A 220,671-nucleotide genomic window follows, 5' to 3' on the forward strand; every position below is an offset into this window, starting at 1 on the left:
TCAAATATAATCCAATATTACTATAACTTCGATCTTGAGATTTATTAATCGTTATTGCAAATGCTAAGACTTAAGGAAATTGTATTACATATCAAATAAAAGGTAATGATGATGAATTTCCTGTATTAAAAGTTATTTTTGGTATAAGAACTCTCTTTCCCGTTTTTTGTCCACTTATAATTTTTTCTTCGATACTGTATTTGAGTAATTTTGTAATTTGTAATTTTGTACAGTTACATAAGCCATCAACTATACTTAAATTTCGTATCAACATAACATATGCTCCAATTTTTAAATGAAGCTTTTGCGGTGCTAAGCCTTCACGAATATTGTTTAGAAATTTGATTGGAAAATTTATATAAATGGCATAATCAGATTTATCAACACCCTTGTAAATAGCATGATCTATACTGTAATATGTTTTCGTTTCTCCTTTTACATGATTTAGAATTTTGTTATTCAAAAGCAAGTATATTCGTTAGGAGAAGTAAGTATAACGCTATTTATTTAAAAGTTAATATCTTTACCAAAAATATCGGAACAAATATTGGTTGTTTTCCATTTATTTGGTGTTTGAAATGATTCAATTTTTTATTCTTTAATATCTAAAAATAATTAAAAAAATGTTTTGTTAGTTGAATGAATATTGATATTAAACTTTAGAATACGAAACAACGACCGAAGATATGATGATTTAATACTTTCTTGTATAAACATGCTTCTATTACTTTTTTTTAAACTGGAAGAATCTGTCTAAGATTGCCTTCTAAAACAATTGATTTGTCACTAAAATGAATATTTGTATCACACAAATCACGTAATGTTTTTTCAACTATACTATTTCTAAGGCTTTTTTGGGATCATAGAAGCCTCGTCCCATATTATTAAATCTACTTCTTTCACTTTTTCTTCAGATTCAAATTCCAAGGACGAACTTTCTACATTGTTTAAGTCTAATGGCAAACAAAATATTCTATGACTAATCATTTTTTTTGGAAGTAATACTGATGCTATACCAGACCATGCCATAGATACAATTTTTTTTCCACAAGAGATGAAATAACAAATTAACGCTATACATAGAAATGTTTTCCCTGAATCTCCTGGGCCATGAATTAAAAAAAATGTATCTATTTGTTTACAAATAATTTTGAAAATCGTGATTTACGATCAGATAGATTTATTACGGCCAGAGAGCATAACCACCATTTTTCGTTTTCATCACTTCTTTGAAAATGCTTATCTGTACTCAATATACGCCTCGTTAATATCCTATATTGGAATGTTTAAGTAAAATAAAAAGAACCTATTAGACCCTTTCTTTTGGAAACACTGTATAATCAATAAAATGATTAAAAATGTTTTTTAAATTTTATCTCCTAGGATATTTTCTGGGGTTAGAAATGAGGCAAAAAATTGTCTTATAAATTTATAAAAAGGTTTTTATTAAATTTACACTACACATATTTTAACTCTTAAACTACTGTATAATTTGACTTTATAATGTGACCTTAAGTATTACTTTTTTATTTTTATTAAATTTTTTACAGCGCCTAGGAGGCAATAGATACGTACTTAGTACATAATAATAATATACATTAGAGTACATAATAATTGATCTAATATCTATTAATATAGTAAGAATGATAAAAATTTGTATTAGCAAGTATAAAGTTTTATAAATAACTACATTATATAGTTTAATGCGTTGCGCATGTCATATATCTCTCGAATGACCCCTACAACTCACAAAAGGTCCCTTACCGTCATACCCTCACGATTTAATTTTATCCTATTTCTACGTGTTTTTAACTCTATCAATATTAGATCAAGCTTCTCCCAACTGACACCCACACGATCTTTTTTGTTTTCAATGTAACGCCAGTGTCTGCATAAAATATTTTTTACACTTAATTATATATAATGTGAATTAAGGCCCCATTTTTAAAAAAAATATTAGCATATACTTTTGGGTTAAAAAACAATTAACTTTTTAAAATTAATTATTTATTACGTTAGAAAAATTTCTTTTAGAATTCAAAATTTATTCATCTATTTTTCCACACCGCCCAGAAGGCAAGTGGATAGACTTTATACATACTAACAATATTTATAAAAGTACATGATAATTGATCTCTAATATCTATGAATATAGTAAGAAAGTTAAAAATTTTCATTAGTAAGTATAAAGTACTTGGTGCGTTATTTTTTGTTGTTGTTGTGGAAATTTTGCTCAATTAATATAACTCACTCTTGCGAACCATATCATAGAGCCCTATGGAACCACGAGAAATTATTTTTTGAATACCCTTGATTATAAAAAATTACTACCATTTTCAAAAGATATTTTTTTAACCCCATACTGTACTGGTCTGTATCTGATTTTTATAGTTGTAAGAAAATAATTAAAATATTTGTATAGCAAAAAATTTAATTGATTTAGTACAAATTTTAGTACAAATGTATAGTTTAATGAAAAATCTTTTTCCAAACAACATTTTCTGTAATAGAATCATTCTCTCTTTCTATTTGAATAAATATCCCATTTTTATTTTTAAATTTTAATAATGCTACACTAAGTTGACCATGGGAAAATAAAGGTTTCTTCAAGTATGAACTGACATTATTAAAACTTTGACCTTTAGATTTATTGATGGTCATAGCAAAAGCTAAAACTAAAAGAGCATTAAAAAGGCACTACAATAGAGTCCATAAAAAAGTAAATAAGTAATTTTAATAGCATGTGAATAGTTATCAATCATTATAGTAACAATATTTGATGTATAATTTTCTTCATTCTTACAAAATACAGATTAAACTATTTTGAATAGAAATCAAAGGTCAATGTGTACCCATTAATATTAAAATATCTACGTAAATGAGTAAGAAAATGGATAAAAAATGTAACTGATTTGCAGTAAATAATAATATTTATTGTTAAAATGCCTCCAGTACTATGCTGGAATTCATTATTTTTTAAGTTAAACAATCATATGTCATTTACATCAATTATGAACCGATCTTGATTACTTACCACAGACCCTCCAAAGCTTTTATGACAACCATGATTAACTTATTTAACAGTGTCTAGTATATTTCTTATGTAATTATCATTATAACTTATATAATTCATGTATTTTAATTAAAAAATAATTTTTTTTTTATTCAAAACCTTTTCCTCTTACCTCAAAGCCGACGTGAAAGATTATAATTGACTCATGAAGGGTTGGCGCGTGAAGCGCGCCAGATGGCGGAGCCCCAATAGTATGTATATATACACCAACATCATGGTTCAGCGGTAGAGTTGCAGTCTCGTCGATCACTGAGGTCAAGCAGCATTTGGCACGGTTAGTACTTGGATGGGTGACCGTTTAAGTCTTGCCGTTTCGCCTCTGTTGTTCGCTTCGTGGGTTGATTGACTATTTCTCTGTCTCTTCGACATCATGAGCGGGAGGTGTGCCCAATGTCTACCCAGTTGTCTAAGTCTGCAGCTTAAACAGCGGGTCAGAAATGAGGCAGATACACCGGGCTGTTTCGGATCAGGTTTTTCTTACGGGAGATTTCCCGGGGTTTTCCTGATCCACATGACATTTGTCATGGGCGAATGCAGAGCAGTTGTGGGGGCCCTCCCCCCTTCCAATCCTATCCCAATTCCTTCCCAATCCCAAGTGCTAAGTGCCCTAAATGGTGCCTCTACAAGAGAGCCGGACGTAAATCACTATAATATATCTTCATATATTATATAGTCGTAAGAGTTAGAGCGAGGTTTTGCTCCCCCCCACCTCCCCGTCAAATAAGGTAGTTATTCTTTCACTTTCTTGCATTTTTCGAGTAATCCTACTTTCTTGCTATCTATTACCCTATTCCTACCAAATCACATGGAAATATTGTATAGTATTTTTTCTCAAAACATCCCACATCCCCCAACCTACCCCCCACGGCCCTCCCATCGACCGCCACGAATTTTTTCATGGCCCCCACCGTCTCCCCACACTACTTTTGGGAAACCTGACCGTGATCATACCGTCTTTACCTATTTTTAAACAAAACTGTCTTATCGCCATGATTTATTTCATCGTCAAGAAGAAATTTAAAGTCATATGATTGATTTATAGGGGGTTGTTGCGCAAAACATCATTATTTATACAACTTAGTACGTTTCAAAACCAATTTATATGGAGTTAACAATATTTTAAAACCAAATAATATATACACATATATCGGTGCGCATAATTATTATATCATCATTACTTATATAGTCCTTGAATACAGAATTCTTCTTTTTATGTTTATAAACTTAAGTTTAATTAAGAGTATTATTAATATAAACAATAGAGGTTTCGCATCACTTTATAAGTCGTCTTATAAAGCCTGATTAATCCATGAAGACTTACGTCCATTTCTATTCTGTTTTAAATTAATGCTGAAATTGGTACAATAGATAAACACAATATACATTTATAATATGCATCATTAATTAATAAACTTTACCTATACATAAAAAAATAATAATTAAATCGTGTCATGAATATTAGATACATTATTATATTCAAAAATTTCTTTCCAAACTATATTTTCAATCTCTCAACTGTTTTCTCTATCGACTTGAACAAAAATTCCATTTTTATTTTTGCATCTTGATAAAGCCACGTATAATTGACCATGAGAAAATAAAGGTTTTTTAAAGTATAATTCCACATTAAAAAAACTTTGACCTTGAGACTTATTTATAGTCATACCAAATGCTACAACTAATGGGAATTGTTTTCTATATAAAATAAAAGGGAATGATGAAGCATTTCCAGTATTTAATGTAATTCTTGGAATGAAAACTTTATTACCAATTTTTTCTCCCGTTACTATTTTGCCTTCTACGTTATACTTTAGTAATTTAGTAATTCGCAATCGTGTACCGTCACATAATCCGTCTGATATACTCAAATTTCGAATCAACATTACCAATGTACCTATTTTTAATTTAAGTTCATGAGGTGGCAAGCCTTCACGAATGTTTTTTAACATTTCTACGGGAAAATTTATATAAATATTATCATCATCTGATCATCATATTATCATCTGATTTATCAACACCTTAATATGTTGCAGTGTATCGATGCTGTAATACGTTTTAGTTTTTCCATGTAATTTACTTGAAATCTTATTGTTTAAAAAAAAAGTAAATTCATTATGTGAAGTTAGTATCACGTTATTGTCAAAACAGTTGCTGTAATTACCAAATATTTTGGTACAGACATCATCTGTTGTCCAGGATTTAGGAATGTTAAATGTTTGTATGTCCCCTTCTGCAATTTTTAACAATAATTTTTAAAGTTCGTTATTGCTAAAACGGATATTATCTTGTAATCTTAAAATTTAGAAGGAGTTCCATAAAAATGATGATTTTATAGTTTCTTCTATAATTAAAGTTCTATTACCGTTTTTTATTACTGGAAGAAGTTGTCGAAAATCTCCTCCTAATACTATTAATTTATCACCAAAGCAAAGTTTTGTATTACACAAGTCTCTCAACGTTCTATCAACGATTTCTAGAGCTTTTTTCGGAATCATAGAAGCCTCATTCCACATTATTAAATCAGCTTCCCTTATTTTTTTTTTTCAGTTTCAAATTCTAAAAATACACTTTCAATATTATCTAAATCTAAAGGTAAACGAAAAGTTCTATGACTGGTCATACCTTTTGGTAGTAACACAGATGCAATTCCTGTCCAAGCCATTGCCAAAATATTTTTACTTCTAGAAAGAAAATAATAAATGAGTGTCTTATATAAGTAGTTTTTTCCGGATCCTCCAGGACCATCTATGAAATTTACTTTTTCATCTGGTTCACAAATAGTTTGAAAAATTTTTTTTTTAACTTGATTTAAATTTGTGTACATTATATCGAACATTTGTTTACTGAAAGATATTTCCTTAATATTGCAATTATTTATATAGTTGCTAATGGTTGGTGTCGGTAAACTAAAAGACTTACATGATTTCCTTCCGATACCAAAATTTGATTAATATGTAAAAGAGCACAATTATTATCATCATTATCGAAGTCTTCCGTAAAATATTTTTTATATTCATTCCAAATTTTATCTCCTTGAAAGTTTTCTGAAATCAAAAACCAAGCAAAAAGTTGTCTTAACTGGTATGGAAACATAATTGTCATGGCTTCTTTAAAAATATTGTCGATCTCAAAATCATGTTCTATTAAACCTATTGCAATTGCAGTATTCCTGAAATTTTTATATGTTATTCCATTATGTTTTTTAACGTCTTCAAACGATGTAGCCCCATGTAATTTATGTATTTCTTATAAAATATTTAAAAGTTGGGGGTTGGCGCGCAGTGCGCGCAGGGGGGCGTAAGGCCTACTAGTATATATATATATATATATATATATATATATATATGTGTGTGTGTGTGTGTGACTTCACTTTTGTGGAAAAACGTTTAAAATTTAACCTAATGTCATCTGAGCAACACATTAAAACACTAGCAAAACTAATAAAACAAACTCCATATGCAAAAATTACAATCAAATTGCAAATATAAAACATCTTTAAAACTATAAAAATCATTTTTCAAGAAAATAACAGCAGAATGTGGTGCTATAATTGTTTCAAAATTAGAAAATTTTGGAAATTATGACATATGTGTGAATTCAAATGATTGACCAAACTATTTACCAAGTCACACATATTTGATTTAATTATTTCAGCATATTAATGTCATGGTTTTTCCTTTACTATTTTTATTAGGATAAATAGGATGGAGCACTTGCGATAGGCAAAAAAATGTACAGAAACACAAAATCTCCCATTGTTACAATATTATTTGTATGGAACTTCTTATCGACTAAACAGTAAAATTTTTAGTCCTATACTTCATGCTAGAAGCAATAATTTTTTTGCTTGCATAAATAATGATAAATAGCAATAAGATAAACTCTTTTTGTTATCATAAAAAAAAATTAAGGTTTGAATGTTAACAAGATCTAATAGATCATATAATACGTAGTGCGTTAAATAATTCAAAGAATTTAAAAAATAATAAAGTAGAAAACATTTTCATTTTACTTGAAACATACATTGGTGGTCATAGGTACATGCAAAAACATTACCCAGATGCAATAGCAATAATGTAAAAATTCGAAAAACCTGATTTTTTCATAACTGTTACATGTAACCCAAAATGAAAAAAAAAGTAAGTTTTAAAAAGTTTTCTAAAGGTACCACTCCCAATGACATACCAAATATTACTGCAAGATTATTTCATACTAAAGTAAAATCTGTAGTAGATGATATAAGTAACAAAAATATTTTCGGAAAAGTTACTTCTTACGTTTACAATTGAATTTTAAAAAAGAGGACCACCCTATGCTCACATTATTGTTACATTGCATCCGAACGATAAATTATCCACTACTATATACAGATATTGAGAACCATATTTTGGCAAAAATTCCACTTGATTCATACATGAAAAAATTAGTTATCAAACATTTGTTTCATAGACCTCATAATCAATGTAGTCCTTGTCTTGCCAGCATTCAAAATGTTTGTACAAAAAACTTTCTGAAAAAGTTTACTGAATGTACTATTTAAAATAATAAAAATAGTTACCTCGAGTAAAAAAAAAATATTAATAGATGTGATTCTCACATGTATGATATAAAAAATAGTAACGAAAAAATTCCAGTTGACACTTCCATAGTAGTACCCTATGATAAAATTTTGTTGTACAAATATAACTGTGATATTAATGTTGAATATCGCGCATCTATAAAAAGTATAAAGTATATTTTCGATTACATTTATAAGAAAGAAGATAAAGGATTTTGTAAATTAACAAAAACAGGTATTAACGCTGATAATAATGAGAAAGAAATAATTGACGAAGTATGAGATTATTTATTTTTTTTTTTTATTTATCATCGCCCCTTAAGGGCTCAGACATGGCTATTTTGACACTATAAAATGTATTTAGCCGTACGTTGGGTTTAATAACTGTAGGGGGAAACGGTAGATAGATCGGTAGGTTTATTGAAGTACAAATCCCATCCAGAAAAAAACCTCATTCATTGATGAAATTTTTGTCCAGAGTGGTATTTAAACCCCGGCCATCAAGGTAGATGGTCGTTATTTAAGCCCTATGAAAGCAGCATGGCGGTTGCAAGAATTTCCTCGTAGTGGACGAAGTCATTCGGTATTGAACTTACGAGTACACGTTGCAATTCAACAAAAAATAGTTTTCTAAAAAAATAATATATTTAAAGCTATAAAATACATTAAGACAGCTTTGACGGCTTGGTTCATATTAAATAAGAAAGATAGTTCTGCAATGAAAATTCGCTATGTTAATATGCCAATATACTACTGTTTTAATAAACTAAAAAAAACTTGGGTGAAACGGAAAAGAGTTCGAAATATTTTATCAATAGGTCGACTTAAGGTAGTGTCCCCTAAAGACTTGGAGCGTTTTTTTAAACTAAATTTTAATCAAATTAATGGAGAATTTTTTGAAATGTTAAGAACACTTGACAGAATACTTCATAGTACATTAAAAAATGCTGCTATTAGTGGAACACGACTTCCTAATTTATATTTTTGAAGAAACATGTAATGTTATGCTGCCATGCCAATCGAGAAAGTTTTTTGCGTGGTTTTCAATGTCTGAAAATATTTGTGGCAAAAATTTATGAAAACAACATAAACAATTTTTTTGATGATTTAAAAAAAAAAAAAAAAAAAAAATTCTTTATTATAGCTAAATTTAATTTTCAACTTCGAAGAAAAATCATTCAAAGGTTATGGAGTACCAGAACTAACTTTATTAATAATTTCCAAAGATAGCAAAGAAAACAAAATAGTTATAAATTTAGAAAAACATTTTAAATATCTATTTGTTAAGCGCAATAGTGATACAAAAATTTTCGAGTAAATAATTAAAAATACAACAAAATAATGTTCTATTGATGGTCCAAGAGGTTATGGAAAAACATTTTTACACATAACATTGATTTATTATTTTTTGCTGATAAAAAAAAAGTTACCTCTATGGCTTGGACTGAAATAGCTTCAATTTTATTACCCAAAAGATCGACAAGTCATAGAACATTTTGATTACCATGAGATACGAGAAATTTTATTACACTAGACCCTTACTTTCTCACGGTCAACTTCATGTATTGCTTTCAAGATTTAAGAATCCGTATTAAATATTTATACAAATCAATACGAAAAATAAATTTACCATTAAAAATGTAGTATTGAAAAAATGTTTTATATTTAAAAATGAAATTTTTTTTTTTATTATTTAACAGTCACAGACAACTCTTAAACTAATGAAACTTCTTTCTTCACACGATTAAACGGAACACTCTTTTTTTTTTACATTACTCTCTTCAGAATATCCTTTACACCACGTGTATCCATTACAAATCTTACTTCCGTATGAAATATTTCATTATTTACAAAATCAGAAAAAAAATTATTAACACCAATGTAACTTTCTAGAATGAACACAAATGTATTATGTTAATAAAGTGATCACTTAAATGATAATTTAGCTGTGTATTGTTTGGTATTTTTATCATATAGTCATAAATTATGACTAATAATTTAATTCGAACTTCTAGTATGAAGGGTATTGAAGGAGGGTTCCTTGAAACGTATGAGGAGCCTGAGGGGGTGGCGAGGAGTAATTTATTTTCGTAGGATATTTTTTATTAAATTAATTTGAAAGAGAAATTTTGAGTTTCTTCTTTTATTGTGAGGGGGATTGAAGGAAAAATCAAAAAAATTTTGGAGGATGAAAGGGGGGTATGTGATTGAATTTGGTCTGACACTTATAATATTATATAATATACATGTGTGTGTGTGTTTGTGTTTGCTTGATCAAATAAAACGAAAATAAAAAAATTTATATCCATGTATGGTGGCAGAATTTTCTGTGTATGATTGTTTCTTTTTATTTATTATAGTTATTTGTGCTGTTAATTACATATATTTTATTTGTGTTAAACTTCTTTAATATGAAAGTTATTTCCTCATTAGATCTAGTGATTTAAAACGAAACTGATTGCGAGAAGTGCCTTTGTGTAAAATTTACCCTCAAAGGAATCAATAACAAATATTTTGTAATTTACAATAATTTTTTTTCTCTACTTACCACACAACGATGATCATGATAATTATGATCTTTCCTTGCCGCATATTGGAAATTTTTACTAGATATCTATGGGTGTTGGATATGACTCCTCTGAATTTGTTTTTTTTCTCTCTTATAAAAGTATAAAAATATCTTCAAATATTTATTATTTCATCGCATTTCATTTATTAGAAGACGAATGAAGTGAAGAAGAACTGTTAATTTATCATATAAATTTTAGGACAGTATTACATAATATGATTTGAAAAATAAGGATTCATAGTATTTCATACCAAAGTATTTAAAACAATTAATGATTTACTGTATTACTGAAACAATTCATCATCACAATGATTGAGATAAGCGAGGACTATAAAATAATTATCAAAATACTGAAATTCCTTAAGAAAAAAAAAAAGAATAATTACATAAATTTTACCTCAAAATTTTCACTAACCACAAATCTTAGCAAAAAATCCAAATCATTTTTCACCTTTCGATAGCACAATTTTTTTTTTTTCAAATCTTGCAAGAATTATAACTGGAGAAACAATGAAACAAAAGTGATTATACCATAAATAACTTTGAGTAAAAGAAATACATCTTTATTACCCTTTATTTTACACAAGAAACAATTTTCTTAAATCTCAGGTTTATAAATAAAATCTCCAGGTCAAAGTTTTGATGAAGTTAGCTTATATTTTTTTTAAATCACTATTATTTTATGGTCTAGTGTACGTCACATTATTAGGATGCAACAGTAAAAATAAAATTACTCTAACATAATACTAATTTAAACTTGCACGCGTCTGTTCTCTCGTAGAATCACGAATAAAAAGGTAAAGCTATTTTAACTCACGTGAATTCATTTACGTTGCACCCCCAAGCTCCGCGATTCCTACATAACATAAGTTTTTAATTCTGACTTAACTAAACTTAGACGAAAACAACCTAATGCAAGTGATTAAACTCACTTTTACATGAATTTTAACAAAAAAGTGGCTACAGGACCAATAGATTCCAAGGTACGGTATTTTCAGTTTTTTATGCATTGCGGTCGTTATATTAAATTTTTCGACTTCGGACCTGCACGATATTTTTGCTAAAGGTTTATTGTATTATTCAAAACTATTTGCCAAACGATTTGGTCAAACTTTTTGCATATGACGACTAATTAAGCTAGTAAATAAAAGCGCATGAGCCGCAGCACTTGTGTGTCTCTCGATTGGAAACTAAATTCAGAAAGTGGTCAAGCCCAAGCTTGGTTGCCAAGACCTTAAAATTGGTCCAAGATTGGCAGCGAGACGGCGCGCCGGTTAGGGTACAGTTAAGCCTGATTTGGCTTGACTGCTCCCAAGTCATTGTGAGAATTCGTTTATATGTATATAAAATGTGTATATATATTCAGCACGAAAACAATGTCTGCGGATGCTTCCATAGAGGTATAAGAATAGAGGGGAAAAGCGCTATACTAGCCCATTAGCGGCAGCGACAGCATAACTAAGTGTAACGGGGCATCTGTCCTTGTTGCCAAAGCCACGTTATTGGCTACTTCTTCGTCCTGAATCCTACAGTTGATTCAATCTCATGTATGACTCGACCAATAACATAACTGCCAGACAAAGACAGATGCCTCGTTACGTAGCGAATTCTGCTGTCGCATATCACGCCCCCTTTTCTCCTCTATTCTTATACCTCTATGGATGCTTCGCAAGAATTTTGCTGAGTATACCTATGCATATTATGAACATGCGCAGACGTCCACCACACAAATATTGGTAATAACTTGGGAGTAGTCAAGCCAAATCAGGCCAAGTCGCACCCTGAACAGCGCGCCATTTTACTGCCAAGCTTGGACCAATATTGGTTGCCTGTATTAGGCTCAGCTATTAAGCTTGGCACTTAGATTTCTTCTCCAATCGGGCTGTAGCTAGCGGCGTGCCACGCATGCACAGTAGCTTATAGAAATAAGCACATTGTTGCGGTGGGACATAAAAAATGTCTTAAAGAAGCTATTTATGGTAATTATGTGTATATTTATAAATTTATTAGTTTTCAACCAATTTTGTCCGGAAAACGGACTCATTACAGCGATCATTATGAACATACTCCAGTACAAAAGTTAAATATTTACAAATTACCAATTACAAATTTCAAAACGTTTCACCAAATACACCCCAATTTAAATACTTCATCTTAGACTAATGTTATTCTATATCTGTCTTATCCTATGTCCAGATTACAATATCACTTTGTTTACTTACTTCATCGTAAATGTACATATTTAACGCTTAATATAATTTTCACACCTCCTTTTCTCATACACATTGTTTAGCCTGCTCCATATTTTCGCTGTTTCACACGAGTGAACATCTTTTCATATTTCATTTACATCTATAACACCATTCAATTCTCTGCATATTTTATTTTCTTTTACAATTACCCATTCTTTTATTAAATGTTCTAAGCTCTCTTCCTTACAATTACAAAATTCACATAATTTTTTATTTCATTTCCAATCAATATCTGTTTCCACCATTTAGATGACTGCATCTCGCTTTTGCCATATGACCTATACAAATACCTTCGGATTAGTTATTTAGGTACTCCACCCTTCCTATTCTCATAATATCTTTATATCTTGCGTTATACTTTGAGTTTTTAATTTTGGCTTCCGTTACTTGATTGTCTATATCCCTCATACACTCACCTATCCTATCCTTTGCTAGTATATTTTGACTTCTTCACCCCACCAGTGTACATTCACTATACTCAAAGTATTTATAAATGTTTTCCTTTCCTCTTTTCATATTCCTTTTGCATCACTTTCATAAGCTTCTTTATAGCACATTCTCGTGAGTCTGTCTTCCCCCTGGTTGTAAATTTTTCATTGAACCTTATTGCCATTTTACCAAAATGTACCCTTAACCTACCTAACCAAGTCTTCTTCAATATTATATATCTAGGCGTGCAAAAATCTAACCTTGATACCCATCGAAAGTAGTTGATTTGAATTTTTTCCAATACCTTTATCTCTTTCCAGCCAAAGATTTCCGCCCCATAACTCATTGTGCTCCTAACTAGATAATTAAATATTATCAGCCTTCTCTTGAAATTCTTTTTACACAATCTCTCCCCTAGTCCCCAAACTTTCCTAGCAGCAATAATTTCCTTCATTTTTAATTCGTTTATGTGGTTTGAGTCGTCCCCCTTTTTGTTAAACGTGAATCCCAAGTACTTAAACCTTTTAACTTCCTCAATTACCTCCTCTTTAAATATCCATCCTTATTTATTTTCTCCTTACTATTTAATACCAAAACCTTTGATTTCTGAAAACTTATACATAAACTATTTTTTCCACGAAATTTCCTTAGCATATCCGTCATAGTCACTAAAGCCTCTTTATTCAAAGCCAACAGAACCAAGTCATCTGTGTATGCAAGGCATAACAACCTTACTTTATTAATCATAATCCCTCCAATATTCCTAGCTTTTAATATTTTTTCTAATTTGGCGATATATATACGTTACAAAAAAGGGCCCGGCTCAGCACACAACCCTGTCTTAATCCTTTTAAAGTTCAAAATTCATCGGATAACCCCTTATTTCCCCGAATCGTTATCTTTGTTTCAGTATTTAATTCTTTGATTCTTTCGATTAAATTTCTACTGAATTCTATTTTACTCATTGTATCCCAAAGCTTTTCCCTATTAACCGTGTCAAAAGCTGCTTTAAAATCTAGAAAAAACACAAACACTTTATTTTTTACTGTTTAAATTTTTTCCCTTTGCACTATGTTGTCTAAAATGAAAATAACATCTAAGGTCGATCTGTCCCTCCGGAATCCCGCCTGACCCTACGGTAACACTTTCTTCTCCTCCATTTCTGGTAACAGTTTCTCTTTTAATATTTCAGTATATAACTTATAGTCTGTAGAAAGTAAGGATATTCCTTTTTACGGTAGTTTTTATACTCTAACGTACGTGAAAATAAATAACACCACCGTAAAGCTAAGAAAAAATGGCATAGGAATGGATTTTGCTGCACTGCTAACGACACTTGTTAATGGAGTAATTAATTGTACAACTAAGATTCAACAGCAGCCAACTTTAGGATAAAATTTTTTTGGCTGCCTAAAATACGTGTAAATGTTGTTTGTGTTAACAACTTTGAGATCCCATACCGTAGAACAATTCAAAACTCTGTGTTTTGATTCCAGGTGTCGTCAGAACAACAAATTTTTGAGTAAGACATGAGCCTGTAACGCTATTTTAGCCCCATTTTTGAATCTCAAACCATAGGGATACTTTTTATGGTCTCAATTCTGCTGTATCTTTGAAAGTAAACATCCCTTGAATAACTAAACAAATTTCCAGATCAATATCTCCTTAAACAACTTTGTAATTGACTGGAACATGAAATTTGGCATTGTTACATCCCGAGTTGATACGAATTATATTATAACTAAAAACTATCCGTCCATCAAAATTCAGATAAGACGTATTGTGGATATGACAAGAGGAGCTTGTATATCGTTTATGTGTGTGCGTGTGTGTATTAGCTTTAAGGTGAATGCTTCATAATATGCTGACATAGAATACGGCCAGCCTCATTGTAAAAATGCTTGTATGTATGAATGAATAGTTACTTGCTCATTAATTGTTTAATTTTGAGAATGTATACTAATTAAAAATTTGTAACTTACACATTACTTCATTATATTCGGAATTGATTGTAAAATCCTCAGAAAAATTAATTTCGAAATTGTAAACTTACTGTCACAATTGAACTTGTGTTTGGCGTTCTTATATTGCTGATACGAGCTTTCATCATCACTGACCCAAAAACTCAATCACACTTATCAGAAAATATTGCGATTGGTACTGTTGTGTGGTTATTTTCTAATATGTAAAATCATAATATGTAACAGAGTTTTTATTAAATCTAAATCTTTTTTCCACTGTACGTTACGTATGGAGTAGGCTGAAGACAAAAGGTTGAACTTTATTAAAATAACCCATGTATTACAGTAAACATAGATAGGGTATATCCATTTTTAAGAGGTAAAAAAACCCGCGAGGTCCACTGTTATTGTATAACAAATATGAGTCGTTGTTTTTTATACTGAATATTTTTTCATGTCGTATTCTTATCTACGTTAAATAATACAAATAATAAATTTATTAAAAATTAAAAAAAAATCAGGGTATTATAGCAATAACTCAATGGCTGTTTGGAAATTTTTTAACAAATTGTTCAGAAAACAGTAATAATAGTAAATTATTACATTATATAAAAATTTTCAAAAAATATGTATAGTTATTGAAGTAGGTCAAGTGAGAATACAACTTTGATTTTATATTTAGAGAAGGTGAGGAATTTTTAAGGTAAGGGGATTGAACGGAAAATTTTATATAATTGAATAAAAAATAAACTGTAAGTTTTAATTTATATTGAAGGTGGCTAAGTAAGGGCTGAGATGGTATTATAAAGCATTAGGGGTATGAGATAAGTGAAAAATTTAACCTAATGAAATAACGGACAAACTTAAATAGTTTTATCTTATACTAAGAAAAGTCAAGGGCGATTATAAAGCATGAGGGAGTACTAATAGGGTAACTAAAAAGTTTTAATACAGTGAAGTAGCAGACAAACTGAAATCTTATATTGAGGGGGGCTCAAGAAGGACCAAGTAATATTATAAAAATGAGGGGGATTTAAAAGGGTCAAAGGGGATTATGTATAAAATTTTGATCAATTAAATGTCGAATACACTGAACTAACTTGATCCTACATTAAGGAGAACTAAAAAATTATGAGAGGGGCTGAGGGGCAAGGTGTGAAATGACCCTTAAAAAATCTTTTTATAATACAGGAAAATAATTCAAATGTACTGACCTAAAGTAGATGTGTAAAGTGTATGTATTTAATATTATATATATTCATATACTATAGTACAACAGCACTACAGGGTAAACATTTTATAGACGTTCTGTATATCCGTTGGAGGAGGGGGTATAATAGTATAAAAAGAGTATATTAGTAGGAAATGGTCAAACAATGATTTTGTAAGCATTTCATCTAAAAGATCTTTTACACTCCCTAAATACACAACCAGCTTGTTTCAGGACTAAATTAAACAGTGGGCCATTATCGTGTTCATCTTCGTTGTCATCGTCGTCATCGAACACTACACGTGTATAGACTTATAAAATTCTCGGCACAACGATGTTGAAAAAAAATTTTTAAGATTACTGTATGCAAAAACATAGCATAAACATGATTATTTTATATTGTTATATATGAATAGTTTTAACAAAATAAGAAACTGAATAATTAAAATGTAATAGGGATTAGGAAATTACACACCACATAATATTGACATGCACTATATTTTTATATACATAGACGTAAAAAGTTTTATAAATTATTTTGTTACATTTTATAAGAATATTATAAAACAATGCCACATTAAATGTATATAAATAAGAGCTGCATTTTTTGTGAAAATATTTATAAGCATGATTAACTTACAATCATTTTCTTGTTAATTCTTAGGCCTTAGTAGACATGAACCATTCCATATAGAAATCTGAAGTAGATATTAAGGAAAAATATTCATAAATTTAAAAAGCATAACTCTGCAGTAGCAGTCACATTATTATTGTAAATTTTATCAACCTTTAATAGGCAAAAGCTCTACTTAAAGAGCACAGCCAGTTTAACAAACACTTTAATGATAAACAAACAAAATATAATTTATCACTACAAAAAATTAATTAGTAGTTATGTACACGCCCCCACAATTATGTTATTTCATCCTTTTTTAGCTGATAAAAAATATATTTACATAGAAAATGTGTTCATGTAATATAAGACAGTTCTTGCTCGGAAAACGTGCAATAATAAGGAACTGATAGCATGTTTCTCTTATTTTTATAACTTTTTTAGTCTGATATTCTTTGTGATAGTATAAGGAGAATTATTCGATTCCATTCTCCTCTCGCATTTGATGTTATACACTGTATAAAGAATTTTCTCTCCTTGATAAAATTCCGAAGGAGATTAAAAAATATTTTTCAAATAAACCTACAGATTTAAGCTTTATAAACATATTTTTAGTTTTTTAACCTTGAAAAGAGAAGACTTTTTTAATTTCACTATACTTGAAATAAAAATAATTACAAAACTATATCATGAACATTTATACATCTAACAGCATAACAAATATCAATCAATTTACTTGACTGGCTCTGTAAGTTGACCCATAATAATAAGCCTTCTTACAAGTAACCCTACTCAACTGTCACTCACCGATTTTAATGAAACTTGGCCAAGTGATAGAACAATAAAAAAAATCAGACCCGTATATTTTTATATCTGCCCTAACTGATTTTCAAGGGTATAAACCAGCCCTAATAAGCCATAAAAAAATAACCCACCTAAGCCTGGGAATAGCTGTTTGAAACGTTTATTTTTCTTGAAATAATTTAGTTCTGCTTCTTAAAATCACCCACCTGATTACTTACCCTTAAACCAACCTTATATATTTTATAATATACCCCCAACCTCGTAATCCCTGTAAACTACCCTTACAAACCACCAGTGGATTAACCAGGGTGTCCACTGATATATCTTAAAAAAATTTCCTGAGATTTCCAGGTGTTCCAGAGACTTAATTTTAAAAATTTCAGGAGTCAAGGAACAAAAAGAACCAAATTTCAATCACACTCAACATTTTTATTCACTAATATAATATTAAAAATATAACTATTATATTTGTTTTTTTTCATGATCATTAAAAATAATAGTTCAAGAAACAAATAAATATTTATTTTTTTGTACTTTAAATAAAAAATAAATTCAACGTTTTAAATTAAACAACTTTTCTTAAATCTAAAATTTCATTTTCCACAGCTGCTCTTTCTATTATTGCGTCGTTCATAATTCTATTTTTTTTATTTCTAACTCTTGCAATTTAATTGCATTAACTTTTTTATCTTTTTCGCTTGTTCTTCCTTTTCTCGCTTTTTTCTTTCATTAGCTAAACATTCTTTACATAATCTAGATGACATGCGGACACTAGTAATTAATTTTTTTGTTATTTCAACTTCATTTAAAGGTACGTTAGTAGATTTAATAGAATCATATATCAATCATTGCGCAATAAGCGATTTTTGAGTTTGATTCTCAACAATACACTCTCTATTAACTGAAACACCTCGTTCTAATTCCGAATGTCTATGAGAAGCAATCATAACAATTTTGATTAAACTTAAAAAATTTAAATATTTCTTAGTAGAATGTAGATTAATTACTTTTACCCAAAATTCATCGAGTCGAGTTTCATTTTTATTGAAAGATTTAAATAATTCTACAGAACTATCAATCCCTATGATTTCCTTGAATTCTTTTTCGACTTTCTCGGCTTCGATTGCAGATATAATATTACAGTCAATTAATTTTTCTAAGACTATAGATAATCGTTTTTTAGCTATACTTTGATTCAAAGTTACAGGTGGATTAAAACAAGAAATACCTCTAACAAAAGAATATTTTAAAGGCAATTTTTCAAATGTCTTTTGTACGAAAGTTTCAATTATCGTGCGGATATCATTTTTAAATTTTAAGATATCAAGTTCGCTGACATTTTTCAATTTTTTCAAAGCGTTTTTAGTAGAAAATCTTACGTTAGTTTTTTCCGCAGTCAATAAAATATTATCTTGAGATAAATCAATAGTAATTAATTTTTTTTATTGACATGTAAATTCTGGTTTCACAATTTTATCTAAAATATTAGCGAGTAAAGCAGTTAAGTGATCACATAAAAACGGAGCTTTAGGTTCATTTCATTAAAATTCTGTCAAAAAAGGTTCGATTTCAGTAGCAAAAGACTGAAAAAAGCATAACTTAGCATCGAAAAACTTATCTTTCACGGCATTTTTAACAATTGTGTACAAATTACAATTTGGCTTTTTCTTTCTTTTTGTACTATCTCAATGTACTTAATTACAAAAGGTAACGTTTGCCGTGCTCTTTCTGCAACAGAAGAATTTTCCAACCAACAAACACCACAAAAAAAGTGAGGAAATAAGTCAGAATTTGTTGCTGCTGTATAATCTGCTCTGCGAGCTGGTACGTTGTTAAACAAATTAAATAAAGCCTTTAGAAACTCAATAAGGTCCCATTTCACTGCTTTAATGCCAGCTTTAAAAGCATTGTGCAAGACATGTAATCCACATGTTCCAATGTCAATAAATTGATATGCTTTATCATTGATAGATTCTCATACGTATTGCAAGTCACGTAGAGATTTCAAATTAACATTAGGACCATCCATGGATATTTGAACAATTTTTTCTTAAATTTTGTCGGGTATACACTCTTAAAATGATTAAAGAATATCAGAAGATCGCGTTTTACCTAAGAATGCTGATGTAAAATAACGAGACGCTACTTTGTTTTGACCATTGCTCAAAAATCTAACGACGATATCCATTTGCTGTTTTTTACTCACGGTATTCAAGATTTCGTCAAATCCAATTACTACATGCTTACAGCTGTCTATCATCTTCATCAATTCATTTTCAAAGTAATTTTTTAATCCAAATGTTATCATATACGAAGCTTTAGTTTTTCCTAACTGTATTTTTTTGGCAATTTCACTGTCTGGGAACATTTTGGCCGTTATAAGCACACTAGTTTCGATATCCCGAAGAAACTTATGTCTCATTATGCAGTGTAATACCCACATAATTTCAGCCTTACATTCGCTATCATCATTAAAAAAGGTACTAATTTTATTGGACTGGATAATTTTGACTGATTTTGGCGTGCTTGTGTTATCTAGGTTGGATATATTTTGCTTCACAGTTGGTATTACTTCCAAAGTTCCTGCAGAGTCAATATTCAAATTGGGCTCTTGAGAATCGTTTGTTGAACTTGATGTGTCATTTTTTGGTAATGCAGATTTTGCTGCTGAAGGCGTAAACATTTTGATTTTTTCAAGGCCTTGTTGTTTTTTTGATTATATTTTGATTGATACGTGACTACATAGAGCGTTTTTTCCCATGTTACTTAAACGAAATGCAGTATTGCACCACTCACACCGCGCAGAATTTGAGTCTTGATGTACTGATTTTACCCATGAAAATTCACAAGTACATTCTTGATTAAAATGGCATTTAAATATAATACTATAATTTTTTTTGGCGGCATAATGAAATCTGTAAACAATTAACACAAATAACAAAAATATCTTGAAATTAAATTGTTTTTATTATTTCAGCTTCGGTTCATTTATACGTACTTAAGTAAAAACCAAGAAAACGAGTTCTTTTTGATCCAAAGTTTTGTATTTCTAATTTTATAGACTTGTTGACAAGTCACGTGATGTTCTTTGAATTCCTCATAATCTGTTGATAATAAATAAAATATAGTCAGTTGTTTAATATTAAAAAATTTTTATTATTTGATTATAATAACGCTCTAATTTTTTTTTGCGGCAAAAAAGTTTTTAAAAATTTTATATATAAAAAGTCTTTACGTTGTATAATAAACTAGTGATCGTCTTCATAACCAACAAGATAAATATTTTACATAGTAATAGTTCTTACAAATTCTAGTGTCAGACTTTTCAGTTTAAAATAATGTTTAAAAATTAAGTCAAGTTTTGTAGACGACGGCGATGCGTAGAAATCACGAGAATCATCGTTTGATATTCCTCGAAAAGAAAAGCAAACAAAAAGCTTTATATATTAAGTATTTCTATACAATTACAAATTACGAGTTAAAATTTTCTTTGACATAAACTTGATTCGACGTTACTGATTTATTTTATGAGAGCGCTTGTTAAAACAAATATCAAATTACCTATCTGTAAATTTGCAGTACGTACATCGCGAACAATACGACCCGCAACTCAGTATTTACATTTTTACGTTTGTGGTTACGAGAAGACTAAAAAATCGTAAAGAAAGCACAACTTCTCTTTATAGATGTTCCTTTTTCGCATAAAAGTTATGTTTTTACAGGTTCACGAAAGACGTGCGTCAGCTTGACGTTAGTAAGACTAACACTGATTCTGACGCTTATGAAAAACACGTGTGAATGGAGCTGACTGCTGACATCTGACGTCTCTGTATCGTATACCACGACGGACTGCTTTTCTAACGCCATAACCCGCGAAATACAAAAGTGCTTACGTATTTTTTGGTGCGCGAGCCACACATTTAATAGCATAAGCATAAACATTCTTATGTTTGGACTTTGTGTGTATATATATATATATATATATATATATATATATATATATATATAATACGTTTGTGAAACAAAAATGTAAATTTTTTATCTTATATGAAATTCTGGAGTTAAAAAAAATTTCCTGAGATTTCCAGGTGTTTCCAGAGTATAAAAAATTCAACATACAAGAAATTAATGGTATATTTGGACCATTAGTAACAAAAGGTATATAAAAAGCTAAAAATATAGTAGTTTGGGCTTAAAAATCTGGAAAAATGACTTTTGATCTAACGTCAAAATGGTTTGAAAAAATTTATTTACCTACTGTTGGACATGAAACTGATCTATGCCTTGATTCTTGGACTGGTCAGACCGAATAACTGTTCAGAAATACAAATTTAATAAAGGAACTAAAAAAGTCAAAATACGGTGCTCAGAATTTCGTGAGGAAGAAGAGTTTTTGATCTACATCGTTAAGCATTAGTTATATATTTATCAGTAAATTTCCACACTACCCAGAAGGTACATTATTACGTAAATTTTTATAACGAAGGTACGTACAAATGGTATTGTAATACGTTTAAAGTTTTTTTTAGAACTCTCCGATATGTTTAGAGAAAAAAGGTGTACATTCTTTTTTTAATGATTAAATTCTAAACAACGAAAAGTTTTAATCACTTTAATCACACATAAATTTTTTAAATTTTGTATAACATATACTTCATATTATTTTTGTTACTATTATGCATTCTATATTTTATCAATTGATATAAGTGGTTAGAAAGTATGTTTCATTTTTAGATTCAATGATAAATATGGAAATAATTACTTCACAGTGTTCCACACTGAAAATTGGAAAAATCGTTTGTACTTTGTACTATTAAAATTTAATCTAAAATCAAACTAAATATTTTTAAAATCTTTAAAAATGAACAATATAAAAGTTAGCGTGAAAGGGGATGGAAATTGTTTATTCAAAACTTTTTCTTATTTTCTGTATAGTGACGAAGATTTCCACATGAGAGCTCGTTCTTTAGTAATCAATAATGTTGTAAATAAATGGCAAAATTATTATGAATTCATAGTAGGAAACGCTTATTATCAAAATGTAAAAAGTAGTGATAAATATATTAACATAATGTCAAAAAATGAGACTTATGGTACAAGTATTGAAATTAAAAGCTTCTCAGATTCATTACATGTTCACGTTACAAATAATTTCTCGAACAACGATATTCAAAACATATGGAAATTCAAATATCAGTCTTAAACTAAAAATTAATCTTAAAAGACAAATATAATAAAAAATATTGCAATTGGTTGATTAAACATTGTATCTCCAAAAGATCATGAAAAATTTTTTTTTTAACTTGTATTAAATAAAGTAACTGATTCGACATCGTTTAAAAACATTAGAACATATAAAGGAATAACTTATGAAACTTTTAAAGATACTGCAATTGCAATGGGTTTAATAGACAATGATGAAAAAATTGATGATATTTTTAAAGAAGCAATTGCTGTGAAGTTTCCATATCAATTAGGACAATTTTTTGCTCGGTTTTTAATTTCAGAAAACGTTCAAGGTGATAAAATATGGAATAAATACAAAGAATTTTTTACGAATGATTTGCCTAATAATAAAGCTAATTTAGCTCTTTTACATATTAACCAAATTTTCGATTTGGAAGATAAATCATGTGGATACTTTAAATTACCTAGACTAAAAAAAATGGAGAGTAAAAAAGTAGATGTGGATAATGAAATACGTTTCAGTAAAGAAATGTTTAACTTGATGTATAAAAGTTTGAATAATGACCAGAAAAATATATTTCATACTATTTGCGAACAAAGAAATAATATTTTCTTTATAGATGGTCCTAGAGGGTCAGAAAAAACTTATTTTAAAAAAACGTTAATTTTTTTATTTCTCAAAATAAAAAAATCATGTCAATGGCATGGACAGGCATAGCATCAATTTTTCTTCCAAAGGGGATGACCAGTCATAGAACTCTTAGAATTCCTTTAGATCTTAATAATATAGAGAGTGTATATTTAGAATTCGAGTCAGATAAAAAAATTAAGAGAAGTTGATTTAATTATTTGGGATAAGGCTTTAATGATTCCAAAAAGAGCATTGGAAATAGTAGACAGAACGTTAAGAGATTTATGTAATACTGAAAAATATTTTGGAAGTAATATTTTGGAAATCGTGTCAATCAAAGAATTGTGTTGTTTGAATTTCCAAAAAATATTCCCTCAATATTAAAAAAAATTTCTCATAATTTTTTTATAGTGTAATCTCTGAATTGGAATGTAAAACATAGCTTCACAGACTTTTTAATGCATACCTACTGCGTAAAATAGTATGATAATGTTGAGAATTACCGAATTTAGTTCGTAAACCATTTTTATGAAGATAATAACTTTCTTTCGTAAAAACTTCTTCTTTCTCTCGTAAACGTTTTATAACTTACACTAATATACCTTTAAAACGCCAGCTTTGGCCCCGAGTAGGTGGCACTACGGTAGTTCTCGGACCGAATAAAGGGTCAATGTAAATCTTTGTTTACGTAATGGCTTGATATATTTCATAAATATTATCTTACCAAATCGCTCTTTCAAGCACTTTTTTTGTCTGTATTTTTCTCATACATGAACTTTCGGCTCAAGCATAAGAATATCTTTTTAAGTGAGAATTTTTTTTTCTGCCAGTACACTAACTTTTTTTCTAAATCCACGCAAGATTCCGGAACACTTGAACAAATATCCTCGAAGAAGACTACTACGAACATTGTTACCTAAAACATAAGATTATCGGGACAAAAAATTACCAAAATTTTTTGTAGTCCAAAAAAGTAGTAATTTTTTAAATATCTTTATGAAGTTCTTCATCTTAGTTTGAGGAGGCTCATCACACCATATATAGTCAACAACATATACAGGTATAATCATGACCATAGCCATATTTATTATTACTTTCACTCCAAAGCAGAACAAATCAACAAAAGCTTTGTCTGCTCCATGTGGTGGTTGATGTTTACGTAGATATAACCTTTTATTGTACTTAATGATAGTTAATATCAATCGCTAAACAATGTCCACGAAATGTATATTATAAGTTAATAAACACTTTAAATAAAAGTTTACGCATTACGCATAACTATTTATATTCTAAATCGTATGGTTTTTTTATCAAACTGCACTTCTTTGTTCCGAAGTAAAAATATATTTGTTCAATTCATTCACAATAAACTTTTGAATACATTTCTGCTTGGCGCGTTTTTTGCAGACGACATTCTAACCAGCATTATACGGAGCAACCTATATATTTCTTATTTTTAATTGAAAGAGTGATAGTTAAACTACATGTCTCTAGTTTTTTGTTCATGTAGAAAGTGGTTTGAGAGAATTATGCAGAGATTTCCGGTGAAAAAAGTACCGTCTCTATAAGAAGCTATGTATAAGACGCTCATTTGTAACGCGTTTTACTAAAAATTTTCTGGAGCAACCTATGCTGACATTTTGCACAAAGGTAAAAAACATACTCATTGACCGTGGATTTCAATTTCATCCATTTCACAAGTACTTCGATAGGTGTGTTGAGCCTCGTTAAATGGTAGTTAATTCGATATGTTCAGCAATCAGTAATGTTTTTCGTGATGAGAACATGAACTAAAACTTTTCGTACAGACTGTTAAAGTTAGTAAATTTAATTTTTATTTATTATATTCGCTAGTTTATACTCCGAAAATATTATCAGTCTACTTTCCAATTACCACCAGGGAGCATAAATGATATTGTTTAACAAGTTATGATGATTGCCTGATCAGCAGAATTAATACATCTTATCAGGTTCGGTGTATCAAAGCTGATTTTTTATACTCCTATTTTATATATATAATAGCTAGCATAAGTCCTAGGGCAATCGTCGGAGGACGTTCCTTTATTCTTATGCAAGGACATGCATTCAAGCAGTGAATCAAAAGAAAAAAATCTACAAAAATATCTATAGATATACACACACGCACACACACACACACACACACACACACACACACAAGTGCACTTAGAGAACATTATTACTACTGCAGCACCATATGGAATGACCACTGCACCGTACTATGGAGTACCACAGCCCTCATAATTTGAAATCACTGCTCTCCTATTTGGCGCAGCTATGAACCTAAAAGTGTGACAGCAACGTTGCCAGTATGGTGGATTACTAACCTTACCAACTCAGGGACGGTTATAATTCATATTTTTCGTGCGATAATAACTGCTCAATCGCTATAGCATTTATACACATATAATGTATTCTATACATAGAGGGGAATGTCATCTGAATGATAAAATGCGGTTCATAAATTTAAAAAAAAAAAGTATAAATTAATTTATATTTTTATCGTTATCTTTAGTTATACGACAGTTCAAAATATGGAAACAGCTGTTTTTTGTGCGGATTTGTACATGAAAATTTCAATTTTTCGTTCAGAGGTCCTTTAAAAATGATACATGTTGATTTTTTGCTACGTTTAGGTCTTCGTTTTTCTGAAAAACGACGATAAATTTTCTGAAGTGGCTTTTCGTTTTTTTAAGCAACTTTTTAAGGAAATTTATGTAATTTTCAAAATCAAAAGCGCTAGAACTAATGGCAGGGCCAAATTTTTTTACATCATTTGGCAGATAAATTAGATTGTGGACGTTTTAAACAACGTATCTTAAGGTGGCTCCAGCACCTAGTGCCGTATCAAAATGGGGAGACTAAAAATTAATCATTATTTTCTTTAAAATATGGTATAAAATTATCGTAGAGACTGTTGTAAGCCATATTCTACATTTTATCTGTTACTTTAGTGAGTTAATATAAAAAAACAAAAAAGTTTTATGGTGCCCTAATTGATGAACTGTTACGGTACGCTCCTAAGTTCAAGAGTAGTTATACCTATATATATATGTACTCTGCAGAATACAGACAGCTGAGAGCTGACTTGCACTCGCAACTGTATACTTAGTCTCCAATTATTTAAAGATTTTGTTCGATAACAAGACTTTTTTCTCATGTCATCGAAAACTGCGTAATAATATATACAAGATAGTTTATTTTTTACACCTTACGGGTTATTTATATAAGTGCAGCAGTAGGTTGTATATCGCGTAAGCTTGCATTTCCTATCTAACCCGTCTTAAAACTACGATTTTGTAAGCATGATTTCTTACAATTTTCATCGTCAACCTTAATTTTTTTTTTATACGAATAGAAAGATGGGAATTCAAGGAATATAATTCAATTTTATTAACCTCGGTTGGGTTATTTATAATTTTAACATTGAGGCCACTGGAGCCACCTTAAGCCATATAAATGTTTGACTTGATCAAAAAAATAAATTAATAGTTCTTGAGCGTAATCATTGTACGTATAGCATAACTTAGGATCACACAGTATTCGAACTGCACAGCTTAAACAATTAAAGTCTAAAATTTGGTCTTTTGAAAGAGGATACAGTAATACTATCGGTCCACCATATGCTAAAAAAAGTAGAACTGAGTCGCTTTTCATCTATTAATCTCCAACAGACTTGTTGATTTTCTATTGAATTCAACTGGTACGAATCGTGTAAGATTAGCTAATGAGGAAGATAAACAGTCAACATCTTAAGCTGAAAATTTTGGATCTACTGTCATCCATAAGACTGATAATATGTTAGTCACACCTAAACAGACCAAATGCATAAAATCCAAAGGAAACTGTTTCACCATATCTATTGGTAAATATTCGAATGGTGATGTGCCACGGTGGTGGTGTTCTTAAAAGCAAGCTCTGAAATTCTCATTTGTTCTCAAAATTGCATGCTCATTTAAAAACACCATTCGACCTTGAAAATCTCATTCCTCTATACACTTCCCGCAACTAAAGTAGCCATTGTACTGCTTAGTTGCAGTACAAAAACTCCTGGCAGCGCTATGGCACACGACACATCTTAAAAGTACCTTGTAAATTTTGTTGTTATGTAGAAATCCATCGACACTCAATTTTACATACTCTTCAATGAAAGGATTAAGATAAATTTCGTCAAACGATGGCATCTACATACAACGACAGACGCCAATCAGAAATGAAGGAGGATCGTTATTCACTACTCTACCTTGTATTGGCCACATGGTTTTCTTTGTTGACTTTGTAACCTGCATACCGTCTTGAGTGAAGAACATGCTAGCATATCTTGCAATGCTTTTTCCAGTCCATAGTGAAAATATTTACCTGGATGACAGGGAGTTATTATAGTACGTCTTCGAGTTCCCAATACAGTTCTTGCATCTTTTGGCAAATCTTCATGCCCAACTAGACATAAAATCTTTAAAAGCTTACTCACGTCTTCGCGTCTAATCGACGGGCTATCAACGTACCATTGTTGCAATTGAAATTTCAAATCAAACGTATTCTCACCTTTAGGTTCACAGTCACTTCTTTCATAAATGTCTGATGTTTTGTTGCATCCGTCTGAAGAGTCACTATCACCACCTGACAATTCATCTATGGTAAGTAATGCAAGAAATGTTTTATGTTCATGATTGTTTATTTCATCTTCATCAAAATTAAACTGATGTTACAAAAATTTTCTGGTTCTATTGATTCATTTTCAATAGCTATTAAATCTGTATTTTCTTCTGATTCAATTACTGCTATCGCATTTTTTTCTTGATGTAACTGTAATTTATGTTCTATATCATGCAGATCATCATCTAATTTTTCTGCAAAACGTCTTAACTGTTGTCTTTGTAATAATTGATGACAAGATCTTCTTTTAGACATCTGCAAAAAATTCACTAAAATTATGTCTATTATTAAATTTAAAACTTTTTATTGACACATTTACCAATTAATCAGATTTACATGAAACATGCTTATAACAACTAGCTGTAGGTCTCGGGACCCACGACAGATATAAAACATTAAAAAATATGTTATTGAACTTGGTGGTATTTGATTGTCTATGATGGAAATAATAGTTAATAATAGTTTCGTTAGATAAGTGCCATCGTCTCTAGAGCTAATTTGCGTCGCGAGGGACGTAAGGCAGCCACGGAGCAAAGGCGCTTATGTGGCGAATCCTATTTTTTCTACCGAGCGCACACCAGCGTTTAAAGAACGTACGAGATAGAAAAAGTGTTCATTTTTTTGACTCTAAATTAAAAGTGCTTATTGATAGAAAATTTTTCGCCCTACACGCTGGTATTTTTATTTTTTCTGTATATTAAACCGTTAAAAGATATAAGCAAAACGAGCTTTAAAACACAATTTTACACAATTCTGACATTATTAGATCACTCAAAAATAATCATAACAATTTATTTTGAAATCAGCGGGCTCAATTATATATAATATAAAAAACGCCCAACTATAGATTAATTTTATAATTTAGAAGTTTCTTGGTTGGCGTCCATAAATAATAAGAATAAAGATTGGATTGGCGTGCTGCATAGCGCAATCGATAAGGTCCCCGAATACCAATCCTAAATATGTAGTTAGATTCTCGGAGTCAGTATAATTTGAAAATTATATTTACACATATAATATACTAGCAGCCCCCCGTCTCGGCTTCGCCCAAGACTTACTAAATGAAACACCGTAGTGAGTTGACATGTTTGTAATGTGAAACATTTTCAGTTAGAAATTTTACACATATTCCTGATACATCTCAGAACAAAAATCTTTTTATTAAAAACGTATTTTTTCGGAATCCATATAGTTAATTTGGTCAAATAATAAGGTGTAAAAATTCAAAACAATAATTATGCTGAAAAAAACCGTGCGTTCTTTATGCCATAAAATAATCGGTGGCCATAAGAAGCCGTTGATTTACAGTTTCTTCCGTGTAATTCACAAAAATGGCTATTTTTTAAAGCTGTTAAGATTTTGAACCCCAAAAAAATTTATATTAAAAAAAATTTTTTTCCTCATATCTCACAACTTTATTACCAGAGCAACAAAGTCCTGGACCTTAAACCCTACATTTTAATTGCCACAAAAACACAAATACATTTTCTACTCATTAAAAAATCTTAAGTAGGATCTTTAAAGATTTCAGAGATTGCTGTGAGGGTACAATGAAAAGCTGATCTCTCACGTATTGGACTCTTTAGTTGTCGATTTTGACGCTGCTGTTTCAATCTCGATAAATTTTCTGGGTCAGTTTCTTGACGCCTAAGTGAAATTGTATTTATTAGATACACTTGAAGTTTTTCTTCCAATTCACCCTCTTGCGACTTTTGGCATGCTTAAAATTTTTGTGACCCCTAAAAGCTGTTTTCTGTCAACTTTGTAAAGTTCTAATATATTTGTTGGCAAGGTAGTTCGACGTCCGATGGCCCTAAAAAAGACCGGTGAGCTTCTTAAGTTAACTCTTTCTTGACTGCAGTTAACAGCAATTGTGACTGCCTGGATACCCCAGTCAGGGTGATCTTCTCTGGCCTGCTGCTAAAAACCCAGACTGATTGGGAGAAAAATTACAAAGTCCGAAGCTTTGGGGCTAGTTGTAGTGCTCTTTCCCAACGTCTCCCGGTATAACGTCGAAGACGTTGGTGTCTAAAGCACCTTTTTTATTTGCAGATTCAGTTGTTTTGGTGATCTTAGATGGGGAGATTTGTTAGTGATACTTGTCCAGTAGAGGCTGTTCCGTTGGCTCAATTTTTTTTTCTTCATAGCTGTTATAGGTTTGCCCAGTGCACACCTTGGAGAGGATCAGTGATTCCTGGTTGAATGCTTAGAGTCGAGAGGGTAATATAGAGTCGTCGGTCACCGGGTTTTCCAGCCTTGCGAAGAACAACTCCGCAGGTGACGTCTGCCAGTGAATAGCTGACTTGGTTTAATAGTGCCCGTCTTTAGTTAATATAGTCTTTTAGTCGACGAATCGCTTCCGGAAATGGTAATAAAAATGTATTTGTTGGCAAGGTAGTTTACACTTAGGTGGATCCTAAAAAGAACCGATGAAATTGTTGGTTCAGTAGGGAACGTAAATACTTATAATGGCCCTAAAAAGCGCGAGTGGTGACACTTCCAGGCAATTCTTTATTATTATTCCTGATGATGAAGAGCTGGCTACAGGTAGCTTGATTTTTACCCTGAGAGTCTCGAAGTACGGAGACTGTGATGGAGGGAGGTACGCCGCTGACCAAAGAATATCTCGTCTCGGGTCGTTCCCCGGATAACCAACCGCTCATCGTTAGACGGGAATATGTGGGTAAGCGCGTTGGGGACGCGACGACCAACAAGGTAGCCATTGTGGCTGCCCGTGCCCCTCAGGGCTGTTTTCCCTTGCTTACATTTGTAGCCAGGCATTCTCTAACTGCACCAGGTGGGACTGCCACACAACTCTCAAAAGTTAATGCAGAATGTGCTCTGGCTAGATATGTCTACTGCTATTGTGGCAAAGACGGCATCGGTTGGAAATAATTTTTTTTTTTTTTATCGCACTCGTCGAGATTCAGGGTGAATGAACACTTAGGTCCTTTCGCCCTTAAAGAAGAGTGTCGTCCATAACCGGGATACCCAGCTGCAAGACTATCATCAGCATACTCTGTACAGCTCGTTGAACTGCCGTAGTACGACTGCATCACCATCGAGACGCTCTGGCGTTTTATAACCGCACTTTTTTAATTATGTTAAAGGTAGCTTCGATTTTATGTCGACGCCACCTAGCGGATTTTACTGAACTAAAGTGAAAAGCTGGCGTATTTTTGCAAAACTTTGAACTCATTTATTGCTATTTTTATTAAATTTTTCAGGATAAAAACTATACTAAAACCATCTAGGAAGTATCATGAATCAGTGTGCAAAATTTCAGCAAAATCGGTTCAGTAGTTTTTGCGGTTAGCGATTACAACGGTTTTAGCGACTTTTCTTTATATATTAGTAAGATATATGGTGAGAATCACGTCAACTGTCCCAGCGCCGCGGTGGACGGCCCACGCGGGCGTCAAACACGACGTTTTCAACTCGTCGTTTCGGTGTCAAAACATAGATAAAAAAATTATCTAAAAACATATTCTTACGTATTTTTTCCTCAGCTTTCGAGTGGTGGCATCAGTTTTTCGAAAATTTTTCTCCCATAACCTCGAAAAATGCACTTGTTTAAAAAACACGTTTTATCTCCATGATCTTTAACTTTTGGAAATTTTTTGATAGTCTAGATCGAAAGATGAGACATTTTTACGTATATATCGACAATAAAAAAAGAGGGGTTTCTCGTTTTTATAACGTATTTAAACGACGAACGAGACGATGCGAGTTGCGGCGCGGCGGCGGCCGGGCCACGCGCGGCAGCAGCGCGTCCGCCGTGTGTCGTCTGCTATGGGAGTCTGTTTGGCTATATAATATATAATGTAGTAGTGGCGATTTAAACAACAATTAGTTAACCAGGGTTTACATTGGATAAATCATAAATGTTTTGAAAATTAATATTGATTAAATATAAAAATTTCTTCAGCTTCTAGAGAACCTAATAATAATTTTCGAAGTTTTCCGAAATTGGGACAATCTAAACATTTTCCTAAGAAACAATTTTCGGAAGGATTGTCGCAAACAATGGCGTTCAAACAGTCCGTGGAATTTTTAAGAGGTGTTGCCTTGGGTGTCGTTAATTCTTCTAAATTTAGTGCATCTAGCATCAGTTTTACGTTTTCGTGATGCACGCATACGCAAACGTTATGCGTGCCACTACTTCCGGGTAAGATACAGTGAGGAGGTCTGAGCTGTACGGATTTCGTGAGACCCACTTTGACATTTTTATGCTCTTCTTTAAATAAAATGAATAGCTCGTTCAAATTTCCTAGTAATAATCGTTTTTGTACATGAACACGTTGACCATTATCCTGTTTCACAGAAACATAATCTTTTAATCCAGGCATCAAGCGGCTGACACTGTCACGCTCGTAAAAATTTTTTACGCAGACCTCAACATCAGCAGATAAAACTTTTCCTTTTTTTTTATCGGGCCATGAGAGTATGCCACGTTCTGCAACTAAATTTAAAGCTTGCCTAGCTTCTCTATCTGTGAAACTAAATTCTTTCATAAGTTCTCTTCGGTTCCAAAATTTCGGGGCGAGGGTGAGCAACGTGATTCTCTCTCGCTTATCGTTAGATGATGCAAATTTCTCCTTCTGCCGCGGCTCGCATCGTCTCGTTTGTCGTTTAAATACGTTATAAAAACGAAAAATCCCTCTTTTTTTATTGTCGATATATACGTAAAAATGTCTCATCTTTCGATCTAGACTATCAAAAAAATTCCAAAAGTTGAAGATCATGGAGATAAAACGTGTTTTTCAAACAAGTGCATTTTTCGAGGTTATGGGAGCAAATTTTCGAAAAACTGATGCCACCACTGGAAAGCTGAGGAAAAAATACGTAAGAATATGTTATTAGATAATTTTTTTATCAAAGTTTTGACACCGAAACGACGAGTTGAAAACGTCGTGTTTGACGCCCGCGTGGGCCGTCCACCGCGGCGCTGGGACAGTTGACGTGATTCTCCCCATATGTGTGTGTACGTGTATGTATATGCCATATATACAATACATATATGATTTTTAATTATTATATACTTTTCTATATAGCTATAATAATACAGGTATTACACTTTACAAACGAGAGGTGCAGTAGTAAGCGCGTGGAGAAATAGAGAGCCGAACTGAGTTTAACCGGAGATCGTGCCATCGCACAGGTCGCTTCATCGCGTCGGTCGAACCCCCAAGCACGCTAATAGATGTTTCACATCAAAATTTCTTATAATTTCCCGTTGAATAATGAACTCAAACTCAACAAGTTAGGAAAAAATTATCTGTGGGGTGAGCGAACCAAAGTTGGCTTTGTAAAGGCTATGAAATCGTTTGAAACAAGTAAGCGAAAAATCCTTTGCAGAACGAGAGATCAAATGTCGGCGGCGTGAAGTCATTTTTTTGGCAAAGGGGTTTTCACTGACAACTCCTTCTCCAACTTCTGGTGCGGCAACGGTAGTGCAGCAATTTAGGCTGCTCTCTCCTAGCCATAGTAATGCATTTCCTTTGCGAAAATTCACACCGCCACCGACTGGCAGAGGCAACCCATTGTCAATAAGATTTCATACTTTCTTTAATGTTTTACAACCTTTAAATGGCTATAAGAGTACTAACAGAATACCGGTACATTCCAATGACAATGGCTGTTTATTGAGGCCATGTGAGCGTTAAGAAGAATTTGATCACAACTTTTATATCAACTAGAGCTAAAATGAATGCACGTTTGAAACATTTTTGATTTTTGTTGTTTATAAGATATTACAATTATTTATTATGACGTTATGGTACGTTTACACACACACACACACACACGCACATATATATACATATATATATATATATGTATATATATATATATATATATATATATATATATATATATATATATATATATATATGAGCTCATGTTAAAGAAGAAGAAAAAACAAACTTGATGAATTTATTTCTCGAAATTTTTGGACGCTATGTTATTCAAATTTGATGATTGCGTCCATGCAATGTTTCATTACAACATACGTATTTTTTGAAAACATTTTTATTATTAAGTGAATTGTGCCCTAACTCTCTCGAGTCAGGAACAATTCAAGGGGCTTAAATTTTTAAAAGTATTTGTTAATCTTGGAGGTTTAAAGAGTATTTTTGAGACTAATACGAGATAAGACTTCCAAAAAATTTTTTTTGACATGTTAGCAGGGACTGCAAGATTACCGGATTTCAATCCATTAGATTTTCTTTTGTGGGGAGCAGTAAAGGACAGAATTTACGTCAAAATACGTAATCAAGAGAAACTTGAAAAAGTTATTGCACTTTCTTTCGAAGAGATTGTACCTGATGTATAACAAGGTGCTCAACGAAACTTTGTGAGACAACTTTAATAAAAAAACGGTTAAAAATTAAACAATTTGTATAAAAGACAGATCAAGTGCGCTTTGCGCACTTGTTAAAAACACTTTTTAATGATACCTATTTTTAAAAGTGGTCCTTTATTTACAAATAGCATTAACTGTTAGATTAATAAATTTCTTACACTTACAGTAAATTTATTTTTACCTTGCTAAAAAGGGACGGTGTTTTATACTCAAACTATACACTATAGCGTTATTATGTACATACTTAATATACCGTTTATTGCACAGCAACAATTTTTTTTGGCTTTCACTTTTATATATTGATCAAGAACTGTTGCCTACTAATGGTAGTAAAGACAAGTCATTTACATAAAACAGAGATGCAGAAAAAAATCTTATAAAAAAGTTTTAATATTCGATTATTCAATACTTTTTTATTCATAACTGTTATATAAATGATCTATTTGATATAAATGTAACAAAAAAAAAAAGTACATTGATTAATGTAACAAATTTCATGAAAAAAATGGTGAAAACAAAGCCTTGCATACTTTGTCTTGACTGAGCTGGTAGCATAAATAGTAAAATTAGTAGCACGAGCACAGCTTTTCAATACTGGAGCATGTAAGCATACCAGTTACATATCAGTATTTTATACTAATATTCTTATCTATAAAAGAGGCGACCGCTGGGGGAAACAATAAGAAAGAGTTAAACGACAAAAGGAAAGTAATATCTAATGGTATTATTTCACAAGATTATCACTCATAGTATAACGAACTGCATCATCCAGTACAGCATATTGTCTACGTACGCTTATACTCACGTTTACTATCAGCGTTAAGCTAATAATGCTTGGGATTCTAATTAACAGGGAAGTAGATTCAAACAAATGGCGAATTGAACTTCTTAAAATATCTCTTGCCTGCTAAAGCACAGGATATTTATTTATAGTCACTACAGTGTCATGTTGAGAAACCAAAAGCAGGCTACAACGAGTCTTTTGGTAAGTAATACAGGTCAATATTTTGTACGAGCCGTATATGCAGATTGATTGTTGCAGCTCTTATGTATAAGAGTTCTCAAAGTAGTTTAACTCTGCATTCTTATCAAAGCGAGCATGTAAAAACAGAGCAAAAGCTAATCTGACAGAATAAATAAAGCTGCTGGCTTTGCAGCAGCATGTAACAAACAATTGCGTCATACACTACACTGAGAAAAGTGGTGTTAGAAGAAGTGTTACAACTACAATAAAAATTACTATATTTTATAGGAAAGCTGAGACATACTCGCCATATTACAAAAATTACTATGCTACATTGTAAAACCAGATTGTATTAAAATTTGCTATTTCGACATAGTAATTTTTACTTTACTCAGAAAGAATTTTTACATTCAAGAGAAGAAAAATATATTATATGTATATTGGCCAGTGAATTATATGTTTATTAGAAGATTAATACACATATAGATTAAAATATATATAGATATATTTTTCTTATTGCACATAGATATTGATGTATTTTAAAAATATTTGTATTTTACAAAAGATCTGCAGCGACTGGGATTTGAACCGTCATCTTTGAGCTTCCGAGTCAGGCTCCGCAACCACTAGACCACGGGACATGATGTCTGCGTGAGTGTGAATAAAGTACTTGTAGAAACTTGTACTGTTTATCATACACACAATAAAGTTAAAAAATCAAAGGGTTTCCTCTAGACTAAGGTGTTAACAACGGATAATTAGTCGATTCAAAATTAGTTGTCGGCACGTATCAATTTTTAATCCTGATAATTAAAAAAAATGTGTTTTTCTTCATATTTACATTCGTCTAACCTCAAATTTGAAACTCAATAGGCGTGTAAAATATAATACCTATACAAAATTTTACTATGTCACATAGCAAATTCTACTTTAGAATGTGGTACGTTTTAAAAAAATTACAATAAAATTTATTATGTTGTGTAGCAAAAATTGTACCATCACAATTTTCACTATGTTAGACATAGTAATTTTTATTATGCCGTAAAATAATTTTTGTAGGGCTACTGCATAATAAAAATTACTTAAAATATAATAAAAATTATTTTTAACGTAATAATCGAACATAGTAAGTTTTACTAAACTGAATAGCAATGCAGTGGAATGAGAAATTTTACTATGTCACAGAGCAAATTCTACTTTACAATGTGGTACGTTTTAAAAAAATTACAATAAAATTTATTATGTTGTGTAGCAAAAATTGTATCATCACAATTTTTACTATGTTAGACATAGTAATTTTTATTATGCCGTAAAATAATTTTTGTAGGGCTACTGCATAATAAAAATTACTTAAAATATAATATAAATTATTTTAAACGTGATAATTTTGCGTCATCAGGTGAGTATAGCTTAGCTTTCCTAAAAATATAGTAATTTTTAGTACAGTTATAATAATTTTTTTAACACTACTTTTCTCAGTGTACTTTAGAAAATATAACATCTCCTGTATAATTTTTACGAATTGAAGTACTTGTACATTGACTTATCATTAAATCTACTCATTTAGTATAACTAAAAGTATTTTATGCCCACGGGCACCAAGTAATTACACAGGCTGAAACTGCGGCCCGAGGCAAAAAAAGGCTCTGCCATATTTTTTTCTCGTTGTAAAAAAATATTCCTTATATATCTTTATCTAAAAAAAAGAATGATACTGAATTTTGCTTGAAGCGATGTGCGATATTAATCTTTGCCTCAGGAAAGAAGTGATATCTATTGCAAGGGGGCACTCTTTATTACGAAGAAATTTATAATTTATACTCTTTATTTATATTTATATCCTTTTATGTATTTTACCTGTACTTGAAGTTTCTAACAAAAATACGAAATTCACCAAGCAAAATTCAAAGAGTTAGCGCGAAGGACACGATACGCGCAGGATTAGATATGCGCAAGGATCATCAGCGAATATGGAGAATCGATTTTGCACAGAGAGATAGCGTTGATTGCGGTGGCGAATCATTTTCAAGTCGGCTATAAAAAGCGCCGACGCGCAAGGAAAAATTATCCTTTCCATCGAGTCTAGAACTTGAACACCCGCTGCCTATCCAGACCTGGAACTCTCCCGTGCACCTGTAGAAACCGCGACGAGCACACACTGAGAGGAAGAGGGTCAGAAACGAGAGCCAGAGCCGATAGCATCATCGTAAGTATACCAGTAGTTTATGTATCAATACTGTTAACTGGTACCTACTCGGACCTTCAGTGCTAGACCGCTTGAAGCGTGGTGACGCCGCACTCTCAAGTAGTCAAAGCACTAGAGATAGCGATGGCGCTCCTCGGATGAAGCCCCAGGGTCGATCACTTAAGTCATGTTCAAGACACCCGGGGCCCCGAGAACGACCTAGCTCTACGTGACTTCCTTCGGATAGGTATCAAGGCCGTACTAACAATCTGCAGATGTGCTAATAATCTACCATAGTCTAATCCAGTGTCAGTAGAAAAAAATTTGCCCGGAAATATTTAAACGGCCTTACTGATAGATACAGAAAATCAAAATTAAAAGTGTAAATTTTTTTTAAGCGCGAGATTCAAAAGGGTTCTACCGTGGTTACAACACGTTGATTTAAAATTAAAAAATCTTGATTGTCAATGTAAAATTGAGCTTATTGTTTGATTAATACTAGTGATTTATATAGTGATCGAAATACGATTTCCTTATAAAATAAAAGTGAATAATTGCACGAAAGAAAGAATTAATTATACTTATTTGAAATACCTACCCCTCCACAGGTGATAGCGAGTTCTAAGATTCTTTGAGTCTGTTTAAAAAATTTAAAGGCTAGTTCATAAGATGACTTAGTAACTTTATTGTGATTTATTTTAAAATAAGAATCAAAATTCATATAAAAAAATTTCTATTTTAAGCTAAAATTGGCCACAGAAGTAAGTAATATGAAAAGACTAAGAACTTTGTTTTTGTGGACAGAGAGATCTTAAAAATTTCCTGAGAATGACATTAAGTTACAGAACAAAGAAAAGAAAATTAGTATACTCTCCTTTTATCAAATCAAAATATCAATAAAGTAATAATTGATAAAATCACTGTGAATATCGCAGGGATTAGTAGATTATTTGACAAAATTATATGAAATTTAATGAAAACCACTTTGAGTAAATTTTCTTCAAACAATCGGCAATCCGAGTGATCTCATTCTTTTACACTGGACAATGAACCCGCCCGATAAATGTCCGATATCAATGTTTGGCTCAAAAGGAAAGCGATATTCATTCTTGCCTAACTTAAAAAACAACATCAATCAATGCTCGAAGTGAAGATCAATGATATTCATCGCTGTAGGGATATGCAATTTATAGTCATCGCTTGAAGTAATGTGCTATGTCGATCTTAGTCACAGAATAAAGTAATATTATCTTTGCCCAACAGACCAGGTGATGTTAATCTTCACCTAAAGAGAAGAGTGTTACGGGTTTATTCTTGAGGCAGAGTGTGATACTGATCTTTGCTTCAGAAAAAAAGCGATATTCACTTTCGTCTCACTAAAACAACCATTCAAGTTCATTCTCGAGAAGTAGGTACAGCGACATCATATTTTGCAGTAGGGAATATGCGATACTAATCTTAGCTTAAAAGCAAAGTGCGATATTAATTTTTGCCTCAGAAGAAAAGCGATATCTATCTTTGCCTGTGGATGAGCAATATCTATCATGCAGCTGAAACTAGCAGATATACATTGCAGCAGCGATAATGTCAAATAACAAATTCTACCTTCAGTACCCTTCAAGCTAAAATACGCACCCTAATATATTACTAAATTAGGAAAGTATCTGGTCTAGTTTTAAGGGTACCCCAAGTAAAATTTGTTATTTGACGGTATCACTCCTGGAATTTGTCTGCTAGTTTTAGCTTCATATCTACCCCTGCCTAATGATAAAAGTAATACCGATCTTCACTTGAAGCCAAGAGCAATATTGATCTCTGCTTGTGGCGGAAAACAAGATTTACCTTTGCTTAACTAAAAAATCAATACTAATCTATGCTCAAGGTGTACATCGATGTTATTCTTTGCTTCAGGGGATATGCGTCAATAGTTTTCACTTAAGGCAAGATATGATATTGATCTACTCTCAGTTACCTTCAGCTTTGTAATCAGGATTTTGACCTTTAACAACAGATCGAAAGTGTATTTAATATGTATTAGAATCACACGAAAAACTTTTAACATCATTTTAATTACGTATTTTTACTAATAATACTTATAATGCATACAGAAAAGGAAAAAAAAGAAGGAATCAGACATCAAAAAAGGAAACTGGCTATGACATATAAAAAATCTCCTAGGATTTCAAGAAACTTTAATGATAGAGTAAATAAGTACACGTACAGAGAGGAAAGGGAGAGGTGACTTCTCAGTAGGAGATAAAAATTTGGATGGAAGTCCAAACACGGAAATCACAAGAAATAAAGTACTGAGATGTTGAAAAAAATGAATAACAATAAGGCAACATCCTGCAGGAGAGGACGGAAATAGTGGAAGACTGAAAGGTTGCACAAATATATCTGATACATTAAGCAGAAAACGAAAATGACGTTAGAAACTACAGAGGAGTATCGTTCCTTGGAACCGAGTACGAGATGCTTATAAATATACTAGCAAGAAAACTAAGGCAATTGTTAGAAACAGAAAAAAAAAGCTGAAAGGAAATCAGGCAGGGTTCAGAGAGGACGTAAGTGCTAGGGACCATACATTTAGCTTTAACAGAATAATAAATAATAAACTGAAAAAATAAGGACGGCAAAATATACGTAAGATAGTAAGTTCACTTTTTAATTGAAATTAAGGTATATTCTAAATGTGTTGGAATAAAAAAAAAACGTTTTCATAGATACCTTGGTACAAAAGAAAGATGTTCGACAAAAAAATAAGGCCTTGCCAGGCATTTTTCAAATACATATAATTAATTAAAGTCGTACAGTTTCAAGTTTGTAGAGTGCAAGAGGAGGTGCGTGGTAAAGGGGGGAACATCTGTGCGGGCAGGGGTGACTCCCCGTTCCTCGCCTCTCTGAATGATACTCCCAGACCTCCTTAAAAAAGGAGTAAGCTTAGTAAAAGGAGAAAAATGGTTTTTTGAAAACCAGTCGTCGGAGAATACAAGAACTTGGGATTCTGGTTCATAACCAAAAACACGCCCTCGGTCGATAAATTGCAAAAACAACAAACAAGATTAAAAAAGCAATGAATACGGTATGGGGGATCTGAAAGAGTAATAGTATAGAAAGCTTATACAGAAGACTGTCATTATGAGATGCAATAGTTAAAGAAGCTTCTACAAAGTAGAAATATAGGAATAGAGAAAATGGGAAGAATCTGAAAGAACACAGGAAAAGTTTTTAAGATGGCCCTGGGTATTGGCAGAAACACACCAGACCATTCTTGGAAATTGAAAGCTAACAGGAAAAGTTTTGAAATAAAATCAATGAAAGGGGCAGAATAATCTGTAATAGAAGTAGCAAAAATGAGAGAAGAAAGATTATCTAAGATTTAACTAGATGGAATTCCAAGAATGTAGTATCCGAATGGCAAAGCTAATACATAGTTGATAAGTTTAGATATTAATATACATGTACTAGTTATGTACAATTAATAAGTTTTGATAGCGGTATTCATGTACTATTTATGCACAATTTGTAAGTTAAACAACAATATAATAAGAAACAGTGATACTTTTCATAGATTTACGTACATGAAATGAGCAATAAATAGAGAGAGAGAGAGAGAGAGTGAAAGCGAGAAAATAATTCAACTCAAAGAATTAAAAGAGTATTGAAGATAATGGAAGACCAGGAAATTCAAGCTAACTGGAAAAAATAGAAAAGTCAAGATACTGTAACCAGTACGAAACAGAAGTGAAAAAAAAAACAAGAACAGAAAACTCCTGGAAGAATAGACAAATAAAAAGAGAAATAAAAGAACAAATGAGCAAGGTTGAAATTTAAAAATGTAGGAAGGACAGGTAAGAAGGATATCAGGACGAAAGGTGCAGAGCATGCTAAAGAGAACCAGAAAGAATAGCACATTTTTGTATGCACGAGAGTAAAGAAATAATTTAGTGAGACATGGATCAAGGAAGAAGACTAAGATCATTTTTATTTATAGAATGATTAAGGCTAATAGTAGCGGCTCAAATATCCCGGAATAAGATTCTGAAACTACCGAAAGAGGATCCGATTAAAGAAATTTCCAGATTTAGTAGAGAAGCAGGCAAAATTAAGTTGATTAAAAGTTGAAGAGCTGCAAAGAGGAAGTTCTAATAGCTAATAAAGAGGGTAAGTATACTTTATTCAACACCGTAGTCTAAAAATTAGTATGATAAAAATTAAATAATGTAATTTTAGATGAATACTTTATTCTAGAATAAAGTAAAACAAAAGGTAAAATAAGCAAAGATATCGGAAGCGAAAAAGGAAAAAAAATGTATATAGTTGAATAAAAGAGTTTAAAAGATAAAAGAAAATATACATGTAAAAAAGAATTTTGAATTCTATAAATTGAAAATGAAAAAATCCTTTTAGTCGCTGTTTATTGGCGGAATAACTTTTAGGAAAATTTACCCAAATTAAGCGAATAGTACACAACATAATGTACAGACAGACGTAGTTAGACTAAAATAAAATAAATAATAATGGAAAATTACGTAAGATTTTCTAACATTTGAAAGAGAAGTAGTAAGTAAGCTCATGAAATACTGACATAACTTACTTATCGTAGGCTGCCCAAGTAACCTAGCTGAAACTGTTGAAAACAGTATTTCTAAATTTAGACTTAAGACTATCCGACTATAGACTTAATAATCACTTAATTGTTCATTTAATATCAAGAATTCTTATCACATTTAGTTCGAGTCATTGTATGAGATATTAGGTTAACTTTTTTGGCTATCGTGGCACACTACGTATGACCTTGTTTGCGCCCCGTGACGATGACATACTGTGATCATCTGTGGTTAATTCGGCAGTCTAGAGTGGACTGCGGCAGAGCCCCACTTAGAGTAGATTGTAAGATCACTTCTGATCGAACAATGCTTGCTCCATATATATATATTCCATAAGTTTCTGATGAATATAAGCGCTTTTGAAAAACTGGTCTATGTTGACCCAAAACTTTTATATAGCCTATTGTCCAAAGGGCTTTTTCAAGTTTTTAAAAAAGTTTTATATAAATCTTGATGAAATTTTGTATAAATATTGAGGCATATAATAAACTGGTTCCATCGAAATGTTAAGTTTTAATATTCGATAAAATGCAAGTTATAGATTGAAAAAAAAATGTGTGTATATATATATATATATATATACACATATATATCTACAAACATTTTTTTTGTCAAATGCTTAGGTTCCTCGTTAACCGAAAAAAAAGTAATTTTTACTGTTTTAGACATTCTTTTAACGGTAATGCATGACTCCGATCCATATTTTCAAACGTATTAAGTTATTTGTATTGCCATTATCTACAAAACAAAAAAGAAGTAAAAAAACAGAGTTTGCCATTTTAATATCCAAATTTGCAAATTTTAAATTTGCTAATTCTATTTAGCTACAATTTATTATTGATTAAAAATTGATTATGAATTCGACGCCAAGAGTAAAAATTTAGTTATTGGACTAGTAAGGTGTGATTTGATTTTTTATTTTCCTTCTTAATATGACAACAGATCTTGGCAAAATCAAGCTCTATTTATTCTATAGGAAGTCAAGATTATGCGTCAACTCTTTTTTTGGCACAACAGCGTTCCAAATTAATCAATTATTGTAGAATCAGTAACGAAGCTGTTGTAAGATAAAGTACAAAGTTCATTAAAATATAATAAAATCTAGAAACCAATCAATAAATTTTATGTAACTTTCGAAAAAAAGAAGAGTTGTCGGACGTTCTTTAGTTCACAAGGAATAAATAAAGCTTAATCACACTTTATTATCCCAACCAGAACTCCATAGCAAATTATTCCCGATGTCCTAATCGTACTGAATTGGCACTATCGATAGTCGACATCTAGTCAGCGTTACAGTTCGGTACGATTAAGACAAAATTCAAAAGGCAATCCAGACCCCCAGGAAATTAAAAAATTAACTTTAATCCAAGCTCTTTAATGTTATAACCCAGTCTCCCTAGAGTCTTTAAGCAGGTTGGATCCAATCTTTCAGAGGGGAGGCGAAGCGGAGTCAAGGGTGTGGGAAGCTCACAGCATTAACGAAAGAACGTAATACAGCTTATTCCTATGAAATACATGCATCTATCTTATGAACCTAACCAAAGTTTATATTTTTATTTTAAAAAATCGTAATTTTCTCTCTGATGAGGATGGATACTGATAAAAATCAGAGGATCATATGAATCCGCAGAATTTGAAGTATCAAAAATATATTTTATGGCGATTTTTAGTAACTATTACTAAATTATATTACTTTTAGGTCAGTATGTTGTTCCCATAACAGCCCCTGTTAAATTGTTCATTTTTTATTGTGAAATATCTTAATAACCACATGGCTGAGATCGCCCAAAAAAATTACGTTGGTTTTTATGACACATAGAATGAATCAAAAACTAAATTAGAGCCCCTAACTAATGTCGATGATATGTATGCAACCTCCTTCACCCCATAGTCATATGTTATACTGGAGTCTTTAACAACCACATAAACCAATTCATCCCAAACCATTTCACCCCATAACCCGGTGACGAGTCTTTAACGCTAAGTAGGGGTTATAGAGATTTTCATACAACAGAGAAAGAGAGAAAGAAACATTGTACAACTAACCGTTAGAGAACATAAAATGGAATATAAACAAGGAATAAAATCTCTGAATTTTTCACACGTATTGTTATTTATAGCTTATAACTTTGTATTGTTAAGACAAGATTTTATATAAAAGGATACGTCCAAAATAATACGTATGTCTAAAAACGAAAATTACTAAAGTTAAGGAAAACAAAATATTATGTAGATTAAAACTTTTTTTTCATTGAAGGATACAAATAAGCCACCAAAAAATCCACCAGTCAGTAAACTTCTTCGATTAACAAAATATTTTTTCCACTGTCCACCAGCTTTTGTTAACAACATAACCTAAAAAATAAATATTTGTAATGATTTGTATGTTTAAGTGTTAGAATATTAATCAAGGGCAGTCTGGAAATAGTTTAAGTTTCTTTCTTATCAAAAAAATTAGAGTAGATGCACATTCTTCATGCTTCAATGAATAAATCAAGAGCACACTTGGAAAAACTAATTGAGAATTCAAGACGAAAAATGAGATGTTAGATTGAAAACATGTTATCTGATTTTTCACTTATTTTCTTCATATTTTAATGACTCTCAGTAATTTACTCTACATAATTTTTGGAAAAAAAGAAGAGTACATGCACATTCTTTATTCTACAAGGAATAAATACAGCTGGATTTTGGCAAAATGTATTAAAATATTTAAAAAAAAGTCAAAAATCAGATCGCACCTAATCAGTTAAATATCTGATTTGTTACTTTTCATCTGAATTCTCAGTCCTGCAAAATTTAGGGTTGACTTATTTTTTAAAGTGTCAAGAATATGCGTCTTTTCTTTTTTTTCAATAAAATAGAAAGCTGTTAAATAAATAATGTTATAAAGCTGTGCCATCAAAGTAACTTAACTGATAAGATAAGAAACTTTAATCAACTCCAGACTGCCTTTTAACAATTAGAGAATTTTTTACGAAGAGAACATTTCCGGCTCTGGTTTAGTACATCGCCGCACGCTTACACTGAAAGAATATTGGGTGTAGGATCTTACCAATTTTTTCTGTATCAAGAGACCTCGATAACATTGAATGCTAACACTACGAAATTTGGAATATACCAGGTCGGAGAATTTCGAAGTGTTCTGTTTACAAATTGGAAGAGTCGCCGTACGTATTTGGTAACGTCAGATGTCGACGAATCGTTGGACGCAGAGAGCACGACGCTGGAAGCGTCACACCTCGAAGTTGGTAATCTGAGCTTCCCAACTTGGGAGAGTGAGAGCTCGACATTATTTGAGGTCGCTCGATCCTATTATCGAGCTATAATACTTCAGCATTGAGTGTAAAAAGTATGTAGGTAAACCGATTCAAATACATTGATGGGAGAGAGGAGTAATGTATAACATATACTTGGCATATTACGGTGTATTGGCGTAATGTGAATGAGGGGGTATATATATACAGATGAGCTTGGGGTCACCATGTACAGTATATCACTTGGAGAGGGAGAGTAGGAGTAGTATATATCGGTATATCTTGAACTGACCTAACCTAACCTTAAAATTAGAATCCTTTGCTAACACAATTATTTATTGAGGACATATTTTTGATCAAAAGGTAAATAACAATGTGCTAGTGAGGCAAAAAAGGTGTAGCCCAATAAGTGAAACAGATTAGCTTTTCATTGGTAAGTATACTAAAACTGTTGCCCATTGTAAGTTGATTATATATCTATCAGTTAATATTTACTGTGTGTCCAATACACATTTGTGCTTATATTTTTTCTTGTAAAAGGTAACCCAGAGAAGAAAAAGCCAAATTTTATAATAAAGATGTAATTTAGTATTGTTAAATGATTAATTTCGTTTTCCTGAGAGTAAAACCCATTTTTTATACATTTTGTATTTAAAATGTTTTTTTCTCATTTCTGAGAGTTTTTTTGTGTAGTGTTTTGAGAATGAGTCTTAAAATTTGCATACATATAAGAACCTCACACCGAGAGACTCAAGTGCTCGCATGTGTGCGCTTTTATTTATCCAACAAGTATTTTTAACTTTGAGGGCGTCAGCTCAAGTAATTTCAAGCGCTCGTTTATGTGCGCTTTAATTAATTATATGTATACATTTATTATAAATATGACTATAACCAAATAAGTTATATTTTTAATATTAAATATTTATTATAAGGTTATTATTTGATATTGCAACTGTGTTAAATTTATTTTATGTCTGTTTATGTTTGCCACTCTTACATTATTGAATACTTATTAAATAAATTAAAGCGCACACAAGCGAGCGCACGATATTACTTGAGAGGAAGCTCTTGAATTTTTAAATACTTATTAAATAAATAAAAGCGCACACAAGCAAGCGCTCTAAATTACTTGGGATAAGGCTCTTAAATTTTTAAATACTTGTTAAGTAAATAAAAGTGCGGTGAAGCGAGCGCGGAAAATTACTTGGGTAGAAACTCTTGATTAGTACGTATATTTAAAATTGAGTGAACCGTACGTATTGGGTTTCGTGAGTGAGTTTTTATGCATACACGTTTTTCTGTTGTTAGAAATTTATAAATAAATAAATATCCTAACATTTTTTAATACGGAATAATTAAATAAAAAGAAAAAAAAGTGACTCTATCGAGTCTTGAACTCATGATCATTGGGTCCAAAATAGAACGCGTTCTCAACTGAGCTAACACTCAATATGGGCGATTGAACTTAAAACTTACATATGTTCATAGTATGTACCAGAGCTTAACCTTTACTTGTGTATGTTTTCATTGATTACATTTTAATTTTAGTTTCGTATACCCTAAGTTATACCAACTTTGATATTTTACTTTTCCTCAATTTTTGAAGAAAAGCTTTTAAGCGTCGGCCTGCAAGTGTGGCAGGACTCCAGCAATTAGTTTGTTGAGTTTTTATTTTTGTTTGAACTAATAATGAATCAAAGTATGTGATCGCACTGGGTAACTGAGGATCAGCTGCTTGGGATGAGTTCTAAAATTTGTATATATATTTATATATCGACGGCTGCGACGAAGACAATCACAGAGTGCCATCACCCCATTTGAAATAACACGGCGTGACGTCACGCTGTGATTGTCTTCGTCGCAGCCGTCGAATTATATATATAGTTGAATATAAATTTCCTCTGATTTATAGATATTTTAGTCTCTATATATACTTTTTATACTCAATGCCGAAGTATTATGGCTCGATAATGGGACCGAGTGACCTCAACTAATGTCTAGCTCTTACTCTCCCAAGTTGGGAAGCTCAGCTTACTAACTCCGAGGTTTGACGCTTCCAGCGTCGGGCTCTCTGCATCCAACGATTCGTCGACATCTGACGCTACCAAACACGTACGATGAGCCTTCCAATTTGGAAACAAGATACTTCAAAAAATTTCTACTTGATATATTACCAAGTTTGGATTGATGTCAGTCGTATTTTGAAATTTTGGAAGTAAGAAATTTATTGAGCTCGGGTATTTCCAAGGTTGGGGATATCCTACATCCAAATTTCTTTCAGTGTACTCGGAAGGGGTAGGCGGGGAATGGGGAGAAAGTAGAGGAATGGCATCCATTTTCACTGCAGATCAACGTAAATGTCTTACTTTTGCAAAATTAATTGATTTACTTAGGAAATTGATGTAAGTAGTACCGAAAATAGTGGCACTCGCAAGCTTTGCTCACTCGCTCGTTTACATTGTAAAAATAACCAAATCCTACAGAGTACAACAGTATAATATAGCCAACAAAATGTATGCGTAGTAGGTACTGATACATGTGTTACTCAGAGCTTCCAAGTTTGGGACCCGATCTTATGCGCACTTGGTTCGCACATCCGAGAAATCAATTAATTGCTCATGTCCAAACTTTTAACTGCGATCTGATGGTTCGGAAGCCATGTAATATAAGGTCCCCATTGCTGTGTAAGTGATTGATGTCACAATTAAATCTGCGATTTTTTGATATGCTAATGACGATACCACTACATTCACAGTAACACAACATTGCAGAGCCTGTTAGGCATAGTTCTCAGAAATGGCTGTAAAACATAAATACAAAAAAATAATACAAAATAAATGTATTATTGAGAACAACTAGGGCTACTCACACAATATTGCGTTAAAAAATTGACAAATTACTTTTGCAAAAGTAAGACATTCCCCCATCCCCTGCTGAGCAGAATTAGTTACTTTTATATATTATTTTATATTCCTTTCATATATACTTAGATTAGGGTCAAATTAACAATAAATAGAAAATTTTCAACGCTCTATGTAAGATAATAATTATTAAAATATAATACATAAACGGAAACACCAACCCATAAACTAATAACTGCAAAAACGTAGAATCCAAATCCACACAATCCTGTGAGACCTAAAAGACCTGCAGTGCCACCTGACAGTGCAGCCATTGATATTCTGCAATACTCAACTACTGCTGCATTATTCCTAATGGCTAGTTCACTGTATGCAATGATATCTGCAAATTGTCGTTACATAAAATATATTAATTAGAGGACTTGAAAATAAGCATCATGCAAGGAAAAAATTGAAAATAGTCCTATTTGTACCGAGAACAACATTTTTCATATCCAGTGATTCATGCAAGAAAAGATAACTTTAAGTGCATGTTTACGCAGCACTTCATGTAAGACTATGCATAGTGCGTACAAAACCGCACATGAAAATATCAGTAATTTTCTCGAGTATTCATAATAAATGAGTATAGCAAAGAAGAATTTCGTTGACATGTAATACTAACTCCTAACCAAACAACCTCTTGAAGTCATCAAACGATATTTTTAGTAATTTAATAAAAGAGTAAGAAAAGAGCTGAAATTGTTAAAAATGAATAACTTACTATCTGATTGGTCTTGTTTCAAACGCTCTTTTGTTGACATTTTGGGTTAGAAAATTGATAAATATTGAGCAAACAAAATTAGCATTTACTTATATCAGCTTTCAAATGTTAATTGTTGTACTATACACAAAGAGACACCAGATTTTTTTGCAGACTGAGGTACTTAAGTATCAAATTTTGATTAAAGAGTAATTAATAAGTATAATACAGTTTCAAGATAGCTAGCGTCAATTGAAATATTACATTACCGTCAGCGATGTTTTACCAAGTGTATCACGCACATAGTCTATGACTGAAGAACTGAAGCGCCATGCAACGGCGCGTCAGTTTTAGCGTGAAAACTTTATAAGTTACCACTGTAATGATAACGTAATAAGAAATTTATGATAAAAACTGCTTAATAATTATGTTCGTGTAGTAGAAAATAAATGAATTTTTTTTTAAAACAATTATTTACATAATTATTTAGTATTTCTTCAGTTATAGACTATATGCGTGAGACACTTAGTGGTACAACAACGCTGATTACCGTATTGCACCATACAGATATAGATAGAGTAGCCAAGCCTGTAAGTGGAAGCGTTAACACGTTAAAAAGAGATGCAACATCGAGCTACCTTTCTATCTCTTTCTGTGCTCGCTGCTGATTGGCTACAGATGTTTTACGTGTATGTAATCAGTAGCGAGAGATAGAAAGGTAGCTCGATGTTGCATCTCTTTTTATCGTGTTAACGTTTCCACTTACAGAAGAATCGGTGGCTTGCCTACTCTATCTATAATATCTCTATGTATTGCACGCACTAAGGATAGGCGGTTCCGTGCGGTTCTCTGAGAATCGACCAATTCTTCGAGCCAAGAATCGAGTAATTTTCCGATTCATAGGAACTGTGTCATAGGCTCGATTCTTGTCAAATCGATTCCTTTAGGGTCTACACAGCAACCTGACAGGGAATGACCACTAGACGGCCGCATAGACACCTCCTGGAAGCCAGCCCGCAAATGATCGATTTGAGCATTTTTTTATTGCTCAAATCGATCATTTGCGGGCTGGCTTCCAGGAGGTCGTGATATATAAAACATACAGACCTGGGGTCTGATCGGGGCATTCGATATCTCGCTTAATTAAGCAGTTTTGTCGATAATCCCTATAAAATAACCAAAAATGACGATAATGCGCATGCGTAGTTAAGTAATTATCGCCGATAATCGACAAAAATGCTTACTTTTGCGAGATATCGAATGCCCCGATCAGACCCCTGCTGCAGGCCAGCTGATGCAACCTCCCCACCGTTGGCAACGTGCGAGAGAGACCGATATACACGTTCAATGCTGTGTCTCTTTCTACTTGTGCTTCAGCGCCGTACGTAAGAACGAGCAGTCTGTATGTTTTATATTTATATGTCTATAACTCCGGTAGTATTACGCATACTACCATAGCATCAGAGCTCTTTGTGTACCTACCAGTTCTGTAATATCTGAAAAAAAATTATTTTAATTTTAAATCAATACACGTACCGTACGAAAACTGTTCTTTACCATTCTATACTTTTTTGCAAAGAAAAAAATGCGAGTACTGGAGCTGTACAGCGGAATTGGAGGCATGCACTATGCTTTGCAAGGTAAGTACATAAAATTCCTGTAACTTAGAAAAACGATGTTCACTATCATTTTTATATGTGAGAAGTTTTTAATAATGGTTTCAAGCATTTGAAAAAATAATCATGCTTTATTGCGAAAAAGTTGACTAATGACAAAATTTTAAAGTCCGAGTTAAGGGGGCTCCTACGACTACTGCTGAGGTCAAAGACAAACAAAAAATAAAGTTTTGTTTTTCAATAAACAAATGTGTCTGAAAATCATTATGATATTTTTAATAACGTATGAAGTGGGAAAAATGATATTTATGTGTGTAGTTTAACTTTGTACGAAAAATTAATTATTGTTTTGACCAGTCTAGTGCATACGAGGGTACACCACCAGACCAGACCACTTGTGTTGGTGTAGTATAGCGATGTAATATATAGGTATATGGTATATATATATATGTCGTGAACAAGTACGTCTGCTACCCACGTGACCTCCTGACCTCCCGGACACAATTTATTTATTTCTATCACAAATATCTCGCTAAAATGGTCCTTTATCCACAATTTTTAATACAGCATATTACAGAGGAAGACTTCATCTACAAGACGTATATATTCAGTCTGCTGGGACATTTAATTTAGGTTTATTATGAACGACAAAAAATTGTTTTTCACGCTGCCCCATAGGAACACGTGCTAATAGTTACAACTTTGAGCTCGGATTTCTCAAAATTTTGACCCATTCGAAATATAATTTAGACCACCATTAAATTCAGTAGACTTTTATTTACAAGAAATAATGTATCTCTGTTTGGGGACTTTCGTGAAGGAGCCCCCTTAATTCAATGCTCTAATGACGTAAATGTACATTGATGAATTTATAAATGGCTTACAGGTAATTTAACTAAGTTCTTTCAAAATTGTCTATTCACTTCAATTACCCAAAAACTTTACAGTTACTGGAATCTATGTATCACATTGCTGTATATATCTGATTTTTTAATAATTACAGAGATTGTTATTTGTTTGACATTATCCAAACAAGTGTAGAAACAAGATTGGTTTTTTGTAAAATAAAAGTGACATACACATGTCATATCTATTTTTGCACTTTAAGAGCGGAACTGCTCAGTGATCAATTTTCTATTAGTCTTAGAGCTTTCAAATTAAAATCTTAAGAAAATTTGATTATTATGTACACTAACAGAATTACCTTGGCAAAGTGTTTAGACTGTTTAGGTTTAAAGCAGATTTGTATAGTGCTTTTTTATCTATTTTTTAATTTTTATAGATAGTGGTAAATGTGTAATGAATAAAGTGACAAACGATATGTATTACCCTAATAGCACATGATGTTTAAAAACGTTTTTAAAACGATTTAAAGTTGGAAAAAGGTTTTTATTATGTTGTAAAAACGTTTTAAGATGTTCTGTGCTAGTAGGGTACTGTCAATAGTACGGAAAACTGATTATTCGAGTTTTGATATGTTTATTATACAGGATGATATGTAACGGTGGCATTTCTCGTGAACAGAGCGTGTAGACCGATTTTTTCTGAACCGAACCCCGTTGGAATTATATCTTTAGGACAGATAGCTTTTTAATTGGAGGTGAATGGAAATACGCTACTTCTAGAAGGGGTTGAAGTGCTATGGCGTGGCTGTATAAACGCGTGGCGTTGCCATGTTGTCACGCTGAGTCGGTAAGCCGTGAGATACCGTTAGTATAGTTGTATACATGATACCCCCACCAAAAGTACTTTAAGTATATGTTCTGCTCTGCTCCTTTACCTCGCTCACTAGGTATGCGTAATATACTGTACTTCAAGAAATGAATTCTTAGACTAGAAGAATAATAAATAGTATAATGTTTTACAATAATGGTGACTTTTCTATTTAAAAAATTAATTATTTTTACAATGTAAAAAAATATAGTTGAGAAAAATAGTATCAATTTAATAAAAGTGTGAGAATATTTTAAACATTTTAGTCCTCAGCATTTTGATTTTGACCCTCGTTACTATATCTAGCCATTCGACCTCCTGATCAGTCCTTTGAATAAAGAAAAACAGTTCCTAGAGTGTTCAGGATATCCTTCTCACTAATGTGTTTTTCGGAAGGCAGTTGACAGTTAAATATGGTCAGTAGTGAGGCTGAAAAAATAGCGTGTACTTAAAATGTTAATTTAAATACAATTTAAGCCTAAAATATAGCTTCACATTGTACTTTCCAATTTGGTGTAAACATGTGTCGCTAAAGAGATTTTTCCCTGGCTTGGACCTTTGCACTGTATATAGTTTAATAACATCTTTATGTATCAATCTTTTCATAATCATGGTCAAATTGTGGAGTAAATCTGTATTAAAATTAATAATGGAGAATCAGTGATTTTTATGAACTTAAATAAAATAATAACTGTATAAGTCAGCATTATAAAAATAACCAAATATTGTAGTAATTGAGTCATCGGACGTAAAATCTTCTTGTGTATCATCACACTTTTCGATAGTCTGAGAATTAATCAACGGTTCGGAACAAATTTTTTTTTCCACACAACTTTTATCGTCAACGGCATCGTAATTTGCATGAATATTGGAGCCATGTATTTCTTTTTCTTTCTCCTTTGCAATTGCACGTTTTAAAGCACGATATCTCTTGACTCTTTCTTGATGACAACGATCGTTTCACTGTTTCACTCATTTTACAAAAAAAATTTTTTTAAACTATACAATAAAAATGCAGAGAACCCTTAATATGTCAGTTTATTATCTTACAAACACTGCTCCGAAATGTCTGTCATTCGCATCAGTTGTATATGTTGTAGCTACAGTATAAGAAAGAGTGATATGGAAAATACCTAGCTAGGCTTCCTACCTAGTCCCTACCAATTCCACCGTAACAAAACCTACCTTGGACCTACCGAGGCAGCCTACCTAGGTTCCCTCTAACTACCGACGCAGCTTACCTAGACCCCCTCTAACTACCGAGGCAGCCTACCCTGTTGTTGCGGTCCAATAAAAACCAATAAAAAATTCATTGATTTTACAATGGGATTTTTCTATTAATTTCTTATCGGTATTTGCACCCGTAAATCCAAATAAAATCCGAAATGGTCAAAAATAGATTTTCTATATCATTTATTATAACTAAAACATGATTGAACAAAAATAAATTGACAAATTTATGTCCTACCACCCGGATGGCAACACCAAAACAGGGGGATTAGAGTATTTTATATGTAAATTGAAAGAAAAGTTAGTTATTAATTTTTATTAGAATTTTGTAAAAAATACTTTAGTCCCCCGTTTTGGTGTTGCCATCCGGGTGGTAGGACATAAATTTGTCAATTTATTTTTGTTCAATCATGTCCTAGTTATAATAAATGATATAGAAAATCTATTTTTGACCATTTCGGATTTCATTTGGATTTACGGGTGCAAATACCGATAAGAAACTAATAGAAAAATCCCATTGTAAAATTTTATTGGTTTTTATTGGACCGCAACAACAGGGTACCTAGGCCCCCTCTAACTACCGAGGCAGCCTAGTTAATTTTCCGATCGGGTACCCACGCGGGCGCAAGAGCATCTGTTATTGTACTGCTGTGTGTATTGTAAAGGTTGAATATTGATGCTGTTAGGCTAATATTGTCTGCTATTTATGCTGTCATAGAGTCAAAGCCATTTGGTCATTCAATTATCGGATTCCAATGTAATTTCATGGATATTATAATAATGAGGTACAAAATCATGCAACAGCAAGAGTGTTATGAGAAAAACGTATCACCTACTAAAACAATTATTATAATAATAATAGTAATTTTTTAAATGTGGTAGTTAGTTGGAAAGTAGTATCCCTTTTTAGATTAGGAGAATCACAACTTGTTAATACATTTTTCATCTACTCTAGGGGGCTGCGCCCCCTGCGCGCTCCACGCGCAAACCACCGAAATTTAATCACATTTATTTTCTACATACAAATGACTTTTTACTGATTTTTCCAAATCTTATTTTCAAATTCACCCGCGCTTGATCAGTCTCAGCCAATCACACAACGGATAAACAGGCTTCATCACGTGACCCATCATTTTTTAAAGATAGGATTATCAAGTTTTATGAGCGTATCTCATCAAGATTAGCACAAAGTTTTCAGATATAAATTAATAATGATACTACTCATCTCAACTTGCCAGCTGACGTCACCGTTAGTAGCATACTTATACGGGTATACACAACTGTTCAGTGCTCTCAACTTAAGGCATATATACCTAGAGGCAGCATCGTATATACTGGTTGCAAGACCAGGTGCGACAGAAAGAGTTCGAGTTCCAGTACATCCTGTTTCTCTCGCACACGCTTCTCAAACTTTTTTGTCGCTTCCGCTCCAGCCTGATATTACTATATGTACGGGTTTTTTGGCGACCAATCACAAGCGTGTGCGAGAGAGGCAGGATGTACTGGAACTCGGACATTCTCTCTCGCACCTGGTCTCGCAACCACCAGTGTGGCCAGTACTAGCGATTTATCAACATTTTTTTTGTTCTGTGGCGACGGCGATTTTGTTGGCGATTTCGGTAGCTGTCAGCATAAGTCACTCATGCACCTAAACGTGAGAATTATACGGAAGCCCTAAAGTGCAACTCGCTGCCAGTTTAAGAGCGACATCTATTTTCTATTGATCGCAATACGTTTGGTTGGTATGTACACAGAGATGAGTTGTGAAAGTTTTGACAGTAATCCTATTTCTTGAAAGAAAGTTACAGACGTTACAGACGATATTTCATGAAAGTTTCGTTTTTTCGAAGATATAGTCTATTTATTTATTTATTAATATTATTATTACTTTTTCTGCCGACGTGAAACTGATATAATAGTTTTGTTAGGTACACGAAGATGAGCTGTGCTAATTTACAGGGCAATCCTACAATTTGGAAGGAAGTTGTAAGATATATAGCAATAGAACACAATTTTTTTCTGCGCTTTTCTGATTATTTTTTATTGAATATCGTTGTTTAAAACTTTTATAAGTACCTAACATGAAATGGTTATTGGTATTTGGTATTAATGATGCAGAAAAAGCTATTTGTTCTTAATCTTTGAATCGTTTAAAAAAAAATTTTTTTTAAGAGCGCTCCATATACTACGTTGGCTAAGTCCGTCGACTAGCTTCAGCGTCATTATAAAATTCGTGTTCAATTAAATATGACGATGTGTTACGTGATATATGATGGGCTCAGGGTGCTTACGAGATATCAACAAGAAATGTTTACATACATTTTTTTTCTTCAAAGTAAGGAGAGAAGAGGAGCCTCGTTTGTGTATCCCGAAGCAACAAACTAAACTTTTTCACTTCTTCTCTTAGACTTCCATATTACATACTACTATATGTGACTACTGTTCATGTACCTACTACTCGGATAGGCATTATGAGGTATAACATTAGAGGAGTCATGGTTCGAAAGTATAGCTGATCATTTGTTGTGTCTCTATTGCCTTGGCTGAATTATTCGTTCTTCACTAATTTATTCATATCTGTATGAAAAAAGTATAAATGGTTTTAAGATAGTAATGGTTGATACTTACCCACTCGTCTGTTTTGCCATCAGTTTCGTTATTCATTTGTGTATAATTTTCTACTTATTGGTTCATAAGCAAAATAGGTCATTCAGAAAGGTTATAGTTATACTTACTTTTATTAATTTTATTTAGGATAGGATTACTGTCAAAACTTTCACAACTCATCTCTGTGTACCTACCAACCAACCTTATCTCATCAGTTTTCCGTCCGCAAGAAAGTTAATAATAATCTTATTAAATAAATAAATAGACAAAATCTCCGAAAAAAACGAAACTTTCGTGAAATATCGTCTATAACTTTCTTTCAAGAAATAGGATTACTGTCAAAACTTTCACAGCTCATCTCGGAGTACCAACCCTAATTTCTGTATTCGGATGATTTTGAAAACATCTTATGGAATACAGTTTTCCTTGAAAAAATATTTTTTTTAAATAGAACCTGACATCCAGGGGAAAAGAGATAAAGCGGTGTCAAAGCTAAAATAATTTTTTTTTGTTAGATATAAACATTTTTTATGATACAGAATAATTTGAATTTATTCCGTGCATGCAAATTGACAAAAAATATTGTTTTTCTATAAATTTTTAGAGGTGTAACACGTTTGCAAAAAAATAAAAACCTTACAGTGGAGTACATGGGGTGAAAGAAGTTTACAAGCCGTAATTATTTAATGCTAAAAACCCAAATAGGAAATAAAAAATTCCTTTTATTTTTACGAAAACATAAAATTAATCCTCTCAATACTATAATACATTTAAGTTTCATCCCCATATTTTCTATAATAAATAATCATGGAATCAGAGTTAAGCGACATCACACTAGAAATGTTTAGTTAGAATGATTAATACTGGAAAGTTAAAATGTTAATTTGTATATATCAATAATTTTTTAAAAATCGATGATAGATTCCTTTGGTGAAAGATTTTTTGTAAGCATGGACTTTAAATCTTTTTTCTTCTTTTTATTCAAACGCAGGAGTTCACTGTACGCAAGAGGCAAGTTTAAAGAAGTGATGTCCTCAAGATTTACCTTTCGTTTTAGTATACTAAGTTTCTTTGTCCCTTCAAAAAAATTATTCTTAACAAGTATTTTGGAACATCCAGGAATAACGTGAAATTCACGAATGCTTCGGATTTTGGCGGATTTCCAAAGAAAAAGATCTGCCAAGGATTCGAAATAGTCGATATCACTTAGTGTTGATTCCTTGACTTCGTAGGGTTTATCGTCAGTTTTACAAAGCGTAATGTTTTCTACCTACTCCTTTTGAGTGTAAGTGCACTTTGGTCTCGTGTATCTTTCAATTAACGCGTGCATGGAGTCTCCATCAGATTGTGTGTGACCAACTTCAAGATAGCTATTCGACAAAATGAAATTATGTAGTACAATCCAATAATCAATAACCTTGACGCAACCAATAAGTAATAGGCATCATCATGTAACCCACAATATTATTGAAATACGATTATCCTACGCATAAAATCTGGATAGACATCATTTACCCTCAGAATAGCAAAAACTATTTTCTAATTTTCAAACATTTTAACTTATAAGGTTTTATTTTCATGAATTTCCCATTTTGAAATCCATCCGCGATCGATCAGTCTCACCCAATCAGGCAAATGATAAGCATGCTTTATCACGTAACCCATTATTTGTTTCAGATAGGATAAAAAATTGTTTTATGAGAACGCTCTATGTCAATCGATTGCCAACGACTTTTTCTGATCTGATTTCGAAGGAGTGACAAAAGTGATCTAGATATTTGTACCAATGTTAAGTCGACAAATAAATAAACAAACGTACCCAGTCAGAGATAGTGTAATAGAAGGTAATAAAAAATGTACAATGCATAACAAAGACCTTGCCGAAGTGTAATTTTCACATTTAGTTCGTTACTGGTACGTACATCGAGAAAATGTTATTATTCCTGTTCTGACCCAAACAGTTGTCAGTGTAGAAATAAAATTTCTTTACACCACTGTCGGCTTTGGAGCCAAGAAAGGATTAAGACGAATGAGGCGATTTCATTCGAACCGTGGTTACCGATTGTCTCATTCCAAACTGTAGCGTGACCTTTAGCCACTCCCATTTAAAGTATCGTAAAATTCCATACGCAAAGTTCGGACAAATAGTACATTACAGAAACGTCAGATTTTAGTGTTGTCAAGATTTTCTGTAAATCGTAGTGAGCGCAACATATAGTTTCGTCCTGTAACGCACTCTGTTTGTCAGCTGCAGCTGAGAAAGATTTGTCATCGTCAGAGTACCACCGGTAGTACAGTGCTAGTTCGGAAGTTCAGTGCGTCAGCGATACCAGTTGAGACGAGAGCTGCACAAGACCTGTAGAGGGAGGGACAATTGCAGCACCAAATTTTTCTCAGTGTGCCATCAAACGTCTAGCCTCAGACCTCATATTCAGGTGATTTTTCTTCTGCACGGAGAAATTCGGTCACAGCTAAAAGTGGTGCAGTGCTGCTGGCGAAAACAGCGTGCGTGATGGGAGCGCAAAACAATGTGCGCAGACAGCAAAAACAAACGGTACGAGCGCGTACATGATTTCGAGCTGCAGATGCACGCTCTTTTCCCGTGCAAGCCACTGGAATTTCGACTGAGTGGCTCCGGTTTAGTTCGACACTTTTTTATTAATGCCTAACTATGTAACTTACATGCATGTATGAGTATTAGTTGCATAGATAAATTTGCATTTATAGTAAAAAAGCATTAATAAATAAGTGTCGAACTATACCGGAGCCGCTCAGTCTAAGTTTCAGTGGCTTGCACGGGAAAAGAGCGTGCATCTGTAACTCAAAATCACGTGCGCGTTTACACCGTTATTTTGCTGTTTGCGCACGTTGTTTTGCGCTCCCACCACGCACGCTGTTTTCACCAGCAGCACTGCACCGCTTTTAGCTGTGACTGAATTTCTCCGTGTGGTGACATGTTTAAAAATCCCTCACAGTTTTCACATCTGTTACACAATATTTAATGTACTAAGCAAATTTTATTTTTCCTTCACAAATCGAAAGAAATACAGTTTACAGTTGTTTTTGAAAACCATTTGTATGGAGAAATATAAAAAAAATACGCAACAAGCTGATAATTGCAAAATTCTTTCTAAAACAGGCTCATATTTTCAATCTAAAATAGGTATACATCCCCATTATAGAGGTTCTTAAGAATTTTTTCTATAGTTCATGCTATAGTAAATTAACCTTCAAATATTGTTCGGTTCTTTAAGTAATTGTCGATTGTTGGACTAATGTTATGCATATATTATGTTAGTTTTTCTACATTCGAAAATCGATAATTAATAAACAAAATAAATAAATACAACACTGTATGGCTTTACTATTGAGCCTCAGAAAATCGCATGGATATATTATGGAGCGACTTAAATTACATAATTTTTGTAATAAAGCGTTTTAAAAGTTTCACTTCCTGAATTTAGAATTTATACAATTTTTGTTGGAACATACATGTGCGTCTTGGTTTCAACCATAGGGATCGCCGAACTCAATCGCCACTAAAAGCTTAAAATTTTACTTTAACTAGAATTTGAGGATCGCGCTTCGCGCGCTGATAATTTTATACTATTGAACGATTGAACTTTATATGCTAAAAAAAGGTATTTTGTGTAATTGACTAAATAACACTTAAAAAAAGAAAAAGAAAAAATAATTAAAACGGTTTAGGGTGAGCTTAGATGGAGTCTGGTAGTCTACCAAACTGGCTTAAAGGCCTTGAAGCTTGGTAGACTCCAACTCACAGACTCTATTTAAACTCACCCTTAACCTACGTTAAACACAATTAATTTGAATGTTATCTTTCGAATTTTATACGTAGATAAACATTTACCTACATTATCTTAAAAAATATTATTAAATAAGTTTCATCTATGCACGCTTAAAGACAAATCTGTGTTTATCATTAATTTATAGCTAGCTATCTTGTAATAATTTACGTCAGATTTACGTGAGTGCAAGAAAAATGGCAATGTTAGGCTGTGTTTAGACGCAACGCCAATACTTTCTGCAATCCATTTGAATGTGGGTGCGAGAGAGAGGGCCTTCATCTCTCTCGCACCCACGCATTCAAACGGATTGCAGATTGCTAAATTGAAGTTGCGTCTGAACGCAGCCTTAGGCTGCGTACTGTGACTGCTATGTCGCTGTGTGTAGTAATCTTAAACGGCGCCACCTGCATGGCAAGAAGGAGGCGATGCCGTATAACCATAGAGAAGTTAGTAACTATGGAAACTTTGGAAGTATATCTATACATAGATCATTTCATTTGCCCTCTCTTTCTACTGACAGGATGCGTTTTCAGTCGATTCCCCTACTCCACTGGTGATATCTCTATGTGGATAACACAATTGCATAACCTGTTATCGGCTGTAAACTTTATTAATGGTTTTTTGTAGTTTCAATGCAATATGGTACTTAAAGTGTGTGAATTTTCAGTATTAAGAATTGGTATTGAAGAGAAAACAATTTTTTGTTACATTGTTTATTCATTCATTTTTTAACTACAAAATAATAGTTGTTATCTGTTTAAAACAAATTGTTAACACTGAAAATTCACACTTTGAGTACCATATTGCATTGAAACTAAAAAAAATCATTAACAAAGTTTATAGCCCATAACAGGCTATGTAATCGTGTTATGTAGCATCGCATCCTTCTTGCCGTGTAGGTGGCGCTCTTTCAGACCACTGCATATAGCGAATAAGCCAGGAGCAGCCATAAAGCCCGCGTGAGTGCGAGTGAGAAGCAAGAACACATCATACGGCGTTTATGTCTTTTTGTTGAACTTCTCGTTTTACTCTCCGGTATAGAATAAACGTGTAGATTTGTACAGAGGTACATGACTAACCGAGAGCTGGGGAGGAGCAAATAAAAACTCAAAAATGTCGGTGACTAATCGTGACCAACGTTTCGTTGGGCTTAATTGTACCAATCAACGCCGCGCCGGACACTAAATACCAATTTTCCTGCATTTAATATAAGTTATTAAACTTCCTTAATAATCTACAACCTAAAAATAGCTTTGTTTTTATTCTCACCCTAAAAAATGATAAATTTTTTTTTTTTTGAATACAATACTATGGTATTTAAAAAAATATTTTGTTTCAGAATACTGCCGAATAATTTAAGTTACTTATTTCTCGAACTGTTTCATTCATTATTATTCTTCTGGCAGTCTAAAATTAATTAAAAGCAGCACACCTTATTAAAAATTTGCAAACAATTTTAAAACTTTTACAGAACTATTTTCTATTTTGTTTATTAAATTCATTTACTGATTAAAATTTCAACATCAGGTAAATAGCAGTAGACGAGCGCTGATGATTATACTCTCATTTAAATTTCTGCCTCTGGCTTTTTTTTGTCGTAAATGGGATGTTCATAATTTCTTAGAAGTTTCAAAATACATAAATTCTATCCAAATCCTTAAAAATTATTTTAGTATTACAAACTATGGAATGGCCTTGCTAACAAGAAATATCAAAGTATCGTTATTTATTTTGATGTATCCGAAAAAAAAAGTTTAACGTACATATTTTTAAACGAAACATTAATAAAAGAAATAAAAACAAAATTATAAATTGAATTAAGAAAAAAAAAAAAATCTACCATAATGTGGATTTAAACTCTGAAATGCAAAACGATTTATGAAGGGGCACAAGAATTATCTGTCTCAGCTATCCGAAGGACAAGTGTCATGTTTCAAAGTCACATGTATTTATGGATATCCTCCGGAGCTTGTCCTACAGTTCACAGAAGGTAGGATGTGTAAAATTAATAAATTAGTGGTTAAAGCTGTACTGAAAACCTTAAAAAAAAGTGAAAGCTGTATATTTTTAAAGAAAATTAATGCATTTGCGAATGTTAAAAGTACGGGAGGATTAAAAAATAATGTACTGAAACTAAAAGTCTGTGTACATAATTAATTAGCATTTAGTTCCATGATTTAAGGAGGTTTGGGAGAAAAGTTAAAAATGGAGCCAAAACAAGTGTATGTTATATTTGAGCATGTTAGGAGTGCACATAAATTTTTTCAGATTTTTCACCAAGGGAAATTTTCGAGAAAAAAAATTATGAAATATTGACAGTTTAACACGGTCTTTTACGAAAGAGCAAGGTTAAGTTTGCCTTTTAATTGAAATTAAGGTATATTCTAAATGTGTTGGAATAAAAAAAAAAACGTTTTCGTAGATAACTTGGTACAAAAGGAAGATGCTCGACAAAAAAAATCAAGCCTTGCCAGGCATTTTTTAAAAATATAAGCAGTTACAGTCGTACAGTTTCAAGTTTGTAGAGTGCAAGAGAAGGTGCGTGGTAAAGGGAGCCCAGGTGCGCGGGCAGAGCGAACTCCCCGTTCCTCGCCTCTCTGAATGATACTCCCAAACCTCCTTAATTGATTCAGGTTGATAAATAACATTGAAGCAAGAGCGAGAGAACAAGAGTCAGTTAAATATACATCGCATGTAAGTACTCAGTTGCAGTCAAAAAAGAAAAACACGTGCCATCGCTTGCTTCGGCTGTGCGCTTAGCTATATAGCTATAGTCGACATTTCCGCTCCTCTCACATTCGGTACACCCCTTCCACATGTTTCCAAAACGTGCGCCTATATGTTCGTTTCCACGCGAATCCACTCCTCTTCTCGTAGACGCATGCTGTTCGATACGAGTCTTGCACTCTCGAAAAATGTGTGCTTTGGTTCGACGGCTGGCCGTGGCGGGTCGCCCCGATCAGTACCAAAAAGTTGTCTTGTTGCATTGGCGTTAGCAATTTTTCTACTCATCTCTGATGAAAATACAATTAACTTAGCATAAATAAAATTGCAAAACTTAAGTTAGAAAAGAAAGATCTTCAAGGTAAATTAAGTAAATAAAAAGCCGCGTACGAAAAATCTAGAGCAAAGTGCACTTATTGGAAGACCTTGTATAAAAATAAAGCCAAAGAACATGCAAAGCAGCAACAAGAATTAAGAAGTGAGTATGAAAGTATTTTGAAGCAATTTCTTACACCTGGTCAAATTAAAATGTTTTTCAATCCAGACAAAAAAATTCAATTAAGCATGGAGGATATCTCTACTGCAATATCGCTTAAATCATCAGTGCAAAGGCGTATCGTTACCTTAGAAATGTGATAAAATTACCTTTGACATCTATTAGTTCTCTAAAAAGGTGGGTTTCCAATTGAGTTTCCAATCCAGGTATTTTATTAGATGTTTTAAAAGTAATGAAATTTAAAGCTTCATCGTACACTTTGAGAGATAGACTCACAGTTCTTAGTTTTGATGATATCTCATTATCTAATGTTGCCAATATTGATAGGAAATTCGATCAAAAAGTTGGGTCCACAAAAAGTGTCAAATTATTATGTATCGAGGATTATTTAAATCCTGAAAACAGCCAGTTTATTATGATTTTGATACTTGCATGACCAAAGATATTTTGTTAGACATCATAAGTAAATTGTATGATAGTGGCTTCATTGTTGCTACTGTTTCTTATATGGGCCCTAATAACAAGCAAGTTTTTAATTCTTTAGATTGTCATTTAAATTACCCCGAAAACTGTTTTTTTCTCTCATCCTTGTGATAAAAATTTTGCCATCCACACCTTCTTAGATGCTCTACATGTTTTAAAATTAATAAGAAATCACTTTTTAGATAGTGAATTAAAAATAGATAATGTAACATCAGACAAAAGAGTAGTAGAAGAACTATTATTGACCAATAATACAGAATTGAATATTACTCATAAAATAACTCAATACCATCTTGACGTCAAAGGAAGTAAACGACAAAAAGTCAAACCAGCAGCCCAGTTATTTTCAAATACTATTGCAAAGGCTATTCTGTTTTCTTTTAATAATGATTGGTTGAAAAATCTATGTAGTTTAAAGGCAAGTTCAATTTTTAAGCTAATTAATGACTGGTTTGATTTATTTCATTTCAAATTAATGTATAGAAACAGTACAGGCCAGTGCTTATGGCTTGACCTTAGATCAGCAAAATGATATTTTGGATGATATGAGTGAATAAGATCACATTTGCTTAAAAAGTATTCAACAGACCTTTTCAGCGTTGGCATGAATACACAAGAAAATAATGACGAAAATAAAATGATCAAGTTTGATGATGATGCAGTTATTACTGCAACTTTGTTTGACACTCACTCTACTTTAAATAATGACGGTAATAGTGATCGTGATAGTCAAGATGAAGTTCTAGCTGAAGTAATTAATGTAAGCAATTGAGATTTTATTTACTCATCACAATATATCAATGAAAATATTTTTTATAGAAAACTTCTCAGATTTCATCGGATTCGCTTGGTTTTCAATCAACTTTTGCTATGAGTGAAGAATACCATTCCTTTAAAATTACTGAAGAAAAAAATGAAGAGTTTGTATATTTAGAAAATTTAAGAAATTATAAAAATGATCATAAAAATATCTCAGATAAAGGTAAAAAATTTTAAATGAAAAATTTTTTTTTACTACTGAAAAAAAAGTATGTTCATGTATGATTGTGATTTTTTTTCTATTATTGTTATACAAGTACAAGCAGACAACCTAAAATACAGATTATTAGAGATAAAATCTTTGATAATGCTTTAAAATACATAGCTGGATATGTGGCGCATCGTTTTAGATCAAAATACATTTGGGGAATCCAGCTGAACCTTTGACTATAAACGAAGTCACAACTGATTGGATAAGATATTTATCAAATAGTAGACTGATAATGCCTTCGGCTCCTCGAATTCACATTGCTCAAGTGATGGAGGGGTGCTTTGAAATATTCCACGGTGATGATTTATCCAGTGAAAATTATATTTTCCAAAAAGTGGTAGAATTAACGTATTCACAATGGACTAATTATTATAAACAATTCATTTCTTACAATGCTCCTTTCTTATTAGTTAAAACAAGAACGTATATTAGACTACGATTAAATAACAAAAAATCTGTACAGCTAAAATCCAAGTACAGAGCAAAAAAAATGTTAATAACCTGCACATAAACTGACTAGACTGAACTAACATAAAGTAAATGTCTAATACAAAGTAAAAAATGCAGTTAACTTGTAATAATTAGTTCATGTGCAATAATAAATTTTAAAAAATGTAAGCAAAATTTTTAATATCCTAACAAAAAATCAGATAACTTAGTGTTTTCAATAAGTTTTGAAATTTATTTGAAGAGTTAACACATTTCTCTTTCGTAACTTATAACTTATAGTTTAAAAAAATTTTCGAATAGGTCAGTCGTTTTTCTAAGCCCGACGTTATCTTACTAATAGATAAAGCAAAGTCGCTAAGACCGTTGTAATCGCTAACCGCGAAAACTACTGAACCGATTTTGCTGCAATTTTGCATACTGATTCTTGATGATTCCGAGATAGTTTTTGCATAGTTTTTTTTCTTGAAAAAGTTAATAACAATAGCGATAAATAAGCTCAAAGTTTTGCTACAATAATCTAGCTTTGCGTTTTAGTTCAGTAGAATCCGATGGTGGCGTTAAGGTAAAATTGAAGCCACCCGTAATCAAATATAGTGAAGAGTGGTTATAAGATGCGCCATCAAGTAGTCAGGAACCCACTACACCAAGAACGGAGAAGTCCGTCGTGCAGCAGGGCATCCCGGCTACCGATGACACTCTTCTCAGTTAAAAATTTATAGCTATAATCATTCCTATAAAATATAGCTACAATTATAGCTGTAACTACCTATAAAACAGCTATAATAATGTATAAAATTCAGCTATAAATATAGCTACAAACTACAGCTGTAAATTTTTCACAAATAATGAATAAAAATTAGTTTAAAGTCAGATTTTTTCAACATATATCGATCAGTACAGATGGTATCATCCATATGATAACAGCAAAACTGGGGGCCTGAAGTATTTTTGAATAAGTAGAAAAAAAACAAGAAATCATATACAGTTTCAAGTTTTTTAAAAAATTGTTTGAAAATACTTTGGCCCTCAGTTTTACTGTTATCACACGGATGATACCGTCTATACTGATCGATATATGTTGAAAAAATCTGATTTTAAACTAATTTTTATTCATTATTTGTAAAAAATTTACAGCTGTAGTTTATAGTTATATTTATAGCTGAATTTTGTACATTATTACAGCTGTTTAGTAGGTAGTTATAGCTATAATTATAGCTATAAATTATAGGCATATTAATAACTATACATTTTTGACTGAGTTCTTTTACGGACAAGCGAAATAAGTCGGTTTATACCCCGGATCCCCAAAATAAACAAGTGCCACGGAAAAACAGGCGTTCCGAACGTCAACGTCTCCGGTAGAATACCAGGAAACGTTTCTAGCCAGAGCACAACCTGCTCCGGCACTTCAGAGCTTTGTAGCCGTTCAACCATCCGACCTGGTGCCGTCAGAGAATTTTCTACTTCAAATGCGACCCAGAAAAGACAGCACTGAAAAGTACAGGCAGCCACAACGGCCTCCTTCTTAATGGTCGTCCCAACGGAAACCCTTAGATTGTTTCTGCCCTCGGCAACTACAGATCGATCGAGAATTTACACGAGCTGATAAGACGAATTATTACAATAGATGTGAATTTATCTTTTGCTTTTATTTTATTTTATCTTTAAAAAAATTTTTTTTTTTTTTTTAAATGATTGATCAATCCTTTTACACTCATGCTTTCATCGTAAAGCAGTGCAGGTATCAAGTTGTTCAGTTAACATGCGTGCGTTAGGTATTAATCATGCTGTGTATTTTACCCTTATATTTTAGTTTTGTTAGTTTAATGACTGAAGTATTATGTTTATGGTGTAGATAGAATGTTTTCCAGTGTCATGCAGTGAATAGAGTGGTGATAACGTTTATTAATACTGTAGTACAGTGGTTTGGCAATACCGAAGGCTAGGTAAAAAAAGAGAAGAGGAGCGATGTAAATAAATTTTTATTGCTAATTTCCTTGTAGACTTTCTTGGCTTCAGATCAAACATTCAAAGTTTTTCTGGAAATCAAATATAATGTTCATAATGCATAATTATTAAATTTGTAAGTAAAACATTTTAATATATATATATATACTAGTGGGGCTCCACCCCCCTGCGCGCTCCGCGCGCCAACCCCCCAACTTTTGAATATTTTATGTGAAATACATTTTTACAATTTTTGTGTATTTATTCTTATTTATTCTTAACTTTTTTATTTTTCAAATTCAAAAAACTTATTTTAAATAAATTACATAAGGCTACATCGTTTGAAGACGTTAAAAAACATAATGGAATAAGATATAAAAATTTCAGGGATACTGCAATTGCAATGGGTTTAATAGAACATGATTCTGAAATCGACAATATTTTTTAAAAAGCCATAACAATTATGTTTTCATACCAGTTAAGACAATTTTTTGCTTTGTTTTTGATTTCAGAAAACATTCAAGGAGATAATATATGGAATGAATATTAAAAATATTTTACGGAAGACTTCGATAATGATAATAATAATTGTGCTCTTCTACATATTAATCAAATTTTGGCTTCGGAAGGTAAATCATATGAGTCTTTCAGTTTACCGGCACCAACCAATAGCAACTATATGAATAATTGCAATATTGAGAAAATGTCTTTCAGTAAAAAAATGTTCGATATAATGTACACAAATTTAAATGAAGATCAAAGAAAAAATTTTAAAACTATTTGTGAACAAGATGAAAAAGTATACTTCATAGATGGTCCTGGTTGATCCGGAAAAACCTACTTATATAAGACACTCATTTATTATTTTATTTTTAGAGATAAAAATATTTTGTCAATGGCTTGGACAGGAATTGCATCTTTATTACTACCAAAAGGTACAACCAGTCATAGAACTTTTCGTTTACCTCTAGACTTAGATAATATTAAAAGTGTATTTTTAGAATTTGAAACTAAAAAAAAAAAAATTAAGGGAAGTTGATTCAATAATAGAGGACGAGGCTTCTATGATTCCGAAAAAAGCTCTAGAAATCGTTGATAGAACGTTGAGAGACTTGTGTAATACAAAACTTTGCTTTGGTGATAAATTAATAGTATTAGAAGGAGACTTTCGACAAATCCTTCCAGTTATAAAAAACGGTTATGGAACTATAATTATAGAAGAAACTATTAAATCATCATTTTTATGGAACTTCTTCAAAATTTTAGGATTACAAAATAATATCCGTTCTAGTAATAACGAATTTTCAAAATTATTGTTAAAAATTGGAGAAGAGGATATAGAAACATTCAACATTCCTAAATCCTGGATAACAGATGATGTCTGTACCAAAATATTTCGTAATTACAGCAACTGTTTTGACAATAACGTGATACTAACTTTACATATTGAATATACTTTTTTTTTAAACAATTAGATTTTAAGTAAATTACATGGGAAAACTAAAACAAATGTTAATTCGAAATTTGATTATATCAGACGGATTATGTAACGGTACACGATTGCGAACTACTAAATTACTGAAGCATAACGTAGAAGGCGAAATAGTAATGGGAGAAAAAATTGGTAATAAAGTTTTTATTCCAAGAATTACATTAAATACTGGAAATACTTCATCATTACCTTTTATTTTATATAGAAAACAATTTCTATTAGTTGTAGCATTTGCTATGACTATAAATAAGTCTCTAAGTCAAAGTTTTGATAATGTGGGATTTTACTTCAAAAAACCTTTATTTTCTTACGGTTAATTATACGTGGCTTTATCAAGATACAAAAATAAAAATGTAATTTTTGTTCAAGTTGATAGAGAAAACAGTTTAGAGATTGAAAACATAGTTGGAATGAAATTTTTGAATATAATAATGTATCTAATATTTGTAACATGATTTAATTATAATTTTTCTACGTGTATGTAAAAGTTATTGATTAATCATACATATTATGAATGTATATCGTGTTCATCTATTGTACCGATTTCAGCATTAATTGAAAACAGAATAGAAACGGACGCAAGTCTTCGTGGTTTAATTAGGCTGTATAAGATGACTCATAAAGTGATGCGGAACTTTAATTGTTTATATTAATGATACCCTAAATTTAACTTAAGTTTATGTTCGTAAAAAGAAGAGTTGTGTATTAAAGGACTATATAAGTGATGATGATATAATAATTATGCCATGAAAAAATTCGTGGGGGTCGGTGGGAGGGCCGTAGGGGGTAGGTGGGGGGATGTTGGATGTTTTGAGAAAAAATACTATACAATATTTCCATGTGATTTGGTAGGAATGTGGGAATAGACTTTAACACATTGACAGGGCTGGCAAAATGCAACGTTACAAAATGCTAACAAAAAAAGTCAGCCTACCAAAAACTTTAAGCTTACAAAGAAACCAAGGAATTCAATAAATTGACATACAATTAATTGTATTCAAGTTTAGCTGATTATAGTATTGTGCTCTAATCTGTAATTATTTGATGAAATATTAAAACATACGTTTTTATTATCCCATGAAGCCATTCGTGGTTAAACCCCCTGGCTTGAATAAAGACTTATACTATCCTCCTATACTATACATATAATATTTTGTGGGGGGGGCGGTGGGGGGCCATACAAAAATGCGCGGGGGGGCTGTGCGGGGTCGGTGGGGGGCTGTGGGGGGTTTTGAGAAAAACCACGATATGTCAAAATAAGCAAGAAAATAACGGATTTTTACCTTATTTTGTGGGGGGCGGTGGGGAGTTTGTGTGGAATGCCCCACTGAGTTAACTATATAATATAGGAAGATATATATATACATATTTTAAAATTTGTTCATTTTTTGTCAGACACTTACCATCAGGCTTCAAAAAATTATTGCTGTATTTCGATAATTAACTTATTTTTTTATCGGTATATTCTCTAAGGTTTTCTTCATTCTAGTTAACGCTATTGCATCATTTGACTCTGCCCATTTATTTATATTGGTTTTTTCCTCCTCTTGTAGATCAAGAGTGAAGTTAATACTGCCGATTTGGATTGTTTTGATATCAGGGAGGTTAAATGAATTTACTAAACTGTAGGGAAGCTCTGATCTATAGTAGTAAGTCTCTGTCGATTCTAGTGTTGTGACTCCATACAGGGTGTAGCCCGGACCATGAGCAATATAGTTACTGTTGATGGTTAGTATTCCTGTACCTTGTATTTTAATTTCAGTTCGTTGTATGATTGAAGGATTTCACACAATACTTGTATCGTGGTAGTATTTTGTGCAGAGTATAACCATTGTTTAGTGGTTTTTAGTCTTATCGAATAAATTTCGGTTGACTTCTATAGTGCTACGTAACAAGTTTTTAATACTTTTATTGATGGGCTTATAAATAAAAAGAATTCGCAAGAATTATTTATATTATCTTCGTAAATAGGCATATCTAGTCGGCAATATAAGATATTCTTATCTTTAATGCAATTATTTAAAAATTTTTCGACGGTCAGGAGATAATTTTGAAGATTATTGCTTATGATCAGATTACTACTACTTAGGTCGGGGTCAATGCTGACGTAGCCTTTTAAATCTGAGTATAATTTTCTTGGAACTAGAATCGAGTGTATGGCATGATTACTGATCTGTTCTTTACCTAATAACGGAAAACTAAGTTTAACTGCTAACCTACCTTCTATTATTACTGCGTTTGTTGTCGACAGTGCCTGCAGGCGTTCAAGTGTTACGGTTGAATCGTCCCATGGTAGCGTATGCTCTTTTTTGTATGAATTAATTTGGTTACAAATTTTTGATAGTTTGTTTTGTATCATTAGCGGATATAGGTGTCCTTATGACGTGCTTTCCACTAGACTGATAAGCGTTTTGTAAGAATTTATAATGAAAAATAGGGATTTTTCGGAAGAGTTAGTCCATTTTATTACTTCTATCTTATACTCAATTTTTCTGTTATCATTATCTAATCGGTATGCTTCTTCGGTTAAACTTTCCAAATTTTGTATAACTTTTTCATTATGTCTTCCATTTTTGTCTAATTCTGCATAAATTTTTTCGAGATTTGATTGAGCAATATGAGTCTGTTTTGCTTTTAAATATGATATTGTTTGTGTAGAGTTGTAAAGATTATTTATATCTACATTTATTTTATCTCGATCATTCGCATCCATAGATCCAAATAATTTTTCCGAAATCCACCCCACGAATTCTAGTGGTGCTCGTCTCATTATCATGTGGCTAGGGATAACTTTTACTATATTATTGGAGTTTGTTTCTTTACTATGTATTTGTATTTCAGGTGCAATAAATAGATTTAAATCTTTGTATGTTGATTTTGTTAAACGAATCATATTATTTAACGTGCATCTCTAAAATGCTTCTGATGGTGTGTCTGTAATTACCATAGGTTCTCTAGTTTTTGTGTGGACTAATTTTTGTTCCTGGCAAATTTTACATTTTTGTATGTATTCAGCAATGTTGTTGCGCATTCCTTTCCAATCATATTTTTCTCTCATTCGTCTATAAGTTTTTACTACTCCTCTATGACCTCCGAATAAACTAGTATGACATTCAACTAATTTTTCCTTTCTATCTTCTAGGGTTAGATAAGAACATGCGCCAAAACAAATTTTTATTGTAAGGGGAAGGTGACGTAACTCTTCGTATAAAATTGATGGCATTCCTCTTCTAGGGAGATTATCGGTGAGTTCACCTTTCCTAGAAATATGAGCGGTGGTAACTTCCTTTACTGATATTGCATCTGCAAGATTTTTAAAGCAGGTTCGTAAAATGCTAGGTTGTATTTCACCAGTAAAGTTTTTGTTCATGACTAGTGAAAATATGTAGCGATTTCAGTTTTTCGTAGTAATAACGTCTTCCAATTTTGGTTGAATATTTAATATCTCTTCTTTTGATATAGCTCCTATATCTAATAGTAGTTTATTGTTTATTGATTTTAAATGTACAGTTTCAGAAACAGAATAGATGTAGTTATCCTTTGTGTAAGTCAATTTTTCACGAGTACTTAAAAATGTTTATTTATTTGTTTCATAAGTCATATTAGAGGGATTTCCAACGGGACTTATATTTCTTGTTACTTTTTCGCTACAAGCTAAGTTCCAATTTTGCTGTGTGGGTTCTAATGCTGCTGTATGGCTTGTTTGTAGTAAAATATTTTGATTGGAAGTTTTCTTGGTATCGTAATCAATTTTTTTTTCTATATTTTCCGATTGAGAAGAGTTGTCGTCTCTTTCTTCATTACTTTTTTGTTCTATAGGTGATAAACTTCTTCTAATCAGTTCATCATTAGAGTTTTGTAATTTATTTTTGGTAGGGCTATTTCTGTTTGATTTAATTGGAGATTTGGCCCTTATGGGATTTCCGTTCACAATAAATTCGTTCATTGTTTCATCGATCCATTTATTTACTATAGTAGGAGAAATTGAATTTGAAGGTGACGATGGAAGTGAATTTATCTGTTCTTGATTTAAGTAAGAGCCGTCATGACGTTTGGTAGGGGATGTAGGTAAAGATTTTATTTCTCCAAGAATGCTGTTACTTGGTATTTTATTTTTCTTATCGTAACCATCCCACCATAATGAGTTTTGATTCCATTCTTCAATAAATCTTTCTTCGTCGCAATCTTTGTTAATGTGTTATTTCTTGAATTGGATAACTGCTCTTTATTTTTATTTTTATTGTTTACTTGGTCTTGTACGGAGCGTCGAAAAGTAGATTGAAATTTTGGTTTTATTGTAGTTAAATTTAAAGTTTCTTCATCAGAAGAAGTAGAGTCTTTCTCTTGTTCAAATGTTACAGGTTTCTGATCAACGTCATTGGCTCGGGATGTACTGGGTTTGATTGGAATACTAGTTCGTCTTGGTGAAAAACTTGAATTTTTTTTGATTATTTCTTCATTTTCACTGATTTCCGAATTTTCGTCACTTGAGTTTTCCATTATATTCTAAGGGGTCTCTTCTTCAAGTGCATTTATTAAGCTTGTCATGAATGATCGTTCTTGTGATGGTATTGGCGCTTTGGATTGTGGGTCACTAAACTGTGAAGTAGACGCAGTGTCGGGTTCGGATGACGAGTCTTGTATTTGAGCTCTTGGTGTTTCTTTTCTTCGTTTCGCTTTCAATCTTTTCGCTATTGTAGGTGCATTCGATTCACCCCGTCCGCCTTCCATACCCCGAGGTACTTTTAATAGTGTATCTCTAGGTTTATTTTTTCTTACTTTAGGTACTGATTTTATGCTTTTAATGGTATCGAAATGGGATTGATTAGTTTTTGACACAATTTAACGAGCTATCGAAGTTTTAGTTTGCTTAGGTTTTATAGGTAGTAAACGAGCTTTTAATGATATTTCTTCGTCCGAAGAATTATCTTTATTCCTTTCGTCTTCATTCCATTCTATTGGATTTCTCGATAAGGCGTCCGCGTTTGTATTAAGTGTACCAATTTTGTACTTACAAGTATAGCTATAAACTCGAAGTCTTGCTCTCCATCTATTTATCCTACTCATAGGATCTTTGATAGACTCAATCCAGGATAGTGGTTCATGATCTCCATAAACCGTAAATTTCCTGCCATATAAGTAATGTCGAAAATATTGGACTGCTACAACTACTGCTAAGCATTCTTTCTCCGCTGTAGAATAATTTCTTTCAGCCTTATATAAAGTTTTGGACATATACGCAATTGGGCGGTCTTTTCCTGGTTCTCCTTGGCTTAATACTGCCTCAATAGCTATATTGGATGCGTCTGTTGTTAATATGAATGGCTTATTTAAGTCGACACAAGCTAACACAGGTGCTTTGCATAATAGTCTCCTTCACTCTTCAAAGCTTTTTTGCTGAGTATCTGTACACTCAAATTTCTTTCCTTTCCTCAACAAGGACGTTGAAGGCTCTGCAATTTCTGCAAAATTTTTGACAAAACGACGGTAATAGTTCGCTAATCCTAAAAATTGTCCAACATTCGTTTGATTTTTAGGTTTCGGAAATTTTTCAACAGCTTCTAATTCTTTTGAATCTGGTTTTACTCTGTAGTTTCCTATTTTATGTCCTAAATAAGTTACTTCGGGCATTCATAATTCACATTGGTCAAGTTGTAATTTCAATTTTGATTTCGAAAGTTTTTCAAGTAAATGAGTAATTTTTGTCACATGATCTTTTAAAGTTTTTGAACATACAATTGTCATAAAAAAATATAAATAGCTCAATGACTCGCAGTCCTAATAAAACTACGTCTAATAGTCGTTGAAATGTTGCAGGTGCATTGCATAGTCCAAATGGCATTCATACATATTCATAGTAACCGTTAGTTGTGCTAAAAGCAGTTGTATGTCTATCTGCAGGATCAACTTCTATTTGATGGAATCCACTGGCTAGATCAAAAACGGAGAAATAGATTAAGCCTCCGATTTGCTCTAATATTTCAGTAATGTTTGGTATCTTTGATGGAATCTTTGATCAGTCCATATTATCAAGACATGTCTGTATATTCAACCGTAATGGGCTTGTTTCTAACATCAGGTGGCGCTAGTGTGCTCGGCATCTCGAATTAGTATGTTCTACGCTATCTTGGTAACAAAGACCAGTCGCTAATTTAAAGTCCTGATCGTTTAATTCTTTTTTTTATATCATCAAACAGCTGCAATAAACAATTGGTAGTCAAGGACAAACCAATAAAACAAGGCGGCCTACTCACTCGCTCGGATTTTCCGCGTGAACTCGCACGAATTCTGTGTGTCCTCCATTGTCTAGACCATTCAACAAAATTAATCAAACATTCTTCAATCTCTGGGTTACGACGTGACAGCGGTCGCTTTTGCTGTTCAACATTGCGCAATCTATAGGAATTACAGGCATCAATCACTACATCCATTTTTTTCACGAAGTCAGCCGATTGCTCCCACGTATCAGACACCAATCCATTCATCACATCGCCTTTCTTGGGAGCTTCGCCAGCAATTCCTATCGCTGCAGCCATTCGCCTACTTAAAAGTTGAAAAGCTAAACTCACTTCCATACAGTCAAAGTTATTTGGGTTGAAATGAGTGTCACTTAAAAATGCTAATAAATTCGAGGTATCGTTTGAATAATTGTCTATTTCATAAGTTGTAACTAAGTCATCATAAGACATTATGACTTTTTCTTGTATGAAAATATATTTATGTGCTCTCAACTGATACAACAAACGTTTGATGAGATGCAGTCAATCAAAAACAGCAACAATTTTCTTGCCCTCATGTTCAAAAAAAGGTTCAGTAATACTAACTTTCAATAATTTATTAAAAAGTGTTTGGTTATTTGGACTTTGGTCACAAACAATGATTTTAACAACTGCTCCTATTTTGAATAACGCTGTCAATATTTCACGCAAAAGTGCTAGCAATTGTTGAGCACTAGCACCATTTTCATTGAATCCGAAGCATAAAAGCTGACGCCAGGGATTTTTGGCATTTATGCTATCCAAACAAAAAAATAGGGCATGTTTAGCAACGTTTGAATTTCTAAAACTACCACCTAAATCTTCAAGACCCTCAATCTCGTCGTATTTTGCAGAATATTCTTCCATACTTTTGATGCTCATCTTATCAAATTTTAATGCACACATCCGTTTATTTACTGGTAGCTTACTCAACTTTTGCTCAATTTTACTCAAAACATTTTCATTTAAACCGGGCTTAACATCTAATTAGGCTATTCAACTTCTTACAGTGGATTCTCCAGCTAACTTAATCCCTAATTTTACCAACTGGTTGTAACCAGCAGCTGAATGATAGTACATGATTTTGCATAAATTTTGTTCTTCAAGTGTGAGCTTTTGTCTATTCTTCGGCTTAAATTGCATTACTATCAAAGTTTTCCGTGATTCACCGAAATCTGTGTCTTTAATCAAATCGTTTACATCTGTAGCTTGTTTTACTTTTTCTACACATACGCTCCGTTTTAGTAGAAAGTTTTGATCTTTAACATTTTTTTGAATTTTTTCTAAAGACTTGACTTTTTCTTCTAATAATTTTATCCGACGCTCTAGAGATCGCGTATACTGCTCACACTTGACTGAATAAAACGTTCGATTCAAAACATCTTTTTTTTGTAACTCATTTTTATTTCGCTCAGACGCAGGGTTTTTTTTGAGGTGTAACTAAATTGGGCATGCCATCATTCATACTTTTACTGACATCCACCTTTACATAATTCAAATAAACCTCGTTTGATTCACTTTTATCAATATTTAAGAATCTATCTTTTCCAGAAGGGTACAATAAATCATTCAAATGTTTCGTAACACTAAACGATTCATTGTTTTCAAGAACATTGTAATGCGCTTCACTACTTTTTTCGGTGATAGTTTTAACCGGTACGCTATAGTTACCTATGATTTCTTTTTGTCCTCCAACATCAATTTCCATTGGTTGATCTGGTCCATTGGCTTCGATTGGTTTTTCTTGATGATGGCTTTCTTGTAGTTCCTTGTTTGCTGTGGAATCCGATGTTCGTGGAACAATCTGAGGTTCTGCCGATTACCAATTAATTGGAACGGCGGTGGCACGCAAGCAAATTTTTCCTTGGATATTTTGTACGAAATCATCCTTTGAAAAATGATTTGCACACAACCCTGCAGATCGTAATGAAGATGCCGCCCAACGTGAAAGATTGTTGTTATAGAAGTGTTGGCGACGTACGCGCATAGCGGAAGCGTCACCCGAGTTTCCATGTACGTACAACGCGAAGTCGAGCCTTGAGCGTAGGAGGAGACTCGAGGGCTAGTGTTGTAAAGGGAGAAACGCTGAACAAGCCGTCGCGCGGGGGAGCAGGACTCACTCTGACACAAGAGTCGCTCTTGTGGTCGTCAAGCCAATGTTTTCATAGACCTCGTGGAGCCCGCTCCTGTAGTGAAGGTCGCCAGAGAAACCGGGCCTATGCTGGAGGTCCCGAGCCGTCAGGCTGCGAGACTGCTCCTTGTTGGCGCGCGGGCGCGGATGTGTAGCGTTTCTGCCTACATCGGGTTATTGTGTATGGAACCGAACATGTCATGTACGCGAGACCACGTCTGGTACGAGAGAGACTTCAAAGAGAAATTCATTGTTACTATCCAAATGCCGTGAATGTCGGCTATAGTGTCAATTGAACTCTCCCTCGTGACGAACTGATCTCCAATTAGTATGTAGAGTTGAAATAATCGGAATATTCCGGAAGAGTCGCGATATGCATGGAGACATCTATTATACGCAACTAGAACTTAGAAAGTAGAAGGGGAAATCGGAACCATGAGCGCAGGGGGTGCGACGGCGTAGAGGCAGTTGCGAACCGACTATTGAGCAATAAGGTGCGTAGACGTCAATCTTAGCGATAAGTACTTTGTAACCCTTTTAAAATATAATACAACCATTAATCTCAATCTCGTTTTTGTTTTCATATCCTTTGATTGTCCCTTTCAATAAGTATACAAACAATGTTTTGCGTTATTTTCGTACAGAAAACAAATATAATGTATTAAACTGCTGTCAATTTATTATCAAAAAGTTTTCTCAAAATTAACTTTTCTAGTTTTGCATTCAAGATAATAAATTCGAAACAAACAAAGATTTCTTTTCATTTCAACGAGTCATTTTACAGATAGTTATATAAGCAATAAATTTGCTCGAAAAGTTTGACACCGCACTCAATGCGCTTTAATATTGTTGAAATGTTTTTAAATTTTTTCATTTTGTGATTGTGATTTTACAAAATAAATGAATTGAATTATTATTAACATGTACATCTCAATTTTTAATTAAAAAATTTTTTTTTTAATCATTAAAAATTTTTTATGGATTAAAAAATTTTTCCATAGAATCCAAAAAAAAATGCTTAGATACCATTTTCGCGGCAAAACATAAATTATCCGATTTTATCCCAAAATATGAGAGTTTTCAACAAACAATTGTTCCATAATAGGTATAGGGACAAGAAAATTTTTTACTTCGACCTTATATTCGTGCTCAGCAACCCAAAAAACCCCCAAGAAAAAAGTCTCAACTGTCTACGTTACAAATTTTCATAAAAGTCCAAGAGATGACGTTGATACTCTCCACTCTGGGCACCAGGTACCTCAGAGATTATCGCTGTCGTCTTAACTGTGTTCAGCGACCCAAAAAAAAACCCCCGAGAGTCCATTTTTGCAGTTGAATATCAAGTTTACGAAATTTTTCACCACATCGCTTTTTTAGGGTGCCCACAGAGGGTTGAAACTACCCTAGTTTTTTAAATTTTTATTTGCCAGAATAGGTAAAGGATAAGGAATATTACTGAAGGTTCTGGGAACACAATGCAAAAGGTCCCATTCAAATCGGTTGTGTTTTCCCATTTTTCTACCCTTTTCTGCTTATTTACTGGAATGTGTACATAATTTTTAGTTGCGTATTCGCTATACAATCTAAAACTCTGAACATGGGTCTTTCCGCCTTGAGCCATTGGCGTAAAATCGTTTTAAAATGACTTGTCCCTTCGTATTTAGTCGGATATTTTGAATTTTATTTATTGTTCATACAATAACAAACAATATATACAATTTTCAGTTGGGTCTTAGTTGTATATTATTAGCTATAAAAAGTCCCTAGTACTTACCCCTGTTTATTGAAATAAAATAAAGAAGTCGTTAAAATAAGTACTCGTGTGCAAAATTTAGAAGGTCCAAAAAAATTGTAGCTTGTTTTTATTTTCCGGAGCGGGAAGAATTAGGCGTATATAGTGGCGGTCAGAATTTTTTTTTTTTCAAATGTTTTCTCAAACGCATTCGTATTGAAATGTTATATATATACATATATATCTATATATCAATGGTAATGTCAAACGTTGTCAACGAAAAAATAAAACAAATTGAGGTTGTAAAAAAATACGGATTTTAAACGCTTTTATCGTTAACTCCACGCGACCGAGTTCTTAAACCAACGATTAATTAAATATAAGTGGATTAACGCTTTCCTGTGTTTTGAATCCAGGTGATGTGGCGATCCTTTTGATTTGTGGCATCTGGAAATCTGTAGAGCTTTTCACCGGAAAGCTTCGATTTTGTGCAGCATGTGTATTGACAAAAGTCGTACGGTCTTGTTGCCATTTTTATTTAATCGCTGAAAAAACATCGTAGCCCGGGTATCCCACAACCGTAATATAGCCAAAAGCAAACTTATCAATGACGAGAAAGCGAAAATTCTTACCAAAACTACTTTGTTTATATTGTCATTGCACTTATAACATTATACACAATCACTTTAATCGCGTGTATAAAAAACCTGCAACAGGCAGCTGCCACAACAGCAAATCTAAACTCGCTGATGTAACCTCCGACCAAAAAAAACCTCTGTTTATATTGTTGCACTTTATTCAGTAACGCATTTGCTTTTTGGTAGCGCGTTTTTCTCTCCAAAGAACTCCCTTCTAGCTTTAGGCAGAGTTTTGCCATAAAATGCAATGATTACTTTTGTTTCTTGACACTCTGAGTCGATATAGTGTGAGCAAACTGAATTTTCAGCAAATAAATCCAGACTTGGCCACAACAAATTTTTTGTATGGATCTCAAGCCTGACAAAAAACTGAACTACATGAGAACCAAAAAAAAGTCAGCAAGAGGTCCAAAAAACTAGTAAAGATATCAAGGACAGATTTTTTGCTTCTACCGAAAATGCCGTAATTATGACAAAAAAACATTCTGTATAAAAAAATGCGCGCAATTTCAAGACAAACAAAATGAGTCCTGGTGAGCCAAAATCAGCGTTGCCTTTTTCCGCAAATTTCTACAAAATGCCAATTTCTTGTTTTTAGATAGTTTGTAACTGGTGTTTTAATTAAGATTTTGACTTCTAATTCCAACAGAATATGAGCTTAGTGATTCTTAAAAACCCCACAAAATTTCGAGACGATCGAATGCAAAACTTATGCAGACCGTCTAATAAACTAAAAAAAGGCCTTTTCGAAAAATGGCTCTAAAAAATTTGTTAGACCAGATAGTGCCATTTTTCAAAATACCTTCTCTTAATAAGCAGTTAATCTAACGCTGGTTAACTTTTCATATACCTAAACTTGACGTAAGTATCCTAAAAATGGATCGAAAAATAGTGCTTTTTAGAAAAGTACTAGCGGCAGCGCTGGCATCGGCACGCCGTTGATTTAGGCCACACCCTCTTCCTCAAAGTACCGTCGAAGTGTTTTCGAGCGAGTCGCTTCGAACTAACGTGGTCAGCAAAATTTTCGAAATTTCCTGATCTGAGCATCAGAAATAGACAAATTTTTTTACTATGGAGTTGCTCGTGATAATATTAAGATTGCTCGTATCAACAACGTTCTAGTAATAAACATAGTTGCTGCAAATATAGTATTACACTAATTGTGTTTGTCCTACAAGGGTAAATATTGCGCTTATTTGCTACTTCTTGGCACTTCGTGATCCTTATGTATCTCTTCCCCAAAGATGTTAATTTTCACGGCATGGATCATGTGTTCTTTAGCTAGTTGCTGTTCTTTTCATGAATTTAACTCTAAAGGCTGTTGTTCCCACTAGAAGAACAGCAACTAGCTAAAGCATATACCTTTACAAAAGTCTAAGTATGCGTCGCGCCACTGCCAAATGCCCTCGCCATCCGAGAATCCTCGCCGTGAGAGGTATGTAATCACCACTTATGAGTATGATACAGATTTGTTGACTGCGCTTTTCTAGGTTATTGATAGACTGCTTTTCCAGAATTCTTCGGAGCGTTAGAGATAAAATGGTCTCTGGTACCACCTGACGCGTGCCTCCGCCCGTACGTGGTATCTTTGAGTAGCAATGTCAACCGAATTTAGTTTCGATGGTTCTCACTTTCATGTCGCTTGAGACCTGCTCTCGATAATCTCTCGTAACCGATGTGAGACAAACGCTTGTAGGATGCGCTGGTTATTTTCTAACCAATGCAGTATCGTTTGTGAGTCTGACCATAAGTAGTGTTGTTTACACGTTATTTCCAAGTTTTAGGCAACCGCGTTTATTAAGTGCGAAGCTTGTACCGCGGCCGGCAACTCTTATTGAGGGATTGATAGTGACTTATCTGGAGCCACTCGTGACTTTGCCATAATGAGCGATACGTGAGCTTCTCTATAAGCTTGCTCGCAACGCAAATATATCCTGCTGCAAAAGCTTTAATGCTGGCATTGCAGAAGGCTTGCACTGTGCAGTAGTAATTTTAGTCTTTAAAGGGGATAATACCTGGATAAGTAAAGTTCTTGTACAAATTTCAGCCCTACTAGCTATTTGCCATACCCATCGACGCTTAGGGAATCGTCCCATCCTATTTTACTACGTGATATGGCCTATAATATCGGTATGGATTTTAAAGGATAGGGCTATGTAGATCCAACAGATTGTGTCTATGAACATCATAATTCTGAGGTATTGCTATTTAGTTATATGATGAGTTTTGAAAACTATCGCCTTTGACACATGGCTGAGCCTGACATAGAACCCTAGTGTGTCCGTGACAGGGTGAGAAAAAAGCGCTTGTGATGGAATTGGTGGATGTGCAAAGTGGAGTGCGTTTCACGTGAGCTTACAAAATAAGACGATTGTAACGACAAAAAAAGTTTATAAATGATCTCTTGATTTTTTTCAAAAGAATTAACCATGATTTTATGTCTTTGGATGAGTATGAAAAATGTAACAAAATTAGAATCACGTTTTTCTACTGCTTAAACTATAAAAGAAATTTGGCAATATCATTGCTTCAAACCGTTCTCAATGAACGGTTTAGAATGTAAATTTATTTCTAACTCTACTTATCGTATTGTATTAAAAGTTTGAAAATAATAAATAGTACATGCATGTGTTCATAAGTTTTAATAATTCTGTAATCGTAAGAGTAGAAAAATACATATAATATTAGACGAAAGCTCGCCAGTGAGGCGTGAGGGCACGCAACACGCCTGCAGTGCCTACGCAACAATGTTTAAAAATTCGTAACTTCATTTCCTCTGAATATTATCAAAATTTTTTGCAGATATCACTAACTTAATCTTGAAGCTTACAATATTATGTCATATCATACAGAAGTGAATTGAACTTTAACTTGTTTATTGCAAAATTAATTTTTTATGAACCTACTACATTTTTTTCATCGCTTGATTATACTATTATATTCTTTTGCTAATGCTGTACTTAACATTTAATTTTGGTGAAGTTGTATTTAAAACTCGCTTCTTAACAAAAAGTAGCCTAACAACTAATTTGTCTATAAATTTCGTAAAAACGAATTTTTTTTTAATTTCAGAAGACTACAGAAAATTACAGAAGAATACATTTGACTTACGTGTAAATGAATAATTATCGAAAAAAAATTTTTTAAAGCGTTATTCTATGAGGCGTATGAGTCGAAGGATTAAATTAAAGACAGATAGGATTCTTATATTGGATATTTAATGAAAGAAATGTATGGTTGTGTTTATTGTACTGAATTTTACACAAATTTTACATCATAAAGCTTATTAAAAAGAGGGATAGGGAAGATATGTCTTTTTGAGTCACCTCTATAGGTTGATACTTTTACAGTTTATATTATTCTATAACTTAATGCGATTTCAATGTGTAAACGTATATACGAAGGTGCGACTATCTAACTGATATTTATTAAAACTGCTTAAATTTCTAACAATTGCTTATAAATATTATTTATTGAATCAAATTAGGTACTGATTTAAAATTTTAGATCATGATATCCGATTTGAAAGTTCGTAGAAATGATTATGTAAAATTTGCGTTTAACCTTAAAATACCAGCAGTTGATGTTTGCCTATGCTTTCAACATAGGTCATGAAAATGCATGTGTGTGTTTATTTTAATATCTTTTAATTAAGTCCGTGAACATGCGTATTGCGATATGAGAGTATTTTAAGTATTATGTAATATTTATTGTCTCAGTTTTTACTTAATTATGTTTAGTAAATATATAACTAGGCTACAACTTTAGGCAAAGGAATGCTCGGTTACCATAAGAGCACGTTTTAGAGGTAGTGTATTGTAACTTAATTAATGATTCCTCAAGGTTTTATCTTATTACGTTCATAATCATTGCACAAAAGAACCACCTTAAGGACGTTTATTCCTATCAGTGGAGCCCATTCAATTTTACCTATAGTATATGATCGAATACAAGTAGCCTATTAGGAAAACATTGGTAATCCCTGTCGCATATACACTGACCTTAGCATATCTGTGCATGCACACACATGTGTATGCTTTTGATTGTGAAAATCTGACAACGTCGAAATATGTGTAGTGCATATATCACGCGCAGTAGAGCTGGCTACCACTACCAGTTGTGTATCAGCTGAATTTAGTAGGTTAAAAAATTTGTAAACAGTATAATTAGGTAAAGAGACATTATTCGCAAAGTAGATGAATAACTAATGAAAAAATATGAATAAGCAGTTTGAAAAAATAAATGTAAGGTTTGGACAAGAAAAGGGAGTGAATAAGAGAAAAAAAGCAATAGAATCTATGACAAGAGGAAGAGCAAAAAGAAGGCAGTTGGAAACGAAAGTCAAGCTTGTGGAAAGTGCACTAACGGAAAAAGGTTAAAAATTCAAGGTGGTCGGTGGTTTGAGAACCTCTAATATTTAAAGGAATCGAAACGCTAACAGTTTCCTTACTAGAACATACCATCCTGACGCTTTGTCACTCACAGACACAACTTTAGCTAAATGTAATGGCTTGCCAAAAATTCATAAGGTCGATGTATGCCCCCTTACGTCCTATCGTCTCTCTAGTAAATAGCCCTACATATTTTCTGGCAAAAATAATTTACAATGAACTTAAGAATTCTTTTAATATCCCAAAATCACACATTAATAATAGTTTTGAGTAAAAAAACCAACTAAAAAATATACAACTCACTACTTACTACAGATCAATGTCATTAGATGTCAGCTCCCTATTTACTAATATCCCCTTAGATTTAGTACTAAGGAGCATCGATCGACGTACATCGAATATGTTAAATAAACGTCGAATCCCGATTAACGAAATTCGACAACGCACAGAATTTTTATTCAATAATGCTTTTTTTACATTTGACAATAATTTCTACCATCAAACTTTCGGCACGCCGATGGATTCTCCTATTTCTCCTCTGTTCGCTGCCCTTTCAATAGATGACCTGGAAAATGATTGTCGCTCCATTTTCAAAAATAATTACAATATTAATTCATCTTTTTATTCTCCTTACGTAGATCATGTATTACTTTCTATTAACGTGGACCACATTAATTAAGTATTAAATGTTTTTAATTCACATCATCCTAAACTACAGCTTACACATGAAATAGAGATTGACAATAAACTTAAAATTTTAGACTAGACCATAATTAGAAATTTGAATCATTTTAATTTTGATTGGTTTAAAAAACCTACTTCTTCTGGACGCATCTTCAATTATTTTTCTGGTCATCCAGTTAGCAACTTACTTTCCAGTACACGTTTTCACAGTGTGAATATTGCTATAGAGTTACAAACCTTTTGACAAAAAATAATTACCCTTTGAACTTTATTAACAAAAATATAAAAGTTAGATTAAAAAGACGCAAATATATTTAACGCAACAAAACTACTATCAACACTTATCTCACTGTAAAATTGGTATACCATATATAGACAATATTTTTGAAAAAATGTCAACCATGTTAAAACCTTACAATATTCACATCTACCCTCTTATCAACAACAAACTAAATCACATCATCTGTTTAGGAGAAGATTAAACGGTACAACTTAAGAGACAAATGTCTCATATGAATTTTATTGTAAAAACTGTCCTGCGTCATATATGGGTAAGACAAAGCGAGCTGCAGAGGTCCGCATCAATGAACACATTAAGAACAAAAATTCTCATTCCCTTGTTTGCGCACATTAAAATACTTTTAACCATGAATTCGATTAAGACAACATCAAAATCTTTGACAAAGAATCTAATTACAAAAAAAGAATTATTTCTGAAATGCTTTATATTAAACTGGACAAGCATAACAATAATATAAAGGAAGATGTGCTTTCCTATAATCGAGCGTACCTTTCTTTGTTACGAAAGTTAAAATGTCCTGATCGAGTTCATCGCCCTTGATGACCGTCTACCTTTGTTGCTTCTTCTAAATAAGCGCTGCATGTTGTGTTATTTATTATCAGTCGATAGTTCGACAGGTGACGAGTAAGTCAGTATACTTACGAATTCTTGCGTACATGCGGTAATAACTTATATCTTAAATTTTATTTTATTTTCGTGTGTGAGTTTTACCAGATCTGTTATTGTGTTTTTAATTTTGTAGCCTGATGAGGCTGACACAAATGGTCAGCAAAACGTTGCATTAATAAACCAACATAAAAAAATTTAAATGCACCCTGTATTTATCTATTTCTTGTAGTTAGCCCCCAACGGATTACCGATCACCTTGAATTTCTACATTCATCGGAGGGCACTGACTTGATCTAAATAAATTATTTGAAAACGGTTAGGTTTGCAAAGTACTTTTGTTGTAAACTGTACGTGTGGAAAAGTAAATTATATACGTACCAGTAAAAACGATGTAAGTAATGGAAAAAAATCTGCAGAAATAAATACATAAGGTGTACTAGGTAGATATCAACTGTACGTAAGAGTAAATGTACTAATGACAATGATGCCATTACTGCCACTTGAAGTAAAATGACGAATAGTAATTGTTAATAATTAAGTATCATGTCTAAAAAAATATCATAGTGAACTACATGTATTGCAGATGAAATTATCATAGTTGCGTCCAAATAATTTCATCCTTAATTGATTATAATAATTATTGAACGTATGCAAGCTTTTGCATGCGTGACATTTAAAAAGTGTAGCCCATCGTATAAAATCAATGGGTTTCAAGTAACTTTTAATAAACACAGCAACCGTAAATCACGTTAATAGTTTGTTTTTTTCGTCCATGTATTGAATATGTGCTTTTTCGTATAGAGCACAAGACTTTCAATGTCCAATAGCCATGAAAATTTACTCACTATTACCTACAAATAACTTTGAACTTGAAATTAAGTTTGAAAAACAAAAAGCACGTAGTGTTAATTTCGAGTACACGTACACAAGAGACGAGAAACAGATCATACGGTAAACGATAAAAGAGAAGGTAAAAAACCGGACAACGCTATAGTTCACATAGGCGTGAACCGACTCGACACAACGACAAAAGTGGATATAGATTAAGAGACAATCGCAAATTTTCCGGACCATCAGTAGGAGAGAAGAAAAGTGCGTAGACAGGTGTATTGTAACAAAAGAAACAATAAACTACTATATTGTTGGGGTCGAAACTGCTGCTTTTTAACGTTTAATGCATTTTACTAAGTATGTACCGACAGACACCGAGAAACTATACAAAACGTAACAAAACTGTAGTCTAGTACCGATAAGGTAGAACTCTTGCACTTTTTTACTTATCCAGCGTAGAAAAGAAACATAAGTCGTACGCACGGGAGAAGCGAAAATGCAACGTGCAGGGGGGAAACAATTAATACACCATTACATTTATTGCTCGTTCACTATTCATTGTTAGCGAACTAAAAAAAAAAATATTTATTTCACCCATGCACGTTGGATTTCCGCTTTTCCCGCGCGTACAACTTATATTTTTATTTTACGCTGGATAAGTAAAAAAGTGCAAGAGTTCTACCTTATCGGTACTAGACTACAGTTTTGTTACGTTTTGTATAGTTTCTCGGTGTCTGTCAGTACATACTTAGTAAAATGCATTAAACGTTAAAAAGCAGCAGTTTCGACCCCAACAATATAATAGTTTATTGTTTCTTTTGTCACAATACACCTGTCTACGCACTTTTCTTCTCTCTTACTGATGGTCCGGAAAATTTGCGATTGTCTCTTAATCTCATAGCAGAAGACACTGAAAACGTGAAAAGATAATGCACACACATGCATGTGTCTGGCCGTAAAAAAAGATACAGCACTTGGCCACCACATATATACAGATGCAAATATTCGTTGTAGATCTCATATATATAGATAGATAGATATTCAGTGTTGTTGAGAGCACGGACGTTAACTACAAACTTTACTGTCAGGGATGACAAAAAAGAAATATATCTATCTAGTGTGAGCAAACTAGATGAAAATTACCCCTATTCGATGAAAATCCAGACTGGACCAAAAAAATTTCTTTGTATAGATCTCGAGCCCGACAACAAACGTAACCACTTTAGGAACTAAAAAAATTTCAGCAATAAGTCTAAAAAAATGGTGAAAATGTCCAAAACAGGTTTTTTGCTTCTACCAAAAAAGTTGTAGTTCGGACAAAAAAAAGTTCTGCATAAAAAAGATACTCAATTCTAAGACGAACAAAATAAGCCCTGGTTGATCTAAATCCGCCTTGCCGTTTTTCCGTAAGTTGACAAAAAGTGCTAACATCGCCTTGTTTTGCGGTAGTTTGTAACTGGCATTCTAATTAGCATTTTGACTTCAACTACCAAGCAGTTACTCATCGCTAACGCTTACTTGACTGTAAAAATTGATTAAATTATTATTTATAACGAAAAAAAAGTTAAGCTCATTATCATATTTTCCTGGAAATTAATTTCATTCTGTTTATGTCTGGAATAGAGTTGAGCAACTTTTCGTTAGCACTTGCTCGCTCAATAATCAATTTTTGCATTTGTCATAACCAAAAAAACACTCAGAATATTTAATAATGGCTCTTGTTTACCCAAGAATCACCTTGAGTATCATTTTCTATTAAACAATAGTTGAATTATACTAATCGCCAGCACTTGCTCACCCAAAAATTAATTTAAATATCATTTATATTGAAAAAAAGTTGGCTCCTCATTGCAAGCACTTGCTTCTCTAAAAATTTATTTAATTACTATCATACAATACTAAAAAACATTCAATTTACTTACTTCCAGTGTTTACTCGCCAAGAGATTACATGTTCTGTCATTGACGAGTAGAAAGCAGTTGCTTATAACCAGCACTTACTTGGCCCGGAATCAATTTAATTATTATTCAACAGCTGGACTTTTCATCAATGGCTTTTGCTCGCCCAAAAAATATTTTTTTTTTTTAATTTAACTTCAAAATAATGACGTTACTCATCGCAGGCGCTTACTTGTTGAAAAATAATTTAATTATCATACATAACAGAAAATCAATGAGGTTTTTCATTGGTGGTGAATACTTGTTTAAACTTGAATTTAAAAACTCAGTTAAATTGTAGTTGGTACCTAAGTATAAAGTTATACTGGTATTAAATTATATGGCAGACGATATAATTATAACTATATCTGCTATGACACGATATTGTATACAAAGGTGGTGCAATTATCGTTGGAACAAGTATACTTACGTTAATTTGGTACGGTTTAAACCGATATTTTAATGTTTAATAAATAAACGATTATAAATAACATATTACGGCGCAATACAATACGAACAACATGTAGGCTGTCCTACATTTCTAACGTCACGCTTACATCTGTCACATACGCTCAATTCCTGTTTCCTACGGTTTCCTTGTTTATATTTTATACCCGATATATATTTGTATCTACTAAGTTCAGAAAAACCATCCTGTAGTACCGCTTTCTACAGTAGGGTAGTATTACATGCCAGTGAATATCCCTTCATGACGTTCATCACGCATAGGTTTTTTTGATAGATATTTTTCAAAGTTAAACGTATATTTAGATTCCCATTAAAAATATTAACAAAAAAAGGTAGATTATTTACCTGTATATTTTTTTATGTTTCATTAAAAAAATCGCAATTTAACATTTAACCTTACGGAAAAATCACTTAAAGTTGCATTTATATGATCTGTGTAAATCTCTGAATTTTTCTGTATAAAAGATTACTTTTAGATAAACTTAGTCAATGTTAAAATATATCGAAATAGCAGTTTTCGTCCGATAAGTGCCATCGTCTCCAAGGCTATTTTGCGGTCCGAGGAACGTAAAGTAGCTCCAGAGAGGATGGCACTTATCCGACGAAAATTATTTTTTAAAACACAACAAAGAAAGGTTGAAGTATGCGTAAAAGCGTGTGCGTAACTGTATCCATATGAGAAACAATTGCCAGCGTTGCTGCATGTATTTGCGCTCCTCTCACCTCTCTGAATTTTTTCCCTACTAAGTATGTGATGAACATCCTTAAGTCAAAAATATTTATTAATAAAAAATCAAATAAATAAATATACAGTCAATAAAAACTTACATTTAAAAGTAGTTACGAACTACACTATAACATGCAGTAATCGTACTTCCTAAGTAGAGATCGCTTATAGCAGGGTGGGTTAGTGTACGAGGCATATGCGTTAGCACACACTAGGCTTGGATAGTGTTGGTTAACGGCTCGTTTAAGGGACAACAACTGTTTTATAACGTGAGGATCGTACGGTACTTTTTAGCACCATTTTTTTTTGCCAACTTTTTTGCAACTTATTATTTGACGAAAACTGCATGGTTTTCAAACAAAAATTTTCCAAATTAGGATTTACTTATTACGGTAAATGTCAAGAATAAATGAAAAGTCTTAAGGGCATTCAGTATATCGACCGGAGTTTCTACTTAACCAACTTCTCTATTGTGAGAAATTATGGTTAATAACTAATTCTCTAGCTGTTTAAATCCAAAATAAGTAGAAGAGCCCCCAAGCTGGCACTTAAAGGAATCAATCGAGCCCACATTTAATGAAACCCGTTGCAAATTGAGAGAGAAAAGTTACATTTACTGATCATGAAAGAGTGTGTCAGTGTGCATAATCTTAAATGTAACTTTTTTCCAAAAGTAATGCATTGAATTATCTGAAATTTGAACTAGGCCTCTAAAACAAAAAAGGTAAACACGGCTCTTCGTAGTTTTGCAATTATTGAGATTTAAAAATTGATATTCATCGTAAATGGCATTACATAACCTATAAATCTGCATATGTTGAGTAAGTTCATAACTTCAACTGTATATTTTCAAAAACCATTAGAGGACTGGCGTTTGTCATTTCATTTTAGAGGCTCTGTCCAAATTTCAAATAATTCAATGCATTACTTTTTTTAAAAGTTACATTTTAGATTATGCACACGGACACACTCTTTCATGACCAGGAAATGTAATTTTTCTCTCTCAATTTGTAACAGATTGCATTAAAATTGGGCTCGATTGATTCCTCAAAGTGCCAGCTTGTGAGCTCTTTTCCTTATTTTGGATTTAGACAGTTAATTGAGGCAGTAAAGTAGAAACTCCAGTCGATATACTGAATGCCCTTAAGACTTTTCGTCTATTCTTGACATTCACCGTAATAAGTAGATCCTAATTTGGAAAATTTTTGTTTGAAAACCATGCAGTTTTCGTCATATAATAAACTGCAAGAAAAGTAACGAAAAATAAAATGGTGCAGAAAAGTACCGTACGTTCCTCACGTTATAAAGAAGTTGTTATCCCTTAAAAGAGCCGTTAACCAACATTTTTGAAGTCTTGTAAAAAAACCCTTAGCTTTCAGATGGTACGTTGAAATTTATCGGTTTTCGTGGAAAATTTCGAGATATTCTGTTGAAAATTGATCGAATCATTTTATTTCCACAGATAAGCCTATATTTCCTTGTTCCAGTGACGCCAACTATACCTGAGTTTGCGAGCAAATTTGTGACTTACGACGTGGGTTGACATATCTGTACGAGGGAGTCTCCTTAATTCATGCATGCATGAAATTATACTAATAAAAAAAGCAAAAGATTAAATTCTGGACATTTTTTCGATAATTCGATAAATCATTCACTGACATTTTATTTCATAAATCGAAAAACTATCCCCAATCAAAAACAAGAGTCTAAGACCAACAAATGGTGAGTTTTTGAATATTTGTCAGACACCTTGAAATTAAAAGGATGCGCACAGAAAGTGCACTTGACAACTCAGGCTAGCGGCCAAACTGGCAAAGACGAGTATGCTTTCCCTCATTATCTGAAGTCTAGCATAATTTCAGGTGGTAAAAAATAATTAGATTCTTATCGCCATTGTAACAAACGAATAGTAGTACGCCATAAAATACAGGGTTGTGTAAAACTACTAATTTTATGATGTATTTTGCTGCAATGTTTATAAACAATGTCACAACTTTTGAAAAAAAATCTATCGCCGCCTCTGTTGGTCCTACAACAATTTTTTTTTTTTTTTATCGGCAGAAAGATTTTAGCAACGAGATGGAATTTAAAGCATTACTCAGTTTTGCAAAATTAATAAGGTTTTTTACAGTTGCTAAGGCTAAAAATAATGTTTAGTAAAAAATAGTCACCTAATATGAAAAAATCTTGATTTATAATATCAGATTTTAAAATATTTGATCTGAGCATCCAAATTTAATGGCAGTAGCGTCAGATTGCTGGAAAAATATTTTCAACACATTGAAATTAGCCATTTTTAAGGCGCAAATGGCATAGTTCAGTACCTACCGAGTAGATTAACTACTTCTACATGACTTTTAGTATATATATTGTTACGGGGTGCGCACGATGCGGATTTGCGAAACGGAAACTTCGACCTTGACCGGGCCTGTGTTGCCCGAACACCCTCGGTGACACTCCCTGTAAAATATATATGCGCGGGTCTCGTCGTCGAGTCGCCGGGCGCTGGGATCGGGTATCGCGGCTTCCGGTGTCGTCGCTTCTCACGACGACTTTATCGCAACACAAGGGAGGAATCAAGCACACAAAAAATAAACACTTGCGAGTGATATTGTATAAAGAAGAAATATATTCAGTAAAAAAATATTAAAATACAAAAAGTTCGTGGGTGTGGGTATGAGAGTGTGTGTGATCGCACGTCGAGCAATCGCGCTCGACGTGCTCGCAGTGTAAAATCGCGAACCGGGCAGATCTACGCGGGTTACTCGAAGGCCACTGTCCTTTACAAAAGTCTCCCTTCTGGCAGGTACTTACGGCGATCCGATTCGGAGCCCCTGCTCGGGTCAATAGGCGCCCCTGTTGACTCAACTAAGAACTGCTGTTCGTGGTTCGTAGTCTCGCTGACCTTTAGCTGGCTCACGAAAGCAGGGTCACAGCACCAGCACTACTCCAGGACGTCGTATCAAGGACAGCGCCGAGGACCGTCAAAAAACACACGGAAAACTCTGAACAAGACGCTTTCCCCTCTTTTCCCTTACCTCTTTTCTACCTAGTCCCTTTAACTCTTTTCCCTCTTTTTCCTGCTTCCGTACCTGACCTAGTCTACCTATGTGGCCTAACTGTGGGACACCGTTACAATATCCTATAAAAATTACAACAATAGTTGTTTAATAGAATCAATAATGTCTTTTTTTCGCGACTGCCATTCCAAATATTGTATACAACGCCTTTTTTTTAAAATTGGAAATAATAAAGTAAATAGTAACTACAAATTTTACGTTTAAAATTTTTTAATACAGTTTACAGTTTTTATAATACTTAATGAAAACTAATAATTGTGACTAATTTGTTAATAGTAAAAGATGCCAAGCAACTTAGCTGTTGATTTTTAAATATATTTTGTGAATCATTATTTTAAAGCGAAAAAAATCCAGGAATTCGGTGATTGGGATAGGATTTTATCATTTCTGCTAATCTGTACACTAAAAAAAACTCGGTATGATAGCTATTACTAAATAAGTAAATACTACATCGAATACGTTTCAGTATGTGACTCGGGCATCAGTGCAAGAGGTGCACCGTTCCAAGATAGCTACTGTCCCGTGAGCGTATATCATTACTATGAGCTATACATATCAGTATACCTAAATATACTGTATTATAGTGTAGTAGTAGTACGTATAGACTCCAGTATACACAGAATGGGGACAGTTTGTGCATCGGTTAGGTTGCCAGTACGCCTGTAGCATTTTGTACCCGTATTCTTTTTACTCATAAATGCTGCCTCTATTACAGTAATCTGCTAACGACTAAAAACAGTATATAAATGTTAATTTAAGATAGAATAGTATGGAAGAGGTTTATTTTCATATTCATACACATGTGAATTTAATAAATACATTCGTATTGACTTCAAAAAAATGCAAAAATATTGTTGACTGGATCATTTCATGACTAAAACTGATAAATCACTTTTTTAAGAATCATTTTAAATCTGTTTTACTTTTTATAAAAGTAAAATCTTTTGGAATAATTTTTCATAGAGATGCTTTGACGTGCTTTTCTAACATAAGTTTTCAGCATATCTTTATCGTTCTTATTGTGGCTCGAGTTGACTCGCTGAAGTGGAAAAATTTCTGTTGACTGCGTAAGGGAGTTGGGTCGCTCCCGCGGGAAGGTAAAAGAGAGCACGTATATGTGCATAAGGCACCGTGATAAAGTCTGCTGTACTAACCTAACCTAAAAACGTCCGCTCTCTTGATTACGGAAAATGCATTTGTATTAAACTCGCCAGGACTCGATAATGTATTAATAACATGTTTCAAAATAATTCCAGAATTTTCTTCAAGTGTGCTATAAATTTTCATTTTAATGGTGTAGCGTTGAAGTATAAAGTCTCAGGAAGGCTTATACCAAGTTTGAGATCATAATTTTTAGTAGAACGGCTTCTAGAAGTGATTTTGTGAAAATCCATCGTGCCACGTAAAAAGTCGAGCTGACAGCAGACAGTGTACTCGGTGCGTCTTTGTCTGCCGCATGAATGTAGCATACGAGCTGGAAACAAATTTGTTTACGTTTGTGCAAGTATCTCCATAACTGCAGACGCGATTTTGTTGAAACTTTGCACGTATACGAATGAAGTTGTCATAAATAACATATCAGTTTTTCAAAACATTCTCATCGCTGTGCCAAGAGTAATAGAAATTTTTTTACAACTTTTTTAATAACTTACATTTGAGCCCATGTAAAAAACGACGAGAAAGGGACACTTCATGAATTTTTTTCTCGAAATCTGTAGACGCGATTGTGTTCAAATTTGGTGACTACATCCACGCAATGTTTCTTTACAACATATATTTTTAAAATATTTTCATTGTTAAGTGAATTGCAACCCAACTCCCTTAATCATCATTAAATAACTTAAGCTTGGCATAATTTTCTATCAATTTTGTAACGATATAACTTTTTGGTGCTTTTTTTAATTCCACTCTGTCAGACGCACTTAAGTATTTGATCTTACATTTTTGAAGCGAAGCTTCTTATGAGACGTACTGGGGCTGAGAGTGAGCTGACAAAAAGTGACAGATTTAAAACGACCAACATGCTCCCCCCACTCCGCTCAGTACCGCAATAGCGGGACATGTGTATACATATATATAGCTTCTGCTGCTGCTGCAGTATTCGGAGTTGGTCGTATGAGCTCAGAAGCGGTCGAGTTTTGCCGTCTCGAAGGCCTTCTCTGATCTCTCACCGACTTTGTATTCGTATTACTACGTCGCACTGTATATACTTATGTGGCTGCATGTTCCATGTACATTGTTTACGCGCGCGCGCGCGTGTGTGTGTGTGTGTGTGTGTGTGTGTGTGTGTACAGTGCAGCTCGCCAGTTCTGATTAAGGAAGTTCACTCGCTAAAAAAATTAACGTCAATATATTGATAATACTTTTAACAGAGATAAATTAGTGTATGAAAAACCTTTGATTAAAGTTTCAAGTCCTTTTATAGATTATAAAGTAACATTTCGATAATTTTATTTTTAAACTTTTAACGTGCAGGCTTATGAGAATCAGTACTGTTCTGATACATAACCTGCAATACCTGGATAATCGACGTCAAGATTTGATTGGAAATTTTTCTGAAAATAGCTAAAAGCTTGGTGATTATGTAGCTATAGTCTCATCTTCATTCATGGCTTATGGAATGAGCAACAAATTCGTGAATAAAATGATTCTCTTTTGACAGCTGCTGTTAGTACGTCACGTTATATCTGTATACACAGTCATACAGGTTACAACACAGCTAATCTTATGCATCAAAAAGGTTGGGTACCAGTAAACTTCCTTAAGTTATTGTACTAAACTAATACTTTATATGTATTTTTTTTCTTTTATTCATTTTGTTTATTTTTTTCAATTTTATTGTTTATTTTCTTTTAGCAAACAATGTATACTTACATATTTGACATTGAATTGTTAAGATATTTGTCCCAGAAATATATGTGTGTAGGAGTTTGTGGGTGGGTGAAAGTGTGGGCGCTCGCTTATGCTTTGGCATGTATATGTATGTGTGTATCTACAGACATTATTGGTACAATCAATATCGGACAATGTGTCGCTGCCACATGTGTGAGGCAGCTTCGCTTCTGTCAGGGGTCCCGAGACCCCTCGGGCTTGGTTATTGCCTAGAGTCAGTTATGTACACTGAGAAAGAAGTGGGAGCGGTGATGTACCAGCGGTGGTGAGGTTATGCTCTCATAGTTGTAGGGCGTATGTAGCGCCACTTACGGTACAACAGGTATTCCACACTCGAAGGATCGCTTGTATCCTGCATGAGTGGGAGCTGTGGCGTCCCACTGGGTGGACAAAATCGCACCGTCAGTAAAATAGCCACATAGGAGACAGTTGCAGTCTCGCTAAGCAGAGATGAGTAGAGAGATTGCTAACGCCAATGCTACGGCGTGAGACAACTTTTTTCCACTGATCGGGGCGACCCGCCGCGGCCAGCCGTCGAACCAAGGCGCACATTTTTCGAGAGTGCGAGACTCGTATCGAAGAGCGTGCGCCTACAAGAAGAGAAGTGGATTCGCGTGGAAATGAGCATATAGGCGCACATTTTGGCGACACGTATAGAAGTAATAGAAGGGGTATACCGAATGTGTGCCTACGAGGAGAGGAGTGGAAATGTTGACTATAGCTATATATCTGAGCGCACAGCCAAAGCAAGCGACGACATGAGTTTTTCTCTTTTGACTGCAACCGAGTATATGCTATATATATTTAACTGACTCTTACTCTCTCGCTCTTGCTTGAATGATATCTATCAATCTTACATTCGATTAAATCGTGAAACTAAATGCTCATATAATTATATGCACAGAATTCGATATCAAAACATTTTTTTTTTTCCGTACGTTAATACTTAATTTGAAATCTAGTATTATTTTGAAAAAATGATCAGCTTAATTTTTTTAAGGATAACAGTTCAGCTATAACCACTGGTTAATTATTTTTCCTCATCATAATTGTTATGAACTGTAGGACAAGCCCCGGAGGTTATCGATGAACATATGTGACTTTAAGATCTTCTAACTTCGAAGTTTCGATAGCTAAGGTAGTAAGGGCTTATGCCACTACTATTCCCGTTTTGCTATCTGAGGATCGATTCCAACTGTCGGCAAATTTTTTTTTTTAACGTGATTCATCATTCTAGTTTATTTTCTTTTTATTTATGTTTTATTTATGTTTTATAAATAATATTAACAAACCCTTTTTTCCCTATACATCGAAATACATTTTTTTAATACTAATTATATTAAATAATTTCATAAGCTGATACTTATCGTTAGCATGGCCATTTCGGAATTTCATATAAATTCTTATAAATTATCGAAAATTATGTTCAAGGTTAAACTTTTACTTTTTTGAAATTCATAATGTAAGTGACAAGGGGTTGTAACTACCAGGTAAAAATTTTAAGTAACGTAACAGTTAACTTGATATATAAGATCTGTTTTTCATTACTGTTCAGATTTTTGTTGCATAATTTTCAAAGGTATTAAGTTTTGATACTTACATACGCTAATTAAAAGTTTGGTCTAGAACCAACATTATGTAATTGAAATTGAAATTACATATTTAATCAACACAATAAGTATAGCTGCTATACCTAAAATTTTTTTACAACAAAAGACGGAAAATAAATGTTTAGGGAGTTTTATGTAAGTTTTCTTGTGCCTCCGAAGATTATGATTATTGTATAGATAGATAAAAATATCGATCAGAACAGCTTAATCATTTCTTGGAAAAAAAAAATAAAAATTAATGAAAATTATGTATAAGGATTTTTTCTCTCTTACTTTCTTTGGAGTTTTAAATGTAAAAATTATACTCATATCCTAAGAAATTATTTTGTTGTTATAAAATTCCGAAATGGCCATGCTAACGATAAGTATCAGCTTATGAAATTATTTAATATAATTAGTATTAAAAAAATGTATTTCGATGTATAGGGAAAAAAGGGTTTGTTAATATTATTTATAAAATATAAATAAAACATAAATAAAAAGAAAATAAACTAGAATGATGAATCACGTTAAAAAAAAAAATTTGCCGACAGTTGGAATCGATCCTCAGATAGCAAAACGGGAATAGTAGTGGCATAAGCCCTTACTACCTTAGCTATCGAAACTTCGAAGTTAGAAGATCTTAAAGTCACATATGTTCATCGATAACCTCCGGGGCTTGTCCTACAGTTCATAACAATTATGATGAGGAAAAATAATTAACCAGTGGTTATAGCTGAACTGTTATCCTTAAAAAAATTAAGCTGATCATTTTTTCAAAATAATACTAGATTTCAAATTAAGTATTAACGTACGGAAAAAAAAAAATGTTTTGATATCGAATTCTGTGCATATAATTATATGAGCATTTAGTTTCACGATTTAATCGAATGTAAGATTGATAGATATCATTCAAGCAAGAGCGAGAGAGTAAGAGTCAGTTAAATATATATAGCATATACTCGGTTGCAGTCAAAAGAGAAAAACTCATGTCGTCGCTTGCTTTGGCTGTGCGCTCAGATATATAGCTATAGTCAACATTTCCACTCCTCTCCTCGTAGGCACATATTCGGTATACCCCTTCTATTACTTCTATACGTGTCGCCAAAATGTGCGCCTATATGCTCATTTCCACGCGAATCCACTTCTCTTCTTGTAGGCGCACGCTCTTCGATACGAGTCTCGCACTCTCGAAAAATGTGCGCCTTGGTTCGACGGCTGGCCGCGGCGGGTCGCCCCGATCAGTGGAAAAAAGTTGTCTCACGCCGTAGCATTGGCGTTAGCAATCTCTCTACTCATCTCTGCGCTAAGTGAGATTGTGTATGCACCGCAAGGGGGGCTCTAGTCTCTCGCTGTGGGACAGCAGCTGACCCACTCGAGCGGAGATAAGTAGCCCTACTGTTTGGTAAAGCAGAGCTCTTTCGAAAGAGTTCTGCTCTCCCACTTCTTTCTCAGTGTAGTTCGTGGCTTCACAATTATGATCCTATTTGAAATATCAATATAAATTAGCAGTATTAGAAGCATTTTTATTAATTTTTATTAAGCGTATAGAAGATAGCAGTTTTAACTTGGAAACCTTTCAATACTTTTTTCCTTATAACTATTAGGCACGCCTAAGAAGCATTCAGTGTTTAGTTAAAAGCTTCTTTTTATTAAAGAGCAAGGTTAAAATTTTATTTGGTAAGCTTTACTGAGTGCAAAAATACTTGCCAATTATACTTTTTTTATGCATCATGAGTACCACACATTAATTGCCTTTGTTAAATATGCCGTTTTGAGATCATGGAGCAATAGCGCTAGATGCTGATGAATGTTGATCACAGTACACCGTATGGTGAAAAACATTTAAAAATTAGCACTAATAGAAAAAGTGATAAAGTGGAACGAGCTGGAGATAATGAGGAAGTTGAAAAAAATTACTGAAGTGTAGTAGGTGTTAACAAGACGAGACCACCGCTAAGTTCCACGATTACGAATAACAAAGGATTAGGGAGAAAGGCTCAAACAACAGTCATAGAGAGTTTCGGAAAAAAGTCGAGATTTTACAACAATGAAAGTATTGTAAGGTATTCGGGTTTCGAAGTGTCAAAAGAAAGCTATTAATGTGATAAAAAAGGTTAAATCGGAACTAAAAAATTTAAGCCGGATAAACATTTAATATGAAAAAAATAAAATTGAAAAATTCAAGGGAGTATTTTAAGACCATGATTTGGCCACGGTAGCACAATGGCTTAAGCTGCGGTTATTATAGCTCGGGGGCTTGGTAATACTCATAAAAAAAAATAACTGCAATTGTTACCATGAAAACAACTGTGAAAAGTGTGACACTGCGACAGTCACTATAATTTTTACCATAGTTTAGGGGTAATATATATCTCAGTTAAATTTATCTTGAAATGAATATAATTGTTACGATGAAGCAACTGTCAGCTTCATCCATCTAATAAAGTGAAGCTAGAATCACGTGGTACGGAGAAGGCCAGAGCAGAAGTTTGCTGCAGCTGCTTAACCTGCCAATCGCCACGTCTTACGTTGTTATATTAATAACCAGTGTTGATAATCAATAATCTGTGGGAAAATCATTACCACACGTTGGTACCACTTACTTACGTGTTTAGATTTATCGTTGCAATGTATATTTTATTTTAGATAAGCGCCAGTTCAAGTATTTTATTCAATATAAAATAGCATTAATGGTGTTTGATTTTTATTTAGTAGGTTGCAAATGACGCTTGTTTTATGATGTAATAGCCTTACCTTATCAGTTGATTAAAAATTACAGTTGCTTCACGGTAAAATTTGTAGTCATTTCAAGACAAATTTTACTGGGATGGAAATAACCCCTACTAAAACTACGATAAAAATTGTATAGTAACTGTCACAGTGCCACACTTCCACAGTGACTTTCTCGGTAGAAATTACGGTTATTTTTTTCTCCGTGTATATTTTCATGAGTTCGAGACCCAGTCTTTACTCGCTTAGCTCGCATCTCTAGGAATACTAGTTTTTCATGTGCGCATGTCCAACTGTGGTCCGTTGGTTTAGAAGCCATGTAAAATATTGGTCCCCGTTGCTGTGTAAGTAATGAATTTATAATAAATCTAAGGCGTTTTTTTACTACGCCAATGACGATAGCAAACATATACATAGAAACACAGCAGTGAAAGTGAAAAATTTCTAATAAAATTTACCTTTTAATGAAAATAAAAGGTTCGGTAAGTTTAGAAGTATACAATTAACATTTTTTAAAGAATTTCTGAAGCCTTTGTACGGTGGCAATGAATTGTATGCTTTTTAATGAATCATAATCATATGTATATTATTACTATCAATATTATGTATGTAAATTATTATCATTATTATCATTATTATTATTATTATTATTAATATTATTATTATTATTATATGAATATATAGTAGCCTTGAAAATATCTAAAAGCAAAAAAAAAAAATATATATATAATCAACTTTTGTTTCATATTTGGCGCTGCATACTTATTGTGTAAAACTCGTAACAATAAACTGACATGTATTTATGCATTAACAAAATCAAACTAATTGGAAAGAGTAACTCCTTCGGGACTTCTATTGACGCATTTTTTGATATCTTCAACATTATTTAGGGTTTACATCCACAATAAAACACCACTTGGTTTTTCATGAGCAAAATTTTTTTTTTTATGTACTAGTCTCGGTTGTTAGTTAGTCAAGTGGTTCAGGAGAAACCTGGTGCATATCCATCTTTTAACAGCACAAAAGTAAATAAACTTTCATGTTATTTTTTAAGTGGCGAAGCTTGGAGCAAAGCATCAAGGAATTTCACAAAGGAGGAATTAATACCAGCCTCTGCAATTACCAGGCCAACGACAAGTCAAACGATGAATAAAAATATAGACAGACACTTTTTTAAAACGTCAAGTGAGGCAGAGGAGACTCAAAGAAATTCTCACACAAGGAAAAAAAATTGACACTAGATATCTACATGCGAACAGCTCTTATTTTAGAGTTTTTCTTTTTATTTATTGTTTAGTGTATTCATAGTTATTATTGTAATATTAGCTAGTTTTGAATCGAACAACTATATCTTTTATTTAGGGTTTCCATCCACAATGAAACACCACTTGGTTTTCTTGAGCAAAAATTTTATTTATGTACTAGTCAATATTTCGTCTCGCCATGGAGATTTTTTCAAGACTCACTTTTTTACGTAAAAACCTCACGCACTATAGACCAACAGTTTTATTTTATACAGAAAGCATGTTATAAATATAGGAGAGAACTTTTTCGATCATAAACTGTATGTAGACTGTTTACAATATACGTGGTCTTCATGCACATGTACACGTTAGCGGTCAAGTTTAATTATTTAGCTATTAGTGGAACTGTGTATAAATGTGTGAGCGTCAAAAATGTATACAAAAGTGATAAACAAAATTATAAAATAATATAACGCAAGAGCTTAAAAGTATAAAGGCATACTATTTGCAGTATCATGTTTTAGTCTCAGTTGAGTTAGCATACAGTAAACATGAGCTTTGTGGAACACAATATTAAAGTTCTTGTCGCGAATTTTGACGAAATCGTTAAGTAAAGCAAGAAAATAAAATTCTATGGTGATTTGTTACACGATACGATAAGAAATATTCTTTGCATTTCGTCAAATTATAGAAAAACTTAAAGCTCGCTTATTGCATAACAGCTGCTTGAGGAAGACGAAGTTATAAAAAAAATGGAATTAAGTGTTTAATTGTTCGTAAATATTGTGACAGTAAAAATTATGCAAATATAAACAAGCAGCTAAATTCATGCTAATTACTTCGTCTTGCATGTAAGGTACGACTAATCTACGATTTGCCAGAGTAAACGTGTTATTCAAACTACAGAATTCAATTTTAATATTGTTTCGTTATTACATCTGAGTTTTAATATCAAAATTCTAACTTTGAATTTAAATTACTAAACTTATATGCTGCTAAACGCTTTTTCAGCTATTTTGAAATATTTTTCGTTATTAACTGTATTATAACAATACTGTAGATGAAATTTGTCAATACAAAGAAGTGTATTTGTAGAAGATGTATAATTTTTGTATTAAACATTTCGGAAAAAAAATGTGATGCACAAAAATAAAATTTAACACAATTGTTTAGCCATTTTGAAATGATTTGTGCTGAATAAATCGTTAAGAAATCACTACATATAAAAAATTACAAGACAAAAATGTTGTTTTAATTAGCTCTATAAATTTTGTACTTGGCACTTTGCTGTAGAATTTAAAATTTTTTTTCGCCTGTGACAACAGTTACTTATCGCTGAATACTTTTTTTTCCTATCTACGAGCGATGCACTAAAAATGCTGTCAAAATTTTTCTCTTTGATAAAACTTATCCAGATTGAAACTGTTTACTAAGATATTCAACCCGCACCTATCAATAAAATTTTAGCTCATTTGGATCATACTTACTTGAGTTGCTTAAAAAACTTGATAACGTGTATACATACATCGATACATACACTGTGTGACCAACTCTATCACCCTCATATTAGGATTAAAATTTTTTTATATTAAGAATGGGTGATTTGTGAGTAGTTACACTTTTTGCTCTTTTTATTTCGACAAAATTAAAGTACTTCCATACATTGATTGTGACTAAAAAAACAACTACATCTGTTAGTAAAGGTGAGGATGAGAATGTTATAGTGATGTATATGTATAGACGTGGTAGAAGATAATTCTGATTATGTTTTATACTCAGGCATAGATTATATTACTGGAAGTGACAGTAATTACCTTCTGACACTATAAAAACGAAGTAAAATAACCGTAATTATTTGGACGTCTATTTTACACAGTATAATCAATATTTAGACATGTTTTTTCTAGATTTACGTACTATTCAATCAAATTTTGTTTAAAACATGTATTAATTCATAATAAAATGGTACCATAAAATAATATGTATTTTATCTAGCGAGCAGACGCCTAAATAAATGCAATTTACCGTTCAAAGAATGGTGTAGCAGGTCAAAGTGTTCAAGTATAATATTTATAATTATGATTATTGATAGCGTATGTAAAAATTAACAACTTAAATAAATCAACAAGAAATACCCTGTAGAAGTAGAAAATTTGTTTTAAGTTCAGAACAACTGTTAAAAAATGAACATTCATTTTAAACACTCAATTGTTCACAACTATTGTTAAAAGCAAGTTATTGTGAAAACTTTTTTTAGAATTTGTTTAAAAAATATTCTTTATTGAATTGAAACAGGCGAGTTTTAAAAATTTAATCTAGCGGTACAGTGAGGTTCAGGACAGCCAAATGAATTCTAAAGTTAACAATCGTTTTGTTATATCATTTTCAATATTATACATAAATCATTAAACGTGGCTAGACTTACCTAAGTATCGAATTCTAATTTTTAAGAAATTTTTATGTAAAATGTTAAAGTCAACAATGTTACAACATTGACATTTTCAATCGAAATTCCCGCATTTTTTTGTATTATAATTTTGCAAAAAATAGGTTTCAAACTATTTATCAGCACCGATTAATAAATCTGATCATGAAATAACAAACAAATTATCTTAGCTATTTTTTCAATACGATTTCCTTAAAAATAGTTGTAAGCAAAATTTGAAGAAAGAATCCAGTCGATTTTTACTATTTGTATCACTACAGAAAAAGCCAGCGCGATTATGCACCAAAACTATTTTTTATGTACTCTGATCACAATACGAAGCGATTCCAGCAGTTTTTGTCGTAGCTGTCGAAGATTTCTTATCAATCATTTTTCAAGGATTTATCTACCCGTCCATAGTACAAAACATGTAAAAAAAAAAAAAAAAACAAAGAAACACAACACACATTAAATTTAATTTGAATTGCTTTAGAACCTCTTATAGATTTGTAAGCTGGTGTGTGTCGTAATGCGATTTCTGGGGTTGCTGAATCAAGAAATAGGCACTTTATCCAATTTCATATAATTCATGAGTTTTCGACGGCTAATAACTTCAAGGTTTATCTGTTTTTGAAATAGAAAATTAAAATCAAATTTTTTTTATAATTCATCTTTTTACCTCGATTCAATATTTAATCAATATTTACTACCTGGTGTATACCATTTGAAAAGAAGAATAAGCAAATTAGGTTCTGAAACAACGGAAAAATATTGTAACACATTAAGCCGTAATACGCAGTATAACAATTACAAAAATACAAAAAATGTTTTTAAAAAGACCTGTACAGTATATTAAAGTAAATAATAAATTTACGTTTCTTATGTTTTTCAGGAAGTACAGTTGATGGGACACTTGTTACTTCAATAGACATTAATACAATTGCTAATAAAGTTTACAAATACAATTTTCCCAAAACGGCCAATTGCAGTCGAAACATCGAGTCTCTATCCATCGAAGAAATTTCGAAACTAGACATTGATTGCATCCTTATGAGTCCACCATGTCAACCATTTACAAGAATTGGTTTAAAAAAGGATTCAAGTGACAATAGATGCATGTCTTTTTTGCATTTACTAACAGTCATTCCAAGTTTAAAAAACTTAAAATATATACTTCTAGAAAATGTAAAAGGGTTTGAAACATCACAGTCGAGATATGAGCTACTATCATGTCTAGAAAAAGCTAGATTTAATTATCAGGAATTTATTTTAAGTCCATGTCAGTTCGGTATTCCTAATTCAAGACACAGATACTATCTTATGGCAAAAAAAAAAGATTTAGGATTTATCTTTGATAATAATGGGTTGTTAACAGCTTTTCCTGATAGAGTTTTAAAAGTTATCCCTAAAAAATTGTACAAGTTGTTACCAGTGGAAAAAAGAACTTTTAATTTAAGTCATACAGTAGCCTGTTACAAAATTAAGAATATTTTAGAAGAAAATGTAGATGATAAATACTTAATTCCAGAAAAAATTCTTTCTAAACATGGACATCTTTTAGACATAAGAACACCTGAATCTAGAGGCTCTTGCTGTTTTACAAAAGCTTATAAACATTATGTTGAAGGAACTGGATCAGTTATATCGCCTTACTTAGATACCAAAATGAAAGAAAGTCTTAAACTATATGATAATAAAGAAAAACTTCAATATTTAGTTAATCTGAAATTACGTTATTTTACACCAAGAGAAATATCACGAATCATGTGTTTTCCAGAAAATTTTAAATTTCCGAATGAATTGACTGATAAACAAAAATATAGGTTATTAGGCAATTCAATAAATATTTACGTTGTCAGTCAGTTGATATATTTATTGAATTATGAAGATAATGTGTCTCAAATTACTTGTTTTTAAATTTTACAAATTGTATTATTGTAAACTGAAAGTCATTTTGGCATAAATAAAGTACACACGGTTAAGTAAAATCTTATTAACATAGGACTTGTATTATTTATGAGCAAATAAAATTATTAATAAAAACCGATCTTTCAATCGGTAACTTTACAAAATTTGCAATTCATGAGGAATCACCATTTCTCTTTCAGCTGCAAACTTCTTGAGAGCCATGTACTTAGAATGTACAGTATCAATTTCTTTTCTTGATCTAACATTATCTTCTTGCATCCTTTCAAGTTCTTTATATTCTCCAGACTTCTCTGACTCAAGCTCGTCCTTTTGTTCAATTCTCTTAATACGACAGCTAGCAGCATATCCACGGTTTTTTAGTGTACGCCTACGCTGTTTCATACGAACTATCTCTTCGCGACACAGGCCTCGCATTTTTAACTGACGATTTAAATCTCTTACAGAAATAGTTACAAGATCATCATCACTTATGTCCAAGCATGGTCCTGGAGACAAGGGATCCTGTAAAACAAATATCTTTTATTGCAATAATTAATACATTTACGAAAATTTCTTTTAGTCTGCCAACTGATGACAATTACATACATTAACACGAAGGTAATATAAAATGAATTCTCAAGTTTTTTTGATTAACTTAAAGCAAATACAATGGGCTTAGAGTGCATAAATATAAACTGAAGAATACGGGATATATTGCAGACTCAGACTTTTATGGAGCGAATCTAGAGTATGCAATCTCATTATTTTTCTTATCAACTACAATTACACTATACGTAGGTTAATTGTCATAAGTAGTTGTTGCAACACTTAGACTCATCACAACTTTCCTTAACCACCTGGATAGGAAGTTTCAATGACAAGCTGAGGTAAGGTATGCCAGGGTGGTTGACATTTCCTTACCACCCCTGGTATTTCCTTATGACCACTACCCTAAAATTCCTTTTCTATCTTAGTGGGATATATTTTTTACATGGTTTATAGTCATGGTTTTTTTCAATAAAGAGGTTCCCTGTAATTTTTTTTTATATTTAACTTTTCGATGAAATCTAAATAAACATGATAAATAAAGATAAGGTGTGAATTTAAGGTAAGTAACAACGGAGGTTAGTGTACATATCAATTTATTTTAGAATTAAAAGCTTCTGCAAGTGCTCTTGTATGAAATAATAAAATGCTCTATACAAAATCACATACATATTTTTTTGATAAATACTCATACTTTGCAGTACATATTGAAACGACTTTTTTCATACACACTCTCTACAACTCTATCATTCATATCTCTTATAATTTGTTTTAAAAAATCAGGTTTATAATAATTGAATCGTGCTTCATGCATACTATCATCTTTTTTTAAAATATGATCCATAAATTTTTGCGTAACAGTGGGCATAAAACCTGACAAATCACTCAATACAAGTAAATTATAATCCATGCGTCTTATAATGAATTCGTTTAAAAAAAATTTACTCATTCCAGTATCAAACTACGACGATGCTGCTTCACGACGCTGCCACTTGCTCATTATTTACGTCTCTTTTCAAGCTCAATATAGCCTAACAGTTATTGCTTATAGCAAACTTCAGGGACCAGTTGGGGCCATAAATCTCTACATCCTGCAAGTTACTATCGTTCATGGTAAAATACTTCTAAATGTTTGTAAACGTAAATTTAAATTCGCTTCAATCTGAAATTTTGAAAGGAATTCTTTAAAAATCTATACTTTACGAAACTACAGGTTTCCAATGGTTTTCGAGCCATTTTTTATATTACAGGCCAACCATGGCTTTTTCAACACATGAATTATTTAAGCCTAGGAAGGGTGACTGTAGATGCTGCTTTACGCTTTAGAGATTGATTGCTACAGACTTCCTCACTCTTTTTTCTGAAAGTCCATTTTTCTGTTTAACTGTATTACGTTACGGGTGTTACGATTAAGGAGGCTCCCTTGTGATGGTTCCCGAACCAAGACCAGATGAATTAAATAGTTAAAAATGTGCTGAATCTAATGGTATAATTATTTATATCGCTTACCCTGAGAAATTTCGAAATATTATTCATTTAATGTAGCGGTTTCTAACACCTATTCTTGTGGTAGAGCTCGCACACGCGATGAAAACAACTTAACAACTCGAATAAATCAACGGTTTCCGTAATAAGAGTGCACATATTTTGTAGAAAAAAACCTCTTTCAAATGACGCCTAGCAAAGCAAGTGTTACGCTGGAAAATTTCGAGATATTCTATATATCTTATAAGTTAAGTCATTTTATTTACACAGGTTAGTATGTTCCTTTGCATCAGTGATGCCAACTAGACCTGAGTTAGTGAGCAAATTTGAGACCTACGACGTGGGTTGGCATTTCTGCACGAGAGAGCCTCCTTAAACAGAGACTAACGATTAACCTGGTTTTTTTTATTAATTACAGCTCGAAAGAGAGAGGGTGAAACACATTTAAGACGCGGTTTAGCACAAAAAATTGCTTTGACAACACACCAAGCACAGCGTTAGTTCAAACAAGTATAATCATATATAGTGCGCTAGTGAGAACGCTAAGGGTGGATTTTTTTTTAAACTGTAAGCATTCAGTGGTATGATCGCAAAACGCTCACATTGTTTATTCTTAAAATGAATAAAAACATTCGCCACTACACTTTTAGGAGTACGCAAGCTACAGCTGGATACACTTATCTTACAGACATTTTACAGCAACTAATTTTCAAACATTTATTAGACAATTAGTGCCAACCGAGACTAAGCTTTTCAATTTTTTTTTTTTTTTTTTTTTTTTTTTTTTTATACTTCAATAGACTGAAAAGTCTGGAAAGTTTAGTGTTTTTTTCAAATAATCAGAAAAATCATCGAAAACCTATTCAAATAATACAGACCACATACGTTTGAAGGTGTTATATGTAACGGTTTGATATTTGTTAATTCCAACGCAGTTTCTTGTAATTAACAATAAGGATACAAGAAACTTTAGAGAAGGAAGACCATCCCGTCAATCTAGAAGCCCAGCTGCAGGAGGAGTTTTAGTGAGAAGTCGCGACAGATAAAGTACGGTAACAAATATAAGAGCCAGGGCTTCCCATCCGTTCGACGTGTAAATGTTCACACCATGAATATTAAGACAGTCATATTATCAATTCCTAGGGTTATTAGATGGGTTGGTAGATTATGCTACATGATCAGATACCAAGAATAATAGATATATCGAATGATACTGAAGTAGAAAATATAAATATATACATGCAGTCATGATTTTAACCGTGTAGTTTACTGATTATTTATAGAGGTGTATATAATTTACATGCCACTAGCAGCCCGCGACCATAAAAAGGCCAAATAAGGCTGTATTAATTTTGAGAAAAGCATAGTTTCTTTAAAAAAAAGGTAAGACGTATCGCCTCGTTTCCCATAAATAAGAAGATGCTCCGAACAACGATAAACTTTTAGAAGTTTTTGTGTGAATTCATCAGTGGCATAACAAGCAATATTTGTGATTCGTATGTATCATCAAATTTATAGGCTCATATATAGATGGAAATACTGTTCCTAGCACCTTTAGCCCATTCATGTCCTTTCATGATGGTAAATAATTTTTTAATGGGATATTGAACAGTTGAAAGATGTAAATTTGACAAAATTTCAAACTATTTGCAAGGAAGAAAAAAATCTTTTTCCGGGTGTGGATCAAACATACAACCTTCTGTACTCTAGACAGCTGCTTTACCGCTTGAGCTACCGAGGAGTCGTGCACTCTCATACACTGTAGGTTCTGATAGATTTCATTCTTGGTTTTGAGCTATTTCAACCATAGCTCAAAATTCTTATATTAATAAGGTATTTTTTTTCCATTCTTGCGAATAGTTTGAAATTTTGTTAAACTTACATCTTTTAACTTTTTAACATCCAATTAAAAAATTATTTACCATCATGAAAGGACATGAATGGGTTAAGAGTGCTTGGAACAGTACCTCTATCTATATATGAGCCTATAAATTTGATGATACACACGTTTCATAGATATTGATAGTCATACCAACGATAAAGTCACACAAAATTTCTAATATCTAAATTTATCTACAACTGAGAAAATCATTCTCTAATCGCACTTTGTTAAGAAATGATAAACTTTGTTTAAAAACAAAGAAATAAAATAGACACTAACAAAAACGATGCAAAAGTAATAAAAAATTAATATACAAACGGTCCGGTGACATTATAATCACTTAAGTAGAGAAAGACTTTCCAAGCACGTACGTGGCACACAGAGTTGTTGAAGTTGTCTGTGGTTCTCGCTGTATAATATTATCGAAAACGAAGTGCAGAAGTTTTCAAACGAATTTGGAATTGAATATATTAAGTGTTAACTCGCGTGATATCCACTGAATTACAGGGATAATTAGAAGAATTGCGATGATGTAGATGACTATTAACTTCTGCATCTTGCTCCAGGTTAAATTTAATGATATAAAAATAAACAACTTGGCAAAAAGGGGACCACATACTTTATTTTAGAAAATGAAGTTTCATCGAACCACGTCGACCTCTTCAGAAACCTACCAAGTATTAACAAAAAATATTACTTATAATATTAAGCTGTGCAAATCAAAACAAAATCATAGAGACTTGTACACGAATATACATACCTCCTCGCCTACTTAATGATGATAACATAGTTATATAATTACTAACAAATAAAATTTATAACGTGAGGACATTGTATAGTAAAAATAATTAAAAGTCGTCAGAAAATCCTTTGTAAAATTGTGGTTGCAACAAATGATCCACAAATCTGACCGCAAATAACAAGGTCCATACAAGAACCGTCTATAAGTGAAAGATCAAAGGGTCACTAAATATACAACTATAGAGCTCTCGTACGTACACACACTGCAAGATTTTCAGCCAGTGACTAAGGTTTCAGCCTAAGACTAAGGGAGAACTGTAAGTATCAGGAACGGGAACCCGAAAAGGAATGAAGTGGTTCGGAGAGTGAAATCAACAAATCTGTTATTTTTACACATATTTGTTTATATTTTTTCATGCGTAAAATTACGGGTCTCAACATTTACATATTAAGTTCCTTTCTTTTTTACACCCTTATGATACATTTTTTCCCAACCTTAATTTCATCCTTCTAATTTCATAATTTTTAATTTAGCTAAAAATTTATTGCAAGGTAAAAATGTAGATAGAAAGAGTATTTTTGAAGCTGATAAAAACACTGAAATCTTTACTATCCAAAGTCTGATTCTTTCGGAGTGTAGAGAGATTAAGTCAGAATAAGCCTAATAAATTTAGACAAGTTTGTGTTAGACTTAGATCTAAAGATAAAGTGATGCTGGTTGTAAGAAACAGTAAAAAAGCTCTTGATGTGAAGATGTCAAATGACAGAACTCGTTGGCAACGTCAACGTTTTACTGCTTTTAAAAGTTAATGTATTAAGTTGAAGAAAATTCAGAAGGAAAAAGAGAATTGTATTTATAAATTCGTTGCTAAACTTAGTAAATATCAGCCTCTAGTATTAAAAGTGATTTAATTTTTTATTATCAAAATGTCAGAAGTTAAGATCAAATATTTTTAATTGCCATCTATCACTACACGTTATTATTTTGACGGAGACTTAGCTCCAGCCTAAATTACTCAATAAAGAATTAAGCTCATCTTTTATCTTATCTTACTAATATATAAAACAAAGTCGTAAAAACTGTTACAATTTCTAGCCGCGAAATCTACTCAATCGATCTTGCTAAAATTTTGCATACTGATTCTTTACATTTCCTAGACGATTTTTGTACAGTTTTTATTTCGAAAAAATTTATAACAATAGCAATAAGTAAGATTAAAGTTTTTTAAAAATACGCTAGCTTCTCACTTCAATCCAGTAAAATCTGCTAAGTGGCATAGAAGTAATATCGAAGCCACCTACAATCGAAGTGAGTGGATCTGGTTTCAATATCCCAGCAAAATATCGATCATCATAATCGTTTAATGGCAGTTCAAGAACAGAGGTGATAGGTGTGCAGCTAGGTATCCTGGCTACCAAATACAGTATTCTCTAATGGACAACTGACTTACGTCGAATAATATCCTAAATCGCTAGGATTACCAAGTGACACAAAAAAAGCCTTCTAAACGGTAGCGCCTTCGGCGTAATATTTAGAGACGTGCAGCCAGATCACAATCCATTCTAACCCTTCAGGGTTTTGTGGCCGTTCTTCCAACCAACCTGATACTGCCAGAGCACTTTTTGCTAAAATAGCAGGCCAGGGAAAACAACTGAGGAGTTCGGCTAGCCACATCGGCTGGAAATTTCATCAGTCTCTTTCTCAGTGGATCGTTCCAATGGCACACAGTGGGAGATTTTCGATTTTTTCGTGAAACAATCAACTGTGCTCGAACGAAATATAGCAAAATAATAATTCTTTTTAGAGGATAATGGTAATGTGTTATAGAATAGAGGAAAATTATTCAGAAAGCATAACAAAATATTTTAAGGTTCTGAAAATCATAAAGATTATTGATTTTTTGTTAATTTCCATTCCAATCAAAGTACTTTCAGGTTAGAAATTGATTTCTTCTAACCCATCGACATTCTTGATATAAAAGAGAATAAACTGTACATATATGATTTCCACCAGGTTTTATGACACATAACCTTAAAAAAGCTGTATATCAACCATTTTTTTAGGTTTTCTTGTAAATTAGAAAAAAAAAAAAAAAAAAAAAAAAACCTGAAAAACGAAATTACAAACAAGGTTAGGTAAAATGTGTCCAAGACTAATTATATTTTCTCATGACAGCCTCAAAAAACCATGAAAAGTATTTTTTTCTCAATTTTTTTCCTTTTTTTAATTATGTGATTGAGCAAAACAGGCCCATACAATTATTTTTCTTTCATAAATAGAATTATGGGTTGCTAAGTGCAGGAATATTTACGAGTAAACACCAAATATTTTTTTAGGTTAGGGAATTGACAAAAATCATTAATCTTTTGAAAACTCCAATCCAATCAAAGCAATTTTGGTCTAAAAATTGGAACCTTTTTCACTTCTTCCCTATCAATAATATTGGCGATAAGAGATCAAACTAGATAAGGTGCACGATACACTGATGACACATAACCTTAAAAAAGCTGTAAACGAACAATTTTTGATTTTCGATAAAAAGAATCTGGCAAAAAAAAATTAAAAAAAAGTTAAGATGCCCGTGAATTGCATATGAATTTCAGTCCTCATAATCTCAAAAAAATATGTAAAATACTTTTTTTTTAATTAATTTTTTTTCAACTATTGTGATTAATCAAAAAACACCAACAATATAATTTTTTTTTTTAATAAAGATGACGGGTTGTTAAGTACAGAACTATTAAAAAAATGTGCAGTTTTTTTTTGGCTAAGAAATGGGTAGAAATCATTGATGTTTTAGAAACTGCATTTCAATCCATGCATTTGTGACATCCCATGTCATATAGTTAATACTTATTACGTAAAAGTTTCGTTTTTGAATTATAAAAAGCAAAAGCTCAGCGATCTCGAACCATCGAGCGGTATACCTGATTCTGTAATCGCGTGACATATAACTTACTTCTTTAACTTAAACAAGCTACCGTCGTTAAACTCAAACAATCTTATAGAACGCTTATCTTACAAAATTAATTCGCATCAGTACACCAAATAATGTGATTAATCAACAATTTCAACATTCTTTACTGCGTATGTACACAAAAAACATCGTACACAATTTCGACTGCAACTTGTACTTAATGTAAAATCCGAGAGATCAGAAGTTTTAACCATCAATTACTGTGAAATTATTGCACCACGACTGTACTTTGCCAGTCGAAGGTAATTAGGTTAAGCTCTGATTGGTCGTTCGGATCCCCAACTTGATGCGTCCACCTTAAACGCAAGAGTATAAAAACTCCTCACACATAACAATATTTGCCTTTTCTCTTTCATCAAGTGCTCCAAAGTAACCATAGAGGTTGGAGAGTGGGTTCTGTTGCGTCTTTTAAGCAAATGTAAGACTTAGTTCGGTGACTAAGCTGCGTAAGAAAAGCTCGAGCAAACCAGGCCACTTTAAACTCATTTAAAAGTGAATCAAGGAGGAACACGAAAGATAGGACCGTCGACTTAGGTTCCTACGTTAAAAGCAGAAGTCTAATTATTGTCATTGCCACGAGTGCTCTCGTGTAGGATTAAGAACATCGTTGCGGTCAACCTTGTAAGATCTTGCGGACGCATGCGCGCAAGCAGTGGCTAACCAACGATTATAGAAGTAAGTTAAGTAAAGGAAACTATAAATTGTATAAAATTGTAAATGCGAATCTGAAACTTTATTATTTATACCATTTGTGCAATTACCTATTTCTGGCTTTTATAAATTTATTTAATCATGAGATAAGACATAACTTACTTGTTGATTAAATTAATTTTCTTAATTCAAAAACTTTCGAATTACTAAATTACATGAAAAATTTCAAGATCTAATAATTCTAATTGATAGACTCATAATTCTTACCTCAATGAATACATTGAATATCGAGGAAAAATAAAATAGACACTGTATGACAAAGACCTTTACAAGGACGCGAGATAAAACGACGAATAAGATACGCTACTACCGTATGACATAAAACATTAACTCTAACAGTAAGTCAACGCCAGCTCAGCGTGCACCACTCTATACATATCACTCGGTGAAACTTAACACCACAACGCCGAGTCAACGATTTCAAAGAAAAGTATACTGTAAGTAATAGCAAATAAGGCATTTGGGCCGATGGCTTATTCCTGACGAACAAAAATTAAATTTGTTTGTTTGTAGAACGAATCTACGAGTTCCGCCCTTTACTTATAGAAGTTCGGACGTAACACATTCTTTTTTTACAAAATATCAGTTTCTTTTTGTTGCGTCAAAATATATTTTTAATTGAAATAATATTATTGATGTGTAAAGCAGAATTTTTACTAGTTTATATGTTACATAACCTTAAAAAGCTGTAAACGCACAATTTGCGATTTTCGATGAAAGAAATCTGTTAGAACATAATTAAAAATAAGTCAAGATAAAATATGCCCATGAATTGCATATTAATTTCAGTCATCATAACCTCAAATAATTAAAAAAAAATTTTTTTTCAAAAATTTTGAACTGTGTTAAAATAAATCATGCTCTATAGTTATATTTTTGCAAATAATAGTGATGAGTTTTTAGTACAGAAAATTGTCAAAATACAGAAAAAATTCTGTGTAGGTTAGAAAATTTATAGAAACTATTGTTTTTTTTTTTAATTCCATCCAATCAAAGTAATTTCAATTTTATTAAATCTATGAAATTTTTTTTGAAATTCAATTATATTTAATGTTACACAAGTATATTTTTTTTAACGTACTTCTTCATTTCCTCTTCAATCTTATTTTCCTTTCAATTATTACTCATCCTCCCTCCTATATTAACTAATGATATCTTTGGATCCGATGAATATAGATTTCTATTAAATACGTTCGTGAGCTCATCTTTTCGGCTTGTTTGTCTCGCATGGTTGATCATATTTTTTCGATTAATCTTATGCCACGTTTCGCTTGCAGCCTTTGAATAAAATATCATTGACGTTTCGAATTATCTTGCTGCTTAGTAACCATGTACAAGAAGTTTATGAATAGATGGACTTTGCTTAGCCCCTGTGTATAAATCGAAAATAATCAGTATGTTTTAAAGCACAACTATTCTAATTCATTATAATCTAATTCTTCTCCACATCTAAACAATGATAAAAAAAGCGATGTGTTGCAAAAAAGGTCCTTGTAAACTCCAATTTAAAGAATTTAGCAAATTTTTTCGGCTCTTTAAACCTGTTTTTTTTAATTTTAAAATTAACAAACCGTTTTTGTAGTTTATAATGAACAAGTTGGAACTTGTGTCTCTCATTTTTAAATATGTATATGAATAATTAATGAATTAGAAAATGCATTTCTGTATTTTTGGTGTAGGTTGTATTAATATTATACTGACGCAGATTTTATCTGCCTTATTTTTCACAAAATTTTGTAGAGTATGTTGCAGTATTTTAAACAATAATAATTTTTTCGGTGAAATTTTTTTTATTTTACACCTTTACATAACACATGAAAATACTGCAACTAAGTAAGATGTTAAGAAGTACGTCTAAGTACGATTAATTAAAAAAAGTGTAAAAAGAATATTACTTCTAGTTGGAGCAAAATTGGTGGCGTCGTCCTGAATGCTTTCGTAGTCTGAGTTTTTTTTTAGTCATGTCCATTAAACCGCACACAATGAGGATATTTATGTTGCTAGCGAGCAACCGGGTCATAATTTGTTCTAACAATTTCGCTTAACCAAATTAGCCAGTTTTTTGGTATGAAAAAATTATACTCGTATTTTTTGGCACATTTGGAAAAAAAAAACTAATTTGGATGTCTAAATTTCAGTTTCCGAGTAAAAAATTTCCAAAGTTTTGACAAATGCATTTCTTCCGACTTTCAGAGCCGTGAAAAATTATGAAAACAGAATATTTTCACGAGGCACATTACGCAAACATCAACTATCTCTCTCCTACTGTCTCCAAAAAAGTAAATTTTTATGTACAAAAAAAAAGTGATTCAGGACCTAGTGCGATCGATAGAGAATGATTGATAAAGCAAAACTCCATTTTCCGTCAGACATTTTTTTTCTCTTATAAATATATTATTGGGACTTGTAATATTTCTCGGGCGTCTGGCGAGAAGAAAAAGGAAATTTCGACTGAGTACAAGCCATGCTGGTCGTTGCCCTCTCTTATCTCCACGCTCTGGCCCACCACGTATGGTGGAGAAACTGCTGCTGGCGTTAACTAGAGGGCTAGTATTTATATATATATATATATATTTATATCTATAAATATATATTCATGAACGTAATTTTACATTCAGTTTCTCACGGCCGTTTTTCACAAGATTTTATATCGGTTAAAATCGAAATTATAATTGTTTTCTATGTATTCTTTTACTTCTCTTTCGAATGGTGTAAGCTATTTTTTAATCCACATTACCGTTCACGAGATATATAAGTATTTCTTCACAAAAAACATAGAATCTATATACTTAGGAAGCTGAAAAACCCGAACAAAAATCTATTGAGGATACGTCCTTAGTTCGTGAGGACTTCTATAGGTATCCTACAGCGGACCTACTGAGGCAAAGTAACGCGGCGTACAGTTGGTCTTCTTTAGGTATCCTAAATAACCGCGTATATAACCAAACTTGAAGCATTTTTCTAGTCAAGAAATATATGTGTAAATTCAATAAAAGTGAGGGACAGAAATGGAGTTAATCTGTCAGAGTCAGAGAGCTGCTAGATTCAGTAGACAAATTATCATGACAATCGTTTAATAAATGAAAAATAATCTAACCTATATCCTATCTTAAAGTTTTGATGGCCTTAAAGTGAAGCCTCTAATAGAATTGGCTGCTGACTATGACGTGGCTAACACTTGATTGGTCGCTGCCATAAAAGTGCGTGAATTTTAAATTCAGTGTATATAAGTAAATATTTCAATTATTTACTACGATGCTGTCTTATTCATAAATAAATGTAATTACATAGATGGTATTTAAGCTTAATTCGTGATCATTCGACTAATTGTTATTCAATGTACATTTTTTATTATATACAGTAAATTACGCTATGGTATGTTACATTCTCAGCCGGCACAGCAGGTACTGCATGTATCATATAGAGATATGGATATACTCATGTAAGTCAGGTGAGATCTGCAGCCGGTATAGCTGATAGTGTTTTGTATAGTATACACACATAGATACATATGTATGTCTTTGCAGAGAGAGGAAGAAGGAGACTCAGCTTTGTACGCGACTAATCCTCTAATCTTGTTTAGTTAGCCAGTGCTCTTTAGTTGCCATAACGTGTTTTTAAGTGAGTGAACCTTCGTCGCGATCAAGCAGGTAATCTATTAACATCTTTATTCTTATTACGTATCTACATGTCTTACTAATTTATAAAGCAAAAGCGCTAAAACTGTTGTAATCGCTAACCGCGAAAACTACTGAACCGATTTTGTTGAAATTTTGTACACTGATTCATGATACTTCCTAATTGGTTTAAGTATAGTTTTTATCTTAAAAAATTTAATAACAATAGCAATAAATGAGCTCAAAGTTTTGCAAAAGTACACCGGCTTTTCACTTTAGTTCAGTAAAATCCGCTAGGTGGCGTCGACATAAAATCGAAGCTACCTGCAACATAATTAAATAAGTGTGGTTATAATAACATGGAGCGTCTCCATTGAGTTGTAGTCGAGCTTCGGCAGTTCAACGAGCAGTATAAAGAATGCTGATGATAGTCTTGCAGCTGGGTATCCCGGTTACGGACGACACTCTTCTCTAAGGGGGAAGGGACCTAGATGTCCATTCACCCGGAATCTCGACGAGTGCAATAAAAAAAAAAAAAAAATCAATTCCAACCTATGCCGTCCCTGCCACAATACCAGGAGACATTTTACCAACTCTTCAGACTTCAGAGTTGTGTGGCAGTCCCACCTCCCACCATCTCACCTGGTGCAGTTAGAGAATTTGTGGCTACAAATGTAAGCAAGGGAAAACAGCTCTGAGGGGCACGGGCAGCCACAACGGCTACCTTTTTCGTCGTCGTGTCCCCAACGCGCTTACCGCCAGCTCTTCATCATCAGGAATAATAATAAAGAATAGCCTGGAAGTTTCACCACTGGCGCTTTTTAAGGCCATTATAAGTATTTACGTTCCCTACTTAACCATCAATTTCATCGGTTCTTTTTTGGATCCACCTAAGTGTAAACTACCTTGCCGAAAAATACATTTTTATTAGCATTTCTGGAAGCGATTCGTCGACTAAAAGACTATATTAACTAAAGACGGGCACTATTGAACCAAGTCAGCCATTCACTAGCAGACGTCACCTGCGGAGTTGTTCTTCGCAAGGCTGGAAAACCCGGTGACCGACGACCCTATATTACCCTCTCGACTCTAAGCATTCAACCAGAAATCACTGATCCTCTCCAAGGTCTGCGTTGGGAAAACCTATAACAGCTATGAAGGAAAAAAAACCTGAGCCAACGGGACAGCCTCCACTGGACAAGTATCACTAACCAATCTCCCCATCTAAGATCACCAAAACAACTGAATCTGCATATAAAAAAGGTGCTTTAGACACGAACATCTTCGACGTTATACCGGAAGACGTTGGGAAAGAGCACTACAACTAGCCGCAAAGCTTCGGACTTTGTAATTTTTCTCCCAATCAGTCTATGTCTTCAACAGCAAGCCAGAGAAGATCACCCTGAGATATTCAGGCAGTCACAATTGCTGTTAACTGCAGTCAAGAAAGAGTTAACTTAAGAAGCTCACCGGTCTTTTTTAGGGCCATCGGACGTAGAACTATCTAGCCATTAAATACATTAGAACTTAACGAAGTTGACTGAAAATAGCCTTTAGGGGTCATAAAGGTCGTTAGCATGCTAATAGTCGCAAAAGGGTATATTGGAAAGAAAACTTCAAATGTATCTCATGAATACAATTTGAGGCGTCAAGAAACTGACGCAGAAAATTTATCGAGATTGAAACAGCAGCGTCAAAATCGACAACTAAAGAGTCCATTACGTGAGAGATCAGCTTTTCATTGTACCTTCACAGCAATCTCTGAAATCTTCAAAGATCCTACTTCAGATTTTTTAATGAGTAGAAAATGTATTTGTGTTTTTGTGGCAATAAAAATGTAGGGTTTAAGGTCCAGGACTTTGTTGCTCTGGTAATAAAGTTGTGAGATATGAGAAAAAAAATTTTTTTTTAATATAAATTTTTTGGCGGTTTAAAATCTTAACAGCTTTAAAAAATAGACGTTTTCGTGAATTACACGGAAGAAACTGTAAATCAACGGCTTCTTATGGCCACCGATTATTTTATGGCATAAAGAACGCGCGGTACCTTTCAGCATATTTATTTTTTTGAATTTTTACACCTTATTATTTGACCAAATAAACTATATGGATTCGGAAAAAATATGTTTTTAATAAGATTTTTGTTCTGAGATGTGTCAGGAATATGTGCAAAATTTCCAACTGAAAACGTTTCACATTACATGTCAACACACTACGGTGTTTTATTTAGTAAGTCTCGGGCGAAGCCGAGACGGGGGGCTGCTAGTATTTTAAATTTAACTTTATTAACTATACATAATTTTTTAAACATTTTACAATATTTTGTGAATAAAAATAAATATATTTGTTTTTCAAGGTGCTGTGTTGTAAAACTATCTTTTGTTATGGATATTATGCACTCCCTTAACGAATTGTTTGATGAAATGTACGACAAGGACATGGCCGCGTAAGTTTATTTGTGTTTAGTGAAAAATTAATTGTTCAATTGTGATAGTATTAATATACTGTGTATTACGTTGTAGTGAGGTCATAGGTTATGTTGATGAAGTTAATGCCCCACAAGAAGTTGACTCAAATAAAAAATATAAATTGATGAAATTCATTCTCAATAATGGTTCCGGAAAACGCTTGCAGTGTTTGATATGGGGCGATGAAACAATTAACAAATATCAAAGTGATATAACCGTTTGTCGTGTAAGTTGTCAAATTTATATCTTTTAAGTATTCACATTTTTAGTCCCACATGTATTAAGGACTACTGATGAATTTAATATACGCTGTCTTTTGTTAATAGATTGTACACATTGAAAGAGGTTATCTTAAGGCTGTCAAGACCACGTACTCAAATCAGCAGCAATCGTTAGTGCCGTTTGAATTAATAGTTCAAAAAAATACGATCATTCACTTCCATGGGACTCATACTGATGGAAGCATGGAATTGACAGCACCTGCACCTGTACAAGTGAATTTTAAATCGATTAATCTTGCCAGTGGCTTAATCCGTAAGTTTTTATGTCAATTGTTACTCGTACAATGTTTGAAATATTTTGGTTGAAACAATTCTTTATGTTACAAAATGAACATAGAATGATTTTTCACTTCACAATATTATTATTACTGTTATTATTACCGTAATCATTATAATTATATTGTTTCAAACATATAACCAGAATTACCAGACTGTGTTAAAATAACATGTACACTTTAAAAAATTTATTTCAACCTAAGCTTACAAATCAATGATTCTGAAAATTGTTACAGGTATCGAAGGTTATATAAAAACTGAGTTTGAAGCAGTCGCAAGCCGATTTGGAAATTCCTCTTATGGTTGCGGAGCTATAACTGATAAAAGTTGCAAACTTACTGTAAATATTTCGAATTATACTCCACTTGATATTGAAAAAGGGTCCTACGTTCAGGTAACCGGAGAAGCAAAACATAATGGTAAACTGTTTCCACTTTTATTATATAATCTAATTTTTATTTTTAAAATCATTTCTAAAAAAATTTTTTCTACAAGTTTTTTAGATGGACCAATCCATATTTTATGTTCTGATTCTTTCTGCATTGTGGAAGATAAGAACGTTCCACGAGCATCACAAGAGGATCAAGGATCTTCATCAAGGCATCCGAACACCAAAACGGCGTAAGCTCGATGTCTAAGGGACAAATTTATTTTCATAACATCAAATTATGTTTGAAACTTTCAAAATATTTTTTGTCATTTTTTATGTTCCATAATTATATTAGTTTTTGTACAAGTTAATTAATAGTTTGTATGCAAGCTAAACTTCCCATCAACTTACAACATTCAATAATAACTTTCGAAAATTATTTTTTTTATCTGTAATTTATAAATTTTTTTAAAATTTTGTTCTTTCAAAACTTATATTATTCACTTTTCAAAATTGTAGTTAAAAACTGTTTTTATGTAACTTATTAATTTAGTATACCGTTCATTTTAAGCAAGAAATTTTTTAAGCAAGCAATTTTTTTTTTTTTTTATGTTTTTTTTTTAGCAAATATACATGTTGTAAGTTGATAGGGTGGTAAAAAGGCTGCACATGAATAGTGTTCAAATTAGACTGTAAGACAGCAGTTAGATTTGTAAGTGAAATCAAAGTCAAAATTGATTTATCCATTATAATTTGTCTTGATTGGTTGTGGAAAAGTCTGCACATGACTGAAAAAAAGCAGTCAGATTTTTAAATGAAATGAGAGTCAAAAATGATTTACCTGTCATATTTTTTCTTTTATAATTGATCATTCTTACTTATATTGCAATAATATTGTTTTCTCAATAAGTTAGATTTCGTTGAAACTTACAGTATGACAGTGTAAGTTATTTAAATGAACAATCTAGAATAATTACTTATAAATAAGATATTAAAATTCTTTTAACGTTTAATGTATTACTAGATTTTCTGTTTAACACCTAAGTTGCGTAATTATTTATTTTAACATTAATTAAATTAATTAAATGTGTTACATTATTGACACTTGAGTTACCATTGCTATCATACAGTATTATTACTCTTTATTTAAATGATGATACTTTTTGTGTTATGTAGTCATTACATTAAGTACATAGCAAAATGAGTTCTTACGTAATGTTTCTATGACCTGACAAGAGATTGTCATAAATATTACTATGACATGTTTTAAAAGTTTAACGAACCTGCGCTGTACAAAATTCATAGTGAAAATGAAGGCTTTATTAATCCTTAAAAATGTCATTTAATACAAATAAAATTTTCAAATTTACTTTGTGATTTTATTTTCATTATTTGGCCTTTTCGTACATACATCTATTTATTAAAATAACTATAACCATCTCCCTATTTATTTTTTATTACTCATGAAGTGCACAAAAATAGTCATTACCTCAGTATGCAGTCAGCTGTTGCAAGTAGGGATGACATTTTCTATTACTAAATAAAGATATGTACAAAATTATTAACTTTTCATTCGATAAGACAGTAAAAAAATTTTTTTCAGTTTACAATTCTTGCTTCACTGCTTACTGGCTGGCATACACCAATTATTTTTCTTTGAACTTGAACAGATCATGAGCTTCAAATAATCTGGTGAAGAGGAACAACAGCATCAAAGCATTCATGTACCTAATCAAGATGTACATGATAAACAAAAGTGTAATGGAGAGTCTGTTTTACCTCTGGAAGCAATGGATACTGTTAGCAAGAAGTTTGTTTGTGTTGTTAGGTGATTAAACTGGTATCGTGTCATTCGGCCTGCGGCACGTACTATTTCTTTCCTTGCGGAGCCCTGATTCAACTTTGGCTGGTAGCCTTGGGTGCATTGACTCTTTCTACTCAACTACTCCTATGCATGTCCACTTCGTAGACCTGATCCAATATTGACTGGAAGTTCTGAGTGGATTCGCTCTCATACTTACCTACTCATAGGCATACACAGTCGATAGATCTGGTTGAAAAAAAATTACTGGTTTTGTCTATCTGATAGGTTACAAATTCTGATAAATATGCCTAGATGAATCAGCCAGTCGGAGTTGTTACAAGTCTATGGACTAGATATGCCTAAGTATGAGCAGAGCGAGTTTACCCTGAACTTCCAGTCATAATAAAACCAGGTCTATGGAGTTGTCACGCCTAAGAGTAGGTAATGAAAAGAAAAGTATGTGTACCCAGAGCTACCAGTCACAGTTGGATCATGGCTCCGGAAGGACAGAAAGAATATGTGCAGCAGGCCCAATGACATCATGATACTTTAAATATCTAATAACACAAACAAACTCCTTGCTTACATCATCCAATGCTACCAGTGGTAAAAAAGACTTTCCATCACACTCTCGTCCATCATGTACATCTCGATTGGGTACGTGAATGCTGTTGCTGCTGCTGCTGCTGTTGTTCTTTAATAGGGTATTCGAAGTTCAGGATTTGTTTATAAGTGCAAAGAAGGATGGTAAATGCATACTAGTCATTAAGCAGTCAAGCAAAATTGTTATACTACATTAAAAAAAAATTCTCTGTTTCATTGACTATAAAGTTCTCATACTCTTGACTGTATATTTGTTTAGTAACAGAAAATTTTTTACAGCTTGTTGTTTTTTGTCGTTCGTTCTCAGACGTTTGGTTGCAGAGAGAAAAGACGATAGTGCTTTTTATGCATTTGCCATCCTTCTTTGCATTTATAAACTGATCCTGAGCTTTGGATACTCTTTTGAAGAACAGCAGCAACAACATCAAAGCCTTTACGTACCCAATCAAGACGTACAGAATAGACAAGAGTGTGATCAGTGATGGAAAGTCATTTTTACCACTGGAAGCATTCGATGATGCAAGAAAGGAGTTTGTGTTATTACGTATTCAAAGTGGTATCATGTAATGACATTGGGGCCTGCTGCACGTTTCCACGTACTTTTTCTTTACTTCTGGAGCCTTTATGTATATATATATCATTCAATGTAGCAGTCAGCACTGCTTGCGAGGGGTGGTTCATTTACTCAGAGGTCAATTTTCGTTCAGAAGAAGAATCAAAATCTTGCCGCAAATGGCACTTTATTGGCATAACTTTTCATTCTCTATCGATTGTATCAGGTTGCGGCAATAATATAATTATGACCACATGGTCATTTTTATATGACAACATAACTTTTGACCAAGAATGTGGATCACGAAAATACTTTGGATCTCCACGAATCATGAGTTTTCTTAATATTGGTGAAATTCGCGGCAGTAGCTTTGTTTTCACTCCCCCCCCCTGTCCTCAGCTTTTGGTCTATTAGGTTGGATACGATCAAGGCCGTATTCGCTATGCGCCTATGTCAGATGGCGCCGTCGAGTGAGAGAAATTGTCCCTCACTAAAATCGCCAGAATGCATGGAGCCTTATAGGAAAACTTTTTAATAAGTTAAAAAAAAGTTTATTAAGAATGGATTGACCAAATGAATCAGTGATTTAAGTGTGTATTATGTTAATGTACAGTAATAAGTTTTGGTTGGTGTTGTCATATGTACTACAAGATTGGGAAAAATATAAACATGGTTTGCGACTGTGCTAACACAACATATATGTATACACATGCTTGCACTTGTATGGAGCTTGAGAAACACAAGTACTGCTTACATTTATCTATTTCTCACAACACAGTGTTCAATAAAAATTAATACTAATGACAGGTTAAGTTAACTTTTACACATTTATACTACGTTTCCATGGATTACTTGTGTTTTTTCAGCTTTACATAAGTATAAGCATGTTTATGCACTCAAATATGCTGTGTTCTCATAGTCGCAATCCATATTTTCATTTTTTCCAATCTTGTAGTACACATGGCAACACCAAACAAAATTTATTACTTTATACTAACATAAGACACACTCAAATCACTGATTCATTTGGTCCATTCACTCTTAATGACCTTCTTTTTAATTTATTAAAAAATTTTCCTATAAGACTCCATGCATCCTGGTGATCTTAGCGAGGGACAATTTTTCTTACTCAATGGCACCACCTGACATAGGCGCATAGCGAATACCACCTATAGTAGTTTTTCTTGCACCTAGCTTAACATCACTAATCACGGTGTAAAAAACGATTCTCGGGGACGGGGACACTGGGACAGCCAGAGTCTGTCAGCGACGACAGAGACACTCAGAGAAAGAATAATTGTTCAAGCCATTCTCCAGGTGCCCCCGAAAATAATCATTCAGCCATCAATCGAAAGCTGAGCACCTACCCTACAGTGTAACGAGCGATTCATTAGCTGACCAGCATCAGGTCATCGTGTTCAGGAGCATCAGAGTAGTTTGGTATGTACATGCATGTATTTTTTGGTTAGTGGCGAGACTGGCGTGTGCATGCACGTGTAAAGAGATAGGTGTGGAGTTCAGGAGTTTTGGACACTATGAACGTGAGGATCATCAGGATGATTCATGAAGGCACGTGTGTGTGTTTGAACGAGGAGAAAGTATGAGTGTGTGTGCGCTGGAGGAGCTAGAAGGCGCGCATGTGTGTGTGTGCTCGAGAAGAAGGCATAAATCTTGGTCAAGTGAGGGTGCGGGAGTGCGTTTAACAAGGAGGCGTGTCCAGTCAAATTAGCTATCAATTAATATTGTCAAGAGGATGGTTGGATTTCGTATTGTTAGATTCTTTGAAGTCAGCTGAACATTTTTCTATAACGTTATATCTTTCTATTTTTGTCTTTTAATGGTGAGAATCTTGAATGAATGATGAAATTGCTTGTTTGGTCAGCGGCAGGGAAAAGAGCACTCGCCTGTATATCCTATATATACAGCAGCTCGTATACTTCTGCTACATGAAATGACAGCTCGTGTATGCTCCTTCTCATCCATGAGTGTATACTTTGTTATTTTCTAAATTTACGCTACACCCTTGTATGTTTATTGTACTTTATCCTGCTCTTTTTTTTCATGATAACTTGCCATAAGGAGTTTCCCCACGTTTATACGTATAAAAGTCAAAGAATAGCATTTCATCCACGAACTTTATGTTTATGTTAATAACAAAAGCCCTAACATTCCACTGAAATTTGTTTTATGATTATTAATTGACATCAGAGAAATGTCCCATTATGTTTACTTATGATATATGGCATGCATCCATAAAAAAGTTGATGCAACCACGCAATCCCGACACATGTTAAGCAAACAATTCCAAAGCCATGCTATCAAACTTGCAGGGCTTTTCAACTTATAAAGCTCATCCTCTCTGCCATGTCATGCTCTCAAAACATGAACGATGAGCAAACATGAATGATGAATATTTTTTGTTTGCATTGCAAAGCACAACACTTTGAGGATGAGAAAATTTCAAATAAAGGACTATCTTTTAGCGATTGTTGCAGCCACGGCTCTGTTATATTAGACCCGTTACCAGATTTTCCTCCTGACTTATTAGCATTATTTAAAGAAGAAAATGAAAAGTCACGTCTTTTTTTCGAGCGTATTCTTTATTATAACAATTCTTTGTTATTTGCTTCGTTCAATGCTAACTTAGTGAATTTTCAATCTCGACGTCCTGGACCATACTGTTTTAAAATTCAAGGTCAGATAAATTATCAAATTAATACTTCATTGTATCCTTCTACTACCGACAATCCAAGTCATGGACAACTTTTTATTATTGATCAACAAGAAGCTATACGTTATCGAATTATCGAAAATCCTGTGTTAGATTACAATCTCATATCTATGTTAGATTCCATCATTCGTATTAATAATATTTTTGCTAAGTCTTATGAAATGATGAAACAAGAAATTGGTGCACAATTTTTGTTAAATAACAGTAGTAGACAGCCTGATAAATTACAATTGTTGTTTTCATTGAAACCAGGTCAAGATATGCGAAGATACAATTTCCAAAGAGTTAATGAAGTTGCAGCTATTTTTTCTACAACAGCTGATGGAGAGATTCCGGAATCCTACGTTACTGTGCGGAATAAGAACACGAAAAAATTAGAATTTGTTAGTTCCATGGATCCCAACGAAGAACCATGGATATATCCTTTATTTTATCCATATGGTACACAAGGATGGCACAGAAATATGGTAAAAAAAAATAATGAGCAACAACGTATAACTCGAATGGCTTACACCAGATACAGAATGGCTATTAGACCAGATGAATTTAATCCTTTTATAATGGGTCGAAGATTATATCAACAATGGGTAGTGGATCATTATGTTAAAATAGAAAAGGATAGAATTCAATATTGCAAAGATCATCAAAAAGAGTTAAGGGCTGATACGTATAAAGGCTTACATGATTATATACAAATGTCTGCTCGTGATGTATCGGCTAATGTTGGTAAAACAGTAATTCTTCCTTCATCATTTAATGGATCTCCACGTCATATGCAACAATGTTACCAAGATTCTATGGCAATCGTTAATAAAAAAGGTAAGCCGGATATTTTTCTTACAATGCCATGTAATCCTAATTGGTGTGAAATCAAGGAAAATCTCTTACCAGGTCAACAAGTTTCCGATAGACCAGATATAGTAGGGCAAGTATTCCATTTAAAAAAAGATTGTTTACTTGATTTAGTTCTAAAAAAAAATTTTTTTGGAAAAGTTGCAGCTTATGTATATGTTATTGAATTCCAAAAAAAAGGTTTGCCTCATTGCACTTGTTAGTAATACTAGAACGAGGTTATAAAATTACTACCTCTGATATAGTCGATACATTTATATCAGCTGAAATTCCTGATCATAAATCTACTCCTTAATTGCATGAAATAGTTATGAAAAACATGATACATGACCCGTGTGGTGATTGGTGTACAGTAGGTGGTAAGTGTAGTAAAAATTTCTCTAAACTATTTGAAAATGAAACGACTTTAGATGAGAATGGATATCCTAATTACCGTAGAAGAGACACTGGCATAACTTATGAACGTCCTAGAAATCATTTGGTAGATAATAAGTGGGTTGTACCTTATTCTCCTAAATTATTAGAAATGTTCAACTGTCACATTAATGTAGAAGTTTTGTCTAGCATTTCAGCAGTTAAATATTTATACAAATACATTTACAAGGGTCATGATGCAGCTACTATGATTATAAGAGAAACAGATGAAAGCAACACAATTAATCATGATGAAATTAAAAATTTTATTGAAACCCGATATGTTGGTCCAGTAGAGGCTTGCTATCGTATACTAAGTAAACCATTGCAAGACAAAAGTCACACTATTACTAGATTGCCAATACATCTACCAAATGAACAATGTGTTATAATTCCAGAAAATGTTGAAGACGTAGTCTTAATGAATAATTTAAGTAATTCAAGTAGTATGTTACTTGATTATTTCAAATTGAATGAAAGTTGTGAAGAAGCAAGGCAATATTTTTACACAGAAATTCCAAGTTATTTCACACATAAAAAAACCAAAAGCAATAATTCCACAATTTCTTCGAGGAACCCTCGACAAAAACATTTTAATTGTATAGGTCGCATGTTCTCGGTTAGTCCAACTCAAACAGAATTGTTTTATTTAAGATTAATATTACTACATGTGAAAGGTGCTAAAAGTTATAATGAACTAAGGACAGTGAATAATGTTTTACAACCAACTTTCGCAGAAACTTGCTTAGCACTTGGACTTATCGAAGATGATGAAGAATGGATTAAAGCAATGGAAGAAGCAACGCTTTGGATAATGCCTCAAAGACTTCGTCTCTTATTTGTTCGTATACTCATCTATTGTCAACCAATTCATCCTGAAGAGTTGTGGAACAAATTTCACATTGCAATGTCCGAAAATTTTTTTAGAACAAATGATCGTGAAGTAAGTTATCAAATGGCATATGCTGAAATAAATAATTTGCTAAATAATGAAGGTCGAAACTTAGCTGATTTTCCTACTATGGAACAATTTGTAACGAACACAATAAACTGTAACAGTCACGTATCACCAGCTGACACATTAGAAGAAAGCGAACGTCAGTACAGTCAGTTAAATGCCGAACAAAAAGAAATTGTTGACATCGTGCTTAAAGCTTCCCAAGACGAAAGTTATGACGGTCCGACTTGTTTTTTTTTAGATGGACAAAGAGGATCTGGGAAAACTTCTGTTTATACTACTATTTACAATACGTTATTTTCAAAGAATATTAAAGTATGTTCAATGGCATTCACAGGAATTGCCGCAATTTTACTGCCTAATGGTAAAACGGTTCATAAAACTTTTGGGTTACCAGTTCCTATGTTTCATGATTCTTCATCACATATAAAAGTACAATCTAAGGAAGGTAAATTGTTGAAAGATGTCAAAGTTTTTATTTGGGATGAAGCACCTATGGCACCGAGATATGCTTTAGAAATAGTAGATCGAACTTTAAAATATATTATGAATAATGATTTGCCTTTCGGAGGAAAAATTATGCTTTTAGGTGGAGATTTTCGACAACTTCTTCCTACAAAAAATCATGGGACTCGAAGTGAAATATTAAATTTATCCATTAAATATAGTTCATTATGGGAACATTTTTCCAAATTTCAATTAAAAACAAGTATGAGGGTCTTACCACAAGAACTCGAATTTGCTCGGTTCTTATTAGATGTGGAAAATGGTACTATAAATGACCAAAATGATAATATCCAACTTCTTCATCACTGTATACTACCAATGGACAGTTGTATTGTTCAAAAAGTATTTGGAAAACTTATTCAAGAAAATAATTTTGAAAAAATGAGTAAATGTGCTATTTTATCGGCTAGGAATGTTGATGTTGATGGTATTAATGATCAAGTTACTAATTTATTGGATAGATCAACCGAACATGTCTATACTGGAATTGATAACATTGAAAATTGTGATAATGGTGAACTTACTAATCTTCTTTTACCAGAGTATCTTAATACTTTAAATCCACCAAGTCTGCCTCCATATAAATTACATTTAAGAAAAAATTGCATCAGTATGTTAATGAGGAACATAAGTATAAATGAAGGTTCATGCAACAATACAAGACTGTTAGTTATCGACTTTTCAAATCATTTATTAAAGTGTAAGATCTTAACAGGAGATAAATGTAACAATATTGTATTTTTGAATCATATTACTCTTTATTGTGAAAATGAGTACCCATTTACGTTTAAAAGAAGACAGTTCCCAATTTATTTTGGATTTACCTAAATAGAAACAATGCAGATACTTAACGCACCGGATTATTAAAAAACAGGCATAATTTAGACACAAATTATTTGACAGAAGCTTGAATTTGCTACTGGTATAATCAAAAAATGCTCTCACTTATCCAATTCCTAAAATGTAAAATAAGCAAACAAGCGATCAGGTGTATAGAAATACACAATGATACTTCTTAATATTTTATTTAGATTTGAGCGGACTTTCTTACTCGAATCCGATAAGTCCTGTAAGTACAAGCTCCTTCATTTCTTTAGGTCTGCCAGTCAATTCTCCAATTCTTTATAATCTAACTAATTTATAAAGCAAAGTCACTAAGACCGTTGTAATTGCTAACCGCGAAAACTACTGAACCGATTTTGCATACCGGTTCTTGACACTTCCTAGATGGTTTTAGTATGGTTTTTATCTTGAACAATTTAATAACAATAGCAACAAATAAACTCAAAGTTTTGCAAAAATACGCCAGCTTTTACTTTAGTTCAGTAGGATCCGCTAGGTGGCGTCGACATAAAATCGAAGCTACCTGTAACAGAATTGAATAAGTGTGGTTATGATAGGCCGGAGTGTCGCCGAAATTTGTGCGATCGTCTACTGGCAGTTCATCGAGCTGCATCGAGAATGTAGATGATCGTCGTACAGCTGGGTATTCCGGTTACCAATGACGCTCTTCTCCAATGAGTAAGTGATCTAGGTCTTCTATCACCCTAAATCTTCAGGATTTACGAGTGCCAAAAATAAAAAATTTATTCTAACCGATGACGTCTCCGGTGGAATACCCGGAGACGTGTCTAGCCAGAGCATATCCTGCTCCAACCCTTCAGAGTTATGTGGCTGTACCACAATCTGGCCTGGTGCCGTCAGAGAATTTTATACTATAAATGTAAGCCAGGGAAAACAGCCCTGAGAGCATCGGCAGCCATAACGGCTTCCTTCTCAGTGGTCGTGTCCCCAACAGCGCGGCATCCCCACATTTTCTCGACTAACAATGAGCGGTTGATAATCCAGGGAACAACCCGAAGACGAGATATTTTTTTATCAGCGGCGTACCTCCCTTATGTACAGTTTCCATCCACAGAGACTCCGAGGGTACGAGTCAAGCTACCCGCAGCTGGCTCTCCATCATCAAGAATAATAATAAGGAATGACTGAAAATTTTACTACTGGTCTTTTTAGGGCCAATGGAAGCATTTACGTTCCCTACTTAACCGTTAATCTCATCGGTCCTTTTAAGGGCCACCTAAGTTTAAACTACCTTGCAAACAAATACATTTTAACAACGATTTCTGGAGACTATTCGTCAACTAAAAGGATATGTAAAGCCGGCCACTATTAAACTAAGTCAGTCATTAACTGGCATACGTCGCGAGCAGAGTTGTTCGTCGCAAGGCTGGGAACCCCGGTGATCGACGACCCTATATTACCCTCTCAACTCTAAGCATTCAACCAGGAATCACCGATACTCTTCAAGGTCTGCGCTGGGAAAACCTATAACAGCTATGAAGAAAAAAAAATTGAGCCAACGGAACAGCCTCTACTGGACAAGTATCACTAACCAATCTCCCCATCTAAGATCACCAAAACAACTGAATCTGCAAATAAAAAAGGTGCTTCAGACACCAAGGTTTTCGATGTTATATCAGGAGACGTTAGGAAACAGCACTACAACTAGCCCCAAAGCTTCGGACTTTGTAATTTTTCTCACGATCAGTCTGGGGCTTCAACAGCAGGCCAGAGAAGATCACCTTGAAGTATCCAGGCAGTCACAATTGCTGTAAACTTCAGTCAAGAAAGAGTTTACTTAAGCTCACCAGTCTCTTTTCGGGGCCATCAGATGTCGAACTACATTGCCAATAAATATATAAGGACTTAACGAAGTTGACAGAAAACAGCCTTTAAGGGTCACAAAAATTTTAAGCATGCCAAAAGTCGCAAGAGGATGAATTGGAAGAAAAACTTCAAATGTATCTAATAAATACAATTTTACTTAGGCGTCAAGAAACTGACGCAGAAAATTTATCGAGATTGAAACAGCAGCGTCAAAATCGACAAATAAAGAGTCCATTACGTGAGAGATCAGCTTTTCATTTTACCCCCACAGTAATCTTTTAAATCTTTAAAGATCTAAATTTAAATTTTTAAATAGATAGAAAATATATTTGTATTTTTGTGGCAATAAAAATGTAGAGTTTAAGGTCCAGGACTTTGTTGCTCTGGTAATAAAGTTGTGAGATATGCGAAAAAAAAATTTTTTTTTTTATATATTTTTTGGGAGTTTATAATTTCAACAGCTTTGAAAAATAGCCCTTTTCGTAAATTATACGGGAGAGACTGCAAATCAACCGCTTTTTATGGCCAACGATTATTTTATGGCATAACGAACGCACGGTACTTTTCAGCATAGTTATAATTTTTCAATTCATACAGCTTATTATTTGAACAAATAAACTGTATGGATTGCGAACAAATATGTTTTTAATAAGAAGATTTTTGTTATGAGAAGTGTCAGGAATAAATGTAAAATTTCTTATGCGGAGGATATATATATACGTGTATAATTGAGATTAAACAAACTTCAGGTGAAGTTCAATCATAATTGTACGAAGGACTTGTTCGAGGATATAATTTACATATTTTTAATATCCTCGAACAAGAAGTGTAACAGCGGACGGCCAGTAGCAGCAGTTCTACTACCACGTGCACATGCGCTCTGGCCCCTCCATAGCTCAGGAGAGTGCGGCACGTCTGAGCTATGAAAAAAGAAGGGAAAGTATCTGCATATGCAGTTTGAGCCGATTACAGCAGAAATTTGAGTTTTTCTGGGCGTTGCGCGTCCGCAAAAATATAACAAGTCCCGCAACATTTTTATAATGGGAAAAAAATTGTCTCTGAGGGACAGTGTTCTATCGCGTTATCAATGATTCTCTACTGATTGCACATGGTTCTAAGTGAGATTTTTTTGGAACAAAAAAAAAAAATTTTTGACAAATACTGTTACAATTTAGTAATTTTGTTGATGTTAATTGATTTTATGTTGTATTTCAAACTAGCTAGTTTAAAAACTTTTCATGTATCATTAATGTATTGTAGAAATAAGATTTATTTATTTTTTTAATAATAAATAATGGAATGAGATAAAGTACTACTGACAAAAATGGACTCACGTTATTTTATTTTATAACCTTTGATCAGCTATTCTATTTGATCAAACACTAAAATTGGATATACAGACAGGCAGTTAGAGAAATGAAACGTCACCCAGAGAGGCTATTTTTGCTTTCTCTCTTTGAAGGTCATACATTAAAAACGATTACACCGTAGCACGACATCTCGATGGGGCATGTTATAACCACTCTTCACTATCTTTGATTGCGGCTAGCTTCAATTTTACCTCGAAGCCACCTAGTAGAACTAAAGGGCAGAGCTTGCTTATTTTAGCAAGACTTTGAGCTTGTTTATCGCTATTGTTATTAACTTCTTCAAGATAAAAAGAACTATGCGAAAACCATCTCAGAGTTATCAAGAATCAGTATGCAAAATTTCAGTAAAATCGGTTCAGTAGTTTTTGGGATTAGCGATTACAACGGTTTTAGCAACTTTGCTTTGTATATTAGTAAGATAGTCGGAGATTGCGACTAACGTGTGTAATTATTAAAACTTAACCTTTAATACTTTTATTTATGCTATGCCATGCAACTTTTTGTTAACGTGGATTGGGAAAAGACCGGGTACAGCCAGTATTATGCAGCACCAATTGCAGCAACAGGTAGTGCCGTACAGCAATCGCAATTGGATAGCCTTTTGCTTTATTCAGACGAGACACGACAAAAAGACACACTTGACTATTAACTGCTTATTTATTTGTGTTGATAACGGTCATTGAGATTACACTTATGGCACAGCACACCACAAAGGCGACGATTCCTTTGTTGTGGCTTGCTGTTACTACTAATAAGTATATCGTGGTGTCATTCACCTGGGAAGTAGCGATGGGGGACTCGAGCTGACTCTGGGCACTGGGCTCACGGCTTCACGACGTCGCAGTAACTTGGCAGGCGAGAGTCTGCTGAGGCCGCGCCGTGATGCTTTGGTGCCAGCCTCGCAGCGAACTCAAGTGTCTGTCCTTATCTCGCCGCGCAGACGCACTGTATACTATGCAGTCCAGCACACACTATCAGCCAATACAGCCCTACAGATTGGCCATCATTACTATAACTTTGCTCCCAGGACACCGATACACCGATAGCTGTCGTTTACGATACATTCCCTTAACATTGCACACACACATCCTCAAGGTGCGAGTATAAGACGAACGGAAAGAGAGTCAGACCAAGCTCTGTAGTTACTCTTACTACTATGGCCTCCGGGCCTTATACCGGGATTTTGTACTCTTTGGCAAGCCACATGCAGGAAAGAGAGAGAGCTACCTACGAGACTCTCGCCACTTATTGCGGGTGACAAGGGCTGTGTGACGTGTTTGGATGTATTTCTAATTCACCACGTCACTAGGTCACTTTTTCGGTATGACTTACCGTTCGCAAGATACAAGCGTCCTTACAAAAAGTTGGCAAAAAACAAGATTTTTGCATTGAAAGAGAAATACTTCTCCGCATCATTTTTCTTGGTAGAATGATAAGTAAATAACAATTTCTAAAAACAACATCGACAAACTGTAAAATGTTTCCATTTTTGTTTTCATAAAGTGGACGTTTAACGTATATTTTGGGATCATGATACCCAAAGCCTACAATTACTTAATTATATGAGTGTAAAACAGAGATGAAAAACAATTCTGAGAATGCTATATAGCCATCTAATGACTAATTATTTAAAGAAATGTCAGAATCCAGGCAATTTTTTTCAAGTGCTCATTATGTTGCGGCTTAGAAATAAATTTCCTAAGTCTTGGAGAAAACAGGGTCAGGTAAATTGAGGTGTATCAGGATACTTAAGAAGGTGTGAAATTATTATCCTCGGTTTTTTAAAAACTATATCACAATAGTACGTAAAATCGTTTTCAACCGTTAGCGCACATTTTTTTCTATCAATTAGAAAAAAGGTTATTGATTTGTTCCTTTATAAGTGTTTAAGAATGAAATTTTTAAACTTATGTCTAATTCAGCTGTAACGGGACACACTTAATTTGTATTAAGGTAATTCGGGACATCGATTACGTTAATTCTGGACCTACACCCAATTTCCAATTCAATTACATGTAATTCATTCTATATTGCTATTACAGTGATTATTCCTAGATAAATTAACTATTTATAGATAAAACAATAAGAACTGAAGCTTATCGAAGCCTACAAACTGGTAAAAGTTGTTTGAAATGGAGAGAGTGTATCCTCATTTACGTTATCTATTGTCACGTTCTGAATCCAAGTTTTAGTGATAGGTAGTAAAAAAATGTGAGATTCAATTTTTAACTAGTTTTCATGTTACAAATCCGTATTTTCTTTGCCACCGCATAGACGACAATCACGCACGAAAAATTTGAGGTTATGGTTTAAATCCTTCGTATTATAGATAACTTGGATTGACAATTCTACCAAACTTTAATGTTTATGATATCTCTAACTCCAGTAACATTAGAAAGTACGAGAAAACGTTCATATTTGTAGAATTATTCGAAAATAAAGTACGTACGCAATTCTATCCCGCTAAAGCTGAAGTGATTTAACTTTTATAGTAAACTGGGACCCATATTGTTTGATCACCGCATAAGAATAATTAATTTTTGTTAATTTATTAATTTAACTCGTAAAATTTTTTTGTTGTTTTTCATATAAAAGGTCTAGCAGAATAAAGAAAAATTATTTGTTGCAAATAATAATTTGTTTAACACTGTTTTCGACGCTGTCTCGAGTTTCCTTGAACATTTTTCGTGTCCCAAATGCGGATCCAACTGAATTAAAGCGCAAAGCTAGCTTATTTTTAAAAAACTTTGAACTTATTTATTACCATTGTTATTAACTTTTTTAAGAAAAAAACTCCACGAAAACCATCTTGGAATCATCAAGAATCAGTATGAAAAGTTTCAGCAAAATCGGTTCAGTTATTTTCGAAATTAGCCATTACAACGGTTTCAACAACTTTGCTGTATATATTAGTAAGATATCCTTGTATTACTACATTTTTTCCAGGGACTAATATAACATGAAATTCCGTTTTCACTTTATGATAATATTACTTAGCAGACGAAAAATACTATTTCATAATAAAAGAAATATTTAACAGAGTTATTTGTATATTTTTTTTAGCAAAACGAAAACTCTGTTTGATATGAATAATCATGTAGCTTACTCCTACCCTGCAGAGAGTCTAAAATATACTCGGAGGAAGCAACAGAATAAGCGGCTTGAGGGGAAAAGCAAGTTTTCGTGTGAGCAAGTATTAGTAGAGCAAGGCAGTCTCAACGGATTGTAGACTTATAAAGGCTTGATAATTAAGCTCGTACCACTCCTTTGTTCCTTTGTCGTGGCTCTGCCGTAATCCGAAAATATAGGTACCTCATTGAATGTTTGTAATTATTTTGTATTACAATCGATGATGAATTTATTCTTTACATAAAATCAAGCCATATAACTTTTATGGCTTCTTGGTTTATGGCAAATCCAACCCTATACAGTACGTTGATGGACCGAGCTTCAGTGTAAGACTTTAAAAACCAGTCCTCCGTATCCTTCCCCCATAATTTCATCTTATTATTAAAATTACAAGAAACTTTGGAAAAGGAAGACCATCCCGTCAATGGAGAAGCACCATATCGCCAGATCAAATATGATAACATATGATAAGGATCAGAGCTTCCCGTCCGTCCCACATACGTCACGTGTGAATGTTTGCTCCATGAATACTAAAACACCATTAGTCTTTTCTTTCTCTCCCATGATTTAAGCTCTCAGGGTAACTATATGGGTTGGTTGAGTATGCTACATTATCGGATAGCTACGATAATTAGATGTTATATCGAATGATCTCGATGTACAAAATAGAATCATAAATACAGTCAAGATTTAAACTTTGTATGGCAAATGCTTATACTCCATGTCTCGTGAGTTTAGTTTGCTTATTAACAGAGACGTGTACAACACATATGCTGCCGGCAGCCTGAGACCATAACAAAGCTGATCAAGGCTATATTACTTCCTAGAAAAGCATAGCTTCTTAAAACTAGGTAAGACGTATCGCTGTCCCGCATAAATAAAATTACACTTGTGTCGAAGTGGGGATCAATACAAGCATGTATAGCTCATAAGATTATTAACACAATGAAGGCGATACGTATAAAATAAGTCAACTTTGAAGTTACGCAATGGTCTTTTTTTTTAATTTTTCATTACTACTTTGGTCATGTACTAAATAATATTCTTGCATTAATTCATTAATTATGAACTTTCAATAATATAACTGTGTAAAAAATTTTTAATTAACACCAGGTATGGTTTGAGAATTTTTGAGGGAAAAAACTTATGAAATCTGATAACTTTTTTCAGGGCAAACAAATCTACACGTACAAAATGATTTTGAGAGTCGCATTGATAATAAAAATTTGCTTTATACTGAATCAAACAATGTTTACTTTATTTATTTCATGATTTTGGTTTGATTCGCTTTTTCGTCAAATCAACTATCTTTCTCAGACCGGAGTAGGTTGTAAGGATGACTGGATCTTGGGGTTGTATTGGAAAAGGGTACTGTTCCAGGTAGACAAGGTGGTTCCAACTCCTTGGGGACAAAATGTGCGGGTTTCAGCTATTCTATGAACACAACGAGAGGAGAGCTATTTATCTAGATTTCGTAATTAAGATCTCAAGTGCATTCTAGAATCTTATGAAGCCTTGAGTAGGGTCTCTTCAAAGATTTTTTGATAGATTGCTTCTTTGAATAAATGTGGGAGTATGCTCTTAAATCTATAAACAAAGCCTTTTGATTTGTGTCGGTAAGTTCACACTCAATCAAAAATTGTAGTTCAGCGAAAGTAGGTCCCCCTTCGGTTGCCGGAATACCGAAGGTGGGCCTACGATAGCAGCATGAGGGGGCGAACTGTATGTCTGAGGTAGGCTGACGAAATAGTGAAGATCTTACCAAACACAAAGCTCCTTTTGATGGTATATACATGTAAGAGTAAAAGAGCAAATACTATTACAAATGAGATGAATAACTTGAGTCAATAATGAAATAAAATAAATAAATAAAACGCCGAATACATGAATATTGTTTTTATTTTTAAATAAAATAAATGATTTTTTTACGTAAAGGTAAGAAAAAAATTACTTATATTCACATAGCTATAAATATTTATTGTGTATGTTTTTTTTTAATGAAAGCATTATTTTTCATTTAACAGTTTAATAAACTCAACGTTTTTCTTATTCATTCTGGCTACCCTCCCTCTTTCTTAGTCTTGAGAATTTTTAAAAAAACTATTCCAAAAGAAGTCAGTAATAGTCTTTTATCACGCTACGAGCCCAAGATAGCATATGAGTGTACAAAAGCATTTAAAAATGTGTAATGTCAAGATTTTCAAATAGTAATTAGATAAAAACAGCAAGTAGTTAGTAACAAGTTTAAATTTAGTATACCTATGTGTGTTATAAGTATGCTTTTTGCTGCTTTCTTCATTTAATAAACAATATCTTTTAACTTTATCACTTACTTTCAAATGAATATTACAGAATGTTTGCTTACATTTCATTCTAATAACATAGAGATGTTAGAAGTGTATTCATAACCGCACATTATATACATGCGAATGTGTATATATACATACGTATATATGTACCTACATTTATGTATTTTTATGTAGGATAAGGCTAGGTTACTTCGATTATTTTGGCAGCTTACCTCGGATCGGCCGTTTGTCCCCTCACGCTGCCACAGGTGGAGCCCACTTTCAGTTGCCTACAGAGGAAAAAGGATTTGGAGAAAAATCGTTTTCAAGAAAAAATTTACCTGGAACACGTAGGACAGGACCATTACAGAATTCCAAAGAGGAAATCTGTGTATCTAAGTGCCCATGGATTCTTGAATCGAGAAGAAAAGTTGATAACTCACGAGTCTTATTAGAGCCACTGCTGCGTAACATTAACACTGCCTTAAAACTGCGGTGCCAGGGCTTGGCCATGCCCTTTACAGCTGAGTGATAAGCGGAAGTTTGAGTACGTTTGATTCCTAGTAACTTCAAAAGTGGCTGGAAAATTTGCGACGCAAACTGGGAGCCTTGGTTGGTGGTCCGAAATTCGGGTTCACCATAACGAGAGATCCAGTTATAGAAGAACGCTCGTGAAACGGTTGTGGTAGTTACATCTTTCAAAGGTATAGCCTCTGGCCAACATGAAAATCCATCGATTACGTTAAGTAGATATGCGTAGTCTTTGATATTTGGCAGCAAGACCACGATATCCATGTGATTGTGTTTAAATCGACCATCTAGCGCTACAAAATGACGTGGAGAGTTACCTTAGATGCTTGAAAATCCAAGCAACCCTTGCACGAAATTTTAATATCTTTACGCATCCCAGACCAAATGTACCTTAGGATATGTCATGTTAATAAAAATAGTGAAAAGAGCGGCGTTGGCTCAGTGGTAAGCGTGCTTGCTACTAATACAACGCTGTTCTAGGGGTCGTGGGTTCGATTCCCGGTGAGTGCAGATTTTTTCAAAAAACTGTTTTCACCGGAAAAAAGTTCCTATGTAACCCCGGCTGTTTCGGGGCGGGTTTTTCCGTGGAATTTTCCTTCAGAGTAATTCCAGGGTTTTTTCCTTGCTCCACAGGTCTTCGGGCCTGGGTGAATGCGAAACAGTGTTAGGGCCTAGTAGGTAGGGATTAGCCGGCCCGATGCCAGGCAGGGATCGCCGGCCTTACCGTCGAAGAGTGGCCCCTGAAACATGGGGCTTCTCCGGGGATGCTAATTAGCCTGGATCCGATGCTTCGGACCCAGGCTACACAGTGGCGAGTTGACCCGATGCACTTCCCCCCGGTGCAGAGAGTGTCAGCTTAACTGACAAGGTGTTTTACACCGGAGATACTTCCACTGTGCCCATGGTATGATTTGTATGGTATCAATTAAAAAGAGAGGATTTAATGGGTGTGGCAATACACCCCCACACATAGGTGGTGAGTGGGTGGCCCCGGCGACTGGGCCAATAGGCTGTCGCGGTAACCCGATATAATAAAAAAAAAAAAAAAAAAAAAAAAAAAAAAAAAAAAAAAAAAAAAAAAAAAAAAAAAATAGTGAACACAGCCCTAAAGAATAAGGCAGGAATTTATGGGCAAAGAATATCATCTGCGATGTCATAAAACACACGATGGTGCTTCTGTCCAAATTTAATACCACGAAATTTGAAAGAATACTTATCCGAATTTGTTTGAAACTCTTAAAACTAGGCATCTGTTTTTTTGCAGATTTACCGGCTCTGACTGGATTCTACAAGGTTGAATTGTACAAGCAAAAAACGTAATTCTACAAGGAGACGGTTTAAGTTGGCTCGTAACAACGCGTTTATGAGCAAGTTTAAAGATCTGGTGACATGCTCGATGCGTGAATTATAAAATAAAAGAGTTGATGGCACTGGCAAAGTGAGGCTATGTATGCTGTTTGATTAAAAGCAAAAGTGAGTAGCACATGATTAATAAGAAAACCAAATCTCTTCATTTGAGAAAATATTAAAAATAATTAACAGATTAAAAAATTACAATGAGTTCGCGATAATAAGCGCTGTACCTTGTTTGTGCAGGTGAACATTATCGGCAGCAAATTCTTAAGGTTTCCGCTGATTGCCCTGGAACTGATGGAGAGACACCGCCCATTGCAGAATTTGAGGGATCAGTTACCAGTCGAGTTTTTGAGATATCCTAAACTTTCTCTTAAGTCAGACGGAAGCCTTCTTTGTTAATTAAGTGACCGAGAAAATCAAGCTCTGATTTTATAAACTGCCACCTGCGTTGAGACAAAAGCCAAAGTAACGCAATCGCCAGAACCTAGTAAAAAACATTTAATAACTCCAACAGTCCATTAATCAGAAAACGTTTGTTTAGAAGATTTTTACACAACTGTCTGTAGCTGATAAGGGTCCGTAAAACACTTTTTTCTATTCGATGCGAAATATTCTGATTCCGGTTTGGAAAAATGTATTTTATAATTTTTGGCATATTTTAAACAAAAAGCTAATGAAGATACACAAACTTAAGCCCAATAGTTTTTTAATACAAAATTTCTTAAGTAAAAAAAATATTTTCACCATTTTCAAATACGTGTTACTCTGTACAAAACTGTTACACCATTGATTTCCACTCGTCTAGATTTAAATTTTACCCTAAAATGTGTAATTTCGAATAAACAAAAATTAATAATAAATGAACAGAAGTTCAATTAAAAAAATTTATTCAAATTTATGATATTTTTGTAACAATTGAATATAAAGATTTAAATTTAACCCATAGTATTAAAAATACTTCAAGTTATTAAAATTTTATACTTTTTTCTAGTTTTGATGACGGCGGGCTTTACGACTTATTTTAACATGATAATGTCAGAAATGAGGAAAAAATAGAGGAAATTATAAACAAAAATAGTTATAATTTAAAAAAAATAAAGTTGCAAGATAGTATGAACATTACCATTTTTAAAAAGAAACCAAAAATTTGTAGTGTCACAAATAGTAAATTAAGATCCAACAATAACAGTTCAGAAAAAAAATGAGTCAACAAATGTAACAGATACAAATAAAAAAGTTACACACAAAAAACTAAAATTTATAAAAACAAACTATTATGGCAAACGTTTTTCTATTGAACTGAAAATATCATATATATGAATATGTGACGTACAGTCTCTAGAACCTTTGTAAGTTCGCGCCCAAGACTCACCTCTCACGGCGCATGAGCAGCGGATACAGAGTATAATGATCACCTTTCGGCGGCGGGCCCGAGCGTTATCAGCTCTCCCACTCTCACTCCCTCCAATCAGCCTCCGAACCTAACGACACGCACGCAACTGCTCTCGCTTTGAGACACTAATAAACGGACATATACTTTCTTCCACGTGTATTCAATCCCTTTACACCCCCAAACTTTACAATTCCCACGTAACAGGAGGTTGTAGATAACCCAACCCCTAATTTCTGGCGCTCGACGTGTGGCGAGTTGTGTACGACAAAGTGATAGAAAATTTTTTGTTTGGTTTTCTTTCGTCGTCAAGAAGCACCCACAGTGCAGTGTAACTGGAAATAAAAAGAATTATCGTGAAAAGGTAAGTGAAATTAAAAAAAAAAAGAAGAATTTAAAAGAAGAAATGGTGAATGATAACAAGAAAAGAAAAAAATACAGGGTTAAGAAGACACACGCGGCGAGACACGTGAGAAACGAGCAGGTGTCAAATACCAGCGTGGGCGCACAGCAGCCATCCAGGAGGCCGGCACCGTCAGGAAATAAGACAAGGAAGAGCCAAAACACGAAACAACACCACACCATGCACCCTCTGGTAGCAATATTTTTTTTTAGACACCTTGTTTACGGACACGGAAATGCTTTGGATCGTACTGCTTACAATACTGTCTAGGTAGACAAAATTTATGTAAACGGTAAATAATATTACTGTTGGGCGATAAGTTTTATCAAATAGGCCCATAACAAACAAATACAACCAAACAAACAAAAAAAAAAAAAAAAAAAAACACCAAAAAATAAAACAACAGCCAAGCAAAATAAAACAAAATGCAGTCGGAAAAAATTGATAACGTTGTAGGTGGGGCGGTGGACCGCTTAGCGGACGCGGAGGTCGTAACAGACGACGGTTTATGGTTACAATTTTGCCACGATCTCGAGGCGGTCAATGAATTAGAAAAGTTGAACAAAAAAACAAAAGACTTAATTGGAAAAGTTTTTAAGGGCATGAAAACGGTCGTGCTAAGAGATAAGAAAAAAGAGGGCCCTAAGCAAATAATTGGAGGAAACGAAGCCTCAGAATCATATATAGAGCCCCTGCATAGCGATGATAGTGGAGAGGAAGGGGATGAGTCAGATAGGGGGCCTGCTAGGAATCAGCTTGGCAATTGGAGAAGGGAGACAGAGTTGCTCCGCAGATGGCCAGAAAGGGAGGGGGGAGAAAATGAAAGAGAATTCCACAACAGAGATAGAAGGAAAGCTAGACCGATGCGGGAGTTCGAAAATTTTAAAAATAACCAGGGGAGGTGGGAGCAAACAACAGGTAGATCTACACACAGATCGCCGCATCACCGGAAGTATGAGAGGAATATAAATTACTCAATTAAAGAATTGAGCACAATAATCCCAACCATACCAATATTTACAGGGGACCCAATAAATTTATCGGCGTTCACAAGGGTAGTAAGGGCAATAGGCCGGCAGGTGGACGACAGAGACGTCCTATATTTTTTGGCAACGCTGTCCAGCAGGCTAAAAGGTCGAGCGGCAGCACATTTAAACGATAGAATCACACAGTTTGAGTCTATTGAAGAATTTCTCGAGGAGGTTACAGAAAGGTACGGGGCCATCAGTAGCACAGAGACAGTTATGGCAAAAATTAGGTTGGAACGGCAAAGGGATAGAGAATCTGTGGAAGAATACTCAGATCGCATGCAAAAGTTGTTTAACAGGGCCATGGGGCTTCAAGAAGCAAACCTTGAAGTTTCTGAAATGTTAAGGCAGGAATTTAAGAAAAATATTCAAAAAGAAGTAGTGACCCAATATATATTAGGCCTTAATCCCCCGTACAACCACGAAGTTTAATGCATAGGCCCATAACGCTAACAAAGGCCATTACATTGGCATTGAAAGTCGAGGATATGATGGCTATGAAGTCACCTCGAGTGGACAGCAATAAATACGAGAGATGGGAAAAAGAATCTAACAAAAGGGAAGACGAGGTAAACAAGTGTAACTATTGTGGCCGAATTGGGCACAAAGCAAAAGAGTGTCGTTTCATTGTGGCACGACATAGAAAAAGGGCTGCTAGTGAAGAAAGGTCGCGGTGAGGAGACCAGAGCACCGTACTATATAAGGTACCAGGATAGGGGTGAAGAATGAAGAGGTGAAAGATCATATACTGATAGTGGAAGAAGACCCGGAGACTACAGACATAATAATATGGCTCAGGCAAAGAATAAATACAACTACGGCAGATATGGGGGAGATTTTGAAAAAGGGTATGCCTATCGCGAAAACAATAACAACGATAACAATAGTAATAATAGATATTATGAGCCGAATGGCAGAAATTACGGCCAAAGAGACAGTGGTAGGGATGATAGCCGAAATAATTATGATTGGAAAAGTAACGAGCGTTATGAGCCTAGACACACAAACGGGACACAAGACCCAAGGGAGGCTGAACCTAGACGGGGTGATATCTCTAGTAAACAGAAGCCAAATTTTTAGAACGATGCTCGAAGTACTCCCACAACATCGAGCATCGGGAAAAAGTGGCTACGTATTGTAAAGGACCAAAAGTAAACGATGTAAAAATTGGAGGGAAAGAAGAAAAACCCATACAGTCGGAGGTGTGGGGAAAGGAGATAAACATTAACAAAATTAATACTCGTCAACAAATCGAGCCAAATTTAAAAAAAAATCTAAAATATAAAAACATATCGATGGGAAAAGAGGACAAGGAAGAAGTCACGATGGTACTAATTAATTATGCAGCAGTAGGACGCAGACCGCCAACAGTAACGCTGGAGAGTGAGGATTTCCGAAATAAAAGATCAGATTTCTATGCTGACACGGGTGCTGAGATCTCGATACTACAAGAAGATTATATAAAAGAAAATTCACCATTGGATGAGAATGTAAAAGTAAAAATAATTGGAGTAACTCATGGAGAATGTGAAACAAAAAGCACGGTGGACACAATAATCCATGGTATGAAGTGCACTTTCCATGTAGTCCCGCAGGATTTTCCGATCGAAGTAGACGGAATCCTTGGATGGGATATGTTTAAAAAATACAATGGCGAGGTGAGCGCAAAAACAAATACACTTAGCCTAGGTGGTGTGGAAACCCCACTGAAGACGGCAGAATATTTCGAGATAGCAGCGAGATCCAGGCAGGTTATATATGCAAGAGTCAAAAAAGAATTCGGAAAGATTCAAGTTGGATTTGTGCCACTTCAAGATGTGGGAGAACATGTGCATTTTGGAGACTTTTACGGCACTAATAATAAAGGTAAAATATATGCGAAATGCGTGAATTTTTCAAACAAAAAAAGGAAAATTACAGTACCGGAAGTGGATCTAATAGAATGCGAAGAAGTGAAGAAAAGGGAAATAACTGGCAACGTGGGGGACGGCGCCAGAGAAGAAGAGACTGCATTTGTGGGCTTGCTCGAGGAAGACAAATTGGAAGAAAAAGAAATAGAAAAAAAATACAGATTGAGATATAAAAGCGTAGATGGAGATAAAGAAATCGACACGTACGCGGAAAAAGACTGTGATATAAAAAGTGTCGAAGAAAGAATTAAAAAAATTATGACACTGATCGACACTGAGGGCTGTAACGAAGAAGAGTTACAGCACGTAAGAAAATTAATATCAATGAATCCGTTTGTGTTTTGGTCGGACGGGGAACAATTAAAAACAACTCATTTAATTAAACACAAAATAGAGACTACAACAAATAAGCCAGTAGTGGTCAGAAGATATAGATACCCGCCCGCGGTGAAGGAAAACATCAGGAGAGAAATTCAAAAATTGATGGATTTGGATATAATAAAACCGTTAACGTCCCCATATAACTCAAATATATGGATAGTGCCTAAATCGCCAGGACAAAACGGCGAGAAAAGGTGGTGACTAGTTTTGGATTTCAAACAGCTGAACGAAATAACAGTTGGAAGCTGTTACCCACTACCCTTTCAAAGCGACATATTGGAGCACTTAGCGGCCGCTAAGTACATCACAATAGTTGATTTGAAGAGTGGATTCCACCAGATTAAAATCCAAGAAGAGGACGCGCATAAAACTGCATTCTCGGGACCCGACGGGCACTATCAATATAAACGTATGCCAATGGGGTGCTCAGAGTCACCAAATACATTCCTGAGGGCGATAACGTTAGCTCTAGCCGATCTACAAGGGCGAGAAATTGAAGTATACATGGACGACATCATGGTGTTCGCAGCAACTCTCGAAGAACACGAGAAACGTTTCAAAAAATTGATAGAATGACTGGCAATAGCAAACATAACCATAGAGCCATAAAAATGTCAATTTTTGAAGAAAGAAGCAAAAGTCCTTGGTCACGTGGTTGGAAATGGTAAGATAAAGACGGACCCAAAGAAGATCGAAGCTGCAAAAAAATATGCAAGACCGACAAATACAAGGAAAACTAAGCAGTTTCTTGGATTTGCGGGATATTACAGAAAATTCATAAAAGATTATGCAAAGATAGCGCGACCACTCTCTACAATGACAAAGAAGAATACGGAGTTTAAATAGGGCGAAAAAGAGGAAGAGGCCTTTAAAAAACTAGTGAATGTACTATGTTCGGAACCTGTATTAACAGCACCGGACTTAAGTAAACCGTTCGTTGTTACAACAGATGCGTCGGATTATGCCATCGGGGCAATCCTTAGTCAGGGAGAGATAGGTAAGGATAGACCATGTGAATATGCGTCACGGTGCCTCAAGGGTAGTGAACTTAGATATCCAACGTATGATAAGGAGTTGCTAGCAGTAGTTTTTGCAAAGGAACAGTTTAGACCTTATCTGTATGGCAGGAAGTTCACGGTGGTTACGGATCACGAGCCGTTGAAACATTATAACACGTCCAAAAACCCGACATTCGGTTCAACAGATTAAAGGCAGAGTTGCGTGGTTACGATTTCGATATAATTTATCGCCCAGATATCTCAAACAACGCATCAGATGCTCTTTCAAGAAACCCAGTCGTAAAAGAGGGCGAAAATAACCCACAACTACCGCGAATAGAACTGGGTTCGAAACCGGTTTTATAGTCTTATTGTACTGTTCGATCTGGACTTGACAGCAAAGCAGCTAAGAAAAATCTTACTGCATTCTGAACATATGAAAAACTGCGTTGACCCGGAAAACACTAAGAGAATTTTGAGGAAGGATTACGAGTTTGGGGATGGAGAGTGCATTTTTGTCTTTTCTCAGGAGTTTAAAAAGAACATATGCGTGCACTACGTAAATGGAGATGGACCTCCAATGTGTCATCACTACACAGGAATAAAAGGAGATGAATATGAGCACATGCGGTATCAGCTGAAGCACTATCAGGCGCTCTGCGAAAAAGGACAAAAACGCTATAAATCGATGGATGAATTATACAAAAACTTAAGTGATGAAGACAGTAAGATAGTACGAGGGGCGAGACGAGCAACATTGAGGAAAAGGAATGTAAACAAGCTCCCATATACGAGACAGAAAATCAAGGGTAGAGTTAATAAGAAAACAAAGGAAGACAACAAAACAGATCACGAGACGAGTGATGAGTCAAATTTTGAATAAAAAAAAAAAAACGAATACTAAAGAAGCGCGATCCGCCACCACCTCCACCGTAACTACCGGATGAGCCCAGCCCAATAGCGGAACAAGAAACATCAAAAATATCAGATGATGACGTGAACAATGAAAGCCACGAAAAAGAAATTAGCGATAATGAAAATGAAAAAGAGTTACTTAATGCGAATATGGTGGCAGATAATAATGTCGAAAGCACAGATGATGGCAAAATCAATATAAGTATACCAGGTTTAAATAGGTACAGAGCTTGCCGGACACGACAATCAGTACAAAAACCACCCTGGAAGCCAGAGGAAGATAAGGATATACCACCATTCCAAAGGCTTAAGAAAATAAATGATCACTCATTTAGATACATTGACAACTTAGCCTTCTGTACAATAACAGAAAATATACCGGAAACAGAAGCCATAGACGCGCTTCACGAGAGAGGTTATATAAATCCAACAGCCATGAATAAAGAAAATAGGAGGGTTGGAGAGGTCTTCCTATCTAGAGCAAGAAAAGTATCAGTAATGCAGTTATACGTGAAAGAGCACTTTGACAGTGCGGGATTAAAATCGGATATTAACAAATGCATATCATCTTTAAAATAGCTCATACTGTTTAACAAGTTGACGTCAGTAGGTATTATACGAGATCTAGCAATACTAAGCGTATCACAGTGAGACTATTTCGCAGAGCAATTTGAAAACACCTTCGAAAACACAAAAATATCGGCGGTGTTGTACTTGAACAATTTAGTAGTACCACCAGTGGAGCAACGATTTGATGTACTCAAAGAATACCACGAGTCATCGGTAGGAGGCCACAGAGGTATGAACCAGACTTACAACAAAATTGCGAAAGACTATTACTGGCGAAATATGCGACCGGACGTACGTCAGTTCGTGTTAGGTTGTGAATCATGCCAATCTAAGAAACTTGTTTGAGTAAGAACAAAACAGGCTCTAGTATTAACAGATACACCAGCTAGGCCATTTGAAAAAATATCAATTGATTTTTACGGCCCGATAAACAAACCATCGGCACATGGCAATAGTCACATATTGTCAATTCAGGACTGGCTCACGAAATGTATAATTCTTGTACCAGTAAAAAAAGCGACGGCGTTAGAAACAGCAAAAGCACTTTTAAACAGAGTAATTGCATACTTTGGCGCCCCAGAGAAAATGCTGTCAGACAGAGGTGCACATTTCCAAAACAAACTGTTGGAAGAGTTTGCAAGAGTATTTAAAATAGACAAAATGGGAATAACAGACTTTCATCCATAGATAAACGGCGCTATAGAACGAATGCATCATACATTAACGGAATATTTAAAGGCGTACGTAAATGAAGATGACTTTTGGGACGATCACTTGGGCATGTGCATGTGCGCTTACAATTCGACAAAACACTCAGCAACGGGGATAGCGCCTCAAGAAGTATTGCTGGGCTACCCAGCCAGAATCCCATCTAGCTTCAAGAAAACAGTGAATGAACAAACGTATGATGAATATGTAGAAGACGTAATAAAAACAATGACGCGGCTAAGGACAATAGCAGCCATGAATCAAGTTCAGGCGAAGTACAGGTCCAAATATTATTACGACAAAAAATTGAACACAAGATTTTTCATGGAAGGGGAAATGGTTTATGTTCTTAAAGAGCCGAGAAAGAAATATGAGGATCACTAGGAAGGACCATACAAAATCGTAGGAATAAATTACAAAAACCACAATATAAAACTGAAATGTAGCAATGAAACAAGAATTACACACGTGGATGAAATCAAAAAAGCATGCGTTATAAAAACCCAATTGTTAGATAATAGGGAACTCGGGAAATAAAGGAGGATAACAAAAACAAGTCGCATAAGAGTAAGAAGCAAAAAAAAAAAAAAAAAACGAGATATCAGAAACAACAAGACCAAAATAGTATACTTCTCTCGTAAGCGTGGCCTTCGGACGACTTACGAGATCAGCAATCAAAACGGTATGAACAAAAAAAAAAGAATACAAATCTTGTGTTTCAGGGCTGGAACCATGCCAGTGACACAGCAACCTGGAGAGATAGAGGAAATTGAAAGAAACCCTGGAATATTGGTGGAGAGCTTGGGCCCAGTCCAAGCAGTCGCATCAACTTGGAAAATGATATGGTATGTAGATTGGAATGACGTTGTCGAGGAGGTAAATTCGTTTTTAGACACAAAAAAGCAAGCAAAATGGAAGTGCAGGGTGACGGTGAAAAAGGAACACGAATTTATAGAACAAGTAGAGTACACGGCAGGAAAAGTCCTAAGGGCCTTGGATAGGATAAAAGAGGCATATAGAACAGTAGTAGGCCAAAAGATCGGTGATCAAAGCAAGACGGTGCAAGCGCTGCAGGGGGGTGTGATTGACGCGGAAAAAAAGAAAATACAAAAGCTAGTAGAGGCGATCCCGACTAACACAATGGAAACAACTAAGTACTTAACGGAAAAAATTAGAGTCATAACATATGGAAACCATGAACGATACCTTCAAGATATAAAAACGTTTAAAGATAAAGCTGGAAGAATAACGGAGGAAGGTTTAAAAATGTTTGCAGAGTACTTCAGCAATTATGACAGAGTTACAGAAATGGTGGGCGAATTTGAACACTTAGCCGAGAAACTTATAACAAAATTTGGAACAACGGTGAACATAATATACTTGGCGAGTCGGGGAACGACACATATACCAGATGCGGCATTGAGAGCGATTTTGGAAGCAAAAATTTTGGCAGAGCAGCTGAGACCAGATCTACAGTTTCCAGTAAGGGAAAATATAACTACAGAAGAAGAAATTGGAGAAATCTCAGAAATAACGACCATGGCATTTAACGGCAGAATAATATATTACATACGGATACCACAGGTTACGAAAGAAAATTTGGACCTTCTTAGGATATCATCATTACCAGTGGAACAAAAAGGCTTAAATACTACGAATTTAGAGGCATGCTTGCAGCCAACATACGAATACATAGCGAGCAGTGTTAGTAAGAGAAAATTTAAGCCAATACCGCAAGAGGTGATAAGACTATGTAAAAGACTAGGAAAAACACGAATATGCACACAAATGGAGCCAACACAGGAAGTCGAAGAGGACCACCTCTGTGAGATACGTATCATATTGGGAATTGCAGTGAAAAAACCAGAAGAATGTCCGATAATATTAGCCAAGTTAAAGGGCACATTTTGGACACGTCTCCATGCTAAAAACCAACATGCCTTTACCACCACGAGAAAGGACAAAGTCCACATACAGTGTGAACACACCGAACACAAGACACTGAAGGTGGTGGATTCTGGGGTAGTCAGCTTAGCAAGAGACTGTATAGCTCAAGCATCGGATACAAGACTGGATCCAGGACAAGAGAAAGGTGAAAATCGCATAATGAAGCTTGAAAGCACAAATCTAAACTTGAAGGATATACTACAAAAGGTGAAAGGGACTGAAGGAGGTATGTTATTGGAATTAATAGAAGCAGTGATAAAAAGAGACGGACTACAGGAACTCGATAACCAGGAGCACGGACTTGACGATAGGATAAAAACAGGTACTAAGCTGGCGGATATACTCCAACGGGCACACGAGTTAGTACAAGCAAAGGAGGAATTCTCAAATTGGAAGGAATACGCATTGTTGGTAGCGGAAATAGCACTAGGAGTGGCAGCCGGATCTTTTGGATTTTTAAAATGGGGGGTCTAATAATACTTAAAGGTTTGAGAATGATTACAGGCGGACGGGAGAGGAACCGCGGAAACACCAACTCAGTACTACAAGACTTGTCAACCCAGAGGGCCATGGTTAATGCACGAGAGGTACAAGTGCTACTGGGCGAGCGGGTAGGATCAGAAGGCAGAAGACTACCAGCTCAGTTAACAACCAATCCGCGATGATCATTGAGATCGACGATGTAATAAAAAGGGTTATACATAAGATGTGTACAGATTAAAAAAAAAAAAAAAATAAATTAATTAAAAAAAAAATAAAAATAAAAAGAATAATTAAATAAATAATAACTATACAAAGAATATAATTATTCAAAAATAGTGTAAAGAGAGCAGCGCAAACAGGAACAATTGTGTGTACACAAATAATTCACAGACAACATAACACAAATATACTCGCTCACACAAACCAATATGGCCATCGAGGACGATGACCGCGTGGCCTCGGACGTGTGACGTACAGTATCTAGAACCTTTGTAAGTTCGCGCCCAAGACTCACCTCTCACGGCACATGAGCAGCGGATACAGAGTATGATGATCACCTTTTGGCGGCGGGCCCGAGCGTTATTAGCTCTCCCGCTCTCTCTCTCTCCGATCAGCCTCCGAACCTAACGACACGCACGCAACTGCTCTCGCTTTGAGACACTAATAAACGGACATATACTTTCTTCCGCGTGTATTCAATCCCTTTACACCCCCAAACTTTACAATTCCCACGTAACAGATATGATTAAATGTAAAAAGGATTATCAGAATTTTTTACAAAATATTTAGGTGTCATGTGACAAACTTGACCTCGAATTTTTCAATAATAATTCGCTTTTTTTTTTACTCACAAAATAGGCACTAAATAATGCTAAAGAGAAGAGTTTATTGTAGTATTAAATGAAAAATCTAAAATTATTATTGTCCCAACAGTTGCTTTAATTAATTATCGTACCGACTTAAAGCAGGTAAAAATACTTTTTCGCGTTTGTTTGCGCCGGTAAGTAATGCTAGGATGGCAGTTGTCGCGAGTAGGAATCGGGATCAGCTGGTTAATAAATCGTCACGTTGCTTAAAACTATGTACAAATGTATTGACAGAAAATTACTTACAAATGCTCGCTGTGAGAGAAACGTTCTCAACAGCAGCCGTGATCTGACTGACTGTTGCGCAAAACAGTTGAATTTAAATATCTCAAGCATTTTGGGTCTGTACATTGAAATAACACAGTGGAAATAGCTAGCGGTTAAGAAAAGATAAACGTAAGCTTAATACAGGTAAAAGTCTTTGTTTTGATTCTGCACGTAAAGAGATAGTAGAAATAAGAAAAGCGTTACTATTGTAAGATAGAGAATTTTGATGCAAATGTAGCGCAATGAATATAACTTGTAAACTGGACAATACTTACAACAATTGAATTTTTGATTTTCAGAAATCTTTGCCAAAATTTTGCACAACGGAATTGGCTGTGTTAATATTTGTGAATACTACTTTTTTAAATCAGTAACAAAAACTTAGGTAAATTGGGAAAGAGTTTGAAATAAATTAGTAAATAAAACAAACCAGCGCACTATAGCACTACCTCAAGGATAGTGTTGAAATGTGTTAACAAATTATACAGACAAAATAATTATTAATGAAGTGGTGGAAAATGTCTAAAAAAAAAACTAGAAAATGTGACTAGAATTTAATGAAATTTAATGGAAATTACACTGAACGCTATAATTATCTTTATTGATTTAAATTTTTCATCGAGTAGTTTCCCACGTAGGCCTATTCCACTTGTAATATGCCGGAATCAATTTGTACATAATGTACATGTATATATTTATTACTAAAAGAGACTAACTGAGGGTTGAGTTGTTTAAAAAGTTTTGAAAGTTTACTGTTAATGGTAAATATTAATAAATTAAGTAATTTCGAGGTCACCATTGATTCAGACATAATTGCTGTGTTACTTAATTGCTAAATTAATAAATTTAAAAAATCATCAACGAAGAAGTGAGCTAATATACATGGATACAGTATTTAATATTCAACTACAAACATGTGCATAATACTGATTGTTAATATGTGAAAAGCAAATAATATCTACAATAATTTACAAAAGCGATGACAGTCATGCAAATATTTACATCATTAAGTACTCTGAGACTCAACTTTTGGAGTTATTTGGAACTTATGTTTATACATTTTTGAAATAAACAATTCAAGTGGATTTTTAGATATTTTAAAATTTAAAGCTGTACTGCCACGAGCTGAAAAATAAGACTTTATAAAACAAAGTGCATTTATTAACTCTATCTAAATTTTATTTTGTTTTGTAGACTTAACGTCTCTAATGATAGAAAATATTCTCTTGGGCTCAGTATTTAAATGAGGCTAAGTTGTAACTACTTCAACTAAAATCTTTAGATTTTTGAATTCCAAATCACCGGTTGCAGTTCACGTACTCGTAATTTTATTCCAAAATTCTTAGACTTTCAAGTAAGAAAATTTTTTTGGAGATCTTGCATTAAATTAAAATTTATACTCCAAAATTCAGCACTCAAAGCATTTACAGGTTCTTAAAAACTTAGCAAGCTTAAAATATCATTTGAAAAAAAAGTATTTTGTATTTCTTGAAAAGCTGTAACATAAAAATTCAAGCAATTTTTTCGAATTTTTTTTTCATCTGCTGTCGGAAGACTTTGCAAAATTATAACGCATGCATCACTTACAACCACATTTTCCAAATTTTTCAAATCCTTATCTTTAACTTAATAATTATAATTTTTTGCGATCTCTTTTATAGCATTTTTATTGAGAAAATAAGAGCTGGTATTTATTAGAATTTATGAACATAAACTGCTTAATTTATGGATAATAGTTTTCTTTGTTTGAAAAGTTGTGTTAAATTTATTAAAATGATGCAGACTAAAATGTAAAATTTCTAAATACGCTATCACTTTGTCATCATTTAATAAACTATAAATACAATCTGATGAGCTCTTTTTTTCCTCACTTTTACTACTTGAGGTATTTTCGTGTGTTTCAAGCATGAAAAACGACTTCAAAGCTGGCAAATTATCACAAACGCGATCAACACAATTGAAAAGAGACAGCCACCGAGTGTTAGCTAGATTCAAAATTTTTTAAGTTTAAGTCTGATGAAAAACTTGAAAATCTTTTTAGTTCAAAAATCTCTTGGAACTGTTTGAAAAATACTTTAAATTACTTTGAAGTAAAATTTGACATTCAGAAGGAATGTTTCACAACTTTTTTTGGAAACTAAGACCGAAGTATAGCAAATGCATGGCAATAAAATTAATGGAGATACTTTTTCTTTTAAAAGAGTATAAAAAAATTGTTGAGAACCGATCATAATGCTAGCATTATTAGCTACATTTACATTTACATTTACATTTACATTTAACACTAGCTACGGTTACAATATTGCTAAGAGGAACTCTATTATCTATAAAAAACTTTTTAAATAAGTTAAAAAGTTCCTGAGTTAAAAAGTTACTGTCGGGCATTAAGTTTAATTAATGTTAATAGATGTGCCATTAATTTACCGTTTTTGGATTCTGTGTAATTTACAACTACGCACAAATTGTTTTTAAAACTGATTTCGGTAGACTTGTCAAATAGAACTGAAAAATGTTGCTTTCTCAAAATATTTAGAACATTTTGAAGTTCACTAGCACTCAGTACATTCGTTATAAAGTCAACACACTTGTCTTTTTTCATGCCGATTTTTTCATCAATCTCTGGTTTTTTGCAGAGTTTTTGAATAAAAGGGATGAGATCATCTACAAGACAAATTGACAGGTCGTGCTGCGCTATGAACAGAGCAATCATCAACTCAAACTCCTTGACTTGATTATCAAAATCTTCCTGAGAAATTAAAGGCACGTTTTGTTTTGGTGCAATAGTGACGTTATTTTCATGCGTTTGAGTTGCATCGTGCCTGAGCAAGTCTTGTTTGTTATAGCATGTGATATTCACGCTATAAAGAAAGCAACGGGCAGGTTTTTCTAATTTCGATTCGTCTTTTAAAAGCCAGTATTTGAACTGCACTTCTTCTAACCAAGCATCATGAAGAATACAAATTTTTTTTTGCTTCTTTGGCACGTCAATATAACAACTTTTCTGTGTTTTTCGTTTTGAAGACTTTGCCGTTCCAGAAGATATTTTTTTAATTTGTGTGTCGCACAAAAAAGCAGCTTTCAAAAGCACTATACTAAACACAATGTTTCTACAGTATATGCAACGAACATGCATTAAAAATAGTGTTGCACAAATACAGTTGCTAACAATTAAAAAATACATAAATACAGCAAGCAAGCAAGCAAACATGGTCTCTTGACAACTACTTAATCAATAAAAAACATCAAAACAAAAAACTGTCTGCATGTGCATGAATGAGCACTTTTCCAGAAAAAGCGCCATGCAGAGATTGCGAAGTCAAAACAAACAGCTCTGCAATAGAATAACAGGTAGCATATATATTTACTGACAGATTTTTCGGTATGTATGTAACTACTATTATGTATGTGACTACTTGCTCACTTTTGTATTTACTAAGTGCATTAATAGGAGCATTAAAATAAATAAATAAACCATCTAAAATAACAGATACGATACAGAAAAAATATAGCTATTCTAATAGCACTAAACATAATTTCCATTAAATTTCGTTAAATTCTAGTCATATTATCTAGTTTTTTTTATTTAAGAATTTTCGAGGGATTTTAATTTTTTCTTTAAAAAAAAAAACGCACCAAGATACTTACCGCAAGGTGGTATGGAAACAGTATCATATTATTCTCTGCACAAGCACGTAAATACATGATAAAAACGTTTATTTACAAGTAAAAATGTTATAAAGTTACCATACCAAAAAATTGTGTTATATTGATCATAATGTTATTTAAATAATAAATCGAAATTATAGGCTTTTCAAAAAAACCTGATAGAGTTTTGTCTTATTTGGAAGGGAGCTGAAAGAGGGTTGAGGAGGGGCGTATTAAAATACAGCAGTGGGGTTGAGGAAAGAATTTAACTCAACAAATATAACGTCAAAACTGTTAGAATTTAACCTTTTTTAGTGGGGGGAGGGCGTCGGGGAGAGGTGGAGGAAGGGTTGTGTGGAATGACCCTCTAAAGCCCCTGTATAACATATTAAGATTATAGTATAGTAATGTACCTTCATATACTATACAGTTAAATGCATGGGGCATTTCACATGACCCCCTACTACTTTTCTACGCTCCCCAAAACACCCACACCATCTCCTAACCATCCCATTCACAAATTAAGGGAAAATTCGTCTTATTTCTACGTCTAATTTCAACTGAATAAATATTGGATCGAGCCACTTTCCCTTTCCTCTATTGCCTCCCAATTGCCCCTCCACACGATTTTTCTTGCCCCTCGCCGTTCCGTCTACTGCGCCCTACACAGTTTTTCTACTGTTTCAATGCACTTTCATTGTCAGCGTGGAATAGATAAAAAGGATGGATGATAAACAAGCTCGTCCTAAAGATATATACGGAAGATAGTATTAGTAACAATAGAGGAAAGCTCTTTGTAATAAGATTGATTAGTAAATGTTTTCTTATTGAGCCAAAAAAATCAAAAATTATGGCTATTTATTTAATGATCTCAGGTCAATTAAAGAAGGCCTAAATGAAGGATTGCAATGCATTAATAGGGGGTTGACGCGCGAAGTGGGCAGGGGCGTGGAGCCCCACTAGTATATATTATACTAGTGGGGATTTTCCCCCTGCGTGTTTTGCGCGCTAATCCTCCAATACTTTATCTCAAACTAAGAGTTATATGATTTAATGAAAACTACTTTATTATCAGTTTAAATTATGAGTCATGTGATTTTATGTTTTTAAAAGTAACGTATATTGCATATAAGTATTTTTATGTAAAGAAATGACATTTTTGGAACAGAAATTAAATTAAAATGTTTTGTTAAAACTCATGATGTTTTTGTAACGATTAAATATAAAAATTGAAATTTCACTCATAGTAAGGGGGATGTTCCAGTACGCGCTCACTTAAGTAGACGAAACGTTTCAACAGTCGCTTAATTTTTTTTGTAGGCCTTCTTTATATTTTCAAATGGGTACACACGTTAATTTGTATTGAAAAAGTAATTGTTTTGTGTCTGACTACCTACCTAATTTATCTATGTTTTAATCATTTATTTAGGAAAAACCAGCCAAATATTGATTATGGGGACATGACCGAGTACTGGAATATTATCCTTATTAGAAATAACTCAAGTAATTTAAATTTAACTGTGTTTCTGGTAACAATGACGACGGGCATTATGACTTATTACAGCATAATGATGCCAGAATGAAAGAGAAACTTGAGATAATTAAGGTCGTTTATGCCTTAAATCTCCGTATTTACAATATTCTTGAAATTGAGAGATTATGTTTTTTAGTACATAATCTATCGTATATCTCAATTCCAAAAAGCTCAACCGTACAAAAGACAAAATATAACGTATCAAAGTTGACTCTTTCAGCACGTCAACCCAACCTCTAAGTCTTCACATGTTCAGTTAAAACTGATTCAACAAAAAACTGTATTTACAATAATTATAAAAAACGAGCAATCTATAGATACGTTTTATGCCAATTAATTGTGTTAAATGTGGGCCTACCACCCGTACCGTGTTTTAGTAAGTTAAATTTTAAAATAGCAATTATTCAAGTTTAGCAGACGTCAAAGCTTTCTGAATTGCGCACTATCAGAGAATTGGCAACATGGCATGTGATAAAGCAAGTGGCAGTATTATGGGGATTTAAACGTATGATTATACCATCGTTTTTATGAAATCAATTTAATTAATTTGTGTAACGTGTACTTGTAATATCATAAAAAAGTCTTAGGAATAATTGTAGATATCTTAAGTATAATAAAATGAGGAATATTATGTTTTTGTATCATTTCTTATTTTTACAGGTTATAATCATATAAAGTTTCTTTAAATAGTAAAACAAAAAGATAAATTAATTTTCAATCAATAAATTCAAACAATTTAAGTACTAAAAAATACATGAATAAATTGAGGTTTTAATACATCTTCATTTATATTATTTTATATTGAACTTTTTAAGTAAGAAATGATTTTATTTTAAGTAGATTTGTGGTTTGTTACTTTGGGGTTTTCATCACTCATTCTTTCAGTCGAAACATCTATCACTGATTGGTCTTCACCTTCGATCAATGTACATAAAAGAAAGTAATACGTTGTATTATTCCTAGCCAGTCGTTTAATCATACTACTAGATACGGATCCCTTGAAAAAATTCAATAAAGGTGAAGTTTTAACTATTTCATCAGCATCTATTTCTTTTTTGACATCGTAAGCATACGTTTTTTTACTTTCTAAAAGTACGCTTTTTTTTCCAAAATAACGTGTCAATTTTTGCAAAATTTTTACTTCAAATAGTGCATCATGAAAGCTGCTCTCTTCAGCTGCATTTTCTTACAAGTAGTTAGTTGCCAAAGTTTTTAGTTTAATCCTACCTGGACCGTTTCTGCCAGGTGTGTGTTTTTTAAAAATACAAAGTGTATCAGTAAACCCAAGCACCTCCCTTTAAAATACGCTTCTCAAATGGTTTTGTACAATAGCCTTGATAATTTGTTTCGTATCCAATTTTGCATTATGAGCTATTGTAACATCAGTGTATCCATATTAATTTTTTTTTTCCTTTGCTTCAAAACTTTCCGGGCCGATTTTAGAACACTAAACGCAGGGGCCAATGTGCATCTGAAAAGAGGTGAATCACCTACAAGATTGCTCGTAGCTAAGGTACTACGCCCATGCATGACTCACATACATGCACACTGGTCTATGCTGACCGGAAAAAAAATCAAATAAAATAGTTTTCAAAGCGTAAAATAATAAAATAACTTCAAAGAGCTAACGGATGCAAAGGGTTAACTGGGAACAGCTGCGCTGAGGTTTAATATTAGATATTAGAATATCTAGATTGAGTTTAAAAGACGCGATGTTAAAAACTAGGATAACTTAGAGTTAAGACCCATAGACTAAGCGGGAATATTAGCAAATGCTAGAATTATTACATATGGCTAATACAACCTGTACACGCTACACCATTAGCCAGCAACAATATTACATAAACCTACGAAAGCAATCTTATTGACTTTCAAAGAATTATCCGATTTATACCATTCATGTTCGCAGGCTCATGGTTTACTGTACAACCCTTATGTATCGCGTTAACCGCAATTTCATAAACATACTGCAATAGCCCATATTGTAATCTTGTTAAAAACTGTCACTGTTTCAAATGTAAAGGAAAACGGGAAAGTCATGGCACTTCCCCCTTTTCCTGACGCAGAGATGTCGAGAGAGAGTCCGCACTCTTGCCCCCCAACACGGGTAACAGAATTTTTAATTACCCAGGGCACCCTGAGCCGACTTCCTCTCCTACGACAAGCAGAGAAAACCATAGTTGACCAAATGCTACTAACATTTTGAAATACATTTACAACTAACAATGAATCGAAACTATCGGTAAATCTAAGTAAGTTAACAATATAATAGTTCGCGACGACCACCCCACTACTGTTTCTATAGATATACGTGTTTTAACCACAGAAACCGCTGTTATTAATTAATCACCCATGATTATTAGTAGTCCGATCAATGCTCACGTCTACAGGTAAAACTAGCGGAAAATTTAGCAATTATTATAGTTATTAATATCTAAAATTAACTACTACTAAGACTATTATTAATACCACGAGATGCTGAACATCTATTCAATCAAACCTAAATATTAAGCGATTTTCACCGCTCTTTTTGCATTGGGCTCGATTGAATGGGTGAACAATGTTTACTATTCGTTAATAATGATAATACCACATCTTAACGTTAATATTAAGTTATGATAAAATCTTGTAACTTTTTGATGTAAAAGAGAAAGGAAGGGCACGAGTAAGTGAATCACCTTCCCTTCTCTTGACGCATACAGGAGAACAAGCCGGATGTGGGATATGCCAATTTCTGAGTGGCTTAACTAGAGCAGTTCTAGCCAATTAGATTTTCGGCTATTGTCTTTTCTTCACAATTTTTCCCCGGCAAGTTTTCCTGCGTTTTTCGAGCCAGTGCGTGGTAGGGGTCCTGTACTCCTTATAAAAAAGGCCTGAAGGCACAGAAAAATTACAATTTATTTTAACCTTCGAACTGTTGACTAGGTAGCTAGAGTCCACCTCTGCTATCTGACGGTCCTCCACGAGTGCGGTTTTCAATCTTCGATCTCGGACACCTCGCGCTGGCTCACTCCGCTGTACGTTGCATTACAACAAATAAAAGTAAGTCAAATTCAAATACAAAGTGACAAGTTCTTTTCCTTTTTTCTCTCAGTTTCAAACGCGGACGTATTTTTGTGAGAGTTTGAAATTCGGTATCGGTAAATACCACGTTACGAGATTAAATAGACTAATCAGTCCTCACGTAAAGTCTAGGGCAATCGCATTTACTCTGGATGGTACTGGTGGATCCTAGACCAGTCGCGAACTTAAACCATTTTGCCCCCTTGCGTAACCTCTAGAGTGTAACTACCTTTGCTCGTTACGGAACTGGTGACCTCTAGATCGCGAACGGGATACGGTTCAACACATCACACCAGGTATCCTCGATAAATCCGAGGCGCGCCGCGAACGAGTGCATCGCATTATTGCTCGATAACCGCGTCGATTTAATAAAAACGGCCGTCCTCGCTCCTTTTCGAATACTTGAATAGAAAAATAACTTCCCTTTAGCCCCGCATCCCACCTACGCGCCCAGTGCGAGTCCCGAGTTATCAAGCGAAAGCTTAGGCTCAAATAATACGTTACACCGACGTAACACCATTAAAATAACTGGATTTCTCCATTTACTTAAAAATTGATGAAATGCAACTAATGCATCGCTAATACGTCAGGTATGTAGCTCCTCACCCTCAAGAAATAATTCATTTTCTCCATCATCACTCAATTTTGCAACTAAGCCTGTTACCCTTAAAACGTTACTACTGATTGCTTTTGTAGTTGATACATTTGTACAGAAATTATCATCATTACACACTGCCTCGATTTGAAGAATCACATCTGACTAATAGAGTCCACATGTTTCCAAATCAAAATGTACTAAACAATAATCTGCTGGTGAAAAGCGATCTTGGTCAGAGTTATTTTGCGGAGTAACATTAGGAGTTACATTATCGAATCCGCAGCTATGCATCCGCATGTAACATAGCTCTAATGGTGATGAGACATGTTTCACCATCACTCTTTATATTTACAGCTTGGGTAACTCTGTAATCAGCAGAAGCTAATCTGCTTAAGAAAACATTTTTTGGTAGTGTATGAGCAATGAGATTGTGCGTATACTTATTGTTCTGTGTTGAAGCTAGAACACAACTTACGAGCATGGTTTGCATACTTGTTAAACAGAGCTTTAAGTTGTTGATATAAAGTTTTACCTGATAGCACGATTGTTTTACCTTCAGGATTTTCTTTTCGTTTACGCCAATTTTTACAGTGTTCATGGCTACCAAATGCATGATCGGGAATACTTCACAAACCTTTAGCTATTTATTCACTTCTACCTTTATTTTTTGAAATGCAATAGCCAAATAGTTTCTGTAAATATTTTATTATACCTCGTTGCTTAAGCTGTTTGTTACTGTTAGCAAGATGATATAGTTCTTTTTGAAAATTTTTAACGATATAGTTCTTGTCTGAAAGTTTGAAAACAGGGTAGGCTAGAAGTCTGTTGAGTATTGATAGAACACTACTATCGTCATCGCCCACAAGAATTTTAATTTGTATTTTGTGTTCTTTAAAAAGTATACTTTGTAATATCTGCAAAGCTCCATGTGCTTCCATTGACTTGGCACTTCCAACAAAGTTTTTTCTACAATTCCAATGCCCTTCAGTAATGCCTCTTCGTTTACAGTTCGCACGAATACGAATCAAACTAATGTAAGCCATAACTTTTTTCGTGAGAAAACCGAACATCAAACCATAGCCATTCAGACTGTCGTATGATCTTTCAGTGCCTTTTGTTGACCATGCCATATCATACATTCCAATCACATTCACAAACTCTTCTAATAATTCATCAAACTCACGATCAGGTGTGTTCTCAGCTGAACATGAACGCAACTTGTGCACCGATGGATATACTTCTTTTCCAATCTCAGTACGCCCTATAGATACAATTAAAAACATGCTTATGTAATTAAAAGAAACAAAATATGTTAAAATTATAAAAAGTAACAAGTCAAGAGTGTAACGTCGAATAGCAGTGCACCATATCTATTTTCAAAATAACTAATTCATTAAATATTTATGGCAGTCGACACGCGCACACATCATTAAAGATTCATAGCACACGCTCACCGCAGCATTCAAGTCCGGCCACAAAACAATAACTGAACAAAGCAGCAGGATATTGTGCAATGCAGTAACTTTATGCAAAAACGGTGTATGATACTTCGTACCCTGGAAACGATGTGCCAAATATATTAGTAATAAGTATTAGCAATAAAATCGAGCAACAGCCAGAGCCGTTAAATGCCTTCTGGCAATCTTTCATAGGATATGCCGATTGTTACCATTCAAATTGGTACTAGCTATATTCGCCGAGATAATTCTAAAGGCAATGACATAGAAATCAATTGATTAAGAAAACTAGGATAGTAAGCAAATACAACAATTTTTACCTGTGTACAGAAAGACGGAAAAAGATAAGTAATACTAAAACTTCTTTCCCTCTTTCTGACGGGATAAGAGCTGGACGCGGGGGAAGTAGCCTGCGTGTGTGCCATACAATTGGCTAATAAACACTCAGCCCAATCCTATTTGACTATAAGTCATTAGGAACTTCCAACCTCCTCCTCCCGCCGAACCGTAAAATTTTCGTATAAAAGCGGCCCGTACGGGCAAGAAAAATCAGTTCCCATCAGGTTCCTACCTCTAGTGGTTATCCTAGAGAATTAGAGCCCTGCTCCCTGGTGCCCAAGTTGCATCTGACTATATCAAGTTAATAAATAAAAGTAAGTCTTCCAATTTAATTTTTGTGTGTGATCCTGGTACTCTCGCGCAGCTGTACAAACTGCCATCGGTCCCAACGATATCGCTAACGTTACGTTAGCTGGCGTTAACGAACTTTTAACGTCTTTTCCAGACGCACAGAGATCGCGAACATCGGGACTACGAAGAACTCCGTAGCCCCTTTAGCCACTGACGCGAAGTTAGAATAAGATCGTGCATTATCGAACAATCAAACACGACTAAGATCAGGTAGATGAACTCCCCAGATCGCCGTGTACTGATGGATAAGTCCCAGTTAGAACCGAACGCGAGCCGACGGATTCAGCCGAAGTCGTAAGTACCTCCAGTCTCCACGCTATCAATCGCAGGATATAAGGCGAAAGCTTTGGCTAAAAAATTACGTGTCACGACATAACAAGAAAAAGAGAAATATCATTCAAGATATTTTTATTGTAAACACAAAGTTACTCTACCAGAAATTGCCAAACGGTATGCATTTACTTTTCTGAAGAGCTCATAATAAATCAAACTATAGCTTTATTACGTACAACAGTTTGTATTAACATTTCATTGCCTTTGTAAAGATCAAGTAAGAAGCAAGTTCATCATTATTTGAAGAAAAATAAAAAAAGGAGTATAATACAAGTTTATCACAAAAAAAACAAAATTAACAACAAAGAAAAAATTTAGAGAGTTGTATACATTATAAAAAATTAGTCGATAATGTTAATATTAAGAAAAATTTGGTTCTCTGAATAAAAATCTAATAAAAAATGAACCTTACAAATAATGATATATTTTATCAGTTGGATAAAACAAAACGCTTTTCTTTAACAAAAGCCATTTTACAACTGTCCTCCGCTGATTTTTTGACAGCTTTTTCAACATGCCTTTCACACGTCTTGTACAGCTTTTGCAACATTGATGTTATTATATCCATGCAAAAAAATATTTTATCCACCTTTGTGTGACCACTGCATAAATGAGTAGCTCCTATTAAATGAGAAGTAATATGCACTGAAACAGTTTTGCTAAAGAAAAATGGAATTAAAAAGAACCATTTTTTTTTTTAATTAAAATGCTTTAAATGCTTCAACAAGTAATAAGGAAGGCTCCCAGCAATTTTTAGATCATAAAAATGTACCCTTTTTGAGATATAAGAGTTTAAAGATGGATTCGAGTGTATAGGCGTTAAAAATGCGTTTAGGCCTTTAAAACTATTAAAGTAAAATACATACAGTGTACATAAATCAAAGGAAGTCTTTGTCTACGCAATAACTCATAAGAACCATAAAAAAAGAGTTCCTCTTTATAATACCGTCACAATATAGCAATGACCCATACAACCAATAACTCAACAAAGTTAAAATAAACTGTAAACGCATGTAAAAATGACTTAAAAAATAAAAAATCATATAAAAAACTATATTCTTAGTACTAGTTCAATAGAATAACTGATAATGTAAATTTCCCATCCTCGAAAACTAAATATATTAAATATTTCATTGTGAAAATATCCGTAATAGACCAAAATTTTTTAACACTCTAACTAAAAAAGCTGTGCGACACCAGAGATGGCAGAAAGAAAACAAAATAATAGATAAAAACGTACAACAGTTAAAGCACTTTTCGTCTTCAAAAACTTGTTATTTCTTAAGTTTATCGCTAAAAAAAGACCGAAAAATATCTACATGTCGAAGGAATCTGATATCACAAGCTGCACACCACAGAAAATACTTAAAAATACAGTAATATGATGAGCTACATATGGAATAATAAGTTCCAATAATATTCTTCTTCCGAAATTACTAATTTCAAGTGTTATATCACAAAAATGACCGAAAAATACGGAAATTTAGAGAAAATTTATCATCACAGGCTGTACGCCGCTCATAATGCATAGAAATTGATTAATGATACTTGGTACGTATAAATTTTATGAGTTTCAACAATTTTCGTCTTCCGGAATTATTAATTACGAGTATTATATCGCAAAACTTAACGAAAAATACGAAAATTTAGAGAAAATTTACTATCACAGGCTGTACGCCACTGACAATGCATAGAAATTAATTAATATTACTGAGTACTTATGAGGGTTATAAGTTTTTCTAATTTTCGTCTTCTGGAATTATTAATTAAGAGTATTCTATAGCAAAAATGGCCGAAAACTACGGAAATTCAGGAAAAATTTGTTATCACAGGCTATACGCCACTGATAATGCATAGAAACTTATAGATATTACTTGTTACATATAAAAGTAGCGAGTTCCAACAACTTTTGTCTTCCAGAATTATTAATTACAAGTTATATATCGCAAAAATGACCGAAAAAATCGGTAATTTAGGAAAAATTTATTATCACAGGCTGTAAGCCACTAATAATGCATAAAAATTACATAATATTACTTATTACTTATGAGGGTTATAAGTTTTACTAGTCTTCGTCTTCCGAAATTATTAATTAGGAGTATTCTATAGCGCAAACGACCGAAAAGTACGGTAATTCAGGGAAAATTGATTATCACAGGCTGTATGACATTGATAATGCATTAAAATTAATTAATATTACTTAGTACAAACGAAAGTTATGTGTCTTAACAGTTTCCGTCTTCCGGAATTATTGACTTTAAGTACTTTATCGCAGAAACACCCAAAAAATACGGAAATTTAAGAAAAACTTATTATCACGGGCTGTACGCCGCAAATAATGCATAGAAACTTATAGATTCACTTAGGACATGTAATAGTTATAAGTTCTTATAATTTTTGTCCATTAGAATTTCTAATTAGAAGTATTATATCGCAAAAATGACCAAAAAATACGGAAATTCGGCGAAAGCTTAATATCACAGGATGTACACCGCTTATACTGCATATGAATTATTTAATATTACTTAGAACGTATAAGCGTTAAGAGTTTAAACAATTTTTTTCTTCCAGAATTATAAATTACTAGTATAATATTGCAAAAACGACAGAATGGTTCAGAAATTTAGGAAAAATTTACTGACACAGGCTGTTCGCCACTGATACTCCATAGAAATTAATCAAATTACTTAGTAAATATGAAAGTTATAAGGATTAACCAATTTCGTCTTCCGGAATTAATAATTACGAGTATTATAACGCAAAAATGATCAAAAAGTACGGTAATTTAGGAAAAATTCAATACCACAGGATGTACGCTGCTTATACTGCATATAAATTATTTAATATTACTTAGTAATCATAAGAGTTATAAGTTTTAACAATTTTCGTCTTTCGAAATTATTAACTTCAAATATAAGATTGCGAAAATGACCGAAAAATACGGCAATTCAGGGAAAATTTATTAACACAGGCTGTACACTACTGATACTGCACAGAAATAAATCAAATTACTTAGTAAATATGAGAGTTATAAGGATTAACCAATTTCGTCTTCCGGAATTATTAATTATGAGTATTACAACGCAAAAATAACCAAAAAGTACAGTAATTTAGAAAAAATTCATCATCACAGGATGTACGCCGCTCATAATGCATAGAAATTGATTAATATTATTTAGTGCATATAAAAGTTATATGTTCTAACAAATTTCGTTTTTTGGAATTATTAATTACGAGTAGTACATCGCAAAAATGACGGAAAAGTACGGTAATTTAGGAAAAATTTACTATCGAAGGCTGTACGCAACTAATAATGCATAGAAATTAAATAATATTACTCAGTACTTATGAGGGTTGTAAAATTGACTAATTTTCGTCTTTCGAAATTGTTGATTAAGAGTATTTTATGGCAAAAATGACTAAAAAGTACGGAAATTCAGGGAAAATTTATTATCACAGGCTGTGCGACACTAATAATGCATTGAAATTAATTAATATTACTTAGTACATGCAACAGTTATAAGTCTAGACAGTTTTCGTCTTCCGAAATTATCAATTACAAGTAATACATCACAAAAATGATCGAAAAGTTCGGTAATTTAGAAAAAATTCACTATCACAGGCTGTACGCCAGTAATATTGCATTTAAATTAAATAATATTTCTCAGTACTTATAAGGGTTATAAGTTTTACTAATTTTCGTCTTCCAGCATTATTGATTAAGAGTAATATATCGCAAAAATGACCGAAAAATACGGAAATTCAGGAAAAATTTATCATCACAGGCTGTACGCTACTGATACAGCATAGAAATTGATCAAATTAAGGTAACTGTACCAGTGGTTGGCCACTGCCCAGTCGTGGGACACTAACAAGAAAAATGTAGATTGTTAAGCTTTTGGCCCATAGTTTTATAATAATATGTGTTGAATATTACTGTGTGTACCTTTATTTATAAGTATAATAAGAATCTGACGTCAAGTAATTGTTTGTAAGGTGTATAATAATGTACAAATAAAGCCATCACAAGTCAGCTCAAGCGCGCATGCTCTTCTTAGATAGTTATTTAAAAAAGTTAATTTTTTTATAAGGCGACAAAAGTTGAACATAACATTTTTTCGCATGTTTTAAAATTTTACAATGACTTATATCATGTCAAATATAAATAAAAAATAAAAACTGTTGTACTCGATAACATTTTGTATCAAAATTGTAAGTGCGCATGTATTGGTACCAATAAATCAGTTTGAAATTTTGTGCCCCAGTGCAATCAGACATCGGACGATGAAAATTGCGGTCCCAATGCTTGACACATCGTAAATAGTAAGTGCAAACACGGCTGTTCAAAGACGTCTTTTGTATACTTACTTAGGTTTTTAAAGTTTTATACATAATGTAAGTACTTACAACACGGAAGTTGCCTGTATGCTTATTGCTTTCTATTTATGCAGTATCATTAAATGTTATCAAGTAGTTAAAATCAATGAAAAAAATGTAAATAAACTGTACTTATAATTTAACCTTAAATCAAATACAACCATTGAACTTTTGTTAATTTGTACTTAATTGCAGTTGACTAAGATGGGCAAAGAGAAGAAAAAAAAAGAAAAAAAGAAGCCGTATCAAAGAAATTATACACAAGAGGATGTGTGTAAAGCTGTAACGGCTATTGATGGAGGTATGTCACTTCGCCAAGCTTCTCAAAACTTTTAAGTTCCAAGAAGCACTTTATTTACAAAATGGAAGGAATTAGTGCCTATTGACGCTTCTATGGGACCATCAACGATTTTGCCTTATAAGGAGGAGGAGTCTCTAGTCAACTGGCTTTTCTACTGCTGTGATCACGATTTTCCAGTAACAAAATCCTTTCTCTTGGAGCGAGTCCAAAAAATTGTACAAAAATTAGGGAAAAAAACTCCTTTTACAGATGATAAACCAGGTCGGCACTGGTATGACAGCTTTCGTCGAAGACATCCAGAAATTGCTCCTAGAGTGGCACAAAATTTGTCTACAAGTAGAGTGTTAGCGACGAAAGAAGACTTAACCAGCTGGTTCATTAAAGTTGAAAGCTATTTGGATAGACTTGGCTTAAAGAATGTGGATGCATCAAGGGTGTTTAATCTAGATGAAAGTGCGTTTTTTTGTGTCCAAAAAGTGACAGGGTGTTGGCACGTAAAGGTAGCTCAGCAGTTTATAAAGTAATATCAGGTAATGAGAAAGAAAGCCTTACTGCGCTCTTTAATGTGAGTGCCAATGGTGTAATGCTGCCGCCTTTTGTCCTTTTTTGGTACGAGCGTATTCCTGTAAAAATGAGTTTACCGAAGAATTGGATTTGTGGAAGTACGGAGCGAGGCTGGATGACAGCTGATAGTTTCAATTAATACATCACTATTCATTTTTACAACTGGTTGGTAAAAAAACAGATTGAGTTTCCAGTTATTTTATATTTCGACGGACATTCGTCACATATTTCACTCGAATTGGCCAATTTCTGTAAAGAGAAGAAAATAGAGCTTATAGCTCTTTACCCAAACGCAACACATGTCTTACAACCTCTTGATGTGGCAGTTTTTTGCCCTCTGAAAAATTCTTGGAAGACAGTTGATGATAAGTGGCGTATGAATGAAGCTGTGCAGTTAAAAAGAGAAAATTTTTCAGAAGTTTTGAAAACTGCTATAGATGCAATGCCGAACTTATCTGACATTATAAAAAATGGATTTGCACACCTGTGGCTTGCTTCCATTTTCTGCCAATGCTATTGACTATGATATTTTGAAAAAATATTTAAAACAGAAGAAGAAAGGAGCAAAACAAGTTGGACAACACAATATAACAGATGCTCAGTCCACAATAAGTGATGAGAATGAACACGAAAAGCATCTCAAACAACTCGAAAGTAGATTAGCTCCCCAAGTATTATTGGAATTTCAAGAAGCTGTTGGAAAAGGGAATGTTACACTCACAAATACTTGTAACCAAGGTCTTTTTGAATATTGGCTTGAATCATCGAGACTTTGCGGTAAGTTGCCAACTTATAAGCAATAGCATCCCTTTTTAGCTTTTTGATTAATACTGATTTTTATTTCATTTTTTACTGTAGGAAAATGTATGATTTCTACTACCACCGAGGAGCTTCATGACGTTCACAACGACCAACTTTCCCAAAATATACTTCATGAAGTATTCGTTGAAATAAATCAAAGTGAGATTCAGAATCATGATGTTTTATATGAGATATAGATTGAAAATCGTGATCCACCTGATATGGTGCATAACCCTGCTGAACATGATAATGCTGATGAACCCATCAATCTCGAAGAGGGTGCGTACAGCTCATGGCTGCAAGGATACAATTTATATTACATTTGTTGCATTGCAGTTGTAATTATGCGTTATTTGCTTTATTTGCAGTTATAATTACTACGAAAGATCAGGATCATAAGCCGAATCAAAATGTTTATACGCAAAAGCTGTGTTTAGTTCAAGATGAGCCAATACAAAAGGCTGCATCGTTAGTAATCAACGCTAACTTTGAAATTCAAAGTGGAATGTGTGAAAAAGATAATTTAAACCCAGACAGTTCAGACAACACAATGTCCTCTGTTGACAGTGGCATCGGTCTCAGCAATTGCAGCGCTCTTCATCCACTTGAAACGAGGGATGAAATTTATGCGGATGAGAGTGCGCTTGATACATCAATTTATAAAACTATCGATTGCAATACAACATGTTCGAACATTAATCAAGAAAATGGTTTGGTTGTACCCAAAGGTATTATAAAATATTTATCTTACTGATACGTAACTCGTACAATTTGTTCAAATACTTTTTTAATTTTTAGATGATAATTTAGTTAAGATTGATAACAACGATCCAAAAAATGTTGAGCAAATATTCCGAGAGTTATTACCGTATCCACAAAAGATTGTAAAAAACAAAAGCCAAAAAAAGAAAGTTTTTCCAATTTAACGTCAGAAGAGTGGGTAGATTACCATACTAAAATTAAAGAAGAAAAAAAGAAAAAGATAAGGCAAGTGCAAGAAAATAAAAGGATTCGGGAAGAAAAAAAAATTTCTGAAAGAAAACGAGAAAAAGAAAAAAAAATTAGAATTGGAAGAGAAAAAAAAAATTAGCGCAGAAATAAAGAAGCTCGTGCAATTAAGAAAAAATCTTGCAATAAAAAAAGAAAAGACTGACTGATTATTGTACTTCAAGTAAAAACGTATTTTTCAAATGAGTCAGTAATCATTAAACTAGCTAGTCTTAGTTTTAAGCGTTAATTTCAATCAAACTATTATATGCCAAAAGTGTATACTTGTAAGGAAAACAAATTTATCATTGTTGGAAGTTCAAGAAAATAATTTAATAAGAATGTCTTGTTCAATGTAGTTATAAATTTCTTAAAACTTAATAAATACTTTTATATAAGAAAGAAAAAAAATTAGCACAGAAATGAAGAAGCTCGTGCAATTAAGAAAAAACGTTGTAATAAAAACATAAAAGACTGACTGAGTATTGTACTTCAAGTAATGAAGTATTTTAAAATGAGTCAGTAATCATTAAACTAGCTAGTCTTAGTTTTAAGCGTTAATTTTGATCAAAATATTATACACCAAAAACGTGTACTTGTAACTTAATAAATACTTTTGCATAATTTAGTTGTATAATTATAGAACCATTTATCAATTTTCTTACCGTATGATTACATGAGATTTCATATACTTACTTAAGTACTTCACATCCTTCTAAATATAGATCTGATGTGACTATTAAGTACAGTGGCCAATTACTAGTACTAATATTTTGGGACACTAGGCCATCATTTTTTGCTGGTCCAACTACTGGGACACCGTACAGCTGACTATTTATGTCAATTGAGTGATTTTCTTTCGGTTAATCATAATTTTTTTTTGGTTAATATGGCAAATAACGTTTTGGCTATTCAATATATTGAACATTTCGCATTATTTTTGTCACGTATTTTTACTAAAATATGTTGTTATAGATTTCTCACGCTTAAGCGTCCGATCACTGGTACAGTTACCTTACTAAGAATATATGAGATCTATGACTTTTAGCAAATTTCGTCTTCCGGCATTATTAATTACGAGTATTATATCGCAAAAATGACCAAAAAGTACGCTAATTTAGAAAAAATTATTATCACAGGCTGTGCGCCACTGGTAATGCATAAAAATCAAATAATATTACTTACTACTTATAAGGGTTATAAGTTTTACTAATTTTCGTCTTTCGGAATTAATATTTTTAAGTATTATATCGCAGAAATATCCGCAAAATACGGAAATTTAGGAAAAATTAGTTATCACAGGCTGTAAAAAACTGATAATGCACTAAAATTTATAAATATTACTGTGTACTAATGGAAGTTACAACAATTTTCGTCTTCCGGAATTCTCATTTCGAAGTATTATAATGCAAAAATGACCGAAAATATGCATTGAATAATGCGTTAAAATTAATTAATATTACTTAGTACACAGAAAAGTTATAAGTCCCAACAGTTTTCGTCTTCCGGAATTATTGACTTTAAGTATTATATCGCAGAAACACCCAAAAAATACAGAAATTTAGGAAAAATTTATTATCACGGGCTGTACGGCGCTCATAATGCATAGAAAATATTCAATATTACTTAGTACGTATAAGCGTTATGAGTTTTAACAATTATTGTTTTCCAGAATTTATAAATTACGAGTATTATATTGCAAAAACGACAAAAAATTTAGAAAAAATTTATTATCACAGGCTGTACGCCACTGATACTGCATAGAAATTCATCAAATTACCTAGTAAATATTAAAGTTATAAGGTTTAACAAATTTCGTCTTCCAGACTTATCAATTACGAGTGATACGTCGCAAAAATGACTGAAAAATAAGGAAATTTGGAGCGAACTTATTATCACAGGCTGTACACCACTGATAATGCATAGAAAGTAATAAATATTACTTAGTACATGTAATAGTTACAAGTTCTAATGATTTCTGTCTTTAGGAAACCTTAATTAGAAGTGTTACATGGCAAAAATGACCGAAAAATACGGAAATTTGGGAAAATTCTTCATCACAAGCTGTTTGCTACTGCTAATGCATAGAAATTTATAGATATTACTTGTAACATATAGGAGTAATTAGATCTTATAATTTCCGTCCCCCGAATATATTGATTACGAGTATTATATAGCAAAAATGACAGTAAAGTACGGAAATTCAGGGAAAATTTATTACCACGGGTTGTACGCCGCTAATAATGCATAGAAACAATAAGATATTACTTAGTACATGTAATAGTTATAAGTTCTAATTATTTTCATCTATTAAAATTCCTAATTAAAGGTATCATATCGCAAAAATGATTAAAAAATCCGGAACTTGGGGAAAACTTAATATCACAGGATGTACGCCGCTCATAATGCGTAGAAATTGATTAAAATTATTTAGTGCATATAAGTGTTATAATTATGTTCCAACAAATTTCGTTGTTCAGAATTATTAATTACGAGTATTACATCGCAAAAATGACCAAAAAGTACGGTAATTTAGGAAAAATTTATTATTACAGGCTGTACGCCACTGACAATGCATAGAAATTTATAGATTTTACTTGTAACATATAAAAGTAACAAGTTTTAACAATTTTTGTCTCTTGGAATTATTAATTTTCAGTATAATGTCGCAAAAATGACTAAAAAATACGGAAATTTAGAAAAAATTTACTACTCCTCAATGTTCGGATGACCTAGCTTTGGCCGCGTTTGGTATGTAAACCATGAGCTGAGGCCTGAGTGTGTTTGTAAATCGAAACCAGCAGCAACTCTTACGAGGGTTAAGAATTCTTATGATGTGTGGATTGCCGAAATACTTATTCTTGTCATGTTTTATACTAGTAAGTAAGTTATGTGATTATCGACGTAGTGCAATGCGGTCGATTCCGTCAACTAGCCGCAACTTAGTCTACCCGACAGTAAATAAAAGTTGTTATTTGCAATCGTCATTTAAAAGTTGTTAATTTTAACAGTCCCATTGATATGATCAGCGTTAGATGAGCGTTGCGGAAAGGTAATTTTACCCTCTTTAACGAATCTTAAAATGGCCACAACTTCGATTTTCATATTATTTATTCTTAAAAAAAACATGTGGCTAAGTTATGGTTTGGTTTTGCTTTTGCGTGGGATACAGTTATTTAAAGGTCCTTTTTTTTAGTAGAAGCTGAATTTTCATCTAGCCGAAAATGACATTATGGTTGACAACTTGGTATTTTTTAACTGTTGGTTGTAGTTGCGGCTGGTTTATAGAATCAAACATGAGGCACAATTTTAATAATTACATGGCCCTCCTTTAGGATGAAAAATATTCTTATAATATTTAGGACCTATGTGATTTATGAGGTTGTTCTATGTTTGTGCAAGGCGCTGCTGGTTTACATTTTCAACCTCTTCCTGGGTGTCAGTTCTTGGTATTTTACGTTTACTGTTTCTCCGACATAATACCACAGAACGCCGAATTCCACGAAAGTTGCATATCGATACTTTCCTAATCGACTTGACATGGAATCGAAGTATCGCTCGACAATCGATGACAAATTACCGCGCGAGCTTGCTTGCCGCCAGTGCCGACAAGGGGAGTAGGTATCTGCGTATCCTGATACCTAATTCTCGGGTGTTTTCCGCAATCGTCACCAGCAAGTAATTGTAGGTTGCGCCCTAAGTTACCGTCAGGTCGGTAAGTCAACTACCTTGAATTAACTGGCGCTCTGTTCCGTAATCTGGCCAGTTAAAACAGCAGACGACGTGAAAGTCGAGAAAAAACGTGAAGATTTCGTGATCAGTGTTTCTTTGGGTTTGGGGTACTTTGTTATTAATCTGATTATGTCAGCCAAACAAAACGTAAAAATTGTTGATTCAAAGTCTGGTGAAAAGTACCAAGTCCTTTTGTCCGAGAGCTTGGCTGAGAAAGTAAAGATTGGTATGTTTATTTCATTTAAGTGTTTAACCTTATTGTTACAATCACTTTGGAAGATAGAAAATTACGATAGTAAGCTTCACATTTGTCTCACTCTTACCTCATTAACGTAAATAAAAGTTTCTCAGTAACCAGATTCCAATTTCTCATGTTTTGTATATATTTCAATCAAAGAGTTTTGCTGTATATTTGCGTGCATTGTGTGTGTGCATCTATTTGTGCAGAATTTAATATTTTTAAATTTTCTATACCTTAGATGAGACATTAAGATTAAAAGTCATTGCTCAAGTCCAGCTGGCACACCAAGCGGTTGATCAAAACAATTATTCTACTTCAACCATAAACAATGGGTCGTTCAGTACGATACTGAGCGAGGACAAACCTTTTCAAGTAAAGCTGTACGCTCAATCTACTAACCGCAATGTTACCTTATACGTACATGCAAGTACTTGGAGTAATATGAATGGTTTGTTATATTGCCAGCTGAAACGCCAAACGGTTGATCAAAACAATTATTCTACTTCAACCATAAACAATGGGTCGTTCAGTACGATACTGAGCGAAGACAAACCTTTTCAAGTAAAGCTGTACGATCAATCTACTAACCGCAATGTTACCTTATACGTACATGCAAGTACTTGGAGTAATATGAATGGTTTGAAATATTGCATAGTTACAATTATTTAGTACTTTGTCTTTCATAATTCATCGAATTACTTATTGTGTAGATACTTTGGTTTCATCAAAATTAATGGCCTTATACAAAGCTTCGCTAGCCATAAAAAAATCACCTGATTGTGATACAGAGCTTGCTAATTTTCAGTTAGACTTGTTCGACTCATCAAATCAAGAGTGGTATAAATTATTTGTCGATGAAGACACGTTTGAGCGAGCACACAAAGGTAAGTGACAACCGTTCATCAATCTTATGTATATGCTCTTGCATAACCGCTCTATATGAATATGTGTATGAAATCTGTCCAGATACAACCTTTGCCTCACAACTTTTGACTGATCATCTGACTGCAATAAGTCGTCAGTATGCAAAGGCAATCTCAACTATGAACCCTTCGATGGATTCAGAATTCAATGCTACGAAGGCAATAATGGGTTCCAGAAAAGCCGATAATAATTCACGTAAAGTTAATGAGTCAACAGACTCTGAAGAGGAAGGTGGTGTCGAAAACATAATTGGTAAATATTTATTAACAAATAACGTTTTTCTCTTGAGTAATAAAACAGTTGATTAAAATATTCCGCATATATCAAATTTGCCTACTTCGCCATCGCCAAAGGTAGAGTGATGTTCAAGTTCTTCTGTTATTAGCACTGTATAAGGATTATGATGACCTGTACAGTAATCAATCTTTGACTTATCAACAATTTTGGAAACTAATTGTTGCCGGGCTGAATGAGAAAGGTTACCATTTTACCATGAAACATTGTACTATCAAAATGGATTTGTTAAAAAAAACCTACAAAAAAATCAAAGATCATAACGCTGGTTCTGGAAATGATTCTTAAACATGTACTTTTTATAACGTACGCTAACTGTTTAGTTTGGGCTTATCGTATTAATATTTTTGATAATATAATAGCTTATATATTTCAGGAACTGGATGAAATTTTTTGTAAAAAGCCATGGGTAAAACCGTTGTCCGTTGCCGGAAACTCAATAGGCACAAAGAATTTTGATAAAAATAATACCAGTTGTTCGAAATTGAACTCAGTAAGATAGTGGACTGTATAATTTTTATATCGCACGCCGGATTTGGGGGAGTGTGAAAAAGGATGTAAATAAAAAGGACACAATAATAAATGCACAACACACTTTTAAACACTTTAGCCGTTTATCATAAAAAAAAAAAAAAACAATCTCTCTATTTAATTTTACTTTAACAAGTCATAATACTTGCTTACTTGCAAGATAAAAAAAGGAAGAACTAATTTTTGAGTCAGACGGAGAAATTACGTGTCAATCGAAAATGTGAATCGTTTTAGTTACAGAAATCTTACATAAAAACGATACACGTGAAAATTATAAACACGAGCGCAAAGCGACTTACCGAAAAGGGTGTTTGAGACTGACTAACGATAACCGCAGCAGCAGCAAGCTGCTGGACAAAGGTAAGTATAAACAGAGTCTATTGGTGTATTAATAGACGCGCGCACGCTTATGATTGGCCCTTATAGGTAAGAGAATATCCTAAAGCGCGAGATTTCAAATCTCATAAACTAAATTTTCTATTTACATCAGTACAATGTTACTGATGTTGCACACCAGTCCATCAATGAGTACGTATTTCTTTTGCAATAATAGTCTTTATAATCCTAGCTAAACTATTTTATTATTTCAGAGCGCAGTTCACTGTCGCAATTCAAACAAGAACTACTGGAGGAGAAACGATTGAAAAGAGCCGAGACTAAAGCTTATCGAGAAGAAAAACTGTCAGTTTTAAAATCTCTTTTAGACAAAGTTAGCAAGTAGTTTTTAATGTTTCGTATTATTCTATTATTATTTTGCATTGCATTATTTATTCTTAGGATTGGTTAAGTGACATCACAAGAAATTGCCGTGTTTGCGTCAGTTATACCAAGTATGTGTTCTCAAAAGTAATTAGTATGTAAGTAGTTATCCTCAAAAAGTTTAAAGATGTGTTTACTCCAGATTACGTTATTAACAACGTCTTTGATTGTATGATATTTTTATAATAAAAATTCTACGTTTATTGTATGGTGTGGTTAAGTGTGTAGTTGGAGTGCTGTGCAATACATCATAATAGATGTGTAAACAAAGGTATTTTCGTATTACTACGTTCTATACTTGTTAAAGAAGTAAGGTAAAGGTAATTTGAAGCACTAAGACCAAAAGTAAGCAAATTTTAATATACAGTACGTATGTATTGTCAATAAAAATTATTATCTACATAAAAGTTCTCGTATATTGTTTCTTTTGAGCCTACCCTCTTGTTTCTGAACATTATTAACTCTGAGTGGCGCAGGATATTTTCTTCGTCCATGTCTGAGACAAGTATAGGGTAGTCCAACTCATCTTCGTGCTTCAAACATAGGTTGTGAAGGACACAGCAACACAGTACGTAGTATGGTACAAGATCCGTCCTCTTCATGTGCATTTTGTCTAACAAACACCTCCAACGCAACTTCAACAGTCTGATGGAACGTTCAACCATGCTTCGACTTTTGGAGAGAGTTTTATTGAAATACGTTTGCTCCACTGTCAAATGTCCATCATCTCTATAAGGAACGAGAACATACTTCTGGATAGTGTAGGCTGAGTCCCCCAAGATGTGTTGATGATCTCTGAAGTATACATTTTTGCACATTTGCTGCACACCAGAAAACTTGTGTCGCAACACCCTCATGTCGTGAACAGATCCAGGCATCCCACAAAAACAATGGATGAACTCCAATTTATCGTTGCAAATAACCTATAATACATATATTGATGTTTTATATGAAACACGTAACTACTATTAACAGATTTAATAGATTATAAATATGTTGCTCTTTACTTGAAGTTGTACTGTGTGTACATTTTTCCGATCAACATAAAATTGAGCATCTCGTTTCGGAGTTGGAATTTTTATAAGTGTTCCATCAACAGCTCAGATTACTCCTGGAAGTCCATATTTTTCTTTTATTACTTGAGAAATTCTGTTTGCTTCTTCAGGACCTGGCCACTTGATGAAGGAATTACTAATTTTACAAATTTCTTTCACAACTCTCTTGACAGATCTCCACGCTGTAGCCATTCCGACCCCAAATTTAGTTACTACTGATCTATACGGATGAAGAAGTGAAGTGGATTACGTACTATTTGTATTTTAAGTAAAAACAAGAATTGTTTACCTGTAAGTGTCCGGACTTCCTAAGAACCACAATGCTATAAATAATTGTTTTTCAGGTTCAATGGGCATATTACCTGCAACTCCAGGAGTACCCTCCAAGTCTGGCCTTATCAAGGTAAATAAATAATAAAAAGTATCACGGTTTAATCTATACATATATAAAGAACGATCAGAATCATAGTTATATTAATTTGTTAGACAGTTGCACTATGCCATAATTTACCTGAAATTTTTCTTGAATTCTTTGTCAGTATAGCTATCAACAACAGTTTCAATAAAATTTGTAACTCTGGGCTTTGGTCTGCTTTCATTTTCATCGTCACTGTCGTCAAATAAACTATCATCGGATTCACTAGAACTGGAGCTACTGGAGTCAACAATTATTGCTAACATTGGAGCTTCAATCTCCATTTTTGCAACACTTAACACTTGCAAGCTTGTGGATAGCTATGAAAAAAAGCTATGTGAGTTAGATATAAGTTTGAAGTTTTTGTTGTTGTTTTGCTGTTAATTGTCGTCTGCTGTTCTAACTGGCCAGATTACGGAACAGAGCGCCAGTTAATTCAAGGTAGTTGACTTACCGACCTGACGGTAACGTAGAGCGCAACCTACAATTACTTGCTGGTGACGATTGCGGAAAACACCCCTCGCCTCAAGCCGTCGTAGCTTTAGGTTATACTTATCGTTCCTGTTAGTCATGTCTGGTGAGTGATTTTTATTGCTTTAATTACTGTTTCACATTAATTACATCAACATTGTCTCAAACACACAGTTATAATAGGCACAGAAAAACTTACTTGTATTAACTTTATTCGCTGCATATTAAGACATGAGTTATTACAGTGATGAAATCACGTGGTTTGATTTTATTTCCATAGAAATGGAGGATTTGACAATGGAGTTGAACCGTCTAAACATTCAACTCAGCATCAAAACTGAACGGATTCAGGTACTCGAAGCCTCTTATGCCGAGTTACAGGGTGAGTTACACTTATTTTTTACGTATTTTTATCGAAGACAATGAAAACGTACTTCTTGTTTGCGGGCGGGTGTGTTAACATGCGCATGTACGTATGTGTGAAATGTTTAGTTATATTTGCTTTCAATATACGCCTGTAAGTACTTGCTAATTTTTGTATTGTTGTATTACAGAAAAAAATGATGCTGTTTTTAAATCAAACAAAAAAATTTAAACCCTCTACGATGAATTGCTCAGCACTACAAGAACTTAGGGACAACAGTGTGGCTCTCCAAGGAAAACAAGGACTTGTTGAGGTCAATGGTCTCTTCCTATGACAAGCTGGAGGTAAGGTTATGGCACGTACTTTATTAGGCTCATGTAACAAATTATGATTTTTTTAGCCCACCATAAATCAGGAGGTCACAAGAGGAGAAGGAGGAAGGGGGGGAGCCGCAACAACGTATATCAGCGAACATCGAACCGTTGAGGTGGTGAAGGTAGTCGACGCGGTAGTCACTACAATCATGTAGGTTCCAGGACTTCGAAGGTACCCTTTTTTTTCCCCAGTACAATGGTACTCAAATGTACTCCGATCGGGGGGAAATGGATATGAGTGGGCCCTCAAGCCTATACTTCTCATTGGGGACCAAGTTCATGCTTCCAAAAGTAAGTCTTACCGTAGTGTTTTATCTCATTCTATTTTTTCTAATTAAATTGTTATTTGACTAGTACACAAATATGTGTATACGTAGACTTGTTTTTCTTTTAAATAATATGGCACTATTTCCATTTTACTTTTGTAGCAACAGCAACATAATCCACTACCTAGTCAAGAACAATACGGCCAACATCTGCTGAACACACTAAATTCACAATTACAGATTCAAGACCAAGTTGCCGCTGAATAGACAGTAGCAGCGATACTAAGAAATACTAAGTGTCACTTCTATGAATAACGGAATTTGTAAAAATATATCTTAAAATAAAGTTCTCATTTGAAACTCTAGCATTTTTATTTATATATTTGTAATTTCAAACAATCACCCGGAAACTAAATTATTTATTAGCATGATTTAAAAATACTTGAAGGTATGTGAAGGTACACGTAAGTCTGGTCAAAGAGAACAATACCATTGTATAAATTGTAATAAATTAGTAAAAAGGTCAAAGTCAGTGATTGGCTCAGCGAACACTAATTATCATAGGATGGAAAAAGTATAAAAGGTCATACGTACACATCATCCTGATCAAACTGATGGCACAATTATTTTTGGGTGATTGCTTTTGATAAGTGACTTGGAATAACGTCATGTGTCATGTCTGTGGTGATAATTTTGTCTGAGTCATACAGTATGTATGAGCCCTAACACTTTTTTTCAACTAGCTATCCACATGTGCATTCCACAACACTGCAACTACAGCTTTTCATGTGGTTCTCACCAGGCTTATTACTCTTAAAGTAAGCCAGTTATACTTGAAACGCATCAACTATCTTTGACCCTATACCTAGGATGTTGGATAAAAGTTGTTTTTCATGTTTTTTTTATAAAACAACAATCATGCCATATCTGAGCTAATGTTTAGTCGCAGAGAGCCAACTCATATAGCCTTTGACAAAATGGTACAGTATTAGTAATTAGTAGCTAAGAGGACATCAATGTTTGGTCTGCCAATCTTCAGAACTCAGTTTCTTATTTCAATACCCATGTCTGCGAACTCATGTCTTAGCAAAACAAATTATGTATTTTCAATGATAATACTATTCATGAGGTTAAATAAATTTTAGTAGCCCCCAAAAGTGTAAAAAATGGAAATCAAGAACTTGTGTAAATAATTACATACACAAAATTATGTAACCAATGTTTTAAAACTTATTATTGTACTACAATTGAAAGTGATTCGAGTCTTGGCGATAACATTGTTTTAAGTTATTAATTAATTACGATAAGTTCTGACTTGGAATGCACATGATTAACAACTAGATCCAGTTATGTGGAAAATACATGTGATTGTGATGATTTTGTCAGAGTCAAACAGTATGTATGACCCATAACACTTTTTCCAAACTAGCTATCAAAATTACAGTGTTCGCTCAGCCAATTACACTTTTTTACAGGATTATTCAAATTCATGCAATGTGTTCATTCTGTTTGACCATAATCACATGTATTTTCCACATAACTGAATCTAGTTGTTAATCATGCGTATTCCAAGTCAGAACTTATAGTAATTAATTAATAACTTTAAACAATGTTATCGCCAAGACTCGAATCACTTTCAATTGTAGTACAATAATAAGTTCCAAAACATTGGTTACATAATTTTGTGTATGTAATTATTTACACAAGTTCTTAATTTCCATTTCTTACACTTTTGGGGACTACTGCAATTTATTTAACCTCATGAATAGTATAATCATTAAAAATACATAATTTTTTTTGCTAAGACATGAGTTCGCGGACATGGATATTGAAATAAAAAACTGAGTCTGAAGATTGGCAGACCAAACATTGATGTCCTCTTAGCTACTAATTACTAATACTGTACCATTTTGTCAAAGGCTATTTGAGTTGGCTCTCTGCAACTAAACATTAGCTCAGATATGGCATGATTGTTGTTTTATAAAAAAAACATGAAAAACAACATTTATCCAACATCCTAGGTATAGGGTCAAAGATAGTTAATGCGTTTAAAGTATAACTGGCTAACTTTAAGAGTAATAAGCCTGGTGAGAATCATATAAAAAGCTGTAGTTGCAGTGTTGTGGAATGCACATGTGGATAGCTAGTTGGGAAAAAGTGTTAGGGCTCATACATACTGTATGACTCATCAAAATCATCACCACAGACATGGCGCATGACGTTTTTTAACTTCACTTGTCAAAAGCAATCACCCAAAAATAATTGTGCCATCAGTTTGACCAGGATGATACAGTATTTTTATGATTTAATAGATTTTAGAATCGTAACTGTATAATTTCTCACAGCACGTAGTGTCCAACACCATATCAGAGATGAGTAGAGAGATTGCTAACGCAAATGCTACGATGCGAGACGACTTTTTGGCACTGATCGGAGCGCCCCGCCGCGGCCAGTCGACGGACAGGGCACACATCTTAGTACTCGTATCGGACAGCGTGCGCCTACGAGAAGAGGAGTGGATTCGCGTGGAAATGGTCATATAGGCGCACATTTTGGAGAGACGTGGAAGGGGTATTCCGAATATGTGTCTACGAGGAGAGAAGTGGAAAGTTGACTATAGCTATATATCTGAACGCACAGCCAAAGCAAGCGACAACACGAGTTTTTCTCTTTAGACTGCAACTGAGTATGTCGTATGTGTATTAAACTGATTTTTGCTCTCGCTCTTTTTCTTTTTTTCCCTACTTTTAATACTTATTTTCAAATTCAGCATTATTTTGAAAAAATGTTCAGCTATTTTTCTAAGGATGGCAGTTCAGTTATAATCCCTAATTTATTATTTTTTCTTATAATTGTTATGAACTGTAGGACAAGCTCCGAAGGTTATTAATGAATATAAGTGGCTTTTAGATGCTTAAGGAACGAAGTTTCGGTAGCTAAGTTGCTGGATGCTTATGCCGCCGCTCAAATTGTTTTGCTATCACGGGATCGATTCCAACTTTCTGCAGATTTTTTTTTTTTTTCAATGCAGTTCATCGTTTTGTTTAAATTTTTTTTTGTCATGTTTTATTTAAATTTATAAATAATGTTGCCAACTTTTTTTTTTTTTTTCGATACGTTGAAATAAATAAATTTTTTATACTAAATCTATTCAATAATTAAGTAAGTTGATACTTCTCGTTGGCAAGGCCATTTCGCAATTTCATAATAATAAAGTAAATTCCTGAAGATGTAAGTATAATTTATACATTATAAAACTCACAAGAAATTATAAACATCTAATGTAAGAGTTAATAAGCAATACTTAAAAAAGAAATTGGGCATGTTTTTAAGGCATAACGAACTTTTAAAAATATATTATTAATTTGTTAATAAAAAAAAAAAACTATAACTTATCAGGGTGATGCAGAATAACAGAGATTTTATTTTTTAAATTAAAGCGTTAAGAGCGGTGTTTTTTGGTTACTACGTATTTAAAATGATTTTCATGGATAATTAATCATCGTATAAAATGTTATTGATCGGAGCAGCTTAATCATTTCCTTAAAAAACAAAACACACACACACACTCACTATAAATTAATTAATTAAATAAGAAGTAGTTGTTACCACAAGGTATAAATTGTGAGGAACGTAAAAATTTTGCTGATAATAATCAAATTTGATGCTATTGTAATAAAAGTGAGTTTTCTTGTGCCTTTGGATTTATTCTCTCATTTGTTAATTGTATGTTTTTACCGATTAAAATTTTAACCTGCAGTAATTGCAGTATATGGGCACTAATGTGATTTTTTACATTTTACAACAAAAGACGCAAATCAAAATGTGTAGGCAGTTTTATATAAGTTTTCTTGTGCCTTCGGATTTTTTCTCTCTTAATATATTAGATGTTTATAATTTCTTGTGAGTTTTGTAATGTATAAATTATACTTACATCTTCAGGAATTTACTTTATTATTATGAAATTGCGAAATGGCCTTGCCAACGAGAAGTATCAACTTACTTAATTATTGAATAGATTTAGTATAAAAAATTTATTTATTTCAACGTATCGAAAAAAAAAAAAAAAGTTGGCAACATTATTTATAAATTTAAATAAAACATGACAAAAAAAAATTTAAACAAAACGATGAACTGCATTGAAAAAAAAAAAAATCTGCAGAAAGTTGGAATCGATCCCGTGATAGCAAAATAATTCGAGCGGCGGCATAAGCATCCAGCAACTTAGCTACCGAAACTTCGTTCCTTAAGCATCTAAAAGCCACTTATATTCATTAATAACCTTCGGAGCTTGTCCTACAGTTCATAACAATTATGAGGAAAAATAATAAATTAGGGATTATAACTGAACTGCCATCCTTAGAAAAATAGCTGAACATTTTTTCAAAATAATACTGAATTTGAAAATAAGTATTAAAAGTAGGGAAAAAAAGAAAAAGAGCGAGAGCAAAAATCAGTTTAATATACATACGATATACTCAGTTGCAGTCTAAAGAGAAAAACTCGTGTTGTCGCTTGCTTTGGCTGTGCGTTCAGATATATAGCTATAGTCAACTTTCCACTTCTCTCCTCGTAGACACATATTCGGTATACCCCTTTCACGTCTCTCCAAAATGTGCGCCTATATGACCATTTCCACGCGAATCCACTCCTCTTCTCGTAGGCGCACGCTGTCCGATACGAGTACTAAGATGTGCGCCCGGTTCGACGGCTGGCCACGGGGGGGCACTCCGATCAGTGCCAAATAGTCGTCTCGCATCGTAGCATTGGCGTTAGCAATCTCTCTACTTATCTCTGACCATATAGAATGCCAGAACTCTGTTAACAGTCATATTCAGTCTCTGTAACTGACCAATGCAAACTTGTTTTACAACGAGAAACCTGCAAATATAAGTAGACAATATTAAGTACCCACAAACTATAATGAAAATTTTGGTATGATTAGTACCTTTACTTTTGAAGCAGTCCAATCATATGGGTTAATTAACTTTTTGAAACCTTTATTTGAATTTCTTTGCATCCATTTATAAGGATTACCTTTGTTTACATCTTTTTGCCGGCTCTTGTCATTGTGTTTCATATTTTGGTTCACAAAAATATATACTTAGGTGCTGCAGTTGAGTAATGTAGTTTTAACAAATTTGTTTTCATGCTCCTCTACAGACCTAATAAAAGGTCACCTACAAATTTGTATCCAGGTAAATATTATGAATAAAAAATTGTTAATAAAGCTGTAACTAAACAATTTTTTTTCAAATTTGTTTTTACACGCAGCTGAGCCAACGACGAGCTCCATGATGACAGTTGAGCAGCAGAGCAGCCGGCTATTACGTACAGTAATCTGAAACGGCCGTCAGCTGTTTGGTTTATAGTCAGTGTCAGTGCATGCATGTGTGCAGGACCATGGCGCATCATTCATACACGACTACACTATTTGATCTGATGTATGATATATAAAAAAGATCTGTTATGCGTAGAAGGGCCGTACCATTTAACAATTATTTTGTACATCGGCCAATGTTAGAACATTGGCTTATACGAAGCGAAAAATAGTTATATGATACGGCCCCTGTACATACCTATACGGTGACGGTCAAAACGTTATCTTATTGGAGGATTAATTTGTGCGATGAAAATAATTGGACAATGAGTTACAGCGATGTCCAATTGAATGGCTTTTGACTTCTCTCTCATACGGCCTGACAGTTTTCATCCAAACGCACCCTTACAGTTCTGCATATACCTACCTGTAGTTATATCGGACACTACAAAACCGCTACAGAGCCGCCCGCTTTTTTCTCTTGCACCTGGTTATACGCACGCTTTATCCGTTTCAACAAAGCAGCTAGTGAAATAGCATACAAAGTTGTATTGATCTTACAAATTGTTCGTTGTTACTGGGAGAAAATCAATCACAGACAAGTGGGATAGTGTTTTTGCAGTACATTTCTTTTTGAAGACAGTCTTGAGTCATAACACGTGATTATTATTTATTTAATAACATACTTTCCTACTTTTTGTACGTTGAATTTTATCCTCATGGCTGCCACAAAGTTGAGTTTCGATGAGAAGTGTGCAATAATCATTGCTGGCGAGATCCAGAGTGTTAAAGAATTTGATTCGAAAAAATCGATTATCTACCTTACCGTAAGTATTTATTTTTGATAACAATAATTCACGAAATGTTCAAATAAATTAATTTTTTTTTGGTATATGTCCCGTCCTCAATTTTTTTTTTTTTTTTTTTTTTTTTTTCATTAGTTGCTTATTTGTAGCCAATTTCAGCTATTGTCGCTTATAGTAACATGATGGTAGTTTATTGTAAGTGCTGTTACAAATAGTACATACTCTTGAAGTTCAGATTTCATATCACTTATGATACATTATTAACCCTATAGGATGTACTAGAAAAAAGCTCTTGCTGCTTACCATAGAATAAGATTTTTTCAAGGCTTTTCTGTGATCATAGGTTTTGTTCATAAAGGGGTTTTGTGGTCATATATTATATGCGTTGTTTATTCGGATTCTTGAATCTTTGTCCTGCATTTAAGACATATATGTATGATATAAATATTGTGATATAACCAGGATGTACATATGTTAGATTTACGTCTTTCATTTCACCGGATATTATGGTAATTGAGTACACATAGCGGAATTAGTCATTTTATAGCTTATATCGGTTTTTCTCTCAAATGTAACACCTTTTTCTCTGGTTTTCAACGGTTATGTTATCATAACATAATTTAAACATAATATCTAAACTTTTTAATCCCAGAAATAATCTGCTGTAAGTAAAAAAATTGTTACGTTCTCCTTGAAGATATCTAAGCATCGTTCGAAAATTAGCACAATGTGAAATATTTAATGTCATTTTTTATGTCAAATTTTGACTTATCCTCATTCTCGTAGTTAGTGTTAATAAAGCCAAAATAAAAACATTGTTACATGCGTCTATAAAAAATTCCTCCAATTTTTTAACTCTATGCATTCATTTCAAAACACGTAAAAATTTTAACTTTTGGCATACATTACTTTCGACATACAAAATTTATTTCTCATTTTCCAAAATTAAATTGTCCTTTTATCATTTTTTATACTTTTTGCACACTTCATTTTTTAAACGTACATATTTATAAATTCATCACTTGATATAATATCATTAGCTGATGTAATAGCCTATTCGTTGTAAGGATGAAGACTAGCAGCGCTCCAGCGGATTTTTTCCAAGACCTGAACGTGTGGGGAGCCAATTGTTGTGCCGTGATACGTAAGGACTTGGCGACACAAATATTCAGTACGATTAATTGAGAGCTCGTGGTACTCTGCACTTTTAACATATGAAAGTTTGTGTAATGCGTTATCCATAAAAAATGTTTTTTCGTCCCTCGGGCGCAGTGCTTTGCGCCGTAGGGCACATTTTCCGCCTACCAATTACTTTCCGCCTTTGGGCTGGAACGAACTTTGGGCCCGGCAGGGCCCGAATAATTCTTCCTGACCGTGGGAAATTGCACTTTCCGCCCTCGATACAAAAAAATCGTTCTCACCTCAGGCACAAACATACAACAACCGCGCCCTTCGGGCGCGCAAATTGTACTTTCTGCCCTAGGTAAAAAATCTACTATAGCCTATCTCAGTGCTGTGTATCACCAACAAATATGAAGGGCAAAACCAAGAAATAGATGAGCTGTATGTATATATACGGATCCCCGAGCAGAAACAGAAGCAGCATATACATGTGTACATACGTATGTGCCTCTCTGTGTGTGGTTATCGACTGCAGCCACTGTGCCGACGACTCAACACAGTGTACACTTTGCTTTTTATAACTTAAGAAAAGACAAGCTAGACTTACTGTCAGCTAATTATTTAATTTTTCATGAATAACTAATTGCACAAACTTTCATATGTTAAAAGTGCAGAGTACCAAGAGCTCTCAATTAATTGCAATAAATATTTATGTCACCGGGTCTGTATGTATCACGGCACAACAATTGGCTCATGACACGTTCAGGTCTTGAGAAAAATCTACTGGAGCGCTGCTGGTCTTCATCCTCACAGCGAATACAAGCTGAGCTTGAAATGTAAAAAAAAAAAAAATATCTGCCGCAACTTTAACAAAAGTTGACAAACATCTTGATTCGTAGAAATCCCAAGTATTTCCTCGATCTTTTTTCTTGATCACGAGTTATATGCTAATATAGAATGTGAAATTTGGTTCATACTATATAATAGCTGCAACCTCGTCTGCAATGGATAGAAAATATAATGTTGCTAATTACTACTGCCACTTGCGACAGAATTAGAACTTTTTTACTCCCAAAACATGCCCCCCCCCCCCGGAAAAATGTATGCTCCCCCTTGTAAAAAAATTAATGCCGAAACTTTGTTCAACATTTTTGTATAACAATTTATACATATAACTAAAATTGTGGCAATTTTCTGATACTCTGAGGGTGGAGAAATAATATTTTCTTCTTTGCAAATAGGAACCTGCAACGTTTATCTTATGCTTATTTTAGGTATGGATACTAATTTAAAATTAAGTATTAAATAATTAATGAAAAAAAGTTGATTCTTCAGCCTGACATTAATGAAAACTGTGGAAGGATTATTAAAAGACACGCAGGATACAAGCACTGGCGAAATAGAAGGTAACGATAGAAAGGTTGACGCAGATGATAACAATACTAGCGTTAAAGTAAGTAATGATTTATTATCCACATTGAATGATCGTAGTAACAAAAAGGACGCTTGCATGCTCGATGGCCCTGATAAAATAAAGCATGATAAAAGTCCTGCAATTGAATGTAGTAGGAAAAGAAAAGTACCCAAAATCATTTCAATCGAGAATAATACTGATGCTTCGTTGACTGAAGGCTCTCTGGGTTCATTAGAAAACTGTTACGGAAAAAAATCTTTGGGCGTGCTTAACGTTTCTGATAAGACGTATGCTTCCGTAATAAGAGCGAATGATAAAAATGATGTTACAAAGACAGTATGTGATTTGAAAAAAAAGAGACTAGCGACAAAATATTTCTGAATGATAGACGTTTCTCATCCGCGTACAGAACAAACGATGTAGTTAGTGATGGTCACAATACGTACATTATAACAAATGTTAGGGGTGATGGTAATTGTTTGTATCGGTGTCTCTCTTTGTTTATGTATGGCACAGAGTCTGCTCATTTATTGATAAGAGGAAATATTATTAATTACGTTGGTGACCATTGGAGTGACGAAAAATACAACGTTTCAATATCAAATGAATATGAACAGTATAAAGATATAAACGAATATACGGCAATAATGGGTAAATCGGAAGAATATGAAACTGTGTACGAAGCTGGTATATTTTCAAAATCATATAATATTAATTTAACACTGTTCCGTTGTTCAAAGACGTCAAAGAAAATAGAGCATGTTGATACCATCATTATGGCTGATGCGTCAAAAATCTCAATTTACTTATAATTGGCGAGACTGGCAACGGGCAATGGGTTATTGTAAATGCTTGTAATAAAACTGTATCGGCAACTGCTCAGTTTTTGAGCAACGAAGACGTATGCGAAAAAAAAGCGAAATTAGTATGAAAAAACACAGTAGCAAAGTAACTCGTGCATCCAAAAGTGCACATACTTCAGAAAATAAAAAGTCTTTACAAGCGACAAATAATACGGAATTGATATCTGCAAATAATAATACTGCTCATGATAGTACAAGAATTGGTGGTGATGATCATGTACTCCGCATACATGAGAATGATGCATTTGTCAATGGTACGAATGCAACAGGCATTAACTCTAATACAATTTTGTCAAACATTGTCACGCAAAGTGTGAACAAAGTAAGGAAGCCTTTTTATAATCAAGTAAACAGCAATAGTTCAAGTGATGATAACGATTCCAATACTTCTGAGTGTCGCGCTGAGGTGGTAAAAAATATTAATTCTCTTGAAGCTGACAACAACATCTATAGAATCAATAAATCACCAAAAGTACTTGAAACAACTAATACAAATAGTGACAGCGCTAATCAACTTCTCACACTAAAGGATGACACATTTTCCGATATTGAGAATGTATCAGACGTTGAGTCAGACCCTAGTCTTAATAATATTATCACGAAAAACTTGCAAAAAAGTAAGAAACCTTTCAAATTTTAAAATAAAGTGTACAGTGACAGTTCAAGTGACGATAACGATACCAATACTTCTGAGTGTCGCGCTAAAGTGGTAAAAAATTTTAATTCTCTTGAAGCTGACAACCAAGTCAATAAAGTCAATAAATTACAAAAAGTACTTAACACGACTAATACAAATAATGACCACGCTAGTAAACTCCTCACACGTAGGAACGATAAATTCTCTGATATTAAGGAAGTATCAGATATTGAGTCAGACCTAAGTATAAATAATGTTATCACGAGAAGTTTACGAAAAATAAAAAAGCCATTTAAATTTTACAATGAAGTGTACTGTGATAGTTCAAATGACAGTGTGGATTCAAATAGCTCTGAGTACCGCCCTAAGTTAAAAAAAATGATGATTCCCTTACAAAAGATGATAAAGTAAAAAAATCGCAAGAAGCAGTTTACCCATCTCCCAGGGAAAAAAGAGTGGATAAATTTTCTGTTGACTTAGGAGAAGTGGTATTTTCGTCGCATTGGTTGAGAGAAGCTATTGGATACACAAGGAAAGATAAAATACGTACAGTAGTGAGAAATTTAATGCGGGAGAAAGTGGAGTGTACTTGTGTTTTAAGTTTTTATGGAACAGTTCGTCATAATAGGCGAAACGATAACGTACTGTATGCCAGATGCTCACGCGAGTCATTACATAAACAAGATTTGAAATTCAAGCTTATAGGTAAATGTGATTCTAGCGCAAGATTGATTATTTTTAGTACAGATGAACTAACTGTCACTCATGAAGTTGTACAGCATGAACCATTGAGAGGAGAAGAACGCGATATATACGCAGAAAAATTGAAAAATCATGATGTTCAAGATTTCCTCGATCAACAAATTCTAAATGCTGATTCTGAAAAGATTGCTGACGGACACGCGCAAGATATACGAAGAGCAACAGTTCTTTACAAAGTCAAGTCTGAAAAGAACACGTCTAGACGTTTAAAATTAGATTCCAATGACTTGTCAGACCTTTTTGAGTTATGCGTGCAGGATCAGAAGAAAAAGGATCCTTTTTTGCGGTTCACGGGATTTCCGCTAAAGGCAATCATGTTCTCACAAGAGGTCCTTGAAACGGCAGTCAGCAAAAAACTGTTATTATACATATCGATGCTACGGGGTCAATCGTTCGTAAGCCAAAACATGTTACATGTAAAAAAATTATGGTATACATGGGGGTAGTTAAACATGATGAAGTTATTTTACCATTAACCCATATGATTACATCTGAGCACAATATACCATCTATATCAGCATGGCTGTCGGAATACAAAAACTTTACCTTGCAGTTAGATATAAAGTGGCCAATAGCTCAAGCTGTAGTAATTGATTGGTCTTGGGCAACTATTCACGCAGTATTGCAGGTGTGGAACATAGTCACTATTAAAACTTATTTGCATATAATGTACAAGTATTGCGAAAAAAATACCACACCACCGACAGGGATGGTTATATTAAAGCTATGCTGTGCCCATGTTATGAAAATGGTTTCCAGATCTATAGATAAGAATTTTTCAGATTATGTACCAACCGTTATAGAAACAAAAACATCACGTGAAGAAATAAAAAAATTTCTCTTGGAGTGTACGGACCGGTTGTTACTATGTCGAACGATGAAAGAGCTTGATGAAGTTTTTAGGCATGTTTGTAATATTTTATTAAACAAATCTGAAAAAAGTTCTAACGATAGTATGTTTGTCATGGGATCTCATTTTACCAAACATGCTGAAAAATTAAACAATCTATCAAATGAAGTCAAATTGCGAGAAGAAAACGAAGATGAATATGATCACAATGAATTCGAAATAATGTCGAAAAAAGAAAATGAACCTATCTATAAAACATCTAAATTTTACTTGAGGTATAATGAAATACTGAGGTTGATTACACTGAGACTAAAAGATATCAATGAAAATGTACGAGAAGGAGATGAAAATCTATTTTATGCTCCAGGATTCATACAGTATGTGTTATATTCTTTGATGCCATACAATGTTATGTGGAGTGCGCTGGATTTAAATCTCGTAGATCCAAAGATATCACGATTAAGCAATGCCTACATTGAATCTCACTACAACAATGTGAAGCATAGACTATTTAAAAACAAGCGCAATTCTTCTATCGTAGATGCAGTACGAAAATTTGATGAAGACAGTAAAAAAGCTGTCGGTATTATAAACATGGTTATATTTGTCAAAGGTTCTAAAAAAATAAGGATAAACCATTGTACCCTGAAACCATCGCTAATCCAACATTAGTAGAAGAGTGGAACAAAAAGAAAAAGCAAAAAGAGGAAAGGGCACACTGAGGTGCCATTAATGCGACGTAAAATTAAAAAATTGCAAGATAGTACATATAAAAATTGTGAGGAAACGGTAATTGACAGGGAAAAAGAACACATTGATGATGGGAAAAAAATGGATCAAACGGAAAATAAAACTAATCAAGTGGCAAGTTGTAATATCGATGTTGAGTTGACGAGACTAAAAAAAATAATGCAAGTGTCATTGACTCAAACAAGAGTACTGAAAAAACAGATGTAAAAAAATTGGTAAACATCATCAATTGTTCTATCGATAACGAAACTGACAAAGTGTTAGGCGACGGTAATAAAGACGAAATCATAATAACAGACGAAAATAAAAAAATGGATATTGACATAGTAACAGATAAGGTGGAAATTAACATTTTATTAAGCGAAAAAGATAGCATTGCAGAACCGTTTAAGTATTCCAAAAAATTATTTAATGGGCTAATAAAAGATCCAAATTGTTATTATTTGTCACAATCTGCTTATGTTGCGATTGGGATTTATCGATCGGAAAATTGCGTAACTGGAAAAACATATGAATTAACAGCTAGAGAGTTTTGCACATTGAAAGATGCCGTATGGATTAATAGACTTGTTTTAAATGCATATGTAGCTGCATTTATTGATCAATGGAAGAATGTGACTAATATCTCCACAGATGATGGTCAATTCATAGTAGGCGAGTGCAGCAGTAAACGAATGAGTAAAGATCAAAAAATTTACACAGTCAACTGTAATATAAGAAAAAATATATTCATACCTTATTCTTACGCTGGTCATTGGCGGTTTTTGATACTAAATACAGAAGCACAAACAATAATGTTTATAGATTCATACGGATGTGAAGAAGATAAAGAACAAGCTCTGGAGGCACTCGCACGTTTCCTTGAGTTTACGGAATCATCGTTCAAAATATAACGGACTACAAAGTGGGAATGTGTAGATCCACCTTTAAGACCCACTCAAGCACTTGTAGATGGGCATAGCTGTGGAGCTTTCCGACTCTTATACATAGATGTGCTAGCGTCAAAGTAGGTTTTCTAAATGAGTTTTGATCCATTCGGATACCGTAGGCATATCGCACATACTTTACTATTAATGTCTGAAAATATGGAAGACGCTTGTTTAGTTTGCTTCAAAACTGTAACACAAGATGACAAGAAATGTATAGGTTGCGATAGACCCAGTCATGAAAAGTGTTTACCAAAGATGGGAACCAAAAGTGGCGATGAAGATAAGCCTAGTCAAAACTGTTTCCGTAGAAAAGTATGAGATTAAAAAAAAAAAAATAACAAATGCGTAGTTTAACGTCTCCGATGCAACAGTTGTAGATGTCAATGAACCTTTTAAATGTAAACTTTGTAAGAGATACGAAATGTCCAGTTTTCATGACTATTAAATGAGATTTAAACATAAGCATGAATTGGACTTTATTCTACGGAACATTCCTTAATAAGTAATGTAACAAAAATGAGCAATGATTTGTGAATGTAAGTATATGTGTGAACTAATACAGACTAATGAATACAGATATTTGCTGGACAAATAATAAATTAGTAAACGGGAGTAAGTAATACTCAGTTAAGGAAAAATTAATGCATGTGGCGAAGCAAGAAAAATTACGCAAGCAAAAAGTTTAAAGTTACCATTCTCAACATGAATATGTAAGTAAAAAAAAAAACCGCATGTTTGCTAAAATTTTAATGATAGTGTATGAAAAATGTGAACATTAAAAAAATAAAAAATCGAGAATACATTTATCTCCTCATGGCGCATGAAAAAAAAGACGAAATATAGCGCAATAAAAAAAATCACACCTCAGTACATGAATTAATAAATACTGTACTTTTTGCATGCAATGCATGCACAAAGCAACAATTTTTTCTCATGGCACATCAAAAAAAAAAAAAAAAAAAAAAAGACGAAACATAGCGCAATAAAAAAAAATCACGCCTCAGTACATGAATTGATAAATACTGTATTTTTTGAATGCAATGCATGCACAAAGCAACGAGTTCTCCTCATAGCATATGAGAAAAAAAGATAAAATAAAAAAAATATAGCGCAATAAAAAAAATCACACCTCAGTACATGAATTGATAAATACTGTATTTTTTTATTGCAATGCATGCACAAAGCAACAATTTCTACAAAATAACCGACTAAATATAGCGCAATAAAAAAAATCACACCTCAGTACATGAATTGATGAATTCTCCTCATGGCGTAGGAAAAGAAAAAAATAAATAAAAATTATTTCTAAATGCAACGAAAGAAGGGCATGAAACTAAAAACGAAAAAGTAATTGTAAAATTTGGCATCCAATACAAGGGTATGTGCGGTGACATTAATAATATAAATTGTTCGTAGCAGCATGTCCAAAAATACTTGTTCGTTCTGATGCATGAAAAATGTATAACATCCGTTAGCTTCATATTACACGATGTTAAATGAAAAGAAAATAAAACCAAAAAACTAATTAACTGTAAAATAACGGTAAAATAAAGTAAATATACATGGAATTTCATACATAAGGCATGAGGACATATCGAAAAACCTTCAATATGTGACAAAATGAAACGCGCATATTGAAAAAAATTAGAACGAACAAATAACAAAAGCATAAAAAAAGGCTCTACATGATGTTTAAAACTATTCAAATGAAAATGATGACAACTATGTAAGAATAAGAAGAAAAACAACTAACAGTTTCAACGCATATATTTGACAAAAATACACAACCAAAACCAGTAAACAGTACAAGCAAAAGTGCCCTAGTATAGACTGTTACTTCTGTGAAATTATATAGCAAACAATGTCATAATTTTAGTATAGCGTCTACAAAGCGATAGTATGCAAAGGCTGTGCTGTTACATTTTGAATGAGTATAGCTACGTTAATTGGAAATGAAAGCAACAATTATTATAATACCACAATTATTATAAAAAAAACCTAGGACAGGACATCTATATAGTGACAGGAGTAAAAATATAAAACAGACCATTGTAGAGTATAAGTATAAATATATATACATACTGTGACGGTGAGATACCGTCGAGCCATCATCGGTAGGCTAGGACCGATAGGGAAAGAAGGAAAAGGGAAAAACGGAGAGGAGAGTTAGGAAAGGATGGAAAGGGAAGAAAAGGCCGAAAAGAGATCAGATTAGCTTGGGCCAGTGAACCCGCGAGAAGCGAGTTTTTTCCGTGTTGCCGTCTCCTGTGGCTCGTTTTGTTTTTTTTCTTTGGGGTGTGAAGTTGTCGTGTGAAGTCAACGCCACGGGAAGTGTTGGTGCCGTGATCCGACTCCGGAACCCGACGACAAGGGCAGACCGAGTCCAGATCTGACGACCTTTATCTCCACTCACAGCCAGTAGGGACGCCTACTGGCCTCTGCGAGATCACTCCAACTACACCTAGTTCGGCCTATCCAAGGCAACTTCGAGAAGCGACCTCACCGCCCCGCGTAAGTACCTGCCAACAGGCAGTCTGTTGTAAAGGGCAGCGGCCCTCGATTAGCCCGCGTAAGTCTGCCCGGTTCGCGAGTTTGCGCCACGTGCTCGTCGAGTATTCTCGCCTAACGAGCGTACGTACACAGGCACACACATAAACATACACACCCGCGAGTAATATTTTGTATTACATTTTATATTAATTAGTTAAATATATTTCTGATTTTAAACTTGGTCGTGAGTGCTTCCTTTTGTGTGTGCCCGATTCCCGTGTGTCGTATTAAAGGCGTCACGAGAGGCGACGACGTTCAAGGTCGCCGCGATATTTGGCCCCTGCGGTGTCTCGGCGAACGAGACCCGCGAAATATTTTACAGGGAGTGTCAACGTTGGATACCCGGGCAACACAGGCCCGGTCGAAGTGGAGAGACTCCGCCTCGTTGATCCGCGTCGTACACCCCGTAACAATACACATTTAACAAAGTAAAATCTCAAAAAAATATCGAGAATAATCTATAAACCTAACAAAAGTCAGCCAAGTAAACAGACTTGTAATGCGGCCGTATGAAACATACGTCGGTCTAAAGCCCCGATAAACGCAGAAAGAGAGTTATGTAACTTAAGGATAATGATAAATAAGTTGAAAAATTTTCCCAGAATTTCGGTATTTTTCGGTCATTTTTGCAACATAATACTTGATCTTATTAATTCCCAAAGACGAAATATGTTGGAACTTATAACTACTATATGTTATCAGTAATATCTAAATTTCTATGCATTATCAGAGTCGTACGGCTTGTGATAATAAATTTTCCCCAAATTTTTGTATTTTTCGGTCATTTTTGCGATATAATACTTCTAATTGATAATTCCAGAAGACAAACATTGTTTGAACTTATAACTCTCTTAAGTACTAAGTAATATTAATCAAATTCTATGCATTATCAGTGGCGTACAGCCTGTGATAATAAATTTTTCCTAAATGTCCGTACTTTACGGTCATTTTTGCTATATAATACTCGTAATTAATAATTCCGGAAGACCAAAATTGTTGAAACTTCTAACTCTCGTAAATAAAAAGTAATATTAACCAATTTATGTACATTGTCAGTGGCGTAAAGCCTGTGATAATGAATTTTCCTTAAATTTCCGGACTTTTCGGTCATTTTTGCTATATAATACTTCTAATTAATAATTCCAGAATACAAAAATTATTAGAACTTATAACTATAACATGTACTTAGTGATATCTATGAATTTCTTTGCATTATTAGGGGCATATAGCTTGTGATAATGAATTTTCCCGAAATTTCCGTACTTTTCGGTGATTTTCGCTATATAATTCTTGTACTTAATAATTCTGCAAGACAAAAATTGTTAAAACTCATAACTCTTGTATGTACTAAGTAATATTAATCAATTTCTATGCATTATTAGCGGCGCACAGCCTGTTATAATAAATTTTCCCGAAATTAACGTATTTTGCGGTCATTTTAGCGATATAATACTCCAAATTCATAATTCCGGAACACGAAAATTGTTAAAACTTATAACTCTCAAAAGTACAAAGTGATATTAATCATTTTCCATGCATTATCAGTGGCATACAGCCTGTGACAATAAATTTTTCCTAAATTTCCGTACTTTTCGGTCATTTTTGCGATATAATACTCGTAACTACTAGATCTGGAAGACAAAAATTGTTGAAACTTATAACTCTCTTATGTACTAAGTAATATTAATTAATTTCTATGCATTATCAGTGGCGTACAGCCCAGTTTAATAAATTGTCCTAAAATTTTCGTACTTTTCGGTCATCTTTGCGATAGAATACTCGTAATTAATAATTTCAGAAGACGAAAATTGTTAGAACGTATAACTTTAGTAAGTACAAAGTTATATCAATCAATTTCTATGCATTGTCAGTGACATACAGCCTGTGGTAATAAATTTTCCCTGAATTTTTGTATTTTCCGGTCATTTTTGCGATATAATACTTAAAATTAATAATTTCGGAAGACGAAAGTTGTTGGAACTCATAACTCTCGTATGTATTAAGTAATATTAATCAATTTTCATGTATTATCAGTGGCGTACAGCCTGTGATAATAAATTTTTCCTAAATTACCGTACTTTTTGGTCATTTTTGCGATATGATACTTGAAATTAGTAATTTTGGAAGAAGAAAATTATTGGAACTTATTATTACATATGTAGCTTATTATATCACTGCAAGTTTAAGCAATCTCTGTACCATGCAGCTTGTGATATCAGATTCCTTTGAAATGTAGGTATTTTTCGGTCTTTTTTTAATGATAAACTCAAGAAATAACAAGTTTTTAAAGACGAAAAGTGCTTTAACTGTTGTACGTTTTTATCTATTATTCTGTTTTTCCTGCCATCCCTGGTATCGTACAGTCTTTTTAATTAGAATGTTAAAAAATTTTTGTCTATCACGGATATTTTCACAATGAAATATTAAATATATTAAGTTTTCGAGGATAGGAAATATACATTATCAGTTATTCTATTGAACTAGTACTAAGAATTCAGTTTTTTATGTGATTTTTTATTTTTAAAGTTATTTTTACATGCGTATACAGTTTATTTTAACTTTGTTGGGTTATTGGTTGTATGGATCATTGCTATAGTGTGACGGTATTATAAAGAGGAACTCTTTTTTTATGGTTTTCATGAGTTATTGCGTAGACAAAGTCTTCCCTTGATTTATGTACACTATATGTATTTTACTTAATAGTTTGAAAGGCCTAAACGCATTTTTAACGCCTATACACTCGAATCCATCTTTAAACTCTTATATCTCAAAAAGGGTACATTTTTATGATCTAAAAATTGCTGGGAGCCTTCCTTATTACTTGTTGAAGCATTTAGAGCATTTTAATTAAAAAAAAAAACAAAAATTTTTTTTTTAATATTCGTTGCACACAACGATGCAAACTTGAGAGTCATCAATTATGACTCTTGAACAGTAGATGAACTTGAACACTTGAAATGGATTATTCATGCCGACTGAACATCTGTTGGGGAGCATCGAGAACGATACAATGCGCCTAGAGTAAATGAAGTTGCTGCACTAATAGTTAAGGAGGAAAAAGGCCCTAGAGACATTGTTCTACATGGTCGACATGGGCGGTTGGAGCGAGTTTCTGAGCTTCACCGATTCTATGACTCGTTGCAATATCCTCTTATGTTTGTTTTCGGAGAAAATTGATATTTTCTTGATATACCGCTTTACGGTCTTCCAAAAAAAACTGTTTCTTGCATGCAATTCTACTCTTATAGGTTTATGTTAAAAAATGATCATATAAATTACCAACTTCATTACAAGAACTCAATCAATTCGTTGTTGATATGATGGCAAAAATGATCACAGAGCGTTTACTTTACATGCGAACACATCAAAAACAACTACGTGCTGAAAGTTGCATTCATCTACGAGATGCAATAAATAATGATCGTAACATTGAACCCTCCAGTATCGGACAGCCTGTAATTTTACCATCCTCATTTACAGGCTCACCGCGATATATGCATGAAAAAACTCAAGATGCAATGGCTTACGTACGTGCGTTTGGGTGTCCGTGTTTATTTATCACTTTTACATGTAACCCTGAGAGGTCGGAAATAAAAAATGAATTTCACAAAAATTAAAAACCTTCAGACAGGCATGACATCGTATCAAGGGTTTTTCACTTGAAATTAAGAAGACTTATAGATGTCCTCACTAAGAAAGCAATATACGGCGAAGTTGATGCTTGGATCTATAGTGTCAAATGGCAAAAAAGAAAGCTACCTCATGTGCACATACTTTTATGGCTTAAAACAAAAATTCAGCCGGATGAAATAGACAAGATCATTTCAGCTGAATTACTAGATCCTCAACAAGATCCCTTGCTATTCAGTATCATTTCGAAAAGTATGATTCATGGACCTTGCGGCGAATTCAACATGGCTTCACCATGTATGGATAATGGAAAATGTACAAAAAAGTATCCTCGAAATTTTGTTAAAGAAACCTTAACTTCAGATAAAGGCTACCCGACCTATCGTAGAAGAGCCCTTGCAGATGGAGGTCATAGTTCTGTACTAACAATTCGTGGCAAAGAAGTACAGATTGATAACCGTTGGGGTGTACCGTACTCACCCGTCTTATCTCGATGTTTCAATGCACACATTAACGTCGAATTGTGTCATTCATTGCAAGCAATTAAATATATTTGCAAATATATCAACAAAGGATCGGACCGTGCCACTTTTTCAGTTGGAAATGTTGACAAAATTGCAAACTATGCTAATGGACGCTATATTTGTTCCTCTGAGGGATTTTGGCGTTTTTTTTTACTTTGAGATTTACGCACGGTATCCTACAGTCTTACATTTAGATGTTCACCTTGAAAATTATCAAAGAGTTTACATAAATCAGCAAAACATTCAACAGATTATCGAAAATCCGAGAAAAACAACGTTTATGGCGTTTTCTGAACTTTTCGTAGTGGATAATTTTGCTAAAACTCTTTTGTATTCCGAAGTTGCCGCCTATTACCGATGGGACAGTAATAAATTTGTGAAAAGAAAACAGGGAAAAAATGTTCCAGGCTGGCCAGGAGTAAAAAAAGATTCAGCTATAGGTAGAGTTTATACGATCTATCACACCCAGTCGAAGTGCTTCCATCTTCGAGTGTTACTCCAATGTGTTTGAGGCCCAACTTCATTTGAGTACTTAAAAACCGTTGATGGTTTTACTTACGCAACTTTCAAAGCTGCCTGTTACGCACTTGGTGTATTGGAAAACGATGATCAATGATAAAAAACCCTCGCAGATGCTGCTTTGTCTGAGAATCCATCTAAATTACGTGACTTATTTGCAATTATTTTAGTTTTTTGTGAGCCATCGCAACCTCAAATTTTGTGGGATATGTTTAAACAACAATTATGCGAAGATATTTTTCACTCTCGACGAATTCAACTTAACGATTTTGAAGTTGAATTCTCTGAAGAAATGTTCAACAGAGGTTTAATTGAAGTTGAAGACAAGATCATTTCTCTTTCAGAAAAAAATTTGACTTCATTTGGGCTAAATTTACCGATTTGAGATGAACTTTGTACTAATGATTCTTTTGAACATTCCATTAGACATGGTTATGATTATAACTATTTATATAACTACGTTGAGCAAAATCTTCTTAAGTTGGTTCCAGACCAACGACAAGCTTTTGATCGTATAATTAATAGTGTCTTAAATAGCAGTGGAAAAGTCTTTTTCCGCCTTCCAACCTCAAAATAGCACCTTCGCCGCTTGATTTTGGATTCTCAGGCGGAAAAATAGTATACGAAACTCGTTCGAAAAGGCTTCTTTACGAACCTCGTTACGGCCCTCACCTTCGGCTCGTGCCGTAAACCTCTCGTTTCGTAAATCGAAGCCTTTGCAAACTCGTACGCAATGTACTATTTTCTGGATGCTCCTAGAGGCACTGGAAAAACATTCTTAAATAATCTTATGTTGGCCCAAGCAAGATCGGCTGGAAAACTGTCCCTTGCTGTCGCATCTCCTGGCATTTCTGCCACTCTGTTGAACAGGGGTAGAACAGCTCACTCCACTTTTAAACTTCCATTATGTGTTTGTTCCGGAGAAGATTACATGTGCCTGATACGCAAAAATGTCCCACTTGCAAAAATTTTTCAAGACACAACATTTATTGTATGGGATGAGTGCACAATGAGTTACAGAGCTCACATTGAAGCAATTGATAGAACATTGCAAGATTTAAGATCAAACCAGAATTTAATGGGTGGTATTACATTTGTTTTTTCTGTTTATTTGAGGTAGACGTTACCAGTAATTCCGAGAGGAACTAGAGCTGATATTATTTATGCCTGTTTAAAATCATCATTTCTCTGGCATTATGTGAGTCTCTTTACTTACGTACTAATATGAGAGCACATCTCTGCGGAAGAAACACGGAATTTCCAACACAGCTATTAAAAATTGGCGATGGCAGGATGGAAAATGAAAACGGTTTTATCACCCTAGATCAATCCATTGGAAAACTGGTTACAACTGTCGATAATTTTATTTCTCAAGTTTACTCGGACATTGAAAATTTATCAAACAAATCATACCAATGGTTATGTAAGAGAGCGATAATTTCACGGAGAAATTCTACAGGAGAGGAAATTAACAACATTATTCTTCAAAAGTTTTTAGCTGATTCTCGAGAGTACCTCTCTATTGATTCAGTCATCGCATCTGAAGATGTTGTTAATTATCCTCAGGAATTTTTAAATTCCCTAACTCCATCAGGATTTTCACCCCATGAGTTGAGGTTGAAAGTTGGAGCTCCGATTATGCTACTACGTAATCTTCAACTCCCGAACCTATGTAATGGAACCAGACTGCAAATTAAAACTCTGCGAAATAATGTTATAGAAGCTACTATTTTGATAGGTCCAGCATCAGGACAAATAGCTTTTATTCCAAGAATTCGCATGATACCAACTGATTTACTTTTTCAGTTCAAGAGTTTACAGTTTCCTGTCAAAGTTTTTTTTGCCATGACAATTAACAAGTCACGAGGACAGACTTATAATTTTGTGGGGGTAGATTTACGATCAAACTGCTTTTCACACGCATAATTGTATGTCGGGCTTTCAAGAGCTGGTAATCCACATCATCAGATTGTTTTAATTCCTTCTGGAAATAAAACTAAAAATGTCACATATACTGAAATTTTGTGAATGGAAAAGTATTTTAAATTATATATTTGTATCTTTATAGCTTTAACAAATAATCCTTTGTTATATCATAACGTTAATATGTAAAAATCAACGGCCCTTTTCAGGGCCAATACCTATTTTATAACGTAAGGAATGCACGATACTTTTTACCATCATTTTTTTCCTGTTTTCGATATTTTCAATAAAAAGTTATTTGTTCCAAGAAGTGTCAAAAATAGATGTGAAGTTTTTTACTGAAAACGTCCTATATTATTTGTCAACACACATGTGTTTCATTCAGCGAGTCTCGGGCGAAGCCGAGGCGGGGGGGGGGCTGCTAGTTATTAATATGGTTTTTACTGGTATGTATGTAATTTATATGTACAGGTTACAACAAATGTAATTTGTAAAAGTAACCGTTTTTCGTTAATGCACTTTCCAAGATCTTGAATTTGACCACAGTCGACACATTTCATACTTTACGCTAATGTTTGCAAATTGATTATTCCCTTCTAAAATATTATTTAGTTTTTTAGTTGGTTCTTATTTCGTTTTCAGCCGCCTACTTTTTGCTCTTTCTCTTGTCATAGATTCTATAGCTTTTTTCTCTCATTCGCTCTCTTTTCTACTGCAAACTTTCCATTTGCCTCTCTGAACTGCTTGTTCATACTTTTCCGGATAATTATTTATCTACCTTGCAAACAATATTTCCTTCTCTAATTACTGTTAACAATCATTTAACCTCCTAAATTCAGCTGGTGGCAGTCTCTGCTCCACTGCACATAGTACATTTATACACTATACATATTTCGACGTTGTCAGATTTTCACAATCAAAAGCGTACACATGTGTGTGCATGTATGGATATGCTAAGGTCAGTGTATGTGTGCCAGGGTTTGCCAATGTTTTCTCTATAGGCTAATTGTATTCACTCATTTACTATAATTAAAAGTGAATGAGCACTACTGATAGGGATAAACGTCCTTGAAAACAAAAATGATTATACCTTTAGAAACAGAAAGTTGCAAGGTTATATAAGCATTATAATTTTGTGTAAAAGGAGAATATTAGGAGTGTCACGAATAGTAAAATAAGATGAAAAAAAAAATAATAATAAAAATAAGGTGGAAAAAAATGTGTCAACAAATAGAACAGATACATAAAAAAAAAAACATTATACGTAAAAATAAGAAATTTATAAGAAGCTATTTCGGCGAACGATTTTCTATAGAAGTGAAGTCATCACATATGTATAATTAACTGTAAACATGATTATCAGAATTGTTTATAATAGATTTAAGAGTTATGTGACAAACTTGACCTTGAATTTTTAAAATATAAATAGCTTTCTTCCTTCTCTCACAACATTGACAATAAATATTTCTGAAATATCAAATAAAATATGATATTATCAATGTGTAATAATAGGTCTTTCAATTTATTATGATGCAGACTTAAAGGAAGTAAAAATATTTCAAATAAACAAAATTTCAACCCAATAAAAATAAGATAAAAAACGATAGAATTCTACCTTTTTCAGAAGGTGTGCTGACGGTAGGTAGAGAGGGCGATGTGTGGAATGACTCTGCAAAATCACGATATAATATAGGAGGATATGTATACATAATATACGTAAAAACTGACTTATGCAGACTCTACGTGCTTTTAAGATATAAGCTCATAACATTGAAAACTTATGCAGGCAGTCAACATAAGTCATTAAAGGCCTACATAAATAAGCTTTCTGTTCATAGAGTCCCAACATAATTTAGAATACTCATTTATGTATGTATATCGATCCGTACTAAAAAAGCGCATCTCAGGAGCTTTCATAAAAATAAGCATACCTTAAGAGTCCGGCTAATAAAAAGCACAACCTAGGTTCAGGAGAAAAAGAGCACTGCTCACACGTTCCAATGAAAAACGAGTATGGCTTATAACGTTCATATAAAATTAAAGCACAGCTTGAGCATCCGGATGAAAAAAAGTACAGCTCAATCAGCCAGGAGAAAAAAAATTAACTATCAAACCCGGATAAAAAGAAGCACAACTCACGCATTTGAATGAAAATAATCACAGCTCGCCGCTTTCAGGCAAAGAAAGTGCAGCTTTAATAACAATTATATTATATAACCATAATGTTTAAGTGTAATTTGACACGCGAATGAAATGTAATTTAAATGTGAGTTTAATATCTTTAATCAGTAACAAATATTATCGTCTGCTATTAGACAAAAAAAGTGTGTTTACAATATTTCTATTGCTGTAATATTAGACAGAAGGATTAATTTTTTTTTTCAAGGAAAAACACAAAATCTGCTTTTGAATTTAATATAGCGCTAATTTCACAGCAGATTAAGTTGAATAAAATTTCATTTTTCACAAGACACAAAAATAATGGCTGTATCTTTTATTGAATAAAAAAAACTTATGTTCTTTTATTACTATCGTTGTAACTTTGAGAAAAAAAATTTTTTTATTTTTATGGATTACAGTTATTTTTCATGTATTCTTATCTACGGTAAAATATCAATTTCAAGGCAATTCTGATACAACGTTGTGTAACACATTGTATATTTATTTATTGTTGATTACATTATATCTTCAGGTGAGCAAGCACCAGCGTTTTATTCATCATTAAAATGTTACCTTCGAAGAGCAGGCATTAGTGATTAGTAATCCAACATTTTTTTTAGAAAATTGATGAACAAAATATATTTTTGAGCGAGCAGGCATTAGCGATAAGCAACTCAACTATTTTTCAGTATAGTTCTATAGATGTATTAATTCGATTTGAATGTATATTTTTAGAAAAGAGTTCATGCACGTGAAGTTATATATTCGTGTAAGTTAGTATTTCTGGGATACATCTTCGAGAATGGGATACAATGGGGGCTTGTAGGTACAAAGTTAAATTCTTACTGCCCCCAACACGTATTACTAGATACCTTAGTGGGAGTGAGTAAGAACAGAGTCAGATTAGCAATGCCCCTTAACTGCGATTCACAACTTCCTAGGATTACTCAGAACGTTATGTAAAAATATCCACTCTCTTATGCTACTTATGGACGCGATAACTCGCCAATGCCACCGAGGTCACCCCAGTTCGTTCTGCCTCGAAGATCCGAAGATCCGTCGGTTCACCAACTACCTTACCTGGGGGATAGCTCCCGTTCACACGTTCCCGGAGATTCACTTTTTACCCAAGTAACGCAAAAAATTAGCCACTGGTAAACGGAGAAAATTGGCTCGGGGATACTACCATGGCCTCTTCGTCACACCTTTTGACAGGGTTGTGTATCCAAGGTATAATGTAGAAAGTAACAATCAAATATACAGATATGATTTTGCTATTTATTGCGGCATCAAATAAATGTTTGGGGAACTTGTGACATTAAGAGCTTACCCCGGGCTCAAGGATGACAGAGGTGCGAAGCAGGTGAACACAATGACGAGACAGTGAATAAAAAGACTTTAGATTTATTTGAATACCAATGTTTACTTTTACAAAGAAAAAGAACTTTCGAGAAACGGTCGTGGCTTGGAACGCAGTAGACTGGCGCGTGCCGTGGTCAATGCTGGTCGGGGCGAGATCCGCAAGTGAGGGAAACGGGCCGCACTCGCCACCTAAAGGTGTGCGCTCCATAGAGCTTTTCTTCCTGCAGATGGCGCGCTCTACCATTGTGCTCGCGGGATGAGCTGTTGTTTCCTGCGCGTTTTTTGTTTTGCGCTTTGGCTAGCGGAAACCGCCACAGGGGCTCCCCGCTTAGTGCAGTCGGCCGTAGGCAGGCTGAACGATACCCGTTTGTTGGCCTTGGCCGCCTTGGGTGGCTCAGGTGTTGGCTGCGGCATAGACGTGGGGGCTGGTGGTGGCGTTGGCGGGCCTGGATTTGGTCCGGAGGTAGGCGAGGGTGATGCGGTCTCAGCTTGGCCGGAGACTGGCATGTCCGAGCGCTCCAGATATGCTGGCTTCAGGGTGTCCGTGGAGCAGGTGCGGGGGCGTCCGTTGACTTCAATGGTGAAAGTCCGGTTGTCGATTCGTCGGATCACCTTGTGTGGTCCTGTGTAAGGTGGGTCCAACGGCTTTCTAATTGCGTCGACGCGCTTGAAAACGTGCGTGCACGTCTGCAAGTTGCGGAAAATGAAAGGCTTGTGCGGGGAGTCGTGCCTGGAAGCTTGGACTGGTTTGATGGATTGCTGTAGCTGGCGAAGGCCTTGAATAAAAGACGGCGGGTCGGCATTCGGGTGGCTGGTGGTTGTGAAAAACTCTCCAGGCACTCGGAGAGTTGTCCCGTAGAGCATCTCGGCTGGGGAGGCTTGTAGGTCCTCTTTAAAAGACGTGCGCAGTCCTAGCAAAACCATTGACAGGGCGTCAGGCCAGGGAATGTCCTCGTTGCACATTAAACCGGCCTTGAGCGTTCGGTGCACTCGCTCCACCATTCCGTTCGACTGCGGGTGGTGCGGTGTGGTTCGGATGCGGTTAGTACCGAGCATCTTATTGAGCTCTGTGAAGAGCGCCGATTCAAACTGTGCGCCCTGATCGGAGGTGAGCGTCAGCGGCGTTCCGAAATTCGTGATCCAATTGCCGACTAGGGCCTTTGCGACAGTAGAGGCTTGTTGATCCGGAATCGGAACTGCGACAGGCCATCTGCTGAAGCGATCGATGATCGTTAAACAATATTGTTGTCCCGCTGTCAGTGGCAGCTTGAGGAGATCGACGTGGATGTGGTCAAAACGTCCTTCGGGGGTGTCAAAATCACCGAGGGCCGACCGGTTGTGTCGATGGACCTTGGACTTTTGGCATGGCTCACACTGTTGCGCCCAGCGCGTTGCGTCTTTCCGCATCTTGGGCCACATGAATTTTTGCGCCACCAGGCGTGCAGTGGCTCTGATGCTGGGGTGCGCAACGTTGTGGAGTACCTCAAAAGCCGTCCTGCGAAGCGTCTCAGGCAGGTAGGGGCGTACCACTCCCGAGGAGGTGTCGCAGTAGATGAGGTGACCATCGATGGTGAGAGGCTGAAGATCGAGGCGCGGGTCCGAGAGGAGGTGCTCGAGCTCTTGGTCTTCGGCTTGGGCCTTGGAGACGGTCTCTGGGTCGATGACTGAAGGCATAGCTATCGTGTTTACGCGTGAGAGTGCGTCAGCTACCACGTTGTCTTCGCCTTTGACATGGCAGAGGGTAACCTGGTGTTGAAGGATATAGTCGAAATGTCGGACCTGCCTGGGCGAAACCTTGTTTGAGGGCTGTCGGGCGGCGTAGACAAGCGGCTTATGGTCTGTGAAAACCGTGAAAGGGCGTCCTTCTAAGATCCGCTCGAAAGCTTTGATGGCTGCGTATATCCCCAGGAGCTCCTTGTTGTATGCGGCGTAATTTTGTTCGGCCTTGGTAAGTTTCTTTGAAAAAAAACCAAGTGGCCTCCAGACACCTTTTGGATGCTCCTGCTCTAAGGCTGCGCCGATCGCCGTGTCCGAGGCATCAGTTCTTAGGGCGATGGCAGTGTCCGGTCTGAGGAAAGTCGTCGTGGCTGCCTTGGCCAAGGCTTGTTTGTTAAGCCGGAAAGCTGTGTCAGCTTCAGGAGTCCAAGACAGTGGGGCCTTTTTTTCTTAGGCGGAAGGTCCTTTAGTAGATCGTTGAGAGGTGCCAGTATGTTGGCCGCCCCAGGGATGCAACGCCTATAGAAGTTGAACATTCCCAGGAAACGGCGGAGCTCGGATGAGTCGTTAGGCTTCGGAAAATCCTCTACGGCCTTGACTTTGTGTTCTGGGGGGCGGACGCCGTCTGCTGAGACGACGAATCCCAGATAATCCACTTCGTCTTGACCAAGGACGCTCTTCGATGGGTTGATTCGTAGCCTCCTCTGACGTAGGACGTCGAAGAGTTGGCGCAGGTGCTCCAGGTGTTTCTCATGACTCTCGGAGGAAACCAAAATATCATCCAAGTAACACCGAGCGAACGGAAGTTCGCGCAGGACGTGATCCATGGTGCGCTGCAGAGACTGTGCGGAGTTGCGCAAACCCATAGATGTCCGTGTGAACTCGTACAGGCCAAATGGCGTGGTGATCGCAGTCTTCGGGACGTCTTCCTCGGTGATCTCCACTTGATAGAACGCTTTCCTCAGGTCAATGACAGAAAAAACCTTTCCTGTCACCTCCTGTAGGAGGTCCTAGATGACTGGAAGTGGGTACCGATCCGGTTTGGTACAGGCATTCAGGTGCCTGTAGTCGCCGGTTACTCTCCAGCCTCCTTGGGCCTTCTCGACTAGGTGTAGCGGGCATGCCCAGGGGCTAGATGATGGTCGCATGACGCCCTGTTCCATCAGACGGCGAACTCCTTCCTTGGCGGCGAGTAGGCGCGGCCCAACCAGACGACGGGGGCGCTCGAAAACGGGAGGGCTCGTCGTGTGGATGGTGTGGAAGGCTGGTAGATCGGGAAGAGCGGCTGTGGTAGACTCCGGTGAGCCGATGTCTGCGAATTCTGCTATCAAGGTTTGGTAGCACTGACCCATGGTGCCAACCGGCTTGCGTGCCGGAGTAGTGACTACTGACACTGAGTGTATCGCTGCAGGCGTCAGAAGTCCGTGCGTGGAAAAATTCGTGACAGGATCCACGAGTTTCTGTTTCTTGACGTCCACAAGGTAGCCATGGTGGGACAAGAAATCAGCCCCTATGATGGCGACGTCCGTGTCAGCGACGATGAAAGTCCACGTGGCCGGCCGACGGATGCCCAGGTTGAGCGTCAGCGTGTGAGTCCCGTAGGTGGCAATCGGCGAGGCGTTGGCTGCCGTCAAAGTTAGTGGCTGGCGCAGAAACTCTCGGCCTTTTACCAGGGCCTTCGGTAAAAGGGAGACGATGGATCCGGAGTCGATGAGAAAACGTGTGCGGGTCTGGCGGTCGTACACATGCAGGCGGTTTTCCGAGGGACCTAGATTGCCCACCTCCAGCGTTTGAGGCGGAGGGGGCTTTACCGGTTTCCCGACGTCGAAACGAAAGAGCAGGGAGAGCGACATGCTTGTGCGTCGTTCCCGAACCTCTGATGGTACCAGCACCAATCAGGGTGATCTGCTGGCGTCTGAGACCGACTGCGTTGGCCCCTGCCACGAGACCTGGAACGACCTCTCTGCTGTAGTTGGGGTTGCTGCTTGTCGCTCACCAACTGGTTGAGCAGCTTCCTCAACTCGGCCATCTCCTGCGCCAGGCTACTCCCTGCGGCCGACACCGAACTGTGGCCGTAGTCCAAGGGGGACGGGGACGGCGTCGATGGAGGGCGGCTGGTGACCACGTGCACCTGGGGCAGGTTTTCGGTCAACTCGTCGGCCATGGCGCTCAAGTCATCGAGCGCAGCTGTCTTCATTATCCGGAGCATGCAAGTTATCTGTTGGGGCAAAAGATCGAACCACCTAATTTTCAATATTTCTTCGGCAACCTTATTTCCAGCGAGGGTTTTCATTTGGCGCAGCAATTGTGAGGGTTTCAAATCAGCGAGCTGCAGACCCCCGAAAAGTTTACTAAGCTGAGCGTCAGCCGAGTCGGCAAAACGGGTAAGGATGGCCGTTTTCAAACCAGTGTACTGGTTATCTGCCGGCGGATTCGTGAGCACGTCGCTCAGTTCAGACACGGCTGGGCCCTCCAAAGCCGTGACGACTGCGAGGTACTTGGCTCGGTCGGAGGTTATGTCGTTGGCCTCAAAAACTGCCTCGATTTGTACAAATCATGCGGCCGGCGACTTGGCCCAAAAACGAGGGAGCTGGGGCCTGGGAGTCGTCATGGTGCGTGTTTGTTGTTGACCAGCGACTATCGGTGACGACGTGTCCTGGGTTGGCGGCGGCTGCACACTGTTTGCGGGCGTGGGCGCGGTTTGCTGTAGTTGTGCAGCGCGTAGGTCTTGCTGAAGCTGCGCCTCCTCCTTCTGTTGGAGTCGGCGCGCGTGACGTTCTTCGCGCGTTGACGACGTTTCCTCGCCGGCGTCGGCCAGGGTGAAAAAAGCCGATCCACCTACTCCAGCAACGTGCGCTTCTACAGAACGGTGCGGATGCAAATTAGTCGCACTCGTTGGAAAGCGTGGCGAAAATTTGTGTCGCTGCAGCGTGAGGTGTACAGCGTACGCAAACGGGCGAAGAAAAATCTCAAATTCGCGCCCGCGCACATACACAAAGCACTCGCGCTACACTGTCGCACACAGAGAGCATGAGAGAGAGAGAGGGAGAGAGTCGTTAAGATGCAATTGCGAGGTTATGTTGCCAGCCTCGTGGTGCACCGTAGAGTCTGCCGTGGAGACGCTCCACGTCGTGCGACCAGGAATAACCCGCACTCACTCGCGGAAGGGGGGTATGCAGGTGCGCGCACGTCACCTAATGCGATCGAGGCTCTCGAGCAAATCGCCGACCCGGGAGGGCAGCGTGCTCAAGCGCGAACTCGACGGTCGAGGGCAATTTGACCTGGACGGCAGGTCGTGGGTAGCGCGAGAGAATGAAGATTGAACACAAGGAGCCGGCGAGCTAACTCGGTCGCGGCCACTTGCCTTTTTTTTTTATGTTTTTATTTTCACTGAACAAAAAGCACTGCACTGCTTACCTCGTGATGAGTATCCTGGCAGGATCGCCACTTTGGGGAACTTGTGACATTAAGAGCTTACCCCGGGCTCAAGGATGACAGAGGTGCGAAGCAGGTGAACACAATGACGAGACAGTGAATAAAAAGACTTTAGATTTATTTGAATACCAATGTTTACTTTTACAAAGAAAAAGAACTTTCGAGAAACGGTCGTGGCTTGGAACGCAGCAGACTGGCGCGTGCCGTGGTCAATGCTGGTCGGGGCGAGATCCGCAAGTGAGGGAAACGGGCCGCACTCGCCACCTAAAGGTGGGCGCTCCATAGAGCTTTTCTTCCTGCAGATGGCGCGCTCTACCATTGTGCTCGCGGGATGAGCTGTTGTTTCCTGCGCGTTTTTTTGTTTTGCGCTTTGGCTAGCGGAAACCGCCACAAATGTACAACAACGGTTGGTAGAGAGCAGAGCTACTTAACCAAAATGCCAGGCTCGTTGCTAAAGGCAAAAGTGATTACAACGGGCTGGCATGGGTCTTTTATACCCATCAGAAAAGCAGCGGCGTCGATAGCTTTGATTAGGCGGCTCATATGGAAGCGTTGCGAGCTCTTACATAAGGTGTATCTACATGGCATACGTTTGATTATATTAAGGCACCTTTACATATCTTAATAGCGCACGAATTCAAATTGACAGAAGCTTAGGTTTAGTGGTATATTTAAAGAGAAATTAATTGAAAAATACTTGCACCCTCACAATCTACTATTTATTATTACATAAATAATGTATTTCATTTTAATCATCCGAAGAAAAACAAGAGAGCGAGTAATTTTTCATCAATTTTTTACTATACACATACCACAACAACACTTGGTTTCTGGCTTTTATGTACAAACAATGTATTTTATTTGAAATATCTGAGAAAAATGGTGGGGCAGATGACTTTCCATCGATTTTTCACAATTTGCATACCACGAAAAAATACAAGTTCCGACTTCTGGCTCTTATAATACAAAATCCAAAAAGAATGCCTTGCTGAAAGTAATATGCATTATTAATTAATTAATTTAAATAATTCATTATTATGTAAATAACATGTTTTAAAGTATCTGAAAAAACGGCGGGGCGAGTGACTTACTCGATTAATCATCGATTTTCTACCATACGCATACTACGAAAACACCCAAGTTCTTACATGAGGCTCTTATAACTCAAAAACCAGATGAAGGCCCCTCTGAAAATATCATGCATTGTTTTTTATTAATAAACATTTAATTTAAGATAAAATGGCTGAAAAAAAACGACGAAGCTAATAATTTTCCATCGATTTTTCACTATACGGATTCTATTAAAACACACGACTCTAAATCCCGGCTTATGTCACAAAATTTAGAAAGCAGGCCTTGCTTTAAGCGATGTACATTGTTAAGAAGTGTATAAATAATGTACTTAGATGAAACTAGGTGAAGAAAAATAATGGGGGAAAGTAATTTTCCATTTATTTACCACTAAACGTATATCGCAAAAACACCTAAATTCTGACTTGAGGCTCTTATAACACGAAACCGAATAAATGCTACGCTAAAAATGACATGCGTTGTTTACTTTGACGTAAATAATGTATTTTAATTAAAACTTATAAAGAAAAACAATGAGGTAGGTCATTTTTTATCAATTAACCCCTATACGCATACCACGAAAATACTGAATTTCCGACTTGGCGCTCTTTATAACCCCTAAAATCTGGAATGAAGACCTTTTTAAAAATAATAAGCATTATTTTTTATTACATAAACAATGTATTTTACTTAAATATCTATAGAAAAACAATGATGTTAGTGAATTTCCATTGATTTTTTACTATACGCATGCTGCGAAAACATCCAAGTTCCAACTTCTGGCTCCTAAAACACAAGATCTTGAACAAGGGCCTAGCTTTAAGCGATGTGCATTGTTAAGTGTCATATGAACAATGTACTTTATTGAAAAAAGGTGAAGAAAAACGACGTGATTTTTTATCGATTTCTTACCCCACCGATACTCCGGAAACATCCAAGTTCCGACTTCATGCTCGCATAACACAAAACCTGAAACGAAGGCCTGGCTAAAATTGTTATGGATTGTTTATTATGATACAGTGAATGCATTTCAATGAAACCATCAAAAGAAAAATAACAAGGCAAATGATTTTCCAGATTCGGAGGGGATGAAGAAATCTACGCCAGCGTCCATGGTGGTGAAAACGTTCGATTTAAAGGTACGCTACTGCACCATATTGAATCAGAACTTATTTTTATACACTACCTTGAAAAATCGGAGTTAAATTAATAAAAAATGCTTTCACAATCGTATAAGAGAAATCTGCATGTACTTAACAGTTAGGGTAATGTTGAGACTTTGCCAGTAATCATTAATTTAAAGAGAATCAAAATGCTGATACACTACCTTTGTCTGCTCTGCACGTGTCAAATATGTCATTGTGTATACGTGATAGACGTAGGCGTGTAGTAGTGAGTTCGATAATTTTCCTACTCTACTCTAACCTTCGAATAGGAAAGTGATAAATAGCTTTTGTATGCTATTCGATGCATACTCTCTGCTCAAAATGTATAATGACGTTGGGAATTATAGAATTTAATTGTTTTTAGCGAATATTTATCATCGATATCCAACAATGCGCGAACGGCAAAAACAACCAAGTTCCAACACGAGGATCTTACAACACAAAATCAAGATCGAATAACCCACTAAGAATAATACGCATTGTTAATTTTGATAAAAATAATGTATTTTAATCAAAATGTCTGATGAAAAACAGCAGGGCAGGAAATTTTATATCTATTTACCACTATACATAACCACACTTTTTATGTATAAGCGTATGTGCATATCTGCTGAAAACTCTTTATTTTCTATGCCTGGCGACATTGTACGGGTCAAAAAACTTGTAGGGATTGCGTTTGGCAGAATTACAACCATATTTTATTGTTTTCTAATAGATTCAGACAAAAAAAAATATTTTTAAGCCCTAGGGCCCACTTAGATCCGATTTGTCCCGGTAAGGCTACTCCGGCGTGGGGCTGGTTTCAGCTCAATGGGTGTAGTACATAGCAAAAAGCACGTAAGTAAAGCGAGTAAGTCCTATTCAAAATCGTAATATATTTATTTAACTGAGTTTAAAAATTATAGTGGTTTAGCAATATACTGTTGTAAGTAGAATTAAATCTCAATAAAAAAGATGTACAAAACTATTTTAGGCAATTCGGGTACTGCCTAAAATTTTTGGCATTTCGGATTTTGCCTAGGCATTTACAAGAAATGCCTGAATTCGGGTTTTACCAGTAACATATACAATTAATGAACCCAACATTAGCGGCCAGAGTTAGCAGCTAACCAGGGGCGAATAGGTGATGTTCAAAGGCTCTATAGCTTAACAACATAACGAATATTAAGGGGGCTCCTACGACTACTGCTGAGGTCAAAGACAAACAAAAAATAAAGTTTTGTTTTTCAATAAACAAATGTGTCTGAAAATCATTATGATATTTTTAATAACGTATGAAGTGGGAAAAATGATATTTATGTGTGCAGTTTAACTTTTTACGAAAAATTAATTATTGTTTTGACCAGTCTAGTGCATACGAGGGTACACCACCAGACGACCAGACCAGACCACCTGTGTTGGTGTAGTATAGCAATGTAATATATAGGTATGTGGTATATATATGTCGTGAACAAGTACGTCTGCTACCCACGTGACCTCCTGACCTCCCGGACACTATTTATTTATTTCCATCACAAATATCTCGCTAAAATGGTCCTTCATCCACAATTTTTAATACAGCATATTACAGAGGAAGACTTCATCTACAAAACGTATATATTCAGTCTGCTGGGACATTTAATTTAGGTTAATTATAAACGAAAACAAATTGTTTTTCACGCTGCCCCATAGGAACACGAGCTAATAGTTACAACTTTGAGCTCGTATTTCTCAAAATTTTGACCCTTTCGAAATATAATTTAGACCACCATTAAATTCAGTAGACTTTTATTTACAAGAAATAATATATCTCTGTTTGGGGACTTTCGCGAAGGAGCTCCCTTAAGGCCAGCCACAGCTCAGAAGAACTGTCAACAATGTAGAATAAGTATTTAAACTTCATTACGCTCCAGTATTACGGAAACAATAAAGTTATCAACAAATTAATTAGAAATAAAAATTACTTTCCACTGTAAAATCGTCTATAACTCGACCCACAATTTGGCTCAGTATGATCGCAGACACTTTCAATTGAACATACATACTTTTCTATTTGTAAATCATTAGCACTTGTTATTGCACATACGAATAAAAAGGTATTACAAAAGAGTTATTGAATTATTATAAAGAATTATTATATAACACTTTAGGTATACCATATCTGGCAAATGTTTCTTTTAAATCATTAACTGCGTTCTTAGCTGTCAAGCTTTTTAACTGTTCTATTTCTACAAATTTAACGTACGTATCAACAACTAAAATGTAATCTTTGTTATTTAAATGTAAAATACCAGTGGCTAATATCTGCCAAAATTTACTAGGTACGTCTTCCTTATTTATTGGCTCTTTATAAATAATTCTTTAATAAGGTTTTCACAATTTACTATCTTTTTGTCAATTTGTTTCGACATTCCTGGCCAATGTAATAAGTTTCTTGCTTAGACTTCTAAATGGGTTGATAACATGAGTCGTCGAGTTCATCGACAGTGTCGCCCTGCACACAACAACCGACACTTACACGGATACACTAATACATACATAAATTAGGACCAAGTGGTCCTGGCGCCCTCTGAGCTAAGTTTTCACCATACATCCCTCATTAATGAAAATGAGGGCAGCACCGTAAAAGCGCATAGCGAATATTATTTATTTACATATTTATTGTGCAATAATATTACATTGTGCCCTGTATGAATTTTAAATGCAATATTCATACCAATATATTTTGGAAATCTTACCTGTTATATATAATCTTTATTTACATCCACTGTATCTACTACACCAACTGCAATCACAAACAATAGAAGGAGTTTAACTTAGGGACATCTCATGTTCAACTATCTTGGTAACCAATATATTACACCTTAACAAAGTTGGAAAAAACAGCCTTTTTAACAAGTTTTTGACAATGCCTAGAAAAGCAAGAACGTAGAATTGGAAGAAATACTTTAAATGTTTCAAATGTATGCAATTAAAGGTGTCAAGATACTGACGCAGAACACTTATCAAGATTGTAACAGTAGAATTAAAATCGAGGAATAAATAATCCAACAAGTGACAGATCAGATTTCCATTATAACCTTGATATTAATTACTTATATCTACCAGCTATTCAAATAGGTGGAACATTATATAATTGTATTGATTATGGAAATAAAAAATAAAGAGATAAGGTTTTGGGACTTTGTTGCTCTGGTGGTAAAGTTGTAATGGAAAAAAAATTTTTAATTACATATTTTTTATCAGCTTTGAACTTTAAGGCTTTTACAAATAACTCTGTTTATGTACTGTAACATAAGGAAGTGCTAATCAACGACCAACGACCCTTTTTCAGGGCCTACAACTATTTCATGGCGTAAGGATCGAATGCATGGTACTTATCAGAATCAATATATTTTTTTTAACTTTTGTACAGCTTATCATTTGACCAAAACTGCGTAGATTCCTAACAAAAATGTTCTTCATCAGAATTGTCTTATTACCAAGTGTGTCAAATAGAAGCAAATTTATGAACTGAAAACGTTTTACATTATGTGTCAACACACCAAGGCTCTCCACTTTCGAATTATAGCAACCAGACAAAAGTGCATGATTGAGTGTCTTTTCTACAACAGGTATAACAGTTCCACTTTCCTAGTTGAAAGATAAATATTTGCCAGTTCGTGGTGAACTGGTTCTGAGAGTAGTTGTCGGCAATGATCAAGCCCATAATCAGTTTCTTGCTCAATATTTTGTTAGGCTAGGCTACTAACTACTAAGCCATAGAAACTGGTTTAAGAAAAAGTATCGCAAAAAGAAAATGAAATAAATAACAATGCTTCATAAAAAATTAAAAGGATTAAACATAAAACCAGAACTGCAATAAAGAATGCAAAAATTTGGAAATTTTGAAGCTACATGAATATTGTCCTATTTATAAATTATAAATGTTTGTGCATTAGATCACCTTAGCTAAGAAAAACAACCACACAATGAAAAGTATTTAAATTAATTTGTGACTGTTTTTTTAATTCAACATGGTTAAAGTTCATGAGGTGCTCTAAGCTTCTGCCTTTACAGTTGCACTGCCTTTTAAATTGCGTTGCTCAGCAATTAACCATATTGATTTGAATTAAACACCATTAAGTAAAATAATACTTGCATGTGTCCAATAAAATGAAAGATTAATTACGTTCTACTACAATATTTTTTATGATGCCAAGAGCATGTTGTTACTGTGAGAAACTACTTTTTATTCAATACGTGAATAAATTATAAACATAAAAATTAGCTTTACAATAATTTAGAAATGAATACAATTTGGTAAACTTAAAACAATTATGGTCAATGGCATAATTTCTAGTAAATAACAGTTTATTCTTAATTATAATGAAAAAACAAATAAAAACTCTACTATAGAAGTATGTCTTAATTTCCATCAAAAACTTGCGATTTAATAATCTTACTTATTTCCAATAACTATTCATTATTTTTACTTTGCTTGGTGGGGCTTTGGAAAAATTAACATACATCAATAAACAATAAATAACTCACCATTTTAAATGATCTCTTTTTTTCCATTTCCCTCTCGGCCAAAAAGTTGTAAATACAGTAATAACTCGTTACGATCCTTTATTTCGATCAAAAGCTGAGTTACAAATCCCAATTAGACGAAAAACTAATAAGTACCTTGGGTTGTTTTCCATAACTTTTCACCATGTGTGCCTAATAGACCAAGAGCTAAGGCTGAAGGGTGGTTAAAATTCTAACCAGCCGCCACTTTCACCAGAATTGAGGACCCTCGTGATTCGTGGAGATCTAAAATATTTCTGTCGTAAGTTCATTCTGGTAAAGAGTTTCGTTGGTATTTAAGAGCCATTTAATTTTTTTTAAAAACCAGCCGCAATTTACACCAATGGATAGAAAATGAATAGTTGTTGTTTCCAAGAGCCATTTGCGGCAAGATTAAAATGAATTTTATACCCGAAAATCGACCCGAACAGAAATCGATTGAGGATACCTCCTTAGATCGTGAGGATCGCTATAGGTATCCTACAGCGGACCTACTGAGGCAAAGTAACGCGGCGTACAGTTGGTCTTCTTTAGGTATCCTAAATAACCGTGTACATAACCAAACTTAAAGCATTTTTCCAGTCAATAAGTATGTGTAAATTCAATAAAAGCGAGGGACAGAAATATACTTAATCTGTCAGAGCAAGAGAGCTGCTAGATTCAGTAAACAAATTATGATGACAATCGCTTAATAAATGAAAAATAATCTAACTTATATTTATGTAAATTATAAATCAAATGAGATATTTTGTGTCTCAAAAGTACTTAAATTGCTTATAAGTATAAACTTGTAATACCTAATGTAGTTATTTAACATATAAGTGTGTATTAAGTATTGAATGTATAAGCAATATCAGTACTTTTGAAATGCAATATCTCAAAACTATACAGAATAGGCTTAACTCTATTGAAAAAAACCATGTCGGAAAACCATGTGGAAAATCATATGAGAAAACCATGTAAAATCATCTGGTTTTGTAACTCCGTTTTCATGTGGTTTTTTGTCTCAAAAAACCATATGGTTTTTAGTTTAAAAACCATGTGGTTTTGCGTTCCAATAACGTTTTTTTTGTCTAAAAACCATGTGGTTTTGTGTTCCAATTACAATGATTTCTTGCTTAAAAACTATGTGGTTTTAAAAATTCATGTGGTCTTCCGTTAAAATAATAATGTGGATCTTAATAAACGACGTGGTATTGAAAGAAACTATAGTATAATGCCAAAAATTTACATTTTTCATCACTCTGCACATTTCCGTTAAATAATGATTATTATACTTCAGTCGCCTCGTTCTCGATATTAGTATGTAGTACTCCTTTTGTCCGCTAGATGTCACAATTTCAGAGATGAAAAAAGAGAGGAGGGAAGAAGGTAGGAAGGTGGCTCGTTGGTCATCCCGTGTGGTGAGCTCTTTGTTCTCATTCTCTTTTGTTGTGCGCTAGAGGTCAGACGAACAAAGAGATAGTATTTTTCTCGTCGCAATTCTCGCGTGCTCGGCAAAATGAGTAAGAGGAAGAAGGAATCCTGGGACATAGACAAGGCCATAGAGAAGCAGAAAAGAATGCTATTAGACCAGATGGCTTATCTGCAAACAGGAAGAGAATTTTCCAAGGACGACACCGAGGAAGCTGCGGGCTCTGACGAAGAGTCAGAGGACAACGGAAAGTTTTTTGACAAGGACTTTGACTCGGAGAATGACGAGAAAGAAGAAGACGAGAATCATACCCAAGGTATGTGACACATTTTCTTTTTCACCGAAACAGACATAGGGCATCTCTTCATAAAAAAAAAAAAAAAAAAAAAAAAAAAAAAAAAAATCGCCCAATTCACATTTTTTCTAGATGCGGTGTCTCGCATGTATACAGAGACATAGTTACTAAGAATAACCGCACATGACCTGTAAGCCTGCATGGACAGGTTGCGCCCGCGCACTTTAACCCCAGAGGCGCTTGAGAATAGAGAGACAACGTCTAAGTGCTGAGCAACTACACAGGTGCCACACACCGACACTATACATGTTCATTCCCTCTCTCGTTGCCCTCGCTAACGTTCACATGCTTATGTGTACTCCATTCATGTTCATAGGCGTCTTGGACGACAAATCTGTAAATGCAAGCGAAACTAATCCAATCAATGAAGAAATCCTCGAGGTAATAGGAGAGGACCCGCGTACACTCAAATCGCTGCCGATTAACCTTCACCCATCCATGGTAGATAGATGGCAGTTCTGGTACCAAAACGGACTAGAAAAGAAAGAAAGGGACGGTCTGCTCGGCAAATACACCCCACCAGATAGACTGTACACACCCGAAATCAATACAGTAAGAAAAAAAAAAAAAAAGAAAAAAAAAAAATAACAACAAACATGCGTACACATTGCAGGAGATTGCCTCGAAGCTGCAATCTAACGCAAAAATTAGGGATGCAGCAATGGCTAAAAGACAGCAAGCAGCGGGAGCGGCGTTGAGCGCAGTGGGGGCGGTGCTCACCAGCCTGATGACGGACGAAGAAGGCATTGACAGGTTAGACTGTATCGGGAAATTAAACGATGCAGGAAAACTCTTATCCGACATGATGGTCAGTCAAAATAAATAGCGCAAAGCATTTATATTTACGGGTCTAGACAAGGAAGCTAGAAACCTACTAGTAAACACAAAATCCGATAAGTGGCTGTTCGGGGAAAAGCTTGGCGATAAAGTCTTCGAGCCCAGAAATTTGAAAGAATCGCCAAGCCATTGACCAAAGCAGCTGA

The 220,671-nt window shown here is 34.2% G+C and overlaps 3 protein-coding genes across 4 annotated transcripts; 1 reads left to right on the forward strand and 2 right to left on the reverse strand.

The window, feature by feature from the left end:
- Positions 1-16,548: 16,548 nt before the first annotated feature.
- EMC6 (ER membrane protein complex subunit 6) lies at positions 16,549-49,268 on the reverse strand. Of its 2 annotated transcripts, XM_014360448.2 has the most exons (5): positions 48,966-49,266; positions 48,424-48,584; positions 44,347-44,439; positions 44,251-44,270; positions 16,549-16,750 (listed from the first exon to the last, which is right to left on the reverse strand). In XM_014360448.2, the coding sequence occupies exons 1-5, from the start codon at positions 49,003-49,005 to the stop codon at positions 16,720-16,722; spliced, it is 345 nt and encodes a 114-aa protein (XP_014215934.1). In that variant the 5' UTR covers positions 49,006-49,266; the 3' UTR covers positions 16,549-16,719. The 2 variants fall into 2 exon arrangements, with proteins under 2 accessions (XP_014215934.1, XP_014215935.1); XM_014360449.2 differs by lacking the exon at positions 44,251-44,270 and having other exon boundaries at positions 48,966-49,268.
- A 1,138-nt stretch (positions 49,269-50,406) lies between these two features.
- On the forward strand, positions 50,407-105,222 carry Mt2 (tRNA (cytosine(38)-C(5))-methyltransferase). Its single transcript, XM_089595609.1, has 2 exons — positions 50,407-50,584; positions 104,103-105,222. The coding sequence occupies exons 1-2, from the start codon at positions 50,530-50,532 to the stop codon at positions 105,125-105,127; spliced, it is 1,080 nt and encodes a 359-aa protein (XP_089451735.1). The 5' UTR covers positions 50,407-50,529; the 3' UTR covers positions 105,128-105,222.
- Positions 105,189-218,277, reverse strand: maf-S (MAF bZIP transcription factor K). Its single transcript, XM_014360447.2, has 2 exons — positions 217,902-218,277; positions 105,189-105,640 (listed from the first exon to the last, which is right to left on the reverse strand). Exons 1-2 carry the CDS (start codon positions 217,926-217,928, stop codon positions 105,275-105,277), a joined length of 393 nt encoding a protein of 130 aa, XP_014215933.1. The 5' UTR covers positions 217,929-218,277; the 3' UTR covers positions 105,189-105,274.
- Between the last annotated feature and the right edge of the window lie 2,394 nt (positions 218,278-220,671).

Source organism: Copidosoma floridanum, unplaced genomic scaffold (assembly GCF_036245765.1).
Source record: "Copidosoma floridanum isolate Cflo_tuat_1 unplaced genomic scaffold, Cflo_Japanese_pri ptg000004l, whole genome shotgun sequence".
In the NCBI taxonomy this organism is placed as follows: domain Eukaryota; kingdom Metazoa; phylum Arthropoda; class Insecta; order Hymenoptera; family Encyrtidae; genus Copidosoma; species Copidosoma floridanum.

Coding starts and splice junctions, on each gene's coding strand:
- Mt2 (XM_089595609.1), top strand. CDS start 50,530: ATGCGAGTACTGGAGCTGTACAGCGGAATTGGAGGCATGCACTATGCT. Junction 50,585..104,102: donor CATGCACTATGCTTTGCAAG/GTAAGTACATAA, acceptor TATGTTTTTCAG/GAAGTACAGTTGATGGGACA.
- EMC6 (XM_014360448.2), bottom strand. CDS start 49,005: ATGTCAACAAAAGAGCGTTTGAAACAAGACCAATCAGATA. Junction 48,585..48,965: donor GAAACAAGACCAATCAGATA/GTAAGTTATTCA, acceptor GACAATTTGCAG/ATATCATTGCATACAGTGAA. Junction 44,271..44,346: donor GATTTTTTGGTGGCTTATTT/GTATCCTTCAAT, acceptor TTTCGTTTTTAG/ACATACGTATTATTTTGGAC.
- maf-S (XM_014360447.2), bottom strand. CDS start 217,928: ATGGAAAAAAAGAGATCATTTAAAATG. Junction 105,641..217,901: donor AAAAGAGATCATTTAAAATG/GTGAGTTATTTA, acceptor TTTGTTTTACAG/GATCCCTTGTCTCCAGGACC.